This window comes from Takifugu flavidus, chromosome 19 (assembly GCF_003711565.1).
Source record: "Takifugu flavidus isolate HTHZ2018 chromosome 19, ASM371156v2, whole genome shotgun sequence".
In the NCBI taxonomy this organism is placed as follows: domain Eukaryota; kingdom Metazoa; phylum Chordata; class Actinopteri; order Tetraodontiformes; family Tetraodontidae; genus Takifugu; species Takifugu flavidus.
The window spans coordinates 106,656-395,013 of NC_079538.1; the positions used below are offsets into that span (position 1 = coordinate 106,656).

At 43.0% G+C, this 288,358-nt stretch overlaps 8 protein-coding genes, 8 long non-coding RNA genes and 1 pseudogene across 34 annotated transcripts; 10 read left to right on the top strand and 7 right to left on the bottom strand.

The window, feature by feature from the left end:
* Window positions 1-11,590: 11,590 nt before the first annotated feature.
* Window positions 11,591-25,723, top strand: ufl1 (UFM1-specific ligase 1). The gene is made up of 19 exons (XM_057017839.1): window positions 11,591-11,864; window positions 12,009-12,154; window positions 12,326-12,354; window positions 12,444-12,541; window positions 13,007-13,121; window positions 13,203-13,333; window positions 13,533-13,591; window positions 13,836-13,982; window positions 14,561-14,736; window positions 14,812-14,991; window positions 15,070-15,196; window positions 17,165-17,287; window positions 18,801-18,921; window positions 19,238-19,404; window positions 21,973-22,103; window positions 22,179-22,259; window positions 22,327-22,412; window positions 22,748-22,928; window positions 25,227-25,723. The coding sequence occupies exons 1-19, from the start codon at window positions 11,788-11,790 to the stop codon at window positions 25,446-25,448; spliced, it is 2,397 nt and encodes a 798-aa protein (XP_056873819.1). The 5' UTR covers window positions 11,591-11,787; the 3' UTR covers window positions 25,449-25,723.
* A 3,243-nt stretch (window positions 25,724-28,966) lies between these two features.
* On the top strand, window positions 28,967-35,270 carry mfsd4b (major facilitator superfamily domain containing 4B). Of its 2 annotated transcripts, none has more exons than XM_057017840.1 (4): window positions 28,967-30,063; window positions 32,443-32,611; window positions 32,775-32,891; window positions 33,268-35,270. In XM_057017840.1, exons 1-4 carry the CDS (start codon window positions 29,764-29,766, stop codon window positions 34,518-34,520), a joined length of 1,839 nt encoding a protein of 612 aa, XP_056873820.1. In that variant the 5' UTR covers window positions 28,967-29,763; the 3' UTR covers window positions 34,521-35,270. The 2 variants fall into 2 exon arrangements, with proteins under 2 accessions (XP_056873820.1, XP_056873821.1); XM_057017841.1 differs by having other exon boundaries at window positions 29,012-30,027.
* Window positions 35,271-35,647: 377 nt separating this feature from the next.
* Window positions 35,648-78,078, bottom strand: rev3l (REV3 like, DNA directed polymerase zeta catalytic subunit). 4 transcript variants are annotated; one of them, XM_057017826.1, is made up of 33 exons: window positions 77,502-78,077; window positions 65,269-65,458; window positions 65,102-65,176; window positions 64,768-64,928; window positions 61,508-61,655; window positions 61,281-61,375; window positions 60,959-61,063; window positions 59,303-59,387; window positions 56,447-56,589; window positions 55,049-55,189; window positions 54,684-54,918; window positions 54,162-54,304; window positions 50,369-54,026; window positions 49,780-49,804; window positions 49,014-49,650; window positions 48,822-48,901; window positions 47,391-47,516; window positions 46,732-46,924; window positions 46,539-46,653; window positions 46,232-46,347; window positions 46,005-46,123; window positions 45,715-45,833; window positions 45,265-45,406; window positions 44,793-45,037; window positions 44,137-44,245; window positions 43,730-43,936; window positions 43,501-43,610; window positions 41,917-42,031; window positions 39,193-39,330; window positions 38,751-38,941; window positions 37,709-37,955; window positions 36,974-37,189; window positions 35,648-36,058 (listed from the first exon to the last, which is right to left on the bottom strand). In XM_057017826.1, the coding sequence occupies exons 1-33, from the start codon at window positions 77,638-77,640 to the stop codon at window positions 35,918-35,920; spliced, it is 8,709 nt and encodes a 2,902-aa protein (XP_056873806.1). In that variant the 5' UTR covers window positions 77,641-78,077; the 3' UTR covers window positions 35,648-35,917. The 4 variants fall into 4 exon arrangements, 3 of the variants coding, with proteins under 3 accessions (XP_056873806.1, XP_056873805.1, XP_056873803.1); XM_057017825.1 differs by having other exon boundaries at window positions 46,539-46,650; window positions 49,014-49,804; XM_057017823.1 differs by having other exon boundaries at window positions 49,014-49,804.
* A 1,642-nt stretch (window positions 78,079-79,720) lies between these two features.
* LOC130516647 (uncharacterized) lies at window positions 79,721-81,958 on the bottom strand. The gene is made up of 2 exons (XR_008947547.1): window positions 80,592-81,958; window positions 79,721-80,161 (listed from the first exon to the last, which is right to left on the bottom strand). It is a non-coding gene; the product is annotated as an uncharacterized LOC130516647 (long non-coding RNA).
* An 8,897-nt stretch (window positions 81,959-90,855) lies between these two features.
* Window positions 90,856-139,112, bottom strand: fynb (FYN proto-oncogene, Src family tyrosine kinase b). 7 transcript variants are annotated; one of them, XM_057017849.1, is made up of 13 exons: window positions 138,938-139,112; window positions 129,595-129,662; window positions 117,125-117,371; window positions 110,319-110,415; window positions 107,777-107,875; window positions 105,328-105,431; window positions 104,921-105,070; window positions 102,099-102,254; window positions 100,971-101,150; window positions 99,149-99,225; window positions 94,344-94,497; window positions 92,991-93,122; window positions 90,856-92,022 (listed from the first exon to the last, which is right to left on the bottom strand). In XM_057017849.1, exons 3-13 carry the CDS (start codon window positions 117,366-117,368, stop codon window positions 91,814-91,816), a joined length of 1,602 nt encoding a protein of 533 aa, XP_056873829.1. In that variant the 5' UTR covers window positions 117,369-117,371; window positions 129,595-129,662; window positions 138,938-139,112; the 3' UTR covers window positions 90,856-91,813. The 7 variants fall into 7 exon arrangements, with proteins under 7 accessions (XP_056873829.1, XP_056873822.1, XP_056873825.1 ...); XM_057017842.1 differs by lacking the exon at window positions 102,099-102,254 and adding an exon at window positions 102,486-102,650; XM_057017845.1 differs by lacking the exon at window positions 102,099-102,254 and adding an exon at window positions 102,486-102,650 and having other exon boundaries at window positions 138,960-139,079.
* A 155-nt stretch (window positions 139,113-139,267) lies between these two features.
* On the top strand, window positions 139,268-139,719 carry LOC130516650 (uncharacterized). The gene is made up of 2 exons (XR_008947550.1): window positions 139,268-139,403; window positions 139,558-139,719. It is a non-coding gene; the product is annotated as an uncharacterized LOC130516650 (long non-coding RNA).
* An 833-nt stretch (window positions 139,720-140,552) lies between these two features.
* Window positions 140,553-145,213, bottom strand: LOC130516526 (uncharacterized; annotated as a pseudogene).
* Window positions 145,214-146,401: 1,188 nt separating this feature from the next.
* On the top strand, window positions 146,402-152,091 carry ccn6 (cellular communication network factor 6). 2 transcript variants are annotated; one of them, XM_057017858.1, is made up of 5 exons: window positions 146,402-146,575; window positions 149,158-149,434; window positions 150,248-150,484; window positions 151,218-151,390; window positions 151,557-152,091. In XM_057017858.1, exons 1-5 carry the CDS (start codon window positions 146,528-146,530, stop codon window positions 151,836-151,838), a joined length of 1,017 nt encoding a protein of 338 aa, XP_056873838.1. In that variant the 5' UTR covers window positions 146,402-146,527; the 3' UTR covers window positions 151,839-152,091. The 2 variants fall into 2 exon arrangements, with proteins under 2 accessions (XP_056873838.1, XP_056873837.1); XM_057017857.1 differs by having other exon boundaries at window positions 146,409-146,575; window positions 151,197-151,390.
* tube1 (tubulin, epsilon 1) lies at window positions 151,824-160,178 on the bottom strand. Of its 4 annotated transcripts, XM_057017850.1 has the most exons (12): window positions 159,988-160,177; window positions 159,751-159,824; window positions 159,301-159,353; window positions 159,160-159,217; window positions 158,829-158,944; window positions 157,904-158,025; window positions 156,988-157,175; window positions 156,735-156,907; window positions 156,011-156,151; window positions 154,826-154,966; window positions 153,910-154,084; window positions 151,868-152,323 (listed from the first exon to the last, which is right to left on the bottom strand). In XM_057017850.1, exons 1-12 carry the CDS (start codon window positions 160,010-160,012, stop codon window positions 152,165-152,167), a joined length of 1,425 nt encoding a protein of 474 aa, XP_056873830.1. In that variant the 5' UTR covers window positions 160,013-160,177; the 3' UTR covers window positions 151,868-152,164. The 4 variants fall into 4 exon arrangements, with proteins under 4 accessions (XP_056873832.1, XP_056873830.1, XP_056873831.1 ...); XM_057017852.1 differs by lacking the exon at window positions 156,011-156,151 and having other exon boundaries at window positions 151,824-152,323; window positions 159,988-160,178; XM_057017851.1 differs by lacking the exon at window positions 159,301-159,353 and having other exon boundaries at window positions 159,988-160,164.
* Window positions 159,847-167,892, top strand: dnal1 (dynein, axonemal, light chain 1). Of its 5 annotated transcripts, XM_057017861.1 has the most exons (9): window positions 159,847-159,864; window positions 160,411-160,498; window positions 160,779-160,817; window positions 160,918-161,027; window positions 161,905-161,960; window positions 162,036-162,091; window positions 162,169-162,295; window positions 162,489-162,629; window positions 166,797-167,892. In XM_057017861.1, exons 2-9 carry the CDS (start codon window positions 160,496-160,498, stop codon window positions 166,844-166,846), a joined length of 582 nt encoding a protein of 193 aa, XP_056873841.1. In that variant the 5' UTR covers window positions 159,847-159,864; window positions 160,411-160,495; the 3' UTR covers window positions 166,847-167,892. The 5 variants fall into 5 exon arrangements, with proteins under 5 accessions (XP_056873841.1, XP_056873844.1, XP_056873840.1 ...); XM_057017864.1 differs by lacking the exon at window positions 159,847-159,864 and having other exon boundaries at window positions 160,779-160,842; XM_057017860.1 differs by lacking the exons at window positions 159,847-159,864; window positions 160,411-160,498 and having other exon boundaries at window positions 160,505-160,817.
* Window positions 167,893-168,055: 163 nt separating this feature from the next.
* lama4 (laminin, alpha 4) lies at window positions 168,056-186,956 on the bottom strand. The gene is made up of 32 exons (XM_057017827.1): window positions 186,515-186,956; window positions 183,077-183,178; window positions 182,881-183,008; window positions 182,724-182,804; window positions 182,033-182,247; window positions 181,665-181,765; window positions 180,573-180,753; window positions 179,969-180,052; window positions 179,739-179,890; window positions 179,409-179,519; window positions 179,195-179,306; window positions 178,879-179,043; window positions 178,547-178,740; window positions 177,661-177,777; window positions 176,898-177,046; window positions 176,570-176,711; window positions 176,408-176,501; window positions 176,205-176,321; window positions 175,814-175,999; window positions 175,577-175,716; window positions 175,233-175,397; window positions 174,233-174,378; window positions 173,750-173,912; window positions 173,538-173,671; window positions 173,064-173,235; window positions 171,958-172,089; window positions 171,746-171,888; window positions 171,269-171,398; window positions 171,055-171,192; window positions 170,803-170,936; window positions 168,875-169,039; window positions 168,056-168,662 (listed from the first exon to the last, which is right to left on the bottom strand). The coding sequence occupies exons 1-32, from the start codon at window positions 186,620-186,622 to the stop codon at window positions 168,509-168,511; spliced, it is 4,455 nt and encodes a 1,484-aa protein (XP_056873807.1). The 5' UTR covers window positions 186,623-186,956; the 3' UTR covers window positions 168,056-168,508.
* On the top strand, window positions 177,681-178,610 carry LOC130516651 (uncharacterized). The gene is made up of 3 exons (XR_008947551.1): window positions 177,681-177,809; window positions 177,888-178,056; window positions 178,478-178,610. It is a non-coding gene; the product is annotated as an uncharacterized LOC130516651 (long non-coding RNA).
* LOC130516649 (uncharacterized) lies at window positions 185,747-187,940 on the top strand. Its single transcript, XR_008947549.1, has 2 exons — window positions 185,747-185,827; window positions 186,952-187,940. It is a non-coding gene; the product is annotated as an uncharacterized LOC130516649 (long non-coding RNA).
* Window positions 187,941-195,005: 7,065 nt separating this feature from the next.
* LOC130516648 (uncharacterized) lies at window positions 195,006-196,127 on the bottom strand. Its single transcript, XR_008947548.1, has 2 exons — window positions 195,542-196,127; window positions 195,006-195,187 (listed from the first exon to the last, which is right to left on the bottom strand). It is a non-coding gene; the product is annotated as an uncharacterized LOC130516648 (long non-coding RNA).
* Window positions 196,128-202,396: 6,269 nt separating this feature from the next.
* Window positions 202,397-203,237, top strand: LOC130516490 (uncharacterized). The gene is made up of 2 exons (XR_008947500.1): window positions 202,397-202,539; window positions 202,617-203,237. It is a non-coding gene; the product is annotated as an uncharacterized LOC130516490 (long non-coding RNA).
* A 57,997-nt stretch (window positions 203,238-261,234) lies between these two features.
* On the top strand, window positions 261,235-263,154 carry LOC130515903 (uncharacterized). Its single transcript, XR_008947294.1, has 2 exons — window positions 261,235-262,761; window positions 262,861-263,154. It is a non-coding gene; the product is annotated as an uncharacterized LOC130515903 (long non-coding RNA).
* A 5,464-nt stretch (window positions 263,155-268,618) lies between these two features.
* LOC130515904 (uncharacterized) lies at window positions 268,619-271,391 on the top strand. The gene is made up of 2 exons (XR_008947295.1): window positions 268,619-268,745; window positions 268,954-271,391. It is a non-coding gene; the product is annotated as an uncharacterized LOC130515904 (long non-coding RNA).
* Window positions 271,392-288,358: the final 16,967 nt, after the last annotated feature.

The following is a 288,358-nucleotide window of genomic DNA, read 5'->3' on the forward strand; positions in this document are numbered from 1 at the left end:
TACGGAGAAAGCTCATTTCGGCCGCTTGTACCCGTGATCTTGTTCTTTTGGTCATTACCCAAAGCTCATGACCATAGGTGAGGGTAGGAACGAAGATCGACCGGTAAATTTCTTCACCACTACGGACCGGTGCAGAGTCCGCATTACTGTGGACGCCGCACCGATCCGCCTGTCGATCTCCTGCTTCATTCTTCCCTCACTCGTGAACAAGACCCCGAGGTACTTGAACTCCTCCACTTGGGGCAGGATCTCCTCCTTGACCCAGGGAAGGCACTTTTTCCGGTTGAGAACCATGGCCTTGGATTTGGAGGTGCTGATTTTCATCCCAGCCGCTTCACATGCGGCGGCAAACTGATCCAGTGATAGTTGGAGGTCACTGGCCGATGACGCCAACAGGACCACATCATCTGCAAAAAGCAGAGACCCGATCCTGAGGTCACCAAACCGGACCCCCTCAACACCATGACTGCACCTAGATATTCTGTCCATAAAAATTATGAACAGAATCTGTGACAAAGGGCAGCCCTGGCGGAGACCAACCCTCACCGGAAACAAGTTCGACTTACTGCCAGCAATGCGGACCAAACTCTGACACCGATCCTACAGGGAGCGGACGGCCTGTATCAGCGGGCCCGACACCCCATACTCTCGGAGGACCCCCCACAGGACCCCCCGAGGGACACGGCCGAATGCCTTCTCCAAGTCCACAAAACACATGTGGACTGGTTGGGCAAACTCCCATGCACCCTCGAGGATCCTGCTGAGGGTGTAGAGCTGGCCACGCCCAGAACGAAAACCACATTGCTCCTCCTGAATCCGAGGTTCGACTATCCGGCGGACCCTCCTCTCCAGTACCCCTGAATAGGCCTTACCAGGGAGGCTGAGGAGTGTGATCCCCCTATAGTTGGAACACACCCTCCGGTCCCCCTTCTTAAAAAGAGGGACTCCCAACCCGGTCTGCCAATCCAGCGGCACTGCCCCCGATGTCCACGCGATGTTGCAGAGTCGAGTCAACCACGACAGCCCTACAACATCCAGAGCCTTAAGGAACTCTGGGTGGATCTCATCCACCCCCGGGGCCTTGCCACCGAGGAGTTTTTTCCTCGGCAACTTCAGCTCCAGAGATATGAGAGCCTTTCCCCAGGTCCCCAGGCCCTACATCCTCACTGGAAGGCGTATTGGTGGGATTGAGGAGGTCCTCAAAGTATTCCTTCCACCGATCCACAACATCCCGAGTTGAGGTCAGCAGCACACCATCACCACTATATACACAGTGTTGACAGTGCACTGCTTCCCCTTCCTCAGACGCCTGATGGTGGTCCAGAACCTTTTGAGGCCGTCCAAAAGTCGTTCTCCATGGCCTCACCGAACTCTTGCCATGCCCGGGTCTTTGCCTCGGCAACAGCCGTAGCTGCACTCCGCTTGGCCTGCCGGTACCTATCTGCTGCCTCAGGAGTCCCACAGGCCAGTAAGGCCGGATACGACTCCTTCTTCAGCTTGACGGCATCCCTCGCCGCTGGTGTCCACTAGCGGGTTTGGGCATTGCCGCCACGACAGGCACCAACCACCTTGCGGCCACAGCACCGGTCAGCTGTCTCAACAATGGAGGCACGGAACATGGTCCCCCGCCTCCCCCGGGACATGGTCAAAGCTCTCCCGGAGGTGTGAGTTGAAGCTCCTTCTAACAGGAGACTCTTCCAGGCATTCCCAGCAGACCCTCACAACATGTTTGGGCCTGCCGGGTCTGTCCGGCATCCTTCCCCACCATCGGAGTCAACTCACCACCAGGTGGTTATCAGTTGACAGCTCCACCCCTCTCTTCACCCGAGTGTCCAGAACATGCGGCCGCAAATGCGATGACACAACCACAAAGTCGATCATCGATCTGCGGTCTAAGGTGTCCTGGTGCCAAGTGCACATGTGGACGCCTTTATGCCTGAACAAGGTGTTTGTTATGGATAATCTGAGACGAGCACAGAAGTCCAATAACAAAACACCACTCGGGTTCAGATCAGGGAGGCCGTTCTTCCCAATCACACTTCTCCAGATCACACTGTCGCTGCTAATGTGAGCATTGAAGTCACCCAGGAGGACGAGGGAGCCCCCAGAAGGAACACTCTCCAGCACTCCCTCTAAGGACGCCAAAAAGGGTGGATACGCTGAACTGCTGTTTTGGCCATAGACACAAACAACAGTCAGGATCCGTCCCCCCACCCGAAGGCGAAGGGAGGCTACCCTCTCATCCACCGGGGTAAACTCTAATATACAGGCACTGAGCTGGGCAACAACGAGAATTGCCACCCCTGCCCGTCGCCTCTCACCATCGGTAACTCCAGAGTGGTAGAGAGTCCAACCCCTCTCGAGAAGACTGGCCGCTACCCAAAACACAATGCACCCGACCCCCTTGGCCCCTCCTGCAGGTGGTGAGCCCACAGGAAGGGGGTCCCATGTTGCCTCTTCGGGCTGTGCCAGGCCGGACTCCATGGGCAGAGGTCCGGCCACCAGGCGCTCGCCAAAGTGCCCCACTCCCAGGCCTGGCTCCGGGAGGGGGGCCCGGTGACCCGCATCTGGGCAAGGGAAACTTGGCACCAATGTTGTTCTTCATCATGAGGGGGTCCTGGGCTACGCTTTGTCTGATCCCTCACCTAGGACCTGTTTGCCATGGGTGGCCTTACCAGGGGCATATAGTCCCAGACAACGGAGCTCCTAGGATCATTGGGACACGCAAACCCCTCCACCACGATAAGGTGGTAGCCCAGGAGGGGCATTATAAGCATATATACATAATATATATAGATTTATATAATATATATAATTTTATTTCTATTTTATTCTATATATAAGCATATATCTCAAAATGGCGCTGTCTCAGGCGGCAGCCAGTAGTAGCAGCTCCCTAAACTTAATTGTTCTTTTTTAAACTTTCGTAGTGTTTTCTATACTTGTTTACATTCTTTTCTATTTGGATTTTCTTTCTTTCTTTCCATTTTCAACTGGAGTATTCAGACACCATGTTTTGGAGGCTCGAATACTTTTTTCTCTCTGTTTTGCGGTGCTTGGGTTATTCGCGGCCCCCATCAGCTGTGCCGAGAAGCGGAGCGGTATTGTCTATACACGCGACCAGCTGATGGCTCTAAGACCACCATCCTTTGTGGTCGGAGAGAAGCCCCAAATCCCTAAGGAGGTGAGGAGGAAACAACGAGGGACTAAGGCTGGAGTTAAACAGAGGATGAAGAGTGACGTTTTAAACCCTGCGTCCCCGCGGTCATAACGGGGAATGTCAGGTCCCTGGCAAATAAGATGGACGAGCTGGAGGCGCTCACACGGACCCCGCGGGAGTACAGAGAGGCCAGTATCATGTGTTTCACGGAGACATGGCTCCATGGACTGATACCGGACTCTAATGTGACGATCGCTGGTTTCACCACTGTGCGAGCGGACCGAGACACCACCGCGGCCGGTAAGAAGAAAGGAGGGGGACTGGCCGTGTTCGTTAGCAACAGGTGGTGCAACCCGGAGCATATTCACGTCAAGGAGCGCGTGTGCAATCCCGACGTGGAACTTATTGCTATCGGACTCCGTCCATACTATTTGCCACGGGAGTTTACTAACGTCATCGCCATCACCGTTTATATTCCTCCGACCGGTAAAGCGGACTCGGCCTGTGACGTCATTCACTCTGTCACGGCTGACCTGCAGACTAAACAGCCCGGAGCCTTTATCCTCATCACAGGTGACTTCAATCATGCCTCCCTTAAGTCCACTCACCCTACATTCCACCAGTATGTCCAGTGCAGCATGAGAGACAGTAAGACTTTGGATCTACTGTATGCTAATATCACCAATCCATACACCTCCACTGCACTCCCTCCACTAGGCAAGTCTGACCATAATCTCGTGCTGCTCTCCCCATCATACACACCTGTGGTTCAGCAGCAACCAGTCACTGTGAGGACTGTTATGAAATGGTCTGATGGTGCCATGGACTGTCTGCGGGATGCCCTGGAGACCACCAACTGGTCTGCTCTCTGTGAACCACATGGTGAGGACCTGGATGGACTGACAGACTGTGTTTCCAACTACATCAAGTTCTGCACTGAGAACTCCGTCCCCACCAAGAAGGTACGCTGTTACCCAAACAACAAACCATGGGTGACAAGTGACCTGAAGGCCCTTTTGAATAAGAAGAAGAGGGCCTTCACTGCTGGGGACCCGGCTGAGCTCAGGAGTGTTCAGAAGGAACTGAAACGCAGTCTGAAGGAGAGCAAGGACGCCTACAGGAAGAAGCTGGAGGAGAGACTGGAGAGGAACCAGACCAGGGATGTTTGGAGTGGGATGAGGACGATCACTGGCTTCCAGAAGAAAGGAATACGCTCAGCTGATGGGAACGTGGACCAAGCTAATGAGTTGAACCAGTTTTTCAACAGGTTTGACTCTAGCTCCCCCTCCCCCAGCTGTCCCAATATTCCTCTGGATAACAATGGGTCCCCTTCACACCTCCCAGAGCCCCTAACACCTCTGCCAACTTCTTCCCCCTCCCCCCTGCTGACACCCTACATGGACAGGACTGTCCTTCACGTCTGGCCAGGTGAAGAGAGAGCTGGAGAGGCTCAACCAGAGAAAGGCTGCCGGACCGGACGGCATCAGCCCACGAGTGCTGAGGAACTGCTCCAGGCAGCTGTGTGGAATACTGCAGCACCTGTTCAACCAGAGCCTTCATCTTCAGAGGATCCCAGTGCTTTAGAAGACATCCTGCCTGGTCCCGGTGCCAAAGAAGACCCATCCTGTGGCACCGAGTGACTACAGGCCAATAGCACTGACCTCCCACATTATGAAGGTCATGGAGCGGCTGGTGCTGTCACACCTCAGACCTCTGGTGAGCCCCTTTCAGGACCCTCTGCAGTTTGCCTATGAGCCCAAGGTGGGGGTTGATGATGCAGTGATATACCTGCTGCAGAGGGCTTACTCCTCCTTGGACAGACTAAACACCACAGTGCGGGTCATGTTCTTCGACTTCTCTTCTGCCTTCAATACCATCCAGCCAAGACTGCTGAGGGCGAAGTTGGAGAAGATGCAGATGGATGCTCCCCTTGTTTCTTGGATCGAGGACTACCTGACAGGTCGGCCACAGTTTGTGAGACTGCGGAGCTGTGTGTCCGACCCCCTGATGAGCAACACAGGAGCTCCTCAAGGAACTGTGCTCTCCCCATTCCTGTTCACCACCTACACAGCCGACTTCCAGTACCACTCTGAGACATGTCATCTCCAGAAGTACTCGGATGACACAGTCATAGTCGGGTGTGTGGAGAATGGACAGGAGGATGAATACAGGGACCTTGTGGAGAGTTTTGTCAGGTGGAGCAGGGAGAACCTTCTGCAGCTCAACGTGACCAAGACGAAGGAGATGGTGGTGGATTTCAGAAAAATCAAGTCCCCTCCCTCCCCAGTCTGCATTAGTGGGAAAGAAGTGGAACTAGTCCCATCTTACAGGTTCCTGGGTGTCCAGCTGGACAATAAACTGGAGTGGTCCACAAACACCGATGCTGTTTACAAGAAGGCCATGAGCAGACTCTACTTCCTCAGGAGACTCAGGTCCTTCAGTGTTTGCAGCAGGATGCTCCACATGTTCTACCAGTCTGTCATGGCTAGCACCATCTTCTTTGCTGCAGTGTGCTGGGGTGCAGGCATTAAAGCAAAGGATGCCAACAGACTCAACAAACTCATCAAAAAGGCAGGGTCTGTTGTTGGCTGTAGACTTGATAACTTGGACGAGGTGGTGAGGGACAGGATGGTGTTGAAACTGCGGACAATCATGGACAGTCCCTCCCACCCCCTCCATAACACAGTGGACAAACTGAGGAGCAGCTTCAGCAACAGACTCCTGCAGCCTCGCTGCTCTAAGGAACGGTACAGGAAGTCATTCCTGCCGTCCGCCATCAGACTATATAACTCAACCAAACCCAGCCAATAACAACAACTGTGTAATGTTCATGTTGTAATTTTATTTCTAATTTATTCTATATTTATGTATATATGCTTATAATGCTTATAATATGTATATATTATATTATGTATATATTATATATATGCTTATAATATATGCTGTATATATGCTTATAACATTCTAATCTTATCTGTATTTATTTTTTCGGTCTCTTTACTCTGCATACGCTGCTACTATAATTCAATTTCCCCACGGGGATGAATAAAGTTCATCTTAATCTTAATCTTAATATACATAAATATAGAATAAAATAGAAATAAAATTACAACATAAACATTCGACAATTGTTATTTGAAAAGAAACTCTTACGTCCATTATATAGTTTTTGCTTTTTTTAGCCTCTATTCTCAATGCGCAATATGTTTGGTTTGGTATTTAGGGTTAGGTTCGGGTTACGTTTAAGAGTTTGGAGCTTCCCCTGGGGGGTTAGGGTTAGGGTTAGGGGGGAACATTAGGTTAGAGCAGACATGGGCAAACTATGGCCTGCAGGCCATATACGGCCATTCAGGCTTATTAATCCAGCCTGCCGAACATTTTTTTTTTTTTAAACAAAAAGAAAAAAAAAACTTGTTTATTTCCGCTTTTCCCCAATAGATGGAGCATTCCCCACAAAATGTCCCTTGTTGATGCTTAGTGCCACTCTCCTTTTCACTTGCCATTTGTGCCCTTCTTTAAAAATGAGTGGACCAAAGAAAAGGAAAGTGGACAGTGAGTGCCGAGTTTTTAAATAAAGAATGGGCAACAAAATATTTTTCACTGAAGTCCGATCAACGGCTGTATGTATGATATGCCTAGAAAGTGTTGTGGTTTTTAAAGAGTATAATCTCAGCCGTCAATTTTGGTGGCTAACTATGTCCTGGATGATTGAGTATCTACACAGACAGCTGTCACTTTTCCACGAAGCATGCAAACTATGCTAGCAAGCAGTCAACACAAGAATGGGCGGCTATTACTCAGAGTTTTGCAGTGCATTTATAGAATCAGCAAAAGAATTTCCCCAAAAAAACTGAATTCAAGAATCAAGCACCAAGGCAAGTTTTTTGTTGGCATTCAAATTATGGAAACTATTGTAATGACATTTTGTCTTTTTTGACATTTGCTCGTCGAGAAAATGTCAGTTGGGGCATGTTTGCATTTTTTTTCTCAAAACAGAAATGAGAACAGAAGCAACAGGAGTATATGGAAACCAATGGTGCAATCACATTTTGACTTTTTTGACGTTTGCTCGTCGAGAAAGTTTGGGCAAAAAAAAATCACATTTTGTCTCTTTTGACTGCTGGGTCATGGCTGCCTCTCCTCTCCTCGCCTCCTCACCAAGGAGATCAGTGATGTTATTTCTTGTGTAGTTTTTCTGACCCCCCCCCCCCCCTCCTCTCTCTGTATCCATATACAGGTATCGCTACCTTCATAGCTGTATGCTGACCTACTGACCTCCAACCCCGCTGACCCACTCTATTCTACCGGCAGTTTATTATAATCAATCTAATTAATGTATTTTATTGATATCTGCCGAGTCTCTCCTCCACCTGTCCTCCCCCTTCTCCTCCCTCTCTACCCAGTCGGCCATCAGCAGGCAGATCCCCATACATGAGCCTGGTCCTTCTCAAGGTTTCTTCCTGTTGAAGGGGAGTTTTTCCTTGCCACTGTTACTTGTTGGGGGTCAGGCCCTGGGATTCTGGAAAGGGCCTAGAAACAATTTTGATTGTAACAGACGCTATATAAATAAAGATTGATTGATGATGCACATATTTGTAGTCATAATCTAACAGCATAGGTTCATCTTTTGCAAAGACCATGTTTAAAATGCCCATCATAAATAAACTGACCAACATATTCAATTTCTTTTCAGATGAGTCAACACCGCTCCAACAGGCGGCCAGTCACTCTGATCCGACTCCACTTTGGCAGTCAGCCATATCTGTCATGGCCGCGGTTGAGAGAAGTAAATAATTTACACACACGTCAATTCAGTAAACTGTAAACTCATCTATCTTGCAAGACCAGATTGTATCATATGTCCAGCTTCATGTTCATTGAATTCTTGAATTCTGCTTTAGTGGGCTGTCTAAAGAAGTTCCCTGGCCACACTGAGGCAGCAATCGAGGATATCTTTAGGCGAGCACTCAAGTTCTCCCAGCACAGAAATCCTTTATCTAATTCTCTCTGTTGGTGTATGTTCAAAATATTTAAATGAATTGAAAATCTTTCAATCGTTTTTGGTGATCAGAAAATCATGGCTTGCAGTAGATTGATTTGTCAGGAATAGTACATCCTCCTCTCACCCACCTCATCAACGGAGTCCAGAGAACAGTCCAGGAGTGAGCCAGCCCTTCTGACCAGTTTGTTAAGTCTTTTCCTGTCCCTCTCTGAGCTTCCACAGCTCCAGCAGACCACAGCGTAGAAGATCACCGATGCCACCACAGAGTCATAAAAAGTCCGAAGCAGTGTCCTGCACACTCCAAAGGACCTCAGTCTCCTCAACAGATGAAGACGTCTTTGGTCCTTCTTGTACAGGGCGTCTGTGTTATGAGTCCAGTCCAGTTTATTGTTGAGATGAATACCCAGGTATTTGTACTCCTCCACAATCTCAATGTCCAAACCCTGGATGTTCACGGGTGCAGAGTGAGACGCCTTCCTACCGAAGTCGATCACCACCTCCTTTGTCTTGCTGGTGTTGATGCACAGATGGTTCAGTTCACACCAGGCGACAAAGTTGGTGATGACCTCCCTGTACTCCATTTCGTTCCCCTCAGACACATGTCCAACGATGGCTGTGTCATCGGAGAACTTCTGGAGGTGGCAGCTGTCCAAGTTGTGGCTGAAGTCCGATGTGTAGAGAGTGAAGAGGAAGGGAGAGAGAACTGTACCCTGCGGTGCCCTCGTGCTGCAGACTACCACATCAGACTCAGTCACAGAGCCTCACGTACTGTAGTCTGTTGGTGAGGTAGTCGGTGGTCCAGGCAGCTAGGTGACAGTTGACTCCGGCTCCCTCCAGCTTCCCTCTCAGCAATGATGGCTGGATTGTGTTGAAGGCACTGGATAAGTCAAAGAACATGACTCTCACAGTGCTCCCGGTGCCCTCTAGGTGTGAGAGTGACCGGTGCAGCAGGTAGATGACAGCGTCATCCACACCAATGCCCGATTGATATGCTGTAGAGGGTTCATCTTGCTGTCCACCAGCTGTCGGAGGTGGGTGAGAACGATCCTCTCCATTGTCTTTATCGGGTGAGAGGTTAAAGCCACTGGCCTGAAGTGGTTGGGCTCCCTGGCGTGCGCAGTCGTGGGAACCGGAACCACACATGATGTTTTCCACTGTTGTAAAATATAGCAAATTGCATTTTATGTTATAGCTATTTTAATAAAAGTAGAGTAGTTTTGTAGATAATGCGAGAAGGATTAACTGGGGTAAACTGGACTGGGGAAACTGTATGTGAGTGTGTTTGTGAGGAGGACAAAACAATAATGTGTGATATCTGCTCGGGTTAGAGTTCTCAATGCTGTGCACCTGTGCGTAGACCGAGAGCCGCTTCATTATGGTCAAATATGGGCAATGTGACTCGGATGCAAACCATGGAACTAAAGAAACGCCTCCTGCCATGTAATCATGCCTGTTTTAATAAAAGAGACAATGCTGGGGTGGAGAGAAAGCCCCCGGGACTCCCCTTGGCCAAGGTAGAAAAGGAACTTTGACGTCTGGTCTCAAATTGTGGTGAACTTCGTTCGTGCGCCTGTCTGAGTACACTTCTGAGGATGATTTTGACGACATCACAAGAGTGGAACTCTCTCCAGACTGAGGCTCAGGTTGAAGATGTGTAAGAGTACTCCACAGAGCTGATCTGCACAGTCCTTGAGTAGTCTGGAGTTGATGCCATCAGGGCCAGTAGCTTTCCTTGTCTTGGTCCTCCTCAGTTCCTTCCTCACCTGATCAGCTGTTATGGAGAGGCGATGTGTGACTCCTGGTGGTTGAGGATGGGGGTTGGACTGTGAGGGTTGATCTGGCAGGGGGTGGAGGGAGGTGGCATGGTGTGAGGAGAGAGCTGCCGGTGCCGGAGGTGTTACGGGGGAGAGGGGGGATGGTGATGTGACAGCACAGTTAGGTCTGGGCTTTGATGAGTGGAAGAGGGAGGGGCAGCACAGTTGAATCTGTTGAAAAAGGAATTCAACTCGTTTGCCCAGTCCAGGCCCCCAGATTCAGGGCCCCTCCCGCTGTCCTTTGTGTGGCCTGAGATGGTTTTTAGGCCTCTCCAGACTTCCCTGGCGTTGCTCCCCTTGAGGCGCTCCTCAAGCTTCCTCCTGTAGCTGTCCTTGCCTCTGCTTATCCCCCTTCTCAGCTCCTTCTGGACTCTCCTCAGCTCCTCCTTGTCCCCAGATCTACAAACTCTCTTCTTCTCATTCAGCAGGGCTTTTAGATCAGGGGTCACCCAGGTTTGTTGTTGGGGAAACACCGAACCTTCCTGGTAGGCATGGTATTTACCACACAGAAGTTGATGTAGTCCGTGATCCAGGTTGTCAGGCCGTCGATGTCCTCTCCGTGAGGTTCACATAACACATCCCAGTCTGAGGTGTCGAAGCAGTCCCTCAGAGCCATGCTGGTCTCCTCAGACCAGCTCCTTACATACCTCTTGGTGGGTGGTTGTTTATTCACCATAGGTATGTATGCAGGGGACAGATGAACCAGGTTGTGATCAGAACGGCCCAGCGGGGGGGTGTATGCATCCTTGGTGTTTACATACATTAAATCCAAAGTTCTATTGTCTCTTGTGTGGCATTTCACATACTGGGTGAAGGGTGGGAGAGTGGAGGACAGAGAAGCATGATTAAAGTCACCAGAGATGAGGAGGAGGGACTTGGGGTGCGATGTCTGAAGCTTTGAAACTATGGTGTGTACAGTCTCGCAGGCAGCAGCAGCATCGGCCGATGGAGGGATGTACACGGTTATCGCAATAACATGCGAGAATTCCCTCGGGTAATATGGCCGAATGCTAACCGCTAGCAGTTCAATGTCTTTGCTGCAGTACTGCTCCATCACCCTGATGTTTATCGTTCACAAACATCGCAATGCCCCCTCCTTTAAGATCAGCTGCGAAAGAATGACGACCCCCACTGGAACAAAAAGTGAGGCTTCTCTGTCTCTCCCCCCACAACCTTTTTTTAATTTGTATTTTAAAGTGGGTTTATTTTTATTTATTTATTTAAATTTTCTATTGTATTAAAAAATAAAGTTCCTGAAATATTTCCGTCTTCATTCTTTGCTTCCGAGCTCATGTAGAGAAGAGCACCATTAATTTAAATGATCAAAATGAAGGTTTTTAGGTTGTGGGTGAATATCAATATAACCAATAAAACACTAAATAAGTAAATAAAACATTCTACAAATTTTACGTTTGCAGAACATTGGGCTTGGGTTGGTGGAACCACTATGTAACGTGAGGGACCTCATAGGGAACGAAAACCAAAAGAACCATAAGAAGACAGGATAACACGTGGGATTCCAAATGTAGTTAGGCCTTTTGAATTGTTTTTTAATCAAAAAATTAAGTAATTGAGAGATACCTAAGGTATACCTAATAGTGGGTTTTATTATTCTATAAGAAATTATTGAGGATCTTGTTTACACGCTGGCGGAGAAGATTTGGTCCTCGTCGCTCTCCGTTTACGTCACTGAATGTAGACGTGTGGTTCAGCAGCACGTTAGCTAGATAGCATTACTGTAGCTTCTTCATGGGTGTGGAACGACATTTTCTAAGTGACAGCTTCTTGTTTCTGTAAAGACATAAATTATCATGGCAGCGGGTTGGGAAGAAATTCGGAGGCTCGCTGCTGATTTTCAGAGAGCTCAGTTTGCGGACTCGGTGCAAAGGTAACGTAAACAGCAGCTGTTATGCTAATCTTGTTAAAGTTTATAACAATCTGTTAAAGTATCGATAGTAGGAACACGATTAAAATATATGGACCTAAGAAAATAAATACTACGCTTATGTTTGTTGTGTCAAATATTCCACAGGTTGTCTGAAAGAAACTGCATTGAAATAATCTCCAAACTGATTCAAGAAAAGAAGCTGGATGTGGTGCACACACTGGATGGAAAGGAGTATATCACCCCAACCCAAATCAGCAAGGAGATCCGAGACGAGCTTTACATCCATGGAGGTCTGTTTTTATAAATACTACCTACTTGTACAGTCTAGAAAAAAAATCATCGCATGTACATGTGTTTTATATATATATATAGTGTTCCAGTGATCGTGATCGGAGTATTTTTTGTATTATAATATTAACTGATATGAAATAGACACACTGATAATTAATTTCTTTTTACAGGGCGAATCAACATTGTGGACCTTCAGCTGGTAAGTCCAAACATGATTCATCAGTGTTATAATGTCAACAACACCCTGAACAGTGTGTGATAATTGTCTCTTCATTTAAATGTTTCCAGAGTATCAATGTAGACTGGGTCCATGTTGAAAGTAGAGCATGTGATATTGCTAAATCTGACAAGGGGATTCAGCTTGTACTGGGACAGCTTATTGATGAGTAAGTATCGGTTGGAAATCTGTCTTTCAGCAAACATTGGGAACAAATAATAACGATGTTAAAGAACCAGTGAAAGGATAAAGATTCGATGTCACATTCCTGCTTTAAGTGAATAGTGTGCAAGTTGCTGGCTATATGTTCATCTAGAAATTTTTTAAGCGCCAATCCAATTTTGTAAGTATCAGATTCAAAACTGGATTGGCTATACTGATCAATCACATTAAGATCTTCAAAAAGTTTGTCTGGATTTCAACAGGAAACGATCCAAATATGATAATATAAAAAACATCCAAATACCAAAAATGAGCTGATAAAAGACATTTGTAACAAGGACAAACTAAATTAAACTATAGTCGGTATCAAAGACCAAACTGCTAGCTGTATTCTCTGCATTGGCAGATGTAGTGGGCAGAAATTTAAAAGCAACAATTAGATGAGTCAACAGTCTAATTGTGATGTTTGCAGCACTTACCTAGACCGTTTAGCTGATGAGGTTAATGACAAACTGCAGGAGGCTGGTCTGATCAGTGTGGCAGAGCTATGTAAAATCTATGACCTGCCAGGAGACTTTCTATCTGAGGTCAGTCACAAAACAACAATCCTCTCATATCTCAGTTGATTCTCCCTGAAATAAAATAACATATTTTCTTGGCTGTTGCAGGAGTTGTTAAAGCGACTCGGGAAGCTAATCCAAGGAGAAATGGACCCATACAACCGGGGAGTCATATTTACGCCAGTTTTTGTTGCTCGCCACAAGGCCAGAATACGTGGACTGTTTGGCGCCATTACAAGGTAACATTACTGCATTTTAAGGATTCCCGTGATCTTATAAAATCTTAAAAGGCATTAACTTCAAGGCATTAATTTAAATACACGGCTTGAATTCACATTGAAATGCCTTAAATCAGTCTTTCAAAAGTCTTAAAAATGTTAACACATGTTTTCATTTTCATCACTCTGCAATTTAAATCTGGACCACTTTGTACTGCAGACCGACACCTGTCAGCATCATGATCGGAATGTTTGGATTTCAAGAACATCTTTTCTATTGTAAGGACACATACTGATTCTGTTAAAGTAATACATTGACAACAAATGCATATTTGTTTATACTTATATAATTAATATAATTTACTGATGACAAAGTTGATTTTATGGACTTTTTCAAAAATGCTATGCAATAATTTTTTTTTAGGACAGTGTTGTGGACAACACAGGGTAACATAAAAGGAAAGATTCAAGCAAGTCTGTCAAAAAGTAACTAGTGATTTTTTTTTTTCTTTACCAATTTAAGCTGTTCTAGAGGAATTGGTCATTAGCGGACGTCTAAAAGGAAACGTGGTTGGAGGTCGACAGGACAAAGCAGTGTACATCCCTGACATTTACACCAAAACACAGAACACCTGGGTGGATTCCTTCCTGCATCAGAATGGATATCTTGGTAGTTTCATCATCTCATACCTGTGCTAAATGCTGTGTTCTTTTAAAGCCCCATTCTTTACCTTTTTACTGTTGCTACTCCTGTTTTTTTATTAGATAATACTGCAACATCTCAATGTCCAGGTGATAATCATTTACACAGACATGATCTGACCCAACAGAACAGTTTTGGAGCAAAGCAAATATTGTTCAACTAGATTTGCATAAGCTCATTGTAAATAATAAGGAATGGCCCTAATACTGGCATTCCTGAGAAAGGAGGAAAAAACAGTGCTTTAAACATTACCTACATTATTTCATTGGGGAAGTTGAGTGACATTACAACAGAAATAAAGACAGTATAATAAAATATCTACATGTAGGCTCATGTGACCTGCATTTTAAATTTTGAAGTCAGTGGTCACAAAAAATATGTTTATATAATATCTTATTAAATATTGCAATGCAAAATGAAAATAATAGCCACTAAATCAACCAATCAATCAATCTTTATTTATATAGCATCTGTTACAATCCAAATTGTTTCTAGGTGCTTTAAATTAAAAATGTTATTGACATAGTTGCATCTTCCTCCTGTAGAATTTGATGCACTGCTCAGGCTGGGCATCCCTGACCCCAACAACTACATCAAGAAGCGCTTCAAGTCAAACAAACTGTTATTCTTGAGAGCAGCCTGCATCAGTCAGATGCTAGTGGACCAAGTAGAGGCATCTGTAGAGGAAGCAGTCAACTCTGCGACATGGACAGATATACAGGTGTCCACATGTGCTCTGCAGTACTTCTGACATTGCTTCTTGTATGTCTAGCAGTTTTTTTTCCTGCTGTTTTAGCCAATTCTGCCCAGTTGCCTGTCAGTGGAGGATGTGGGGATGGTGATCAACCAGGCTATCAGAAATACAAATGTCCATTCATCTGCCAGAGTCCTGGGTGATACATTTGTTGTTAGTGAAAACTTCATCAGCAACTGCCTGAAGTTTTTTGACGAAGCCATGCAGCATAAGGCTCAGAAGGTAGAAAAACTGATCAAAAACTAAAACACATTAGTACAAGCAGACAGCATTTGTGTTTGTTTTTTTTTTCTTTTGCAGGATGTCAAAAACAATCCAGTATTTTTGATCAGCGAAGAAGATCTGAAGCATGCATCCATGCTTAACGAGAGTACCGCACCTTCAAAAAAGGAGAAGAAGGAAGCTGAGCGCAAGACAAAGACCACAGGTGTGTTCAGCCATTGATAAAGTTATCATGATATGAGACTTAAATATTGACTGGAATCATTCAGTGGTAGAAATGATGAGGGAATTAGAGCAGCTCATCTAACACACAGCTTTAGATATTCAAAATAAACAGAAAATATAAATATGTGTATGGTGTTAAAAATTGAGGTGACAAGTCTTCAGGTCCATTGTTATGGGGGAATGCTGTAGGATGGAAAATCAATACCGTATTTATTTATTTATTTTTTGTATCCCCATTACATATGTCTGCCAACAATGTTTTACAATTTTTAGGTATTCCTTACTTACGTGAAAAGTCTTCATGGATCAATAGTTTACCTGTGACTCATGTGTGACTTCAGGACATGATGCAGGCAACATATTTTAGATCCATGAAGTGGAAAGTGAGCTGCTTTTGTTGAGCTGCTTGTCCTGTGCCAGTTTAGATTTCAACGTAATTATTTAAACATTATTTTAACAGGAAAGTCCATTGAAAGCAACCTCTTTTTTTCAGGGATGTCCTGCAATTGAAGTTCACAAACACAGTTCGAAATACAGATCGCAATGCGTAAATGCAGTACATGGCATCACAATGCAATACTTGACTACAGAAATATAAATTGTATGCTAGCCATATGGAGCATAGAAGGTAAGAGTGGTCTTTCCTAGACTGGAGTTCACAAGAGACTTATTCAGACTGATATGAGACTGTGGATGTGCATGGAATCCAGTGAAGCAGTGATGTAAAAGTGAGGTTAAATATGATGGAAGTCTCCCAAGTAGAACCTTTAAAAATAAGAAAAAAACAGGGTCATCCACCTTAACTATATGAACTTCTGTCTTGAGTAAAAAAAATGAGAAAACTTAGGATGCTATGAAAACTTATTTATGCATATAATCACAGGAGACTCATTATTTGAGGATGTGGTATTCATTTATATGACCTCACTGAAATCAAGGACATTACAAAGGATTATACATATAATAATCTTTTACAATGGTATAACAAGTCTGGTTTCATATTGAGATACTCCACATGGATGTGAAAGGGAAAAGATTGGAATCAGCCAGATTTCAGACTGTAGTGCAATATTATTCTTATATGGAAAAAATAAAGAAGCCTCAAAATGGACCCTTTGGAACACCCTTTTAGGGTAAAAGTGAGTTAGATCCAAATCCATCTGTGGTGCCGATGTGAGATCGCCCTGAGAGATAATTGGAGAACCAACTGACAGGTTTTTTCCTACCACACAAGTGCTGCACAAGTGCCGCTATCTACTTGCCCAGCTAAACTCTTACTTGCCCTGCCCTAGAGCTTCTTTCGCTCATGACTTACTATAATCTTACAAAAATCTATTTCCTGTTGACTGTATACAACAGTAAACAACACATTTTCTTTAGGAAGCAGTATGTATTTTTATGTATAATCGCTGTGCATGTTATGAAATATGTTGCTCCTTACCCTTTCCGAGCACCGGTTTATTGGCCACTCACGGTTGAAATCATGAATGGCCTGGGCTGTCTGTCTCGCGTCAGTCGTAGAAGCATCAGCCAGTACACTGATTCGTTGTAGCGCATAGATGACTTCAATTAATCTGGACTCTATATAGAATATAAGTACTGTAGTCAATGTAAGAAAAGCCTAATGTTTCTTCCCTGGTTGCTCTTTTACTTCTGCAGCTGTGCAATTAGACAGGAAATGGTTCATTTTAAGTAAAATGTTGATGTAACAGTTAAGATTAATATTAAAAAGTCACTCAGCTTCAGCTTGCTTGATTGGTTCCATATCTGGACCGATGTCGATACCATTTGTTGCTTAGAGATTTAGAAGAGATGCATACTGCGTGAATGGCTGCTCCATTTTAGTGACATAAGCAGTGGACATTTTTTATCTGGTTGTGGCTCTCAACATACAGTCTTTGGAAACAAGTGTTCATTGGTCCGGGACTTCTCCTTCCATGTGTCCCAGTTGGCAGTGGCAGCACAAAAGCAGGGGGAGGTGGAAATGCAAGAGAGATCCGCATCCGCAAAACCAAGAAGAAAGGGAGGAGGGATGAGGAGAGTGACGAGGAAACTGGAATGTCAATGCAAGGTACAGCACAATAAGCCCCGTTCAGGTTTCAGTATGTTTACATGACCTTAATATGACCTTATTCCTAACGTATTAGTCTGACTAATATCTCCGTTCTCCTTATCCTACTACTACACCCTGATCATGCAATCGGAAATTGATTTTCTCTGTCATGTATACGCCTAAATTGGAGTTAAACAAGGCATGTGCACATGCTCCATAACCCTGTGTTGGCATATGACCGCGGAGCAAAAACATCCAGAAAGCTTGTCGCAGACAAAGAGGGGCGTCGAGGGATAACATTACGATTGACAGCCACTGTGCACAGCAGTGAAAGCACTTCGTTCATTTTAACTTGTATAAACTCTTCATGGCTCCACAGAAAGAGGACATTGTCATAACTGTCTCCGTGTGAGCACTCATTATCACACTCTCTCCATGTTAACACACAGTCCTTTTGATAATACAAAGGAAAAACCTTTTTTCTGGTGACATGGTTGTATGTTGTGTAAATGAGCCTGAGAGGGAGCGAGCCCCCAGTCAAACACACCTGCAATGGCTTGGCTGCTGTACAACCACCAAAATTGTTTAGCATGCAGGACAACGCTTTGTGGTGTCTTTGTCCAAATATCACCGGTGAGGGCCGAAATGTCTTGTAACTGTGGGATGTGGATGTGCCTCTACACAACGCTTGTAGCTTTGACGGCAGTAATATGTCAGCTAGGTTTCTCATATCAGTATACTTAGAAGATAAAGATAAATCTCATATTATCAACAACCGCTGGACATGTCTTTTGTATTCACTGTGCATGGGTTGTCGCTGGACATCTTCCTTTGGTCCACAGTGCTTGCTTTCACCCTTCCACTTGACACACCACCGTCATTGCTCCTCTTTGCTAATGGTGAACATAATAGGTGAAATGATGCTGCCGTAAAATGATATCGGAACACTTATCAAATATCCCAAAAAAAAATCAGTACAAATACGGGAACAGAGTATCGGGCTGATATTGGTGTTGGTGCATCCCTAATGTCAAATAATTTCAATAATTAGCTACTCTCACTGAGATTCACATGCACTTAACATAAGGGCATGCATATCTTCCCTAGAAAAAAAATTCATGCTTCGGATCTTTTTCTTACTTATTGTACACCTTAGTTATTACATCTAAATACCGTAAGTACACGATGAAAAAGCTGCGATATCGGTCCAGATATGGAACCTGTTGTTCGAACTGCTGGTCTACCGCCTGATTCAAGTCGTTTATAGTGTGAATTAATAGATATCAACTTGCTGGAAGGATACATACCACCACCATGTTCCCATCAGCTATTCCCTTTTCTCAGTTGCATGTTACCTGGGACAAGGACCGAATTCCAAATTGATGCCAAAGGCTAATTTTGAGCACAGCTCAATTAAACTGTGTGTAAACATCTGGAGTATATTAGTCCCCAGGGTCCTCAAAGGCACCCATTTCTCTAAGAATTGTAGTTACCTGTGAGACTAATTAGCTCTTGTCTTACCTTTACAAAGATCGTGGTAAACAACCAGAAGCTGTTTTTATGAGCCAAGAGGATCTCATATCTGTATTAGGTGAGAGAGTGAGCGACTGCCCTGAAGAGATCCTCTATGAGCTGGCAGAGCATTTAGTGAGGTAAGGCCTGTGCCTTTAGTCCATATACAGTGCATATCCATGTGGGCTCATGATATAAATGTACATACCGGTACATAGTCATGCAAAAAAAAATATTACAGTACCCTAATTAAAATTCGGAAACATACATGTGTTTTTACATAGTGACATGTGCCCTGTGTTTACTCTTCACTTTTAAACACTTTTCACTTTGACCTCAGTGTGACCATTGTGAAGATTTAATGGTGTTTCTCTCTTTTTCACATTGCCTAAAAAAATATTTATTTTTTTCTTAGTCTTTCCACTGAGGGACATTCACTTGTTCATATCTTGACAGGCCTCTCAATAAAACCTACCAGGAGATTCTGCGGGAAGTGTCCATGTCCTCCACCAGCACACCATCAAGGGCCAACAAGAAGAAGAGCACAAAGGATCTGCAGGAGGAGATCACCAACCTTTACAACAACATCCGTTTATTTGACAAAGGCACTAAATTATTCTCTGGTAAGTCTCAGTGAATGTTTTGTCATGATTCAATCCGCACCCTGTGGTCTTCCAGGTGCTGTTGATCTCACTAATAATTTTATTCTTACAAAATGTACCAAATTGTTTATTTGACAGATTTTGTGTACCGTAATTTCCGGACTATAAGCCGCTACTTTTTTCCTACACTTTAAACACTGCGGCTTGTTCTACGGTGCGGCTTATTTATGTAATTTTTCTATTGGCGCTCGAGCAGAAAAGGTAAGAGAGACAGGTGGAATATATGTGTCGAGGAAGACGCAAGTTTAGTGCAATTTCGCGCTTTGTGTATGAATAAAATGAGCATAAACAGACCCTCATCATGGAAAATGCAAGAAGAAATTTTACCGGTATGTTTTTTTAACCAGCCCTGTTAGTGTTACTGCCGTATTGCTGCTGTGTTACTGCCGCGTCACAGGCACTGTTTGAAAAGAAAAGCAAAGGTAGTGTAGCGTGTTGGGGAGGGTCAGTGTGGGAATTTCCCAGCATGCTTTGTGGCAGTGTGTCTGTGGGTTCAGGTTGGTGTTAACCCTGTTTTTGTTCGTTGTAAATGTTATCTTTTGCAACTTTCAATGTTAGTGTTCTATTTATTGAGTTCTGGTTGTTGATGTATTTAATTACTGTTTTAATTACTGTTTGCACCTGCACACCATAAGCCAGGTTATGTGTGTGATTGAAGACCTCCCTTCGTTGACGTGTCTTTCATTCAGTGGAGCTTTCTCCAGTCTGCGTCTGAGTTCTTCCGCAACCTATGTTTCAGTGCGGCTTATAGACAGATGCGGTTTGTATAAATACAAAATTGATTTTCTTTCTAAAATTAGATTATGCAGGTTTTAATCAGGTGCGCTCTATAGTCTAGAAATTACGGTATATACAGTGAGAGTAAAAAGTATTTGATCCCTTGCTGATTTTGTTGGTTTGTCCACTAATAAAGACATGATCATTCTATACTTTTAATGGTAGATGTATTCTAACATGGAGAGACAGAATATCAAAAAGAAAATCCAGAAAATAACTTTAAAGAATTTAGTTTAATTTATTTGTTTTTCATTGAGGGTAATAAGTATTTGATCCCTCTATCCAAAAGCACTTAATATTTGGTGACAAAGCCATTGTTTGCAAGCACAGCGGTCAAACGTTTGTTGTAGTTAACCACAAGGTTAGCACACATATCAGGGGGAATTTTGGCCCACTCTTCTTTGCAGATCATCTCTAAATCATTAAGGTTGGTGGGCTGTCGCTTGGCAACTCGGACCTTCAGCTCTCTCCATAGATTTTCAATTGGATTGAGGTCCAGAGACTGGCTGGGCCACTCCATGACCTTAATATGGTTCTTCTTGAGCCACTCCTTTGTTGCCTTTGCTGTATGCTTTGGGTCGTTGTCATGTTGGAAGACCCAGCCACGGCCCATTTTCAGCTTCCTCAGCACTGCACGGTACATGGCTCCGTCCATCTTCCCAGTGATGCGGTGAAGTAGCCCTGTGCCCTTGGCAGAGAAACACCCCCAAAACATAATGTTTCCACCTCCATGCTTGACGGTGGGCACAGTGTTCCTGGGATCATAGGCAGCATTTTTCTTCCTCCACACATGACGAGTAGAGTTTAGGCCAAATAGTTTTTGGTCTCGTCTGACCACGGAACCTTCTCCCAATCACTTTGTGCATCTTTGAGGTGATCATTGGCATACTTTAGGCGAGCCTCCACATGTGCCTTCTTAAGCAGGGGTACCTTTCGGGCACTGCAGGATTTTAATCCATTGCGGCGCAAAGTGTTGCCAATTGTTTTCCTGGTGACTTTGGTCCCAGCTGCCTGGAGGTCATTCACTAACTCCTGCTGTGTGGTTGCAGGCCGATTTCTCACTGTTCTCATGATCATTGCTACCCCACGAGGTGAAATCTTCTGTGGCGCACCAGACCGAGGTCTATTGATGGTCATGTTATACTTCTTAAATTTTCTCACAATTGCACCAATAGTTGTTACTTTAATACCCAGCAATTTGCTAATGTTTTTGTAGCCCATTCCCGATTTGTGCAGGTCAACAATCCTGTCTCTGAGGTCCTGAGAGAGTTCTTTGGTCTTACCCATGGTGGAGAGTTTGGAATCTGTCTGATTGTCTGATTCTGTGAACAGTTGTCTTACATACAGGTGATTAGTTAGACCTGGTGTCTTCAATTCAGGTAACAAGTTGTTTGGGAGCGTCTAACTGGTCTGTGAAAGCCAGAACTCCTAATGCATACTAGGGGATCAAATACTTATTTCCCTCAATGAAAAAAAATAAAATAAATTCTTTAAAGTTATTTTCTTGATTTTCTTTTTGATATTCTGTCTCTCCATGTTAGAATATATCTACCATTAAAAGTATAGAATGATCATGTCTTTATTAGTGGACAAACCAACAAAATCAGCAAGGGATCAAATACTTTTTACTCTCACTGTACTTTATCAACTATAGATCTAGACTTTTAATCTAGATCTATAGTTCTAGATCTCTAGATAGAAGACCAAATCTTGTTACAGTACATGTATCTTCATTTATTTTTGTTGATGCAGAGGAAATTCAAGTCCTAATTTCAAAACACATCCTGAAGACACTGTGCACAGATGTCACGAACATCCTGTTTAACTTCTTGGCTGGTGATATGATGATGTCTGTGGAGAACCCAAACACCATCAGCAGTGAGGTGAGAAACAACTCCACATTAAAACCAGATTCCTTGAAACACCTGTATTTTTACAGCTTTGTGTTGTCGCCTCAGGTCAGAGTAAAGATCCTGAGCAAACTACCTGAGGATACTAGAGGCCCTTTGATGAAGCTGCATAACTGCCTGAATGGCAGAGTAAGTTTACAGCTGTTGACATCATCAGCTGAATTATGGAAATAAAATCTCCCTGCGTTTTTTTCAGACAACTGAAGACTTCCTGACCAACATTGAGGCATGTACAGAGGTGTGTGGCTTCATGCTGAAGAAGGGAGACAAGAAGAAAGAGAGGTAACTTTTTCAGTGGAGGTGTGAATTCAGAAATTGTTCTGTCTGTCTTTCAGCCTACAAAACACGGCTGAAAAATAGCATATTTCCCTGCCTCTGAGGATTAAATGAGCATCAGAAGATGGAAATTTAGTCATCGCCTGACTACAAAAGAAACATCTGTGAAATATTTAACAGCATCATTTTTAATTGTTACTTATTGGTGTTTTCAACCAGCAAGGGTTGATTTTAAACCATTTTCATTTGAAATGCAAAATGTAACACTTATTCAAATTGGGTTTTAGAGCATGTGATAGGTCTGATCCAGATTTTTAGTCTGTGATCACACTGTTCTGTAGACAGGTGCTGTTCCTTCATCGTCAGGCACTCATGGAGCAACTTAAGGAGTCTGAGGACCCAGCTCTGGTCCTCCACCTGACCAGTGTGCTGCTGTTTCAAGCCAGCACTCAGTGCATGCTCCATGCTCCTGGACGCTGTGTGCCTCAGATCATCAACATCCTTACGGGCCGTATACCAACAGTAAGTCTGAGTGATAGTACGCTCCATTTCTAAATCAAATCAGTCTTTATTTATATAGCGTCTGTTACAATCAAAATTGTTTCTAGGCGCTTTACAGAATCCCAGGGCCTGACCCCCAACAAGCAACAGTGGCAAGGAAAAACTCCCCTTTAACAGGAAGAAACCTTAAGCAGGACCAGGCTCATATAGGGGGACCCTCCTGCTAATGGCCAGCTGGGTAGAGAGAGGAGAAGGGGGAGGACAGGTAGAGGAGAAAATAGGCAGAAATCATAGAGATACATTAATAATACAAGCTGCTGGTATAAGAGTAGAGTGGGTCAGCAGGGTCGGAGGTCGGCAGGCCAGCATACAGCTATAAAGGTGGCTAGACCTGTTGATGGATACAGAGAGAGGAAGGGGGGAGCAGAGAAACTATACAAGAAATAACATCATCAATGATCTACTCGAAAAAGGAGAGGAGAGGAGAGCATGACCCAGTGGGGTGACTGAGGCCTGTCAGGTAATCATGTTTCTGGACCCCAACAGCCTCGGCCTATAGCAGCAAAACTAAAATGTTAACATAATGATTAGACGACCCCCTAAGTATGATAATCTGTCTGTCTATGATAGTAACTGGAACTACAGAATTGGTGATAATAAGCTTTTTCAAAGAGGCAGGTTTTAAGTCTAATGAAGAGGTGGAGTCAGCCTCCTGTACCTGGACAGGGAGGTGGTTCCACAGCAGGGGGGCCTGGTGGCTAAATGCACGGCTTCCCGTTCTACCTTTAGAGACTCTGGGGACCACAAGTGAACCAGCATTCTGAGAATGGAGAAGCCTATAGGGATGATAAGGTGTCACTAGCTCGTCCAGGTAGGATGGAGCTAGGCCTCTGAGGACCTTGTAGGTCAAAAGAAGGGTTTTAAAAATTATTCTAAATTTAATGGGCAGCCAATGAAGAGACGCCAGTACAGGAGTTATGTGATCTCTTTTGTCAATACCTGTCAGAACTCTACCATGACCTCAGTTTTTCCAGAGTTAAGGAGAAGGAAATTTGAAGACATCCAAGACTTTATGTCTTTAAGAAAGGGTCTGAAGCTTCACTAACTGCTCTGTCTCCTCTGGTTTCATGGATAGATATAGCTGAGTGTCATCAGCATAACAATGAAAATTTATTCCATGCTGCCGAATAATGTTTCCTAAGGGAAACATGTCCAAGGTGAAAAGGATTGGTCCAAGTACAGAACCTTGTGGAACTTCATGGCTAACCCTACTGTTTGAAGAGGGAACGCCATGGACATGAGCAAACTGGTATCTATCAGATAAATACGATCTAAACCAGTCTAGTGCTGTCCCTTTAATCCCAATCATATGTTCCAGTCTCTGTAACAGGATGCTGTGATCAACTGTATCAAAAGCAGCACTGAGGTCCAGTAGAACTAGCATAGAAACCAGTCCATGATCTGAAACTCTAAGAAGCTCATTAGTAACTTCAATAAGTCCTGTTTCTGTGCTGTGGTGAGCTCTAATGCCTGACTGAAACATCTCAAACAGGCTGTTCCTCCACAGGTGCTCCAGTTACCGAGTCACCACCTTCTCAAGAATTTTAGAGATAAAAGGAAGGTTGGATATAAGCTTATAATTTGCCAACTCCTCAGGATTCAGTGATGGTTTTTTAAGCACTGGTTTAATCACTGCCACCTTGTAGGACCGGGGTACATAACCTGTCACTAAAGAACAATTGATCTGGTCCGGGATAGAACTGGATTGGTAAATCATCCTTCAACAGGTGTGTTGGGATGGGATCCAAAAGACACATTTCTAGTCTGACCTGAGACCTTCCATGCCAATCTATGTTATTCAACAAGTGCCAATAGTGAAATAATAAAACATTTTTCAGAGTAATCCGATAGTAAATTGCATATTTAATGCTCCCCTTAATTATTGCATTTCCATAGGCATCAACAACACAAACTCCTCAAATAAAAAGCAGAAGCCATTTAGTAACTAAACTAACCACGTGCGTTTATTTTTTATTGCCTTTTAGCTGTGGTTAAAATAAGTGATTGCTTTTGTAAAAGCACTTTTGAAAACCTCTGAACATTTTAATACAGGCTTTCTGGCTGCTGTTAATACTAGGTAGTAGGTAGAAAAGTTAAAAAAAAAAAAAAAAGCCTTCTACAGCGCTGTCATACATGCCAACATGCTGGGTGGACAATGTTGACCAATTTAAATAATTTCAAAGCATTTATCTGTGTTGTGCAATGTTATTAATGTTATTTTTTAGCAGTTTCCTCTTATTCATGTATGTCATTCTACAGGAGCAGCAGCAGATTCTGTCCACTTACCAGAATCTGGTGGTTAAGCAGCTAGTGAGCCAGAGTATGAACAGGAAACAGGAGGAGGCTGACCAATCAGAGGAGTGGGATGAGGAAGCTAGAAGTGTCCAACATGAGCTGTTGGTCCTCACTCCACAAGTCAAAGACCTGCCCCTTGCCCAGAAGAAGAACACCACCACAGAGTTTTTCCCACAAAAAATATAGTGTAAACACCCACACAATCTGATCCCCAATTGTACCTAAAAAGTACTGTTAACTCTGCCACATCTACTAATATTCTACTTTTCTGAGAACATACATCTTCAATATTAAATAAAATGTCTGTGTGTCAATGAGTTTCTGATGTCATTCATTAAAGCTGTTTCCTTCTGTATTTGTGTTCATGTTCATTAAAATAAAATGTCTGAAATCAATCAGGTACAGTCACTGAATTGTATGATTTTGAAATGTAAATTTCAATAATAAACTGACAAACTTTGTCACTTTGTGTACTCTCCCTGTGACACCCCCCCTTCCCACCCTGAAAGGTACAAAGTGGAAGAAGACGAGAGACTAGCGACAGGTGTCCAGCCAATAATCCGATACAGTTCACTTACGCTACGCAGCCAATCATAGCATTGACAGTGTTTGCGTATGTGCCCTGCCTTTACTCGCCGTGCATGTTAGCTAGCTAACAGCAGTGCAGCGGATCTAAGAGACGCAAATGCTAATCCCTTATCATGGCGAAACGAACGGGCAGAGACACATCCACTCATAAAGCCAAAAAAAGAAATGCAGTTCTTTTAAGATGGAATGGCTGTCGGAGTATGTGCACAGAAGAACAAGCGGTGAAACTGAGTGAGATTTTTTTCCTTTTCCAGGACTCTTTCTATGGTTAAAGCAGGACTCACACATATAACATAGTACACATCTCATGAACAACAAGATTTTTGTCTTTTTCATTTTATGTGCTGCTGTCATTTGATTCTTTTAATAAGCCATGTAACTTGCTATGATCCAAGGTTTTGAACAAGCGTGATACTGGTGTGTGGCCACAGCGTACCCATCTGATGTTGCTCACAGTGGTCCTCGGTGTGCTCAGGGAACTTGTGTGTCTGCTCAGGCACATGAAAAATTAGAGGGAACATAGCCTATGGGTTGCATGAGCATATTTATATTTGGTCTATGAACAGCTGAATAAATCGAGATTAAGATTTTAATACATGGGGTAGGAGGTGAAAGAGTGTGCCTTGGCTTAATACATAGTTTTATAAAATATTGCACTTGAAATTGCCTTTCAATTATTTCAATCAATCTCAATCTTTATTTATATAGCTTCTTTTACAATCAGAATTGTTTCAAGGCGCTTTCCAGAATCCCAGGGCCTAACCCCAGACAAGCAACAGTGGCAAGGAAAAACTCCCCTTTAACAGGAAGAAACCTTGAGCAGGACCAGGCTCATGTAGGGGGACCCTCCTGCTGATGGAGTATTTCGAGTAGCGTTCCTACTCCAATAATAATCTTATTAAATGTAATCTATTCATACCATTGATTGAGAGGAAGTTATGGTGACCTTTTAATTCCTTAATTTTTATTAATATGCCTGATTTTCTTGGTCTATTTTTGTCAATAATTGTGTCAGAAAATGCTGTTTTAATAATTTACGCCATTTTTCCGGGAGAAGTCGAACTTTCAAAATCTTTCATGTATTTACCATTCTTATGCAATAAAATATCCAAAACTGTGTTATAAGAGAAAAAGACAAAACGAAATTGAATTTACTTCAACTTTCATTTTAGAAATTCTTAATAAATGCAGAATGAACATTCCTGAGATTGCAAAAATCTAATTCAAACTATTTTACAACTCAAAAAAGTTTTACGTTTCTGGAGCTTTCTGATTCCATGTTACAGGCTGTTAGATTTGTCAATAGCCAGGCGTTTTTTTATTTTAGCAGTGGTAGTTTCTGAAACAATTCCTGTCCCCCTGAAGACCCACATCACACATCCAAGGTGTGCTTTTATGGCACAGAGTGCACTATTACCTTCCCAATGCTGTATTTTGTCTTTTATCTGTGCACTCATTTTTGTTGGTTGGGATAGGGAAGTGGCCTTGAGTGGGAGGACGAGGTGGGCTGGTCAATGGCACGCCAAGTAGGTGCACACTCCTCCTGGAAATTCTGGTGTGTCATGGCCTTCTGTCACTGTGCCTTGCTGAGATCCTTGTGCACAATGCAACTATTTGTGACAGCAATGTTAAGCAGGTGCTTGTTAACAGGATTTTTTTCAGCCTCCTCTTCAGAGCCTTGATGTTGGGAAGGAGGAAGCTGAAATGCCTTTCCACTCAGAAGGCACCTGCCAAGTCCAAAAGTGCCACATAGAGTACCAGAAGATTGTTCTTTTCAAAAGCTTGCCCAGCATTTTTTTGACAATCAAAAATGAGTCAGGATTACAGCAGCCAATGAGTCAAAAAATAAATGATCCACAGAGAAAAAAAACACGTGGGAAATCAAAATCAAAAAGTCAGTCGACTACAACATAAGTCGCTGCTGCACCTCCTCCGGTCTCTGTGGGCCGATTGACTAACCTTCAGCAACCTCATAGTTTTAACCTTAGCTTCGCCTTTTTTTCTTCCTTCCTGCCAAAAAACAGTCATTGGCCATCTTCTGGTTTTCCTGTGCACCAAGTTTGCTCCCAATATCTGGTCAGAGGTATACATACCCTGCATGTATTTGTTGTATTCAGCCAATGCTGTATGCCTGGGCACGGGGATCCTCTGACATTGCCCATCATTGTCCACCACAGGACTGTCTCCCCAGTATAAACAGGTTGGACAGTGGTGCACATGGACACTTCTCTGGTGTCCATCCCTTTGACAAAGAGCAGCTCACTGTCACGTATCCACCGGATGGAGCCTCTTTTTGATTTTTTGTTGTCTTTTCTTCAGTTGTGGGGACACTAACCCTGCCCTGGTGGTATGTGCCACACGCTCCAAACCCTTGTTGGCTCAGATGACAATAATGGAGACGGCTGGCATAAAAATTGTAACATTACACGACGTAGCCACTAAGGTAGTGTTCTTCACCAGCCCTCTGACCACATCGAGAGAAAGCCCCTTCCCTGAAGCTGAATTGGTCTTACCCTGTAGAGCTTGTAGAGGTGAATGATACACTTAAATGGCGACACTTTAGATTTAAAGTGTCGCCATTTAAGTGTATCATTCACCTCTTTGTCAACAAACAAAGATGTCGCCTGGTGCTTGGTTTGCAGTATTTATGAGGGCAGGCTGTACACCAGGGCAACATTTGGGGGTGAATCGAGGTGGTGAATGTTGTGAGTGTCGGGGGCTGTCTGCATTTTCCAGCAGACTGTTTTTTGAGGCCTCAATGGTGACCAGCTACATGTGAAATCTCCAGCAGCATGAGCTCCACAGCGTTGGCCCCAGATGTGATTCCTTCCACTGTTGACTGGCCCTTCATCAGGAGGATTTCTAAAACCAAACTAATTAATTAATTAATTGCATTATACACGCACTCTTTGTACAAGACAATTACTTTTTTTTCAAGAAAAAATGCTCCAAATTAATACAAATAGTAAGTAATAGTTAAAGTTAGAAATCTTATGAAATATTAATAAAATACAAAATGAAAAATAAAATTGAATACTAAAACTATTATTTACAAGATTCGGAGTAATTTATCCAGAACATAAATATAAAACTTTGCTCCAAGAAACCGCACCAATAGTTTGACTGAATCCTGCTGATAATTTACGCCCTCTCCCCACTCTGCATCCAGTCATTACCGTAATGCATGTAATTGCATTAGAAAGCCCCGTTTCACAGCTTTCAGGGACAGTTTGAATGATTAAAATTGTACGAAGTAGCGAGGAGTTATGGTAATTTGAAATACGCACGCACAGCGGTGTCACTGGTAATCCCCGTGGTTTAAAATAATATTCCAAAATATATTGCTGAAGTAAAGTAAATTTGTGTATAGTTTTGAGAAAGGTCTTTGTAGCGCTTGGGAAAATTTTTGGGGAAAAAGTCTGCTTCCAGTTCTGAAACGGCAACCTTTCACAAACGAGATGTGTGTGATAAACACTACGCCACAGAATGACGCCGTGTCTTATTTAATAGTTACACCTAGACTATATATATAATATTCTAGAATGTAGTTTATTCATCAGTAACATGTTTCTTTTTTTTTAAATTGTTTAAAAAAAATTCTAATTCTATATTCGTAATAATTAAAATGATCAATAAAACAGCAGCAGGTTCCAGAAGCGACACGTCTGTCCTACGTCACCCGGAAGAGGCCTTGCGTATATGATATATCGCGAATGGATGTGTTCTGTCATATGGGTGATTTTGCAGTATGAGTTCTCGTCGTCATTTAGTTTCTCTGAATATATTTCAACAAACCCAACAAGTAAGCTGCAAACCCCCTCACAGCGTTTTAGCTGTTGTGTCAGTTACTTCGGATTTCTGACTGCTCAGCAGCATCACGACCAGGAGCCGCCACAGTAACAAGCCTAAAGGCATGTCTTCATCCACCGAAATCAAAAAGAAACATGTTCGTTTCGCCAGTATGGAGGACAACGACGACGACGAGCAGGAAGAAGATACCCTGTTCGACAAGAGAAGGGACGTGAAAGGACTGAAGAGTGCGCTGAAGACGTCCAAGGGGGCGGCCAAATGTAGATGCGAGCAACGAGTAGAGGTGGTCGGGGGATCCAGGGGCGGACCAGGGGCTTGTGGCCGGTGGATGGTCACCTTCACCCTCTGCGCATCTTTCCTCAGTCTGGTAAGACCTTCTGTACAAAAGAAGTACCGAGCGAAGGTAAAACAAACAAACAAACAGTTGTTAAATGTCGTGTACTGTGCAGCCAGCCGCTATACGGACCCACAAGAAAATAGCAATAACAACAACAATAATAATTTCAACACATGCTATGATCTCATTCCCCCCAACAATCGTACAATGCTGACCACAGTTTCCTGGTAAACTTTAAGACGACATTTGTACATTTTGTGAGCAATTTGACCTAATTTTTATGGGGTTATTAGAGTTAACCCTAACCATAACCAACACAATAAAAGTGTGACCTGAGATTTACTCAATAGAAAGCACGACACAACTCAACAGATCATCTCCTGTATTCATTATTTTAGCATAATTGCTCATTCTTTTGCATCTGTCCTACAAGAGTATTTTGAATTCCCTGGCTCTCCCCTCGCCAACATCCAATTCAATTTTTGGTTTAATTTCAGTTGAAAAAAAGAGGCAAAAAATACATGAACAAGGTCTAAAAATGTAGCTGGTCATTTACCATAGCATTTTTCTGAGGCATCTTTGCTAATTCAGAAATCCAAGTCCACCACATGTCTTTTGGATCCCATCCCAACACACCTGTTGAAGGATGTTTTACCATTGTTAGGCAGCTCTATCCTGGACCAGATAAATTGTTCTTTAGTGGTAGGTTATGTACCCCGGTTTTACAAGGTGGCAGTAATTAAGCTGCTTAAAAAACCATCACTGGATGTATTAGCAAATTATAGGCCTATATCCAACCTTCTTTTTATCTCTAAAATTCTTGAAAAGGTGGTGGTGACTCAGTTACTGGAGCACCTGCAGAGGGGGGGTTCATATTCTGTAAACATTGTAACCCTTTCATACATCAAGTCAGACTGAATGGCATATCGTTAGGAATAAGACAACATAAATTCTTATATACACACAAGCAAAGATGCTGGAGCACCTGCCGAGAAACAGCCTGTTTGAGTTGTTTTAGTCTATGCTGGTTCTGCTGGACCTCAGTGCTGCTTTTGATACAGTTGATCACAGCATCCTGTTACAGAGACTGGAACATGTGATTGGGATTAAAACACTAGACTAGATCGAAGCACTACGTAGGTTTAGATCGTATTTATCAGATAGATACCAGTTTGCTCATGTCCATGGTGTTCCTAGGGTTAGCCATGGAGTTCCACAAGGTTCTGTACTTGGACCTTTTCATCTTGTACATGCTTCCCTTAGGAAACATTATTCAGCAGCATGGAATAAATTTTCATTGTTATGCTGATGACACCCAGATGACACCCACCCTTATTTATCCATGAAAACAGAGGAGACAGAGCAGCATCTTTGCGATGTGAACATCGCAAAGATCAGGAAACTACTGACGTGGCATGTTGTTGACAAGGTAGTCCAACATTTGTTACTTCCAGGCTGGACTATTGTAATTCTTTATTATCAGGGTGTCCAAACAACTCTTAAACAACTCAAGAAGCCTCCAGGTGATCCAAAATGCCACAGCTAGAGTTCTGACAGGTATTGACAAAAGAGATCACATGACTCCTGTACTGGCGTCTCTTCATTGGCTGCCCATTAAATTTAGAATAATTTTTAAAATTCTTCTTCTGACCTACAAGGTCCTCAGAGGCCTAGCTTCACCCTACCTGTAGGACCTAGTGACACCTTATCATCCCAATAGACCGCTCCGTTCTCAGAATGCTGGTCTACAGAGTCTTTAAAGGTAGCATTTAGCTACCAGGCCCCCCTGCTGTGGAACCAGCTCCCTGTCCAGGAGGGAGGCTGACTCCATCTCTACTTTTAAGATTAGACTTAAAACCTACCTCTTTGAAAAAGCTTATTATAACCAGTTACTATCCTAGACAGACAGATGATCATACTTAGCTGCTATAGGCCGAGGCTGCCAGGGTCCTCTCCTGTCCTCTCCTCTCCTTGCTTCGCCTCGCCTCGCAGATCAGTGATATCATGAACACATTTTCTTGTGTCCCGCTCTCCGTATCCATCAACACGTATCACCAACTTCATTTCTCTGTGCTGACCTCTGACCCCAGTGACCCGCTCAGCTCTGACATACTGACAGCTTGTAATTAATTTTATTTGCAAAATCTATGCCTAGTGTCTCTTCTAGCTGTCCTCCCCCTTCTCCTCTCTCTCTACCCAGCCAGCCATCAGCAGGAGGCTCCCCCTACATGAGCCTGGTCCTGCCCAGGGTTTTTTCCTGTTAAAGGGGAGTTTTTCCTGCCACTGTTGCTTGATGGGGGTCAGGCCCTGGGACTCTGTAAAGCTCCTAGAGACCATTTTGATTGTAACAGACGCTACATAAAGAAGATTTGATTTGATTTTTCATTTATAAAAAAGACATTTGTGAATAGAAAGATACTTTAAATCTTTGTTCTTTTGTTGTAGGGGATGAGCATATCTGTCCTTGGCCCCACATTTGAGGATCTAGCTGTGAATGTAAAAAAGAACATTAGCAACATTTCCTACATCTTTGTTGGCCGCTCAGTGGGCTATATCTGTGGGTCCCTCATAGGAAGTGCACTCTTTGACTGCATGAATCCTCATCTCCTGCTGGGTACGTTTGGATCAAATTCCTCCAACAGATCACTTGATTTACTCATCATTTTTTTTAATTAAAGCAATTTTCTAAAGTTCTTTTTCTCTGATAAAGAAATGTTTAGGAAGATTTTTGAAGCATTTTGTTTAAAGTAGTCTGCCCCACTTTTCCTGTCTCACAGGGTTTTCTATGCTGGTCACAGCTTTTGGAATGTGTGCAATCCCATTCTGTAGGGAGGCTCTTCTCCTTACTGGGCTTATTTCAAGCACTGGAATATCAATGGGTGTCCTGGACACAGGTAAATCAGTGCTTGGATACACATAATTAAGGGTGCACTCACACTAGGACAGCCATGCCAAAGCTCTGATGTCCAACCTCCCCCGTTCCCCGCTGCCTCACACTAGCAAACCGTGCTGTACCCACAGCACATTATCACCTATGACACCTGACACAGCAAAGCGCCGTCATTGAAAATGTTGTTTATACGTGGTTGCAGAAACATGAACTTGTAGCTCACACTTTACTGCTTTAGATTTTAATTTTTGCCTTCAATTTTCAGAACACTCCACCCCCATAAATGTCATTACTAGGTTTTGTATGATAATAATAAAGTTCTAAAATAACTGGACAAAGTGTTGTTCAAGCAGAAACCTGCTATGTCTCCTTTCTTTTAGGCGGTAATGTCCTCATCTTGAACCTATGGGGTGAGCAGGCGAGCCCTCACATGCAGGCTCTGCACTTCAGCTTCGCTGCAGGGGCCTTTATGTCTCCAATTGTGGCTAAGATGATTTTTGGGCCAGATGGAAACAGTAGCATTGGAATCCTAGCAAGCAACTCAACAGCTGTGGTCACCTCAGAGCAAATCAACAAAGCCCCAGATGTTCATGCCATTGTCAGCACCCTCAAGTCCATGTGGGCTTACATTGTGATTGGTTCTTTTATCCTACTCATCTCCTTTCTCTTTTTTATCCTCTACTCCAGTAGCACTGTCACACGGGAAAAGGCCCGCACAGTATCGGGAAAACCCTTTGTGTCCCAACATCACACTGTCCTTGTTGGTTTGCTCTTTTTTTTCTTCTTTGCCTATGTAGGTGCTGAAGTAGCATTTGGCTCTTTTATCTTCACCTTTGCCAAAGACTATGCTTGTATGCCTTTCTCCCAGGCGGCCATGCTCAACTCTTTTTTTTGGGCAATGTTTGCCACCTGCAGGGGTTTGGCCATTTTCTTTGCAGCCTGCATTTATCCAGGCACCATGATCCTTATCAGCTTGGTGGGCTCTACTGTCTCTTCACTTCTCCTCTGCCTCTTCAGCAAAAACAAAATGGTCCTGTGGGCATGCACTGGTCTGTATGGGGCATCCATGGCTACAACTTTCCCCAGCGGTATCTCCTGGTTGGAGCAGTACACAACAGTCAAGGCAAGCACAGCTGGAGTCTTTGTTGTAGGAGCAGCGCTTGGTGAAATGGTGCTGCCAGCTCTTGTAGGACTTCTCTCAGGAACGTTACAGGACCAGCCTGTGCTCATGTACCTATCACTCATCACCGCCACATTCACGTCCATTCTATTTCCAGTGATGTATAAGCTGGCCTCTGCCCCTGGTGAGCAGAGCAGAAAACCTCGCATGAGAGGGCGGCTTGATGCAGATGATAGTGAATACCGTCAGGCGCTGCTAGACTCTGGAGCCAATGATGAGGAGGAAGACAATGACATAGATCAGTGGAATGATGCAGACTTTGAAGTTATTGAAATGGATGATGCTGCGATTTCGCCCAGCAAGGTTTCATCTGCACCTGAGATCACAGCAGCTTGTACAAGTCAGGGGATAGAATCTGTAGGTGGAACCTCTATCTCAAACCCAGCCTCTTTAATTGGAGATTCCCCGAGACGTAAACTGCTGCTCACCTTGGATCGAGAGAAGAAAGACTAAAAGCTCTTTCATATGTTTATCTCAAGCTCAAAACTACCCAGCAGTCAACTTAAACTTTTGAATTCTACAGACATGATTCTCATTATACACATTTTTCAAAACATACAGTTTATAAAGATGGAGATCATGTGAGATCATTCTCTCATTCTCATGTGAGATCATTTTAAATACTTATAGGCTTATAAGTATTTAAAATATTTTGTTTACTACATTAATAATACATTGAAGTACAATGGTGGAAGGATGGACAATAATATCACTTCTACTGTGCCAAATCAATAAGTGACGGCAGTACTTCTGTCCTCAGTTTTTGGCTTCAGTCATTTGAAGGAGAGGAGTGACACTCATCAACTGTCTTTATTTTTATTTTTTTAAATTCTCCCACACTACAGACTGGTCGTTGTCTGAGGATGAGCAGACTACGTCAGTGCCTTTGAGGACACCTAAAGAAAACGGCTGTGGCCAAAATCACAATTTAATAAAGTATATATATTTTGCACTTTTGCGTTGAAGACAATGTGCTGATTATTGAGAGAATCTGAAAAGTTCTTTTTGATGTATTTTATTTGTAAAGATGTGTTGAATTTTGTGTTTGTATTGTGACTTGTAATTTATTAATTTATGTTTATCAAAAATCTTTATCCTTAATCAAGCATGCGTGATATGTTAGTACCATGACCTTTTTATTACAGCAATCTCAAAATTCCACCCACAGCAATGTCCAATAAAAACAAAACAGATCATTCATTATTAATAGGTTTTTTTTTTTTTGTTTTTTTTTTTTACATTTATACAAATTTACATGTTCTGTTATTTGCTGTAAAGATGTCAGAAATCTGGATGTTTGATGTGGGTTTTTTTTGTGTTAATCTTGGCAACAAAATTATTCACAAAAAAAGAACATTATGTCAAGACATTTCTTGACATAAATGATCAAAGTACAAGTATTGCAACAGTCCCAGATTACTTTTGCATTTAAAAACAAATGAAGCGGAGTGCTCACAATGTACATCCAGAATGAAATGACTGACATCAATACAATCAATGTCTAAATCACAAAATGAGATGGAGGTATACAGGAAGTATTTACAAGATGTCAGTCAATATAAAAATTCGAACAAAATCAGTTTGGGGTTTAAATGTATTTACATTTTATTTTGAAATTTAAAAAGGAAGTTTCCAAAAATCTTATTTTAACCTGAAATAGCACATGAATAGAGCTCTATCTGTGACTAAAAAGTTGCCAAAAACGAGCCCACAAGTCGACACAGATACTCAGTTACAATTACATGAAAATGAACAGTTCTATTGAAGCACTCTTAAGACAACAATCAAACACTGGCCGGGGGGGAGGGGGGACATCGAATCTGCTCAGAGCACCTCATTTCAGAGGTCAATCAGAACTGCTCCAGCAGCTGCCGAAGGTAGGGGGCCTTGGAGAGTTGTCTGCTGACTCGAGACAACTTGTACAGAACAGGACAGTCCAGAGACACACAAGGAACCAACCGCTCTGCGCTACCACTGCAGTTCCTACAGATCTGAACACAGAAAACATCATCATATTTCACTCTGAAATAACTGAAAATCTGTTTTTCTAAATGTCTGTGTAGATTCTCAATCATCCAGGTCATTGTATTAGCATGCAAATGGTCCACAGGGGCTATATATTTTCAAGCTCTCTCCCCAGCGATTTCAGAACTGAAGAAGCCTTCTGGATAGAAGGCGAAACGTTTTCAAGAGAAGAAACCCAGTCCAGTTGACAGAGAAAACTACCTTGGATGTTTTTCTAAAGTTTTGCCTGAACAATGTCGAGGAGCACCTTCTCAACTCAACTCCTATTTTAGGTTATACATTGAGTGATAGTTCCTGGTATCAGGTACTTGTTATAAACTACTCAGTTCCAAGCAAGCAAGACGATTAGTGCAGAAAATGTGACTGTATGCCACTGACTGGTCAAGGAGCCATGGATGGATCACTAGAGAGACTCATTCACAAGACTCACATGCAATTTGTAATACCCCTGCAACCCCTGGGTTTTATTACACTGGTGACTGAACCAATGCTGACTAGACATAGATCTATACTGTGGTCAAATGACAAGGTGCAGACATGGTCTACGATCTCAGGGGTAGCAGCAACATTAAAGTAAATGTTCAGAAAAGCTTAATAAGTGATTAGGGAATGACGCTCACCCATGGTGAGGTGGGACTCAATTTGATTTCATTAGCTCAAAGAATGCATTGATTTTCCTGTGGAGTTGTTGGAGTTAATAGTGATTTTTCAATATTTGTAATCTTGTAATCAATGTACCGGTAATAATAATATAGTTTTTTCAGCAAACTTATAGTCTGAATAGAACCATTCTACTTCAATAATTAAATAATGTAATATCATCACGGATGAAACATGTCTGAGGCTTTGCTACAGACCACGCCATCTCCTCTCCTTTTCACCTGCAGTATCAGCTCCTGCTGGCTTTCCCACTGTCGCATTTCCTGATGAAGAGTGACAGCCACTCTTTGGGGTTCTGCTCTGCAGTGAGAACAGACACCCAGCTGGGTCAGCTCATCACAGGCAGGGCAGTGCAGTGTTGTGAAGTATTGGGAGATAGTTCCTTTCCTCCTCCCCTCCTCCCAATAAGCCACAGAGGAACACGATACCTTCTGGATCTGTGTGAGCAACAAAAATATGCTCTGACTTCTATGTAAGGTACGGGTGACTCAACTACCAGTATTTGTTATGATTGCTAGAAAAGCATAGATTACGTAAAAAAGTTGTAGCAAAAATTCTTAAATCTTAAAGCAAATTCTGAACTGTGAAAGGGTAAATATATGACCCTATTCCTCTGCTTGCTAATAAATCTGCAGCACATTACTTTGTATAAAAGCTTTAATAAAGGTGAATAAAATAAACAGGTAATGCTTGGACTGGGCAAAAACATGACCGTGTGCCTACGAAAGGTTATCAAGTGAAACATTATTAAACTTGCATTATTTTACTTCAAAGATGGTGCAAACCCTGGGTACTGTGACACTTTACCATGTGTTTATGGTCATTCATCAGCTCCACCAGCAGGTAGCAGACATATTCCGTCAGAGATGACTGATTTATTCTGTCTTTAGTTCTTAAAGGTTTCAAATAATAGGTTGATCATTTTATACATATGGAAAAAGAACTCTACATCTCACCTTTGGCAGCTCTTTGTACCAGCTGAACACGTCTACTCCAATCAACTGGAACATCCGTCCCAGTGGTGGCAGGATCTGCTTGGTGAGGTAGTAAGTAGTGTTGAGGCGGAGGGTGGCGTCCTGTAGTACTTCCACAGGCTGCCTCACCAGCTGAATGAGCGCCACGCCGGGTGTCCCACACACAATAACATAGGGCACCCGCTCACCCACGCGTGGCTCAGAGCGTCGGTCGTGTGCCATCATACGCCTAAGATCAAAAAACATCAATGTAATGCATTTCATACCCTGAAGAAAAACCGAGCTGAGGACCAGCTTTAAGTAGTTTTGTGCTCTTTAAATGTTTTCAGAAATATAATTTGGTTACAGTCGATATCTTTGAATTTTAGAGATAAAAAGGCATTTTAATTATTTTTTTTTAACATTTATAACATTCCATGAGCCACACTTTAGCTACTGTGAGAATATTATTATATTATAATTGCTTAAATGCATTGGTACGTTTAGCACCTAAGCAGATGGAGGAGGAAAAGAGTGTTTTTCACTTTTCTTGATTTAATGCACTTGTCCAGAATACCAGATTTATTGTGAGACTGCTTATCCGAAACCTTGATAGCATCTAGGGAGTGGATGAAATACCACAAAGTGATAACAAGCGGAGGAGGTTTGCAGCAGAACAGCAGAGGGTGTTCCAGAAAGAACTGCGACTCATTCTGCCTTGCAAGGTCACCCGTGTGTCTGTGTCTTTTGTTGATTCATGCAGGGTTTTGCCAAGTTGCTCTGCTTCAACTCTAACACTACATCAGCACAACTGGATAGTCTGTCCACGTGCTGATTGTGTAATACACATTACTATAAAAATAAGGACTTTAAGTCTAGCTGTGTTTATGAATGATGTCTGCATTCATCTGAAATTTTCTCCACTGAAGCATTAATAGTTGTGTTGCCTAGCAACAGTTGGAGGAAGAGTAGCTGCAGCTAAACAATAAGCACTGAGTGTGGGGAAGGAGGGAAGGCTCCCTACACACAAACACACAACACGCACCTGGTTAGCTCCAGAGCTGGTACGCATGCTCCGGGTCGGTATGAACTGCTGCCCCGATACTCTTTTGCAAAGGTCAGGTCCTGCATGCTGGCCCGACCATCCAGAACCTTGATACACTGACGTTGCACATACTGCTTCACCTGGCTAATGTCCCGTGTCTCAAACAGCAGCTTAATGGAACGCTCCAAAATCTGTGGAGAAAGGAATGGCAGATGAAAAAGTGCAAACTATGACAAAATGCAATGACTCAATCGAATATATTTTTCTAGCTTTTCCAGTTTTACTCATCTGTGTAATCACTGTACTCTCCTTGTAGGATTTGTTTTATGCTCGATCAGTTCCGAGGCTGTGCAGCTTTTGTTGTTTGTGTGAATTGTGTTTTGTCTTTGTGTTTGGTGGAGAGCGAGTCAAGACGTGACGGAAGGGATGGTTTGGAAGGTACCTTGGAAACAGCAGGGCAGCTGTCACGACGGACTGTCTCAATTCCTTTGGCATCAAACACAGGCTCCTTCTGGTCAAGGCTCTCATACATGTAGCCTACATAGCGCTTCTTTGTCTGCAGCACGCAGGGCAGATAGACCTGGTGAAAATACACACATGCTGAGACCATTTGAGTGTCCAAAATTTCAAAAAATCCCTGCAAAGGCCAGGTCGCCACAGATTTCCATGGTAACAATGACAGGAATTAAAATAATGGCTACTGAGCAAGGCATTTTTAGCCCTTCCCCGAGAAACGCCTGAACAGGCAACCATGATATCTCAGTTTTTCTTCAAAGTTTGACGTAAATCTTCATCAATCATCATCAATATAGTCTGCATTAATTATCTTCACGATGCAATGGCACCGTTGCTTCTCACTGCCGCTTCAGCATAGCAGTGATTCAGTTGCACAACATTGGAGAATAGGGCTGCATGATTCTGGAAAAAATGTGAATCACAAAAAAAGTTAAAAAGTTTCATATTGTACCGTGTTTATTGGGGCTAAAACTTTGGCTAGGTGATGGCGGTCTTTCTTTCCTGCCTTATACAGCTTCCTCATGCTGTACACTTTACAGTGACATTCAAAGTGATTGTAGAGTTGTGGTGGTGCAATGAGGGCAAGACTTTAGAATGCACACTGCACACCTCACACTGCTTGTCCTCTTTACGTACGGCTGATGAGAGGGCTTTATTTCTGCACTACTCTGTAGGGACCGCTACAGCAAGGAGCACATTTGACAGAATAATTTGTCCACATTGGAATAGGAGTGAGTTTGTACCTACACTCTGTTTTCATTCTGTGTTCCATGAATGTTTTTTCTCTCCAAGAAGTCATCATTTATTTGCTGTTGGGTGTTGGCTCTTTGTGGGTTTTTTCCCCACCAATTTCTGTAGATTTACTAGTCCATCCATTTGAGCGCAGAATATATCGGTCCCCTCAGTGTCCAGGCAACATTAAGCTCAGCTGTTGACAACTGACTCAGGGACAGCAGTGTTGAGTGCAAAATGAAACTATGGCAAATGTTTAACCCAGTTTTTATTTTTATTATCCACATAGAAAATATATCCCCTGTGGACCATTTGCCAATGGCTATATTTTCAAGCTCGGTCCCCAGCGAGTTCAGAACTGAAGAAGCCTTCTGGATAGAAGGCGAAACATCTTCAAAGAGAAGAAACACAGTCCAGTTGACAGAGAAAACTACCTTGGATTCCCATAAAGTGCGTTTCCCAGGGCCAAACAGCCGCGGTCTGTTGCAATTTTCCAGGGTGTTATCGGCACTTGACATATTTGCCAGCACTGGGCATAATTCCTCACATCAAGACTCATATTTGCAGTCTCTTGGAAGTTTTTGTACACCCCAAGATGACTTGCTAGGGGATGGTCATTGAGGGGGTGAAGCAAGTAATCAGGAAGAGTTTTATGAGGAAACTGCTAAATCCTTAGTCCTCCAAGATGTTGATTCTCCTGGTAGAATTGGTATGTTGTTCTCTGGAGGTACGTAGGGATTCATACAACTTCAGAATCTCTGCATAAGCCTGCTGAGCAGTCTAGACGTCCTCATTTGATTTAAAAAGAATTTCAACACTCTTGTTCTATGGCTGAATAGTTTCTTTCTGGTGGGATCAGAGTCCAGCTGGCAAAAGCAACCACATTTTCACTGCCCAGCCCTGTTGTTTGAGCCAAGAGGGCCCCTGATCCAACATCACTAGCATCAATATACACACCCACACCCCTTTAACTGGGACCACATGACAAACAAATTTGAGATATTCTTTTCTTTCAAGTGGATGGGCAGGCCTGCTCCTACAGCATGCCTAGGACCACTTGCAGATCATAGTGATGTTCTTCAAATGAGGATGAATGAATGATAATATCATCCAAACACACCATACAGATTTTACCTTGGAGGTCTGTCACAACCAGATCTATTAGTCTCTGGAATACAGCAGGTCCTAAAAGGGATCACTTCAAACTGGAACAGCCCAAATGGACATATGAAAGCAGTTTTTCCTTCTGTCACCCATTGGTAACCACTGATTAAATCAATGATGGTAAAACAGAAGATCCAACCAGGGATTCCAAAATCTCAGTTGGAATAAACTGTCTCATGACAGTTGATTCCAATACAAAATAGTGAATTTGGGTTTTTATTTCTGGAAATTAATGACTGAATCAGCGTATGGAAAGTTGAAAGGAGTGATGGTTCAATCTGCTAACATTTCCTCAAGATGATGTGAGACAAGATCATTTTTCTCTACAGACATCTTTATTATCTTCCAATTTGCATTTTTTTCTGGACTAGATTGCCACATCCAGTCTACTCAGTGTATTAGAGTTCAAAATAGACACTTCTGGAGATATCAAAGCGGAATCCCATAAGGAAAACAAAGTCAAGCCCAAGGACAATGGGTAGAGCCAAACATGGATCAGGATAGATGGCACAGAAAAATAGACAGTTTGTTGCTGAATTTTTAACTATAAATTCACCCAAGCTTAGAGGAAAACTCATTTACAAAGGCCAAGTCGGCCCAGATAGTTATTACCGAGCTTTTGAGTCATTTTCAGCTCGACACACACATGCACGCAAGTACAAACACAAGATCTGATGGACCATATTTTTTCTTCATAATCATATCTGAACCAGTATATTAGTTATATGTGTACATAAGCTATGTGTGTGTTTACCTTCTCAAACTTGAGCTTAACTGGTTTTGGGTTGGTTGCTGTTACAGCCTCAGCAATCTCCAGCCCAATCTTAAATGCTTGTTCTTTGGTGGCACCTTTCAGCAGAACAAACATGCTGCAGGACATGGAGATAATGTTGACACCTTATCAACATATAAAACATGCACATATCATACCCCCAATTGACAAACACTTTTCAAGAGTTAATATAGGCTCATGCTAAGAAGTCTGTAGTAACAGTTTTAGAATTATAAATTATAGCGTAAAGCTATAATTAATTTGGATTAATTTGGTACCAAAATAGATTTTTAGGTTGTGGTCAAAAACTCTGTGGCAGCTTGAGGTGTCCAAAGAGTCCAAATCTATTTGGACTCTTTGAGCACTGTGCTGTAATGAACTCATTAAGGAGCCCAGGATGAGTCAGGTTGGTAAATATTTTTAGATCCCACTTTTGCATTTTCATACAATAATTTTTGCCTTCCCTCACAATAGGTTTACATTCCCTCACTATACAGGCTTCCATATTTCAATCATATGGAGATGTACACATTACACTGACACAGTCCTGGTTAACCTGGGGCTGACCTGGGGCTAACCTGACTTGAGACTTTTTCTGAGAGACACAATGTAATTATAAGCACAAGGACTCTGAAGCATTTTTCGGCTGTTTCAGCAGAGGTGTGATGCACTAGAAGATGCTGAGACTCTGGAGGCTTGCTACTGTGTTATACAGCGATCATGCCATCTACGCTTTAAACTCAAGTGCCTGCCTACATCACTGGACACGACAAAGCAAGTGAGTGGCTTCATGTGCAGCTCATCATGAACTCAATAATATAGGTAATAAGTTGCTTTTTGTTCATATTTTCATTTGTGGAAGTGCATACAGACGACATTACTTTGTTGTTTTATGATACTTTTTAATTAAGAATACAAAATGATAAAACTAAATTATCGGATCAAAACCAGTCTCTCGCTCAGAATCTCATTCGTTTCTGCAGTGGCACATTTAAAAAATTAGTAAAATAATAAATCAAATTGTTGTCTGCACGGTCCTCCAGATTCTTGTTCTATACATCCCTGGCCCCTGTCTCTATCGAAATTTTCAACTTTTCATTCATTTAATTCCATTTTCTAATGATCTGATGCTGAAATCATAGCATATCCACAGGTTATAAAAGGGAGATTCTAGCGTATAATACCTCAGCCAAAACTGACCGTTTCTCTTTCAAAAAAAGACAAAATCTCCAGTATCTTACTGTGTGTGAGCTCCAGGTTAAAGTAAAACTAAATGTAGTCCAGGTTATCCATGATGGAGGCTGCATCAGTAAGTAATGTGTATGTCTTCATTGGTTTGATACATGGAGGTATCGTGAGGGAACATAAAACTATTGTGAGGGAACGCAAAAGTGTAAGGTAAAGGACTGTCACTGAAACCAAAAAGGGTCTTTAAGTTATAGTTAGAACAATTACCGGTAAGTCAGTAGAAGCTACAGCATCATAGACATAAGCTGTGAGTTCTTGGCAGCTTTAAGGCATTACGAACTGTAATCACAGGGCAGCAGGAAATATTTTATTTTTCACCTGTCTGTGTCTCCATACACAACACGTGCGCCCCATTTCGTTGTGTCATTGACCAGTTTGATGGCTCTCTCCAGTGTCTCCCTGGCTTTGTGTACAATGCTGTCTCCAACCTGGAAAACAACAAAAGGTTAAATAAAGTAATGTTGGACTGTGTAGTACTATGGTTCTACAGAAATGACTGTTTCAAGCCATTTACAGTTTAGTTGGTCAGCCTTTGAAAGAAGCTCACCTCCACACTAGGCATGCGCCCAGAATAATTGGCTGCTGTGTAGCCAAAGGTAACATTGGCAATTAGCTTGAGTCCGAGCTGTCGGGCATCAAGCAGCCTCATCAAGGTCTTGTCCTGTTTGTACATCTTCATTGACTGCTTTACCATGATGCGCGTGTTCAGTATCTCCTCCAGCATGCTGGGCAGAATCCCTTTGCGTACAGATGCCTGTAGACAAATAAAGGATTCAGAATTAATCAATTATATTGTTAAAACTAATTATTCATTACAAAATAATCTTGCCACATTTAAAATACAGAGTAGGTCAACATTGATGTTATTTTAATCAGTAATGTGTCTGTTTTTGATTAAAAAAAAATTTGCTGTCAAAGGTGTTTGGCTATGATGTCATAGTAGAAGGGGTTAACCTTGACAAAGGCGATGCCGTTGGGTGAAACAGTGATGTCATTGCGGAGTTGGTAGAGGAGATCATGTGGAACACGGAGTGAGGTGCAGCCAAATTTAAACTCATCAGGGCTATAACAGAGACATTCGTGTGAATGGTAATTCTCTCTAGCGCAGGCAAGCATAAATGTGAATTGTCATAATTTCCATGATTCTATTCTATTAATTGTCATTACCATTTAAAAAATATAATAGCAACAACAGCAGCAATGATGATTTTTAAGGTAAATAGTAAATAATCAAACACTCCCAACAGCCTTTAGCAGCTGGGAGTCTATTGGGTTGCTATATTTGCACAGTGTGCTCAAAAACTGAACAGCTATGTTTTTTCTGCAGCAGAAATACCGGTTATTTCAGGCAGTATATATTTACATATGGCATATGATTTCAAGCATTGATTGATAGCTGCAGAACTGATATTGCCTTTTTTTGCACAATACACACACTAACAATATGCACAATAATACTCAAAAAATAAGTACAATTTCATGTATTTTTAAATAATTGAATTAAGTAAAAAAATCCAATTTCATTGGAAAGTATCATTAGACAGTGCTTATTACACTATCTAATAAAGGCAGGAATGCAACCTGAGAGAGCTTGAGGTGTGTGTTCTTACGTTCCCAAGCTGTCCACATGGCCAAGGCAGGTAGAGAAACAGTAGTTGTATGCAATGATGATTGAAGGATAAAGAGACTGAAAATCCAGCACGACCACAGAGTTACTGTAAAAGCGGGACTCTGGTTCCATTACCAGAGGAAGACACTGTGGTGCCCTCTGATGGGCACGCTGCTGGACACTGGGAGTAACAGGGATGTAGTTTAATGGCTTGGCAACACGAAGCATCATGGATTCAACCCGGTACTGTGAAGAATAAAGAATAAACTAAACACAAGAGTTTTTATCATCCCCAGTGTAATTGAAAGCAATAGCTCTCAGAAAGAATGTTGGGATAACCACTTAATTTTTGTATCCACACAGAATTACAAGTCATGAAGGTTTGATATCATTGGTCCATTTCTTTTGATAGTATTGTAAAAAAAACAATTTAAAAAAAAAAAAATTGCTTTATATGAAAGCAGTACTAGTACCTGTGACCCGCGTGTGAGAACATGAAAAAACTGTATTCCAAACACTCTGGCTAGCTCGCTGGTTCTGCCAATGATGTCCTGCTCCTGAAGAAGCTGCATGGCGCCTTGCACACGGCTTATATAGCAATCCACCATTTTCCATCTGACGCATACACAAACATAATGAAAATTAAACAGTTTCAGCCTTTCGGTCTACAGTAAGTAAAGAATTAGTAGTATGTTCTGTAAGTACATCACATTTTTCAAAGTTAAAATTATAAAAAAACAGTACTGAAATGCTTTACTAACTATAACAGTACAATTCAATTTTGAAGGGAGTCTACGACATTCATTTATCACTTTTACTGTCAAATAAAAAAAATCAACATGAAAGACATCATGATTTTTTGCAAACTAAAACCAATGTGAAATTGTTGTTGATCAAAACTTGACGTGTTTACTAGGCCAAACCTGAAGAGGTCGCTGTTGTGATCGAACCAGTCTGACAGAGTGCGTTGGCTGTACAAGGGGAAACGTTGGTGAAGCACATGGAAAGCCACGTTCTCAAAATTATAGTTGTTCAATGTCACCTGGAGGAAAAACATTGGAAGAATATTTAGACCATTTCATTTAAGTTCTACCACGGCCAAAACACTTTAGGCTTCATTGGGTTTCATGTATTGTCTTAAAATCGCCTTAAAGATAAACAGATTTATGCTTGCTATTGTCTGAGAGTGTGGATTTTGCACCAGAAAACTTGCCTCGGTCTTCATCACCCTCCAAAGATTGAGAGTGATGCGCCCAACAATGTGGATCTCTGTCATGGTGTCAGCACCGTACTCATCTTGGTCTGCAGCAAAGCGGTTCTCTGAGTTGTCACCTGAGAATACGCAGACAGCCAATTGCGGAAGAGCTGCCATTATTGTACATATGCAGATTTAAAGCATACTGGGCATACTTATATTCTTCTGGGTACAGATAGTGATACCTGGAACCCGTGACAGCTGCTGGCATAGGCCGACTCCCAGGACTGCAGCTCGCTGGACGAGGTAGCCCCATGAACGCATCTGCACCTCATACCCCACAAGGATGTCTGGATCAAACCTGAGACAGTGAAAAAAAAATTCTGTACTTAACGTAAACGACTATTCTACCAGCTTGACTTGTGAAAAGGAATACTGAACTTGATATGAAATGCTAACATAAAGAGTTTCAGTCAGTTCACAGTTTTGGGAACATATTGTAATCAGTTTTTAGCATTATTTGCTTGCAATGTCCTGATTTCAGATACACACCTCCTCATGATGGTGACCAACTCCTGAAACAGCTCCTTCTCATTAGTGACGTATGTCACTTGCAATCCAGAGACACCTGACCGGACCAGCAGGGGTGCAGCCCTTCGTGGACCTGCTGAGGGCATGATATGATCAGTGTGATCACATTGATCATATACAGAACCCACAGAACAATGATCAAAAAAGTGTTCACCTCGATCATGACCCTGGTGGTCTCCGTTTATCACGATGGCGCCTGTCAGTTGGGTACCAATAGTGTCTGGCAGGGACGCATCGGAGCTGATGCAGTAGAATAAGGCACATATGGGATCAAACTCTGGGTCGGGCTCGAGGTCACGTCGGGTCCTGGCATGGAGTTCCATGCCCATCAGTGTTAGGTGCTGGACCTGAAGAGAACACATTATGTACAATGCTGTGTTCAAAAGTTCACCTAAAGATGATTAGACATGGACTTAATTCTCAGCAACACAACATTTAAAATTCTCCCATAAATTGTGGGTATAGTTATTGCTAGAACCCCATTCAGACATGTTTTATCATATCATTTGTAAAGATGGGACAGTTTCAATCTAATTTGAAAAACATAAATTTACAGTAACATTTCTTAAATATTGGCAAAGAATTAAATTAAAAAGTTTTCCAGACGCAGCTTGTCAATAATCAATATTTTGATACTGCATTTCATTTTAAAATTCTATTGTTTTTAATAGAACCTTTCTGAACTGTTCTGCCACACCCATTTCTATAAAGTGCCTAAAGACAATCTTGAATGTAACAGATGCTATATAAATAAAGGTGAATTGAATTTTCGAATAAATGTACTGTACTATAAATGATGTTTGTGCAGCTCACCTCATGTAATGCTTTGGCATCCTGCAGGTTTTGCATACTGATTTTGAAGCCATATGTATTAGATATGCTTGGTCCTTCAATTTGGGAATTGTCTTTCTTTGGCAAATTCAAAGCAGCAAATTGATTCTGTACAAAATACAGAAACAAAAACAAAACAGGCTCATTAAATAAATAGAAATAAGTTTATGTAGATGACACATAATCACAAAGCGTGTGCCTTATGGTGTATAGTGATCTTATTAATAGCACTGGCTGAAAGTCTGAAAAACACACGCCATGATTTTTAGGATTAGGGATAGGAAAAGCCATTCACATTCTTCAAGCACAATTCTTATGCAAAGCTCCCTTACAGTGTATAAAGGGAAGAAGACATATATACGCAAGTATAAATAAACTAAGAAAAGAAAAAAATAGCACTGCTAATGTAAAAGTGATTTCCACAATTGTAAACATGTTGTTTGTAGCTGCTGTAATATTGCACTGGGTGTGTGTGATTATTGTACATTTTCAGCATTTTGTGTTGCTATCGGTCTGATTGTGGCAGGAAGAAAAGCTGTTGGACAAAATGTGCTCTGTGTTTAATGATGCTTTATGCTCTGCTGAGTCTTAGATATATGAATATATGACAGGCATATATATATATATATATATATATATATATATATGCCTAAGCAAGGCATACATGGAGCAGCATAACCAGGTGGCTGGCATAGTGTACAGGAACATCTGCACCAAGTATGGACTGGCGGTCCCAGGGTCCAGGTGGGAGACACCCCCGAAAGTGCTGGAGAACAAGCAGGCCAAGATCCTGTGGGACTTCCAGATCCAGACTGACAAGATGTTGGTGGCCAACCAGCCTGGTGGTGGATAAACACCAGAAGACAGTGGTGGTGATAGATGTAGCAATCCCAAGTGATAGCATCAGGAAGAAGGAACACGAGAAGTACCAAGGGCTGACGGACGAGATGGAGAGAATGTGGGGCATGAAGGCAACAGTGGTCTCAGTAGTGATTGGGACACTGGGGGCAGTGACACCCAACCTGAGCGGATGGCTCCAACAGATACCAGGAACCACATCAGAGATCTATGTCCAGAAGAGCGCAGTCCTAGGAACAGCTAAGATCCTGCGTAGAACCCTCAGACTCCCAGGCCTCTGGTAGAGGACCCGAGCCTGAAGGAAGGAGGCACCGCCCGCGAGGGCGAGGAAGAGATTTTTTATATATATGGAGTGAAGAAAATCTATGAGGAGTCCCTCTGCTCCCAGTTCAGTCTCAACAATCTTTAATTTTGACTTGTCAAATAATCTTGAAAATGTGATGAGTGGCAGAGCACACTTTATTAATAAGGCGGTTGACATTAAAAGGTAGCATATACAGTGGCAGCAGCATTATGTCCCAGATTTTTTGGGGCTGACTTAATGTTGACTCTGACCTTCATCTGTGTGGTCAGTAGCACCCTTTTCAGTGGGTCAGTCTGGCTTCTTCTCTGTTGCAGTCGCCGACAAGCAGGATCTTTTGTAACAGCACAATCACACAAAAAGAAATGATTCAGTTCAATGAAAAGATGCCATAAATTAAATCTTTTGGGGGAAGAAAACAAATTTTACGTTGGTCAGTTCCTTACCCTCAGATATGGGTGTACTGCACAGTGGCTCCATTTCTTCCCGGTTTCTTTGCTGTTTGCTATTTGGAGTACTGTTAATGAGTAAAGGACTGGTCTCATTTTCTTCTTTGTTGGTGACACATAAGGGACGAATGTTTTTCTTTCTTTTTTTTAAAAGGCAGCACCTGGGGGACACTGGGTGGTTTTCAGTGATCATTTTCTGCTGCAGCCATGATGGCAGCTCCAGGGACTCAAGGGGAACAGCTAAATCATCATAATCCTTTTCACTGGGTCTTTTCACATCCACATTGCCTCCATCTGAAATTGGACTCACCTCTGTGGATTTACATGGAGAGATTGTGTTTCTCATAGGAGATATAACGAATGACATGTTGTGCCCCTTTTGTCCCTTGATGTTTGAGAGGCCTTCACATGGCACTTTTTTCAATTCTTTTCCCTCTGGATTCACCTCAACATTAAGCCTGAGGCCTTTCTCTTCTTTTCTCACATTATGTAACCTCTCGTACTGTTTTTGGGCTTCCAGCCACAACTCCAAGTGCTTTCGACTTGGTGGGTTTCTGCAAGGTAGGAGGATGACTTTCTTGTCACCAGCTAAGGCTATCTTTTTGGTTGCCTCCGAGTTTCCTGCTAGCTGCACCTGGGAAGATGATGTAACAGTTGCGGCAGGGTGTGTCATGGCAGAAAAGACTGTTTTCCAAAAATGTAGGCCTTCCAAAGACAGCTCCCCGTTGAACTCTTCAAGTTCTTTCACCAGCCTGGTACTCACCATTAATTTACGACCACCAACCTCCCTAGTCAAAAGACATGGTCATTAATAGGCTGTTGTAATACAGTGGAAACAAATTAATGGAAACCAAATGGTAAAATAAAAGCATGCCTGACAAGGAGGTTACCCTGGTAACAAGTTTCTAACATGATTGGATAAAGTGAAATAAAGCCAACTGCAAGTCACACTTAACTGAAGATAAGGAGCAACATCTTATTATTTCACTACAAGCAATTTAATAAGAAAAATAACATCAATACTTTCAAGGAGCTTACTACAGCTATAATCCATTGCTTGTAGCAACAACCATCAAGCAAAGGGTGAAGTAGTGTGGGAAAATGTGGGAGGTGTTAATTGTCAGATGTTGATTACATAACAAAATAGGATTTCGAAATATGTCCTTTTTTGGTGAAATTGATTTAAAATTTTAAATCAATTTCACCAAAAAAGGACATATTTCGAAATCCTAAAACTTTGTACACAACAACCCTTCAAACCTTGTGAACAATCTTATTTTGTTATAATTTATGTGTGCTCCCTCTACTGGTACTAACTGAGCTTTTGTCTGCCATCTATGCTTTGTTCTTACTTTGGTTTTTCAGGTGCATCAGATGGGTTGCTGCAGAAGGGCTCCTGAAAGGTAGCCTCTGACATCTCCAGGTCCAGTAGAGTGCAGAGGATCTCATCCCGAGTTGGAGGGGACATTAGGGGCTTGAGGATATGGGTGGTACTACCTGTCCCTCGCTGCAGGTGACTTGCTCTTACCTGGGACAGTGAGCTAATCGAGCATGGAGAGCTACTAGGTGTAGTGGATATGAGTCCGTCCATACCTTCTGGAAGCTCCCCTATGGGAGAACCCCCATGTTCATCAAATGAAGAACTTATTCTTAAAGGCATGACTGGGTCGATGACAGAGAAAAGCAGCTCTTTTTTTTCGCAATGAAAGTCTTGAAAAGGGCTGAGTATGTGGGCTTTACCGGAAGCCCAGTCCCACTTTCTCCTTTTTGCTTTCTCAGAGTCTAGGAACGTGAGGTGATTTGATACAAAGTCCACATTCTCAGGTCGTTCAAAGAGGTCAGGGCTGATAGGTCTCTCTTTGTGAAGCTCCTCCCCACATCCCAGTAACTTGTCAAGCTTCTTCTCAAAGTCCAAATGTTGAGCAGCGGACACTTGTTCCTGGCTGACATCACTCAGGAACTTAACAGGTAGACTTTTATCAGTCAGGACAAACTGATTTCCACTGTATGGGCTTGAAAACTCTGTCTGGTCAACTGCATTTATATCAAAGTTATAACTGTTAGGGAGTTCTGGTGATAAGCTGTCCTCTATTAAGCAGTCCATGCCTGGATCTGAGAACACAGGACGGTTATCAGAAAGGGTTTCTTCCCGCTTCACTGTTAGGCTTGGCTGAGTGTGGTTTGTCTTGCCTTTCGGTATTCTGTTTTTTTTGTCTTTGAGGATAGAAGATGTGACTTTTCTGGATCTAGTTGCTTTAGCAGTGGAATCTGATAGCACTGTTGTCTGAACATTGATAGGGGAGTGAGTATTTGTACCAACAGTTTGTAAGGGAAGGGCCTGCCCTTGCTGCCTCTTCTGAAGAAGTTGTTTCAGGACAGCCAAACCAGAGAGGGTGTCTGAGAAAGCGGACATGTCACCATTATTTGGTAGTGAGGCAGCTCTTGGTTTGACTTCTTTATCATTTTCTACTAAAGATGTATCCACTGGAAGTGGAGAAGCTCTGCCATCCTGCAAGGCCTCTATCTTCACTACAGTGGTTTGACAAGCTTGTTGCTTCAATTGCGCTAGTACTGAAAGGTTGTGGCTCACTTTCATAATGGAGGTCTCACAGTCCCCTGCCTTAGGTTCAATAGATGAATCAATAGATGATACAGTCTTTAAACCGCACTGGTTGCTATTCACTGGATGCTGAAATGAAGGGAGCGTTTGAGAGGAGCCATCAGAATGAGGTAGCTCATCTTCAGCAAAAAGGTGTTGGGAGGTGTCTTCACTGAAAGCATCGATTGTGGAGTTCGGATTTTTCTTTTTGCGGGGCCTTCTCGGTTTTGGCATGATTGCAGAACTACTGACCATACATTCAACTGTGTCTTTAGCTTTCGTCTTCTGCATTGGAGCAACACTACGACATTGTTTCATCCTTTCTTTTATGTGTCCCACTTTCTCTGAAAGTTGATTCACTTTGATTGACCTTCTTGCTCCGTTTTTAGTTTCCGAATGTTTATTAAGTTTTGGTGCTGATTTGGATGAGTTTGAGTATTTCCTTTGACAAGCAGAATTAAGATAAGGGTCGCTAAGGGGATCAATCAGCTGTTTGGAACTCCTGGCTTCCATAATAGATTCACTTGGTGACCAACAGCGTGGCGGTGTTGAGTCTGCTGGACTTGGGGATCTGTCAGAGAGATAGCCTAACTCTATCATAACATCAGTATACTCCTTGCCATGGTCATCTGCATGTTTACAGTAACACGGTTGAGGGGGTTGTAGAGAAGGGAGAACCACGTCTTTTTGACATTTTTTAGTCCGTTTCACCCTTTGACCTTGTCTGGCTTGAGGTTTAGAGGAAGTGGAGATAGATTTCTTATTTGTAGTGTTGACCTTTGTCTTTCTTTTGTGTTTCTTAGCTTTATACTCTGGTGTGGGAACCCTGACAGCTGTGGATTCTGGAACTTTGGGCCAGAAATCTTTGAGAGGGGCTAGTTTATTGTATTGGTCTATTCTGTCTGGGGTTAGCATCACCATTTGCTCCTCTGTATTAACTTTGGATATCTTTACCAACATGTTTTTTTGTCCTTTAAACCTGTTGATAATGATATACTTGATGATTACAGGGGGTTCCTTTTTGCGGCGTTTTGTGAATTTTATCTCCTGTCCCTTCGGGATAATCTTGTCCTTGAGTCTTTCTCTGTGGCATACTGGATTTTTGGAGAGAGTGGCACCTGAGTGTAGTCCATCCTCTTTATCATACGCCATCTTTCGTTTGGCTCGCAAAGTGTATTTACTACCTGGTAGTGCTAAATGTTTCATGCATGTTACTTTCGCTCTTAGCTCTCGCAATGGGTTTGACAAATCCTCTCCAAAATCTTTACCTTTCTCAGAAGAAATGGACATGGTGGTGTCAGGCTGTTTTGATTTAATAAGGTCTATAGGCCTTATGTTCCATTCTAGCCGCTCCTTCGTCACTGGAGTTCCCTCAATACTTGGATCAACATTAACTGGCTCAGTCACTTCAACTGGATTAGGCTTTAAAACCACCATTGGATCTGCAGTCAATGGACAAACAGGTGTGACTGAGGTAAAGCCAGGATCAGCATGGGTGTTACAGATAGAGCTTTCTACAGTGCTGGATTTGTTCCTTGGTCCCACCATACCTAACTTTTTTTTATTAATCTTTGGCCCCGATCTGCGAGCGTGACCCAAACCTATCCCACCATCAGGATCACCCAGCTTTTTGTTGACAACTTTCTTCCTCGTGAGGCAGTTTGACAGGATGACACTGGGAAAGAATTTGTAATGGGCCTCTTGCTGGGCCACTACTGTCATCTCTGCCTTATTTTCTTGATAGTCCTCATACCTAATTTTGAGTTCACCGATATCACCTTCTTCACTATCCTTTGCCATTCCTGTATTTTGTCGATCAAGAAACTCATCCTCCTCTATGGGTGACGGAGATGAGTTGTTCTTCAGAACAGGACCAGAGCTTTCCTTCTGGCTTATTTCTAACTCTGTTTTAGCTGAACCATTTCTAAGCTCTGAGTAACAAAGTGAAAAGGTTCTGTGGTTCTGAAGAATGGACAGGCAGTTTGTTTCTACATTCTCTATGCTGCCGTACTTTTTCCTATTTTTGGTGACCTTTCTCTTACTGAATGTAAAACTTTCCAGATTCGTATTATCCAGACTGATTGAGGTTTTCTTGTCATATGTGTACAGGGTTCGTAGGTCTTCTTTGTCCATTGAGATAGGAGACACCTCGGGATGAATAGGGTGTTTCACTGGTGGGATGTAAGGGATTTTCTTATGAACCTCGAGCCCTGTTGAACATTCACTACTGCTGCCCTGGCTATTTTTGGAGTGAAAGTGTTTATCAAGTAGCTGCTCTGTGTCTCGCACATGAACTGTTCTATGCTCAGGATGAACAGTCTCTCTCGAAAAAACATTATTTTTCCCAAGCATATTTTCTGCAGCTATGAGAGAAGATTTGGTCCTAGAGCCACTATCTGTTAAGGAGGAATCTGTCAACATAAAAGAGGAGAGGAACCTTAACAAGTATAATAACCAGTGAAACTTGAATTCAACTTGGATTCTGTGCAAAGAAGCTAAAAATATATGAGCTACAGAAATTGAACATATATTTAGATATAACTTACCATTACTGTCATCTGCAGCGCCATCCACTTGGGGGATGGACAAATTGGCAAACAGGGAGTTATTCCCACTCCAATCCATGTCATCATCTGACGACTCCTGCTGCTCATCACTAAATCCATCTTCTGGCTCTTTGACCCCAGACCTGTACACATAGAAATTAAATATTGTGACCGGTCTTCATTTGCGGTTGTAGTTGCGTAGATTTTTTTCACACTTGTCCATGTGTTCAAACAGGCAAACAAGATAGTCCACCTGCTTTTTTGAGGCGATGTTGAAAAACACTGGACAATCTGATGTGATCCTAGATCAGGCACCAGGAAATTTGTTGGGGCATCAATCATTAATAGCAATAGCACTGCATCTCCCATGGACTATTGCTATTGTGCACTTCACTGCAGGACATTACGGATTCAGCTTGTAATTTTGTGAGCTGTGTACAGCATAATCTAACCATCTATATAATAAAGTAATGCAATGTGTATAATGAAAGGTTTCCATTCAAACATGCAGCGATTACTTGCCTTATTGATGAGAAATTCTCAGGCTCATTGTCCCATTGTTGTGACATTAGGAAACTGAGTTCAGCTTCTTCCTTTTCCAGCTCTGGTCCTGCCTCTTCTTCATCACTGTTGCAACGGTAGCTACCAGCTCCAGAAAATGATTGGGACTGGGAATTCTGCCTGATGGGGGTCTTACAAAAACCATCATCCTCAAGACCTGCTAGCAAATCAATGATGGTATGGTCTTGACTGCCATCTGCGTCCAACAAAGAAATATATAATTAAAAATATATTTAATGTTTCTGCAGTGTTCTTTGCATGCCTTTAGAGACAACCAATACAGTTACAGATCTAAATTGAGTTTGAAAGCCAAATTATTACTATACCCAATAACGAATGGTTGGATGTCAGGGAATGTGGAAGAAAAGATGCAGTGTTTTCCAGAAGGCTCAAGATGGCTTCTTCATTGACGATGGCCTCCTCTGGAAGTTTAGCACTGCTCCTCGCAGAGTCTGGGATATTAACATCTGATGAGGAATATTTATGTCAACAGATCACACTCGTGTAACAACCCATGAATCATTTTCAAAGGCATCCTGACCAAGGAGGGAGTAAGGGAGGCAGACAGACAGACTGACTTTTGAATAACTCAAAAAGTGAACAGTTTTGAATTTTAAAATTACTTTATTTTCACGACCATAAGTCGACCACGTAATAAAAGGCGCATTCTCAGTTACGGGTGCTATATCTGTATTTATTTTCTGTATTTATCTGCCTCATAGTCTTTGTGAAGGAGTGTCTGCCTTCCATCATCCAGTGCTCTGTCCGTTTCCGTGGCAGCCGAGAACCATGGTGAACGACGACTTCTCGTGCCCCGTTGTGCATATCGCCACCATGCTGGTCCCTTTTTTCTCTACTGTGTGGGTCAAAGGGATGTCAAAAGTCAGAGGGATCTCATCCATGTTGGTGATGTGGCTGGGCACGGTTATCTTGTCACAGCAGTAGGTGCGGAAGATGGCCACCCTCTCCTGGTAATTCATGGGCAGCTGCTGCGCAACAGTTGTCCTTGTGCGTATGGAGAGATGCCGCCTCCTCATAAAGCAAAAACACCAAGACGGATCTCCTTGGAAGTGCTCAATGTCCATTTCTTCAGCAATCGCTTTGGCCTTTTGTCGAATGGTGACAGTAGAGACGCCCCTTCCAGTTGTTCGCTGTTCCACACCCAACTGTTCCACTTGGTCTTCCAGCTCGGGCCATCTTGCTTTGTCCCCGCGGAAACTCAGCTTCGTCTTCCACACTTGGCACAGTTCACTTTCTTGTTTTCTCCACTTTCTGACCATGGACTCACTTACATTAAAATGTTTTGCAGCTGCGCGATTGCCATTTTCAGCCGCATATTCGATGGCCTGCAGTTTAAAGTAAGCCTCATACGCGTGTCGCTTGACCGGCGCCATTTTAGGGGGTCCTTACGCATAGGTGTGCCGCTAATCGATGGGCGGAGCATTTTTCGTAGTGCACCCACCAAAGGCACACAGTAGATTTTGGAACTCAGACCACACACAAGGTGCTCCATATTATAAGGCGCACCGTTGATTTTTGAGAAAATCTGTGTTTTAGGTGCGCCTTATAGTCCTTGCTGCTTTATAGTACTACAACGCGCATGTTTCAAAAACTACGTTCAGTAAATGAAAACCAGTGACTCAAACTGTAACATACTGCGTAAGACCAAATTGATTACACAAATGTAGTCCTCCTTTCATGTAGCCACAAAATGTTCTCCTCACCTGTCTGTAAGTCTCTGTGCACCTCCACAACATTTGCAGGGGTACACAGTAGTCTCTCAGGGGTCAGAGAGTCAGGATGCAGGGTAAGTTCATCAAGTAAATCTTCCTGGTCTTCCCCATCACCAACAGAAAAACTCTGTGTCCTGAACAGGGTGAGATAAAAATCATTAACCTGTTGGTCATTAGGCCTCCTGAAAAAAGTAGGATTGTGGCCAGCATAACCTTTGACCTGCTGCTTTCCAAGTGCTTTTTTCTCATTTTTTATGGTCTCGGTTTGATTCCTGTCTTGTCCCGTCCTCTCTACCTAATGAAACCTTATTTACCTTCATGTGTCTCACTTCTCCTCCTCTCCTTGTGTATTTAAGGCTACCTCTCATTTCCTACTGTACTATATTTTATTAAAGCACCAACCGCCTCTAAGGATGGCGAGTTTGACCGACTCATATTGGTGGTCTAAAACAATGTGCGATGCAACTACACTAATGAGCAAAAAAATAAATTTTGCATTACAGCATGTCAAACATTACTTTATGAAATAAACAAGTATTATTGTTGGTCAAAAAGTTGCTTTAACGCGTCACAGTTTTGTGCTGTGTCCACATTTATTTCGTATTTCTACTGCTTTTTCTGTTCCAGGATGGTTGAGGGGCAGGGTGGGGTTAGAGCAACCATTTTAGCAATGGTAGCGTAGCACAGATACATTTTGGATTTCAATGTGTGTTTATGACAGTCATGGAAACATTGGAGAGAGGGGTGAACTTGTTTTGTTTTGTATTTACTTTGAAGATTATGTGATGTCCTGCTCATATAGTGCACCTTTAATAAAGATCTGTTAATGCTCTGATTGTCCAAGGAACTGAGGTCGCTGACAGGTCAGGAGAAGAATGCTTTCAGAAAACTCATATGCAAACTTTTTTGGACTTTCAGCATTACTTATTCCATTTATGGTGAGCTCACCTTGAACAACCAAGTATTGTTTATTTAAAAGTAGCATTGGTTTCTGTACTCTACCAAGGTGGTTAGTTAAGCCATCCTCAGCTTCTAAAAATGTAAATTCAGGATGTCAGGAACATTGACAAGATTAAACTATTAGATTTGATTAAAAGTTTTGCTTTGCTTGTTGGAGTTTCATGCTGTTTGCTTGCTTGTTCACTAAAGTTTCTCATGGAATTCCACAAAGCTCAGTACTTGGTCCAATTCTATTTATTTTATACATGCTCCCTTGGTAGTATAATCAGGAAGCTTTCAATAAATGTGCTAAGCTACACCCAATGTGCTAAGCTGACACCCAATTATATCTATCAATGGAGCCAGCCCAAATGCATCAGGTCTAGCAACTCCAGACCTGCCTCAAAGACAGAAGGGCCTGGATGTCCAGACATTTACCACAGTTGAACTTGGAACTGAAGTTATCACACTAGGCCCAAAACATTTGAGGAATATATTCTCCACTGATGTAGCCTTGCTGAGTGGTATTAACCTTGCTGAACCTGAACATTGGTGTCTTGTTCAATCAGGATTTGTCTTTAGATACCCATATAGATATCTATATTTGGCCTGTCTCAAGGTCTGCCTTCTATCACCTGTGCAACATCACTAAAGGAAATTCCTGCCCCATAGCAAATGCAGAAAGATTAATCCTTGCATTTATTTCCTCCAGACTGGATCATTGTAATTCACTTTAGGCTGACTACAAAAGTCATCGAGAATGCAGCTTGTGTTGACGAGAACCAGGACCAGAGACCACATTAGACCACTGTTGCCTTCTCTACATTGGTTCCCTGTTAAATTTACAGTAGATTTTAAAATCCTTTAAAATGAGTTCATGGTCTTGCTGCCTCTTATTTAAATAAACTATCAAGTCTTTATCATCTTTGAAAATGCGTATTGTTACTAATTCTGTAGTTCCAGTTACTATCATACATAGACAAATTCTCCTCTCCTCTTCCTCTCCTCTCCTCTCCTCTCCTCTCCTCTCCTCTCCTCTCCTCTCCTCTCCTCTCCTCTCTCTCCTCTCCTCTCCTCTCCTCTCCTCTACTCTACTCTACTCTACTCTACTCTACTCTACTCTACTCTACTCTACTCTACTCTACACCCAGCCTGCTCTCCTCTCTCGCTACCCAGCCGGCCATCAGCAGGAGGGTCCCCCTACATGAGCCTGGTCCTGCTCAAGGTTTCTTTCTATTAAAGGGAAGTTTTTCCTTGCCACTGTTGCTTGTCTGGGGTTAGGCCCTGGGATTCTGAAAAGCGCCTTGAAACAATTTTGATTGTATAAGACGCTATATAAATAAAGATTGATTTGATTTGATCATCCATCCAGAGTGCTGTGCTCTCAAAACACAGGTTTTCTACTGGAGTTTCCAAAAGTAGTGCGAGGCAGAATCTTCAGCTACCAAGCTCCATTTCTCTAAAAACCACTCCCAGTTTGGATCCGGGAGGCAGTTATTTAAAATCAGACAAAAATTCTATATATTATATATATACATATACGCGCACACACACACAGACACACACACATTCTGTAAATGCAGCATATACTCCAAGTCTGTCCAGGCATCCCTTCCCTGTGGCTCTCCTTTACATTTCTTCTTTTCCCTCAAAGAATATTAAGTTTTTCTTTACTTGGTTCGAGGCTCAAACGACAGAGTATGTTTTGTGTTAAAACTTTGACAATACAGGAGAAAACAGTGTGTTAAAATGTTAACAGCGTCACAAGAGTTTGGGACTGCCTCGAGATGATGGCCCTACCCAGGTTTAATGGAAAACCAACACAGTTCTAACACAGCATGTGCCGTCAAACAGTGTAGTGGAAAAGTGCTTCATGACAGGTGATATAATAAAGATAAAGGAACTTACATGTCAAACTCATTCTCCTTCAAAATCTCCTTTACTCTATTCATGAAGATATTCTCACTCGCTGTTACAGGGACAAATCCACGATCTAAAGAAAAGCAGAAATCCAGACAAGATGTAATTATTTACTTACTGCTGCATATTACTTAGTTTTTTTCAAAACCCTAATACAGATGCTGAAAGTGGTGAAACAATATAATGAGCTCTGAGGAAAGTGACTCAAAAAAAGCACAAAGACCTCAGAAAATCAGGCACCAAATGAACAGAAAACACTGAAAATATATCATTACAAAGCAGTGCATGTGGAAACATCTCCCTACACTTACAGATGTCTTCACCCATTTCACTTCCAAATGTGTTTACTTAATACTTCCTTATGGTTGTGATTCTGAGTGTCAATACTTTGACCATAAATTATTGATGATGATGGCAAAGACGATGGCAAACATTGGTGTAGACCAGGGGTGCTCACATTTTTTCAGCATGCGAGCTACTTACAAAATGACCAAGTCAAAATGATCTACCCACCACAAAAATGCAAAACATCTAATTATTTTCAAATGTATTGAGGATTCTTTTTATGTACAATGTATGTTGAAGTACCTTGCATAACCGAATGAGCCAATATTGCAAAACAGACATAATTAACTATTAACTTTTTTTTGTAATTGCCTGAGTTTACTTTGATGACTTGAATCAGCCAGGGATGCATAGTCCGGACAGTAGCTGCTGACAGCCAGCCTCAAGCACACTTTCAAATATTCATCAGCCATGGTGGAACGGTATTTGGACTTAATAATCTTCAACGCACTTCGAAAATGACATCGTGAAAAAAAAGTCCACCTCCCATTCCGTATGAAAGTGATATGTTTTTGTCTTCTTACTTGGTCCCGCTCCCTCATTCATTTTGATGTCCATAAGATTTAGCGATGGCTTAAAATCAGAGGTAATTTGCTGAATAGCTTAGCGCTTAGCGCCGTTGTTTGCCTAAAGGTCAAAATTCAGTTGTCATCTGACTGGTTGCCCTGTATGTCAATCAAGTAACAGGATTGATGATAGGCTGACATTGTAAGTTCTGCTGCACTTAGCGCCGTTGTTTGCGCTTGATTGGTCACCTGAATGTCAAATTCAGTTGTCATCTAACTGGCTGCCCTGTATATCAATCAAATGACTTGATGAATGATAGGCTGATATTTTTTAATGTCACGCCGCAATCGACCAGTACTACCTCCATGATCAACCGGTAGATCACGATCGACATAATGAGCACCCCTGGTGTAGACAGACAGCTTGATGCAGCTTCAGCTTTGTCCACAGGACACCAACAACTACACTAAATGACTAAATGAGAAAGCGGGCGTCTCCTGGAGGAAAGGAAAATACTCTCAAACCCTCAGAAAGAAAAGAAAAACTCTCCAAAAGGATTTTTAAATGAAGCTGACAAACAGAATACCTCTATTATCCTCTTATATTACCATAAGGGAACAATGGTTCTCTCCAGAGATCTGTAGCTCAGTTCAACCACACTTTAAGGAAACTGATTTTTACTGCTTTTTTTTTTTACTGATTTTTACTCCATCCTCTTTATCTAGTTTAAGCAAATAGTTTCAGACATGCTTCACCCAAACTAACGGCATATTAAATTGTGATTTTGCTCACCTTGTGAGTCAGGAGTGTCTATCTGGGATCCTTGGTTGTTCTCTCTCCTCCTGTGCTTTTCATCCTCCCAGATGGCTTGCAGCCCAGGGTTCCTGCCAATCTGATCTGGACATACGTTACAGTGAAAACATAAGAGCATGGCAGTTTCACAGTTTATTAGTATCAGTAGGTGGACCTTTAATCCAGTTAAGAACATTTTTGACAGTGCACTTTAATAATAACAACCTATTATTAATTAAATAAAAAAATAATTATAGGGCATGCAGTGAGCTGCAAAAGATGTTAACAACTGACTAATCTAAAAGTTATGACCAGAGCTTACTTTGTATTTCAATGCGGTTAAGGATGTCAGCAGCAACAGCATCAACCTCCAACTCACAAGTACTCTGCTTCTCCACCTCATCCAGAACTAAGGAACTGCAGATGGATTTAAGACAAGACTTTTTAAAAAATTTTATTAATTCATTTATTTTTTTAAAAATGATACCCTTCTCCACAGTTTCATGCATTCCCGCAGTAAAGACTAATAAAACTGTAAACAGGACTCACCAGGGCAAGGTGCTCTCTTCCCACCGGACAAATGTGCCTCCAAGGATACTGTCATTGACCTTGGAGGTACAGGGGGTCTTAAAGGGGCTAACACCGGGACAACTGCCAGGTGACTGCAAGCCTACCACGACCTCTGCTGCTGCATTTTCTAGAGGACAGACAGCACATCAATCTCAATTTCTTGCAACAACAAATTAGCATGTTATTCAACACACATCTCATTTTGGTCTGTCTATTTTCTGGCCTAACCAGGAGATGATCAAGCTAGTCATTAGGCTACAGAACAACATATACTGCCAGGCAAGCAACACATCCTTGTGATTAATATAGACAGACATAATGTCTTGCATTATGTTGACTTATTTGCAGTCCAGCATATCCGGCATATTTTTAAAGGTAAATTCATATTTAACACCAGATCTGGTGAACAGGTGAGAGGCTGTTGTTCCCAAATCTTCTAATCTAATCTAATCTAATGACAAGTTAGGGCAACATTACAATCCAGATATGCACATTTTGTATGATGTGTTTGTGTCTAAGGTAAAGGTACGATTTTTTGCACACGTACAGTCTTATGGTTTTATTTTGATTTTTTTTTAATAAACTGTAATAACTTTCATTATCAAGGATTGGTTAAGGTCTTCTGTTCATACAAAAATAAGTCCAATCTCTCTTTCCACATCATAGATTCAGAAAGTGAATGGACTTATATACGGTAAATATGGTACTTAAATACGGTAATGGACCTTTTTTTTTTCTTTTTTTTTAACTTTGAGCTGCAGGGGAGAGAAAAATGTATATACAGTGGTGGTCAAAAGTTCACATACACTTGTAAAGAACATAATGTCATGCTATCTTGAGTTTCCAGTTTTTTCTACAAATCTGATTTTCCTCTGATAGAATGATTGGAACAGATACTTCTTTGTCACAAAAAACAATCATGATGTTTGATTCTTTTATGACTTTATTATGGGTAAACTGAAAATGTGACCAAATCAGCTGGGTCAAAAATATACATACAGCAATGCTAATATTTGGTTACATGTCCCTTGGCCATTTCTATTTCAATTAGGCGCTTTTGGTAGCCATCCACAAGCTTCTGGCAAGTTTCTGGTTGAATCTTTGACCACTCCTCTTGACAGAATTGGTGCAGTTCAGTGAAATTTGTTAGCTTTCTGACATGGACTTGTTTCTTCAGCATTGTCCACATGTTCTCAATGGGGTTTAAGTCAGGACTTTGGGAAGGCCATTCTAAAACCTTAATTCTAGCCTGATTTAGCCATTCCATTACCACTTTTGATGTGTGTTTGGGGTCATTGTCCTGTTGGACCACCCAACTGCGCCCAAGACCCAACCTTCGGGCTGATGACTTTAGGTTTTCTTGAATAATTTGAAGGTAATCCTCCTTCTTCATTGTCCCATTGACTCTCTGTAAAGCACCAGTTCCATTGGCAGCAAAACAGGCCCACAGCATAATACTACCACCACCGTGCTTGATGGTAGGCATGGTGTTCTTGGGGTTAAAGGCCTCACCTTTTCTCCTCCAAACATATTGCTGGGCATTGTGGCCAAACAGCTCAATTTTTGTTTCATCTGGCCACAGAACTTTCCTCCAGAAGGTCTTATCTTTGTCCATGTGATCAGCAGCAAACTTTAGTCGAGCCTTAAGGTGCCGCTTTTGGAGCAAGGGCTTCCTTCTTGCACGGCAGCCTCTCAGTCCTTGGCGATGCAAAACACGCTTGACTGTGGACACTGACACCTGTGTTCCAGCAGCTTCTAATTCTTGGCAGATGTGCTTTTTGGTGCTCCTGGGTTGACTCTTCACCCTCCTGACCAGTTTTCTCTCAGCAGCAGGTGACAGCTTGCATTTTCTTCCTGATCGTGGCAGTGACAAAACAGCGCCATGCACTTTATACTTACAAACAATTGTTTGCACTGTTGCTCTTGGAACCTGCAGCTGCTTTGAAATGGCTCCAAGTGACTTTCCTGACTTGTTCAAGTCAATGATTCTCTTTTTCAGATCTGTGCTGAGCTCCTTTGACTTTCCCATTGTAGTGTTCGTGGGTGTTTTTATCCAATGAGCCCTTTTTAAATGGCCTCAGAGAAGTCACCAGCTGTAGTCACTCATGATCACTCACAAGAAGTTAAGAGGCCATGCTATGAAGCTCATTGTCATTGACACAACTTTCTAAGTCTCCAAAATTGCTCATTCATGTTGCTGTATGTATATTTGTGACCCAGCAGATTTGGTCACACTTTCAGTTTACCCATAATAAAATCATAAAAGAACCAAACTTCATGAAAGTTTTTTGTGACAAAGAAGGATCTGTTCCAATCACTATATCAGAGAAAAATCAGAGTTGTAGAAATAACTGGAAACTCAAGACAGCCATGACATTATGTTCTTTACAAGTGTATGTAAACTTTTGACCACCACTGTAGATGTATCCATTATAAGAGCGTTTTGCACTCTTTGTTGTATGGGGCTCGGAAGCCGCGTTTCTGTTGATTGCACCAGGGAAGAAATAAATCAAGCATGGGACCCTTGTTTTGAAGGAAGAGAGTCAAGCATGAAGTTTACAAAAAAAACAACCTTTATTAATCTCTATAGTTGGATTGTCTGTGCTCAATGAATAATGGCTTTCTGCAGGGCTGGATGCTCTCTGAGAGAAGAGAGGCTCTTTCAGCACATGATGGGTGGGGGTTTCATCCTCAGGAAGCATAGGACTAAACCATGATTAAATGCACTTGGTCATAAAGGGTTTTTCATTAGGAGAAGGTTGAGTTGAATTTCTGAGCATCTGGTTCAACAGGGATCAGAAGAAGAAAGCTGGGATATGCTGCTTTCTTGTTATAGTTTACAGTTTGAGGAACAGAGCGTTTTTACGCAGGCTACATGACATCACAACTGATCACACTATAAGCTCCCAAATATGCCCAAAGATAACACATGCATTAGTATTACTAAACAAGCAGTACTTTTCAAACTGTTTTGATTTTATTGCTACTCCACAGAATAACCATGACCATAACCAAGACCGAGATGAATTGTCCTAGTCACTATTAAGGTTCATGAGTAAATGGTTTTGTTTGTTATTTTACTTTGAAACAGTAATCAGTTTAGGTAATATGGTAAACATCCAAGCACTACAGATAACAAATATATCATTACGAAAGGTTAGTATTGGAGGAAATATGTACAATCAACCAGAAAATTAGAATAAGAATAAAAATGAAGGGCTGTGATTAGAGCTTCATACCTATTTTTCTTCCCCTGCGAAACTTAACCGCTGCCAAGTTGAGCAGGTTCATTCCGTATAGGTTGTAGTCTATAAAGAGTTGCAGTAGGTAGGGGATGTGGCCCTCGTGGGGCTGGTAGCTCTTGTTCATCACTGCCCCACTTTGTAGGAGATCACAAACCCTATAAAAAGTGACAACTACTGTTACATGTTTACCAATTGCTGGAAATACATGGTTTGTTCACTTTGATAACATGATGCACAAGCATGAGAGTGTGGCACTGGCAAAACCACACACAGCTTGGAACAAGTATTGTTTGCATTGAAGTGTTGAACTGATCTGCATTAAGCTTACCTTTTCACCATTTGAGGATTATACAGATAAATCTTCATGAAAAGTTTTTCCTTGGCATGGTAACCATAGAATGGCCTATAAGACAAGAACAAAGAAACATAAATATGAATGTGAAGCTGTTCCTTAATCTTTGGAGGTTTTGTAAGAAATACATGTGAATCACCTACATGCCAGAAACCAGTGCCACTTTGAAGATATGTTGTGCACTGGAGGAAGGGTTTCCCATGGTGACGTTGAGAGCCCTGTCAATGCTGAATGCCACCAGCCGCATGTAGCGCTCAGGCTGCTGGTTATAGCCATCATATGGCACATAAATGTAGGGGAAAATTCCATGAAGATGAAGGCAAGTTTTTTGACCTGAAGAAAATAAATAAACACTCAGTTAAAAAGTCCAAATACAAATATCATGCAATATCAAGTGGGGTGGCACCAAACAGCTGAATGTATTCATCTCAGAAAGAAACTTGTCAGCATAAAATGGGAGAAATACACCGTATACACTATGCGCTTCATCAGTATAAATTATTATTTCAGTCCAGTTCTAATCAGTCTGAGGAATTAAAACTGTGATGGAACTGGGGAGGGGTGAGCGCCTGCAAAGTTCCTCTGAGTAGTAAATCTCACTCTCTATTACAAAAATACTTTAATATTATTTTACATTTTTTTCCCTATACATTGTTTTCCTATACACATACATGCATACCTATACAATCTGACCTAAAACAGAATGTGGGTCACAAGCTTAATCACTACACAGGGTTAGGGTCAGGGAGGAGGAACATCACTACAATAGTGGGCGGATGGAGAAGAATGAAACACATAAGTCTTGGCAGCTGAGCTGAGCATCAGCGGAGCTGAACCATGTTGACCTTAGCTGACTGTCCAATTCCTTCAAAATAGACATACAAAATAAGCATTTACTTTTTAAAGTGTGGACATTTTTGAAAAGTTAAGATATTTTGGCAAGGTTTAGTTGGTTTTACAATTATGGTTAGATGGAGTTTAGGTTTAAATTTGTTTTTGAGGGGCTCAGGAACTGCAGTTATGTCAATATGAGTCTCCTCCTATACTTGGATGTTTAGACCTGACCTTGCAGTATTTTCCAGCTGATTCAAAGCGCATACACCAGTTTGTACGTTACAACTTTTCTATATGCCTAGAGTTACCACTTAAATTTTTTTGCTCACTATTTAAAAATACGCATGCATCAAATTCATTTGCAAATATTAAATCTGCTGGTGTTCTTATCATAGCAAGAACAATAATTAATTCACAGCACAAACTGTTAGAGAATAAATGACTTCTTTGATTGGGAAAAACAAAACAGATGTTCCTGGTTTGAGGCAAATAGAGGAAAAAATGATGTCAAATGAAACCTTTATCTCTGTATTTGTCTGACATTGCTGATTGGATGAAAGCCAGTTGGACAACAGGAGGCATTATGAAATGAAAGTTTGATGCCTGTCCAGCCATGTCTGCCTTAGAAATAGAAGAAAGATCTCACTCATTTTCTACCGCTTGTTCCTCCACTGAGGGTCGCGGGGGGGCTGGAGCCTATCCCAGCACAATGGGCGGAGGCAGGGTACACCCTGGACTGGACGCCAGTCAATCGCAGGGCTAACACATATAGACAGACAACCATTCACTCTCACACTCACACCTACGGGCAATTTAGAGTTTCCAATAAGCCTAATCCCCAATCATGCATGTCTTTGGACTGTGGGAGGAAGCCGGAGTACCCGGAGAGAACCCACGCAGGCACAGGGAGAACATGCAAACTCCACACAGAAAGTCCCCAGCCTCAGTGCCAACTGGGGATCGAACCCGGGGCCTTCTTGCTGTGAGGCAACAGTGCTAACCACCACACCACCGTGCCGTACCGTGAAAGATATTTAGTATTATTCCTCCAGCACGAAAACACTTGGGATTCCAATCCCGTCCACTATCTACCCTCATACAACAGTTTGACAGAGATCTCAAATCATCTCGAAAAGGAAGAACAATATTTCCCCACAGCACATTACACAGAGATGAAAGAAAATCAGCTGCTTCAGGCAGGTCTGGTGTTCAGCTGAATCAGTCAGCAGTGGTGAAGTGTCGATAAATGCTGCAAGGACAAGGATCAGCATATGTAGAAATTCACACTCAGCGCTGTAATAAGTACCATAATCTTTATAAGATGAATAAAGTAAAAAAGTAAAAATATGACTGAGTCTTGGAAGAACTGTGCGGTCAAAGTTAATTATACAGGAAACAAACAGTTAATCTGGTGCGATATAGGCAAGGTTTAAATTAAGTCTAAAAATTTGAGTAATATGTAAGCAAAACAACAGAGGAAAAAACAGTCTAGGATGGTGCAACCTCAGCTGGCCAAGTCAACAAGTAATCTCAAATGCACAGAAATTGAAGCTGATTTTTGGCTTGTTGATCAGAGACAGACGCAGACGTAGCCCAGACCCCCTTATGATGAAGAACAGCATTGGTCCTACGTTTCCCTTACCCAGATGCGGGTCACCGGGGCCCCCTCCTGGAGCCAGGCCTGGGGGTGGGGCACGTTGGCGAGCGCCTGGTGGCCGGACCTCTGCGCATGGAGTCCGGCCGGGCACAGCCCGAAGAGGCAACATGGGACCCCCTTCCCGTGGGCTCACCACCTGTAGGAGGGGCCAAGGGGGTCGGGTGCATTGTGTTTTGGGTAGCGGCCGGAGGCAGGGACCTTGGCGGTCTGATCCCCGGCTGCATAAACTGAACCCGAGTGGTGTTTTGTTACTGGACTTCTGTGCTCGTCTCAGATTGTCCATAACGAACACCTTGTTCAGACATAAAGGCGTCCACATGTGCACTTGGCACCAGGACACCTAAGGCCGCAGATCAATGATCGACTTTGTGGTTGTGTCATCGGATTTGCGGCCGCATGTTCTGGACACTTGGGTGAAGAGAGGGGCGGAGCTGTCAACTGATCACCACCTGGTGGTGAGTTGGCTCCGATGGTGGGGAAGGATGACGGACAGACCTGGCAGGCCCAAACGTGTTGTGAGGGTCTGCTGGGAACGCCTGGCAGAGTCCCCTGTCAGAAGGAGCTTCAACTCACGCCTCCGGGAGAGCTTTGAACATGTCCCGGGGGAGGCGGGGGACATTGAGTCCGAGTGGACCATGTTCCGTGCCTCCATTGTTGAGGCGGCTGACCGGTGCTGTGGCCGCAAGGTGGTTGGTGCCTGTCGTGGCGGCAATACCCGAACCCACTGGTGGACACCAGCGGTGAGGGATGCCGTCAAGCTGAAGAAGGAGTCGTATCGGGCCTTACTGGCATGTGGGACTCCTGAGGCAGCAGATGGGTACCGGCATGCCAAGCGGAGTGCAGCTACGGCCGTTGCCGAGGCAAAGACCCGGGTGTGGGAAGAGTTCGGTGAGGCCATGGAGAACAACTTTTGGATGGCCTCGAAAAGGTTCTGGACCACCATCCGGCGTCTGAGGAGGGGGAAGCAGTGCACTGTCAACACTGTGTATAGTGGTGATGGTGTGCTGCTGACCTCAACTCGGGATGTTGTGGATCAGTGGAAGGAATACTTTGAGGACCTCCTCAATCCCACCAACACGCCTTCCAGTGAGGAAGTAGGGCCTGGGGACCTTGAGATGGGCTCTCATATCTCCGGGGCTGAAGTTGCCGAGGTAGTCAAAAAACTCCTCGGTGGCAAGGCCCCGGGGGTGGATGAGATCCGCCCGGAGTTCCTTAGGGCTCTGGATGTTGTAGGGCTGTCATGGTTGACTCGACTCTGCAACATCGCGTGGACATCGGGGGCAGTGCCGCTGGATTGGGCAGACCGGGGTGGTAGTCCCTCTTTTTAAGAAGGGGGACCGGAGGGTGTGTTCCAACTATAGGGGGATCACACTCCTCAGCCTCCCTGGTAAGGTCTATTCAGGGGTACTGGAGAGGAGGGTCCGCCGGAAAGTCGAACCTCGGATTCAGGAGGAGCAATGTGGTTTTCGTCCTGGGCGTGGAACAGTGGACCAGCTCTACACCCTCAGCAAGGTCTTCAAGGGTGCATGGGAGTTTGCCCAACCAGTCCACATGTGTTTTGTGGACTTGGAGAAGGCATTCAACCGTGTCCCTCGGGGGTTCCTGTGGGGGGTTCTCCGAGAGTATGGGGTGTCGGGTTCTCCGAGAGTATGGGGTGTCGGGCCCGCTGATATGGGCCGTCCGCTCCCTGTACGATCGGTGCCAGAGTTTGGTCCGAATTGCTGGCAGTAAGTCGAACTCGATTCCGGTGAGGGTTGGTCTCCGCTAGGGCTGCCCTTTGTCACCGATTCTGTTCATAATTTTTATGGACACAATTTCTAGGTGCAGTCATGGTGTTGAGGGGATCCAGTTTGGTGACCTCAGGATCGGGTCTCTGCTTTTTGCGGATGATGTGGTCCTGTTGACGTCATCGGCCCGTGACCTTCAACTATCACTGGATCGGTTCGCCGCCGCATGTGAAGCGGCTGGGATGAAAATCAGCACCTCCAAATCCGAGGCCATGGTTCTCAACCGGAAAAAGGTGGAGTGCCTTCTCCGGGTCAAGGAGGAGATCCTGCCCCAAGTGGAGGAGTTCAAGTACCTCGGGGTCTTGTTCACGAGTGAGGGAAGAATGGAGCGGGAGATCGACAGGCGGATCGGTGCGGCGTCCGCAGTAATGCGGACTCTGCACCGGTCCGTAGTGGTGAAGAAATTTACCGGTCGATCTTCGTTCCTACCCTCACCTATGGTCATGAGCTTTGGGTAATGACCAAAAGAACAAGATCACGGGTACAAGCGGCCGAAATGAGCTTTCTCCGTAGGGTGGCTGGGCTCTCCCTTAGAGATAGGGTGAGAAGCTCTGCCATCCGTGAGGAGCTCGGAGTAGAGTCGCTGCTCCTCCTCCGTCTAATCATTAGGTTAACATCTTGGCTATGCTGTTATAGGCCGGGGTCCGGAAACATGATCACCTTACAAGCCTCTGTCACCCCACTGGGTCATGGTTTCCTCTCCTTTCCTCCTCCTCATCAAGCAGACTCGTTATGCTGATTCTTGTGTAGTTTTTCTTCTCCCCCCACCTTCTTTATTCATTTACAGGTATCGCCGCCTTCGGAGCTGCATGATGACCTCCGGCCCTGCTGACCCGCTGTATAAATAGTGTATTTTTGTATGTGTTTCTGTGCTCTGTGCCCGTCCTCTCCTTCTCCCTCTCCTCCTTCTTCCTCTCCTTCTCCCTCTCCCTCTCCTCTCTCGCTACCCAGCCGGCCATCAGCAGGAGGGTCCCCCTACATGAGCCTGGTCCTGCTCAAGGTTTCTTTCTATTAAAGGGGAGTTTTTCCTTGCCACCGTTGCTTGTCTGGGGTTAGGCCCTGGGATTCTGGAAAGCGCCTTGAAACAATTTTGATTGTAAAAGACGCTATATAAATAAAGATTGATTTGATTCTCCATCCAGGATGGATGGATGGATGGATGCATAGATGGATGACCCTAATCTTCAAATGTAGTGCCTGCATGGAAGAACAAGGATTGACTATAATGAAAGAGCATAAGTGTGCAGAGGGCCTAAATCACAGGCTTTCTTTTAGATTCTGTCTCTGATTTTTGAGTAGACACCAATAAGAAATAACTGGATTTCTTGGGATCTGGTCCCAATAAGGTGGCCAATAACATTTTGCTCACATTTTTGAATGGTAAAAAGACATCATAAGTTGTAGTAATGCACCTTGAAGGGAGAAAGTCTAAGATGTAGTGGGAATAGATGCAAGTGTGTTAAATCACCAATTCTAAGTGGCTTAAATCATAAAATCTCAGAAAAAAGAATAAATGTGAACCATGCAATGCCCTTAATGTAATATCTACCTTTTCCCAGTCACTAATAAAGTAAATAAGAAAGTAACTAACCTTGTAAGCAATAATATAGCAGTTACTATATCAACAAGTCTCAGTGGAATTTGAAAGTTTAAACACACGATATGCATGTTGTATCTTAATTCCATGGTCATATTAGTCTATAAAGAAGACAGTCTTGCAGCCATCGGGTCTGGGACGACATTGGATACAGAAATGGTGTGCACCTGTGTGAATAAGGTATTTACCAGCACGGTAGGTTGAGCTGAAAAGATGTACCGTCTCCAAACCTACACCAGCTAGCAATCAAAGCAGGATTTTGAACAGAATTATCTTAGTGGAAAAAAAATTAAGTGGATAGATATAAGACCAAGGTAATGTCGTCTCTCATTGGTTGAGACTCAACTCGACTCGTTTCGTCTCCACTTCACTCAGTAGATCAGTGATGATGCTATTTCTTGTGTCGTTTCTCTGCTTCTCCCCACCCGCCTTTCTCTGTATCCATCAACAAGTCTAGCCACCTTTATAGCTGTACACTGGCCTGCCAACCTCTGACCCTGCTGACCCACTCTACTCTTATACCAGCATCTTGTATTATTAATGTATCTCTATGATCTCTGCCTATTCTCTCCTCCACTTGTCCTCCCCCTTCTCCTCTCTTTCTACCCAGCCGGCCATCAGCAGTAGGGTCCCCCTACATGAGCCTGGTCCTACTCAAGGTGAGCCGCAAGGTGAGAAGAGTTTTTCCTTGCCACTGTAGCTTGTTGGGGGTCAGGCCCTGGGATTCTGTAAAGCGCCTAAAACAATTTTGATTAAAACAGACATTATATAAATAAAGATTGATTTGATTTTGACTCAGAAAGATCCTCGATTAAATTCCCCTCACAGTCAAGTTGAGTTTGCAGCATGGAAAAGCTGCTTTAGTATGCAAACACATCAGGTATGCACCACGCATAAGATGTTGTCAGAGGTAAGATTGAACAGAGCTACCAAAAACGTATTTAGAATGAACCAGTAACCTGACTCTGAAGAAGACACATCTGCATCTGCAGATGAACCTGAAGTGGCATTTTCTGATACTGACAAACAGCCCTTTCCAAAGACTGTGATGATAATGATCACAGGTTGAGGTTCTCTCTCCTCATTTTAGATGTGTGTCACATACAATAATCTACAATCTAATCTTAATCTCAGGCAATCAAAATAAAGATCCTTTTTATTGTAGTTTGTCTTTAAGATGAACACTCATAATTCAGACAACTGAGTTTTCTATGGCTACCAAAATCTAATACACTGTTAAAAAAAATAAAAGAACACAAGATCATTAATGCGTCACTCCAGCTCAGACACAAATATGAGACATCAACCTATTTAGTGATGAAGCAATAACCTCTTGTGTAAACAGGACAGGCAACAAAGTAACAAAGGAATGTATTTAAAATGTATTTTAAAAAATTTTCCCCTCATAATTATTTAATTAAACTGCTAATTTATCAAATAAGATAATACAACTCGATATAAATAAACTGCTCTGCTACAGAATCAAACCAACAAATGTATTTTGATCTTTTATATGTTGCCAAGTGAACAACATCTAGGTAAGGTTCTCCTGGTGGCTTGAGATTTTGCTAAAAGCAGGAAGGCTTAGCAAAGAAACAGTGCATAAACTCTGGGCTACCCCAAACCCAAAAGAGGAGCTGTCCTATGAACGTATTTGACCTCACTAATGACCACTGCAGTCTTTGTGTTCAGGCATGCAAGAGAGTGGGGGGAAGGGGGGGGGGGGGGGGGGGGGGGGGGGTAGATAAGAAGTAAAGGGGGTGGAGAGCAGTGAGGGTGCAGGAGATGACAGTGAGGGTCAAAAGTGCAATACACTCCGTGTCTTTCTCCATGAGGGAAAAGCAGATATCAAGCAAGGAGGCCCAATTTGGTTAAAAGAAAAGGCGGCTGTACGTGAAGCAAAACGATGAATTAAAAGATTTCAGTGGTGTCAAATTCACTGTGATTACTATAAACTTTTTATTAAAACCATGTAGCAGGCAATTTGCAGGACATTTTCACAAGCTTTAATCTGAATGTAGTCAAGGAGCAAATCATATTAAAAAAAAATACAAATTCAGAATCAAGAGAAACAACATTTTTGTAACGGGTTAAATGCAACAACTTCACTTCCACAGAATTTTTTTTTATTAATATTGACTGAAGTTTACTATATTCTGAGTCTATATAAGCCTGTAAAATACTAAAACTAATGACATATACTGGTACTTGTTTTAGAAAAGGATCTATAGGATGCTAGGGATGGATGCTATAATAAAATAGGATGCTATAATAAAGGATGCTATAATAAAATACTATATTTTAAAAAACTGGCTGGCTTGGCTGCAGTTGCATATGGTTGGGGGAATAAAAAAAACAACATAGCATTTATTGTAAAAAAAAAAAAACTCACAAAAATGCCTTTGCTAAAATCAAAAAGGCACGGCGGATAACAGGTTACTGTGAACAGCCACACATGACAAAGGCAGCCAATATTCAATCAGAATCAGCTATTTCCCAACAGTGTTGCTATAACAACCAGCCCTCTTTAAGGGGAACCATTTGCTGTACAAGCAAACATATATCAAAATTGAGTGGTATGAACAAAATGTGTAACTCACTGATTTTTTTAAAGCCTGAGATAAAACAAACATGAGTCAGTTAAAGTGTTTGCTGGGGTTGTTTGTTGCAACACGCCATCATCACCTGTTGTGCTCATCTTATTTACATGCTATTTAAGCTAATCAGGGTGATGGGAGTCCTGCATCATATCCCAAAGATCAGAAATGGATAAGTAAAACCTTAACCGAGTCACCAACAGGATAGAAAGGGAAAGCCTACAAAAGGGCTACAGACTCGAAGATAAGACTACTGGTTGCTATGGTGCTTGAGACTGCCCTGTGTGTCTGTGTCCATTTCCTCTCTGATCAAGGCTGGCAGTCTCTGAGCCAGACAACAGGATTCATTTTCAACCAACACCTTGCTCCTTTTCTCAGCTTTGGTGAAATTAGATATTCAAAACACATCTCTCTCTCTCTGACTAACTCTGTCACACGTCACAACACAGTGACGCCAACTTATCTGCTGCATTCTACAAAGGAGTGACAGTACACACATACTCACACGAAGACAATGCATTTCACTTTGCACACACCCTTTCTATGCAGGTTGAAGTTGATCTCCCAATGGAATCAGAGATGCAGATTCTCGTGTCAGAGAGGTGATATATGCAAAACTGTCTCACAAAAAGACCTGCAGACAGTTTATGAAATATAAGAACCTTGAGAGCTGGGCTTCCACAGCAACCTCTGCCTGACAGAATGGCATTCATTAGTAAACATACTATGGCCAGGTGCAACCAAACACTTTAGACACAATTTGTTGCTGAATTGGCCTGTAGAAAAAGCTCTCTGCATTACGATTATGCTGACTGGGTGTTCTAGGCGTGGTAGCAGCATGAAGTGACTTAATTCACACAAAGATAGAGTTAAAGTAGATTTATGAACGTGTGAGCAACAAGTATCTTCCTCCCCTTTAAGATACCTTGTCTTGCAAAAGTATTTCCTTTGTTTTAGGGAGATGTTTATCTACTTTAAAATACTAGTGGGTTTCCTTCCGACAGTGCCAGTGGCCCTGGCCCATCAAGTCTCACCTTCCTTTTTCTCTTTTGGGAATACTGGAATATTTTGGGGGAGTGGGACAGACTGCGTAGAAGAGCATATGCCAGCACACAACTTTAGTGCAAGGTGTGCAGCTGCGTTGAAATGTTTGTAGATAAATTGCAAAAACCTTTCACTTTGACAGTCATTGTACATCTGTACATTGAAGAAGTACCAACTGTATTCAAAAAACATAAATTTTAATACCAAATGAAACTAGCAGATATAAATAAAATAAACAGACTGAGGACTGCTGTAGGACTGAACATCATGAGTGGCATCTTCAGAACCCCAATGGGCTTTAAAAAATATTCATTTAAAATTTCTAACATCTTTTTAGGCTTGCATCTTGCAGATTTGTGCATTTCATTTAATATAATTTCAAGAAATTAAAAGTAACTGAACCATCAAAGGATGGTATCTGAAGTGACAGGGAGAACATAGAGTAAGCAATTAATGAGAAAATGACCTTCTGCCTAATGAATCCTCTTTATATCCTATTAATGGTACCAGACGAATTCCTTCAGATGGCTTAATGGTTCCCATGGAGAGAACTAAACCTTGTGGAAGGAAGAGGCCCCCTCACTTTTACCCCTCACTGTGCTCCTCTCATTCAGGTCAATTGGTCATGCACTCCCTCCCTCCAACAAACCCTCAACCACACAGGTCTAAGAAAAGAACCCAAATGCATGGCCCCTACTGTCTCAGGTCAGGTTCTCTCAAAAGAAGAGATTGACCCTCTCCAAAAGGTTTACCACAAGGAGGTTTGCTGAGTACTGGCATGGAAATTCTCAGAAGTGTGCGGTTACTTCTATATGTACCGTAAAAGACAGTTGGAACAGGCTAAACACTAACAAAGAGAGGGGAGGGAAGACAACAGGAAACATGGTGTTGACTTACACGCCAGTGATTGGTGGGAGTGTGGCTTGCCTGGGTCAGTGACGGACAAGGAGAATATAGTCTGTGGATGTCAGCAGAGCTAGGTACATAAAGAACACCACTAACAACAGGACAGAGAAGACAAATGACAGGGGCAGATGCATTGGAAGCAGCTAAGATTCTTCCCTGCAGACCAGTCTGAAAAGTTGCCAGGAATAAATATGGAGGATATTTAATGGTGGCTCATTCTGCAGAGGTGTGGTCTGTTAGAGAAAGAACGTTGCTGCTTCAATATGTTCCAGATGGTGATAACATTTTATTTCTGGTATACATGAAGCTGAGGCAAATTGGGTGCACAGGCTGCAGAAAGTCTCTCATTAATCCACCAACCACTGTGTTCAATCTCACTGTAGGTGTTTCTTTACTTCTATGCATGGTTGAAAAGACCAGAGATTTTGACACGAGTCAAACGGACAGCCTAAATATCCCTTTATCGCTGCATTTCCTTAAATGTGACCACAGACAACACAACTGTGTCAAATAAGAAAATGTAAACAATCTAAAAATAAAAATAAACTGCAAGATAAATGATGGAAGGATAAGACTGTATTAGTATCTGTGTAGATTCTCAATCATCCAGGTCATAGTTATCCAGTTGACACAGAAATCTACCTTGGATACCAGTAACTGTATTAATAATAACTATGTCTATTTGTACAGTATACGATATTCAACATATTAATCAGTGAATTTATTATTTTTAAAATTACCACTAGAACAGCTTTAAAAGCAACAAGACATTAACAGCATTTATACCAAACTATCATTTATTATCAATCTACATTTACCCATAATGACAAAAGCAACTCATACAGTATGAAGAGCATGTCCTAACATGTCATGTCTCTGCTCCAGGGTCATGAAGGGCGGTAAATATCTCCTGTTGGACAGTGCAAAGTTGGCAGAGGGGCCATGCTGGACCCCAGAGACTAAAGTAATGAACACAGAAACTCGGACAATGTACCGCAGCAGTTTTAACCTGCCAAATGAAATTGTAGTGTCTGTTGGTCACTAGCAGAAGAAGCTGAGTGGATGAGGACGATGCTGTTTGAACCGGAGATTTTCCATTGTTTAGCAGGGATTAAGGCGTTGCTGCGTGGCATCAACTCATCTTTTCTTCTTCTTTATCCCCTTTGGGGTCACGGGAAGGGAACATAATGGGTGAAGGCCGGCCAGTTTATCGCAAGGCACTAAATGAGCATTTGTGGGTTTGGTACTGTGCTCAAGTGTACCTCGGACATGCTCTGAAGATGTTATGGCACCTTCCCCTACTACCAGAACACCTTCCATGTTTGTCTGCACCGGGGCTCGAACCGAGAACCTTCTGCTTCTTAGCCCAGTTCCCAACTGCTACCACCGCCCATCAACGCAACTCGAATAAACAAATCTACGATCTCTTTGCCTCTTTGGAAAATCTGTGCAAAATGCGCAAACGACGATGTAAAAGAAACGGGTTTCGCTTGCTTTACTCATTTTTAAATCCTGCATATTAATGTCCCGTCGTGGTTAGTGAAGACAACGTGCTTTTGCAAAATACATTCAGGAGGTTAAATGAAGAGCGATGAACAAGTTAACATTGTCTTGCCATCTCGGTCTAGAAACGACGGGGAGATACAAGGAAACGCCGTGGGTTGTCACAACTCCATAGTTCGCCATTTCTGTGAAATAAAACCATTGAGGGGGAGCTGCGTGTTACAAGTAGCGCAAACCCTGAAGCCACAATCGCCACAAAGAATGGTGGAAGCCAAAACAAAGGAGAACGGACCCGTTGGATGTCTGACGTGAGGCACAAGCTCAACATTTAACCGTAACACTGCGGCGAAGACGAGACGGTGCGTCAAAACACTCGTCTGGGCACCGCAGTCAAGATTTCCCTTCGGCAAAAATAGCCATATGCAGACAAATACAAATACGTTGAACTGACCTGCTGGGGTCGCTCCAAATATCCGTACCACCGGCACCTTCTTCACGTTGCTCTCCCTGAATTCAGAATAGCACACGTCCAGGTCTTTCACGGGGCTCGCCAGGTAGTAGTCAGCCGTGACGACTCGCACGGCGAACATGACTGCTGCCACCAAAAACTGATTTTATAACTCCATAAAAGCTTTGGCGCTGGGCGAGCAACACATACCAGCTCAGAGAGGCGCTGTCACGGCGGAAAAATATCGACAAAGAACAAAAATCGTCAGGATATGTTCCATGAAAAAAAAAAAACAAGGATCCCTGTGACTGATGCACACCCTCAGGGACTCGACTGCACGGTGCGTTTCGCGGCTCCGAGATCCATGGTGTAATGTTAGCTGTCCCGTGATTTAGCTCCGTTTCTACGGCGTCTGTCTGTGTCCAATCGGTAAGACGCTAAAGACTCTTCCGGTATACAGGAGTGTCTTTGTAAATCTCATCTAAGCAGCAGTCTCAGCCACTCAGTCCCGGCTCATTCATCATCCAGATCCTCAGCGTTGCTGCTGCTACCATAACAGGCTAAAGCTAACTGCTGCATAAACCAAGTAAATTCGTAAGAGTGCCACTGTAGTGCGATTTCCGGTTGTATTTTCAAAGTAAAAGTACCATACACCAGCATGGCCGTACTAATTGTGTAGTCTGACACACCGAAAAAAGCACTCAGAAAGAGCAGACCTCGACCAAGTAGGTCATTTTCCCACGCCAAAAAATATCACACATTCTAATATTTTGTTGGACCAACTTTAGCTTTGATTACAGCACACATGTACTGTGGAATTGGTTCGATAAGATTCCGTTATTATAGGTTTAATTTCCGTAGTGCATTTTTTTTTATCAAGATATTGAACTGATAATGGGAGAGTTGAACCACTGCACAAAGCTTCTCCAACACACCGCAAAGGTTCTCAGTAGAGTTAAGGTCTGGACTCTATGGTCGCCAAACCAGGTGTGAAAATAATATCTCATGCTCCCTGAAATACACTTTTCACAATTTGAGCCTGATTAATCCTGTCATTTTCATCATCATCATCATCATTGCTGAATGTAGACGTGATCAACAGCAGCAAACCCCAGATAATAGCACTGCCTCGAGAGGCCTGAACTGAAGATAGAAGCCATGGTTTTATTGCTTTACCTGCCTCTCATCTTCTTTTAAAACTTTTTTTCTGATTAGCATCACTGAATAGTGCTTTTCCTGAGGTGTCCCTCTTGTTTCAAATAACTCAGAGGCCCCAAAAAGAAAACACAAAAGGAAACAATAATCACTTAAGTGAAATTTTATTAATTGAGATTAATCAAACAGAGGATATCTAATTATCCTTCAAAAAGAGGGGTTGTGGTGGGGGTGAATCCCAGCTGAATAATCAAAGAACAGGTGAAAACAATCCAAGCCAACCACACGATGGGTGTCGGATCCAGTGTTTCTTTCACTTGGTAATAAAGAAACAACCCTGAAGACCCTTACCTAACTAACAAAACTGAAAAGTAGTCTGCCACGCATCTTTATCCACCACTAAGACACGCAACATAACCAAGGCCATGATTTTAATTAAATTTAAGGGCTTTAAAAATAAAGCAACTTACTTTATGGTGTGTAATCCTGGTTAGGTGAAAAATTCTGACAAGAACACACATATATTCCAATTCACTTTCAAATCAATCAAATCAAATGATCAAAGGTTAAAGTCCCTCTGAAATCTGGACTATCGGCAAAGTCAAATGAGTTCTTTATCCCATTAACAATATTTCCTGAACATTTCATGCCTGCCTGCCTGCCTGCCTGCCTGCCTGCCTGCCTGCCTGCCTGCCTGCCTGCCTGCCTGCCTGCCTGCCTGCCTGCCTGCCTGCCTATTGAGAGAAAGAGAGGTGGACTTTCAGAGGTCACACTTTTTTTTTTCTTTTTTTTTTGTGGATGACAAATTGTTTCAGATGATTTATTAATGTAAGTATGAAAACAAGACAATATACATAAAATCACCATTGACATCACGGAAACTTAAGTGGAAGTGACTAAGGTTTGGGGTCTTGTCATCGTGTACAACAACTGCCATCTGCTGGCAGCAAGATATTAGTCCTGACCAAGGGCTACTGTGGAGCCTAGAACATATATTTATTTATGTAGTTATTTTGAAAGAATTTAAATAATCTTTATGCATTACTCTCAAGTAACTGATGCAAAAATGAGTAGAAATATTATTGTTTATTTGGAAGGCACATAAGTTCATTCCAAAAGAAAGTTACTCAGTTGAACATTAACAAGGAAACTTCTAAATGCAAAAGTCTCTTAACTTATTTTAAAACAGTTAAGGTCATCAACACAAGCATCAGCAACACCAGCAATCAACAATGTCTGTAAATGTCTCAACATATAAATTGATTTTAATAAGTCTATATGGAATAATGTCACAGCAGACCAAATAATTAACACCATATATGGTGTTTTGTATTTTATATTTCCATGAAGCAGAGTATTTCTCAGAGAGGGCGGACAGTGAGGGTAAGATCATTTCCTCGCTGTGGGATGATGTAGCGCTCCTCCCTCAGCAGTCGTAGGAGCAGGTCTTGGGTGTGCTGGGGCCATCGGTAGATCCTGGTGCTCCGGAGCCAGTTTGGCACATGTTCCTGTGGAACAGCCATAAAATCAGTGTGAATAGAAAAACTCTAAATTTCTGCACAGCACTTTTACAGAATAATTCAGCATGCTACAATGCTATGATCAGAAATCACTTTTAAGTCCAGTGCAGAACTAATTTCCATCAATAGAGTTAAAACACTTATTTAAAAGTATTTTCTGTAAATTACAGCATCACCTAATGATCAGTCCAAACTGCAGAAAGCATGAGCAGATCCATGCAGAATGCAGTGATCTACTAACTCAGAGATGGTCATTCTTCGGGGAGCTTATTGCTCTGTAACGCTGACGTGAAGCAGCAGTCACACACCACTAATCACTCAAAACCATCTGTTCTGTTTAAAAGATATCTAATAACACTGTATGAACACATTAACCTAGGAGAAGTCTCCTATTGACATGTTTTGTGCTTCTCATTACCTTGGTTGCATTCGGAAACAGCACTGGGACCAGTCTGAAGTTTAAGCACCCTTGCTGGATGAACTCATTCTGGATCTACAACAGGAGGTGAGGTAAGTCAAATCCCCAATAGCTCTGTTATGATGTAAAAATATTTTAAAACTCTCAAGGTCCAACATCCAACATGTAAAGAAACCTCATGCAGCCACACCTGCAAAAACTGTCTAAAACTACTGTAAATAAATGGAACAACAACATACAGACAAACAACTTCAGAAAAAAATGAATAAGCACTCTGGTCCCCTTCCCAATCAGGCCAGCGATGAAATTTTTAGTCGCATGTTGTCGCTTCGTCGCTGGCTGTCACGGTGGTGCCCCGAAAACCAGGTGTCCTTTTTAGACAATTGGAGCAGTTTTTGGGGAAAACCTGGTCTGATTAGGAGAGACGGTGTCCATCCCACATGGGATGGTGCCTCTCTCATTTCTAGTAATTTTGCTAATTTTATTAGACCCAAAGTGACCTGACAATCCAGGGTCTAGACCAGGATGCAGAGTTGTAGTCTTACACACCTCTCTGCTGCTTCCATAGAACTCTCATCCACCAACAATAACATATTTAACAGTAAGCCTGACTCTTGGCAGCACGCATCTGAACCGGAAGGCAGAAAAGCCACTTCTGTTTGGAGTTGTATATCGGCCCCCTGCTGGACAACATTCAGAGTTCCTGTCTGAGTTCTCTGATTTCTTATCTGACTTGGTCCTTAGAACGGACAAAGTCATTATCATTGGAGACTTTAATATCCATGTAGACATTGCAAATGACAGCTTTAGAAACGGCTACATTTCATTACTTGAGTCAGTTGGTTTCCTCCAGCAGATAAACCAACCAATTCATAACTTCAACCACACCCTTGATCTAGTTCTGACTTATGGTGTTGAGGTAGAACATGTGTCAGTGTTCCCTCAGAACCCACTCCTGTCAGACCATTCTTTGATCACTTTTACATTTATGATTAAGGATTCGTCTATGCTCAGAGCACAGTCTTACTATAGCAGATGTCTTTCAGATAATGCTGTAGCTAAGTTTAAGGAAGCAATCCCTTTGCTAATCCCAGGACCACTGTGTCTTTCCCCAGGGATCAATCATTATAATCTTAGCCCTGCTGAGGTTGACTCTATTGCTGAAGGTGCAGCAACCTCACTTAGAATCACACTTAATTCTGTTGCCCCCCTGAAAAAGAAAATAGTAAATCAGAGGAGGTGTGCTCCCTGGTATAATTCACATATCAGGACCCTCAAGCAGAAAGTGCGAAGACAAGAAAGGAAGTGGCATTCTTGTAAAATAGACAGCTATCATGTAGCCTGGAAAGACTGTCGATTAGATTACAAAAAGGAACAGCTTATTTTTCTTCTTTAATTGAGGAAAATAAGAACGAGCCCAGGTTTCTTTTCAGCACTGTGGCCAAATTAACCAAGAGTCACAGTGTTTTAGATCCACGTATCCCTTCTTCTCTTAGTGGTGAAGACTTCATCAGCTTCTTCACTGATGAAGTTCTAGCTATCAGAGAAAAAGCTAATCAGGCCTTCCCTACAACTGGACCATCACCAGATGTGCTGACTGTGGGAACATAGAGCGTCTCCAACGAGCCCTTAAACTCCTTCACTCCCATATATTTTTCTGAGGCGTCATCGCTAATTCGGAAATCCAAGTCCACCACGTGTCTTTTAGATCCCATCCCAACACACCTGTTGAAGGATGTTTTACCAACGATAGGCAGCTCTATCCTAGACCAGATCAATTGTTCTTTACTGACAGGTTATGCACCCCGGTCCTACAAGGTGGCAGTGATTAAGCCGTTGCTTAAAAAAACATCACTGGATCCTGATGTATTAGCAAATGATAGGCCAATATCCAACCTTCCTTTTATCTCTAAAGTTCTTGAGAAGGTGGTGGTTACTGCAGCACCTGCAGAGAAACAGCCTGTTTGAGATGTTTCAGTCAGACTTTAGAGCTCATTACAGCACAGAAAAAGCGCTTATTAAAGTTACTAATGATCTTCTTAGAGCTTCAGATCATGGACTAGTTTCTATGCTGGTTCTGCTGGACCTCAGTGCTGCTTTTGATACAGTTGATCACAGCATCCTGTTACATAGACTGGAACATGTGATTGGGATTAAAGGGACAGCACTAGACTGGTTTAGATCGTAATTATCAGTTAGATACCAGTTTGCTCATGTCCATGGCATTCCCTCTTCATACAGTAGGGTTAGCCATGGAGTTCCACAAGGTTCTGTACTTGGACCAATCCTTTTCACCCTGTACATGCTTCCCTTAGGAAACATTATTCGGCAGCATGGAATAAATTTACCGTATTTTCACAACTATAAGGCGCACCTAAATCACTGAGATTTTCTCAAAAGTCAACGGTAATACTGTATTGCACTAGGTGTGTGTGATTATTGTACATTTTCAGCATTTTGCATTGCTATTGGTCTGATTGTGGCAGGAAGAAAAGCTGTTGGACAAAATGTGCTCTATGTTTAATGTTGCTGTCTGCTCTGCTGAGTCTTATGTATGTTTTAAATACAGAAATAGCACCCATAACTGAGACTGCGCCTTTTAATACAGTGTGCCTTATGGTCGTGAAAATTTGGTACACTGTTATGCTGATGACACTTAGCTATATTTATCCATGAAACCAAAGGAGACAGAGAAGTTAGCGAAGCTTCAGACATGTCTTAAAGACACAAAGTCTTGGATGTCTTCGAATTTTCTCCTCATTAACTCTGGAAAAACTGAGGTCATGATGTTTGGTCCTGAACCTCTCAGGGATAGATTAGATCACATGATCACTCTAGATGGTGTCTCATTAACATCTAGTCTCTCTGTGAGGAATCTTGGAGTAACTTTTTATCAAAATCTCTCAAACTCAGACATTAAAACAGTCTCTAGAAGTGCCTTTTTTCACCTGAACATCACAAGGATAAGGAAACTACTGACATGGCAAGATGCTGAAAAGTTAGTCCATGCATTTGTTACTTCCAGGCTGTAGTATTGTAATTCTTTATTATTAGGGTGTACAAACACCTCTTTAAGAAGCCTCCAGGTGATCCAAAATGCTGCAGCCAGAGTTCTGACAGGCATTGACAAAATAAATCACATTACTCCTGTACTGGCATCTCTTCCTTGACTGCCGGTTAAATTTAGAATAATTTTCAAAATCCTTCTTCTGACCTACAAGGTCCTCAGAGGCCTAGCTCCATCCTACCTGGAGGAGCTAGTGACACCTTACCAGCCCAATAGACTGCTCCGCTCTCAGAATGCTGGTCTACTTGTGGTCCGCAGAGTCTCGAGAGGTAGAATAGGGGGCCGAGCATTTAGCTACCAGGCTTCCCTGCTGTGGAACCAGTTCCCTGTCCAGGTACGGGAGGCTGACTCCATCTCTACTTTTAAAATTAGGCTTAAAACCTACCTCTTTGAAAAAGCTTATTGTCATTAATTCTGTAGTCCCAGTTACTACCATAAACAGACAAATTATCATACTTAGGGGGTCGTCTAATCATTAGGTCAACATCTTAGTTATGCTGCTATAGGCCAAGGCTGCCGGGGTCCAGAAACATGATCACCTGACAGGCCTCTGTCACCCCACTGGAAAATGGTCTCCTCTCCTCTCCTCTCCTCTCCTCTCCTCTCCTCTCTCTCCTCTCCTCTCCTCTCCTCTCCTCTCCTCTCCTCCTCATCAAGTAGACTAGTGATGCTATTTCTTGTGTAGTTTTTCTGCCCCGCCCCTCTCTGTATTCATCTACAGGTATCGCCACCTTCAGAGCTGCATACTGACCTCCAACCCCACTGACCCACTTAACTTGACTCCACCGGCAGCACAATTTACTTAAAATAATGTATTTCTGTATGTATTCTCTATGATTTATGTCTTTTCTCTCCTCTACCTCACCTCTCCTCTCCTGTCCTACCTATTCTATCCTCTACCTCCCCCCTTCTTCTCTCTCTCTACCCAGCCGGCCATCAGCAGGAGGGTCCCCTTACATGAGCCTGGCCCTGCTCAAGGTTACTTCCTGTTAAAGGGGAGTTTTTCCTTGCCACTGTTGCTTGTTTGGGGTAGGCCCTGGGATTCTGTAAAGCGCCTCGAAACAATTTTGATTGTAAAAGGCGCTATATAAATAAAAATTGATTGATTGAAATTGATTGATTGATACAAATGCCTGCCTGTCCCTGACCTGCCATTTGCTTCTGTTCCCTGGTAAACCTGTCCCCGACGATCCTCCCCTGCCTGCTCCCCGGTAAACTTGATTGCCTTCTGACTCCGCATGGCATGGGACAGACTTGCCCGGTCCCCGCTTCCTAGCGGGTCCAGCTCCGTCTACCTGTACAACCCTGACAATAAAGCGGTGTTTAACCGAACTCTGGTGTCGCTCTTGGGTTCTCGTCTGGTTTGTGACAGTTTGAGATGATAGGAGCTTTGTGACATGATGCATTATCCTGCAGGATGCAGCCATTAATAAGATGGATACACTAGTAATAAAGGGAAGACCATCTTTAGAAATAGAACACAGGTAGGCTGTGGCAATTAAACAATGTTTAATTGGTTCTAATTGGTTCTAACCATTGCCTGAATCATCTGCCTGAATCATTGAAAGAAACGCAAGATGGATCCATGCTTTTATGTTGTTTACAGCAACTAACACTATCATGTGTTAGTTGCTGGGGGAATAGAAGGAAAAAAGAGATGGTATTCTGAATTCTTTGGTTGTAATGAGTTGTTATTTGACAACTTTTTACTTTTACTTTTGTCTTTCTTTCAACTCGAACCAGTCTCCCGATTCTCCTCTGATCTCTCACACCAACAAGGCCTTTTGCTTCACAGAACTTCCACTCACTAGATATTTTCTCTCTCAAACCATTCTCTGTAAACCCTAGAAATGATTGTATGTGAAAATCCCAGTAAATACTTTGGACAAACCCATCCATCAATTATGCAACATTCAAAGTCACTTAAATCCCATTTCTTCCCTATTCTGATTCTAGGTTTGAACTTCAGCAAGTTGACTTGACCACACTCTTCGATACATCAAGTTGCATGTGATTAGCTATTTGTGTTAACCAGCAATTGAAAAGGTGCAGCTAATAAAATTTCACATGAAATGGAGGTAAATTCAATAGAATTAGAGTGTGTCTGTCTAGTTTGTTGGGTTCACCTTCAGCCCACCAATCTTGCTATAGATTGAGTTCAGCTCTGTCCAGCATATAGTGACACAGAAATACATAAATAAATAAATGAAGAAATGGGGAAATACAGAATTCAATGAAAGAATGAGCATAGAATTATAGAAATACCTGAATGTAAAAATAAAATAATGAATGTAAAAAATAAAGCAAAAGTATTTATATATAAATAGCCCAATAGGCAAAAATGTATGTATTTATGTATATATGCCTGTATTAATTTTGTGATTTATCCATAAATGTTGGTACCCGATATTCAAACAAATAGTAATTAAAAATAAATAAATCAAGATATGGACCTGGAATACCCATGATGCAAAGAAATGGGTAGTAGATCTTTTGAACCGTGATAAAGATGGCGACACTAGCTCCTTCCATTGTTGAATCACCACTTGACTACAACTTCATACTGCTAATACCTGCAATAAAGCAATTTGAGAGGGAAAGTATATTAGACACAGATGAGGAATCTTCCAGCACTTCCAAATATCACATAAAATGTCAAACTGATGCGAGAGTAACCAAACAGTTAAATCAGCTAAAATAATTCCATTACATTCATTATAGACCATTACATGGGATAGGATGTGAAATATGTATATGTTATCCTTTAAACTTGAAGACAGATATTAGGCTGGTTGTTTTCCCTTACAGATTGTAGTATTCAATTTTAGCTGATGATAGATGCTGTCAGCTGGTGTTTTCCCGGAAGCTATCTACCCAGCATTAAATAACAACATAATCGATCTTTATTCATTTGATCGCATATGACTGAAGATGTCGCATTCAAATTAAAAATCAGGATTGCACGAATAACATCTCTTTGATCTGTGATAATTGTCATGCATCTATATTCATCTAATATAATATATTCGAAGGAAATGGCAAATCAGACAAACCTGCTGTATGCTGGAGTTCCGTGGTGCCCTGATGTAATCATACACGAGTGTCTTCAAGCATAGTGATCTTCATCAGGATCAGCCCATCAGTGAGGGGAGGGAACAAAGACTGCTGCTTTAAAGCCTCAGGGCGGGGCTAGTCACACTGGTTAATTGACTGAAAGAGTACCACTCCTTCCGTCAAGAAACAATTTATGATCCATGCGGAGGATGTCATTTATGACCCTATAGGGTCATAAAGTCATAAAGGGTCATAAAAGGAGGGGGGATTGTTGATCAGGATCCCTTCCTGGTACAAATGAGGGGGAAATGTTTTTCAAAGACTTTCCCATTCCCTGCATTCTTCTAGTCATAAAGTCCATTCATGCATAATGTTGGTCAGATCACAGTCATGTAGGCTTTTCACATCTAAGATGGTCCACATCCATATGTGGTTTTATGATGGATTTCCCGTCCTCCATGTTGTAGAATCCTCAGGTTGTCCGTGACAGCACATACATCATAATTATTTATTATATATAAACACTGTTTCCACCAGAACTCACTCATTTGATTGGCGATGATATTTTTTAAGCTTCGAACCGTCCAGAAATGGTAACTTTTACACATTACATACATAGAAATATCATGATGTTGACGTAAAACCTATTTCAGCAGAGTAAATTACAAATTGAAATTGTCTGTGTAAGTTCTTATTCATCCAGGTCATATCCAAAGGTTTCCTTGAAGATGTTTCCCAGAGGACAGGCCTTGCTAGGTAATGATCTGGGTAGTCACCTGAGAGTTGTTGGCAGGGTCGTTCACCTTCAGTCATTTCAGTTTGGGTGCTTCCTTTTTGTCTGCTGGGTCACATGGTGTTAAATCACCAGGTCTCATGAAATGGTGTTAACTTTTAGAATGTTGGTAGAAAAAATGAAGGACTGCATTGTGGCTGGCTGACACCCCTCTCAAGCTAGCGATCTTCTCTGGCCACTACCTGTACTTGACCCAGGTGTCATTCACATATCTGAACCAGGGCTTGGGATGGTTCCTGTGAAGGGTGTCAGGGCTCTGTATTGGGTATTGAAGCTGTTATTACAGCATTATTTTTTTCCCACACATTGATCTACAAACTAAAATACTTGGAGGATAGTTAAAATTGGGAGGGAGTTCAAAAGGGTGCCGTCCTTTTCCAGACTCAAGGCTAGCCAGTGCTCCTCAAATTGGTCTCCTTTATGTGTATTGACAATAATATAGTCCGATACGACTGAGTTTGCCTGGAACTGCATGTGGCAGATCAAACTAAACTAATGCCCACAACGCCACCTTAGGACTTTCACCTAAAGAAACAACAGTAACCTTCTTGTGGTTTCCTAAAGGTCACCCATGCACAGATAAATGCACAAATTAATACAGGCATGATACACAGTGAATTTACCTTTTAATTGATAAAAAGTTTCATGTGCTTAAAATGAACAGTTAGTATGGTTCAATTTAAACAAAGAAAAAAAATGTGTTAGGTCTCGGTTTTCTCCTGGACACGAAAGCAGGCAAAACGCAGTGGGAAAATGTCCAAAGCAAAGTCTTTATTAAAAGTTCAACTCGACAGGCCACATACATCACATTAAACTGGAGCATTCACTACCACACAGGGTCACCACAGCCAGAGGAGAAAGAGGGTGCCTAACCAAAATGCTGAGGCATATAAACAGGCCCTCTTCTGTGGCCACAGATAGGGCCACACCAGGTGTCTTCAGGGGCGTGCCACACACCTGCTTTGAACACCATGGCAACCAAAAAAACAGACTGGGGACGCAGGAGAGAAATGCAATAGACATGCACATTCCCACAAACCACCTGGTTAGAATAGCATGGCAGGTGGAGGGACTGAGACTGGAAGGTGATTGGAGGCCCATACCCCACAAAATATACTGCTCATAAAAATTAGAGGAACACTTTTTAATCAGAGTATAGCAACCTATCAGTCAAATTTCTGGGATATTGATCTGGTCAGTTAAGTAGCAGAGGGGGTTGTTAATCAGTTTCTGCTGCTTTGTTGTTAATGAAATCAACAACAGGAGCATCAGAGGGGCAACAATGAGACGGCCCCCAAAACAGGAATGGCTTTCCAGGTTGAGGCCACTGATACTTTTTCCCCTCATCTCTTTTGGCTGATTTTTTTTACTGACTGACTTTCTACTGCTGTAGTTATTGATGTGGCTTGGCTCAACATCTCTGTTGATAGCATGGTGCGATACCTGGACGCTACAGAGGTTGCACAAGTAGTCCAACTCCAGGATGGCACATCAATACGTGCCGTTGCAAGGTTTGCTGTGTCTCCCACACAATCTCAGGAGCATGGAGGAGATTCCAGGAGACAGGTAGTTATTCCAGGAGAGCTGGACAGGGCTGTAGAGGGTCCTTAAACCCTCAGCAGGATCGGTATCTGCTCCTTTTTGCAAGGAGGAACAGGATGAGCACTGCCAGAGCTCTATAAAATGACCTCCAGCAGGCCACTGGTGTGAATGTTTATGACCAAACAATCAGAAACAGACTCCATGAGGGTGGCCTGTAGTGGGTCCTGTGCTCACTGCCCGGCACCGTAGAGCTTGATTGGCATTTGCCATAGACCACCAGAATTGGCAACTATGCCACTGGCGCCCTGTGCTCTTCACCGATGAGAGCAGGTTCAACCTGAGCACATGCGACAGACGTGAAAGGGTCTGGAGATGCCGTGGGGAACGTTATGCTGCCTGCAACATCATTCAGCATGGCCGGTTTGGTGGTGGGTCAGTGATGGTCTGGGGAGGCATATCCCTGGAAGGACGCACAGACCTCTACAGGTTAGATAATGGCATCCTGACTGCTATTAGGTATCAGGATGAAATCCTTGGACCTATTGTCAGAACCTACGCTGGTGCAGTGGAACCTGGGTTCCTCCTGGTCCACAACAATGCCCAACCTAATGTGGCTAGAGTATGCAGACAGTCCCTGGAGGATGAATTGATACCATTGACTGGCCCCCACATTCACCTGACCTAAACCCAATAGAAAACCTCTGGGACATTATGTTTAGGTCCATCCAGCGCTGCCAGGTTGATCCTCAGACTGTCCAGGAGCTCAGTGATGCCCTGGTCCAGATCTGGAAGGAGATCCCCCAGGACACCATTCGACGTTGTCAGGCACACGTACAAGCACGTGGGGGGCACACAAACTACTGAGAATCATTTTGAGTTGTTACAATGACATTTTACTTTCATTTGACATTCACTTTCATTTTTGGGGTGTCTTTGATTTCCCCCCTCTATAGGGTGATCATTTTTCATTTCTATTAAATTATGTGGCATCATTTTGTTACTAATACATCATCTACTTTTTATCAGGAAATATATTCAAGACCCCCCCCCCCCCCGTTTAGATTTAATGTGCTTTCGAAGTGTTCCTCTAATTTTTTTGAGCAGTGTACATTTCCCAACATACTTTGCAGAAGCCTTTCCAGCTGCTGGTTGTTCATTCTTCAATAATAATCCATCAGTACTCGCTGTTTAGAGTCAACCTCCAGAATAAAACCATAACAGGTGTTCAACCAGTGTGGCCATGTTGTGCAGGGGTCCTCTGAACCTCATCTCCAGCCTTAAAGATCCATTGGAAACAGGAGACAGCGCTTTGCTGTCCTCTCTGGGGTTAAGATTGAACACACACAGTGAGTATCCCCCTTCAAAATCCTCTTTTCCTGTGCTCAGAGGTTGATCTTTCAAATGTTGTGTTGGGGTTGGAATAAATAGATCTTTGCCTTTATAAACCCATGATTTTGATCTATCGGTATCTTTGAGACTCTTGTTTAGTATATAAAACTGTCATCTTCTGTGGGTGAAAGAACATGTTTAAGATTCCAAAAACAATCCACTGACTTAATATCAGGAGGAAGGGGGAGATAATTAAATCAGGTTTTCAAACCTAGAGAAATTGATCAGTATTTTATAAGGGATGCAAGACACAGCAAGTTTTAATTGTTGTCCTAGATGAATGCTATTGTCTATGCTAACGTGTAATGATCCACCTGCTTTGGGTTTTTTTTCTCTCCACTTCTGTTTATTTTTATTTGATCAAATCCTGCAGATATGAGAGATATTCAAAAGCCAAAGAGAAAGAGAGTGAAACGAAATTTCTTGGAAAGTGTGTAAAATATTTATTTTATATTCACCAAAAATAAAGAAATTAAAACTGTAAATGGAAGTAAAAGGATATGAAATGGGGAATTTAGCAACACAAAGAACCATTTTTTTCTGGAAAAAAAGATGATCTGCATTAATAAATGCACTCTATGTTTTGATTTCAATAATTCATACCTCATAATGACACAATACCAGCTCTTTAAATTATTTAACTGTCCCTTAATATAGCATACTAGATCACAAAAATTAAAAAAAAACCAGCAAAAAACAAACAAACAAAAAAACACTGCTGGAACACAAGCAGGAATTCCAAAATTCTCTTTAGATTACAATTTTGAAAACGTCTATATCCTGGTGGAATGAAGGAAGTTTCAAGTGATTTGTAAAAGAAGTTATTGCAGTGGTGTAAAAAATAGAGCTCAGAGGAAGCTTTGTAGATGCAACTGAAATACATTAAATAAAGGGCAGAAAAAGAATTAGCTTGCTGTCATTGCAAGAATATGCTGCCACACTAGAAACTGAAACAGGTAAAGAAAGTAATAATCATTGAACAAGAAATAATACTGAGGCTTGTACTTCAATCTGGAAATAAATGATGACCCATAGATTAATACAGATCATTTGTTCTCAAGTAGTACTTTGTATTTATAATGTCATCATTTAATCTTTTGTGCAAGAGAAAATAAAATCTGAAAAAGCAGAAAACAACTGAAACAGGCCCCTTATTTACATTGAAGAAAAGAATTTCATTGCACAACCTTCCCTGAAGTCAATCCAGCCTACCTCATCTTTGAATGATTACGGGAAGGGTGGGGGGTGAGGTCAGGCGTGTCAGAGGCTGAGGCTTATGTTTCAGGGTCACAGTTAAACAGCCTATGCTGAGGAAACCACTATGTCCTAGCTGGTATGATCCCAGATTTTCTGTTACAGCATTGGCTGGACCTGTGTTTAGAGGTTGTCCCCAGGCTGGTACTGAGGCTCAGTGGCTGTAAAATAGTCCTCCAGGAAGGCTTGCAAGTACTCAAAGGTGGGCCTCTCTTCAGCATCTCTCTTCCAGCACTGCAGCATTAGCTCATGCATTGAGTTGGGGCATTCCTGGGGACACGGCATCCTGTATCCTCGCTCCACTTGTTCCAAAACCTCACGGTTATTCATGCCTCAAAAACACAAAAGAGATTTAAGTATAGAAGTCATAGACTGATAGATATAATCAATAATAACAATAACAACAGATAACAGTGAGTGACAACTTATGAAGCTACTCTGTTTATATGATGGTAATGATAAACAGATTATAGGGGAAAGCCTGCAGAGTATCTTCCAGGAGGTAGTAGAAATGCATATTTATGTTTTCAAAGTACATTGTAAAATTATAGAGTACAACTCATAGTTGTACTGTCTGAATTCTTGTGAGGTGCATTGAATTAAAAGCATTTTCTATAACTTTTTTCAGTATTCATAATGTGATTTTTTAATGTTGGTGTCTTTTGTTAAATCTTTATGGTTTGGTTATACATCAAGTGTGCTTGACAATAATAAAACTTCAAATCATTATTTAACTGGAGCATGAGATGCTGGGACTCATGAGCATGATCAAGTCTAAATGTAACTAAATTTGTGAGCAATTCTTCCTTAAACACTTAACCTGTTCTGTTCCTCTGAGGCTCTAAAAGCTCACAAAGTTTCAATTCAAGAGCTTGAAACCAGTACTGATGTTGACATTGTGGAAGTTAAACTTCATACACTGTTCATAAAACCAAACCATATAACAGCATCTTCCTCCATCACCTTGTCTTAAAGACAATGGGAATTTTATTTATTTTTGCTGAAGACACTGCCCACAAAAAGATGACTGCCACACTCTGACTGTCATTTCAGTTCCTTCTATTATCTGCCTGAAATTCATCTACAGACAACTGTTAGTGATTAAGTGCTATCTCACATGCTAGGAGGCAATAAAAGGCCAGCAGGCATTAAATAACCCTTTACTTCCATAAAAAGAGAAAACATTCCGGTTGCCATGGGGAATACGGCAAAAAGCATTATGCCTCACAGGCTGCTTTCTTATCCTCTTGCTTTATCGACTTGTGGCTTGAGGTAGGGTTTAACCCTTCCCTGCCCTCACCTGGATAAGGCACCCGACCCTTGGTCACTAACTCCATTAGTAAGATGCCGAACGACCACACATCTGACTTGATGGTGAACTTCCCGTACAGGGCCGCCTCTGGGGCTGTCCATTTGATAGGGAACTTGGCACCTGGAGGTGAGCAGATGGTGTTACCAGAGTCAAAGGCTTCAACTATTCAATAAAATGTACATTTACTCACCACATTAACCAATGTTTTTATTACTTTTATCTTTTTATACGTATGCCAAGGGAGAACATTATGTGACAGCCAACATTTACTTGTTTACTTAGTTTTTAGCAAAATAATTCAAAGTTAGATATTAATGAAATTTTTAGGAAATGTTGATAATGGGCCAAGGAAGCAAATGATTCCATTTTGGATTCCTGAGGGACATCAAGACATAACAAAGCAACCTTCTGTGTTATGTGACCTTGTATTAGTACTTCCTATATATAAACTATACTACAGGTGTCAGTCCCAGTATGGGGGTAAATGACAGACTGGGCAGATGTCTGCAGTTGCTGTTGTGTATATATAACCTCAATAAATAATTAACCAGATGAATCTTCTCCACATTGTTTTGAGTACCGGTAATGTTGAATTGTGTTTGTCAAGTGTTTGTCACATAAAGCAATAATTGTCATGACCTGAGCTTTATAAATATATCACAACAAACCCACACATTTTTGGTTAAAAAACACAATTTTGATGGTACAAATTTAGCTAACACAGAATATATTTCAGTCAAACCAATCAACAAAGTGCTTCATTTCTATTTTCTCTCTTTTAAAGATTACCAGTTAGCAATAGTTAAACTAGTAGCTTGCTGTCTGCTCAGATGCGGCATAATATCAGGCACAAATGTGTTATATGCTAAGAAATGATCAGATCACATGAATTAATCTATCTGCTTTAAAAACATATCAAATATAAAGCTGGGGGCTCATTCTAATTAAATGGGAATTAAAGGGAGGGTTTGATCATATAAGCAAGATATGTAATTTAACCAGAATTATGACACAAACATTTCAACTTTCCCTTCCAAAGATCAAGCTTAGTTGCTTTTGACCACAACCATTATGGCCTGCTTGTCATGTATATTTTGGATTTTCAAATTACAGTAAAATACTTCATGTGAGACAATGTGTGGCTATAAGCTAAAGAGACATCACTTATGGTATAATTTATGCTGCAAATAGAAGCTACACTAAAAAGGCAAGTTTGTTTAATCTTAAACTCAGGTTCAGTAATGGGTTTGTAGAATGTTTTGCCATTTTTGAGAATTTAAATTCATAATAACCCTAAGTGGATAGAAGAACCTCTAATCTTAAGTGTACTCAAAGGCCCACCTTGGCGAGCAGTGTACTCATTGTCTTCAATGAGCCGGGCCAGACCAAAGTCGGCGATCTTGCAGATCAGGTTGTCACCAACCAAGATATTGGCAGATCGCAGGTCTCTGTGGATGTAATTCATCCTCTCGATATAGGCCATACCTGCCGCCACCTACGAGAGGATGTGCAAATTAAAAAACACCTTAAAAAACACCTAGGAAAATCAACAGGCTCTGATACAGCAAGGCCTTTAGGAAATTAACTTCAAGTGGTTTTTAAAGTAGTCAAATAAAAAGAAGTTTCCACTTAAAATGCAGTGCCCCCCGTAGACAGACAGCCCTAGACTGGTTTATATTGTATTTATCAGATAGATACCAGTTTGACACTCAGTTATAACTATCCATGAAACCAGAGGAGACAGAGCAGTTAGTGAAGCTTCAGACCAGTCTTAAAGAAATTTCCTTCTCCTTAACTCAGGAAAAACTGAGATCATGGTGTTTGGTCCTGAACCTCTCAGGGATAGAGGATAGATCACATGATCATTCTAGATCATTCTCTTACTGTCTTCTCAATTGTTCGTTGGTTGCACTGTGCACGGTGTGTTTTATTCACTTTACTTAAAATTTGAACACTTGGGTCATTCTAGTCACCTGATAACAACAGTGAGAAACAACCCATATTAAACAAATACAGGGCTTCGCCGACTATTAGCATTAGCATGGCCTCACCGTCTGTTTCACCCGGTGTCTTTGTCTGTTCAGCATGTGAAATGTTTAGTTACTCCTCTGCCTCATTTAGTGAAGGGAATAGGTGCAGAAAGTGTAGTTTATTTACGGCTATGGAGGCGAGACTTAGCGAGCTTCAGACACGGTTCCGCAGCTTGGAGTTAGCTGGAGTTGCGTCAGGTAGACAGGAGAAGCTAGCTGCTGCGGAGCCGCCTAGCGTAGCTTCAGCTAACGGTCCCCCGGCAGCAGCCGGCTAACCAGGGCGGCTCCCCACTCGGCGACACACCCGCTGAGAAACCGACCCTGGTAACTGGCGATTCTGTTTTGCGCTACGTGAAGCCGACTCCAGCGACCATAGTGCATTCCGGGGGGCCAGAGCGGGCGACATAGAAGCAAATTTACGGTTGCTGGCAAGACATAAACGTAAACTTGGTAAAGTTATTATTCACGTCGGAGCCAACGAGACCCGGCTTCGTCAGTCGGAGGTCACCAAAATTAACATAGAGTCGGTGTGCAGCTACGCACACGCACTCGGACTCCGGAGCATTCTCTGGTCCCCTCCCCAATCTTCGTCGCTGGCTGTCACGGTGGTGCCCAAAAACCAGGTGGCCTTTATAGACAATTGGAGCCCTTTTTGGGGAAAACCTGGTCTGATTAGGAGAGACGGTGTCCATCCCACACGGGATGGTGCCTCTCTCATTTCTAGTAACTTGGCTAATTTTATTAGACCCAAAGTGACCTGACAATCCAGGGTCCAGACCAGGATGCAGAATTGTGGTCTTACACACCTCTCTGCTGCTTCTATAGAACCCTCATCCACCAACAATAACATATTTAACGCTGTAGAGGTAGTCTCTGTTCCACGGTTAAAAGTTCCCCAAGCACAGAGCAGGGGAGCGGTCAATTATTAAAATTAATACTAAAGCACAAGTTGGAGAAACTAATATGACAATTAAGTGTGGACTGTTAAATATTAGATCTCTTTTGTGTAAATCCCTGTTAGTGCACAACCTGATAGCGGATCATCACATTGATTTATTTTGTCTTACTGAGACCTGGCTTCAGGAGGAGGATTATGTTAGCTTAAATGAATCTACTCCTCCTACCCATCTTAATTATCATATTCCTTGTGTTACTGGTCGAGGAGGGGGAGTGGCAGCAATCTATCACTCCAAGTTAATAGTTAATCCTAGACCAAAACATGGCCGCAGTTCATTTGAAAGCCTGACTCTTGGCATCACCCATCTGAACTGGAAGGCAGAAAAGCCACTTCTGTTTGTAGTTGTATATCGGCCCCCTGCTGGGCCACATTCAGAGTTCCTGTCTGAGTTCTCTGATTTCTTATCTGACTTGGTCCTTAGAACGGACAAAGTCATTATCATTGGAGACTTTAATATCCATGTAGATGTTGTAAATGACAGCTTTAGAAATGGCTTCATTTCATTACTTGAGTCAGTTGGTTTCCTCCAGCAGATAAACCAACCAACTCATAACTTCAACCACACCTTAGATCTAGTTCTGATTTATGGTGTTGAGGTAGAACATGTGTCAGTGTTCCCTCAGAACCCACTCCTGTCAGACCATTCTTTGATCACTTTTACATTTATGATTAAGGATTCTTCTATGCTCAGAGCACAGTCTTACTATAGCAGATGTCTTTCAGATAATGCTGTTGCTAAGTTTAAGGAAGTGATCCCTGTGCTAATCCCAGGACCACTGTGTGTTTCCCCAGGGATCAGTCATTATAATCTTAGCCCTGCTGAGGTTGACTCTATTGCTGAAAGTGCAGCAACCTCACTGAGAATCACAGTTGATTCTGTTGCCCCCCTGAAAAAGAAAATAGTAAATCAGAGGAGGTGTGCCCCCTGGTATAATTCACATATCAGGACCCTCAAGCAGAAAGTGCGAAGACTAGAAAGGGAGTGGCATTCTTGTAAAATAGACAGCTATCATGTAGCCTGGAAAGACTGTCTATTAGTTTACAAAAAGGCCCTCCGCAAGGCTAGAACAGCTTATTTTTCTTCTTTAATTGAGGATAATAAGAACAACCCCAGGTTTCTTTTCAGCACTGTGGCCAAATGAACCAAGAGTCACAGTGTTTTAGATCCACGTATTCCTTCTTCCCTTAGTGGTGAAGACTTCATGCGCTTCTTCACTGATAAAGTTCTAGCTATCAGAGAAAAAGCTAACCATGCCATCCCAACAACTGGACCATCACCCGATGTGCTGACTGTGGGAACATACAGGTTCTCCAACAAGCCCTTAAACTCCTTCAGCCCTATATATTTTTCTGAGGCGTCTTCGCTAATTCAGAAATCCAAGACCACCACGTGTCTTTTAGATCCCATCCCAACACACCTGTTGAAGGATGTTTTACCATTGATAGACAGTTCTATCCTGGACCAGATCAATGTTTCTTTAGTGACAGGTTATGTACCCTGATCCTACAAGGTGGCAGTGATTAAGCCGTTGCTTAAAAAAAACATCACTGGATCCCGATGTGTTAGCAAACTATAGGCCGATATCCAACCTGGCTCATGTCCATGGTGTTCCCTCATACAGTAGGGTTAGCCATGGAGTTCCTCAAGGTTCTGTACTTGGAACAATCCTCTTCACATTGTACATGCTTCCCTTAGCAAACATTATTCGGCAGCATGGGATAAATTTTCATTGTTATGCTGATGACACTCCGCTTTATTTATCCATGAAACCAGAGGAGACAGAGAAGTTAGTGAAGCTTCAGACATGTCTTAAAGACATAAAGTCCTGGATGTCTTCAAATGTCCTCCTCCTTAACTCCTCCTTAAAAAATTGAGGTCATGGTGTTTGGTCCTGAACCTCTCAGGGATAGATTAGATCACATGATCACTCGAGATGGTATCTCATTAGCATCTAATATCTCTGTGAGGAATCTAGGAGTAACTTTTGACCAAAATCTCTCCTTCAACTCACACATTAAAACAGTCTCTAGAACTTGAGAAACATCACAAAGATCAGGAAACTATTGACGCGGCATGATGCTGAAAAGTTAGTCCATGCATTTGTTACTTCTAGGCTGGACTATTGTAATTCTTTATTATCAGGGTGTCCAAACAACTATTTAAGAAGCCTCCAAGTGATCCAAAATGCTGCAGCTAGAGTTCTGACAGGTATTGACAAAAGAGATCATACAACTCCTGTAATGGCGTCTCTTCATTGGCTGCCCGGTAAATTTAGAATAATTTTTAAAACCCTTCTTTTGACCTCAGAGGCCTAGCTCCATCTTACCCGGAGGAGCTAGTGACACCTTACCAGCCCAATAGACCGCTCCGCTCTCAGAATGCTGGTCTACTTGTGGTCCCCAGAGTCTCTAGGTGTAGAATGGGGGGCCGAGCATTTAGCTACCAGGCCCCCCTGCTATGGAACCAGCTCCCTGTCCAGGTACGGGAGGCTGACTCCATCGCTACTTTTAAGATTAGACTTAAAACCTTCCTCTTTGAAAAAGTTTATTGTCACTAATTCTGTAGTTGCAGTTACTATCCGAGACAGACAAATTATCATACTTAGGGGGTCGTCTAATCATTAGGTTAACATCTTCGTTATGCTGCTATAGGCCAAGACTGCCAGGGTCCAGAAACATGATCACCTGGATCATTGATTATGTAATTTCCTGTATAGTTTCTCTGCCCCCCCCTCCCCCCGTATCCATCAACAGGTCTTGCCGCCTTTATAGCTGTATGCTGGCCTGCCAACCTCCGACCCTGCTGACCCACTCTACTCTTATACCAGCAGCTTGTATTATTAATGTATCTCTATGATCTCTACCTATTCTCTCCTCTACCTGTCCCCCCCCTCTCCTCCCTCTCTACCCAGCCGGCCATCAGCAGGAAGGTCCCCCTACATGAGCCTAGTCGTGCTCAAGGTTTCTTCCTGTTAAAGGGGAGTTTTTCCTGGCCACTGTTGCTTGTTGGGGGTCAGGCCCTGGGATTCTGGAAAGTACCTAGAAACAATTTTGATTGTAACAGACGCTATATAAATAAAGATTGATTGATTGATAGTTATATAGACTTGCTTCTATAGGTGTGATTACTAAATGGATCAGCTGTGTATTGTTGGTACCTGAGCTGCCATGTCAACCAGATTCGGCAGCTTCAACATTCGTCCTTCTCCATCTTTTAAGAAATCCAGCAGGCTTCCTGTAGCAAAAATTGTAAGATGTCACTGCCTGTTGTTAGCTGTTGTCACCCCGCAGACAGCACAAAGCTTCCAGACATTTGTGACTCACTGGAACCAGTCAGCCATTAAGGACCAACATTATGATAAATGACTAATTATTCTGTAACTTCACGTCTGCTTCCAGCCTTTTTTCTCTTCCACTATTTAATATTGATATAGAATATTAATATATAATATAGGGATTGTGTCCCAATTTTCTCCCTATTCGCTTTGTGGGTTTGTCCCAATATTGTGAGGACCACTGCACCCTCTTTAGCACTGTCAATGTATTCCATAATGCATTGTAATGCTCCCTAAGAAATCAATACACCCCACTTTAAAAATGTATATAATGCATGCTGGTTGTTGTTTAGTTTGAAGTGAACAATGGCAACCATACCAGGAAAACTGGTAAGTTTGTACAAAAACAATGGGCCAGATTCACGAAACGTTCTTACGAACAAATTTGTTCTTAAATCCCACTTACAAACATTTTACGAAGATTGTGGCATTCACCAATTTCTTCTTATCCTGGATTTATGCGTAGGTAAGAACAAATCCTACGAACACTCAGGAGTACTCTTACGCACATTTCAGTGGCGACGTGTTGGCATGGTTGTGTTTTCTTCTCTTGTGGAGTTCAATAAAATTCAATATTACAATGATAATTATGTCATATTTATTTATTTCCTATTTTTGGTGATTCACGGAGAATTTTAAAATTACGTAAATGTGCCAATGACTTAACATTAATCAACCAAATTGGAAACCATGCCAAAACTGTCTTTTTATTTGATTTTATCTTGATTTATTTTATTAGGGGATCGAGGATATGCCCTGGTTGTTGACACCACTGACCACCTAACCCTCAGACTCCACAATTTTATTCAATCAGATGCATGCGCTCAGTCGCTCCACCATTGAACGCACCATCGACATTTTAAAGGGGCGCTGGATGTGTTTGGACACAGAGCCACAACCCCGTGAGGATGTGTGTCCTGACGCAATGATGGGGCCAGACTGCAGGCACGCGGTTCACGTTCGAGCGCGATTAATTGCCCATTTGTGAATAAAATGCATTATTGTCACAATCCGAGCACAGCTTTTACACGTTTTTTTCTTTTACATTCTTATTTTTTTTACATTCTCGTTGATTTCTTTAAGCGTGTTGGCTATACTCATCAGGGTTGAGGCAATTTTATCAAGCGTGTTAGCCATCCTTTCTTGATTGTTCAACACGGCGTCAGAAATCGGGCGTGGAGAGGCAAGCTTTGGGCATTTGGCTGCTTTTTGCTCTGTCTACAGGGTCCTGCTGCAGTTCTTTTTATGGGCATTAGTGGGCGGTGACTTATGCTAATCGTATGTTAATTAGACTCACCTGGCACGCGCTTTCAACTTACGAACAGATGGCATTCATCAATCTAAGAACACAGCTGCGAACAATTCTGGGGCTTACGAACGCGTTGATGAATCCGACGTAGGGTTTTCTTAAGAAACTTCTTAAAAACAACTTAAGAAAGAATCTAAGAAGATTCTTAAGAACATATTGGTGAATCTGGCCCAATATTTTCCATCACATGTAAGGCAGAGACATTTTGATGACCCCTGTATCTTTAGAACCTTTTCTTCCTTTTTAGCTTTTCAGTACTTAATATCACTTCTTGCATCGTTTATAATGTGATGTAAGCAGCACATATAGCACAGGTATGTGTGTGCGTAGTCTTACCTTTGCCCATGTACTCAGTGACAATGTAAATGGGCTCCTCAGACACTACAGCATAGAGCTGCACCAGCTTATCATGGTGAAGTTTCTTCATGATCTGAGCCTCCTCCAGAAAAGACTCAGGGGACATGGTGCCTGGCTTCAGGGTCTTTACTGCGACCTTTGTGGTGCCATTCCATGTACCTGACACACACACACACACACACATACACACACACACACACACACACACACACACACAAACACACAGGTAAAGTAGAGGAAGAACACTAATTCCTATTCAGATCACTCTCCATTTGACAGGGAGGATGTGACAGCTGGACAGTAGGAGATAAAACAAAACTGAGGAGGACATGCAGAACAGGATAGGAGCAGGAGTCAGTCATGCACTGAGGATAATTAAATGGCTCTAAGATTCAGGTACAACTATGACTTCAAATGGCTACAATAGAATGACACTACATCCCATAAACCTGTGGGATGATTACCCAGAGCTGGCTTGCACTGGTTTCACATCACGTACACACCAAAGGATGCTCTCTGAATCCAGCTGCAGCACCAGTGATGGCTACGGGGGAAACCGGTGCCTACACTGGTGCCCACATTGCCAACATGTTACTGAATTCCGTTTGCATGGTGAGGCAGCTGAGCCAGAGTCAGGACATTTTAAATGATTATTTACCCAAGATAATAATTTTGAACAATCGTGATGCTTTATGTTTCATACTACCTCATGTATCTACAAAAATGACACCATGGTGACTGATTCCTGAATCACAATCAAATTAAGAAGAATTTTTTGGAACTACAGACATACATTTTTACTTTATTGTCTTCTCATTTTATAGTGATGATAAGTTTTCTATTTGTGATTTTAGCATAATTATAACACGATATATTTTACAAGTTTTTTTTTCTTTACATAATTTTAAAAATGATGTCACCATTCAAATAAAGAACTTACTTTCATTAGTTTTGGACACATAATTGCCTTCAAGACAGTATTTAAAAATAAAAATAATTTAAACAACTTTTGTGTCACGGTTTTTCACTAGAGTCAAACTAAAATACAAATGAATGAAACCCATATATGTCCCGAGTGCACTGGGGTGAACAATTGTCTCTTCTTACCATAAAACACCTCAGCAAAGCATCCTGTCCCCAGCTTGAGTTCCAAATTTAGAGTTTCTCTGGAGATCTCCCAGGAATCATGACTCAATCCGACAGTGTCAGGGATGTAGTTCACACACATGCCCGTTAAATTAAAGCACAAACCATCTGCATGCTCTACAGTGGAGGGGAAGGCACACAAGGTTAACATGCAATTAAGGACACAGAGGGGAGCCATCTTTAGACTGTGACAGCAGAGTCTCCAAAAACAAACATTCCAGATGATTTTGGAAAAGACATCTTAAAAAATGACTAGATTATCTAGATGACTTGATCACTTTGGGTTCTCTGATGGCCCAGTGTGCTCCCTTCCATGTCTCCTCTGTTCATAGGTGAATAGATCCATACCCATCCAGACCTCCCCAAACTGCCCATTCCCTAGACGCTTGATCAGCTGCAGTGACTCTCGTGGAATCTCCCACACGTCTTTGGTTTTGATAGACAGGTCAGCAAGGCGTGGCATCCCTTTGTGGCAGGGAACCACTAAGCGACAGCAGAGCCCAGCGGCTCGGTCTGTAGACGCCACAGAGCGAGGCACATATAAGAGCACAGAGATGGAAAAACCTGACTGCAGACAGGGCTCAAAACTGCAGATTTGGTTTGAAAAACGGTTGGAGACCATTACAGTGTATACAGCTGTAACATTAACAGTCCTCTTCTCACTGGGTTTCCCTTGGTTTTCACAAATAAAAGGTCACTGCTCGTCATCCCACCAGAAATTTGTCATCAATCAACAGCTACGAAAAGGATGTGGCTGCTAGTTGTAATCCTAGCCAAATGAGAGCGCTAACAAAGGCAGTTAGCGTAGACCCACAGGTTCGAAGAACAAACCTGTCAATGAAACAAAAGTGATATTCCTAGAAACATGGTATTAGTTATTTTTTCCTATAACACACACACATGTACACACACACACACACACACACACTCTTTTTTGGTAAGTATGGGAGTATTAGTATAGTAGTATAGTATTGTATAGTGAGCTTACAACAAACACATTTCTAAAGATGAGGACACATTACGTTGGAGGCACGATGAAGAATTCCTTATTTACTACTCCTTTTGGCTTTGCGACAATATTGTTACCTCCGCAAAATTGGTGTTTATCCGTCTGCGCACAATAGAACTTTTAAAAAAAGAAGATTTGATCATAAATGGCCTTGAGCGTAATGCTAACAAAGCAAATGCTCTTTAACCTTGTATTACTACTAATTATATATCTAAATATATACTGTCCTAGAGGTATAAGCCACAATATGTGGGAAAATACAGGATCAATGGAAGTCTGTGTTCTTGATGAAGGTTTTCTTTTTTACCCTATTTTTTCTGTGACGTACCTGTGAAAGCCACATCTGTGGTACAAGCTAAATTTACATCGCAGCCATGGGGAAAGGCTCTGGCAACAAAGATGGCTCTCTGCTCTAAGTGATGACACTAAATCAGTCCAAGAGGAGGCTTTTGTGTTTGACTGAATCAACCAGATGATCAGTGCAGTCGGTAATTCCAGGGTGTTATCATATAGGACTTCCTTACCTTTTACTAGATGACACCCCTCCCTTCACTTTGACAGAGATAAAGAAGCAGATTATTTGCAATGGGAAGTAAAGACAAGATAAAAATCCTTAACCTCACCAATGATGCCAGCTGCATGATGCCTCAGCTGCACTGCTGAGACATCCATTCAGCCCCATATTCTGTCATAAAACTTATCAATAAGTGGACTGTATTCACACATCAACATGCATTAAAACGGTTGGTGTATCCAGGAAAAGCCTGACAGCTTCACATCGACTTTAGTGCACTCTATTATTCAAGGAGGAAAGGTCGAAGGAAACGTTACAAAGCTGAAATTAATGTTTCTCAATATGTCAAATGAAAAGCCTTGTAGTTAAAAGCTGTCGATCATGGCCAAAACTGAGGTTCTATTTTTCTACGTGGCTACCATATCATTTGCTATTCTTCATATAAGGAGCATGGCTTGTACGGGGGCCTCATCAATATTGCTTTAGGTACTAGTGATTTTGGTCCAAATCCATTTAAACGTTATCACACATTTTTTTCTCATTTTAGCTAGCACTGATGTTCTTTAACTGTAGTTACAAATAAAGCAGGTGGAAAGCAATAAGCACAAGCCCAGAAAAGAGTCAGGGTTGTTTCCAAAGGTGCGTCATCAGCTTCATACATCACATAGAGTGGTAATAATGTGCAGAGGGCCTGCTAATGTGGCACAAACACATACAGAAATCCATGATACTGATTTTTGGAGCTTTTTCATCAATACGCCAATGTGAGCATAACATGCATGAAAATGTTCTGCTGCAGCAAATGTTGGTGATGAGCAATAATGTGGATTAAATGAAGGCATATTAAAAAGAAAAGGAAACAAAATGCTGTAAATGAGAAGGAAATAAGGCAATTTGTGTCATCTGATGCACTGAATGCAGCGGATATTGCATCAACTCCTCAAAATAAACTTCCTGTGCTAATAAACAAACACACACACACACACACACACACACAAAATGCTGAATTCATTTCCAATTTGTGTCACTGTATATGTTTCTGTGAGCATTTGCAGGTGGAGCAGATGCATTTATAGAGAAACTTAATGCATTCTGGATCAATTCAAGACTTAGTAAACCAAAATCCTTTATATTTAGTGATTAAGCTCTAGGCAGACTGCAGTGTTGGTGGTTTACCCACAGCATTTTGTGGCTGCTCTCAGCGGGGACTGCGTGTAATGAAGAAACCAGGATGTGATTGAAGTGCTTCAATGTTTGTACCTGAATAGTGCTGAACAAGCTGCTGCAATGTTTCAAACTGAGCCCTGGTGGTGATGTAGTATCCACCGCTGTCCAGCTTACGGATCTTATAATGCTTCACATGATCACCTTTCATATCATCCCAGTCCCGTATGGACAAGGAGAAAGCACCTGAGAGGGAAACAGGTAAGGAGGTTAACATCATTTATCTGTCTGTCTGTCTGTCTGTCTGTATACATACACACACAGACTTATATATACATATATATATATATATATATATATATCTATACACACATACGTACACAAACATACATACGTATGTATGTGTGTGTATATATATATGTATATGTATATATGTATATATATGTATATGTATATATGTATATGTGTGTGTATATATATATATAATTTATCTTTGATCTTACCCTTAGTCGTTTCACTTTCTCGGATGAGATAGGTTCCTCGGGGGTTACTGGTGGACAGCAACTGCCTCTCTGCATCCTTGCGGCCAAGTTTACCAAAGTACCAGCTGGAATTATGAGAGAAAATATGAAAATGAACTAGTGAACTAATGAAATAAATCTATGTTCACAAGTACAGAAAACTGATGAGATTTTGTTTTAAAGAGCAGCTTTGGGCTAAATCGGATTTTCATTCCTTTTCCTTTCCTCCAGGCTGAAACTCCTGAAATTGAATAGAGCCCTTGTCCTCACAACGGGAGTGCAACAAGCACTGCACCGAATTAGCGGGATCCCACTGAGGGCCAGCTTTCTGAAACTGTCATGTGGTGAAGATCTTGGTGTTGCCACTGGAGGGAGGCAGGTCTGTCACAAAGTTCAGGAAGGTGTATCACAGGTGATGAGGGACTGGAGGTGGTTGGAGGACACCTGCTGGAACTTCTAAGGACTTATCGTGAGAACAGATGAGGCCTCCGGTGTCTTCTTATAGGGCACGCCGAGTGCTGCAGAACTACTGGGGGACAAGTGAGGTTTGAAGAATGGCTGACCACCTTTTTTTCTGTCTACCAGGACAAGGTGGGAACAATGATGGGTAGAGGCAGAATTCGGGTCAACCTGATTACAAACACAGCTGAAAAACTATTTAGTATTACGAGTCTCAGAGGTAAAAAGTGATGAGGTTGGACCTGGAGAAGAACATAACAATCAGTGTTGGCAAGATTTCAGTATTTGCTGAGTGGATTTATTCCAAATTGTCGATACAGGCCACGAAAAAGTTCCTTGGGACTCTCCAACCACTGCTGTTACTCTTCCTATGCCATCTTCACCATCTACAGCTCCAGGTTGCCCATGTCATAATTTCTCTTTGTAGGTGCTGATCGAAGAAGACACATGGTTGGAGCTTCTGGTCTCCTACTGAATGTTGGGGCTGAGGGACCCCACCTCCACATAAGAGGCATCAACCTTCATCAAAAAATGGTGCTTGGCTATGATGTACCAAAAGGCACAAGAAGGCACTGGAGGAAAGGCCTGGGATGAATGAGGGCTTCAGCTCTAATGTGTGTTTGCAGGACAGCCAAGATGGTGTCCTACTAACACATATTGCTAGGCTAAGATAGCGTACTACTATCACGTGTAGAACAGTGGGTTTTTTCTTTAAAGCAGATGATGCTATCTCACCCTGTAATGAGTCACAGTTCTTAGTTCAGACAATACAACTGCAGGTTTACACCGAATCACTCTAAAACTGTTTGTCAGCTTATATCAGGCTGCAGTGTCATGCTCTTGGTCACACCTTCCAAACAGCATCGGGTTAAATTGATTAGTCAAGGGTATTATGTGATTTGGGGGGTCCAAAGTGGTCTGATGTGAATCGGGGAACAATTGGGGTAACCAATGGGATGCCTATATGAGTGGAAAATGGTTCGTGGCAGCCCTGGGTGAAGCTTCAAAGCGTTGTGCTTTCAGAATTTGTTGTAAAAGTTCCCTGCGGAGATGACAAGGTATCAAATCAAAATCAAATCAACCTTTATTTATATGGCGTCTTTTACAATCAAAATTGTTTCAAGGTGCTTTCCAGAATCCCAGGGCCTAACCCCAGACAAGCAACAGTGGCAAGGAAAAACTCCCCTTTAACAGGAAGAAACCTTGAGCAGGACCAGGCTCATGTAGGGGGACCCTCCTGCTAATGGCCGGCTGGGTAGAGGGAGGGGAGGGGAGGGGAGGGGAGGGGAGGGGAGGGGAGGGGAGAGGAGAGGAGAGAGAGGAGAGGAGAGGAGAGAGAGGAGAGGAGAGGACCCCCTAAGTATATATGATATGATGATCCACAATCCACTGGATTACAAATGGCAATGAGCCAGATATATGAAAGGGTATAAAGAAGCACATCATTACAAAAGCCATTTTCGAAACATCAGAAATTGTAATGCCATTTTGCAGTGGACCGATAATGATGTGGAGAATCTGGATTGAGAGACGTCCCAGTCTTCTCTCGATGTTCTTCTATGCTTACGTACTGTATCCGACTACTCGTGCAAGCTCAGTATCCTGCAGCATGCGGGCTCAAACTCACTGAGATACTCCAAAAGATGCGGTGATAATTCGGAAATCTTTTTAGCTTGTTTTGTATTGTTTTCATATCGCTCCAGTTTCGGGCATTCTAGTGTAAACAGTCCAAATGGAACTAAAGTTGTGGATTTTCACCTGGCAATGTTGTTTAAATGAGCCCAAACACTGCTGTTAAAGCACAGGATGACCAACTCTAGGTACATTTGTCAACACATTTTTGAAAACCAAACACATTCTTTTCTAAAACACCAACAGAATAACAGCAATGTCCCCAACATAGTCCACTAGTGACATGAAGTTCTTTCTCGCTCTCTCTCCTTCACACACTCACACGCACACACATACTCACTCCTCTGCCTGAATTGAGTCCACTGGAGCCACGTAGTTACTGGGAATATAGCCATTACCACCGGTAGTAAGTGAACGTGCCTCCCACCAATCTCCTTCACTGAAAGACAAGAAAAGAGGAAATCGCAATGCTATTTTGTATTTTAATTAACCATATTGATGCCAGTTGTTATTTCCCATGCTATGGGTTAAGTTCAACACATAAATCACACTTCTTCACTGCAACCACAAATTTATGTTTAGTGTAATTTTTATGTCTTAGCTTCATTTATTGGCCAATAGTGGCAGCTTTTGATGACTCAACTCAAAATCTGACAGAATAGTATATCATGGTGCATTGCTGCAGAGGAGTCCATCAAGGACACAACATGGAAACAGTTTTGAGGTCATACAGAATATAAGGAGAATTAATAGTTAACACTTTTTAAAATGCTAGATGCTTGATAGTCTTTTTTCTTTAGTGTCAAACAGAGAAAACAACTATTTATAAAAGAGACCCTTTGCCTAATTGAAAAACCCAAGTCAATTTTACAGGGGATTTTAGAATAGATTAGATAGACAGATAAAATTTAAATTCTATTTGTATGACCAATATTTTCAATAAAATTGAGTTAAATCTCTTTCTTTATTGTGTCCGTGTGCATCTGTCTCTGTGTTCTTGTACTTATTGATGGTTGGGATTATGTCTATTATAGTTACCACAAAGATAGAATTACAAGGATGTGTGAGTGTGTCTTTGTGCATATGTGTGTACCGGTAAGTCTGTTAAAAAGGGGAGATGTGAAATTGGTCCTTAATTAACATTTTGGATGATATCACTTTGCATTAGGCCAGTGGAAGGCAGCCCAAGCACAAAGACACAGGATGTCTCCCTTTATTCATGCAGGATACCCTTGGGAGGAAGAAGATGATGTGGTGATGGTGGTGAGGAGGAGGAGGAGGAGGAGGAAGAGAATATGATTCCACAGTGAAACCATGTGCTTTGCAGGTTTGGAAGCCTCAGACACAAACAAATGGGGTCTTGTGTTCTAAAAACATATCATAGAACTAAATTTATGTGCGACACGGCCCACAAAAAAAATGGAAATACACAATAAAACACAATAGGATAAGCTAGCAAACAATCTTCCTGTGCCTGTATTTAAATCCTCTTGATTTGTCAGAGGTGATAACTGATGGACACTCAAATACAGAAGGAGGAAGGAAGCCCTTCAGATCTCTGCAATGTGTTTCTTCAAGCACAACTACAAAGATTTACTGGTCCTACAGTGCCAATGCAGATAAAAATCATGCTTATTTTCTGACGACATCTGATGAAGCTTTACACTAACCACAGAAATTTTCATGAAAACTGTGGCCTGAAAACGGCTTCAAGTTTACCTGCAGTGTTGCCTCTTGTGAGGCCTGCCTATTCAAGCACTGGCACTGTTACTTCGAGAAGCTGTAACAGTCTTTGTCCAGTAGTGGTCAGTATAGCAAAAAAGAAAAGGCACAGGAAGCACTTGATGATAGAGGGAGGTGTGGGTGGGGGAGGAGGTGTGAGGCTAAAGCTTTGCCTAGCTGATGTGGGGGAAAAGAGAGTAGGAAGCTGTAATAATCTCTGTTGTGGAATGTGTGAGGATGCTGGGCAGCTCAGACAGGAAGCTGAATGGGTGGAGTAAGGAAAAGGAAGAATGGCCTCGCTGAGCCAAAAGCTGAGGAAATACAGTATGATAGCAAAATTCACAATTTGGAGACAGCTGGATCATAATTCACTTTCGAGGTTGTGTGTTTGGAAAATATTAATTCATCAGCATCTGACTGAGTTAAATAATTTGATTCTAGTATTCGTCCATCTGAGGAGATAAAGTATCATTTTCACAATGGTCTACATTCAAATACAATACAAAAAAAAGGATTGAATATTCCAATCAAAATATTGCAGCTGTGACTGAGGAGTTTAAGGATAAAATCTGAAAATATCACTATTCTGGATCATTCAATGAATGGAGACATTAAGAAGGCATAAGGTCCATAAACCAAAGCAGTGGGGCTACACAAGATTATGTGGGTATGCAGACAGCTCCACCCTATGTTGCACTAAAGCAAATAATCCTTCCTGCCAATCATCAAATTACATGTTGAAGCCACCAGTGTTTCCTTATTTAAAATGACGAGCCCTTGTAGAATGCTGCTACCGCTTGCAATTATGGCTTACTTAACTCTACACAACCCCGTCTTCTAAAAATGAGATGCAAAAGACACAAACTGCATATTTTACTAAAAAATCCAAACTTGGAAAAGTAAAAGAATGGTTACTTCACCGTTGTTTAAAATAATTACGCTGAGTCATGTCTTCATGTCTGTATTTAAATAACAATATGTTATTTGTGTTAAATAATATTTCTTTTTAAACAATAGACAATGTGTTTCTTGGAATAAGAAGACATCCTGAGTTCATCCTATTCAAAGGCAAAAACAAACCCAAAATATGAAGAGAAGAAAGTAAATTTGATCTCCATAAATTCTTGAAATGGGTGTAGGTGATAAGCAGCTATACTTACCTGCTATTGATAATCTGGAATTTTTCTCCTTTCCTGAAGCTGAGGTCATCTTCTGTTCGTGCCTCATAGTCATAAAGTGCTACAAAGAGGGTGACTCCTGCAAAGGAGACTTAGTATTAGTGTCAGCACTTGACACATTAGGAGAAGAATACAGAGGTATGTCACCTTTTATAAAATGTATTTTCACCCACTTATATGATATGGGTACAAATGGACCAAATGTTGCCAAAAAAGTGTGGGTTGTGTCTGGATTATTATTTAACTCTCCAGAATGATTTCCCTTCCTTAGATTCAGTTTGACAGTGACACAAAAGTCAACTTTTGCCCACTTTGTCTTTTCTCCTTCCAATAATCCTCATTTTTCTATCATCACTGCAATGATAGAACAATGAGTATAAAATCTCCTGTAAAAATTCTTCCAGGTTATCAATCTGTACTATTGAACAGGAACCCTGACAACTTAATTTTAAAGAATGGGACTGCAGCAGGACTTCAATAAATTGTACTGCAGAGAGGTGATAAAACAGCACCTTTGATTGTGTTTAAAATTTATTGCAGAAAAAAATACTGTAAGAAAAAGGCATAACCATCACTAAAAATCTAAGTTATATTTGAGGTTCTACTTGCAGTATCAACATGGATATCTGAAAACATTTTCACTACCACAGTTTATGAAATAAAAAAGCTGACACGTAACAATAAAGTTACATATATTAAAAAAATATTCTCTTCCTCGCCCTCCTGGGCGGTGCCTCCTTCCTTCAGACTCGGGTCCTCTACCAGAAGCCTGGGGGTCTGAGGGTTCTGCACAGGATAATAGCTGTTCCTAGGACTGCGCTCTTCTGGACAGAGATCTCTGATGTGGTTCGTGGTATCTGTTGGATACCATCTACCATCTACTCAGCTTGGGTGTTACTGCCCCTAGTGTCCCAATCACTACTGAGACCACTGTTGCCTTCATACCCCACATTCTCTCTATCTCCACTTTCAGCCCTTGGTATTTCTCCAGCTTCTTGTGTTCGTTCTTTCTGGTGTTGCTATCATTTGGGATTGCTACATCTATCACCACTGTCTTCTGGTGTTTATCCACCACCACTATGTCAGGCTGATTGGCCACCACCATCTTGTCAGTCTGGATCTGGAAGTCCCACAGGATCTTGTTCCCCTGCTTGTTCTCCAGCACTTTTGGGGGTGTCTCCCACCTGGACCCTGGGACATCCAGTCCATACTCAGTGCAGATATTCCTGTACACTATGCCAGCCACCTGGTTATGCCACTCCATGTATGCATTGCCTGCCAACATCTTGCACCCTGCTGTGATATGCTGGACTGTCTCAGGGGCATCACCACACAGCCTACACCTGGGGTCTTGTTTGCTATGGTAGACCCTGGCCTCTATGGCCTCATGATTTGTGCCTCTGTGCTGTCTTTCAATCCGGCCTTTTACAGCCACTGGTAGGTTTTCTTGATATCAGCCACCGCCCAGGAGGGCGAGGAAGATATATACATACAAACACACACACGCGCACACACACGTATATGTATGTAAGTATGTATGTGTGTGTGCGCGTGTGTATATATGTATGTATGTATACACCCCTTTGGACCTCCCTCCTCTCGGACGGCTGTAACATCAACACACTGAATTCTTGTCTTATGACAATTCAACCGGCCTTCCTTTAGTTTTTCGAAGACATATCACCTCTTAATCAAGGGGCTTCTTCTGTTCTCAATGAACTGGTAGGACTCCGACCGATAATTTCACATTGTTTCGCCTCTTATCCCTTTGATAAGAGCCACAGATTGTCTTTGAGCTGGGTAACTGAGAACACACACCCTGAATTTCGCCCTCCCCTCTTTTTAAACCTTTTATATTATTTTGTATGATCTTGTTGAGTGTTTTGAAAGGTGCCTATAAAATTGACGATGATGATTTTTTTAAATAGTAGAAGTAATAGTACTATCCACAGAGAATCTGAGTTACACATTATATATAAAACTATATTGTAATCTTCAGAAAATAACACTGTTGGAGATTCATCACCAAATGGGCAAATGATCCATTTCACATTGATATTAAACTGGTTATTGATTGGGTCATCTGTTGGGCTCCTGCTCAGATAGTTATATAAGAAATATCTAGGCAGGAGTTTCCATTTGTTGAAATGACATCAGTGACACATCAAGTTTAATCAGTTGACTGTGGTAGAGCTGCAAGTTTAGATTTGACAGCAGTAGAGATGCAGTCACTCAGTCCTGCCTTGTGCCAAACAAACCAGGCAGGGGAGCGAGCAAAAGATTATGACCTAAATTTGGCTACTAAGTGGATTTTAAAAAGATAAAACCCCTATTTTCCCCTGCCAGTGCCTGGATTTGGATTATAAAATCCAGAATAAAATACAAAATCTGAGAGAGCAGAATCTGGCTATACTGGTTGGAGATGCAGAGTTCCTGTGAAGAACAGCCGGGAGTCAGTCAAACATAAAGGAAATCCTGAGTGGGACCCTAACTATACAATGAGCCCAGCCCAGAAAGCCAGGGGCTAAAACCAGCCAGACCATCCAGCCATCCAGCCATCCTCTACCGCTTATCTGGGGTCGGGTCATGGGGGCACCAGCCTAAGAAGAGAAGCCCAGACTTCCCTATCCCCAGCTACTTCTCCCAGCTCGTCTGGGGCATCCCCAGACCAGTCCAGAGACATAGTCTCTAAAACGTGTCCAGGGTCTTCCTTGGGGCCTCCTACTGAAGGGACATGCCCTGAACACCTCACCAGGGAGGCATCCAGGGGGCATCCTAACTAGATGCCCAAGCCACCTCATCTGGCTCCTCTCTCGGAGGAGCAGCAGCTCTACTCCGAGCCCCTCTCAGATGGCAGAGCTTCTCCCCCTATCTCTAAGTGAGAGCCCAGCCACCCTACGGAGGAAGCTCATTTCGGCCGCTTGTACCCGTGATCTTGTTCTTTCGGTCATTACCCAAAGCTCATGACCATAAGTGAGGGTAGGAAGGAAGATCAACCAGTAAATCGAGAGCTTTGCCTTTTGGCTCAGCTCTCTCTTCACCACATCGGATGGGTGCAGAGTCCGCATTACTGCCGACGCCGCACCGATCCGCCTATCGATCTCCTGCTCCATTCTTCCCTCACTCGTGAACAAGACCTCAAGGTATTTGAACTCCTCCACTTGGGACATGATCTCCTCCTTTACCCGAAGAAGGCACTCCACCTTTTTCCGGTTGAGAACCATGGCCTTGGATTTGGAGGTGCTGATTCTCATCCCAGCCGCTTCACACGCAGCGGTGAACCGATTCAGTGAACGTTGAAAGTCATGGGCCAGCAATGCGGACCAAACTCCGACACCGATCGTACAGAGAGCCCGGCACCCCATACTCTTGGAGGACCCCCCACAGGACCCCCCGAGGGACACGGTCGAATGCCTTCTCCAAGTCCACAAAACACATGTGAACTGGTTGGGCAAATTCCCATGCACCTTCGAAAACCCTGCTGAGGGTGTAGAGCTGGTCCACCGTTCCACGCCCAGGACGAAAACCACATTGCTCCTCCTGAATCCGAGGTTCGACTATCTGGCGGCCCCTCCTCTCCAGTACCCCTGAATAGACTTTTATAGGGAGGCTGAAGAGTGTGATCCCCCTATAGTTGGAACACACCCTCCGGTCCCCCTTCTTGAAAAGAGGGACTACCACCCGGTCTGCCAATCCAGCGGCACCGCCCACGATGTCCACGCAATGTTGCAGAGTCGAGTCAACCACGACAGCCCTACAACATCCAGAGCCTTAATAAAATCCGGGCGGATCTCATCCACCCCCGGGGCCTTGCCACCAAGGAGTTTTGACTACCTCGGCAACTTCAGCCCCGGAGATACGCGAGCCTGTCCCCAGGTCCGCAGGTCCTGCTTCCTCACTGGAAGGTGCATTGTTGGGATTAAGGAGGTCCTCAAAGTATTCCTTCCACCGATCCACAACATCTCGAGTTGAGGTCAGCAGCACACCATCGCCACTATACACAGTGTTGACAGTGCACTGCTTCCCCTTCCTCAGACGCCGGATGGTGGTCCAGAACCTTTTTGAAGCCGTCCGGAAGTCGTTGTCCATGGCCTCTTCCTATGCCTGGGTCTTTGCCTCGGCAACCGCTGTAGCTGCACTCCGCTTGGCCTGCCGGTACCTATCTGCTGCCTCAGGAGTCCCACAGACCAGTAAGGCCTGATACGACTCCTTCTTCAGCCTGACGGAATCCCTCACCACTGGTGTCCACCAGCGGGTTCGGGCATTGCCGCCACGACAGGCACCAACCACCTTGCGGCCACAGCACCGGTCAACCGCCTCAGCAATGGAGGCACGGAACATGGTCCACTCAGACTCAATGTCCCCCGCGATATGGTTAAAGCTCACCCGGAGGTGTGAGTTGAAGCTCCTTTCCTGCCAGTCGTCTGTCCGGCATCCTTCCCCACCATCGGAGCCAACTCACCACCAGGTGGTGATCAGTTGACAGCTCCGCCCCTCTCTTCACCTGAGTGTCCAGAACATGCGGCCGTAAATTCGATGACACGACCACAAAGTCGATCATCGATCTGCGGCCTAAGGCGTCCTGGTGCCAAGTGCACATGTGGACGCCTTTATGCCTGAACAAGGTGTTTGTTATGGACAATCTGAGACGAGCACATAAGTCCAATAACAAAACAACATTCGGGTTCAGATCGGGGCCATTCTTCCCAATCACACCTCTCCAGGTCACACTGTCGCTGCCAACGTGAACATTGAAGTCAACCAGGAAGACGAGGGAGCCCCCAGAAGGAGCACTCTTCAGCACTCCCTCTAAGGACTCCAAAAAGGGTGGATACGCTGAACTGCTGTTTGGGCCATAGGCACAAACAACAGTCAGGGTCTGTCTACCCACCCGAAGGCGAAGGGAGGCTACCCTCTCATCCACTGGGGTAAACTCCAATATACAGACACTGAGCTGGGGAGCAACGAGAATTGCCACCCCTGCCCGTCGCCTCTCACCATCAGCAACTCCAGAGTGGTAGAGAGTCCAACCACTCTCGAGAAGACTGGTTCCAGAGCCCTTGCTATGTGTCGAGGTGAGGCCGACAATATCTAGTCGGAACTTCTCAACTTCGTGCACCAGCTCAGGCTCCTTTCCCACCAGAGAGGTGACATTCCATGTCCCTAGAGCCAGTTTATGCAGCCGGGGATCAGACCGCCAAGGTCCCTGCCTTCAGCCCCTACCCAACACACAATGCACCCGACCCCCTTGGCCCCTCCTGCAGGTGTTGAGGACACGGGAAGGGGGTCCCCCAGCCAGACATTCCTTCAAAAATCTTTGTATTTTTTTTACTTTGTATTTTAATGAGAGGGTGTGTGTGTTAGGAGTCCTGAGTGTTTTCCCTCTTCCCCTTACTTTCTGTGTCTTGTCCGTTTCCCTTGTTCGTCTGTTTTCAGGCTGGGAGGAGCGGTTTCCTGCCTCTCCTCCATAGGGTGAGCAAGGGTCACCTGAAGAAGATCTCTGTCATTATCCACACCTGCCGTTTCCTTTAAAAGCCTGTTCATTTCTCCACTCCTCGCTGATTCTTTGTTAAACCCCCGTGGTACAACCTGGCTCCTAAAACTCTGTTTGCACATTTGTTTCCTTGAACCTGTTACCTGTCTGGAACTAATCGTTCGTCTTTCCCGAAGATTGTCTCTTGGATGCCTGCTCGCGCAACCCAGCCTGCTCCAGTCTGACTGTGTTTGTCTCTCACCTGCACCCTTTGGCTCTGTTCAGAACTTGAACCTCAGTAAACTTGTTTTCAATGAATCGGCCAGCAAATGGACCCCCGCGGTCCCACCAGGGAGCCTTACTGGGGCAGCACGAACAGCTGTTGCAAGCCCTGGTGGAGAACAGCACTCAGGTGGCCCAGGCAATGGTGGACCTATCGCAACAGGTCGCGCTCCTTGCAGGCTCTGTTCTGCAATCAACTGGTCCCTTGGCCAGCACCAACGACACGTCTCCGCAGAACCCCAGTTCCCATATCTGCGACCCAGAACCGTACCAGGGGAAGCTGGACAAGTGTCGGGGATTCCTCCTTCAGCGCCGGTGAGTCTTTTGTCAGAAGGCCCAGTTTTTCACCAGCGGCTAATCCAAGGTGTCATACTGTATCTTGTGGGTCTTCTACGGGGCAAGGCGCTGGCGTGGGCACAGGCGTTCAGCTCCCACCATCGCCTAGAAGCCATGTCTTTTGCGGAGTTGGAGGAGAGCCTAAAAGTGGTCTTTTACCACAAAGACCACTCCGGGGACGCGTCTATGCGTCTGCTTTCCCTCGGCCAGGGAGACCGCTCATTAGCGGACTTCTCGGTGGAATTCTGGATCCTAACTGCCGACTTGGGGTGGAACGAGCCAGCGCTTCGGGGAGTGTTCCAGCACTTCCAGTCTGACTGTGTTTTTTTCTTACCTGCACCCTTTGGCTGTGTTCAGAACTTGGATCTCAGTAAACTTGTTTTCAACCTCACCCTATCGCGTGTGTCTGCATTTGGGGTCTCGATTTGTGTCCGCAGATCCTAAAAACGTGTGTGTGAGAGCTTTCACTATGTCTGGAGCTCATGAAAATAAACACCTTTCACACTGCAAATGATGGAGATCCTTCATCCACCCTGAGAACCTGACACTCAACAGGTATTACAACCATCCAACAACTTTAGATGACATAATAGGACGTTAAATTTTGAGAATTCTAACCCCTCTTGTTGGGTTGCTAGTTAATTATCTGGATGTAAATATAAAATGTATAACACAAAATGTAGATGTCATGTTTTACCTGTCCCACTGTGAGTCCTAAGCGTTCCGCTGTGAGAAGAAGTGCTGACCCCACCAAACACTGCCATCCCTTGGCCCACGGGGGTGTGGAAGTTGTTATAATTTGGAATGGTGCCAAAACTGGGGTAGTGCTGAGGCATGGGGTCTGCCCCATAATGGTAGTGGGCAGCTCCGAGGGAGTGGTTGGTCTCTCTGTTGTCTGTCAGTTTGGTTGCTTTCTTATCCTTGCATTGCACACAGCCCATTATCTATAAAAGAAAAGAATAGAGAAATATGGTTTAATCTCTTGGCAGAGGGGTGTTCTGATGGGCAGCTCAAACCAGCATCAGATAAAATAATTTTAATGGACATTGAAAACTTCTGTTTGAACAGTTTAAACAACACTGTAATAAAGAAAAAACAACCCCCTCCCCCTTCTCCCTGGTGCTGTTCTCCTCGGGAGGCAGCAATTCTTTTATAGCCTGACACAGCTGCATGGGTGCCCATCACACTGCTGCCTGGAAGGTGAGGTGTGGAGCCAAGACCTTAATAAAGACTGGTAGGAGGGGGACAAAGTGAGGGTTCTATCATGGTGCTCCACAGTCAATCATTCACCCACATATTGTTACACCTTTTGTATAGTCGCTCTCTCTCTCTGAGCGTGAGGGTGGTGAGTGTGTCGGCTCCAGGAGTGAGAGACAGATTTCAGTGGTTTTTCCAAACTTTTCCTATATTTGAATCTTTATTGTTACACTGGGTGGTGTTTAATCACATTGGGGAGCACTATTCTGGAATTTCGACCGTTTATTCACTGCTTTTGGTGAAATTGTTTGGTGGCCACGGTCGCCATGCCGGTCATGGCAGCAGCGCCGGGAGCCTCCGAGCTGGAGAAACTTATGGACACCGCGGACACGGCGTCAAACTCTCTCCACCCGACGGTGTGTCCGTGGAGGAGTGTGCGCTGGCTGTGGGGGACATTGTGGGGCACGGAAGCGTTAAGTCCCCATCCAGGATGAAATAAAATGGTGGTGGTGTTTGTGGGTAGCACGGACAAAGCCGATCAGCTGGTGGCGGCTGGGGTGGTAATCAACGGTTGAACACACACCGGTGCTCCCCCTGTCGAACCCGGCAAAAACGGTGGTGGTGTCCAACGTTCCTCCGTTCTTTAAGAACGATATGTTGTTGAGGGAGCTCAGCAGTCACGGGCGCATATTGTCCCCGATGAGGTTAATTCCTCTCGGGACCAAGTCCCCGCTGCTGAGGCACGTGGTGTCCTTTAGACGGCAGGTAGCGATGGTTCTAAATAATAATGAAGAAGAGCTCAAACTGGCTCTTCGTTTCAGGGTGGATGATTTCGATTACACTGTTTTTGTCACTACCGACTCTCAAAAATGTTTTGGTTGTGGGGAGGAGGGCTATTTGATCCGGTCGTGCCCGAAGGGCTGGTCAAGATTCGGTCTCAGTTCGAGAGCGCCGACTAGGACACACACATTCCTTCTGTCTCTCTGACTAATTTCTTGCTGGACAATATTGAAAGTTTCAAGAGTACATGGTGCCTGAATGACGAACTATGTATGGTGGAACTATGTTTGTGTTGGATCATGGTTGTTGTAATGACAAATAAAATTGTGTTTTGAAAAGTCAAAGTCTCTCTCTCTCTATATATTCATAATGTTGTGATGATCTCATTTGTAAAAATGAAGGAGGAACACATTAAAGAAGGGTGAATACCTTTAAAAGGTATTGAATGTACAAAATACATGGGTGTGTCATCATCATCATCATCATTTTGTTTGATCATCATTTTTGACCTTGTCACAGAAAGGTAAGACAAATATTATATAAATAGAAAAACTCATCTAAGACAGGATGAATAAAATTTTCTAAAAACCCATTTGTGATGAATATCAATATACAATAGAAATGTGTCAAGATCCATCTGCCACAGGTGCAGTCATTGTCCCGTCCTGCCCATCTCCCTACTTTGGACCTGGTTGCCCTTGTGTGGTGTACCTGCTCCAAATTAGTGTATTTCTATCTGCCTCCCCCTCACAGCTTTGCCATACACGCTTGTTTGCAAGTGTCCTGGACTTTCCAGTGTTTGATTCTTCATGTGTGGTTTCTCGAACGCAGACTTGTGTGTTGGGTGGACTGAAAATGACACATCTTTTATTGTGTATGAATGAAGTAGAGAAATACAGTTGTAAAAATCCCAACAAGCTGAACCTGTTAAACAAAGAATGTTGTAAAATTATTCATCTTCTCTGACGATTTCAGCACCATATATAACATAAACATTGGATGTTCTGGCCGTGGTCATGGATTTAACCTTGTGGCCTTGATGACTCACTTTTTGCCAAGATTAAAGAATATAAAAAAGATGAAAGGCTGCTCTTAATTAAAGTTAGGTCTCTGAAAGTTGCAGTACAGCCAGAGAAAGAAACCCCTCTCCACTGCCAATTGGAAGAGCAGACTGATATACACTGACACGCCGTGACCCCTTGCTTTCAGTGTAATTACGGACAGATCTATCAAACTACCGCAGACAGAGGCTGAAAGTGTCCTGGCACAATCAGAGGTTGTCACAGGAAGTGATGGAAAGAGAAACCTTACTGTATCATTAAAGCTTTAAAAACCCTACAAGATAACAATAAACAGCAACTAAATATGCACTGTCTATGAGAATGGTGTGTTCTCCCACTATTGTAAATGTCGCTATTATAAATTCGTCACTGGTAATAAAAATCAAGGTGAAAATGTGAATAGGTGTAATATTTTGTGGTGGTACTTTTCAAGACTTTACAGCCTTTATCACAGCCTTTACATATTAAGAATTGTTCAGCTAATCTTCATCCTTTCAGAATGTAGACCAAAAACAAAAATGTGAATATAGTATTTCTATTTAACCTGATAAACTATGGCCGTTATCCAAAGTGAACAGACGTGGAGCATGAAAAGGACATCCAGTGGCTCCACTGACTGGCACCAAGAAATGCTCTTCTGACTCTTTACATAATTCATGATCAGCAGAGCCAAACTCAAACAGCTCTTGGCAAGTTAAACGCGTATACACATCTATACATATCTCAGTCACCCGAACCTGTGTGTGTGCTTATAGACATGGCTGAAATGTCACAAAGATCAGGAAACTACTGACATGCCATGATGCTGAAAAGTTAGTCCATGCATTTGTTACTTCCAGGCAGGACTATTGCAATTCTTTATTATCAGGGTGTCCAAACAACTCTTTAAGAACCCTCCAGCTGATCCAAAATGCTGCAGCGAGAGTTCTGACAGGTACTGACAAAATAGATCACATGACTCCTCCTCCATGAAACATCGCCTTATTGTGATGGAGGAGTTTGCGTACCTTAATGAGCCTGGGAGCTATGCTGTCTGGGGCAGTTTGCCCCTGGTAGGGTTTCCCAAGGCAGACTGGTCCGAGGTGAAGGGTCAGACTGTCACGGAGTGAGCCGTGCCACTTACGCACACACTTCATATGCACACACTTCATACGCACACACTTCATACGCACACACTTCATACGCACACACAAACATTTCATTTCCATTCTGTTCTGTCTTGGGTTACTCGGTTTAAGCATTTCATACAAACCACTTTTTACCATAGCTCACCAGCAGGATATACTTCCTCGTTTGGGGAAACCGAAGGACTGGTCCATGATTGTATATATGGAGGGGTTTCGCGGGGTGCTACGGCACAATCTATTTTAGCGGGGGTGTTTTTATTGGGGTAAATTGAACATGTATTTTACTGTGCACTGGGTGGTTGTTGGTGGTGGAAATTTGTTTTGGAAGTTTTACGCATATTTTGTATTTTCTTTTCGGTTGTAATTTTGAGTTTGTAAATGTATTAGTGAGCATAATAATTTTGATAATTGGTTTCACCTGTGGGAGGGGCTACAGGTATAAAAGCCCTGTAGTAGGCCCAAGACAGGGCTTCTTGTTGGTTATTGAGTTGGTTGGTCATTGTTTTGGAGGTGCATTGTGGATTGGGCGGAGGACCAAGGCTGGGGCCTTGACGGTCTGATCCTCGGTTATGGAAATTGTCTTTCGGAACATGGAACGCCACCTCTCTGGCGGGGAAAGAGCTAGAGCTTGTGGGGGAGGTTGAGCACTACCGACTAGATATGGTCGGCCTCACCTCCACACGTTGGCTCGGTCTAGCAACGGCCCAACATCCTGTAATGGGCCCTGTGCTCACTGCCCGGCACTGTAGCGCTCGATTTCCAACCTACGCTGGTGCAGTGGGACCTGGGTACCTCCTGGTCCACGACAATGCCCGACCTCATGTGGCTAGAGTATGCAGGCAGTTCCTGGAGGATGAAGGAATTGATACCATTGACTGGCCCCCATGTTCACCTGACCTACACCCAATAGAACACCTCTGGGATATTATGTTTACGTCCGTCTGGTGCCGCCAGGTTGATCCTCAGATTGTACCGTAGCTCAGTGATGCCCTGGTCCAGATCTGGGAGGAGATCCCCAGGACACCATTCATCGTCTCATTATGAGCATGCCCCGATGTTGTCAGGCATGCGTACAAACACGTGGGGGCCAAACAAACTACTGAGAATGATTTTGAGTTGCGACAATGACATTTTGGCAAAATGGACCTGTCTGCTGCATCAATTTTTCACTTTCATTTTTGGGGTATCTTTGATTTCCCCCCCTCTATAGGGTGATCATTTTCATTTCTATCAAATTATGTGGCATCATTTTGTTACTAATACATCACCTACTTTTTATCAGTATTCAAGATCATTTCGCCCCCCCGTTTAGGTCTGATGTGTTTTCGAAGTGTTCCTCTAATTTTTTTGAGCAGTGTACATTGGCTACAGCAGAGCTGAGTGTGTGTGCATAGTGCTATTAATTAGTTCCACACAGACTGGGACTGACATGGGACAGCATACTCAGTGTCCTCCACAGTGAGACATTTATACTCCAAGTATTAACTAAAAAACCACCCAAGTGTAGTACATAAACGGAATGATTTGATGGTCAGATCTTTTTGTGATATAGCCTCGTAAATTCTAATCGACCTCTTAGGTTATATACGGTAGTTATATACAATAAAAAAGATACAGCAGGCATAATTTTAATAAAATATGTAGAATGGAACAACAAAAACCTATTTTTTCTATTTTCTATTTTTGTTCTCCAGCTCTGGCAAAACTAAGCTAAAATGTAGGCTTTCCTTGTCATTAAATCTGAAATGATATGCATTTATTGAGCCTACTTATTATCATTTCAAGAAGAAAAAATATTCCAGACCAATTTTTCCACACTTTTTTGCAGTGGTTTAGACCTTTGGAGGGCAGCTCTCCTTCAGTGAGCCAAGCATTTGTGCTGTGAGGTCACCAAGGTCACATCAGATGTCTGCCAATACACTGTGGCAGTGACAGAACCTGTAGTCCATTTTACTATGGGGAGGTTTCCTGTTTCCAGCAAAAAACGGAGTCTGCAGTGCTGAGCTCAAGGAAACTGCAGCTGACCAAAGACTGTTCTTAAGAATTGATCAACAGGGCCTCGGAAAGGAAACCTTGGTTTTGACTATTTTTAGGTGATCTGAAAACAACTCTGCTGTGGCTGCATTTATTTCAGACCTTCATAACACAGTAAGTAGATATAAAGGTCAAAACACCAAGGTCCAATTTTCACCAGCAGCATGGAAGCTGTGGCTTTCTACTATGAAGAGACAGTGAACACTCGAAGCTCTAAAATCAGAAGCCATTGCTGTGAAAAGGCTTCTACTTAGCTGCATCATTCTTGCAAGTGAAGAGTCCAGTTCTGGACTACGTTCTGGCCTTTAGCCAATATTCCTGCAGCAGTATTTTACGAGAGTGGCCAGTGAGAGATGGATTGTGCACCAAAGGATCAGAGCAGAATTATCTTGTTTTCACAGCTCTTTCGCAGAAGATGTCACAGCAGGAAGTCTGCCTGAGGATGCTCCAACACGTCAAAGACTCCATCTCACTGGGAGCTCCTTTTCCACATTTCCCATAATTTCACCACCAACATTGCAACTAGACCACAGTAGCAGAGTTGGATAAAAGCGGCTGTATTTTGTAATATTCATGCATCCTCTCCATGAACTGGGAGTGATCAAAACTGGAAGAGCCATTATTTATATTGCGTCCCAGTGGCTGGATCCCAATCATGTCAACTTCAGCCACCTCTGTCTAGTTCTTCAGCTCTCGACCTGAAAAAGGATATAATGTGGATCCTAATAAACTAAAATAATCTAAACTATTTTTTATGAGAAGACTATTTAGTATATTAGTAATAAGAGATTTTCCATATGTTTCTAATGGTCTGTCTCAGTTCAACTAAAAGACAGACAGGTGAGAAGAGAAGGCCTTTGAGTCTTCATTAAGTAACTGACAACGTGAGCAGCAGGACAGCCAGCAGGTTAAAACACCTCGTGAGCCACTGGACGTGCAGCCTGAGCTAACAGATGACCCTGGCAGTTCTGGTAAAAGCATTATTTTAAAAGAACAAATTTCAAATTACATACACAATAATAACAAAAAATGACACAAGAATGCACCAAAAGAGGGATATTTTCAAAATGTTATAATTATGGCCTCTACATGTCTGTCTAAATCACTGCTTGATAGCTAGAGGGCATAATTATAACATTATAAAAATATCCCTCTTTTGGTGCATTCTTGTGTCATTTTTTATTATTGTGTATGTAATTTGTTCTTTACAATTTACAATTTTTCAATTTATCAACACAATTATCTTCTCAAAGAGAGGTTTTCTGTATAAGCATTTTCTATCTTAATCACAACAATTTCTCGTACCACACCAGAGCTAATCCAACGTAGCTTAAAAAATAAACAATGAACAAACAGAAAATCACAGGAGCCAAGACCTCTGCAAAATGTTACATCTCTGCAGAATGTGACATTTGAAATGGTTCTCTCTTCAACCATACAGTACCGGCTTGACAGGAAACAGGAAACATGAACGACTGTGTTCAGACCCAGTGTTGCATTTTCCGTTTGTTGTGACCAGGCGGTGCACTTCAATCAAACCCGATCAGATTAAAGCCTGTGGAGGAAGCGATGGTTTTGTGTTCTCACTTATGATGAGATGTTTAGTAAAATGGGACATACAATACCACTTTGAAAGTAAGACCTGGTTGGCTCGTGAGTGTTGTTTCTTCCTGCAGTGATGATGTTTCCATGAGCAGAGACATATGTCATCATCATGCAGGATGTGGTGAACAGCTTCAAATGCACCTTAAAGGGTGCTCAGTTTCTATTTAGTAAGTTCAGAGCAAGAGGCATTCTCAACTGAAAAACATTCCATTCCAGTCAGAAGAAATGAGCCTAGCATTTTTTTATTTCAGAGGTGAATGTGAACATCTACTTTTCAACCACACTGTCTTTACAGATGTTGGGTATTTTGCCTCCAGAATTTGTTGGAATTTAATTGAATTCATTCCTATCTTTACCAGTGAAATGCTAGTTTGTCATTGTCTGCCGCACACCCCAAAGCCTGGCTTAGGTGGTGCTGCATGCCTAATAGTTGGGAAGGTGCTATTTTCCTCATGTTCCATGCCCTGTGTTGCTGATTTTGGCCACATACTTATGTTTTAACCTCATCAGTCCATCAAACCTGTTTTGAAAATGCTTTAGACTTTTCTAGATGTTCTTTTGCAAGCTTCTCATGCTGAATTCTGTGGTGAAAACAGCAGATTATTTATAATGACTCGTCCATACGAAGGTCACAATTGGGCAGATGAACACTGTTTATACATCTCCTGTTTGGGCATCAGTCTTTAGCTAGGTGCTGATTGTTGCGTCAAAAGAAGAGGAGTCAAAGTATCTATTAAGCTTTCCTAACACCAACTGAAAACAAACATGTTACTAACAGGCTAATTATCTTATTTTCGCGACCATAAGGCGCAGTCTCAGTTACAGATGCTATTTCTGTATTTAACACATACATAAGGCACACCGGATTATAGGACACGGACATGGTAAAACATACCGGTACGCTAGCTTATAACATACATGCTAGCGTGTATTTAGCAGTGTACTCACCTACATAATCTTCTGTATCCGAAATGAACGAAATGAATCCGAAATGGCTTTTGCAAAAGCCGAAAAGCCGGAAAGCATTACAGATCTTTTATATTTCAAATAAGTGGTGGCCATATTCACTATAAAGTTAACATCAGGGGCTACTGTCGAATTTCAATGGTATGATCAGCATCATTATGAGAAATAATTAGTCAAATTTATGAAAACATGCCAACTTCTTTAAATATACATCAGCATCATACGGGTATATGGAGCAGAGCCAACTTTTGATCACCTGCCTCATTGCTAGCACTTTATGAGCTAGGACTATTAAACCCCAACCTGTGAAAATGGTATTCAGTAGATAATGATAATGGAGGGTGAAGCAGGGACACATCTGTCCTGTGAGTGTGACTTTAGACATGTGTGTGTTAATAGTCCTGGCTGAAATCATCAGCTGTGTGCAGCTGCAGGGCTCGAGGGCTGCTGAACATCAGAACATACAGCAACGTGTCCTCTTACAGTTGGAGCCCCAGATTCTACATGATCTTTCCCACAAATCCATCATTTTCAGCCTTTTTGACTCACAAACGAGTCAGAGAATCCAGCACCACAACGTTCCCAAGTTATTTTTACAGCATCCTCCAAGGAAAACTACAAGGACTCCAGCTCATTTAGAACTGTGGCACTCAAATTTGAATAACAACAAGCACGTTATTCAGGTTCTTTCTACCTTGCAATGGCACCCTGCAGTTTTTAGGATTGACTTCAGGGTCCTGTCTTTGGTTTATACAGACCTGAACTGGCTCAGCCTGAGTTATATTGCAAACAGTCTTGTTAAGAGGGCTCTGTTCACAACTCTGGCCTTCGTTGCTGCTGCTTTATTGAGGACTTCTAGGAGCAGTAGGAACAAAATCACCGGTGCAGCATTCACAAATTACGCCCTCTCCGTGGCTTGCTGACTAAATATCAGGTATAAGTTTCATATGTTGCATCACTTTATTTCATTTTCTTTTAGTTTTATGTTTCATTTTATATCATATATTGTATGTATTGTATGTTAAGGCTATATTGTAAACCCCACTTTATGAAAAATGAAACAAATGAAGCAAGAAAGGAGGGAAAATTGTTTTCAAATAAATATTCAGTTTTTGAGCACATCATAGAATAAAATCAGCCTGATTTTCTTTTATTTCAATTCAACACTTAAAATTTGAGTGAAACAACTTTTAATTGAATCTTAATTGAATTAATTAATGTTGTTCCTTTGTGTGACCTTTTCTGATTTTTTTTTACCCTTAAAGTTATGCAGTCCTCTTCCTATAAACTTCAAATTATTATTAAGTAAATATTATTTGCAGTTCTTCTTTGCAAAAATCAAACACGCTCATACTCTCAAAACTTCCTGTAACACTGTCCACCCCACCCCCACCCCCGCAGCGCAGAATGACACCTTCTATTCGCTCAAAATGCAATATCTACAATTCTCAGTTTTTACAGATAACAGTTTCAGCACGCAGAGTGCCACAGTTTTGTGGCACATTTACACTGCCATTTTATAACCTGCCGTTTTATTAAAAAAAACAAAATCTTTCCATAAACATTATATGATATCTGACGTCCTTAAGATGGAGAAGGAAAATGTTCTATGTGATTTAGAGCCTTTGTGAACAGATGAGAAGTTCCGCCTCCTAATACTATTAAACATTGTAAAGCATTTAAGTAGCAATCAAAACACTAACACTGAAGAAGCACTAATTCTTCCAGGTTCTGCTCTTTAAGTCTCCAGCTTAGTCCCCAAGGACCCAAGTCCAGCATTTGGCAACAGGCCAACAGCCAACCCACCTCTGCCGCCACCCAGCATTATAATTACAACTATGTCATGGCAAACAGTGTCAACAAGTGGAGATGGAAATGGAGGACAAACTCTGTTTTTAAGCATGGAGTGTGATCATAGCATAGCAAGATTTCAGGAAGTATAAACAGGAAAGAATCAAAGTGCTGTTCAAGAAAAACTAAATACAAAATTACAAAAAACAATGACTCAATGAATTGATGTATTTTTGCAAACCAATCAAAGCGGTCATCAAAGCGGCTTCCCAGTCTTCTGTGATATCATCTTGCTATTTTTCCCTCTAACTACAGTCCCAGTTTTGAAAAGTGAGCGGGCTTCCAGGGCAAAACACAGGTTGAAAATGAAAATATGACGGACTTTGAAGTCTAACCCACTGATGGGTTTTCAAAAAGTGTGGGAATGTCAAAACTGCTCAAAGCCCTTGAGATTTTGTGAGGATGAAGTTTTGATCACCCGCGCTGTTCGTTCACTAGACTCAGAGTAACCACGCAAACAACTGGAGTCCTTTGCAAAGGGGGAGCCGAGCAGCAGTTCAAGCTTCCTCTGTCAACTCCGTCCGTCTGCTGCTCGCTCACCTCTTTTATTGGTGCAAACAGAATGGGTGTCTAAACAGGATCTCATAATTCATTGTCTTCTGACATCTTTACAAACTTCTCTAATCCTGACCAACAGGATACGTCTGAGTGCTGAGCTTGATAGTAAGCAGCTTCAGCACTTTTGAATTCTCATGTTCTTCTTCTCCTGTCAACATTCCTCAACACTCAAAATCTACATACAATAGCATTTAAAGATAATACTAATAACAACAATAACAATAATTCTTCTCACAATCCTCCTGTAGAATTTTAAAATTGGAACAATGCATTTCACAAATGTTTGTAATTGTGGCCTGAAAAGATGGCCAAATTGTGAAATGATTGTTAAAAAAGGCAACTGCTGCAGCTAGAAATAGGATATGGCATGTGTTTTACAAGGAGCTTAAAGTTCTTTTCAAAACTACTAAATAATCTTAATCTAAAAGTCAATTGTCCATAACAGATCATTTGGACAAAAGTAAAATACACAACCTAAACTAAATCTAAATATGCCAATATTCAGTATATTGTGAAGTTTATTTTTATTAATTTGTTTTTATCGGCAACCAAAGAGTCAAAAATACTACGAGACGGTCAAATAAATCAGTTACTAATACATTTTTTTTCAGTTGATATAAAGTCTAAAGAGAAAGGGGGAAAACATAAGAGTGGAAATCTCAGTAGAAGCGTGGTCTCAAGGCAGCTACAAAGTCCACATTTACAGTATTTACCACGACGTCAACAGAGAAGAACAGGCAAGAGAAACCAAAAAATAGTGCTGTGAGTAATTGTCACACGGCTGCAAACAACTTCCATCACAAGGGCTGTCAAAGATGCAGCAGGGAAATTAAGAGTGAAAAATGGTCTGGAATAAAGGCATCAGGTGACTCACACTTTTCACCTACCCAAAGTTAAGACATCTGCAATGTTCCCACAGCAGAGCTGCTCTTCAGGTGTGTGCTTCGCAGAGCTTCTGAAGATGCTTGCACTGGCCAAAGCACAAAACCCTGCTAACCTTTTCAGGAGAAGTTGAGTCACCCATGAAAGGAGGAGCCAGCGCCACAATCAGACAGCTCAATTAAACAAAAATAATAAAAGAGCTATGAACACTTTGATGAATGAGATTGCAGGAATTGAATTTTACAAAAACAAAAGACAAGATAAATAAATCCCGTCCAGTTTCTCAGCTGGTTTCTAACACATCACTGAAATGGCAATCACTTCGGGCATGATTTTTATCTTGCACTGGGGACGGCAGAACAACAAACAGCAACAAGCAGTAATGTAAATGATCCAAAAACCAGCAAGTATCTTTAACCGCCTGTTCTAATTTGATACAATAATGAGTCTTAAGTCCTCTTAAGCAGAAATACAGCCTTTCCAGCGCGTGGGCTTTAGTAAATAAAAGGAACTTATTTTCAACGCTATATTTCAGACTCCTTTACATCTAGACTGATAATACCTTGGGCTCATTATATGAATATATACATCATTCCAAACTTTAATTTGTACCTCTATGCTGCAATGACCTACTGAAATCCTTAATGAGCTATATTATTAATTACATAATTACAATGAGTATACAAGTACGCAAATTGAACCTCTACATTTGTGAGAAAGGAAATAGAAGAAAACATATAACTCAGTGGAGATGTGCACATGTGTTCTATACTGTATATAACAGGACACAAAAGGTTGAGCTGGTTACTTATTCTGCCCTGTTAGTCGACCTGTGCCATGGTGACCTCTTAGCACAAGTACTTGTCGCATTGATGTGAACGCCTGCTGCCCAGTCCAGCTTAACACATTACAGGTGAGTGTGCAGGAGAGGCAGGTTAGCCCCTGGCAAACAATCTCAACCAGTGGCAGCCAGTTGGTTGCAGTCCTCTACAATGTTTTTGCATCCATCCATCTGCCATCAGTAACTACACCACAGAATGTTCTTCCTGTGTGAGTTAAGTGAAATTGTTTGAGTTGTCAGAGTGTACAGGAAGCAGAGTGGGTACCTCTGGTTCAGGCGTAGCAGGAGTTTTACTTCCTCGACATTGCTTTGTGCTGCAATCAAACAGTTGCCCTGCAGAGACACAGAGACAGTCAATAATTCAACTCCCCCCTCTTCCATCAACCATAAATATCATGTGCACGCTCATTCATGCATCATGGAGAAACTGTTCAGCCAGTTCAAGGCTCAGCTAATGCAATGTCAAGATATCAAGTAATAGAAATGTAGATGAAATGGTTAATAATTGCAGATCCATCCATCTGGAGTGAAGCCTCAGCTGACTCTTGACTGCCGTTTGTGGGGTTTTGACTAGCAAAGCGCAGGTTAGTGATGAGAACACACCAAGTGCCCTCATTACTTAAAAACATGTTTCACTGCAGGCAAGTGGAGTTTATTACAGCCATTATTCACTTAGATATTTAGGAATATTTGTCCCGACTGAGTGATATAAGACTACAGAAGCATGAAACAGATTTATTATCAGCAGTCATTAAAACGTAAAGCAGCAACTGATGTTTAAATAAATATTCTTGGAAGTGACAATTGTATTTAATACTTAAACATTTACATTATAATAACATGTTTATATCACATACAGGAGAGTGAAAAGGGTTTTATGACAAGGTTTTAAAAGATGAAAAAACTGCACAACTAAAAAAAATCAAAGTAAAAAAATCAAAAACAAAGTTACTCACATGGCCTTCCACCTAGCTGTAACTGCTTTACAGAAGACACAACACCATTGCTATCGGATATATTGCAGCCCGTCAGCAGTTTATGTAATTGTAGCCACTCAGACCCTCAAGTCTAATTAAATCTGTCTCTAGATTTGAGCAGTGTTGCAGCGTAGCTGCAAACGCATGCAGGTTTAGCCTTCTGACACAACACTGCATGCAGATGCAGAAAACTACAGCTGGCATAATCCCTCCCTGTCACCATTGTCTCAGGCTGAGAATCATTGGGTCAGGAGTTCAACACATGCAGATGTCACCAAGTAAGTTCCACGGACTGTGTCCTGAAGCTCATCATAACCACAAACCTGCTCTAACAATTATTATCAGATAAAACACAGAGGACAAGGAGATTACAAAAGACATCTCCCAGTTTTTCATTCTGCATATTTAGTTCTGCATTAAGTTCTGCATATTTTTCAGAAGTAAATCCAAAGATGTGATGTGACTGAATTACAGCAACTAGTAATAGTGCTGTATACGTACACTGTCACTAACACAATAGGTTATATGGTGACCAGAACACTGCAGCTAACTACGGGATCAATCAAACTAGTAATTTAAAGTCTATATCCAAGCTGATAAATGCATGAACACAAGTTCCATGACTGGTAGGGCACAAAAGGCTCAATCATCCTGCTGCTCCAGGGGCATGTAGGGGCATGTGGGGGCTTGCCAGTGGTCAATCTGTACCCAGAACCGTATTTGCACCACATCGTTTCAGCACACGTGCCAACCAACTTGCATTCTTTTTTCTGTTTGTCGCCAAAAACAGACAGACAGTTTTGTGCGCGAGTTAAAACTTGAACGAAACACTTTACGGCAGATGCCAAACTCAGAAACATCTGTTTGCAGGCCATTTCGGGGCATCTGTGCACATCCTCAACCACCTCAACCCCCAAGTCTTTATACAGCGTCAATAATCCTTTGTATTTAGTTTTTCTGTAGAATAAATAAATACTATGAAAATTATAAAAGGGACAGTTTTAAACCTTAAATTCTATGCACTTCTGAAACACACACCTTTACACATGAATCCTGCTATGGACTGTCACACACACATTACACAAGAACTCTACAATAGACCGTCTCACACACATGTTTCTATACACTTAAGCAGGATTTCTCACCAGATATTAAAATAATTATTGTCACCTTAATGTGACATGCTGTTTTTGTAATAAATACCCTGAAACTAACTAACATTTCTTTTGGGATTTTGAATTAAGACAAACTGATGGCTAATTTTAGGAGCAATTTTTCATGCATCCAAAAAAAACCTGTCAAGTTGAGGCAATACCATCAATGGGAACAGGATATATTTTAGCCTACTTGTATAGTGTGTACGCGTTAGCTGCTAGCATGTTACATCCCACTGTTATCTCAAGGCCTTCTTTACATCTATTGTATTTAATATTTCCCATATATTTTGGAGGGCCAGGTGTGGGGCTCAGAAATAACACAGTCTCTGGTGGTGAGTGACAGCACTCCTTTTTGTGCTTTCTTGAAGAGTTCTTTGTAGTCATAATTCTAGTCAAAACCCATTTTCTAGTCTAGCAGACTAGAATCCTAGAATCCTTTCATCATCATTAAATCAGCAAATATTAATACAGCAAATTCTAACATTTAACAGGTCACACAGAAGGTGGGGAAACCCTGAGTCCAGATGGTGTGATGTCAATGAGAGCAGAGCTGTCAGCACCTCCAGTAATTCACTGTAATGGTGCCGTAGAGTTAAAGAGGAAGTGAACAGAGAGCCGCAGAGCTCTAAAGCCTCACACAGCAGTGGAAAGTTATTGAAACCTTGAGATTGGGGGGGGGGTTAGGCAGTCAAAATGCTGGCGTGCTATGCATGGAGACCTGATTGCATGAAACCATTTTTAAAAATCCATAATTCATGAAGTCAATGCTGTATAATAATTTGTTGGTGATACAGATTCTTTTTTTTTAGTGTGGGTAATGGCAGTTCAGTCTGTTGGGGACTGGGCTGAGAAGTGGAGGGTTCTCGGTTTGAGCCACCGTGCAGACAAAACATAGGAGGTGTTCTGGTACCTTCAGAGCACTGCCGAGGTACCACTGAGCAAGGTACTGAACCCAGAAATGCTCATATGGGGCCCTGCAATGAACTGGAGACTCAACCAAGGGTGGAACCTGCCTTCGCCCATTGTGTACCCAGTACCCACTTAGTTTTTGTCTTGATAATAGTCTTGTCCCAGTGCTGCCGTCCAAGCTTAAGTGTTCGATTTTAAATTTGATTGACTTTTTCTTGCCTGGTGATTCTTTCCCTTTAAATTTATTATCAAGCCTTCCATTTACCAAACTGGTTTTGCCAAATTAAAACTATTTTTTGGTTCTTGACCTTTGTTGGAGGTGCGGATTTAAGTCCAGAGAACTGAGCCTGATAGTATGAACATGACAGAATGGACACAGCCAACTCACCAGATCTCCTGGCAGCGCTGAAGGCTCAGTTTTAGGAGATTCACCAGCAGGAGGAGCAGTTGTCCTCTCTGCACTATGACGTGAGGGAAATGACTGTGCGACCTGAACATTTATTGTGGTATTTTGGTAATTAGTTCAACTTTCTTTTTGACCAGTTTAAAACTGGAGCCTTTCCTCCTCCACTGGTTCTTGTAGCTCCAACCTATCTGATCCAGTGTCCAGTTCACCTCTCCAGCCCTGAGAGTTTTTTTGGTGAGAGAGAGGGACAGAAAAAAATCCACTCCAGGTTTTCAAGTTATGCCACAGTGAGAGCTTCTCTCAAGCTCACCAGACCTGCAGCCTTCCTTGATCACAATACCGAACATCTGAGCTTTTGCCTTTTTAAGTCTCCTGATCAGCCTTTAGTATTAAGACTACACAACCCCCAGTTGGATTGGTCCAATGCTGATGTGCTGCAGTGGCAAAAGCCCTGTAAAAGAAACTGGTTTTCACAGATTTCTACAGTCCATTAGTCAGCTAACCCTTGGACACATTTCCGCTTTCACTCCACCTGAGTTGACATCAGATGTTTCCCCATGTTATCATGCTATCTCAGGTAGGTCTTCATTAAGACTAGAGCACTCTCTCTCTCTCTTGACTTACAATTGATTCATTTCTTGCACCATATCCTCCTAAGGGATGACTGTAGTCCCTCTCTTCACCAAAGACTAAGGCTATGAAGGTGTACTTTGAAGCTTCACTGGCTCCTGGAATCAGCCACCCATCTTCATCCTCTGGAGCCGGGTTTTTCTTTGCGTGTAAAAAATTGACTCTCTCCTTCCTTGCATTGTCAATAGAGGAATGAATAACTTTCAGTCATGTCAGGTGCACTCAAACTCTTGAACAGGGCCAAAATATTCACCAAACTGGGCCTGAGGAATGCTTACCAGCTTGCTTACCACAACACATGAGCACCTTATCATGCTGTTTTGGATTAATCAATGCTCCTGTTTATTAAGTGTTTGTAAGTGAAATCCTTCAGGTTATGCTGAATGCTGCCTACTAGATGATTCACGATTTTCTCCCCAGATGAATCCAGCCGCATTAACAATGTTCAACAGGTCCCCCAGTGTCTCCTTAGTCATGAGCTCTTAATGGTTCTTCTATCACAAGTTTATTAAAGTACGTGGGCCTTGAGGAGCTCTCATTTCTACTTATTCCACGTTCAGCCTGTCTCTCAAGACAAAGAATGTCTTCAAGAAGCTTTGCTACTGCTTCCATCCTCATACTTCACATCCTGAACTTCAGTTTGTGGTGAAAGTTGATGCTTCGAATGTGGGGGTGAAGGCCATCTTTTCACGGATGCCTGTTAATGACAATAAGCTTCATCCCTCTACTTTTCTATCTTGTGAGTTGTCTGGAGCAGAGAGGAACTACAATGTTGGTGACGGAACCACTAGCAATCAAGGTGGCCTTGGAGGAGTGGTGACACTGGCTGAAAAGGGCCTGAGGTGCTATTTTTGGTCTGGACAGATCAGAAGAACCTTCAGTACATTAAGATGGCTAAAAGACTCAGTGAAAGATGGAATATTTTTTTAATTTGTTCAATTTAATTAGTTCCTTCAGACTAGGCTCTAAGAATGGCAAACAAGGTTCTCTTTCAAGTATTTCCTAAATCCCAAGATTTTTTCACTTATTATTCCTGAGTTATGTATTTTGAGTGCTTTGACATGGAAGCACAGAGTCCACGGTGAACCTTGGTTCCTGAAAGAGGCTGTAAAGGACTGTTCCCTACCTGCCCCTCACCATAAGTGGACTAAAACACACACCCTTACACATGAATCCTACTATGGACTGTCACACACACATTGCACAAGAACTGTACAAAATGTCTCACACACATGTACCCCATGCAAGAACCCTGATATGAACTCTTGCACACTCACAAAGAACCATATGTCAGTCTCTGCAATGGACTGTTACACACATACACTAGACCCTTCTCCAACCATCTTGTTGCTGCAGTTTAATGTCACTTTCAATAAATTGTGCTACATAAGACTGTGATGGTTGCACTACCCCCCTAATCCCAGATGGGTGTGTTGTTGTGACATCTCCTTGTTACGCCTATTTATGTTCCTCACTTTTGTGTTACCCTGATAGATGTGAGAAACACTATTTTGATTCTCTGCATCTCATGCAGAGGAAATATCAAATAAAGTCCTTGAATCCTAAATGCTGCGTGGATTGGTTTTAAAGCACGAGACTCCATTTGGTTCACAACACCACAAATTTTAACACCATAACAAAACCTGGTGGTGCTAAATTAAAGACTTGGACAGTCTGAATGATGTTAACAGATCAGATTATTTAGACTATAAAATGATATCAGCCAGGTCTTTTTTTGTTATCCTTTTGTCAGAATCACAACTGCAAAGATTTCTATTTTCATTTTTTATGAGATGCTTGGTAGGTCTGGAAGACAAAAAAGCTTGTACTTCAAAAACATTTACACAGTTCTACACCTCAGAGCCCATAAAAACAACAAAAGGAATGAATGGAAGCTGGGGTATTACAGAAGTGCTTTTCTTTTCTTTTTGTCTTCAATCATAAACATCAAGTGAGGGGACTGCCAGCAGGGTGCATCTCTGTATCAGCACAACATTAATGAAAACACAGGCCATAAACTAATTCTGAGACTCTTATCGACTTATTTACTAGAACTTTACTACTGCAGTGGCAGCATCTCAGGGTGATTGATCTTTGTCGTAAATGTCACCCTACAATTTCTCATAATCATCTTCTATTACTACCAGTAAATGGAACTGAAAATCGACCACTTTCTCTCTCAGCAATACTGAATGCACCAACTCAAATAAACGATTTCCCTTTAAAGTTCAGTGCAACACAAGTTTAATAGATCAAATAACACTGACAAGTCAAATAACACTGACAAGTCTAATGATAACTTAACACCAGTTTGCATTTTAATGCTGTTCATGTGCACAAATAAAAGTTTTCCTGGTGAAGTCAATAAAATAAAGTACCATCGCCTCTGGAAAGTATCATCTGGGTGGTGACGCTTCTGTTTCAACATGGTTTTAATTAATGCCGCTTCTAAAATATCTCTTGTAAACCTCTGGATGTTGCTGTTTTGAAATTATCCATCCATCCATCCATCCTCTACCGCTTATCCGGGGTCGGGTCGCGGGGGCAGCAGCCTAAGGAGAGAAGCCCAGACTTCCCTCTCCCCAGCTAACTCCTCCAGCTCATCCGGAGCGATCCCCAGGCGTTCCCAGGCCAGTCGAGAGACATAGTCTCTCCAACGTGTCCTGGGTCTCCCCGGGGGTCTCCTACCGGAGAGACATGCCCTGAACACCTCACCAGGGAGGCGTCCAGGGGGCATCCTGACTAGATGCCCAAGCCACCCCATCTGGCTCCTCTCAACGCGGAGGAGCAGCGACTCTACTCCGAGCTCCTCCCGGATGGCAGAGCTTCTCACCCTATCTCTAAGGGAGAGCCCAGCCACCCTACGGAGGAAGCTCATTTCAGCCGCTTGTACCCGTGATCTTGTTCTTTCGGTCATTACCCAAAGCTCATGACCATAGGTGAGGGTAGGAACGAAGATCGACCGATAAATCGAGAGCTTTGCCTTTTGGCTCAGCTCTCTCTTCACCACAACGGACCGGTGCAGAGTCCGCATTACTGCGGACGCCGCACCGATCCGCCTGTCGATCTCCCGCTCCATTCTTCCCTCACTCGTGAACAAGACCCCAAGGTACTTAAACTCCTCCACTTGGGGCAGGATCTCCTCCTTTACCCGAAGAAGGCACTCCACCTTTTTCCGGTCGAGAACCATGGCCTCGGATGTTTTGAAATTATGAAATACAAATCATCTTTATATGTATTTGATTAACAATTTTAGGACTATAAGTGTAAGAGCAGAACATGGCTGATTCCCTGACTGTGCTCATGTGATGAACGCTGACTTCAGCTACCGGAGAAACTAGATTTTTTTCTGGTGGTCAGCAGAGTAAATGATTTTTACTTAATGTATTCAGCGGTGAGGTTTAAATACGAGGTGAGGTGCTTCAGTGCACTAGTGAACCTCTGAATAAATAAATGGATGGGGGAGCTAAATGGAATTGAAGATTAGAAAGAAAAAAGTGAGGATGATTAAAATGGAGAGCAGGATATGAGACATAGCCATGGGGCTTAGAGGCTCCGTCTGTTCTCCAGATGAAAACGGAGCAACTGTGACGATGACAAGCAGGAACTTTACAAACTAACTTAAAGGCATTGAACAGCTTATAGTACATATGAGAAATACCATTACTGTGATCAGACAAAAGGATGTAAGAGGCCTGCTGAATTCAGATTTTCTTGTTAGTCACGTAACTTAAAAGATTCCTCAGACAATAGTCCGAATTTAAACTGCAGCACAAAAATACTCATGTCCTCTCACATGAAATTGCTGGTGTGTGTGAGCGTGGGTGTGTGTGTGAAGAATAATCCCTATCTTTTTATGTGTGCTCTCCAATGCTGGAGTGAAGCTCCATTGACTAAATGGACACAGCCTGTGCACTTGCCAACTTTTAATCATCGTAACAATATCGCCAACAATATATAATGATATCTCAGGACACATATGCTCCATCTCCAGGTTGGAGATGGAGCAAAGATTATATTGTCACACACATGACACGTAAGCAGGGACCATCAGATCATGTGTTGACACCAACTCTTGGAATTTATCGGAGTTTAGCTGGCCAGATGCTTCCAGCAATGAAAGCTCAATTTTGTGAAAGGTCAAGTCGACAAAAACAACTGAAAATTGATATGTGAGGTTTAATATAAACAAAGCACACAAAAACGTCTTGAGAGAAAAATGTGAACAACAAATAATCCAAAGACTCCAAGTCTAATATTCCCAACAAGAAATTTGGAAGTTATGGGATTAATAATTGAAGAAAAGACCTTGGTGACACACATTTTCTTCCTTTTGGAAATATCAGTCTGCAAACCATGAAGACTCCAAAATGCCAATCCAACAACAGGTAAATTAAGTTTGTGGCAAAACAAACAGAGAGTAGAGAGAGTGTCACATTGCATGGCTTTTTCAGTTGAACAGAAATATACCTAAAGAAATACACACCACCATGTTATTTGCTTGTTGTTTGGAGTAGCAATAAGACAGAACCGCTTTTACATCACTTGGATTCAGGTATTGATTGAATGTGAGAACTATTCTCTGGATGCTCATTGTTAATGGGGGTGGGTATTTTCCTGATCAAAAATGAGTTAAAAATCTCTGGAAGCTCTTTTTTTTTTTTTTTTTTTTTTAAAAAAAAGCATTTTAATGACAGTTTATAACAGATTAAGTGATCATCAGTAATGCCAAAATTATTTGTAAAATTAAACCATTTTTTCCCCTCTAGAAAAGTGAAGGAACTCTGAAATGAAGGAAACTCAGAAGCTCTTGTAAGTGTTGCACGTTTGCTTTGAAGGAGCTAGTTAAGTGCTGTAATCAAAGATAACGGGACTTCTATTGTCCCTATTTCTTCACACTAAACTTTTGAATAAAAAACTATTTTTTATAAGACTTGCAACATCTCCACACCTCTGTGAAGACATGTTCTTTTCTTTGTAAAATAACTCCTCTTCTTAACCACTTTATTCCAGAAAGCAAACTGGATACCAGAGAGGTTAAGTATGTTTAGGGTTGTGTCCTTCATCTGACTTCACTAAGCATCACTGGGGATTTTGATGTTGATGAGGAGGAGGAGGAAGAGGAGGATCAGGATGGTGGTGGTGGTGGTGGTGATGATGATGATGGAGAGGAAAAAGGGCAGTGGGGTAAACAACACAGCAGACAGACAAAGCCCTCCACCTCAAGATGCTTAAAGATCCATAACAACAAACAACAAGACCAACAGCCACAATGAGAGGAAGAAAGAGGCGATGACATGGGCTTCTATCATGGGCTTCATTCGTCAAACCTATCTATCTAAACATGGTGCCGCGTGTAATTCACTGACAAAAGTAAAATAGACGACGTATCACCGAAGGCACAGCCTAATGATCAGCTGAACAATCCAACTTCATATTAACAATAACCCCATAGGTTGCATTTGAAAGATTTACTTTTGTTTAAAGCGACACAAACGAGTTGAATGGCAAACAAGATATTATTCTTACCGGTTCAACCTGCACCAATTACCTGCGGCACGCTATTCCATGGCCCCGGGTTAAAAGATATGGTAAATTTGTGGCAGACTCTGCGGCTCTAGTGTGCCCCAGCACCTCCGAGTTGATGGTCGGATTCGCGGTGTGTGATGGCGTAGCTCTGCAGGGCCGGGACCAGACTGCTGTTGCCTTCACGGAGTATCGGACAACGTAAATCTGCAGCTCTGACTCTTGACTTTATTGGGTTATAAACGGACTTTTGCTGTCTGCTTTTGAACAATATAGCTGTTCAGAGCCTTCAAGAGACTACAACTGTATTTGTGGTCTGCCTGAATTCACACTCTGGTCCACACTACGCAGCAGCTACATTTAGCATTTCCACAGACCTCCCTGCAGGGCCTTGACCACATTGCTGCTGCCTTTAGGACTATCAGGAAAATCCTCCACTGGTTTACATCCAAGCAGATGCTGCATTGAGGTTTTGAGACGACACATTCCTAATGTTGCCATTGTTATATTCATGTACCGTCGGCCAATGCAGTTGTACAGGGCCAAGACTATCCTCATGTTGCTGAAAAAATTTCCAGGTAAAAATATAAATATCACTAATCTACTGTGTGCTGAACTTTCAGATTTCAGAGCAACGGGAGGAGAATTCGATCTCCAATCGGTTACAGAAATAATTCCATAATGAAGTGACCAGAAAAAGTTTGAACCACGGCAGAGGAAATGTATTCACCTTAAGAAATATAAATAGACCGTCTTCATTTAAATAAAAAAATTAAGTACAAAAAGTATATTTTATTTTAGCTGGAATGAGTGAATTATCGATTTTTAAATGGTTCATTTTTGACAATGGGACAGGACACCCAGTAAGTGCGTTAATGGCTTTAATGAAATAGCGACATCTTCTGGTTTTTCACCGAATACCATTTGATCGTCATTCAAAGCAAAATAAAAGAATTTCTGTAGAACAGCTCACACGAACCGTGGAAATGGTTGAAAGACATCAGCTTTCTAATCCTCATTGTTGTTAATTTGATGTATTTGTTTACAATCCACATTTGAGTTTTTTTTTAAGGATAAACTTAGTTATCATCACATGCACAATTATGCAGAGTTCAATGCCCCAAAAAACTGAACTTAAAGTGTGGAAGGTTTTCCATCCACATTGGGTTTTAATCACGTGACGATGATGATGAGGATGATGATGATGAGGATGATGATGATGATAAATAATCTCTGATGCTGATAACACTGTTTTGTTTTTGTGTTCGGGGGGGGGGGGGGGGGGGTTAAATAAATAAATAACTGTGCTAACCTCCTCTGACACCACTGTGAGCAGTTGGACACTGAAACTGATCTGCCATATGTATATTTTGGAACTGATTATTGGTGAATGAGCAGTAAAAATTATGGGAGAAGGATGGAGAGTAAAAATTATGATTTTTTTAAATTTTACTTTTGGAAATTGTATGTGTTTTATGTATTTTTTACTATTAATTAGTTATTGAATACACCTCTAGGTGCTACTTGGACGCATCATCAGTGATGAACCTGAGGTCATAGGGTGTTTCGGGTCATTGATCATCAAACACCCTCGCTCGGGCGACCCAGCCGGGGGTGATCAGCCCCCGACTTGCGTCCAAGTGGCCCACTACACCACGGATCCCCCCTCCGAATCCATAGCCATCTTGAAGCTTTCTCCCCAGCCTCTATGATGGTTTCGATGGCTCTTCTGCACAGCTGGCCTTTTACTCCAAGGAGTTTTAGAGTGTGGGGTAATGATTGGCCAGCAAAACCCCGGCACCCCACCTCGACTGGTTCGCAGCGGGCTTTCCAGCCGTTGTTCTGGCACTCGATTACCAGATTGGCATATTTGGCCCTCTTGCGCTCGTTGGCCTCCTCCAGTCTGTCTTCCCAGGGAACAGTAAGCTCAACCAGGGCCACTTGCTTCGTTGACTCTGATGTTAGCACCATATCTGGGCGGAGTGAAGTGGCCGAAATATGCTCTGGGAACTTGAGCTGTCTTCCCAGGTCGACTTGCCTTCCCAGTCCCGTGCCGTGGTGAGAAGCCCTCCGGAGGAACTTGGCTGTTGTTGTGCCTTCTCCCCAGCTCTGACAAAGGTGATGGACTGCTTGGGAGTGTTCTGGTACTTACAGTTGTTGATGGCTGCACTGACTGTGTCTGCCAGAGTCCTAAGCACCTGGTCGTGACGCCAGCGATACCGTCCGTCCCCCAAGGCCTTCGGGCAGCAACCGAGGATGTGTTCAAGGGTGGCTCTCTTTTTGCACAGCTGGCATGCCGCAGTGGCTGCTAAGCCCCAGCGCTGCAGATTGGTTGGGCTTGGGAGTACGTTGTATACTGACTGGATGAGGAACCTGATGTGCTGGGGTTCGAGTCTCCAGAGCTCCGGCCAGGTGAGTTTTCGCTGTTCGGCGTGCTCCCACCTTGTCCAGGCGCTTTGTTGGTACATAGCCACCATCTTGACCCTCCGATCTTCCTCCAACTCTGCTCTGATCTCATCCTGTACCATACTCCGCTTCTCCCTCCCTCTGGCTTTGTCGTAGCGGGGTATGGAGAAGCTGCTCAGTCCCGCCCGGCCCACTGCTGTATTGCCCACCAGGATATTATGTGCAGCAGTGCCTATGCTCTGTCAATGGCTTCCTGCACCTTCCACTTCCTCCCCGTTTTCACCAGGATTCCTGCTGTAGCAACTTTAGTGTCAGAGGAGTCCCGGTACATCATCAGCTCCCTGGCACGTGTGACCATAAACTCCTCTGACAGGCCGCTGATTGGAAGCTGCAGCGTGGTGGAATGGCCATACAGAGCAATGCTGCTAAGGGATTGAGGGAGCCCAAGTCAGCTGCGGAGAAACTGGCTGATGTTTTGTTCCAGCATCTCCACCGTAGACATGGGCACCTCGTAGACAAGCAGGGGCCAAAGGAGTCTTGGCAGGACCCCATGTTGGTAAATCCAGGTTTTGAATTTCCCTGGAAGCCCCGAGTTCTCTATTGCTGTGAGCCATGATGTCAAATCTGCCTTGGCTTGCAGGAGTGCATCTGAGTCCCTCAAGGAGCTGTTGAAGACCTTGCCCTGGCTCTTGACAGGTTTTTCTGTCACCGTTGGAATTGGTGTCCCTCCTAAGGCCAAAGCGGAACCGGTCGGCCACCTTGCCTTTCCTCAGGACCAGAGACCTGGACTTGGCGGGCTTGAAGCCCATCCTCGCCCAAGAGATGAGCCGCTCTAGCCCCTGGAGTAGCCACCTGCAGCAGGGAACAGAGGTTGTCATCACTGTGAGGTCGTCCATAAACGCTCTTATGGGGGGCTGCCGAGTGCCAGATCTTGACAAGGGGCCTCTAAATTCCACCTCAGCCGACTTAACCTCATGTTCATGGCCAAGGAGAAGAGTGCCACCGAAATAGTGCAGCCTGTTATAATACATTTCTCCAGGCGCTGCCAGGCGGATGTTAATGATCCTGACGTTACCCTCAGATGGAAGTTGTTGTAATAGTCCAGAATGAGGTTGGTGATGGTTCCTGGCACATGGTGTCTTGTCAATGCTGTTTCGACGAGCTTATGGGGGATGGATCAATAGGCGTTTGATAGGTCTAGCCAGAGTGTTGCCAAGTCGCCTCTGCTTTCCCTTGCCTCCCGGATCAGTTGGGAAACCACACCCGTGTGCTCTAGGCATCCCGGAACACCTGGGACTCCCCCCTTCTGTACTGAGGTGTCTATGTAACCATTCTTCAAGAGGAAATCTGTAAGCCGTTGGGACACTATCTTGAAGAAGATTTCCCCTTCAACACATAACAGCGAGATGATTCGGAACTGCTCGATGTTACTTGCATCCTCCTTTTTCGGAATCCAAATTCCTTCTGCAGACTGCCATTGAGTGGTGACCCTTCCCCTGCGCCAGATCACCTTCATGATCTTCCAGAGTGGCACAAGGAGTTTGGGCACTGCCTGTAGACTCTGTATGGGACTCCGCTGGGGCCTGGGGAGGAGCTTGATCTTGCCGCCATCACTGCTTCTTTGACCTCTTTCAGGGTGGGCTCGGTGGTGTTGAACTGAACCACAGGCTCTGGCTGCTTTACCAGTGCCTCGCATGGGCCGAGATCTTGTTCCCTTAACGGATCACTGAAGGTGATATTGAGGTGGTGGTTAATCTCCTCTACAGGACACGTCAGGTTGCCGCTCTTCTTCTGTCCCAATAGTCGCTTGGTGAAGCTGAACGGGTTGGTGATGAATGCCTTGCGCTTCTTGGCCCTCTCCTTTCCTTTCCTTCTATGCCATTCAGCTCGCCTGAGTGTGATGAGCTTCCTCCTCAAGATTTGCCTGAGCTCAGACAAGGCGTCTCTCTCCTCCTCCCTTGCTGCTCTGAACTGCCGTTTCAAGGTCTTCAGTTCCTGCCTCAGTTGACTGATCTTGAGCTCCCACCGGTTGGGTCTTGCGATTCCTTTCTCACAGGCCTTTCTGTCACCCCAAACCGTTCTGCACCAATGGTTGTTATGTAAGTGCACATGGCCTGGAGTTTGTGGTCCACCTTTCCCCTCACTGTTGTCTCCATGAACTTGTCTATGTCCTCATCCAGCTGAAGCCACTCCTTGTTGTTGGCGGCAGGCCACTTAACCCAACGTTGTTCTGATTTTCCACTCTGCGGGACGACTGGTGCGGCTTGGAGGTTCCGGGCGCTGTGGGGTGGCTCCGGGCCTGGCTCCTCCTCTATCTGACCAGGGACTGTGACGAGCACTATTTCTGAAGTGTTGGCCACTGCCCCTGTGAATTGCTTTACCTTCCCTCCCTTCAGGCAGGCCATCTTGGTCTGATGGATTTTAAGACCTGTCGGGTTTTTGCACACCTTGCCGCAGAAACAAACTGTGCTCTTTATTGATTGTCCGTTAGCTGGGGTCGTTGCCGGTAGGTCAGTCCGATTGGGATTCTCATTCCCCCCCCCCCCCCCCGGGAATCCCAAGGGGTATGTTTCGGAAGGGTTCTTTGTAGCTTGCTTTGGGTGCTCCTTCACAGGAACTGCAGTTCTGGGTGCTAGCCCTTGCTGCCCCGGTTGCCGTCTTTCCGTGCTGTCAACTGTCTCTCCAGTTGTTGCCACTCTATTCATGGTCGTCATCCAGACTTTCCCGGTGGTCACTGGCGAGGCCAGACATGATAGTTATTGAATACACCTCTAGGTGCTACTTGGACGCATCATCAGTGATGAACCCGAGGTCATAGGGTGTTTCAGGTCATTGATCATCAAACACCCTCGCTCGGGCGACCCAGCCGGGGGTGATCAGCCCCCGACTTGCGTCCAAGTGGCCCACTACACCACGGATCCCTCCTCCGGATCCATAGCCATCTTGAAGCTTTCTCCGCAGCCTCTATGATGGTTTTGATGGCTCTTCTGCACAGCTGGCCTTTTACTCCAAGGAGTTTTAGAGTGCGGGGTAATGATTGGCCAGCAAAACCCCCCAATAGCGGTGGGTGGATGTTTGCTTATAAAAATATAGTCTGGAAAAATGCTCTCTTATATTATTACTGGACAGAGAGATGAGAAAGTCTGGGAAAATCCTGGTCAAAATATCTGTAAATGTGAACAGTAGGCAATTAGAAAATGTAATTATTTCCAAAGGACAGGGGGTTTATAATGAAAAACTCGACATACACTTGCTCAGCAGGGGAAAACTCGAAGAAAAGAGCTACCGGTAAGTGTTTTGCATAAGTGCAAAATGCCCAAGTTTCAACTTTGTAAAAAGAATTTTTTTTTTAAATTCAGCATTAGGGGTTGAGTGTGTCCAAGTATGTTCTTCACTAAACTGTAACATGACAGTGGCTAGATTTAAAGAGGTTTTTTTTTTTAATCTAAAAAAATACACCAGCAGTTTTAGAAGGTTATATCACTACTACATTCACTAGACTAGATGCACTCTACAGCACAAGGTACAGTTAGAAGTGAGCCTGTATTTGCATCATCTTCACCTCTTTATTGAAATGAAAGCAAAAATAAAGAAATTCCTTGGAGAATTATTTTCATTTTAAATTGCATGATCAAGCCAGTGTGTATTTTGCTTTGTGATCTATAATAATGATGTTTTGGGTTTAAAGGGCTTTTGTTGAGATGATTATAAAAGAATCAGCTAATCACATGAATTTATGACAGCACATTACCATTATTGTTTACATCAGTGTGGACAATGATATGAGCTGATTAAGAAATAAAATGCTCTAAAAGTTAAGGTAGTAGATATCTGTGAGACAAAGAGGTGGAGAAATGAATTCAGTTGTATTTTATATTGCATCAATAACAATCAATAATAATCCATGGATTCAAAATGTTGTATTTGACTGAAAGCTCATAGGATTTGGTCACTTTCATATTCAGTGTTTTACAAAAAGGCCTGTTTCCCCCACAGAATTGGCCATGCCAGGTTTTGTGTCAGGTTTCCAGGGAGCCACACTTTGCCACTTTTTCTTTTACCCCTGGCCCTACCAATAAATGAATGCTAATGTAAAGGTCACCTTTCCCTGTCTTCTTTTAAGAAATTGTCCACTGTCAAGTTTAAACTTCTGCTCCATACAATCCTAAATCACTCACACCTGCAAGCAGCATCTAGCTCTAACACAGATATCATATCAGCTGCCCTCGTCTGTGAACACTGCACAGGTCCTCATATTCACAAATCTCACCTCTAAACTAGCTGCAGTGACCAGTGATGAACGCTGACCAGGATGATAGACTTTGATGATGGTCATTAAAACATTTTCTAACCCTAACCCTAACCCTTTTTGTGCCTCTTGCCCCCCCTTCTCTGCCTCAGTCCTTACCCTTCTACTGGTCTTGCCAGCCCCATGGCTCTGACCTGATTTGCTGACCTCTGACCCCACTGGCCCACTCAGCTTTAGGATTGATATCTCAGTGTAATTAATGTGTTTGTATGATTTATGTCTATTCTTGTCTCGATCTGTCCTCCTCCTTCTCTGCCCAACCAGCAATCAGCAGGAGGTTCCCCCCAAAGGAGCCTGGTCCTGCTCAAGGATTTTACCTTTTAAAGGGTAGTTTTTTCTCGCCACTGTTGCTTGTTGGGGGGCAGGTCGTGGGGTTCTGTAAAGCACATTGAAACAATCTGTCTATATGCGTTTGTTAAGGGCTGCAGGCTTTAGATAAAAGGGTTTGCTAAGAGATATACATCCTTAATAAATGGAAATATAAATGTGTCCTCAGATATGAATATACAGCTCAAGGAAATTTACCAAAGAAAATTCTAGTACAGTGATCTACAAACTTGAGCTAAAAATTTAGTCTGAATGAAGAATCAAGTGTTTGAACGACACAGTTACAAGATCTCTGTGCTCTGCCCAGATAAATGCTATCTACAGGCTAAAAACAAAACAGCAGGCAGAACTTGATGGCAGTCCAGCAGTTATTTAAATATTTCCCTTCTGGATCTCTAAGGTGGGGGGAAAGGTATATTTGGAGAAGAGACAGAGGGCTGCTTTGTCCCCAATCCTTACTCTCCACCCCTCATTTTGCTCTCCCGGCCTTGCTTCTACAATCCCTCCTTCCAGCTCCCTCGTTGCCTCACACAAACGATCCCCCTTAAGAGATGCTGCTGCTCCTCTGCCACTCTGTCCTGCTCTTCCTCGCGCAACAGGTAAGAATTGCATTGCCGTGTTGTACAAGAGGAGGACATTGGTTGTCATTCTCAGAAAATGCACTAATGACAAATTAGATTAGCAAAACTGGCAAACCAAATCAATCTCTGGGATACGTGTTTTGGGGAATTTCTTTATTTTTCATTAAAAGGATACCTGCTAATGTATTTATTGCGCATTGTGCATGGATTTTTGAACAGTTCAGTTCAGTTGTAAAATCTGGCAAAAGAGGAGATGACCCAAGGGAATTTGGATTTATTGCTGCTGTTGACCTGTCTTCACACCAACCGATGAGCTCATTCAGCAAACCTGGCAGACAGGCTTCAGATTTTTGGCATAGCCTATGGTGACCCTTGAAGGCACTGAGCAAAAAAGGGGATTGGAGCATTTGTAGTGAGGGACAGAGATTATGAAGAAATGGGAATGTCAAATAAATAATTGAACCAACTGCAAAATATTGTCATGAAAATATCTGTTTTACGTTTTGCCCCCACACAAATGTCCCGTTGTGTGCTTTCAACCCTTCAAACTCCTCTTTCTTTTACATTTCAATGGCAGGATACTTCACCAACAACTGTATTCCATCTTAAATCATCACATGCAAGACTCTTTGAAATATTTCATAAATAAAATTTTTGGATCATAGCAAAGTAATCAAGTCATACCCTTTTCTTCTATCCTAATTTTACCTTTTGATGTTTTGGACAATGTTTCAATATTATCAAGAAGGTAAAAGGAGCATGTCGAGTAAGAAAAGAATCCATGCTAATGTGTTTTTATTTATAATTGGGATGGTTTACAAAAGAACAAGTTGTCTTAAATGATCTGTAAAACAAAAAAAAAATCTGATCAAAATAAAACGCTCCCCAATACGGAGTACAGCATGTAAATGCAACATGCGTTCAAATGTAGAAGGCGTAAATGACTTCTTTGACTTATCTTAAATTTGAATAAACTTCAAGAGCCATGCCACTTACAAGGCTGTCTTTATATCCCTGCACAGATTACTCACTCCCCATTCAGGCCTCAACATGCATGGACTGAACAACTTGCATCGCTTTTGGGTTGCAAAACTGTGTGTAAAATCGCAATGAATAATAAAGAGGGGACTGTGTGTAATATGGCCTAGTCAACTCATCTCATAAAGTTCGAAATTAATCTCCAGATTATACCTTTTTAAGTGGAGTTGGGATGGTTTTCTCATATCTGGATGGAAAGTTTAAAAAAAAAAAATCCAATTTCCTCCTAGAGTCAATAAACATGCATGTTCATTTGATTGGTTTGGGATCAATATTGAATAGTCTATAGTTATATTAATCCACGTTAGGCTGCTACTACAATTCAATTTCCCTACGGGGATGAATAAAGTACATCTTGAATCTTGATGGATGGATGGATGGATGGGTAGATGGATGGATGAATGGATGGATGGATGGATAATGGATGGATGTATTCATGATGGATGGATGATGGATGGTGCCTATGGGGTTCAGATCAGCTCTCACTGGAAATAACATTTGCCACATCAACCATGTTCAAAAGTGTTGTGTGATTTTTTTAAAGTCACTTTTAATGATATTGACAACAAAACTCGTTGTCTTAGAATCATATTAAAGCATTCAATGTAAATATTAAATGTCAAACCTAAATCTTTTGGGTCAAACAAAATATTTAGCTAATATACTTACACTGGCAGTAGCAGAAACTACCAAATTAAAAGCCATGAGCGGGCACTGTGTTTACAGAATCAAATAACGATATAAACCAAACCTGTCTGGGGAACTGAACATTTGTGATCATAATAATAACGATTTAAAATCTTACGGTTTATTTTCTGGTTTTTTTTCTGTACACTTCTGTGATCGTTTTTTCTTTGTGACACCACGGGTATGGTCGTGCGAGATCCACGTTCTCATACAGTGACACAGCAAGTTAATGGCGTCTCATTGGTCAATGATAAGCTCATTCCACAGACAGTCACAACTGCCCATTTCACTTTAATAAAAAACAATCTCCCCACCCTGATTTTTTGGATAGAATTCCGTGTCGTTTCGTCAGCGTCTACGCTACTTTGTTGTCGTCCCGCTATTTTTCTCACAAGCAACAGCAGGTGCCAATAAGAGATGGGCCGGATTCCCAAGCCACACCCATTGGTCATTGGACACAGAACATTGGTCACAGAGCAATCAAATTATCATTATCGTTTAGTTGATAATAATTTAGCCATCAATGTGTTTTAAAGCTCATTTTAATTCATTGATATTTTACGGAACTATGAGCCGGGACAGGTTGCGTCCCGTAGCAGCTGCGGTTGGGACCCTGCAGTAGGAGGGTGATCGGGAAGGAGCAGGAGAGTTCAGAGCCTCAGAGCCTATTACCCGAAATATTTCGTTTGGTCTTTTAGGAGTTATTGTCATGATAGTAAATGTACAAATATTCGATTCCCCCGATTTATTGGTGGGGTTCATCATTGGTTCTACTAATGATGTCATCAGGAGGCCAAGGACGAAGACGAGCGAACATAAATTGTTATCTTTTTCAAAATGTGAAATGTGAGTGGTATCGTCCTCCTTCCGTACAGGGTCTCTGCAGCGCTCAGAATAATGCACAGGTGGCCTCCAGAGAAGCGCAGGCTGTTTCTGAGAGGCAGCAGTTTTGCCAGTGGCCCTGCAAGTGTCAGAAAAGACCTTATTGCGCTCCGGGGGTGAGTTCTGTCCTAGATGGCTGCGGCTGCTGCAAGAGTTGCGCCCGGCAGATCGGAGAATCGTGTAACGAGAGAGACATCTGCGACCCCCACAAAGGCATGTACTGCGACTTCTCAGCTGACCAGCCAAGATATGAGGTCGGAGTGTGTGCGTGTGAGTAGCTCTCATCTTTCTTCCCCCCCCCCCCCCCAAGTTATTTGGGAATACAGAGTGCTTTAATCCACTCAAATATAGGATGCTAAATAATAAATGTATATAAAGGGGATATTTTGCAAATGGCTCGGCAACACAAAATGTACCAACGCTATTTACTTCAGTACGATTCTTAATTTTTTTATGGTTTATTAATTCGATTGACAGTTTGGAAGAATTTTTTTTTTTTGACATATTCAAAGAAAACTGATTTTCAAGTGTTCCGCAATACCTCGACATGATTTCCAAGATCAATATCATATAATTTCCATTTATTCCTTATTAGAAATCTGGAATTAAAAAAAGCATTTAAAAAAAACAGCATTGCTGTTATCTAAAGCTTTAATTTGAGGTCACGTATACATATAGGATGGATTTCTACCACTTTCTAGTAATATTGTCTGGCAAAGTTTTTCCCCCCTCAGATTTAGTTCTTCCACTTACTTTATAAATACTTTAAATCAGTTCATTACTCTAATGATGACTCTCTGCTGGCACCTAAAGAGAAAATTATTTTATCTTTTTTTTTTTATCTACAGAAACAACAGAAATTGTAATATGGGAAATAATCAAATGAGTTGGGAAACAATCCTGCAATCTCAAACATACTCAAATAAAAACCTTAGAGCCAATCCTTTAGCGGCGTGAGGTATTGGTTTAAGGTATTTATGACAACTAACATAATGTTTTCAGAAAAATCTGAATTCAAATTCAGGGACATTACATTTCATTCATGGGTTACAGAAGCTGATGACATTATTGCCACTCTTTCAGACATGATGGCAGTGGGTTGTGACCTGAATGGAGTCCACTATGAGAATGGGGAATCTTTCCAGCCCAGCCCCCTCTATAAGTGCATCTGTATTGCTGGGGCAATTGGCTGCTCACCAGCCTTTCTCCAGAAACCTGCAGGACTCCTAGGCCCTGCACCATTGATTAGCAACATACCAGCAGGCCTTCGCAGCAACCAGCCCTCAAGGAAGCATCAGCAGGACACGACCTACATGTCAGGTGTGTGTTTATCAAGTAAATCATGGACAAACTGCCAATATTTTAAGGCTTATGTATCAAACACAATGATGAATTTCAATGACGACAAATGATCAATTTCTCTACAGGGATGAATAAAGTACATCTTAATGTAACTCTGTGAGCTTATAGTAAAGTTGGCTCCATTTTAATGTGATGAAAAATTAGATGCTACTTCAACTAGGGGCAGGGGCAGCTCAGGCTGTAGGGGACTGGGCCGAGAAGTTCAAGCCCCAGGTGTGATACCCTTGAGCAAGTTATCAGCCCCCGAATGCTCACATAGGGCCTTAAAAAGACCTGAGGACTGGACCAGTTGGGTAACCCACCTTTCTTGGGTTGGGTTTCAGCACTCTCCCCGCAATGGAGAGTGTGGTCAAGAAGGTGAGATTATAAACCAGAAGTCTATGAAATAGCTAGGGAGCTTCAGAAATCAAAGTTTTATCTGGGGTTGTCATTTGTGGGCACTGTATCATCCAACTGAAAAAGCTAAAGTGAAGGAAACCCAGATAGTACCATACAGTAGTCCATTTCACTCAACGAGACACCGTTGGTGTGACACAGGGCTAAAATCTTGAGAACGCAAACAACTGAACTGGAAGAAGCATATATGCTCAAGCATCATATATGCTGGCTGTACAGTGGCGCCCAGCCCACCTCATTCTGCAAAGTGTTGTTGACACTGTAATACTGAAAGCTTACAGGGATCGTCCTTTAGCATGGAAGAAGAACTGCTTGGTCCAGACAACGGCCTGGAGCCCCTGTTCCAAAACCTGCGGATTGGGTCTCTCGGTACGAGTCAACAATGACAACAGTAAATGTGAGATGAGGAAGGAACGTCGCCTCTGCCTGCTGCAACCATGTGAGAAGAGCATCATCAGGAGTGTGAAGGTCAGTCAATCTGTTCAATGGTGTTCCAAAAACATGAAGACCTAAGAAGACATCTGTTTTCGACATTTGTAATCAAATAATACTGTATTGAGGAGAAAAGTTTGAAGGTCATAGTTACATAAGAAAAGAGCAAAGAAATATTTCATAACATGGATTCCTTCTTCAGATACCAAAGGGAAAGACATGCCGGCCCAAATTTCAGGCGAAGAAAGCAGAAACTCTGAAACTCTCAGGATGCACCAGCACCAGGAAATTTAAACCAACGTACTGTGGCGTCTGCACGGACAAGCGCTGCTGTATCCCCAATAAGTCACGCATGATCAAGGTCAACTTCAAATGCAAGGGAGGCTCCAGCACTCACTGGAAGATGCAGTGGATAACGTCCTGTGTGTGCCAAAGGAAGTGTAATGATCCAGGTGATATATTTTCTGACTTGCGGTTTCTCTAATGATTTTATTGGGGAAACAAAGACCAATATAAGTGAACATAAACCATCTTTTAATGTGCCACAAGAATTCTCTAGAAAAGAATGAAAAAAAAACAGAACTAGCTAAAATGGTAAAACAAAGACATATAGATGGTTATGAAACCCATCCTCAGGTCATGTATGTGCAATAAGAGCATACAAATCACATGATGATAGTACCTCAGAAGAGTTTTGGTCAGGGAGCCGATTTATCCACCGACAAACACAGGACAAATGATAAGCTATGAATTAGTGCTCATTAAAACATATATTCACACATTTACTTGTGTAAAGTTGTTTGATAGCCCTCAGCTGGCAATGCTCAGTCTGATGGCATCAGGAATGAATCTGTCCTTGGTGGCATCCAGATGCTGATATTCTTCAATCAAGGCATCAAGCGATCCGAGCGCATCTGAGAAGCAGCTCTGCTCCATCCCATTAACGTGTAGGTAGTGATGTAGATGAGCCTTTAAAGAAGTCCAACAGAGGATTCTGATATCAGGATTCTGTCTAAGGATTTCTTTGATAACAGTGAGAATATATAAACAAACCTAAAGTTCTAGTTACTGCTTAGCTTTCCCTTAGGTACCAATAGCACTTCATGCTGACTTTAGAGGCAATTGTTGCTGCAGTGGTTGACGCAGGTCCCAGACAACTCTTGGTTAGTCCGACAAATCCAAGAGGTTATACAGAATTTAGCGGAATTGTTAGCACTGGTAATTCCTTGAGGAACTGGCCTACAAGTTCTTGCAATGCCTACAAACGTACAAATTCTGAAAGCACAATTTATTGTATCCTCACTTTGCATAGATATTAAATGATTATTTATTGCTTACTATTTTTTTCAGTTTTGTGTTGTCTTCAACAATTCTGTTCCCGTTGCAAATGATTATCCCATTCACACCAAGAGGAAAGTCCTCGTCACTCCACAGTATGGGTCAAATGGTCAGTTATAATCACAGCTTATAGGAAGCATAAATACCACTACTTTATAATTGCCTTTTATCATCATATACTGAATACACTTGCTTACCGTCAATTATGCTTGTAGTTAGTATTTAATAATAATGATAATATAAATTACACTATTAATACCTTAGTTATACTGAGGTAGACAGTTGCAGTGTTGTACAACTTTTGGTTACAGTGCAGTCAGAAGGTTTGCATAATCTTTTACCTTTTCTCCATTTTGCGTCATAGTCAGGGAGATCAGGAGACAGCCCCTCCTGATAAAGTAGGAATAGACCGATATGGCTTTTTCAGGGCCGATACCATTTATTAGTGGTCAAGGATAACAGATACTTCGAGCCAATATTCATGTGCAATTACAGTGAAATTATTGAAATTCTTCAATACAAGCTCCAACACTTAACTTTGTTTAAATGCCTGTTATCACTATTTCCCTATCAATATTATCAGCAATCACCTTGTTTCAAGTGATTCAAGTGTTGAAAACACTAAATAATAGCCTACAGCATCTTCAATTTAATAATCACTCACATAGTGTTGTGGATGACAGTGCTGGGGGCAGAATACTGACTGCAGACAGAGTAGCAGAGCTAAAAGAATCCCGTTTTAAATGGATCCCTTACTGGCAGTCAGTAAGTGTCAAAACGCTAAATATTGGGAGCTATAATCGGCCAGGGCAATAATGGGTCTCTCCTGACTCTAAAGCTCATCCTCAGTGACATTCGGTTCTTGATCGTGTCTTTAAGTGAGACCACCGAAGCTCTTAGGAACTATTGGCAGAGCAGACCCCCCCCCCCCCCCCAAGATGTCTGTCTTTATTATTCAAGCCTAAACACGAGAGTTTAGCTGCCATGGTAAACAGAGGGAATTTTATATGTTTTCAATATACTATTTGCCAAAAAATTCAAAAATATAAAAAAAGAAGAATGAAAACATTCTGACTGCTGAGGGGGTTTGTTTCTTTAGGTTGAGAAAAGTCTCACATGAACATGAATTTGTTTCAATTTCCTGACTCTGTAATGCTCTTCTGCCCTTACACCTAAATAAGGTGTTATTGTAAAACAAAGGATGGCCTTAAAAGTACCTTCTTCCTGTAGAGTTTGGTGAAGCGCTCTTTCAACTCCATGAAAGTAGGTTTCACGCATGTGTTGTTGGCCAGGGCTAACAGTGAGTGGGAGTGACCGACAGGAGGAACTGAACAAAGACCAGTCTTCCAGCCCTCCTTGTTCCATGAGACAAAGGGCAGCGAAGGTCTGAGCCTACAGAAGGGAGAACATTATGCCAGAAAGAAGAATTACAGCATGTGTCAACACTTGAAATTTCAGTATATGGCACAGCAAGCTAAGTTGTAACTAGATGAAATTTGACACTTCAAATTGATTTAAAAGCAAAATTCGATCAAAAAAAAGGCAGACTGCAGTGTTGGTTGGCTCTAAACATGGGATAAATCTGTATCTCCAGCTTTACTCTGGAGCTCTTAGCTGACGTAGACATTCAGTGTACAGTGACACTAAGTAATCAGTACAATTATACACCAAATGTCCAGATGAAACTAATTAATGAAGAAAGTTGAATCTTTGGCTCCATTTTAAAATGCCATTTTCCAACTTGTTAATTATCCATTGGTATTTCTAAAATAGCAATTCTCATCACACTTCTAAATGTTAGCTCTTATTATCACTGATGTTCAAATTCAGTCTGTCTAAAGATACCTTAAGTCTCAAAACCGTTGAACTACTTGGTGTTCTGTGAATGTTACACACAGTATTTTTGTACTTCCCCTCCTCCTTTTACACTGAGGTCAAACAAATACATCCCTTCAGAGAAACTTTGGTTATGCCTAACATGAAAACAAGTTATATGATGTAGGCAGAGAAGGAGCTGAATAGGTCAGTCATGAATTCTTAGCACCAGAACTGAAGAGTAGTATTTTTGCAGAGTGGGTGTTACACAGCTATGATGACATTGGGTACAGAAGGAGCAATGATACCTAGTCTGACCTCTCAATATTCCTGCGGAGGTCGGACAGCTGCACATCACCCCGGACCATTAGCGCACAGGCCAAGTATAAGCTGTGCTTTGGGTCTGCGCGGATCAACTGGTGGTCTTTACTGAAGGCATCGCTAAACATCTGATCCAGCCTGGAAGGCACAGTTAGAGTTCAAGAAATCTTTGCACACTGTACGTACAGAAACAGCCTCAAGTCACTTCACGAAGAGCTGAGCAACACTGAAGGCCAGTGTCCAAGAAAGAAAAACGTCTGTGCATTTATTTACCTAAGCTTAGTGCTGAAGCAGCTGGATATTTTTAAGCAACACCCTGCTCTGCATTCATGCTCTCAAATAAATTCACCTCAGGCAGCTGGGAGTTGCACAAAAGGCCACTTTCATGGGAGCTGTTTGGAAAGAGGTGGATCAAATGGGGCACTTCCTGTCACAAACTGAAATCTTTTACTGACTTCCATCTAATGACAGTAAATGAAAGGCAGCTTTGTGGCCCAGCTATTCCATGAAGCCCCCACATTAACAGTTTGTGAGGATCATTATTTGAATACTGACCAATTTCTGTAATCTACAATGTATCCATCCACCAATAACCAATAATAACTACAGCTACACTTTTAATATGCCGCAATCATTTTCATCATTTCTCCACTATTGACTATTGTGAAAACAACCTTAAGGTTTTTGAGGTAAAAGAAGTGATATGTTACTCAATGGTCAAATCACTATTTATTAAAGAGTTTTTCAGTCAAGGAAGATGAATGTGAAAGCTGAAATGTCCACAACAATTTGTGGAAAGATTTGTAGAAAATCTGACAATATACATGTAAGGAGCCAACTTGGTTTTATACCTCGGCTCCAGCCATCAGACAGTTTTATAAATTACAAGCGTTCAACTATTTGATTGAAAAATAAATGGTGATACTTTGTCTAATTACTGTAGAAGGAAAATGGAGGAAGATGTATAAAATTTTTGCCATTTCTAAATGAAATATTCCAAGAGATTTGCATTAATCTAACCTTAAAATTTAAGTCGAAACATAAGCCGCCCGTGGAGTGTAAGTTTGGTTTTGATGACGTAAACATTAATTTACCCGGCTTCTTTCATCAATCAAACCTTACATTAAAATCTGGAGTAAATTTGTGACCTTTACAACAATGACATTTCCAAAAATGAAGTACCTTCTATTGGGGACATTGACATCGGCTAGCATGTAAAGAGGTGTAAGACTGGAGACCAGGTAGTGCAACCGAGGAAAAGGGACCATGTTAATGGCGATTTCATTCAGATCCATGTTAAGAGATCCTTCAAAGCGAGCGGAGCTAAAGCAAAAAGAAGTTCAAATGAGCAACATTTAGAGAAATTGATCTATTTACTACAAAGTAAGCAAGCATACATGGTTCTTGGTGATTAAAGCAACTATGAAATGAATTCTGCTTTTCAAACTTCCAAATATTTATTTGTATTGTGACCAAAGCTATTATCTGTCTATACTGTTTGCCTGAATGGGGGCAGAGTAACAATCTATACACTTAGCATTAATTGTGTAACTTTTAACTACCCAAAAAAGCCTAAAAGTAAAATAATATAAACAAATGTTCAGAACAGCTGTAAGAAAGATTTTATTAAATAGGACTATATTGTGGAACACGTGGCAATCCTCTTGCTATAAAAGAAATATTTTGTCTACAGTTGAGCTTAATTCAGTCTAGTGAAGCATGTGGTTTGCTCAATAAAAATTGCCAATTTTATTAGAGTTATTGAAGTACATGATTTAGCTCCAATATGTAGTGGAGTGGAAAAATTCAATTCACTACAGTGCAAAAATTATGTTAAAGAATATTCCAACACTGTGAAATGGCATCTCACAAGTATAACAAAACCACACAAACACGGATAGCGTACCTGGTAATGTTGAGCAGCAGGTTTGCAACAATATTATTCATTGCATCAAAAGGCTTCTCAGCTCCACTTAGCCCACCCTTATTGGAAATGATGGTGCTGTTTTTCTTGATGACTGACCCTGGTTTTTCACCATGAGCCATGCGTTTAATTCTGTTTACAATGTCAACCAAAGACTGCGAGAGAAAATTAACAGAAATGTACTTGTTAAAAGGTGAAGGGAAAACAATAAATAGGACAAAAGAGCTGTACAAACCTGATTTTCAACCGGCAAGACACAGTCTGCGTGCTCTGTAAGCTCTCTCATAGCTAGGACACTGTTGTACGGTGATGTGATCACATCATCATCGGCAGATGGATAGACAGCGGTGACAATTCGAGACACCTCTGGAAACTCTTCCTCTAGGAGGCTCAACACTCTGGTGCCCAGGCCAGAACCCGTACCTCAAAGACAGGACCAAGAATTTTACTTTCAGCTCTGGTTGGTTAGAACAGAAAAAAAGACACGTGTGATTTCAATATCTCAATTTTAACCATATCAGAGATGTTTTAGAGAAGGGGTTTTAAGAAAATCCTGATGATTGGGGCTCTTTTAGGACTGGTGTGGAAACACCCGTGTTAGGGTGCACTAACACGAGGCCATTTTTTCCGTGCTGTACTGAAGCATGGATGTCCCCCCTTCCCTGTTCCAAGCTGCTCTGTCCTCACACTAACAAACTGTGCTGTACATGGTTTCGACATCACCCTCTCATCAACCTACCCACCTCCCAAAACTATCATTAAAACTGCTGTTAATACACGGTGGCATCAAAGGCAAAACATGACTCACACTTCATTAACTTTGTCTATTGTCTGCCTTCAATTGTGCCCTCGCAAACATCCAGATTTACTGACTGTGTGAGATTGTGATTTTCGTTGTTCATACACAATGACTGCATTTCTCTTGTGCAAGTGTGATCACCCATAGTGTGCTTAAGCACGCCTCGTCCATATCATGCACTATCATGCAGAGGAAGCAGTAGCTCTCAAAAAAATGTAAATTAAGAACTTAAAAACAGGAAACAACAGTGAATTGTATCATAACAGTGAAAACAGAATATAAAAAAAGAGATCAGAAACAAACTTTGCCCGAGTGGAAATGTGATTTCCATCTTTCTTTGATGTGTCTTTACCTCCACCCATAGAGTGGATGATAAAAAAGCACTGCAGACAGTCACAGTGTTCTGCCGCCTTCCTTAGTTTCTCCACAATCTGCTCTCTGTAGGTTGCACCATATGTCATATGTCCCACTGCCCTGCAGAAGAAAGAAAAATCATGTTAATTACAGAGCAACTTTCAGAAGCCACTGAAAGGAAGGTCAAAGAAGCATCCATGTCAAGTTCATCAGAGGTGGAGGACCGAGACATTTCCTATCACCTGCTTACAAAGCAGTCCTACACTTCCTCCCTTCACACAGGATCCTGTGACCCTGCAGACAAAGGGGACATCCCCACAAGCAAAAATACGGTAGGTCAATGTCCCGGCTAAAGACTCCCAGATCATCACCCAGGTCATTAGCATCCTAATGTTCTCCAAGGCCCACGTTTTCAAGAAGCCTACTGGAGAAGAAATGAAATGTTTAAGAGCCTGAACCAAGTCCAGTTGCTCACTGAGATCAGCTTTGGAATAAAGTCTGCATTACGGTAATTCAGTATTAACGAGTTGTCCCATTAAAAATGCGTCAAGTTCTTAACAGAGTCTGAATTAGTAGGTGTACATCAGGTACAAAATACAAAAAGAAAAAAAAAGACAAAAACACAAATTTTCCTTTGCTTGCGCTTCACGATTTAAGAAAACTACATGATACAATCATAAAACTTTTTCTACACTTCTTCTGTGGAGCAAACCTCAACACAAAACAAGCTGCAAAACCAGTATCACATGGCATTTAAGAGTGTTCCGTACTTAAAATCAACCAAAGTGTGCAGGTATGTCTGGGATTTGTACGTCTTGATATATTCCAAAGCTTTACATGTACACAATTTTCAGCAGTATTGATACAGAGCAGTACATTTGCTTCCATGTGTGATCATGTTGCCATTTTATTGTTTGGCTCACCAGTTGTTACCTGAACCTGATACATCAGTGAGGAGCTGCGCACTGTCAAACACTTCTCTCAAGGCTCCCTGCAAAATCTCGTTGACCACACCCTCCTCCATGTCCACCAGGACCGCCTGTTGGTTCAAATGTACAAGTAAAGATGACATGAATCAGCTACCATTATCATACATCCTGGTCTTGTAACTGCATTGATAATGGGTATCAGATCTCTCAACATGGAATCCAATCACAACCTTAAAATGAACACCCGGAGAACAGAAACAATAAAACATTAACTAAAGCACTAAGTTCTTTAGTTATTCTTTCTTTCTCTAATGAAAGGACCCACCCTAGCCTTCAGATGTTGGATACTCTCACCAACAGCACATCCTCCTCCATCACTTTTCCTACAAGGTAAACCAATAAAACAGATTATAAATCGCATATTCTTTATGTAAGCATGCTTTAAACCGCTATAGTGAGTAAGTACCTCGAGTCCACATTTCGGAAGAAGCTACTGAGGGCTTCATCATACAAACCTTCCTGAAAAATCGAAACAAACCACAAACGCAACAAAAAAAACATCTCAATGAAACAACTACAAGACTTATACTTGCAAGATTATATTGATGAATGTTATCAGATTGAATGATGATTTAAAACTTAATTTACTAACATTTGCGATGGATATGCAAAATATTTCCAAACCAGATCAGATTAGGAAGTTTCTCCATAGATGAGACAACCCTAGCTATAGGCAATAGTCATACAAGGTCACATATCATAAAAGGTTACTTTATGATAATTCATTGGACTTTTAAATATTGAGTAATTTAGGTAACTGTGCCGGCTGTCACACAACCTTCTTGGCGGAGATCCAACTATAAAGACCGTAGTTCATCAACTGTAATCTCCACCATATTTGCATACTACGACTTACTTTATTGACATGGGCATGTTCTCTCAAAGCAAGATCCCAAAACCTGCAGCCAATCTGGTTTCCACACTGACCAACTGAAAAACACGGATTGCAGATTTCGTGAACATGGGGAAGGTAATACTTCTCTATATTCTATAACCCAACGACAAGCTAAGAAACTCCTACTAAACAAGTACTTAAAGTCCAATTACCTGTCGGTAGACACAAACACGAGCCGAGCATTTAGCTCTTACTTACTTTGAACAACAACCGACTGCGTCATGACGACAGCAAACACACACTTTATAGTTAGTGGGTGCAGACTTGATGTCACCACTTTTTCGAAAGCATGCAATAAAAGCTATTTCTATGGTCAAAACCTAAACATTGTTAAATAATATGCATTTGGCGCCTCAGCTGTTTGCTTCTTCTATCGTTTTATGGCGGATGCAAACAACTTGTACGTTCAATACCGCCGCCTTCTGGACTGGAGCAGGGAGCGGACTACATCGTTTTAGATAAATCTTTTAAACAGTGTCTTATTTCTCTGAAATGTTTATTTGAGAGAAAATATGTGTTGATCATTTTGATACCGGATAAGTTTAACTGTTTCTTGTAACCCATATCAGCCCACAAAGTTCCCAATTTCCTGTTTCATGTTTCTGCTGCAACTTTGTACAGGCGGAGACAGTGGCCGCGCGCGTGCGCAGCGTGTAGGCTACGTTCAGTGTCTTAGCAACCAGATGACGAAGACAGTAACATCAACATGGTGAGCGGTTTTATGGCTAACGCGTAATTTATTTGGTTTTGTTTGTACCCAATCGGACGATATAACGCGGCAATATTGTCAAATTGCACACGGTAGTACTGTCACTTTAATTAGTTGGTTAACTAACTTTCCAACCCCAGCATCTTGGCTAATGTCAACAGTGGGATGAAGGAATGGAGTCGAAGCGCTCCGCCAAACCCATATTGCTATGGACATTTTTTAACATCGTATCGCTATTTGTTTCTTATTTGATTTGATGATAATTATAGTGTCTCTTCAGGCTAAATCTACGAGTGTAAAGGAGGCTCTGTCGAAATGGGTCAGTGCACATTCCCGGGAAAAAAGTAATATAATGTATTTATGTAATTGCAGTTATTGAGGTTCCATTTAGGTTTATTGTGTTGGTCTCTGTTGTTCAGGAAGAGAAATCGGGCGAAAAGGCAACTGAATCTAAAGACATAAAGTTATACGGTCAGATACCCCCAATAGACAAGATGGATGCTTCCCTGTCCACTCTCAGCAACTGCGAGTGAGTACTGCAGATTCTATCCTGTGTAACATATGATATGTATCATATTATGGTATAATGAGAAGCTTCTCTGCTTTTAGCTACAGGTATGTGTAAGCACTGTTCCCTTCACATCATTCCTGAATGGATTTAGGATTAATAAGCATAAACAGATGTTCAAAATGACAACTTTATGGTTTGAACTACACAGCAATCATATAGTATATAGTTGTTAAAACCATAGTGGTAAATAAGTCCCATCCACCTTGTTTAGCTAGCTTGCTTTGTTTCAAATTTATCTTTGGGCTCCTACCAGCCATGATATTGCTTTAATCATTTGAATTGAGGATTATAAATTGCATAGTGGTACGTTTTTTTGAAAGAACTGATGTTCTTATAAGGCTGATTCTAACCTTACTTGTAAATTTTTGGTCCAGGTGTTAACATTTTCCGCATACAACTACTCTCGTAAAGGGAATAATTGAACTTCTGAATAATCACATCCTGGTAGGGTAAATCAAATAGTCTCCGTGACGAATATTTCCAAATTGTTAAAATTGATTTATATTCAGATATTAGACACAGCTAAGTAAAGCTATTAATGAATCAATAGGGTCTTTCAATATGGAACAAATATAATCAGCATTCAATAAAACTTGTGCTGTATTGTTGTGACTCCACTAATACTGTATGAACACATTGCATTTCATTGAGGTCAAAATCATCCTGTATTGTTCCTTGTGTTCTAATAGCTACGCAAGCTTCAGATCCTCACATTTTTGCTTGAATGCTGTCTGCAAGAATCAGTTTATTTATACTGTAAATTTTCTCTGAGTTGGCTTCTGAAGGTGTGATTATTTTTTGATTATTTCTGATTATTTTCCTATATCTGCCACAGGAAACTGTCCCTGTCTACAAACTGTATTGAAAAAATAGCCAACCTCAATGGCCTGAGTGAGTTATGAATTCATCTAATGGAAAACACTCTACACAACTGTGATGTTTTGATATTGTGTCATGTTCCTTCAGAGAATTTGAAGATTTTATCATTAGGAAGGAATAACATAAAGGTCCTCAGTGGGTTGGTAAGTTTTCAACAGTAATAATAATCTATGGTTATACACATGAAATACATAAAACTGTGTGCGTGTGTGTTGCACAGGAGGCAGTAGCAGACACATTACAAGAGTTATGGATCTCCTATAATGCGATAGAAAAGCTAAAAGGAATCCAGTGCATGAAGAACCTCCGAGTCCTTTACATGTCCAACAACCTAGTTAAAGAATGGGGTGAGATACCTTTAAAGGTTAACACATTTAAGTTAAAATCAAAGATTTTCTGATGAAGAGAGATAACAAGGTTGTTTTACCTTGACTATTAACTTATAAAGTACCGGTAGATGTATGTAGTTTTTGAGGGACTGTCCTAATGCTGAAGATGACATGTTACCTTTATTTAAAGTCGCTTTGGTCTGTCATGTAGGTGAATTCATCAGGTTGGCCGAGCTGCCATGCCTCGTAGACCTGGTGTTTGTTAAAAATCCTCTGGAGGAGAAACATTCAGCTGAAGGAACCTGGATGGAAGAAGCATGTAAAAGACTTCCTAATCTTAAGAAACTGGACGGTAATATGGACTATGCTAAAGCTTAATGCTAAATCACTGAAACTGTATTTAAAATGACTTTATTCACTAAATGTTGCACGAATTAGGGAATTTAGAATTTTGCGGATTTTCCTGAAGGATCATTATACTCGTATTATGTGGATCGCATAATGCATTTTAAAAAGTAATTTGAGTTGGAAATTAGTCCATGAGTGAGTGATTTCAGATGCAGAGTTGATACATTTCCCATGGGCTCACCACTTGCAGGAGGGGCCAAGGGGGTCGGGTGCATTGTGTGTTGAGTGGCGGCCGAAGGCAGGGACCTTGGTGGTCTGATCTCCGGCTGCAGAAACTAGCTCTATGGACATGGAATGTCACCTCTCTGATGGGTAAGGAGCCTGAGCTGGTGCTTGAGGTTGAGAGGTTCCGACTAGATATAGTCGGCCTCACCTCGACACATACAGTGAGAGTAAAAAGTATTTGATCCCTTGCTGATTTTGTTGGTTTGTCCACTAATAAAGACATGATCATTCTATACTTTTAATGGTAGATATATTCTAACATGGAGAGACAGAATATCAAAAAGAAAATCCAGAAAATAACTTTAAAGAATTTATTTTAATTTATTTGTTTTTCATTGAGGGAAATAAGTATTTGATCCCCTAGTATGCATTAGGAGTTCTGGCTTTCACAGACCAGTTAGACGCTCCCAAACAAATTGTTACCTGAATTGAAGACACCAGGTCTAACTAATCACCTGTATGTAAGACAACTGTTCACAGAATCAGACAATCAGACAGATTCCAAACTCTCCACCATGGGTAAGACCAAAGAACTCTCTCAGGACCCCAGAGACAGGATTGTTGACCTGCATAAATCGGGAATGGGCTACAAAAACATTAGCAAATGGCTGGATATTAAAGTAACAACTATTGGTGCAATTGTGAGAAAATCTAAGAAGTATAACATGACCATCAATAGACCTCGGTCTGGTGCTCCACAGAAGATTTCACCTCGTGGGGTGGCAATGATCATGAGAACAGTGAGAAATCGGCCTGCAACCACACAGCAGGAGTTAGTGAATGACCTCCAGGCAGCTGGGACCAAAGTCACCAGGAAAACAATTGGCAACACTTTGCGCCGCAATGGATTAAAATCCTGCAGTGCCCGAAAGGTACCCCTGCTTAAGAAGGCACATGTGGAGGCTCGCCTAAAGTATGCCAATGATCACCTCAAAGATGCACAAAGTGATTGTGGTCAGACGAGACCAAAATTGAACTATTTGGCCTAAACTCTACTCGTCATGTGTGGAGGAAGAAAAATGCTGCCTATGATCCCAGGAACACTGTGCCCACCGTCAAGCATGGAGGTGGAAACATTATGTTTTGGGGGTGTTTCTCTGCCAAGGGCACAGGGCTACTTCACCGCATCCCTGGGAAGATGGACGGAGCCATGTACCGTGCAGTGCTGAGGGACAACCTCCTCCCCTCTGCTAGGAAGCTGAAAATGGGCCGTGGCTGGGTCTTCCAACATGACAATGACCCAAAGCATACAGCAAAGGCAAGAAAGGAGTGGCTCAAGAAGAACCATATTAAGGTCATGGAGTGGCCCAGCCAGTCTCCGGACCTCAATCCAACTGAAAATCTATGGAGAGAGCTGAAGGTCTGAGTTGCCAAGCGACAGCCCACCAACCTTAATGATTTAGAGAGGATCTGCAAAGAAGAGTGGGCCAAAATTCCCCCTGATATGTGTGCTAACCTTGTGGTTAACTACAACAAACGTTTGACCGCTGTGCTTGCAAACAATGGCTTTGCCACCAAATATTAAGTGCTTTTGGATAGAGGGATCAAATACTTATTACCCTCAATGAAAAACAAATAAATTAAAATAAATTCTTTAAAGTTATTTTCTGGATATTCTTTTTGATATTCTGTCTCTCCATGTTAGAATACCACATCTACCATTAAAAGTATAGAATGATCATGTCTTTATTAGTGGACAAACCAACAAAATCAGCAAGGGATCAAATACTTTTTACTCTCACTGTAGCAAGGATTCTGTAACCAGTCTTCTCGAGAGGGGTTGGACTCTCTACCACTCTGGAGTTGCTGATGGTAAGGGGCGATGGGCAGGGGTGGCAATTCTCGTTGCTCCCCAGCTCAGTGCCTATATATTGGAGTTTACCCTGGTGGATGAGAGGGTAGCCTCCCTTCTCCTTCAATTCTCACGTTGGCAGCAACAGTGTGACCTGGAGAGGTGTGTTTGGGAAGAACGGCCCCCCTGATCTAAACCTGAGTGGTGTTTTGTTGTTGGACTTCTGTGCTCGTCTCAGATTGTCCATAACAAACACCTTGTTCAGGCATAAAGGTGTCCACATGTGCACTTGGCACCAGGACGCCTTAGGCCGCAGATCGATGATCAACTTTGTGGTCATGTCATCGGATTTGTGGCCGCATGTTCTGGACACCCGGGTGAAGAGAGGGGCAGAGCTGTCAACTGATCATCACCTGATGGTGAGTTGGCTCCGATGGTGGGGAAGGATGCCGGACACACCCAGCAGACCAAAACTAATTGTGAGGGTCTGCTGGGAACGCCTGGCAGAGTCTCCTGTCAGAAGGAGCTTCAACTCACACCTCCGGGAGAGCTTTGACCATGTCCCAGGGGAGGCGGGGACATTGAGTCCGAGTGGACCATGTTCCATGCCTCCATTGTTGAGGCGGCTGACCGGTGCTGTGGCCGCAAGGTGGTTGGTGCCTGTCGTGGCGGCAATGCCCGAACCCGCTGGTGGACACCAGCGGTGAGGGTTGCCGTCAAGCTGAAGAAGGAGTCGTGTCGGGCCTTACTGGCCTGTGGGACGCCTGAGGCAGCAGATAGGTACCGGCAGGCCAAGCGGAGTGTAGCTACGGCGGTTGCCGAGGCAAAGACCCAGGCATGGGAAGAGTTCGGTGAGGCCATGGAGAACGACTTCCGGACAGCTTTGAAAAGGTTCTGGACCACCATCTGGCATCTGAGGAAGGGGAAGCAGTGCACTGTCAACACTGTGTATAGTGGTGATGGTGTGCTGCTGACCTCAACTCGGGATGTTATGGATCGGTGGAAGTTATACTTTGAGGACCTCCTTAATCCCACCAATGCGCCTTCCAGTGAGGAAGCAGGGCCTGCGGACCTGGGGACAGGCTCTCGTATCTCCGGGGCTGAAGTTGCCGAGGTAGTCAGTGACCTCCAGAGGCCCGTGACCTCCAATGATCACTGAATCGGTTTGCCGCCGCGTGTGAAGCGGCTGGGATGAGAATCAGCACCTCCAAATCCGAGGCCATGGTTCTCAACTGGAAAAAGGTGGAGTGTCTTCTTCGGGTAAAGGAGGAGATCATGCCCCAAGTGGAGGAGTTCAAATACCTTGAGGTCTTGTTCACGAGTGAGTGAAGAATGGAGCAGGAGATCGACAGGCGGATCGGTGCGACGTCGGCAGTAATGCGGACTCTGCACCCGTCCGTTGTGGTGAAGAGAGAGCTGAGCCAAAAGGCAAAGCTCTCAATTTACCGGTCAATCTTCGTTCCTACCCTCACCTATGGTCATGAGCTTTGGGTAATGACCAAAAGAACAAGATCACGGGTGCAAGCGGCCGAAATGAGCTTTCTCAGTAGGGTGGCTGGGCTCTCCCTTAGAGATAGGGTGAGAAGCTCTGCCATCTGGGAGGAGCTCGGAGTAGAGCCACTGCTCCTCCGCGTTGAGAGGAGCCAGATGAGGTGGCTTGGGCATCTAGTTAGGATGCCCCCTGGTGAGGTGTTCAGGGCATGTCCCTCCGGTAGGAGGCCCCCAGGAAGACCCTGGACACGTTGGAGAGACTATGTCTCTTGACTGGTCTGGGAACGCCTGGGGATCCTTCCGGACAAGCTGGAAGACGTAGCTGGGGAGAGGGCCTCTCTGCTTAGGCTGCTGCCCTCGCGACCCGAAGTGATGGATGGATGGATGGATGGATGGATGGATGGATGGATGGATGGATGGATTTATGGATTTATTTGCTGTCCAGATATTTGAAAGGGCATTAACATTTGGTTTGACATAATAGATAAACCCAAGTTGACTTTACAACAGAGAGAAAACCCTGAAATGTTGAAGTTGTCTGTAAATGCTGAAAAGGAAGAACCTGTTTTGATTTGAAATTTCTCTTTTCTCTTTGTCGTGCAGGAATCCCAGTTATTAAACAGGAGGAGGAGGAAACAGAGGGCGACAACTGAAAGCCCATTGTTGCGCAATTCTTCCATCCAACCAGTTTCTACCAGTTCTACTTTAGTGGTGGTCACTAGTCTGTCCCAGCTGCCAGTCGCCAGTTCTTCATTGGGTTAACACACAAAGACATGCAACCATACTCACACACCTGTGTGGTCACCTGTCGGCCACCTCAACGGTATTTCTTTGACTGTGGGAGGAATCCACAGTACCCAGAGAGGCACCTGGGATTCAAACCAGGAACCATCTTGCTCTGAGGCCACCAGCACACTTGACCTTCCCAAACTATCTCCCTCCATTGAAAAGGACCAAAATCGACATTTTCGTATAAACAAGTACAACACCAAATCAGATACATACATTTTGCATGTCTTTTTGATGTTGTTTTAATTGCCCAAAGTAGCTGTATCTTCACATATGTTAGGAGAATTCTTTTTGAATTATAATGCCTTATGAGAAGTGGCAGTATGGGGTTATTTTAGTGCCAAAATCACTGTGATTTTCAAGTTTCCCTGATTTTTTTTTTTCTTTGTATACATTGAGCACAAAGTATAGCGAAGTGATGATGGACACATTATTTTCATTATGGTGCATTTAAATTACAGTGGATCTGTGCAATTTAAAAATTAATTCCTCAGGTCAGAAGCAAATATGAAGGAGGCTTCTGGATGTGTTTGAAGGGAACGAATATGACCAAATTGCATCTAGCAGTCTTCCTGATTAAATAATACTGTGGGACATGTAAATAAAAAAACATGTAACATGTTGCACTATAGGTAAAAGCACACCTCACTGTCAATTTAAAGAATATGAGTTTTAGGTGTGGTTTTTCCATGTTTGTGCCAGTTTTGAAAACCTTGATTTTGAAATTGTAATTATAGTATATTCTTTTAATGTAAGTTGTGCCTTAGAAATGTATTTGGTTTTTAATTTAACTTTACTTATTCTTGTGGTGTAATGAAATATACCGTACTTACTGTAAGTACATTTGTGTGCTTGCTTGTCACAAGTAGTGAATTCATGTGCTTTAATAATAAACAGTTGTGTTTGCTTAGTATCTTGTGCTCATTCCTGCCCACATCTTCAGCCTAGATTTAAGGATTGTTATTTCAGAACTTCCAATATAATCAAAGCTACATTCACACATTCCATATCCTGGCTACCCTTTGATGGAGAATTTACCAGAACAGCTACCCAGAACAGAGATGGAGCCACTCTAGATTTGTTGTATTTATTATTTTTTTATGCGTCATTGTGAAAGAAAAAAAAAGAACATGCAGTAAAATCTTCAGATATTGTGTATATGAAATAATGAATATGAAATATAAAGGGAACATTTCATGTTTTTTCCACTCTTAATCGGTGTTTCATTGTTAACTGCAAGTTGGTTTTTAAAAGAAAGAAAACTATGACATTACATAAAAAAGCAGTCATGGACAAGCCACTTCCATATATGTGACAATTTATGGATATTTTAATAGGAATAAAAATAAAAGATGAATATTTTGTGGTAATCTCTGAGATAGGTTGTTCTCAACCAAAAACTCTCCAGAGTAGGACCCAACTTTATTGCCATCATACTTGTGTAGATATCACTCAGCACAATGAAAAACATTTGGAATAGCATGATCCAAGACTGGACAATAATTATTGGTCCCCATATTTTTATTTCATATTTGATGCCTGTGTTTGACTCTCGAAGTTTGGTCTCTTTGGATTGATAGCAGAGGAGTCGGGTGGTGCTGGAATGTACAACCCTGGAGGGAGGTGTGGACATTCTCTGTGTAGCGCTGGAAGTCCTCAGGCTCAATGTCCCGGTCTTGTCTGCAAAAATAGCAGTGACTGACTTACAGCAACATGACTTTTTTGGGAGGTTCAGTCAGAGCTTCAGGTGAAAACTCTCACACAAATAACGCAGACAGTTTAATCAAAATAAAACCAATAAGCTTGTTATGATTGGAGGTGGTAAAACAATTTATTATGGATAATTTACTAGCTGAATAAATTCAGAGCTAGAGGAGGAGAAAGGTTCTCACCTGTTGATGTAGGCATCGCTGATGCAGCCTGTGAAATTTTTGAGGCTACTGCTTGGAGAACCTCCATAATAGAAGGACTTTACAGCTGGTCCTGATGGCGATCTCGCAGCTGATGAAGGACTTTTCTTCTCCTGCTTGTCTTTGTCATCCACGAGCAGAGAATACCTGCGGAGAATAGTTAAACGTTCCATAAAGTCCAGTTTGATTGAGTGTTGTTTTGTCATTCCTTCATGGATCTGATTATACAGTGGTATGAGAAAGTTTGGGCACCCCCTCTGAGGTTGTGTAATAATGGACTCTTTGTCCATTTGTCCGTTGCTTTGATGGCCTGTAACTAATCATCACAAGATAATTGGACACACAAAGTTGGTTTGGTGAGCTTGTTAAGCCTAGAACTTAATTGACAGTTGCATCCAATAATGACAAAAGGTATTTAAGGTGGCCAAATGCCAGTTCTCATTCTGTTTGACGCTCCTCTGAAGAGCTGCAACATGGGAGCCTCAAAACAACTTTCTGATCACCTCAAAACCAAGATGATCCAGCATTATGGTTTAGGGGAATGTTACAAAAAGCTGTCCAAAAGATTTCAGCTGTCAGTTTTCACTGTCAGGAACATTGTGAGGAAATGGAAGGCCACGGGCACAGTTCTTTTTAAGCCCAGAAGTGGTAGGCCAAGAAAAATTGCAGAGAGGCAAAGACGAAGGATGGTCAGAATGGTTAAATACAACCCACAGACCACCTCCAAAGACTTGCAAAGATATCTTGCTGCAGACGGTGTCGCTGTGCATCAGTCAACAATACAGCACAATTTGCACAAGGAAAGGCTGTACGAAAGAGTGATGCGGAAGAAGCCTTTTCTTCACAGTCGTCACAAACCGAGTCTTCTGAGGTATGCAAAAGAACATTTGGACAAGCCAGTATCATCTTGGAATAAGATACTGTGGACTGATGAAACAAAAATTGAATTGTTTGGTCACAACAAGAGGCGATATGCATGACGGCAAAAGAATACAGAATTCGAAGAAAAACACCTGCTTCCCACAGTAAAATTTGGTGAAGGTTCCATCATGCTGTGGGGCTGTGTGGCCAGTGCTGGTACTGGGCATCTTGTTAAAATTGAGGGTCGCATGGATTCCACTCAGTATCAGCAGATTCTTGAGAATAATGTTCAAGAGTCTGTCACAAAGTTGAAGTTGCGCCAGGGATGGGTGTTTCAACAAGACAATGACCCCAAACATTGCTCAAAATCTACCCGAGCATTCATGCAGAGGAACAAGTACAATGTTTTGGAAAGGCCATCCCAGTCCCCAGATTTGAATATCATCGAGAATCTGTGGGATGACTTGAAGCAGGCTGTCCATGCTCGGAATCCTTCAAACGTCACTGAATTGCAGAGGTTTTGCCAGGTGGAATGGGCCAAAATATCATCATCCAGGATCCAGACACTCATACAGGCTGTTATTTTTGCAAAAGGAGGCTCTACTAAATACAAATATGATTTTTCTATTAAGGTGCCCAAATTTATGTACAGGCCTTTTTTTGTTTTGGGGCATATTGCACATTTTCTGCTAACCCAATAAACCTCATTTCACTGCTGAAATTTAATTGTGTTCATCAGTTATTTGATATATCAAAATTAAGTCGTGAATTAAAACACCCAATGATTGGTGAATAAAAATAACGCCAATTGTCAAGGGTGCCCAAACCTTCTCATACCACTGTATATTTGGCATCTAATAATAATAAACTCTATTCTTACTAAATGTACAGTAATGTAACTATTTAGTTTATGTTAAATTAAAGACAAAAACCTTGGGGTCTAATACTTTCATTATGTTATGGTTTTTTCATGCACAATTCAGATGAAGTCTGTCTATATAAGATGGAATTTACTGCAGCTGGCAGCAGCTGCAATGAGGAAAACTTACTTCTGACCACTGACTGAGGCAACTAGAAAATGGGCCTTCCCGTCATTGTACTGCTTCTTGTGCGATTTAACTCGTGTGCCTCTGCAGTTCAGGACCACAGCTCCATTCTCCAGAGAGATGATGAACTCATCAGCCTGAAGTCGGAGAAAAACACATTCCAAATTTCTACATGTCGATTTACAACAAGAGAGTTTGTTATTGTCCATGATTTGAATGCCCACTGCCTGCACTACACAGAAGAAAATGGCTTACCCCTTCATTATGGTAGAAGAGGAGTCCACTCGGCTGCATAGTCCTGAAGTTGAGTCCTCCTTCAAAGTTGTTGAAAGGAGAGATCTTTGCAGTGGATCCCAAGTATCCATTTCCACTGAAAACAGCTTTACGTGACATCTGTAATAAGACAAAATTATTTAGAGCCTTAGGAATAACAAACGATGCTTGTCTCAGTACAGAAAATGTAACTTACGAAGGATTCCTCAGGGCAACCACTACTGATGCCAATGGTTCCAGGTTGCTCAAGAAGGTTAAAGTCTTTTTTCTGGAACTGGAAACCTTTAACACAGCCTTTTAGGCCAATAGCACCAGCCAGCTCTGCCCTGTTGTCACACACACACACACACACACACATTCCTCTTTATAGCCTGCAAGGTCCCCCCATGTCTGTGTAGGATCTCTTCAGTGCTCCAGCTTCCACCCACATCAGTTTTTGACATGACCCCCCCCCCCCCCCTTTTTTTTTGCCAAAGTGTACATGGTTCAGGCTAAAATTTAAAATGTAATCAAAGGCAGTAATGACTTGTGAAATCAGTAGAAGACAACATGTCTCTTTGAAACCCATTTTCGCTTAATTTTGCCTTCACCTGAGCTTGAACCTTGAGTTACTTAAACTTATATTCTTGGGAAAAAGGGAGTACCAACTCCTGGTTTAAGAAGTATACCTCACCTAGACTTTAAAATGCTGGAGGGAGCCCCTCCAATGTAGATATCTGAGAAAGGCAAAGTAGTTTTGGGGTTCTCCATTGACTTTACATGGCTCTTGTCAACCAACAAGATAACCTTCTTTGACTGGTGGTAGATGACTGAGACCTGTGGAGACAATGACCTCTAAGCTTCCACACAATGACCATAACTGGTTAAAAGACTGTGGCGACTGACCTCATGGTAGTGGGCATCGTTTATCTGTAGTTTGGAAGCATTGTTCTCCAAAAGCTGAGAACCATTGGTGAAGCCAAAGTCATACATTACACGCAGGAACCCATTCTTTAATTCTAAAAGGAAATATTTGTCCTAAAAGAAGAAAGGAAAGAAGCAAAATGATTAAATGTATTGGAATTTTACAGCTTGGAATATTTAGGCACAATCAATGTTCCCTCTAATTTGTAATGTGCCTGAGCAGACACACAAGTTCCCTGAGCACACCGAGGACCACTGTGAGCAACATCAGATGGGTACGCTGTGGCCACACACCAGTATCACGCTTGTTCAAAACCTTGGATCATAGCAAGTTACATGGCTTATTAAAAGAATCAAATGACAGCAGCACATAAAATGAAAAAGACAAAAATCTTGTTGTTCATGAGACGTGTACTATGTTATATGTGAGAGTCCTGCTTTAACCATAGGAAGAGTCCTGGAAAAGGAAAAAATCTCACTCAGTTTCACCGCTTGTTCTTCTATTTGCACATACTCCGACAGCCATTCCATCTTAAAAGAACCGCATTTCTTTTTTACTTTGGCTTTATGAGTGGATGTGTCTCTGCCCGTTCGTTTCGCCATGATAAGGGATTAGCATTTGCGTCTCTTAGATTCGCTGCACTGCTGTTAGCTAGCTAACATGCACGGCGAGTGAAGGCAGGGCACATACGCAAACACTGTCAATGCTATGATTGGCTGCGTAGCGTAAGTGAACTGTATCGGATTATTGGCTGGACACCTGTCGCTCATTGAGTTACGTTGCGAAATGGTACAGAAAACAATATTATTGGTCTAATTAACTAAATTATATCAGTTCTAAAATTAGATATTAATTAATACGTTTCTGTTGAATTTTATTTTGTGCGCTGCATAGATTTTCTTGTGCGCTGAGTATGTACAAGCAGTGCGCGATTCCGCAAGCGCGCAGTTTAGAGGGAACATTGGGCACAATGTTTCATGAGAACAGATGGCCGGCAACATTTAATCTAGTAGATTTTCACTACAAGTAAAATATTTCATTGTGAAAATCAGTGTAAGTTTGATATTGTAGCTGTCTTTAGACTTACCCCATTGAGCATATAGAAAAGGATGCCATTGTTTGCAACAGTTCGCACTGCAATATCAAATCTGATGACAACACCAAATTTTCCCCTCTTTCCAATGTCAGAGATTAGCCCAAATCCTGATCCATCAAAGAGATAGCTGGTAATACGAGTCCTTGAAAATGCCAACTTGTACCTGAGGGAGGCGGGAAAGGAGCTTCACAAATCAAAACATCATGACAGACTTGCTTAAAATACCTGAAACAATAGTCAGACTTTATCTTTACATTAGACTCATAAACAATTGTTTGAAAAGCAGGCATGTTAGCGGCTATCTCAAGACTTAGAATAGTAACTTCTAACAAATTACTTTATCATTTTCATCAGCATATTTAGTGAAATGTAGTCAGTCTTGGAAACAAACTTTAGCATTAGTAAACTTAATGAGACATTTTAAAGGTGAGGAAATATGTATTATCCATTTACAGAAATACAGACCTGGGGCATGGTGTTGATGTTGCCATATCCATTTTGTGGGTCTCTTTAAAATTGTATAGACTGATAATGTCGGTGTTAAATGAACTTAACTCGACGCAGCCCACAAAAGGAGCGAGACTCAGAGGTGGGGGTAGCTAATTCACGGGGGAATAAAAATCCACGTTATTATCAAAGGAGATTTATTTACTGAAGTAAAGTTTATGAGGTGTTACCTTCATGTCTGGTGGGACACCACCAACAAAGAACACTACATCCTCTGGGTCAAGGTCAAACAACGAGTCAGTGCCTGGAGCTTCACCTTTCTGAATGAACTTCTGCTCATCTGTGGAGCTTTGACTGGGGATTGTCAGGAAGACTTTTCCATGTCTGCCCAACCTAGATGTAGAAAGAGACACAAGACAGGCAAGTCGAACTCTTAACAGCCTGTCCCAAACCTGCAGGTGATGTATAACACAGAAACAGAAGGTGCATCATGCCAGTCAACATTACACACTAGTAATCAGTAAGCTACATCATTAAATACCACTGAGCAGTCTATTAAAGAAACATTTGCAATGCTCAACAGGCCTGTTGTTGCCAAATAATATTTCAGAAAAGTGAAACATTAAAGCTTGTTTAAAATGTAGACAATGTGTGTGATCCAGGCAACAAGCACAATTTCCATGTCTGCTGAAACATTGCCAAAAGTTCATCACCTCTCCAATTTGATATAGTTGAAGACCGCGGGCCACTGACTGACAGGCTTTGAACTCAGAGGAATCTCTACATCTTCACCTTTGAGGTTATACACGAACACCAGGTTGTCATTCTTGATGGCTAATCCCATGTAGTCTTTCTGACCCTGTGATTGAGATGGCAGAAACATCTTCTGTTTACTCATTTTACCACCATTCACTGTCAAACATGTAATTGCTAGTTTATACGGCAGCCTCAAACCAAAGGATGATTTCCAAGGTCGTTTTCTTTGTCAACTGGATTGTTTTTGTTCTCTTTTGAAGACGTTTCACCTTTTCACCTGAGAGTCGTTGGCAGGGTCGTTGGCAGGGCCGTTCACAGCCAACTCAGGTGACCACCTAGATCAGGGGTGGGCAAATCCAGTCCTCGAGGGCTGGATCCAAGCCAGACTTTCTGTCCTACAGGTAAATACTTTCACCTGGGGTTCCATTTACCTTGGTGAAAGCGGTTTCTCCCTGGTAGGATGCGAAACCTGGCTGGATTCCAGCCTTCATGGATTGGACTTGCCCATCAGAGGAGGTCAAATCCATTCCTCAAGGGTTGAATTCAAGCTGGGATTTGCAAGCTATGTCCCCTTCTGGATAGAAGGCAAAACGTCTTCAAAAGAGAAGAAAAACAGTCTAGTTGACACAGAAAACTAACTCGGATAACTATGACCTGCATGACTGAGAATCTACACAGACATACAGGATGATTTCTTTGGAGCTAGTGACAGTGATTGACTCAGAGTGATGATTCCAGTCTGCAAGGGTTATTTAAATACTGGCACACACAGCAGATGACAGCAGTGGTGACATCTCCAAGGGGCGGAGCCTTTCCACAGTAAAGAATACACTCCTACTGTTGGTGTTGGAATTTCACAGCAAACACAAGTGCTTATACTTTGGGTAATGGTGCCTGTTTGTATCTATTTTTTCATGTGGCCAAAGCAGCTTTTTTGTTGTATCTTGAGTTCCTCACATTTCTGTCTCCCAGGTACAAGATAAAGCGGTCCTCAATAGGGTCTTTGTCAGGGTCCACTCTCATGAACAAACTGATGGATGTCATAGGCTTCAGCTCCTCTAGGTTGCTTGGAGGATGAACTTGGACTGATGATTGTCCATTGAACTTCATTGACACTTGAACCTGGAGAGTGCAACAAACCAGAAGATATATTGTACCAACAAACACATTTAATAAATGCTCTATATTATTATTTCATCATATTGAAATTATATAAGATTATTTTAAACAGGAACGCGTGTGTGCACCGGTGCAAAAACATTCCAAAGCATTCACGATCCTAATGTTAGATGCCTACTCACTTTCTTGGCCACACTCCTGGCCTGGGAAATGAGCTCTCTGATCCTCAAGATGTTGCTGCTCACATTGTTCGCTGGCTTCTTCTCCTCCACCACCCTCAGCTTGTCGAGAAGCTCAGGAACCAAAACGTTGAGGTTTTCCACTACAAATGATGTTGAAAAAGAAGAAAATAGTTGTCATATGAAGGAACCCATTTTGACCCCTTGACCAACACAGTGTGCGAGCTGCGCTCATCATACCTGCTTCACCAGCAGATGAGACGGCCTCTTTGTAAGCTTCAGTGGAGTATTCATTGTTTCTCATACTATTGGCCCACTTTTCCACCTTTTTTCTGATGGGAGTGATGGTCTGAAGAACCTCTACTGAGCGGTTCAATGTGCCTTCAGCCACCTCGAGAGTTAACTCCAGCCGCTGTGGTGTTCTGTCTGCAAACAGCAGCCGATAAAAATGTGCATACAATTAAACTGGTACTGGTACATCAAATAGCGATAATATGCTAATATTCCTCAACAAAAAAGTATGGTTTTGGTCATTTAGGTTGTCTCACTTCACTCCAGTTGGACAAAGACTTGTTGAATCATCGTTAACGTAATTGTATAATTGTGTCATATGCCAGTGTAATGTGTATACCTGCAAAAATTTCCCTCATGCTGTCTTTTATTTCTGAAAGTTTGTTTGAGTTTTTGTCCATGGTCTCCTTGGTCTCCTCAATGTATTTTAACGTATCCACCACCTCAGTTTCCGCCTCTAATACACGAAGACAAAAACACTAAAGCATCAAGTTTACACCCAAAAATATCTCATATTTCATTTTGAAGAAACAAAGCTCATACCAATTTGTTCTGAGTGTAATGTAACAGACTCTTTGAAAACATGACCACTCTGAGTGATCAGTTGCCCGAGCAGAATGCTGATCTCAGCAACGGCCTGAAACACAGAAGTGGTTGACTGTGGTTTGTGAGAACTATCATGGCTTTAAGAGTTGTGAGACCTACCTCCTCGGCTCCCTCGGACATGGTGAATGTGGTGAGTGAGGTGATGTTTGCATCATCAATGTATTTCACAATGTTGTTGTAGACATTGGCAGCACTTATTGCTTTCTGAACAAAGCCATTGGCATCGCTCTCTTTCAAATCCCTGGAGGAGAATGATACCGGTACAATAATAACTATTTATGTGTTATTGCTAAGCTTGGAACTGATTCAGAAATTAAAACGCATTTTAAATCAGCCACTTACTTAAAACTCGCTCATATTTTTATTTAAGAAATTACTACATTTACGCTATGATGTGGATTTTGCTTTCTCATTAGAGATGTCTCACTCTTCAAGTTCATTGGCTTGTCTTTCCAGATTCTCAGCATGGTCATCGGCCCTCTGGACCAGCTCTCTGTCGGCCAACGAGAGACGCTCGGACTTTTCTGCCAGTTTGAGACTGGCTCCATCAATTGCTGCATGGTACTCACTAACGTTCTGTAGGTCAGACAAATACAGGAATATGTTACTCAAAATGTGTACAAAGCCCCTCACCTGAAGATTAGAACTTTTTCCCTTTTATATAAAATAAAACACACACCCGTACATTTATAATTCTGTGGAGACCGTAAATGACACCACGGCCCTTAACTTTAACCATCACAACTAAATGTCCAACCAGAACCTTAGCCATCATGCAGTAGAGCTCTACTCCTTCCTAAAACCATGTACCACTGTACATTAACCTAACAACCAGGTCCTCACTATGCACTAACACACGCATGTACACATGCACAAACATGTTCATGGTTTCAATGCTACCACAGGATGGCTGCGGCTTCCAACAACGTAACTCCAACAAGGTGCAGGACTTAAAATGGAGAGCTCAGAATCAGATTACGGTATCCAGCATCACAACGTGATGCAGTATTTGTGTCAGGAATCCATTAATGAATTAATTGAATACAGTCTGAGACACAACAGCTCTCTGTCATTGCCTATTAGATTATGCTACATATCCTCCCATTAAGTAACCCATGACCAGACTTTATCTCATAACTGGGGGTCAAATGGGGGCTTAGGTCAATGAGTCTAAATACGGCACACCTCACCTGAACTAAAGCGTCCATGTCAACCACAATCCCATCTGTCTCATAGACTAGGCCTTTGGTTGCCTCCAGGGTTTCATTGATGGAAGTGAAGTCTTCCGACAGTCTTCGCTGCTTGGCCTGCAAAAGTTATGAATAAAACACAATGTGCCGTGAGTTGGAAAGTTATGTTACCATATTAACACAGTGTTGCCATGTAAACATACTAATGTCCCTTTTTTTCCGACAAGGTGTTCACATGTAATGCAAAAAAGGGACAACTTGTGGGCTTTTAACAGAAGGACTTAATGGCAGGGTAACCAAGGACACTGTGAACACTGTGACTACAGTGACTACAGAGGTCGACCGGTCTGTGCTGTAACAAGGAAGAGCTCTAGACTAAGAGAGGCACCATGTTTGGTTAGTGCCCCATTCATGACAATGATGCACAACAGTGACCCTGATTATGGAGATCCGCAGTCCTGATAACACACATGTAAAAGAATGCAATAACAACAAGAGAAAATTCTGAAAGTTCTTTGGATCAATTGTGATTAAAGTTCATTTGTGTATTACACACTAACCAAGGTAGTTTTCTCTGTCAACTGGAAAAACTACCTTGGATACGATGACCTGGATAATTGAGAATCTACACAGCCATTACACACTAACATTTTCACAAACTCTGATGCATGCAAGTAGCCATGACTGAGGTTTTGCCTAGCCTCAGTGTTGAAGTCTTGTCTGTGGCGTGATAGAAAATGAATCCGGTAGTGTCATGGGAAAATAGTCAGCCCCTGCGTAGGCCTCCTCTAAATGCTTCTGCTCAAAACTCCCACAGATGGTTCTGAGACAGACTGACATGCTCGACACACATCAACCAGATTTCCCTTGTGAACTGGTGAGATACCTCATGCCTCTGGAATTTGAGGCTGTTGGCTCGATTCTGGTCAGTCATCTGCTGGACGGTGGCGGTTGTATTCTGAAGGAAAGCCTGTGCATCAGACAGCTTAGCGTTGAAGTGGGACAGGATCTCCTGAACAGGTGGGAGACGGCTGTTGGTGATCATCAGCTTTTTTTCCAATTGACGGACACGACGTTGTACTTGAAACATAAGCAGAACCAGAAACAGCTTCAGTTTAGTTTTTCATTTTGATTCCTGTAAATATAGCAACTGCATACTATTAATAAATGTGATAATATTTTGACAGTGGAGATAGTCAGACATGGGCTTCTCCTCACAGTCATGTGCTTCACTTGACTCATCAGTGGCTATGGGCTCCTGAGGAGACAGATCCATTTTCCTCATCCAGGCCACCATCCCCTGTGCTACTTCTGTGCTTTTCCTGACCACCTCTGGATCCACATCCTGTTGATCACGGTACAGCTCCCAGTCGTGGATCATCTCTGTCCAAAAAACCTCCAAGCTTACCCAGGCTCCGAATAAATCAGCATATATTGAAAGCATTTAAATACTGTAAATGTGATGTTGTTTATATTGATCGCTGAAAAAAGAGGAAGCAACATAAAAGAGAAAAAGAATAAAAGGCCAGTTCACCTTCAATCAGCACATTGAATTCATTTAGGTCTGTATTGAGCTGCTCAGCCTTGGTTAGTGTCTCTGATGTTTTGTTGTCCAATATGCTCCCCAGAGTCTTCACTACATCCTCCTAAAATGAATAATCCAATAACCAGTCAATCACTATGTCTATTCAATTTTCTACCTTGTAGAATTAATAGCATATCCAATCAAAGATGTATCTTTTGCTGACAGATTTGTCTAGTTGCAGGATGTCTAATGCAATAGTTTCTGCAGCCTCCTTCAACTCCTCAGTTCGGCTCTTCATCAAAGAGGACTGGTTGCTCCAATTATCAAAGTGAGCCTGTAGGGAAATTATAATTCAATGAATAGCTTAAAAAATAATCAGAAATCTTTAGACACATCACCTAATTTAAAAAATATTGTATCAAACAATATGTCAACATATCTCTCACTGATCCACAGTCCAAAATCAAAGCTAATAAAGCTCAACTATTAATGTGATTAAACACAGAGTTCAAGTTAAGCAAACTCTATATTGTTGTGAAAGGAAGCAGAGAACCTGGAGACGATGAGTGGTGTAGTTGTAGTACTTGAGCTTGTCATTAGCAGCAGCACCAGTTGAGATGTTTAACACTGCAACTTTTAGCTGGTCCAGTGTCTTATTGGACTGTTTTAAGTCACCAATTAGATGCCAGATGCACTCGTCACAACCTGAAACATTTGTAGTTGATATTTGGCCTTTAAAAGTAAAAGCTTTTCATTAACATTCATTAGCATTCATTAACTTACTGTTGTTGCACAGATTGACCGTTGCTGCCTCCAACAGGCACTCTCCTGTCTGCATGTCACAGTGGCCACTCTCACAATCACATTCTGTAAAAGCAAGCAAATCGAGTCTTATTTGACTGTATGAGCATGGGTTTCGATGTTAAAGCAGCTGGAAAAAAAATAAAATAAACACACATATATATCATGACTCTGAGATGACGGTTTGGCAGGATGCCTTCACATCTGTTTTATGGCCAATCCGAAGTGGGCATAATGGCTTTTTCAGCTGCCTATGTTGAGAGACTCTAGCTTTGTGGTGATGTCATCCAGTCTCAGCCTAGAGCTCTGATAACATGTGCACAGAGCTTTCCTATCATGTGCACAGAGCTCACCTATCATGTGCGCGACTGTGGTAGTGCAAGTAATACGAGTGTTCAAACTTTCAGACAAATATTTGCCGGGGGATTTGTCCAATGTAAAATTTTAGGAACAGACAACAAGCCTTATTTGATTATAATAATCTTTTATATTTATGGTACTGAGTATATGCAAACCCTTTATTTGTTGTTAAAGAAAAGAGCTAGAAAGGACAAGAGAACATGGACATTAAGGACAGATGGCTTACTCTGGCAACCAGCAGGGCTATAATTCCAGAAGCCAGGGAGGCAGCGCTCACAGTACCGACCTCCCGCTCCGGGGAGACACGGACAGCTGTGGGTGAGAGGGTGGCAGGTGGAGCGAGTGGAAGCTTGACCACATTCACATCTTCGACAGCCCTGACAGCTGGAAAAGCCTGAGTAGCCCTCCTATGTGACAAGAGTATTAGAAAATGCCATTTATACATAAGTGAGTACAGGAAGTAATTATAGTGAACAAAAAGGCAGCTATACAATTGATAATTAGGTTCAATGTGCTATTTTAAGCCACATGTGCAACAGTTCTGTAGAAATCTAAAATGAGACTAGTCTGGAAGTTCATAGTTTGAAACATCCTCAAAACTATTCAGTAAATTAAATGAATAAGGCAGCAGTGATATTAGTTTATGTTAGTGTCATTAGAGGACTCCGTCAGACACTGTACAGATTAGTGACTCTTTCAGGAGTTAACATTAGCTTATTCAGTGCCTCAGTTTGCCAATGAGATATGGAAACATTCCTAAATGTATGCATTTTAGGATTTTTATCAAGGTAACAAGAGTGCTTAACCTTTCCAATTACTAACACTTAATATCAGAATCCCACCTTATACAAATGTAAACTACATGTTACAGATAGATTTGGGAAGTTTGTCACAGTTTTTCTGATAATTGGCAGAATTATATTTTCCCGAATGTAGCTTTGCTTGTACCACTCTCTGATAAAGGAAGGAAACCATAGTTGATAATCCAGTGAGAGTGTATTTAAGAAAATACCAACAGATTTGAAGACAAGAATATTAATTTATCAATGGTATGTAGTAATATGCATGGCAATGGTGGGGGCAGAGGGGGACAAAGATAAGACACATCCTTTTAGTATAAGACATTTAATTTAAACTTCAGCCATGCACAGATAATTTTTCCTCTAGCAATAGTATGATTTCAGGTATGTGTCACTAATTTGTTGATCTGTAGAACTGTATTGTTGTTCCAAAGGGGAAGATTTGCTCAGGCCGTGAAACAGGAAAATTCTGGCTGTAATGGTAGATTTACATTCCTGAGTCACATGGTTCCTCTCACCTCACACTGGTCACATAGTCGTCCAATGACACCCGGTTTGCAGTGACACATTCCTGTTCTGTCATCGCAAGAAGAGGTGCCGCATTTATTGCACTCACACTCTGTGACACACACATATGAAAAAAGGTCACCTGACATCGCCAGAGTAAGTACTCCCTGAGCCTCAGTCAGAAAACAATAAACTCTGATCCGAGATGGGGAACTGGTCTGACGCATAGAAATAGATAAATTACTAAAGCTCGCAAATACAGTTGTATTTAGTCATGCTGTAACAGATAAGAAGAATTCTGATGTAACTGGTATATTACAGTTATATTCAGGATTTATTTTTCGGATTTTTATGTTCCGTGGGAAGCAGTGTACTCTACCTTGGCAGTTTTTGGCAATGATGGCATCTCCATAGAATCCTGGGGCACATTGCTCACATTTGGCTCCAGCTGTGTTGCCCCAGCAGTGCTGACAGTGGCCCGTGACATTGTGGCACTCATTGACTATCAGATTGGGGTCTGAGTTCCCATTACAGTCACATCTTTTACAGGAGCTACCAATTGTCATTGGGTTGCCATAGTACCCTGGGGCACACCTAAATGTAAGAACAACTAAAATAAATGACATTTTCTATACAAAAGAAATACAAATAATATGAAAGAAAAGTGAGGTTAAGCCTACCCTGCAACTAAAAGACCTGGAGTCATGTCTATTTTAGCTAACATTCAAACTAAATAGGAAACTGAACCCATAATTCATACCTGCAGGTACAGGTCAATAGATTAAGGGTAACCTGCCTTGTGGCAGCCTTGTATTCAATGGAACTGCTTTTGTCTTCATCTTTATTATTCATTCAAAATGTGTACAGTATATAGAGTAGATCATATTAGCAGAGGCAGTAGATGCAAAGCCATACAAACATAAAAATACAATCAAAAAGGTTGGAATTCTAATTGCACAAGAGAAGATCCAGCAGCTGCACGAGGACACACATTGCTATTGGGCTCTAATATGTAATACTTTCGGACTCCATGGAGCATCGTAAGAACCCTGCTTAGCTCAGGCACTGACCTTTCACAGAAGTGTCCAGCATAGCCATTCTGGCACTTGCACCGCAGAATGTCTTCTCCTCTGTCACAGTAGACTGCAAAGCTAGCCAAACACTTTGGGGTCAGTTTTTCCATACATGACTGCCAGCATACAAACTTGAGGTGAGTGAGCAGCTTACTTATTGGAAACAACCGAGAGGGGACAAGCACAGGGTCGGCAGGAATGGCGTCCAAGCAGACTGGGAGTCAGCATATAGCCATCTTCACACCTTTCACAGTAATTACCTGTACTGTGGTCCCTGCAATTCTGTTATATGGATTAATGCAATGCAGCTTACATAATAGCAAAGCAACTGCTAAAATACTAACACTTACTCTACAGATGCCAGTAATGTCATCACAGGAATCTGCATGGCCTTTGCAGTTACACGGTAAGCACACATTCTGCTCACTCAGGAAAGATCCCTTTCTGCATACCTGCAGAGTTAAAAGAAACAGAAGAGTTACTTTACAGTCTGACAATCATTTGATCTTTTTCTAATCAACCCGCTACTAAAAAAACAACATTTTGTTCAATCATCCATCCACAGGTTGCCAGAAGATTGAAGGAAAGATTTTTTTTTCAGTTGATTCAATTTGATCATGAATGAGACTTTTATTGCTTTAAAATCCTTATCGTTACACGAATTTTACCTAACTCAAAATAACACGAGAAGGGGAAACCCTAACAGACAGAGTGCCTCTTGGAGGACTATTTCCTGTCTAGAGTTTATTTCTCACATCTCTTGGGTTTCTCAGGATGGTGTGATGTCAGAGTTCAGACTCATGACCCTCACCCTCTAAACTCCTACACACACACGCACACACGCACACACACACACACACAAAGACCTTCGAAGACCCTTCACAACAACGCCATTCAATGCAGCATACAAAAGCGCTCATGTCTTCTGCTGTCTGTAAAACCTCCATAGATTTCCAGAACATTCCACGTCCTTTCAGAAAAGAGTCATTTTCCCATTTTATTTACAGCTATTCTTTGAGTTAAAAAATATTTATTTCTCATCTCCTACAATAATGTGAAAAGCAGATATTATTTCCTTATGCATTTATTTTAACATTCCTGAAAATAGAGTTAATCAAGAAAATGCAGTAATTGCACATTTTTATTGATAGTTGTATCCATGATTGCCAATAAAGTAAAACTTTGTGGGGAATTTACCATTTGTTGAACTAGTTTGCAACCATCCAGAGTTATTAGCTTTGTGTCAGAGTGTGATGATTCAAACAGCTGCAGTGTGTACACACAGCCAGGGGCCTCAAAGATGGAACAGATGGTCTTTGAGTACAACATGGACTTTTAAGATGCTGCTAAAATAAGAGAAATGTGACTCAAGCATTAAACACAGCGGTGTTTCTGCTAACAATTCTATGCCCATATTTATACTTTGTGAATAGACGCCTGGATAGTTGCCTCATACTTCTTCACTTTCTGCTATGAACCTTAAAGTTACTCCGCCGCTGTTGTGCTGGACCAGTTTTATCTTTAAAAATACAGCAAATTAACTCAAACTTTGTTTTTAATCTGTAGTTGTTTTTGGAATTAACAAGTTATCTATTTCTTTCACACCCTTGTTCAGCTAGTGTTCTTATTGTATAATTTATTAGGTTTCTAAAGGATTTGGTTCTGCTTGAGAATATCCAGTAATATCCAACATTGCTGCTTTTTCCTTGATTGCTAATGCTAAAATGACACACAGACAGCAAAAATCTTCTTAAGTCTCCAAAACAGTTTCTGCTTTACACACATTTTACAATTCAAAATGGCATTTTGTAAATGCACTGACTATTGTTCTCTGCATAAAACACAACAATCTGACATAAAGTCCTACATTTGCTAAATGTTTCATAACACTGCCACTAAAAATGATACTACTTTAGTTCATTGTTACTTTAGTTAAAGGTGAGTTTCCAAAAAGGGAAGGTGCTTCTTCCCTTGATGCCTGTCAAGGGAAAATATTGGGCGAGCATATTTTTGTTTACTCTAGTGTAAATATATCTGCAGTGCAACTGTTACATTGAGTCATTCGAACAATGTAAAGAATATTCTACCATTTGAGCTTTTCAAGCATTATGGCAAAGTATACTAAAGATGACTGTGCTTCCAACCTGTATGTAGTTGGATAGACATATTAATGATGTGTGATGTGTTGAAGATGCTATATGTTGTTTTGGTTGCAGTCCATTTGTTTTATAGTTTGGGGGTGTGGTTTTGTGAATTGTGTTGAATACTTAAAAAAAACAATCTGGTTTGCAAAATTGCGTTTTAGCAATTAGAAAAGAGAAAGCTGTAATACAACCTCCCTGCAGTGTGTGTAAGGACCTGTCATGCAAGTATAAATTAAATAAATATTATTGGCTGGTATTCTGACTTTTAATATAATACCAAGCTGCAAAGAGAGTTGAAGAATTAAATGGATTAGTTCAAGTTTGAAGGTTTAATCTAATTTTCGTTTCACCTTCAACTGGAGCTGGCAGCTAGCTGTGTTCATACTGTCCTTGGCGAGACATTTAGTCATCATCAGGAAATAACACATTCTGGGTCATGAGAATCCTCAGTCAGTCTTGATCCTGAGCTGACATCATTTGTTCAGTTTTATGGGTAAATACTTGCACTGCTTGAGTCTCCACGATGCTGCGACAAAAGTCAAACCATCTGACTCAGAAAGTTCAATTGTCAAAAATACCTAAAGAAGCTGTTTTTAATGACAGTCACGCTATAACAGTTGGATTAACACTTGGGTTTCTTCTAGATTCTTATTTTTAATCTTAGTATTTGAATTCGCTTATGACATGTGGCCATAAGATTAAATTAGCCCGCAGGACATGTCTACCACATGATAACATCATGGTAAGATCTATCTATGGATGTAAAGGAATGCATTGTTGACAATAAAACAACAAATACTTCATGTTCCAAAAGTTGGACAACATTAAAAACTCAGCCCATTCTAACTGTCAATAATAAAAAGGAGTGGCCCCAGCACCGATCCCTGCTGCATGCTGTGTCCTAGTATAAGTGAGATGGATCAGTATTTCTCCCTCGTACAAGCTGCCATAACTGAGGTAAGGGAAGTTCAGTGACATAAAATATTAAAGAGTGAATCAAAATAAGAATTGCAATACCCATATTTATTCATTAGTTTTTATTTGAAGTTGTTGCCTATGGCTATTCTAGTTAGCCAGTTCAAGTTTGATTATTTCACAGGAAAATTTAATGAAGGGAAATCATTTCCATGTCCATTCGTCTTCCAGCACTTTTGTTTTAGGCAAATTTTGGATACTTTTGAAAACACACATTTAAACTAAAACTTTGAACTTTCTCTCTCTAAAGATTAAAGGCTGAATGACCCAAGACAACATAGAAACCTACGTTACATTATTTTTCTCTATGTTAAGCGACTGTTTGACTTCTGTTGATTTTTTTCTCTCTGGGGTGTTGCTCAACACTGAGCAGTTGGTTTCCATTAGGGAACAGTCAGGGAGGGGCATGACAGTAATGGAGACAGTCTCTCAGAGTCCATGGGAGCTTTAACTCTGAGCTAGCTCTTATAACACAAACACACACGTGGGCAGAAGCAGAGCTGTCTGAGTCACATTTAAGTCTTATGACAACCCCCAAAGAGAAACTAACCTATATTATCCTGAGCTGTTATGAAGTTAACAGTTGTCAGAAATCCATCAAATTAACACAGCCATACTATTACAGTCAGTCAGTTTGACAGCCCAAAAACTTTGATTAAAATATCTTACGTTGATCACTGAATGTTGCTGCTCCCCAAGCCTGGCAGCAAAAGCTGGACAGAATATCCCTGAAAAGATGTAGAGAAGGCAGAGACAGGGCAGAGATTCAGCAGCCATGTTTGTGTGATCCCCTCTTTGTCAGCGTCTGCTGGCTGATTCTCAGGGCAGCTCTTCTTGCACTGCTCCCACAGTTGGCTTGACTTTCCCACTGTTCCAATCTCCAGATGCAGCCTTTGTCCCAGCCTCAGCTCCGTCCCGTAAAACAAACTTGTATGCACTTCCTCTCCTTCCTCTCCCCCTCCCTTCCCTTATTCCTCTCCCCTAGCTCAAGACTGTGGCCAAATCATATGGGGATGGTAGGGCTGGAGAAATAGATAGAAATAGAGGGGGACACTACAAGGTGGACAGTGAAATCCGAAACAGCTGCCATGTGTTTGTTTTCCAAGGTTGAACCTTCAAAAGCTGCAAAACTTTGAAGACATTGTGTGAGGTCATCAACAGGAAGAGTGTGGACCGGATACTTCCAGCACAAAAGATTTGCTATTCGGGAAGAAAAATGGCCGCTTGAAACAGAAGATCTGAACTTTGGTTAATGTGACATGTGATGCAATGTGTTTTTGCACTAATTGGAATTATGGGCAAAAAAATATCTGGCACTTTATTTATTTATTTTTTTTATAAAGATGGCCTCAGTCACGCCCTGACTCAGACAACAGAAGCTAAATGAGAAAGATGAGACATGTTTAATTGTGACCTGAACTGAGGGGAAAAAGATAAATTACATAAAGTAAGATAAGATAAGGTAAGATAAGAGATAAAGGTGAATTTGCCCAGTTTTAACCTCTTAGTGAAATAATTGAATAATTGATAAAGAGCTGGAAAAAACTCCCAAAAGCCAAATGTTAAGTTTAATTTAACAGCACGTGCTTCTGTTAGCTCACTGTGAAAGATACCTTGCACACTGAGAGTAAAGTCCAAAAAAGGCTGGCTTAATCTTGGGTGGTCTTCATTGCCAACCTATTCAGTTAAACCATTGGAGTCATCCAAAGCCTCTGCTGAGTTCAGCAAAAGAGCGACCCTGCCTTCTGATCCAGACAAAACAGGGAGAAATTCATTTACACACTTAGTTCAGTACAACAGCTTGTTACAGGCAATTGTACATGTAATTTAAAAAAAGGCTGCTTTAAACTCATGAAGTGAGTGTCCCACATCCAGCTCAGGATTGTGTGTGTGTTTGTGCGTGTGGGTTCAGAGGGTACAGCGGGTCAATCCTCAGTCCACGGTGTCTCCTTACACACATACCAGAAAAAAGTATGACCTCAGTGATAACATTCTGGATTTCATGGTTGACAGCCCTAACAGATAGTTTCATATAAAAATATCAGTTAACATTTGCTTCTTTATTTTGTCTGAAATAAAGTCAATTTAAAGAAAACTAATCTGTTTCGTCTCTTTTGCTATCTGAGGTCCTGAAGATCATGTCAATCAAATAGTAATTCTCATACATGGATTTGTCCACACTTTCAGAATCTTTTAACATATTAATAACCCCATCAATAATTTCTTTGCAGTATTTACATCAAGAAACATTTTACCTAAATTACTGAAATTATTTATTATACTCCTCCACATCCTTACTTCAAAAAAGGTCAGATTACTGGTAAGGATCTCTCTCTCTTTTTTGTATATATAACACAAAAATGAGCATTTCAAGTACCTGCATAAATGGATTTTGGAAAAATAGTTACAGCTGAATCATTGTCTGGCCATCTTAATGGACTAAAGATATGCATTTTTACTTTTTTTCTTCAGTGAGAATTATATCTCAGAGCATAGATTAGAAACAGATGTTGAGAGGAGGGGGTGTGAGAAAGACTGGAGGGTCTGACTTGGTTGGGAAAATCGAGTGAGTCGGCTTCCAGTTCAGCTTCTCTACTTAAATCACTAATATATGAGTGCAGAGATGTCCTAAAAAACAGTGATCAAAGAAGAGTAGTGCAATTCAATTAGGTAGCATGAGTTCCTTAAATTTTTGGAGCTAATTTGAAATAGTTAATGAATCTTTACATTACATTCATGCATTAAATGTTGTAAACAAGTTTTGATTTTTTTCCACCAACTATAGGAAGCAACATTATGCAAAAATTCATGCATTAGAAACATTATAAACAATAAATTGTTCTTGATGGAGTGATGCATGTGATTTAAAGTGCATGCATTAGAATACAATTTGAAATGTTAATAAAAAAAAATCTTTGGAAAAATGTGGTATGAAAAGAAAAACATACACTACTCAGATTATATATCCGTAACATGGATAGTATAGCTGCCACTGTAGAAGTGAAAAAGAACACAGGATGCAGGATATTCAGCAACATGTTACTGAATTCTAGTGTCTGCCAACAACCTCAGCTGTAATAACAGGCTCTCTCAGAAGGTTTACTGTACCGTTAGTACTCCAGGACTTAGATTTACAGAGCATCGTTCATAATGCCATCTGTTTAAAGCATACACTTTTAAATACTTCCCATGGTATTTTGTAACATTGTCACATTGCATGCTTTAGCTATCCCAGTGTTGGGCTGAACCATAATTGACCACGCACAGACAGAGACACACACGCACACATGCACGCACGCCCATTTTTTCAAGAGCAGAACACAGGACCCTAATAGAACTCATAACCATGCATCATCATTAAACCGAAGAACGAAACATATTAAAAATACCTATCAAACACTATCCAACCACAAACCCATCAAAAATTCAGACAATAATTCAAACACTGACCAATAAAAAAAATATTTTCTGCTCAAATAATCCAAATCATGATACTCCCCAAAATTCATTAATTGACCACCCGCTAGACACTTGGACCATCACCTATGAGGTTCCTCCTGGCTGACCCATCATCTTGGACTGCAACAGTGCCACAGCTCAGACCTTTGGTTTTCACCTTTTTACACAAAACCATAGCCTCAACACAATGTCAACCACAACTTGCATAACATAATACAGTCAACATCAGATCACTTTCACAACCACAAATAATCTCACACTACAAAGGCAGTACAACAAATACATTCAAAATTTATACACCAACACAGTGTTTCCTTCATTAGGCTCCATATCTCTTCAGGCTTCCAAAATAGTTAATATCATTACATGCACATAGAAACAAAACATTCCACCCACACCCATTCACAACATCTCTACAGTATAATATAGTGGATGTTGACTTTGTTCAACATCTCCAGTCACATTCTGTCTGCCATCTCATCATTCAGGCTTCAGACAAATAACCCCCATTTGGACACAAGGACGACTTGACACAATATTGTTAACCCGCACCTCAACTAGACAACTGGGGCCATTCTGTCAAGGGGGTCGTCATGTCAACAAGTCTGTCTCAGACAGCCCTCCACCTAACACGTGTGTGCAGCAGTTAGCTCGGTTCCTGACCTCACTAAAGTTCCTCAGGATTATTATGATTACAGTAAGGTGTTCAGTGAGGTGAGAGCAACTTCGCTTCCTCCTCACCGATCGTATTAATCAAATCAAATCAAATCAATCTTTATTTATATAGCATATTTTACAATCAAAATTGTTTCAAGGCACTTTCCAGAATCCCAGGGCCTAACCCCAGACAAGTATGACTGTCCCATTGATCTCCTGCCAGGAATAATACCATCTAAGGGCTAGCTATATTCCCTGTCAGCTCCAGAGAGGGAGGCCATGGAAATCGACATTAAGGATGGTCTTGCTGCAGGTCTTGCTCATTCACCCCTCATCATCCCCTGCTGGAACGGGCTTCTTCTATATGGAAATCTTTGAAACCTTGCGACCTGAACAAGATCACAGTCTACTGTGGCCTGAATAACATCAAGATCATCGTCAAGAATTGCTATCCTCTACCACTCATCTCACCTGCATTTGAGTTGCTACAAGGCGCTACCATCTACCACCTCTGCAATGCCTATCATTTGGATCGGATTCAGGAGGGAGATGAGTGGAAAACGGCTTTCAACACCCCTTCTGGTCGGAGGTTCTGAAAGTGGGCCTATGGGTCAAGACTCACCTGTCATCTTGACACCTGAAGAATATGAGATGTCCTTCTCCAACGTTTCTGGTAGACCACCTTGGAAGAAGACACCCTTGGATTTGTCAAGGCCTCTTCCATTTGCTTAGAGCAAAAGCCCTCTCACCAAGCTCCCTCTGGTCTTCTAGAGCCCCTTCCAATTCCTCATCACCCTTGGTCCCACCTCTCTCTGGAGTTCATTACCGGTCTGTCCCACCTCCAGGAACAACACAGTCATCCTATCAGTAGTAGATAGGTTTAGTAAGATGGCTCATTTTGTATCTTTACCCAAGCTACCTTCGACCAAGGAAAGACTTCAGCTGGTCCTGCATCATGTTTTCCGTCTCCAAAGCATTCCAGTGTGAAATAGTCTCTGGCCATGGTCCCAAGTTTGTGGGACTCCCCATGCCCCCCACCCTCGCAGGCCGTCTTGTGGAGGACATGGACTGCTCTGGGCATTGAGGTTTTCTTTTCTGAGGATTATCAACCTGTGGGATTATTTCCTGGATTTTCTGGACACTGTGATCCTTGATGAACAGAGACTGTTTATTAATAAAATATGATCACTTGCAAAGTTCTCCATGGTTTGTGTGTCGCATCCTGAATCTGCCTGAGACAATAATTTGTCCATATCGAGCTTCCATAAAGTCAATACCAGGCAAATCGCAAGGCAAATTCCTCGAGACAATTTTGCCACAAACCAGCATTAGATGGAAAACAGGTCTGACTGGAAATGTTGAGGAAAGCCACCATTGTGGCTCACAACCAGGTCATGTTTGGTCAGCCGTTAAGGGACAATAAGCAGCTCTCTTTCTGATTAGAAGCGGTACAGGTCACCTGGCAGCTTGGTTGTTCGTCCCAGAGATGGAAAGAGCTAGTATGGCTGACCCTCTGCACAATGAGGCACCATTGTATGAATCTGTTGGAGAATGATTGAAATGATTAAAGAATAAACCAATGAAATGAAAAACTGCTGAAGAGTGAACATATCTCTCATGAATAGATTAGATCACATTATCACTCTAGATGGTATCTCCTTAGCATCTAGTCTCTCTGTGAGGAACCTTGGAGTAACTTTTGACCAAAATCTGTCCTTTAACTCACACATTAAAATAGTCTCTAGAAGTGCCTTTTTTTCACCTGAGAAACATCGCAAAGACCAGGAAACTACTGACACGGCATGATGCTGAAAAGTTAGTCCAGCATTTGTTACTTCCAGGCTGGACTATTGCAATTCTTTATAATCAGGGTGTCCAAACAACTGTTTAAGAAGCCTCCAGGTGATCCAAAATGCTGCAGCTAGAGTTCTGACAGATATTGACAAAAGGGATAACATAACTCCTTTACTGGCATCTCTTTATTGGTTGCCCATTAAATCTAGAATAATTTTTAAAATTCTTCTTCTGACCTATATGGTCCTCAGAGGCCTACCTGGAGGAGCTAGTGACACCTTATCATCACAATAGACCACTCTGCTCTCAGAATACTGGTTTACTTGTGGTCCCCAGAGTCTCTAAGTGTAGATTGGGGGGCCGAGCATTTAGCTACCAGGCCCCTCTGCTGTGGAACCAGCTCCCTATCCAGGTACGGGAGACTGACTCCATCTCTACTTTTAAGATTAGACTTAAAACCTACTTCTTTGACAAAACTTATTATCACTAATTCTGTAGTTCCAGTTACTATCCTAGACCGACAAATTATCATACTTAGGGGGTCGTCTAATCATTAGGTTAACATCTTAGTTATGCTGCTATAGGCCGAGGCTGCTGGGGTCCAGAAAAATGATGCCCTGATTACCAGGCTGCTGGAACCCCACTCTCCTCCTCACCTAGTAGACCAGTGATGTTATTTCCTGTGTAGTTTTTCCTGCATCCATCTACAAGTATCGCTGCCTTCATAGCTGTATGCTGACCTACTGACCTCTGACCCCGCTGACACACTCAACTCCACAGGCAGTTTGTTATAATTAATGTATTTTATTGATCTCTGCCTAGTCTCTCCTCTACCTGTCCTTCTCTACCCAGTCGGCCATCAGCAGGAGGGTCCCCCTATATGAGCCTGGTACTGCTCAAGGTTTCTTCCTGTTAAAGGGGAGTTTTTTCCTTGCCACCGTTGCTTGTCAGGGCCTGGGATTCTGCAAAGCGGAGGAGCAGCGGCTCTACTCCGAGCTCCTCCCGGATGGCAGAGCTTCTCACCCTATCTCTAAGGGAGAGCCCAGCCACCCTACGGAGGAAGCTCATTTCGGCCGCTTGTACCCGTGATCTTGTTCTTTCGGTCATGATCCAAAGCTCATGACCATAGTTGAGGGTAGGAACGAAGATCGACCAGTAAATCGAGAGCTTCACCTTTTGGCTCAGCTCTCTCTTCACCACTATGGACCGGTGCAGACTCCGCATTACTGCGGACACCGCGATCCGCCTGTCGATCTCCTGCTCCAATCTTCCCTCACTCGTGAACAAGACCCCAAGGTACTTGAACTCCTGCACTTGGGGCAGGATCTCCTCCTTGACCCAGAGAAGGCACTCCACCTTTTTCCGGTTGAGAACCATGGCCTCGGATTTGGAGGTGCTGATTTTCATCCCAGCCGCTTCACACGCGGCGGCAAACCGATTCAGTGATCGTTGGAGGTCACGGGCTGATGACGCCAACAGGACCACATCATCCTCAAAGAGCAGAGACCCGATCCTGAGGTCACTAAACTGGACCCCCTCAACACCATTACTGCACCTAGAAATTGTGTCCATAAAAGTTATGAACAGAATCGGTGACAAAGGGCAGCCCTGGTGGAGACCAACCCTCACCGGAAACGAGTTTAACTTACTGCCAGCAATGTGGACTAAACTTTGACACCGATCGTACAGGGAGCGGACGGCGCCGTATCAGCAGACCCGACACGCCATACTCTCAGAGAACCCCCCACAGGACCCCCCGAGGGACACGGTTGAATGCCTTCTCCAAGTCCACAAAACACATGTGGACTGGTTGGGCAAACTCCCATGCCCCCTCGAAGACCCTGCTGAGGGTGTAGAGCTGGTCCATCGTTCCACGCCCAGGACGAAAACCACATTGCTCCTCCTGAATCCGAGGTTCGACTATCTAGCGGACCCTCCTCTTCAGTACCCCTGAATAGACCTTACCAGGGAGGCTGAGGAGTATGGTCCCCTCTATAGTTGGAACACACCCCGCACCCCACTAGACCGCTCCGCTCTCAGAATGCTGGTCTACTTGTGGTTCCCAGAGTTTCTAGGAGTAGAATGAGAGGCCGAGCATTTAGCTACCAGGCCCCACTGCTATGGAACCAACTCCCTGTCCAGGTACGGGAGGCTGACTCCATCGCTACTTTTAAGATCAGACTTAAAACCTACCTCTTTGAAAAAGCTTATTGTTGACTAATTCTGTAGTTACAGTTACTATCATAGATAGACAAATTACAGTATACCATATGTAGGGGGTTGTCTAATCATTAGGTTAACATCTTAGCTGTGCTGCTATAGGCCAAGGCTGCCGGGGTCCGAAAACATGATCACCTGACAGGCCTCTGTCACCCCCCCACTGGGTCATGGTTTCCTCTCCTCTCCTCTCCTTTCCTCCTCCTCATTAAGCAGACTAGTTATGCTGATTCCTGTGTAGTTTTTCTGCCCCCCCCCTCCCGCTTCTGTATTCATTTACAGGTATCGCCGCCTTCGGAGCTGCATGACCTCCGGCCCCGTTGACCCCCGTTAAATAGTGTATTTTTGTGTGTGTTTCTGTGCTCTGTGCCCGTCCTCTCCTCTCCTCTCCTCTCCTCTCCTCTCCTCTCCTCTCCTCTCCTCTCCTCCTCCTTCTCCCTCTCCTTCTCCCTCTTCTCTCCTCCCCTCTCCTTCTCCCTCCTCTCCTCTCCTTCTCCCACTCCTCTCCATCTCCTCTCCTCTCCTCTCTCTTTACCCAGCTGGCCATCAACAGGAGGGTCCCCCTACATGAGCCTGGTCCTGCTCAAGGTTTCTTTCTGTTAAAGGGGAGTTTTTCCTTGCCACTGTTGCTTGTCTGGGGTTAGGCCCTGGGATTCTGGAAAGCGCCTTGAAACAATTTTGATTGTATAAGACGCTATATAAATAAAGATTGATTTCATTTGATTTGACACCTCCGGTCCCCCTTCTTAAAAAGAGGGACTACCACCACAGTCTGCCAATCCAGCGGCCCCGCCCCCGATGTCCATGCGATGTTGCAGAGTCGAGTCAACCACAACAGCCCTACAACATCCAGAGCCTTAAGGAACTCTGGGCGGATCTCATCCACCCTCGGGGCCTTGCAACCGATGAGTTTTTTGACTACCTCGGCAACTTCAGCCCCGGAGATACGAGAGCCTATCCCCAGGTCCTGCTTCCTGACTGGAAGGCGTGATGGTGGTATATTTATATGTATTTATATTGTACAGTCCATCCATCCTTTTCATAGATGATTTTATTGTATGACATCTTTTAGAGTTTCATATAGGTTACATTAGAAGAACCACAATTTAAAGAAAGATGTATGACAAAGAAAAACAATTTAAAAAAGCCAGTAACCATCTTTGGTCCCACAGTAGACCTTCTGCCATCATCTTTGCTCCTGCTGTGCGTGTTTCTCTGAAAGGACACAGATTTAGACTAACCTCCCTTTGAGACAGCATAAACTTACCATCAAATCCACCACACATCATCCACATTTCAAAGTCATCAACATCTTTAGCTCTGTTTGACAAAGGCTGCATTTATTCATGCACAACACCTGATTGACAGCTAACTACTTCCATTGGACTGCAGTTTTTTTTTTTAATCCGAGATCTGTGAAGGAATCTTTAATTTCAGTTACTTTAAGTCAATAAAAGTCCATGCACCTGTAGACAAGGAGAAAATAATTTTTGCCTATGTAAAGAGGTGTGTTTAAGCCTGGATTTAAAAATGAATTGAGAGGGTATTTCTCATGCCAGGCTGTCTCACCTTTTGACACGTGTTCGTGACACGGATGTGATGGGATCCACTTGCAACACGGCAGTTCCAGACAGTTTTAACAGGCCTCTGTAGAATGGAGAAAACACTCCACAGTTCCAGGCGGGCAACGGTCCAAATAAACACAGAGCAAAACTCTTAGTCGAGAGCAGAAGGTTATCAGATTTACCAGGGCAGAGACACAGAGGAAAAGTCCAAGGCAGGCAGGGTCAAAACCAATAAGCCCAATCAAAGTATGTGCTTTAAAGTCAGGAATGGTGCAATAGCAATCTGGCAAGGCATGAATAAACAGTGGCTTAAATAGGCCTAAGAGGACAGGTGAAAATGATGAAAGCTGATCAGATGGGTGTGTAGGAGGGGTGTGGCAGAGTGAGTGGAATTTTCCACCTCAGCATGAGAGCAGAACAGCAGGCAGTGACAGGAACCCCCCCCTCCAGGGACGGCCCCCAATGTCCCAAATGCAGCTCCAGGGCAAGAAAAAAAAAAAAAGCCAACCCCAGAAAATAAATAAAAATCTTGGATTCCTGGAGACACAGGAGGCCACTTCAGGGTCAGATGAAACATACATCTGGCGGAGCGCACCCCTCAGAGCCATCATCCATCTACGGAGCAGAAGAGGTGACTCTTCTGCTCCGTAGTAATTGGCTAAAGGACATCTTCAGATGGATCCAACGAAGGTTTCTGCCGTTACCACCTGGGCTGTACCGGAGAACCAAAAGCAGCTGGGTGAAATCCAGAAGACAGACTGGTGGTGGCCTCCCAACAGCCTGCAAAACTCCTTCCAGAATGTTGAAGTGAACTGGGGTCCCCGGTCTGACACCACATCATTGGGGAGACAGACTACATGGAGCAGAAACAATTGTGCAGTCTCTTTGGCAGAGGGCTTGGGCAATGGAACCAAATGGGTCATCTTACTGAAGCATTCAACAATGGTCAAAATGACTGAAGCCCTGCGAGGTGGGAAGGCCTGTGACAAAGTCAGAGATGTGAGAACAAGGGGAGCTGCCAAAGCGCAATAATTCCAAATGAAATGACATAAGACACTGCAGCTGCTTTTGGTTCTCCGGTACAGCCCAGGTGGTAACGGCAGAAACCTTCGTTGGATCCATCTGAAGATGTCCTTTAGCCACAACGCATCTCAAGAAAGCAACTGTGGTGACATGGAATTCACACTTCTCTGCCTTAACGAACAATGAGTTCTCCTGCAGGCGCTGGAGTACAGACTGCACATGGTGGATGTGCTCCTCATGGGTATTAGGGATCAGGATATCGTCCAGATACACAAAAGCAAATCCATTGAGCATGTCCCGCAGAACGTCCTTAAGACTTGGAAGACAGCTGGCGCATTGGTGAGGCCAAATGGCATGACAGGGTATTCATAGTGTCCCGAGTGTGTGTTGAATGCTGTCTTTCACTCATCTCCCTCTCTGATGCGGTCGAGATGGTAGGCATTTTGCAAGTCTGGTTTAGTGAAGATGGTGGATTCCTGGAGCACTTCGAAAATAGACGAGATGAGAGGGAGGGGGTACCAATTTTTGACGGTAATGCAGTTAAGACCATGGTAGTCAATACGGGGCCTCATGCTCCCATCCTTACTGACAAAGGAAAACTCTGCACCTGCAGGAGAAGAAGAGGGACACATGAGACCCGCAGCCAGTGAATCATTAATATAGGTATCCATGGCCTTTTAGGCGGGTTCCGCTAGAGAGTACAAGGCCCCCCGTGGAGGGGAGGTGCCTGGCAGGAGGTCAATGGTGCAATCATAGGGTCGGTGAGGTGGCAGAGAGGTAGCCCTGTCTTTACTGAAAACCTGGTAGAAATCCTGATACTCAGGTGGCACCATGGAGAGATCAGGTAATGAACAGGAATGGGGAGGACAAGCGGGCAAAAAGGCTTGCTGCAGACATCTTAGGTGACAAGAGGAGCTCCACTCTCGAATAGCTCTGGTAGACCAGTCTATGTGGGGATTGTGGAGTTGGAGCCAGGGATACCCCAGGATTAGTGGTGGGTTGAGGAAGTCCAGGATGTGAAACTGGATCGTCTCGTGGTGGTTGCCAGAGATCAGCAGCTGAACTGGAGAGGTCCGGTGAGTAATGCTGCCAAGGATGTGTCCATCTAGAGCCCGAGGAACCGGATGTGGTAAACGCACCCACCCGAGCCCCGACTGATGGGCTACTATTATTTATATAGCGTCTTTTACAATCGAAATTGTTTCAAGGCGCTTTCCAGGATCCTAGGGCCTAACCCCCAACAAGCAACAGTGGCAAGGAAAAACTCCCCTTTAACAGGAAGAAACCTTGAGCAGTACCAGGCTCATGTAGGGGGACCCTCCTGCTGATGGCCGGCTGGGTAGAGAGAGAGGAGGGGGAGAGGACAGGTAGAGGATAGAATGGAGAGGAGAGGAGAGGAGAGGAGAGGAGAGGAGAGGAGACCATGACCCAGTGGGGTGACAGAGGCCTGTCAGGTGATCATGTTTCTGGACCCCAGCAGCCTCGGCCTATAGCAGCATAACTAAGATGTTAACCTAATGATTAGACAACCCCCTAAGTATGATAATTTGCCTGTCTATGATAGTAACTGGAACTACAGAATTAGTAACAACAGCTTTTTCAAAGAGGTAGGTTTTAAGCCTAATCTTAAAAGTAGAGATGGAGTCAGCTTCCCGTACCTGGACAGGGAGCTGGTTCCATAGCAGGGGGGCCTGGTAGCTAAATGCTCAGCCCCCCATTCTACTCCTAGAAACTCTGGGAACCACAAGTAGACCAGCATTCTGAGAGCGGAGCGGTCTATTGGGCTGGTAAGGTGTCACTAGCTCCTCCACTTAGGATGGAGCTAGGCCTCTGAGGTCAAAAGAAGGGTTTTAAAAATTATTCTGAATTTAACGGGCAGCCAATGAAGAGACGCCAGAACAGGAGTTATGTGATCTCTTTTGTCAATACCTGTCAGAACTCTGGCTGCAGCATTTTGGATCAGCTGGAGGCTTCTTAAAGAGTTGTTTGAACACCCTGCTCTGATAATAAAGAATTACAATAGTCCAGCCTGGAAGTAACAAATGCATGGACTAACTTTTCAGCATCATGCCGCGTCAGTAGTTTCCTGATCTTTGTGATGACTTCTAGAGACTGTTTTAATGTGTGAGTTGAAGGAGAGGTTTTGGTCAAAAGTTACTCCTAGATTCCTCACAGAGAGACTATATGTTAATGAGATATCATCTAGAGTGATCTAATCTATCCCTGAGAGGTTCAGGACCAAACACCATTAACCTCACTGATTCTCAGTGAGGTTCAAGATTCAAGAGTACTTTATTGATCCCTTTAGGGGGTGTCCTCTTTTAGGGGAAACACACAGTGGTCCTGGGATTAGCACAGGGATTGCTTCCTTAAACTTAGCTACAGCATTATCTGAAAGACATCTGCTATAGTAAGACTGTGTTCTGAGGATAGAAGAATCCTTAATCATAAATGTAAAAGTGATCAATGAATGATCTGACAGGAGTGGGTTCTGAGGGAACACTGACACATGTTCTACCTCAACACCATAAGTCAGAACTAAGGTGTGGTTGAAGCTATGAGTTGGTTGGTTTATCTGCTGGAGGAGACCAACTGACTCAAGTAATGAAATGAAGCCATTTCTAAAGTCATTTACAACGTCTACATGGATATTAAAGTCTCCAATGATAATGACTTTGTCTGTTCTAAGGACCAAGTCAGATAAGAAATCATAGAACTCAGAAAGGAACTCTGAATGTGGCCCAGCAGGGGGCCAATATACAACAACAAACAGAAGTGGCTTTTCTGCCTTCCAATTCAGATGGGTGATGCCAAGAGTGAGGCGTTCAAATGAACTGGAGCCATGTTTTGGTCTAGGATTAATTAATAACTTGGAGTGATAGATTGCTGCCACTCCCCCTCCTCGACCAGTAACACGAGGAATATGATATTTAAGGTCATAACGGGGAATGTCAGGTCCCTGGCAAATAAGATGGATGAGCTGGAGGCGCTCACACGGACACAGCGGGAGTACAAAGGCCAGTATCATGTGTTTCAGGGAGACATGGCTCCATGGACTGATACCGGACTCTAATGTGACGATCGCTGGTTTCACCACTGTGCGAGCGGACCGAGACACCACCGCGGCCGGTAAGAAGAAAGGAGGGGGACTTGCCGTGTTCGTTAGCAACAGGTGGTGCAACCCGGAGCATATTCACATCAAGGAGCGCGTGTGCAGTCCCGACGTGGAACTTATTGCTATCGGACTCCGTCCATACTATTTGCCACGGGAGTCTACTAATGTCATCGCCATCAATGTTTATATTCCTCCGACCGGTAAAGCGGAAACGGCCTGTGACGTTATTCACTCTGTCACGGCTGACCTGCAGACTAAACATCCCGGAGCCTTTATTCTCATCATAGGTGACTTCAATCATGCCTCCCTTAAATCCACTCTCCCTACATTCCATCAATATGTCCAGTGCAGCACGAGAGACGTTAAGACTTTGGATTTACTGTATGCTAATGTCACCAATGCATACACCTCCACTGCACTCCCTCCACTAGGCAAGTCTGACCATAATCTCGTGCTGCTCTCCCCATCATACACACCTGTGGTTCAGCAGCAATCAGTCACTGTGAGGACTGTTATGAAATGGTCAGATGGTGCCATGGACTGTCTGCGGGATGCCCTGGAGACCACCAACTGGTCTGCTCTCTGTGAACCACATGGTGAGGACCTGGATGGACTGACAGACTGTGTTTCTGACTACATCAAGTTCTGCACTGAGAACTCCGTCCCCACCAAGAAGGTACGCTGTTACCCAAACAACAAACCATAGGTGACAAGTGACCTGAAGGCCCTTTTGAACATGAAGAAGAGGGCCTTCACTGCTGGGGACCCGGCTGAGCTCAGGAGAGTACAGAAGGAACTGAAACGCAGTCTGAAGGAGAGCAAGGACGCCTATAGGGAGAAGCTGGAGGAGAGACTGGAGAGGAACCAGACCAGGGATGTTTGGAGTGGGATGAGGACAATCACTGGCTTCCAGAAGAAAGGAATACGCTCAGCTGATGGGAACGTGGACCAAGCTAATGAGTTGAACCAGTTTTTCAACAGGTTTTATTCCAGCTCCCCCTCCCCCAGCTGTCCCAATATTCCTCTGGATAACAATGGGTCCCCTTCACACCTCCCAGAGCCCCTAACACCTCTGCCAACTTCTTCCACCTCCCCCCTGATGACACCCTACATAGATTCCAACATGTCACCCATCCCCCCGACAGGACTATCCTTCACATCTAGCCAGGTGAGGAGAGAGCTGGAGAGGCTCAACCAGAGAAAGGCTGCCGGACCGGACGGCATCAGCCCACGAGTGCTGAAGAACTGCTCCAGGCAGCTGTGTGGAATATTGCAGCACCTGTTCAACCAGAGCCTTCATCTTCAGAGGATCCCAGTGCTTTGGAAGACATCCTGTCTGGTCCCGGTGCCGAAGAAGACCCATCCTGTGGCACCAAGTGACTACAGGCCAATAGCACTGACCTCCCACATTATGAAGGTCATGGAGCGGCTTGTGCTGTCACACCTCAGACCTCTGGTGAGCCCCTTTCAGGACCCTCTGCAGTTTGCCTATCAGCCCAAGGTGGGGGTTGATGATGCGGTAATATACGTGCTACAGAGGACTTACTCCTCCTTGGACAGACTAAACACCACAGTGCGGGTCATGTTCTTTGACTTCTCTTCTGCCTTCAACACCATCTTCGATCGAGGACTACCTGACAAGTCGACCACAGTTTGTGAGACTGCGGAGCTGTGTGTCCAACCCCCTGATGAGCAACACAGGAGCTCCCCAAGGAACTGTGCTCTCCCCCTTTCTGTTCACCACCTACACAGCTGACTTCCAGTACCACTCTGAGACATGTCATCTCCAGAAGTACTCTGATGACACAGTCATAGTCGGATGTGGGGAGAATGGACAGGAGGATGAATACAGGGACCTTGTGGAGAGTTTTGTTAGGTGGAGCAGGGAGAACCTTCTGCAGCTCAACGTGATCAAGATGAAGGAGATGGTGGTGGATTTCAGTAAAAGCAAGTCCCCACTCTCCCCAGTCTGCATTAGTGGGAAAGATGTGGAAATAGTCCCATATTACAGGTTCCTGGGTGTTCAGCTGGACAATAAACTGGAGTGGTCCACAAACACCAATGCTGTTTACAAGAAGGCCATGAGCAGACTCTACTTCCTCAGGAGACTCAGCTCCTTCAGAGTTTGCAGCAGGATGCTCCACATGTTCTTTCATGTCATGGCTAGCACCATCTTCTTTGCTGTAGTGTGCTGGGGTGCAGGCATTAAAGCAAAGGATGCCAACAGACTCAAAAAACTCAGGCAGGGTCTGTTGTTGGATTTAAACTTGCTAACTTAGACGAGGTGGTGAGGGACAGGATGGTGTTGAAACTGCTGACAATCATGTACAATCCCTCCCACCCCCTGCATAACACAGTGGACAAACTGAGAAGCAGCTTCAGCAACAGATTCCTGCAGCCTCGCTGCTCTAAGGAACAGTACAGGAAGTCCTTCCTGCCGTCCACCATCAAACTGTATAATTCATCCCTCTCTGTCAGAGCTGAGCTCTCTTGACCGGACTCATGCATCAGCTCAGGTCCAAACCATTCAATAACAATAATTGTTTTAATGTTTATGTTGTAATTTTATTTCTATTTTATTCTATATTTATGTATATATGCTTACAATGCTTATAATATGTATATATTATGTATATATAATATATATGCTTATAATATATGCTGTATATATGCTTATAACGTTCAAATCTTATTTGTATTTATTTATTCTGTTCCTATACTTTGTATAGGTTGCTACTACAATTCAATTTCCCTACGGGGATGAATAAAGTACATCTTAATCTTAATTAGCCTTGTCAGCGTTAACGCCACGGTGGCTCGGTGTGCGTCTTCCTCGCTTCAAAGATTTTTTTCCTTACCTGACGGTAGGTAGTGGCTGCTTTTAGCTCCACTATATATGGGGAATTATCATCGAATCTAAATTGCTTTTCCCTCATGACAGGAGTAATTGTTACAGGTGCCGGCTCTGGGGCGCTTCCCTCTCGCTGCTGTTGGCCAGCTGCTGTTTTGCCATCCGCATTTGGTTAATCGCGCACGGTTCCAACCTTGCGCTGTCCTGCGCCGCTCCTGTCTACCTCTGAGAGGTATCGTTGTGCTTGGTCCAAGTTTTAAAGTGTGTGTGTGTAAGTGAACTGCGCCTCTAGAAGGATTAGGATCCATTTTATTTGGTTTAATGTTTTGTTTGTGGGGGGATTTGGGGTTGACTCGTGATATTTCATTGTTTACTATGTGAGTTACTTCGCATGTTCTTTGGTTTTGATTAAGTGTGTTCTTTGTTTGTTGTGTGGGTTAATTTGCATGTTATTTGGGTTTGATTTGGGTTTGTTTTATTTGTGTGCTGTTTGGGTTATTTTTGTATGTTTATTTGGGTTCCATTACTGTTTCATTATTTCGTAATTGGTTAATGCGGATCCTACCCTGTGTGGTGTGGGTTTTTTTTTTTAGGATAAATATTGTGAATCTGAATCTAATATCTGCATGTTTGAGTGTGTGAATGGATGCGTGCGTGTATTTTAGTGATTATTGTTAGAAGAAATTTGGAAATAAAAGCATTAATCTTGTACATTGGACCAGTCTCTTCCCCTCACTAGTAAGGACTTGTGCGGCTTTGATAATTCTCCAGGCGGAATTCCTGGGGCGGCGTTGTTGTGGCAAGGATTATCGATGTAGGGAGTCATACAGACTCTTAGTGGAAATTGAAATTTGGGAAGTATACTAAGCCCTTCCTGGGTGGCGCCGCACACGCATCCAGCAAATTTACAATTGGAGCCACAGACACTCAAGGGGGCAGTGTTGGTCTCATGTTGAAACCAGGAAAGCAGCTGCAGGCAGAAAGAAGATTGTCCTCTTTTGTTTCCATTTGCTGCAGGATAGGATTCCTGCCAGCCTCCTCCAAAAATATTGAGGGAAAATAAAATGTGTGCAGCACCACAGACGGCTCATAAATCTTCAGATCTGGCAATGCTATCTCATGGAGTGTTACACAGCAATCAACCTGCCTCCGTCAACACAACAGCACTTTATCTCTCTGGATGTCACATGGCACCAGTAATTTATAACATAATAGCATTTTTATGACACTCTAGTTATGTAAATTCTAGTGCATTAAATCCTATTATGTTTTTTAATACTATATAAATTCTGTAATGAGAGGAAAGGCTGAATTCTTCATGTGTTATTGTACAATATGAACGAATGGAATTATTGGATTCTGTTTAGTATATTTTGTCTCTTTACATTAGGCATCTTGTACTCAATGTTAATGGTAAAAAAAGATGGAAAACACAATCACATCTGCCACTCTCCAGTTTCTTAGAAAGGTAGTCCCAGTTCAATCCTGGTCACACTGTAGAAAACCTCAATCTGACCTTTACCTCCCCTGTGAATCTTTTAAGGCTTATTTATTAGAAAAGCACTGAAAGTAATGAATGTGGGCATGTTGATGGTGGACTCCCCGTATGACCCACCATCGAGGGTAAATGCATCGCTCGATATCAATCCAATCTAATCTGTAGCCTAAAAGGAAATGGGAAGAGTTCAAGGTTGACTACAAAACATCCACCGTGAAAATGAAATGGGCAGACTCCAGGCATCAGCCACATATCCTAGATGTGTGTGTGTGTGTGTGTGTGTGTGTGTGTGTGTGTGTGTGTGTGTGTGTGTGTGTGTTGGGGGGGGGGGGGTGGTATTGTATGAATAATAACATACATACATGAAACACAAATCTCAAACACAAATGTATCTTAAGTTGAGCTCAAAATAATTACTGATAGCACTGGTGTTTTTTTTCCAATGGATTTTTTTCAATATTTCAGAACATTTTAAAAGGTTAATAACTGGTTAATAATGCATTTCAAACTGGTACATTATGGCACAGTTTAAATTGGGTTAACTCCTGAACCAACATTAACACCATTTTGTGGTTTAACTCTTAAATAGAAACTGTTTCCATTCAAGATAAACTGGGGACTCATTTTAAATCACTCCACCGTGTTTGTGTCTTTGTGTACTGCTGGAATTGTGGAGTCCGGATTTTAGAATAATTTTATTTAAGAGAGTGTTTTGAGATTTCAGGAGATAGGAGAATGCTGCAAAGCAATGACTGTAGCCTCATTTTAAGACTTGCAATTTTTCTATTACATAACACAGCAATGTTGTGAGTTGAATTGATTTGATCATTTAGTTAGAATTTTAAATAGGATGCCATTAAGATTGTGTTAAATGGCAAGTAATTAATTTTCAACTCACTCGGGCATAAGACAGCAGCATCTGTATCCTCAATTTATTTTTTATTTCATGGAGTGGTGGGACAATGGCTCATCCCTCTTTGCTGATGACAGTGATGAATACCTCAATCAATATGAGAATGAAGCTGATGCCCATTAATACTTAAATGTGGATGAGGAAAAAGGCAAAAACTAACATGGAGAGTGAGCTGATCATCTAGTTCAATCTAATTCAAAGTATTCCAGTGACCTCACTGCACTACACAGATAAAACTGCGTTTATGTATATCATTGATTTGGCATATGTATTTACCGTTTGTCATTAACCACAATGTGTAAATCTAATCTGTAAAATTATAGAAAAAAATCCAAGTGTGCTAACTTTAATCTGGGCCTCCTGCTTGCCCCCCCAGCAGCACAGGCTACGTTTATGTCTAGCAGTTGTGTTGAGGTTTTCTGTGTTTTTGTATTTGCAGAATTTTTCTTTCGCATTTGTTTTGTGGGTTTGTGAATAATTTCTCCTGCTTAATTTCTGTGATTGCAACATTATTCTCTTACGACATTTTTATGTTGCATTTGTTTATAAGTGGGGCGTTCGGTCAGACATGCACGTGACGACTTTGATGACTGGAGAACATATGATGATCATCCACATGATCATAAGTCATTACATCTCCTTAAGGAATTAAAGGTCTATATGGTATAAAATATTTTGAACAAAATCAGAGCTGCATTATTGTAAACACATGTCCAACAAGTTGTTGGGGTGAATGCCAACCTCGAAGTGACTAAAAACACACAATATGAATTAGATTACTAAAACCAAATTTAAAAAAAACAATGACTAAGAGACAAACGCAGCATTTTCATGAATGTTATTTATGAAACCTGAATAAGACCCCAACTGATATGTCTCAGGTTTCATGTATTTACCATCAAAGTTTGTAATTCTCATGTCTTTAAAGATGTTTTACAGGAAATCTACTATTCTGTTCTGATTTTCTGTGGCCCTTCTTCAGACTTGTGCGGAAAGTGGCAGTTGGTGTAGGGACCACCAACACAGCGTTGTGCATAAGTGCTCATGCCAGGAGTCCACATGAATAATGCCAACTCTGTGCAGGATCCCAGCTGCCCCTGCCACACCATGGAGCAGCCAAATCCACATAGTGTTTCACTCACACTCCGTTTATGTGCACCACCATCATCCAGCCACACCGGAATGTGGCCAATCACAGCTGACCACCGCATGTGGTCATACCTCGGACCCTTGGCCATCTGTTTCCTGGACAGCCTGACCTCGGTGGTCAATCAGAGGTACAGACACGGATCATGGAACTGGTTCTGCGTGTATACTTCAGAGACTCAAAGCTCCCCTTAGCCATACCTTCATCATTGTATTATGCTTCTATGACATCTACGTAAGAACATTCACCCAAATTCTAAACTAAGTCACTGCATGTAATGGTTTTTAAATCAATATTTCTGATGAGGATGAGCAAGTGGAGCAGTCGTGGTGGATTTTGACTTTAGGATAGAAACGACAGGACAAAAGAAGGAAATTAGCTGCGATTCCATTTTCTTTACATACAAATTACAGCACATTTCTGTGTTTCCAAGTGCAATATAAACACAACAGCTTTCATTTTAGTTGATTTCTCATGAATGGCTGAATTTCATGAAAGGTTAAATCTTTTTTAATTGTGATAAGAATTTAAGCACTTAATTCATACATGATGGGCTCCGGTCTCCCTTTAAACAGAGTGATGTCCAGGTGTATTTGAATGCAGAGCTACAGCGTTGAATGTGGATTGCGTGTGAAAACACTGTGGAAAAAAGTAAGCAGAGTCAAGGGTGGCTGGGGGCTGCATACCATTAGGCAGCTTCACTGACAGGAAGTGGGCCAGCTCTGTCCCCACATTCCTTCAACAGATGTTTGACAGGGAAAATATTTTCACAGCTGGAGAGGGAAGGGGGGGAAATTATGTTTTACATCACAGTGGAAGTGGTGAAAACCGAAGGTGAAACTCCACCTTTTTGATAGGATGCTGTTTGAGAGTAACCCTACACCTCCTCAAAGCTGATCCTGGGAAATGTCTTCAGATGATCAGTTACTATCTACTCGTTCCCTGGGTTTATGTCCTCTCTTTGTATCACACGGGCTTGTCTAAATGATGAATGTAGAAGAGGGCAGCAGGTTTCTCTTCCTCACAATATTAATATGAAGTGTCTGGTGATAGCAATGAATGCTTCAAAACCACAAAATATTATCCATTTCGTATATTTTGGATCTTGAAGTCTCCAAGAAAAAAGAATAGTCTTAAAGCTAAGAGAGCACTGGTTCTTTACACCTTTGCTACTGTTTGTAAGTTGTGCTCTGCATATCTGGCAGAACATGGACAATAGTTGTGTTTTTGAAACACAATGAAGAGAAAAAAATGCATCTGCATTTTTGCAAACTGTGGCTGCACCAAACTTCCCAGTCATTGAAAAGGATCCTGTGTTCTACTGTTACACTGTGACCATGGGGCTGTCAGAAAACAGACAAGTTTCACATCTCTGGTTCTGTAGTAGTGGGAAGTGGGAAGTGACCTTTTTGGCTGATACTTACAGTTGCTGTCCTTTATGAGATCTACCTCCTCGCTGCAGATGTGCTAAAATCAATAGAGGGGATTATTCTATCCTGACTGACCATGACTTAAAACTGCTAATATAGCAAATAATCACTTACCCCAAAACTCACTCACTCACTCACCACTCACTCACTCACTCACTCACTCACTCACTCACTCTCACTCATCTCACTCACTCACTCACTCACTCACTCACTCACTCACTCACTCACTCACTCACAGGCCAATTGGTGGTCGATGAAATAACAAGAATTCAGCCTAAATAAATTCTATCATTGTGTGAAGCTTTTTTGATCAGGAACCACATGCTCTGCTTTTCCCTAGTCATTCACCTCAAACTGAATTTTCTCCTCCATCTGTTCTCTAGTGATATTTTGAAGAGTTAGAAGAAGATCCTCTTACTGGGGAACATAAGATTGGAGGCCTGGTTGATTTAAAGGTTAAAAGGTAATCCTGGAACTCTTGAGAAGAATTTCCTTCTGAATTAGGATGTTGACAGCCTCAAGGGAGCAAACTACATGATTTATGACTGTGCTCTGACTAGATGAAAACATGAAAACATGAAAAACTTAAATCATAATGATTGAAGAGAAGGAAAAATATTCAATACAGCTCCGGTCACATTAGAGGGGAAACATAATAGATGTAATGGGATGATGTAAACATTGTAAATGTCCTTTTAACATAAAACAATTACAGCCTCAAAAAAGTTTTACATTATTTAGCTTTTACAACAATAGGACTAAATATAATTATTAGCCAAGAGCTTGTGATTTCATGGGTGAGTCATGACAAGTTGGACCCATGTCCAACATGTCTTTACATGTCTGTGGGACTCACCCTAATTGCCATGACGGGATATTACCACATGATATGTGGTAAAATTATATTTCTGTGTATCATGTTTGTATTTCATGTTCCTTTTTCCTTCACAATAACAAAAACTATGATTTCCTGCTTCCTCCTTGGAAGAATCTGACAAATGAAACCAGGATATAAAAACAGAATCACAAACTGGCTCTAGTTATTTTTTTAATTCATCCAAATACTTTCAAAGACAGACTGAAAGGGAACATTTTAGTAAATCTCCCTTATTAACAATCAAGTTGTATTATGTCAGACTGCAAAGTGGCCCACAGCCTCCATGTTAAGAGCAAGGATTTAGACAGTAATAGATAAAAACAAAGACATTGCCTCTCTTCCCCTGAGACCGCCACCTCCCCCTAGTTGCACAATGATGTTTCACAAAGGGATGCTGTGTTCTTTCAGCCTGCACCGGATATGTCATCTCGCACCGCTGTGCAGAACTTCTATGCACTGTGTGCAATCCTCTGCCATTGTGGTTGGTCCATGCTAATACTTTGCAGATATTTCACACTGGCTGAGTGCTTTCTTTACTGCCCAGAGGGTCTGGAGATCCCTAACTGCGGAGGTCAGGATGTGGGGAGGCCCAGCACAACCACAAACACAGCTTTAGGGGAGGAATGGGCAAAGATCTGTTCTCCGTCTAGCTGTTACCTTCTCTCCATTTATGTCAGGGCAGCAGTTCACTTGTGTCTGCACTATATTTAACAACATAACAACAGTCTCTCAGATGTTTGATTTTATATACTGTGCACACACACACACACACACACACACACACAACACACACACACACACACATATATATATATATATATTATATATATATATACAGTATATATATCTTCCTTGCCCTCCTGGGCGGTGCCTCCTTCCTTCAGACTCGGGTCCTCTACCAGAGGCCTGGGAGTCTGAGGGTTCTGTGCAGGATCTTAGCTGTTCCTAGGACTGCGCTTTTCTGGACAGAGATCTCTGATGTGGTTCCTGGTATCTGTTGGAGCCATCTACTCAGCTTGGGTGCCCCCTTCCTTCCGCTTTGTGTACAGCCTCAGGACACTGGACTTAGGGTGAAACCCTCCGTGCATAGGTGAGGAGCTTCCTTGTCTTGATGTCAGTGGCTTGTATCTCTTCCAGTGGCCAGGGTATTATGCCAGCAGGGTATCTGATTACTGGCAGGGCGTAGGTATTTATGGCGTGGATCTTATGCTTACCATTCAGCTGACTTTTCAGGACCTGTCTTAACCTCTGTTGGTATTTGGCTGTGGCTGACCTCCTAGCTGCCTCCTCATGGTTACCATTTGCCTGCGGGATCCCCAGGTATTTGTAACTGTGCTGCACATCTGCAATGTTTCCTTCAGGTAGTTCAACCCCATCAGTTGTGATTTTCTCTTCTAGATATCATCCGCCCACATTTGTCTAGCCCTAATGACATCCCGATGTCCTTGCTGTGGATCCTAGTGAGGTGACTCAGAGAGTCGATGTCACGCTCGTTCTTGGCATACAGCTTGATGTCATCCATGTAGAGGAGGTGGCTGATGGTTGTTCCACTTCGGAACTGGTACCAATAGCCACTCTTGGTGATCAATCTTTAAATCAAATCAATCTTTATTTATATAGCGTCTTATACAATCAAAATTGTTTCAAGGCGCTTTCCAGAATCCCAGGGCCTAACCCCAGACAAGCAACAGTGGCAAGGAAATGTAGGACAGTAGTTGGGGAGCTACGTTGGGGCGACAACTATGTTGGAATGGACTCAGAAATTCAAAATGAACTGTGAAAGATGCTGGAGGACCCTGAATGAAGATGGGGAACAACTGAAGATCCTTCATCAGGGGACTGTGAACTACAGATTCGAAAATTACTGTTGATGTGTTTAATGCATACATTTGAAGTTTGTATTAATAAAGTTACTAGGGAGATTTCATCAGTAGGCAGATGCTATGAGAACTCAGGTTTTTTCCTTGTTTTGGTATAGGGAAAGGGGTCCTTAGGCAGGGAAAGGTCCAAGGTAAGGTCCGATGGGACGACCAGCCTGATCGTGGACATTTTTTGATTTTTTCTCTGAGTATCTCGTATGTGTTTGCCAAACTCTTCCCTAATATAACTTTTTTGCAAATTGGATTGGAGTACCATAGGTGGTCGCCGTCGACAGAGGGACCGTGAGAGAATTTTCCCGTCTAAAGTGTTTTGATGGTTGCAAACTGAAAGATGTCTGTCGGATGGGTTTTTCACTCTCGCACTCCACTAAATTTCACATATTGGTCACGTCTAATTAATCAATCTTTTTCAAATTATACCACTTTATTAGTCACCGACACTTTTATTAAAACTTGGTTATTCTTTATTTTTCGAGACTCTATTTAGTCTCGAAGGGGGGAAATATGTAGTATCTGACCTGTTCTATGCAGGCTTTACGTTTGTAAGGCCGTAATGTGTTTAACTGCCAACCTAAGCACAATATCAGGACATCCTCCACATGTGTGTCCGGTGCCCTTCTTCCTTCTACAGGAACCTGTGGGCCCCTGGTACCTCTCACTAGGAGGATGTATAGCATGAAGCATCTCCACTATTCCCTTTTTTTAGTCATAACTGAACAATACCCCATTGAGTTGACCATACGGTATAGCGTGAGGTCATCAGAAAAGAATGTGTTTACTGGCCTCTATAAGAAGGAGTATCGAGGTAGACTCTCAGGAGTTCTTCACCATCGGGACCTCGAGACCTCCCTCGGGCATGCTGCAGCGTCCGATTGATGCCTGACTGTTCTCTCCAATAAACATCTTTGATAACCAAGTCGGTGTCTGCGAAGTTTCCTTCATCATCAACACATCTCGGCAACCACCAGGAGAAGATTCACAACAGAAATACTCCCCTTTAACAGGAAGAAACCTTGAGCAGGACCAGGCTCATGTAGGGGTACCCTCCTGCTGATGCCAACTGGGTAAAGAGAGAGGAGAGGAGAGGGAAAAGGAGAGGAAGAGGAAGAGGAAGAGGAGAGGAGTGGGAGTGGAGAGGAGAGGAGAGGAGAAGAGAGGAGAGGAGAGGGAGGGGGAGGGGGAGAGGAGAGGAGAGGGAGGGGGGAGGAGAGGAGAGGCACAGAGCACAGAAACACACACAAAAATACACTCTTCAGCAGGTCAGTGGGGCTGGAGGTCATCATGCAGCTCCGAAGGCGGCGATACCTGTAAATGAATAGAGGGGGGGAGGAAAGGAGATGAAAGGAGAGAAGAGGAGAGGAAACCATGACCCAGTGGGGTGACCGAGGCCTGTCAGGTGATCATGTTTCCGGACCCCGGCAGCCTTGGCCTATAGCAGCACAGCTAAGATGTTAACCTAATGATTAGACGACCCCCTAAGTATGATAATTTGTCTGTCTATGATAGTAACTGGAACTACAGAATTAGTAACAATAAGCTTTTTCAAAGAGCCAGGTTTTAAGTCTGATCTTAAAAGTAACAGGGGGGCCTGGTAGCTAAATGCTCGGTCCCCTATTCTACTCCTAGAAACTCTGGGAACCACAAGAAGACCAGCATTCTGAGAGCGGAGCGGTCTATTGGGCTGATAAGGTATCACTAGCTCCTCCAGGTAGGATGGAGCTAGGCCTCTGAGGACCTTGTAGGTCAAAAGAAGGGTTTTAAAAATTATTCTAAATTTAACGGGCAGCCAATGAAGCGACGCCATTACAGGAGTTATGTGATATCTTTTGTCAATACCTGTCAGAACTCTGGCTGCAGCATTTTGGATCAACTGGAGGCTTCTTAAAGAGTTGTTTGGACACCCTGATAATAAAGAATTACAATAGTCCAGACTGGAAGTAACAAAAGCATGAATTAACTTTTCAGCATCATGCCGCGTCACTAGCTTCCTAATGTGAAAGTGATGATCTGGCTGAGGGGGTTTAGGCCTATGCAGAACAGCAGGGGGGACAGAGCATCTCCTTGATATATGCCACATCTGATGCTCACCCGCGCAATTGGCTTTGAGTTGGCCTCCAGAGTCGTGTTCCACAGCTTCATGGAGTTCTGGATGAACTCTCTTAGTGTCCTGTTGATGTTATAACAGCTTTAGGCACTCCAGTATCCATGTGTGTGGCATTGAGTCATAGGCTTTTTTGTAATCAATTCAGGCAGTGCACAGGTTGGTGTGCCATGTCCTACAGTCCTGGGCAATTGCCCTGTCGACCAGTAGCTGGTGCTTGGCACCTCTGGTGTTGTTGCCTATGCCTTTCTGTGCTCTGCTCATGTATTGATCCATGTGCCTGCTGATCTTAGCCGCTATGATGCCTGATAGGAGCTTCCATGTGGTGCTGAGGCAGGTTATGGGCCAGTAGTTGGACGGCATTGTGCCCTTCTGGGGGTCCTTCATTATGAGGACTGTCTGGCCTTGGGTTAGCCACTCTGGGTTGTCCCCTGATGTTAGCAGCTGGTTCATCTGTGCTGCTAGGCGTTCATGGAATGCAGTCAGCTTCTTAAGCCAGTAGGCATGGATCTTATTGGGCCCTGGAGCTGTCCAGCTCTTCATTTTGGACACTCTTGTTTGGATGTCTGCTAAGGTGATGACTACTGGGTCTTGTTCAGGGAGTTGGCTGTGCTCAGTCTGTAGGTCTTGCAGCTATTTGGGCAGTAGTGTTGTGTGTTGGCTCTTTCTCCCAGATACTCTTCCAGTATTGTTTCGTCTCAGCCCTGGGTGGGTCTGTTGTCATCTTGTTGTCCTGCCATTGAGAGTAGACGTTTGCCGGGTTGGTGGAGAACACCTGTTTATTCTCCTTTCCTCTACTTCTCTTGTGTACCTCTTTAGTCGGGTAGCCAGGGTTGTGAGCCTTTGCTTAGCAGTCTCCAGTGCCTCAGGTATGGACAGTGTGTTGTACTTCTTGGGCCACTGTGTCCTTGGATTCACGCCTCTACTCTGTTAGGAGGCTGACTTCTCTCCGTGTTGCCTCCATGTTCTCTAGCCTTCTCCTCCATGGGGCCATTTGCTCCTTATGGCTATTCATGCTCTTCCTCTTATAGCCAAGCATCTGTAGGATTACTGTTGCCGCTGCATCTCAGTGATGGTAGTGGTAGGGATGGTTGACAGTGCCGTGTTCAAGTCCTCCAGTAGAGATTTGTCTGGTACTTTGTGTGTTAGCGTTGGCAGGGAGGTAGTTGAGTTCCCCCAGGACTTCTTGATTCTCTCTCTGTCTCTCCGATTCCGTCTGTCATTGGGGCTTTGTACCCAATCTCAATATTGGGGGGTGATGATGAAATCACCCCGATACTGACCTGGCGTCCTGGCTCCCCCTTGCCGTAGCATATTTGTAGCTTCTTATTGCTGCTAAGAGCTGCGTCTTAGTCAGTGAAGATGTGGGGTTTCGAAGTACACATCTCCCACATCCTCTGCATGTACCTCTCTCGCTGGGGTTACTCCCGTAGTAATACTCCATCAGTACCACGTTCTCTGCCCTGTTCCATGAATGCCTTGTTCCAGTAGCCAATTTGACATCAGGTGGCCCTGGTTCCCTGACCCCTGACGCGGACCTTGTTGACCCAGGCGATGTCCGAGCCGGTATGACTCTATCAGTTAACGTTCCGCTCACCTGGATTCAAACTGATAACCTTCCGCACCAAAGTCAGTGGTAAACCATCTTGTGTGATTCCATCTAATAATCAAATGCCATTTAGTGGACATATTGCGCATAACATAACTTCAGAAATCAGATAATGATCAGAATTTTATGGTCATGTAGAAAGGTTCAATGTCAATGATTTAGGTGAGCTTGCAATATATTTTGACAACTGTTTTGGACTCTAGGGGCATAAATCTTTAGTGACAGGTTGTGTACCCCGGTCCAACAAGGTGGCAGTGATTAAGCCATTGCTTAAAAAACCATCACAGGATCCTGATGTGTTCGCAAACTATAGGCCAATATCCCACCTTCCTTTCATCTCTAAAATTCTTGAGAAGGTGGTGATGACTCAGTTACTGAAGCACCTGCAGAGAAACAGCCTGTTTGAGATGTTTCAGTCAGGCTTTAGAGCTCATCACAGCACAGAAACAGCACTTATTAAAGTTACTAATGATCTTCTTATAGCTTCATATCATGGACTGGTCTCTATGCTGGTTCTGCTGCCTGATGCCTGCCTCAGTGCTGCTTTTGATACAGTAGATCACAGCATCCTGTTCCAGCAGCTGGAACATATGATTGGGATTAAAGGAACAGCACTAGACTGGTTTAGATTGTATTTATCAGATAGATACTAGTTTGCTCATGTCCATGGTGTTCCCTCTTCGTACAGTTGTCACAGCTGCGGGCAATCATGCCCGTGAGTCACTTCGCCCCGCACACCTGTTGTGCATCTGGACACTAATGAGCCCCTTTCTTAATCACCGGAGGCAAACCTGCTCCCTGCCAGATCGTTATTCGTGTTCCGATGACTTTCCAGCGTATTCCTGTTTGCTTGCCTGCCCGGTTCCGACCTTGCCTGTTCCTGACATTCTGTTTTGCCTGCTCCCCGGTAAACCCTGTCTGCCTTCTGCCCAATCTCGACCTTGCCTGTCCCCGACTATTCTATTCTGCTCGCTCCCCGGTGAATCCTGTCTGTTGTCTGTGTCTGACAATACAGCGGTGGTCAGACAAACTCCTGTGTCGCATTTGGGTTCTCATCTGGTTCGTGATAGTACAATCTGGCCAGTAATGAGCCAGCGCACAACCCGTCCCCGCTGGACTGACTGGAACGGATTGAGGAAATCATTCAGCTGCACGAGGAGGCGGTGGCAGCTGCCGCCGCGGAGACGAGACGCGCCGTGGAGGCGAATGAGCAGGCGCTCGCGGAGCTTTCCGGTCTGCTCAGCCGACTGTCAGCGCGCCTGGAACCGGCGGCGTCTTGTGCTTCTTCCGTACCTGTGTCAGCTCCTGTAATTCTGCAGCAGGGCCCCGAACCTCGGGTTGGCGAACCCGAGTGCTACGTGGGTAATCCGGAGTCCTGCGACGCCTTTGTGGTGGATTTCTCCCTGCTGTTTTCCCTGCAGCCCCGCATGTTCGCTACTGAGGTAGCCAAGGTAGCGTACACCATTACACATCTCACTGGACGGGCATGGCTCTGCGGAACGGCCGAGTGGGAGCGTCAATCGGAGGCCTGCTCCACTTTTTCCGCCTTTGCTACCGAGCTCCACAAGGTGTTTCGGGCTGGGGAACTCCTGGTCCTCTGCAGGACGTTGACTGCTGCCGCTCCGCCAGGGAGAGAGGTCTGTGTCGGATTACTCTATTGACTTCTGCACCCTGGCCAGCCGGAGCCAGTGGAGCCCTGCTGCATTAGTGGACACTTTCCTGCGTGGATTAGCAGCCCATATTAAGGACGCAATGGTGGCCTACGACGTCCCCAGCTCGCTGGATGGGGCAATTGACTTAGCAACCCGGGTGGACCTGAGGGTTTAGGCTCGTCGGCGGGAGAGAGCTCTGCAGCGACACTTCATGGAGGCAGGCGAGCTCTCGACGGGAGTTCCTCCTCAGCCTGCAGCAACCCATGCAGCTTGGCCGCACGTCGCTCACAGGGGAGGAGCGCAGGTGGCGGCGTCAGTTCAACCTGTGCCTCTACTGTGGTGGATTAGGACATTTCATGGCGACCTGTCCAGTAAAAGCCCAGACTCACCAGTAACTGGGGGAATACTGGTGAGTCCTATTTCTGCTTCCCCTCGACAAACCCGTATTTCACTCCAGGCTCGCTTCTTACTTCCCGGGGGACCACAGGACCTAGCTGCCTCTGTTGATTCTGGTGCTGACACCTGCTTGATCGACGGAGAGGTGGTTCGGCAGCTGGGCCTTGGACACGAGCCACTGGCGTCCGTCATCCCAGCCCAAGCGTTGGATGGGCATCACCTGGGGAACATCCGTCACCGGACAGGCCCGGTGACAATGCTGCTGCAGGGCAACCACCGGGAGGAAATACACTTGCACATCCCAGAGCGAGCGCACTTTCCCTTGGTCCTGGGCTACCTGTGGCCCCGCCGTCACAACCCGCAACTCGACTGGGAGACAGGGGAGATCCTGGGGTGGGGAGTGTCATCGGTCCTGCCTGGCGCTGGCGCCAGCGCCAGCCCTGAGGGAGACCTCGACTCCTGACGTCATGCCCCCAGATCTGGCCGGGGTTCCAGAGCAGTACCACGACCTCGCCGAGGTGTTCAGCAAGGCCCGGGCGACCTCCCTTCCACCGCACCGACCGTACGACTGCGCGATTGACCTCTTCCCAGGCACTTCACCACCCAAGGGAAGACTCAACTCCCTCTCTGAACCGGAGCGAAAGGCCGTGGAGGAGTACATCTCCAGCTCTCTGTCTGCTGGGCTGATCCAGCCGTCCTCCTCTCCCGCAGGTGCGGGGTTCTTCTTTGTGGAGAAGAAGGACAAGTCTCTGCGTCCCTGCATCGACTACCGGGGGCTCAACGAAATCACCGTGAAGAACCGGTACCCGCTTCCTCTCGTCGCCTCCGCCTTTGAGTGGCTCCAGGGGGCAACTGTCTTCACGAAATTGGACTTAAGGAATGCCTACCACTTGGTTCGCATATGGGAGGGCGACGAGTGGAAGACGGTGTTCAACACCCCGGCCGGACACTACGAGTACCTTGTTGTTGTCTGGCGCCGCGCGAGTGGCAGCCTGTAACAACAGCTCCTGCTCACCTTCGAGCTTTTCTTTACTTTTTTTCTTCTTTCTCCGCACCTACTACTTTTGTTTTTGGTGCATTCTGTTTGTTTCATTTATCTTCATCATGTATGTAAGACCTATGGAGTTTGCACTGGTGGCTCTACTTGTTTTTTCACTTTTCGATACCGCGTCCGGAGACCCATCGCAGAGCCGTGGCTCGCTTGTTTACAGCAGGGATCAGCTGTTCGCCCTGATGTGCCCCTCGAGGAGGAGGAAACGGGGATGCCGCGCCGGGGTCGAGCGCCGTGCCGGGAGGAGACGCTATCGGCCCGTCCTGCCCTCCATCATCATGGGGATCTCTCCCCAACAAGATGGACGAGCTGGTGGCGCTGACCCGGCATCAGCGGGAGTACCGGGAGTGCAGCCTGCTGCTGTTCACGGAGACCTGGCTAACCGTGCTAACTCTGGACACGGCCGCACAACTTGACGGATTTACTCTTCTATGGGCAGACAGAAGCAGGGAGAGTGGTAAGAGGAAGGGAGGAGGACCAGCAGTGTTTGTGAACGATAGATGGTGTAACTCTGGGCACATCATATCAAGGAGCAGCACTGCTGTAAGGACATCGAACTGTTAGCCGTTAGCATGAGGCCTCACTACCTGCCGAGGGAATTCACACATGCCCTCGCGGTGGTTGTGTACATCCCCCCCTCTGCTAACGCTGATGCAGCCTGAGATGTCCTGCTCTCAGCAGTGAGCAGGCTGCAGACACAACACCCTGACGCCCTCCTCCTCATCTCTGGAGACTTCAATCATGCCTCTCCATCATCTTCTCTGCCCAAATTCACCCAGTATGTCACATGCCACACCAGGGACAATAAAACACTGGACCTCTTCTATGCCAACACCAAGGAGGCATACCACTCTCTCCCACTCCCTCCCCTGGGCCGTGCCGACCACAACCTTGTACACCTCCAGCCTGTGTACAAACCTCTTGTGCAGAGGCAGCCTGCTGTCACCCGCACAGTGAAGAAATGGTCAGAAGAAGCCGAGGAGGCCCTGAAAGACTGTTTCAACACAACCCTGTGGGATGTATTCAGCGATGCCCATGGGGAGGACATTGACAACCTCACCAACTGCATTATGGACTATATTAACTTTTGTGTGGAGAACACCGTACCCACCAGGACTGTACGGAGCTTCTCCAACAGCAAGCCCTGGATCACCCCAGACATAAAGGCCCTCCTGAAGGAGAAGAAGAGGGCTTTTGTGTCTGGAGACAAGGAAGAGCTGAAGACTGTGCAGAGGGAACTGAGGAGGAAGATCAGACTGGAGAAGGACAACTACAGGAGGAAGATGGAAAACCAGCTGCAACAGAACAACGTCTGTGGCATATGAAAGGGATTGAAGACCATCTCGGGCTTCAAGGAGCAGAAGTCCCAACCTGTGGGTGACCGGGGGTGGGCTAACGACCTGAACTTGTTTTTCAATAGATTTGATCAGGTACCCACCCCTCCCCCAGCCCAGTCTCCTCTGCTGCTACCCCCGCCACTGTCTGTGCCCCCAATAGACTGTTCCTCCTGTCCCACTTCCTCCTCTCTCATGAACTTCAGCTCACACATTCCCGACACTTCACACTCTGGCCCATGCCATCCCCCCCACCAACACCTCCCTGCTCCAGCCTGTCCCTCACACCACACCAGGTGAGAAAGGCCCTGAAGAACAGGGCCAGGAAAGCGACGGGTCCGGATGGCATCAGCTCCAGGCTCCTGAAGTCCTGTGCAGACCAGCTGTGTGGGATTTTCAGTTACACGTTCAACCTGAGCCTGAAGCTGGGGAGAGTGCCACAGCTGTGGAAGACATCCTGCATTGTCCCAGTGCCGAAGACACCGCACCCCAAGGAGCTCAACAGCTATAGGCCGGTAGATCTGACGTCTCATCTGATGAAGATGCTGGAGAGACTCATCCTCGCCCACCTGCGCCCACTGGTGAGCTCCTTCATGGACCCGTTGCAGTGTGAGGATCATGTTTTTTGATTTCTCCAGTGCGTTCAACACCATCCAGCCCAGGCTGCTGGGGGACAAGCTGCAGGTAGATGGGGTGGATCACCACCTCACAACATGGATTCTGGACTACCTCACCCAAAGACCACAGTTTGTGAGGGTGAAGGGCTCCCAGTCAGATCGGCTTCTCTGCAGCACTGGTGTCCCACAGGGAACAGTTCTGGCTCTGTTCCTGTTCACCCTCTACACCGCGGACTTTTCACACAGTTCATCTTCATGTCACCTCCAGAAGTTCTCTGATGACTCTGCTGCTGTCGGCCTCATCACTGATGGGGACGATATGGAGTACAGGGAACTTATTCAGGACTTTGTGGACTGTAGCATCACGGACAGGGACAGGAAGAGGATGGACAGACTGGTAGGGCCAGCTCTGTCCTGGGATGTCCCCTGGACTCGGTGGAGGTGGTGGGAAATGGGAGGCTGATGGCTAAGCTATCATCCATGTTGAACAACACGTCCCACCCCCTACAGGACACCCTGACAACACTGGGCAGCTCCTTCAGTGAGTGGCTGCTCCACCCTCGCTGTGTGAAGGAGAGGTATCGCAGATCTTTCCTGCCGGCTGCTATCAGACTGCACAATAAAAATAACGCCTGCTAGCACAATCTGAATATTATATATTCTGATATGAATATTGTTTTCACCCTCTGTACTATGTACAGGTATACAGGGGCCGAGTATCCATTTACCTGGATTATTGTAAATATACATCCTCTTTGTATATTCCAAATCCTATTTCATTCCATTTTATCTTATTTTTCTCTGCGTGCTCTGCTGTTGTTGCACTGTAAATTTCCCCATGTGGGACAATAAAGGACCTGAATCTGAATTATGCCCTTTGGATTGACCAATGCACCGGCCGTCTTTCAGGCCTTAGTTAACGATGTACTTTTTTTACTTTGTCTACCTGGACAACATCTTGATCTTCTCGAAAGGACTCAAAGAGCACGTGCAGCATGTGCGGGCAGTACTACAGCGGCTACTGGACAACCGGCTGTTCGTAAAAGCCGAGAAGTGCCAGTTCCACGCCCCGTCGGTGTCCTTCCTAGGCTTCATCATTGCGGCAGGGAACATCCAGATGGACCCGGGGAAGGTCTCAGCGGTCGTGGACTGGCCGCGTCCCGAGTCCCGCAAGCAGCTGCAGCGATTCCTGGGGTTTGCTAATTTCTACTGACGCTTTATTCGAAATTATAGCTCCGCAGCAGGCCCACTCACGCCACTTACGAGCACCAAGAAGGGGTTTGCCTGGACTCCTGAGGCGGACACGGCCTTCCTAGAGCTCAAGAGGCGGTTCGCGACTGCCGCCATCCTGCAACTGCCAGACCCTAGCCGCCAGCTCGTGGTCGAACTGTCTTCACGCTGCACCCGTGCGCGTTCTTCTCCCACCGCTTGACGCCAGCAGAAAGGAATTACGACGTGGATAATTGGGAGCTGCTCGCCGTCAAGCTGGCACTGGAGGAATGGCGGCACTGGCTGGAGGGTGCGACGTTGCCTTTCATCGTGTGGACAGACCACCGCAACCTGGAATACATTCGAACAGCCAAGAGGCTGAACTCCCGGCAGGCTCGGTGGTCACTGTTTTTCACTCGATTTGACTTTACCCTTTCCTACCGCCGAGGGTCCCGCAACGGCAAGGCAGACGCCCTCTCTCGACAGTTCGCGGGGAAGGAGGACGAAGGCCCTGGGAGGACCCCAGAACATTCTTCCCTCCCCGTGTATCATGGCAGCAGTTACCGGGTCCCGCAACAGCAAGGCAGATGCCCTCTCTCGACAGTTCACGGGGAAGGAGGACGAAGGCCCTAAGAGGGCCCCAGAATATTCTTCCCTCCCCGTGTATCGTGGCAGCAGTAACCTGGGGAATCGAGGAGAGAGTCCGGAGGGCGGCTGCCAATCAACCAGGACCGAGCACCTGCCCCAACAACCGCCTCTTCATTCCTGACTCTCTCAGGGCAGAGGTCCTGGAGTGGGCCCACGCGTCTCGGCTGGCCTGCCACCCTGGAGCACGTCGGATGGTGGGTCTGCTGAAGCAGAGGTTTTGGTGGCCCTCCCTGGGGGAGGATGTCCAGGAGTTAGTCAATGCCTGCCCTGTCTGCAACCAGCAGAAACAACCACGCCGAGCCCCTGTCGGGCTACTGCGACCTCTGCCGGTTTTGCGTCGACCCTGGACACACATCGCCCTGGACTTCGTCACCGGGCTGCCCCAGTCTGCAGGAAACACTGTCATTCTGACCATCATCGACAGATTCAGCAAAATGGCTCACTTCGTGCCCCTGCCTAAGCTGCCGTCGGCAAAGGAGACTACCCAACTTGTGATCCAGCACGTCTTCCGGCTTCACGGCCTACTGGAGAGTGTGGTTTCAGACAGGGGTCCTCAGTTTGCCTCTGTCTTTTGGAGAGAGTTTTGCGGGCATCTGGGGGCAACTGCCAGTCTTTCCTTGGGATTCCATCCGCATACCAACGGGCAGACAGAAAAGATTAATCAGGACCTGGAGATGGCCCTCCAGTGCATGACGACACGGGACCCGTCCACATTGTCGACCTTTCTGGGCTGGGTCGAGTATGCCCACAACTCCCTATACAGTTCGGCGACGGGAATGTCGCCGTTCCAGTGTGTTTTTGGATACCAACCCCCTCTGTTCCCGGCTCAAGCAGGCGAAGCGTCTTGTCCCTCTGCAGCAGCCTATGCCCGCCACTGCAGGTGGACGTGGGCCCAGGCTCGGGCCAATCTTCTGAGGATGGGAGCCCTGTACGAGGCGGTGGCCAACTGGCACCGGACCCCGGCCCCCAGATACAGAGTGGGCCAACGCATTTGTCTATCTACGCGGGACCTGCCTCTTTGTGGTGATTCCAGGAAGATGGCCCCGCGGTTCGTGGGACCATTCCCCATCGTCAGAGTCAATAGCCCGGCGGCAGTCAGACTCCAGCTTCCCCGGTCAATGCACGTGCACCCCACCTTCCACGTTTCTAGGATTAAGCCTGCCCACGAGAGCCCCTTGGTCCAGGATCACCCGCCCCACCTCCCCCCTCCCCGCTGCTAGTGGATGGGGGCCCGGCATACACAGTCAGTCGGCTCCTGTGCTCCAGACCCCGCGGCAGGGGTCTCCAATACCTGGTTGATTGGGAGGGTTATGGACCTGAGGAGAGATCCTGGGTACCGGCACATCACATCCTGGACAAGGAGCTAATTCGGGACTTCCACACCGGACACTCGGATCAGCCTTCACGACCCAGGAGAGTACCATATTTTCACAACCATAAGGCACGCTGTATTAAAAGGCGCAGTCTCAGTTATGGGTGCTATTCCTGTATTTAAAACTTACATAAGGCGCACCGTATTATTAGGCGCATGCTGAAACATACAGTAAAAATGACAACGGAAGTAAAACAGTGAGTTTTGACACATTTATTCAACAAAATATTCATTCTTCCGCCACAAAACCATCAAAGTTTTCATCTTCTGTATCTGAATTAAACAGCTGCGTTATTTCAATGTCCAACATCCTGAATTCCTCTTCTTAATCATCTGAATCGGACTCACCGACCGGTTCCGGTTTAGCATTGATTTTGTGAAAGCTCTTACAATACATGAAGACGATATCATAGCCCATGTGTCTACAATCCACCCGCATATTGTGGCATAACTTGCCCGTCGCTGCCTCATAATCTTTGTGAAGGAGCGTTCGCCTTCCGTCATCCAGCGCTCTGTCCGTTTCCATGGCAGCCGAGAAGGGATGTTAAAAGTCGGAGGGATCTCATCCATGTTGGTGATGTGGCTGGGTGCGGTTATCTTGTCGCGGCAGTAGGTGCGGAAGATTGGCACCCTCTCCTGGTAATCCACGGGCAGCCGCTGCGCAACAGTTGTCCTTGCGCGTATGGAGAGATGCCGCCTCCTCATAAAGTGAAAACACTAAGATTGCTCGATTGCCAATTTCAGCCGCATATTTGATGGCCTTGTAGCGGTCACTTGTATATCATAATTCAACATAATTGTTCATATATGTTCCATTGCCATAGTCCTGTTGAGCATTTTGCTATGTATGAGTTCCTCATTCGCTCGCACTATTTGCCGACAACTAAGTCGGGTAATTTGGCACGGCCCCTTTAACGGACCGTGGGAGTTGAGGGGCGGGGGTGTGTGTTTTTCCCGCTCTGATTTGATTTTTTCTACTACTTGTTGTTGTGGCTTCAATAAAAGGCACACACGATTGTGTGTCAATGGTAATCTAAGTTGTATTGCCTTTACTTTGCAAACGCAACAGCCTGCAGTTTAAAGTAAGCCTCATTCATACGCATCTCGCTTGACCGGCGCCATTTTAGGGAATCCTTATGCCGCTAATCGATTGGCGGAGCGTTTACCGTAGTGCACCCACCAAAGGCGCACAGCAGATTTTGGAACTCAGTCCACACACAAGGCGCTCCATATTATAAGGCGCACCGTCGTTTTTTGAGAAAATCTCAGTGTTTTAAGTGCGCCTTATAGTCGTGAAAATACGGTAGGTCGTGCCAGACCTCGGAGGCCCGAACCAGAGGTGGAGGTGGAGAACGAGGACCGTGGGTTGGAGTTGTCAGGGTCACAGGAGTTCTGACCCCCCCACCCACCCTTCCCCAGGAGGGCGACCCTGGACTTTGATGGGGACGTCGGGAGCCGTCCCTTGAGGGGGGGGGGGGGCTCTTTCACAGCTGCGGGCAATCATGCCTGTGAGTAACTTCACCCCGCACACCTGTTGTGCATCTGGACTCTAATGAGCCCCTTTCTTAATCCCCGGAGGCACACCTGTTCCCTGCCAGATCGTTATTCGTGTTCCGATGACTTTCCAGCGTATTCCTGTTTGCCTGCCTGCCCGGTTCCGACCTTGCCTATTCCTGACCATTCTGTTTTGCCTGCTCCCCGGTAAACCCTGTCTGCCTTCTGCCCGATCTCGACCTTGCCTGTCCCTGACTATTCTATTCTGCTCGCTCCCCGGTGAATCCTGTCTGTTGTCTGTGTCTGACAATAAAACGGTTTTCAGCCAAACTCCTGTGTCGCATTTGGGTTCTCATCTGGTTCGTGATAACAGTAGGGTTAGCCATGGAGTGCTACAAGGTTCTGTACTTGGACCAATCCTTTCACCTTGTACATGCTTCCCCTAGGAAACATTATTGGGCAGCATGGAATAAATTTTCATTGTTATGCTGATGACACTCAGCTATATTTATCCATGAAATAATATCACCTATCATGCTATCAACAAAGATGTTGATAGCATGGTGCGGTACCTGGACGCAACAGAGGTTGCACAAGTAGTCCAACTCTTCCAGGATGGCACATCAATACTTGCTGTTGCAAGAAGGTTTGCTGTTAATCAATCAATCATTTAATCAATCAATCAATCAATCAATCAATCAATCAATCAATCAATCTTTATTTATATAGTGTCTTTTACAATCAAAAGTGTTTCAAGGCGATTTACAGAATCCCATTTTTGGCGTGTCTTTGATTTCCCCCCTCTATAGGGTGAACATTTTCATTTCTATCAAATTATGTGGCATCATTTTGTTACTAATACATCACCTACGTTTTATCAGGAAAGATATTCAAGATAATTTTACCCCCTGTTTAGATCTGATGTGTTTTCGAAGTGTTCCTCTAATTTTTTTGAGCAGTATATAAAGTGCTCTCCAGTACCCATCTTTTAATGCACATTATGTAACAGTGTGTGTGTGCGTGTGTGTTGGGGGGTGGTGGTGGTGGTTGAAAACAGCTGGCGAAGAAACTCTTTTAGTCAGATGGTCCTAATCTTTAGGATTCTGTACCATTTTCCAGAGGGAAGCACAACAAGCAGCCCATTTCCTGGATGTGTTGTGTCAGCTGTAATACGTCGGGCCCCAGGTCTGATAGAAGGCTTCCCAAAATACTCTCTCTCGTTTTCCCCACCTTGGCTGAGTCCTTACTGTCTTGAGCTGTCCAGCCGCCAATAATGAAGCATGTGATGCTTGTGATTAAAACAAGGTTAAGTTCATAGACTTAGTCTTTTCTTTTACTTTTACACTTTACATTAACACTATTCCTGTCAATGAGATAGCAATTATGCACCACACCCACAGAGACATTTGACAGTGATACACACCACATTAATGATGTCCTGGATGAGAAGGTTTTTGCCATGTCCCCATGGACATAACCTCTGCTAAATGCAATGAAATGTGAGATGAAAGAGTGTGTTTAGGGACACATTAAAGAAACACACACTGGGATAAATCTTTGGCTGGAACCATAAAAGAAACTTGCAGTTGAGTGATGGATATTGAAAGACATTACTTGCAAAAAACAGACAAAGAGAAGGAAGGACCAGATTCAAGCTTCTCAATTTCTGCCACCTGCTAGTTAAAGGAAGGAAGAGTTTTGTGTCAAAGAGCTTTGACATCTTGGCATCTTAGGTAGAGGTTGACAACTGTTTTAGCCGTACAGAAAGGTGCTCATGAGGCGTTTGGTCCAAAACAGGCAAGGTAGATAAAAAAAAAACCTCTTTCAAGATCAATACGAGCTATAAAGTCATGCACTAGCAGCAGTCAGTTAAGGGCGTACATGAGTTCCTGCTGAACAGCTGGACTGACTTTAAATGTTGTGTGGGACTCCAGATTTGACCGGCATGCACTGATTAACATACCAGTAAACGTAATAGAAATGTCATGCAACTTTTTAGGTGAAATTATTTAACTGGAAGCTGCCAGTATAAGAATGTGCAGCAGGAAGTTCAAAGCTACAGTTGAGTAAAACCAACATTGGGGAACTCTTACGTCAACACATCAATCAAAAACCCCGGTGAAGACTTCTTTTTCCATGTGGTTTCAAGATTAAGAGCAACTTTGAGCAGTTCTGTTCCCACTCTGCCCAAGTTCAAAGCATTCCCAGACCTAACTTGTGTTCAAGCCTGAGTTTAGACAAAACCAGATTTTCAAATAAAGACTTGTTAGCAGGCTGCAGTATAAAAGCTCTAGAGGCAGAAATGTCCAACAAACACATTTGTAGCTCTGAATTAACTTGTGGTTTGGAAATGGAGGCTTCATGAATTCATATGAATACAAAGTAACCGTATGGAGGTAGGCGGAGCCAGTGGTAGAGCAGGCATGGTTCATGGTTCCAGTTATGCTTTAACAGTTCTGATCACTACATTTTGCAAATTGCCTCTGAAAAGCAGAAACACTCATCAAGATGTGTATCTACAGGAGGTTCCCAGGATGATTATAACCAGATGTCAAATATGATCAGGAAATCACATTTTTAATCAAGTTGCAATCAGCATTTTAGCACCAGCCTGCAAATTTGTAAATCAATGTACAAGCATCTTAACAACTGACAGGACTCTGTGACAATGGCCACCCACACTGGTTCATGATATTAAACAATATTTATTTTAAATATTCCTAAATCCATGCTTACTTGGAAATGGTTTCCCATTGTGAAGCAACGGAAACGTGTTGCTGCGGCTCTTCCTGTATGCAAACATCCATCTTTGGTATGATTTTGTAAATCGGCACATTTTAAATATTTGCTTTTCATTTCCTGCCTGTTGGAGGAGAGAAACAAAGTCAACATCTGGAGAGAAGATCACACACTTCCTTTTGTGTAGTCACCAAAAAAACAGCGATCCTGCCACAGCCTGTGCAACAGTGGTGCAGCAACGTCTATGTTTTCTCGACTGGGGAAATAAAAGCTGTGTGGAGATGAAAGAAATGGCACCATCATCAATGAATGCTTGTCTGTGCGTGAGTGTGCTGTCTCATGACAACACAGTCAGATCTCACTCTGACAGCCATCTTCAATCCACTCAAAAATCTCAAGGGACTCATTTTCTGCATACTCAATATGCTCACAGTGCCGTCGGGCCACACAATCACCATGGCAACCATGTACCACCTCTGGCTTTGAGATCTGCCAGCCACCCTGCACATACACACACACACACACACACTGGGATCTGCAATAAACATTCTCTTTCATTAATATAATTAAAATTATGCTAACATGTGTCAAGCATGATAGACCAGAAGAAGAGTATTGAGATGGCAATGCTCTGTTCTCAATAATTTTTCTCAAGTTAATCTATAGAGGGCAGCATTGAGCCTTATTCTCGTGCAAACCTGGTGTTTCTTTACAAAAAGAGTCGTGCTGTGTCACAACCCACACTGGGCATATCGGACCACCAATCAGCACTAAGAGTACCTAGCTGGGATTTAAACCTTGCTGACCTCTGCTCCCACCCACCTAAAAGTACTCTTGCCCACCGTTTTTGTGATAAATGGCCTCTGCGGAAAAAGAGTCTGTGGTACCGGTGCTGTCAGATTTGCCCAAGGTCGACTCGGTAGCAAGAATAAGTGTCAATGCTTGTTTATGTTTTTTTTATATTTTATTTTATGTGTTTTTGTGCATGTTAGTGTAGTGGTTGGTTGGGGTGAGTGCGTGTGTGTCTGCGGGGGAGCCTGTTGGAGTGTTGCTGGGTATATTAACTGGAATTTTTTTACATTTCTGGCCACACATGTTAGCCAAAACCCAGGAGTGTAATCACACTTTAAAGAGTTAAGCAACATTTTGTTGGGTGAGGCAGAATTCCGTTGCCTCTGTTCGCTCACTACTGGTTCTTTTGCCACACTCCAACCGCACTTCTCCTCTCTGGCGTCCTTGCACTTCGTCTAAAGTGGCATAGCTAGAAAGAGGGGCTTTGTATATTTGGGGGAGGGGTGGCACACTGTTGTAATCTGCAATTGTTACAATTTTCAACCTTGCTGCACTGTCACCGTCCCAAATTGATTCAACCACCAAAGGCAGCATCCATTGAACAGCTGCTAGCACTGACCAAACCCCTGAAAATTTACTGAACGTCCCCTCCCCCACTCTGCTCCTTTTCCCACCATCGGGTATCAAAGGCTATTGTGTCCAGAGAAAGTGGAGGGGTCACCCCTTTACCCCCTGCAGGTCAACCTCGAGTTAGCGGGCAGAGTGGAATAGCTGAGGAAGAAGGAGTGAGTGCAGTTCTGACGTCAATGCAGCAGAAAGAAAATATTTGGAATCTGAGACAGCTGTGCATTATCAACAAAATGGATGTTCCTTTTTGGCCTCTGCGTGCCCCCCTCCACGCAACTACATTTTTTCCTTCATGTTACTGTCTTCAAAAGCCCAGAATCTTTGTTTGCAATAAAAGAAGTAAATCAGTGTAGTTTGGTTTCTGTGCTACAGGGTGTTTCCACTAAACCCTGCAGTACACAAATGAAATGAGAATGTACCCATTAAATCCAACTTTAAGGAGTGATTTAGATCTAGATACACAACTGTGTTCTAAAGTTCAAGAGTTCATCCTTGAGCGAAGCACAAAAGACTGCTCAAATTTCTTCACATCCTGGTTTTCAGGACCCGTGTACACTGATGAAACAATTTGAGATGCAGGATGTTGGTGAAAGTTGAAGAGTTTAGTCTTTCATAAGTTTGTCTGGAATACACGGATAATCCTCCTCCCAGAATACTTTGTAAACCTGGGATAGGGTGGGCTAAATAATGTGATCATGGATGAGCTCATGTTGGTCTACTGTGGAGACTCCACTGAGGGTTATCTATCTATCTATCTATCTATCTATCTATCTATCTATCTATCTATCTATCTATCTATCTATCTATCTATCTATCTATCTATCTATCTATCTATCTATCTATCTATCTAGTTATGTTTTTCTTAATTGTTTTCTTATTTTCTAAAAATCCAGGAAGAAGGGAAGCTCTGACAACTCCTGAAATGACTGCGGTTATTTATCTTTCCTGTTGCTTCCTGTGTTGTGAATACAGATGAGATCCCTCTTTCCATCCAGGGTAATGCTCCCCAGGCATTCAGTAAACACCTGCTGACTTCCACTGTCTTAATTTCAGTTTTGCTCAGCAGGTTTCCATGGCAACCGTAATACGATTCAACCTTTGTGAGTGGACCAGGTTGGTTGAAAGCAAAGAATTGGGCGAAGTGGGCATGTCTGAGGAGCTGCTCTAATTTCATATTTGATTTGTACGCAGTAAAGCAGTTTGATGATGGGGGAGGTGAGAAATTCAGCACCTACACTGATGTAACATGAGTGTTATTCTATGGTGAGCTTGTAGCTGAGTAACCAGTTGCCTTGGCAACTCTCCTTTTCATACTTCGTCACTCTCTCTCTCTCTCACTTGCTCTCTCTCTCTCTCTCCGCTGTGATGGCAGCACAGTGCAGGAGCGTTCTCTGCAAGGCTCCAGGTAATGTTGATTATCTGCACTCAGGTGAGTGAAATGTCATCAGCCTTGTTGTTGTTATCTTGAGGGATCTCGGGAGAGTCACTGTCCTGTTACCCAACTAGGTTCTCCTCATGCTACATCAAAAAAACTACATCAGTCTATTGATTTAAGTTAAAACAAATATTTTTTATTTCACAAGAAAAGTTTGTTAGTCTTTTCCACATGGAATTAATATTTAAAATAAATTAATATTTAAAATTCAGCATCAAAATAACTTTTGAAAGTTAACATTAAATGACACCAATTAAAAAGCTTTATGCATTTTACAGTCATTATAATTCCTGACATTATCTAATTAACAACTACAAAAAATATCATTGCATATCAGCTGCAGAATTGCACCAATCCATTCCTGACATCTTAACACTGCCTTCCACAAATTCAAAGAACTGACTTCAAAACAATGCTGAAAAATGACAAATTAAAGAGAGTTGGATGCTGATTAATATACTCTGTCACCCTAATTACATATGATGTTCCCAAAATAATGTTTTTAATATCCTTTATAAGGTTGTATTGATTTCTAAAGTTAATAGAGACAAAACAATAATTGTGATTGATGATAACTAGCTGCCACTGTGTCTGAGCGCTGCAACATCGGTGATAAACTCGTGTTGCTCCATGCAGCTATATATCTCTCCTTTATGTCACGATGTAATTATCAGTGAGGATTACAAGGAAGTTGTTCATCACACTGCTCTGGAGAGCAGCCTTCTTGTTCCTGGACTGAAAGGAGTCTCTGGCTTAGGCTGATTAATTTTCTGCTGTGAGTGATGGAAGTGGAACCAAGGCCAGGTTGGAGCAAATCATGTTAACATCGAACTCAGCAGCAAGGTCAGTGCCCTCGGTGTCCTTCATACATTCTGTTTTTGTAGCTTTTATATTATAATAAAATAAATATTATTAATGTGTTTTGAATAACGGCAACTCCAAATGTTGTTTTCAAACGATCAAATGTTAAACACATGAAGAAATTGGTTTGATTGTGTAGTGCTGTTGACGTTGGGGTTCTGACATTCTCTCCTTCAACACACCAATTTAGGTGTTCTTACGTCAAACACCTTCCCCCTTTTTAACTTTAAAGCTTTATCTTCCACTTTTCCCCATGAAGTTATTCCCTTTTACTTTACATGTAAAGTTTAGGTCAAGTTTGTTTTTCCCATCTCAGATACTGACGCCAGTTTATAAGAACATATCCGATTTTTAGACATATCATTAGACATTTGGTTGTATCTTTTTAACAGCAGCTAAAAAATAAAACATTTTAAAAAAGCATATGTGATTTAGTTCAGGCTTCCCAAACATTATGTTTGCAGTACTAATGAGTCAGTACTCACAGAAAACAGTAATTGACATCAATGACAGTCCGGAGGTGTATGGATGGGAACCATGGTTCCTTTGGTGGATGTCTTCACGTGACTGCAGATCTTAAAATAGCTTCTTCCTTTTCCCGTATACAGATGGCTCGTAGTGAACAGCAACCTACAGGGCTTCAACGCTCATGCCCAGCATCACTCAACCCTAGAGGCTGTTATTGCATACAGAATTCAGCTTATGCATCAGTATTAATTGCTTCAAGAGCCAGTCCATAATCAAGGTATTTGTTAGAATTTCCAGCCTTGATGTGCCTAAGCCAAAACCAAGAGGTCTAATTATACTAGTGGAAACAGTCTAAGGATGAAGAACAGTTTAGGCAGAAATATCATAGGAAATCTAAAATTTCTTGATAAACTTTGAATTTATTTGTTAATGATGAAATCTCTAAATCATCTAATGGTTTAATCAAGCTTAAAAACCTTTCTGTAATTTTAACGGGTTTAGTCATTACTGTGATCTAAAAAACTTAAAAAAAAAAAAAAAGAGAACAGATGACCAGATTAGAACAAAGCTTTTGAGATTCAGAGTCTGAGTTGGTTTTCATATTGCAGGTGATTTCACTGAACTGGCTTTAGTCTGAGTCACAGATCTGAGTCTCTGGACAGAATTAAAAAATATAAGATAATCCATATTTCTGTCTTCCATTGGGCAAGTGGGCCCTCCCCAGCCCTACAGATAATTTTTTAATAAGCACTTTGTGTTTATTTTCCAAAGGAGGGAATGTGATCATGCAGTGACACAAATGTGGAGCAGCAGATGGTGGATCAGTTTGGGGATCAGAGCAAAGGCCAGGTTCAAACATAATCATGCTAACACCATGAGGGCATGAACACACATGAGGTGAAGGAGTTTGTTGGAAGAAACCTCTCATTTTCATTGGCTGGTCTGCTGTAATTCTGTTAGTGTGATGGGGAGGATATAGAGTTCTCCCTCCTTTGTGTCAAGTGGGTATGACATCATGGTCTGGATCGTGATATGATTATCTGATCTGAAAATTGACACCAAACACAGATCTGTGGCCAACATGCTTGGTTAGTGTTTGGTGAATTGTCATGTATTTTAATATTATGTTATATTATATCCTCGCATTTCTAACTCTCGCACTTCTAAATTCTGCTTTTTTCCTTTATTTTACTCAACCTTTTAAAAAAAACCTAACATAAGGCCCTCACTTTTCCAATACATCTCCAATACATCTATTGACTTTTTTTTTGTGATTGGTTCTCTGTATTTCAGGTGATGAACATTTGCAGCCAAAACCACCCACTTCTGTCATAACAATTTCAGCATTTACATAAATGGACATATTTATTTAATACAACTGTTAAAATGCAACATTTGAATGTCAGAGAGATGACACTGAAAATAAATTCTCATGACTATATAGAGAAACTGCCAAGATTCTGGTTTTATATCCACATGCAATTGTATCAGAAAATCAAATGCTTTAGAACTTTAACATAATTTAGTCTTCTTACTAGCTTCACACCTAATAAACCATTAGATTTTACAAAAGTTGACTAAGGTCATGTGACCTAAGTGTCACATGTATACTGTAATAATGACAAGGTGTGAATCGAGAAGGTCCACATATCCAAAGAAATGTTAAAACATGTCTTCTGCCATTTGAAAAGAGAGTTGCTGTCACCCTGTTGATCCAGGTCATGGTAATCCAAAGCTGATCACAGTGAGCACCTAGACTTGGGTGAGGTTCTTGAAGACATTTTGCCTCTTGTCCAAAAGGCTTTATCAGTTCAGAATGGCTGGAACCAGAGTTTGAAACTATAGTTCTTTTGGACCATTAGGATGTTAATAATCTGAGTGAGCCACTGAACATAGTTAAGTTGGCATTTCAACTTCATGCCTCCGTGTGGAGTTCTGCTTGTCTTTGGAAAAAATCTTGCTTCCTAAAGGTCATTAAGAATGCCAGATGCAAAAAGCTCAAACAGTAGCATCAGTGGTCAGTCTTTTGGCAGCTACATCAAACTACAACAAAGGGCAGTTAGGACAATTTTATGTGCTGCAAAACTATATGGGGTGAGAGCCTTTTGACATAGCCTTTTGGCTGTGATGTCATTCCCAGTTCCGACTATCAACTTGCAAGATAAATGGAATGCAGCTTAAGTATCCCCCCGCAGTCTGCTATCGTGGTTGATCTTCTATATTCAGGGCCTCAATGCCGCAGCAGCCATATAACACCTGTATACTGTAGATAAGTTGTATATTTTCCATTATTCTTCTTAATAAATGTCTTTTAAATATACCTGCTGACTGTTTAATGTTGCCCAAGAGTTCTGTCAACCTCTACACTGTCAAGAACTCCAAATTCCTTTAACCTTAACTAGTTCTTAAGTTAAGTAGTAATTTTGGTTCTCTTTATTACGTTAATTAGTATTAAAGTGATCTAAAGGCTTAAATCCAGTTATTTAAAACAGAAAGGTGAATTCACAGATGGTAAAATGACCACAAATCACAGTTGCACCGTGGCGCCTGATTTTTGTCGTTGCTCTGACAGGAATCTCCTAAAAATGACTAACTGATGGTCTTTACAACAAGACAGAAAATGGAAGTGAAGTGCTTTGTAGATTGGTTTGAGGATAAGAGTGTGTCAATGGATGTTAAGACCATGTCTAATCGGTCGATGGTCCTAGAGATGTCCTGTCATGAAAGCCATGGTTTACTCGGCCATGCGGAGGTAGCATCTTCATCGGTCTCCTCCTCAGCTATTCCCTTTGCCTCCTCAGGAACACAGATAATCTTTGGTAGATACACAACCCATGGAAGCCAACATTAATTTCAAGAAAATAGAAACTTCCAAATCACCAAACTTCTTCCAACGACAATTTAATCCCTCATTTTTGTGATATATAGCAAAGGGACTGCACTTCATTATCTGCTCAGAGAGAAAATGTGTTCTATTGATGAGCTTCCAAGAGAGACACGTGGAGAGAGGTGAAAAACAACTCCCTGGGTTAACTCTAACTTGGCAAAACAATAATGGTTTGGTTATCTGCCAACACTAACCCACTCACCAGCACTGCCACAGCAACAATAATGAACACACTACTGACATAACATTTGTTAAGATTTCAGATTAATGATTACATATTACAATGAAATCAGACCATGGTGGCTTCTGTCTAATATCTCTCACATGTGTGTAAGAAATAAACATTGCCAGTACTTTCTGGTAGCAGATTCATCATGCAACAATCTTTCAGCAGGCTTCTGCTCATCCAGATCTTGCCAAGGCTGTCCTGCCCTTTTTCTTTGTCAGGGGGCTATGCAAAGAAGTTATTGATGAAAACAAATGTCAGGATGACATTCAAAAAGAGTTGCATTCCATTGCAAACAAATCCTCAACACATAAAGGAGATTCATTTGAATAGCTCTATAGAGAAAAAGATTTTTTCTAAAACTATGAGGTAGAAAGTGGGTCATCTAATTACGGCCACATTTCTATTTCTCATTTCAACTACTTTAGACCAAAAGAAGAAAACAAAGGAAATGCATTGAATTTTTATTGCAGTTAATATATTCATGGCCTTCTCGCCATTCGTATTGAATTTGTGCTGCTACAAGTGAAAAGACCTCTTGAGTGTGGGGACAACGGATGCTACACCTTGCCTGCTTATAAAAGGACCATTAAACAAAGCACTGCTGCAGATGAATGGGTTTTATCCAGCAGAGTACAAAAACAGAAAAAACAGGAGCACCTCTTCATTAATTAAGCGCAGATTTTCTGATGGTCTCCAAATCATAGCAGATTGTCCTGTTTGCATGGAAATGGTTGGAAACATTGTTCATGCTCAGCTTGCCTATTCTTTTCTTGAGATGTATCAACTGGCAATATTTGCACTCTTATGCTGGTTTCCAGCAAACATCCAGTTTCAAGGGTAAAAGTGACTCAAATGATGTGGCGAACACAATTGACCAGAAACGTATAGGCCATGTGTTACTTGCTGGTGTGGGCGATGTGGTGGGGGCAGGGGTGTGAGTACAGTATTCTCCAAAAAGAGCACTGTAAGCAGCAGATGCCCATGTCAAAATTCAGAGCTCAGCCCTCCCCCATCCCTCCTCACACAGAAGAGAGAGAGAGAGAGAAGACACAAACAACTCCCAATGGAAATCAAAGCATTTAAAAGAAAAAAGAAAACCCTAACACTTTTGTTTGCAGACTTATCCAGACTATCCCGGTTTGTGTCCAGCAGCCTACTGCCTGGGTCAGCCCGGACAGCGACAAATATTCAAATCTAAATATGTAGTGTTAATCAAAATGATCAGTAAGCTGGTAGTACAGACCACGTTTATTTGGAATTTAACATTTTTAGTGCATTTTGTTTTTCTGTCTTTTCTATCGATTTCTTTCCATTTATCATGTCAGGTGTCATCCTTTATCACCCTTTATCCAGGCATCCTCTTCTTACAAACCCCCAACTTCATGTCCTCTTTAACTGCACCCAAAAATCTGGTTGTTGGTGCTGAATTAAGATCTGTATTCTTTTTTTTTAAAACCTTTTTTTTTCCTGTAATAAAGACTTGGTTAGCAAACTTTTTGATAGTCTCGTTTAGGAGTGTTTAAGTTTAATGGGTGGCTGCTGATGTGTAAGGTGTGACCGGTGAATTTGCCAGATAGTCTTCATTTCAGTACTAAATTTTTATCCACTGTCATAAAACTCTGCTGGTCCAGCCCAAATCCTGGATTTCCTGGAATTCTGTCTGGCACTACAACTGATTACAGGCAGAGGAAATACAACAGCAAAATTTCCTGCATGGAGAGTGTGATGTCCTGTGGAGCAAGGGACAATATCAATGAGGTCTCCACCTCTTTCATTACCCACACCAATTTCAAAAGAACTGTCATTTGTAGCCACTCAAGAGTTGTCAAATTACAGCCCTGCCTCTTTTCCCATCACCACAAAATCTCTTGATTTGACTCAGCTGTGGTCTGGCATCAACACTTTTCCTGTTGCACATTTTGCTACAGCTGTTTGGTGTTGTGGGTAATCTGGAAAATGATTCAGAAGCTTCCAATCTTGGAAGCTGAGATAGGGTGATTATGGTGAACAAAGGAAATGCTAAGCGATTATCTTGAGGTGGGTGTGTGGGTGCTTCACAAAAACATTACATAATAAGATCTTATTGGTGACCTCTTGGTTTTGAAAAAAGAAGAACAAAGATTTAAATCAATGTTGTTTTTCTATATTCCTCCCTCTCTGTGAAATACTGGCATTTGCTGAATTAGATCAGTTTGGTACTTTACAGAAACACAAAACCCCAATATTTAAAGAATGTATTAGCTAATAAATAAGTAACAGGTACCACAGCAGTGAACAAGTATCTGTGCTGTGGGTTAGTGCTTAGTACCCTTTTAAATAGCTTTGAATTATTAAAAAACATTCATACCCTGATGTCTTCAGCTTATTTAATATATTTAAATCCACTGTCAAGTACCGGTACATTATTCTGCAAACACAACTTCTAATAAAAAAATTTAAAAAATCAATAAATTTAATTTATTGGAACAATTTATTTTTTAAATTTTATTAGACCTAATCAGTATTGCCCTAGCCATGATTCACAGTTGAGTAATAATGGTAATAATAATGGTATTTATACAGTAAATAATTAATTTGTGCTACTGCAAACACAAATTACCCATTAGTTTTTAGAGAAAACATCTTCATTAGGAAGGGAGGGGTCAACAGGAAGTGGTGAGAATGAGTGAAGACCAGATTTTATCTTATCTCCCTGCTTGATCAAGGAAGCATCTCTAAGGAGCTTCAGCTGAGACAGTGTTTGAAGCTCAGTGGGTTTACAGATCTGACCACTGAACTGCTCACTTTTACTCGAGGGTAAAACCATATATCCCACATAACGACTGGTCCACTCTCTCGATCACTTATTGGAATGCCTTTTGCCACTATTTCTGTCTTGACTATAGTCTGGACTGGCCATAAGAACCTATCCTGCCAATATTCCTGGAAAGGTTCTGGTTTATTCTCTCATATCAACCCAAAACCTGGAATGTCAAACCTGAACCTACCCTTGCCATGCCAGTTTTACCTGCAGGAGAAGGTTTGGGAAGAGGTCATCCTTCCGATCTACTGGATCTCCCAGTGGGTGATCAAGCAGAGGCTTCTGCATGAGCAGAGAAATCAAGATGCACCATGGCCCCACTGAAAAGATGTACAGCTCAAGAGAGGACACACTTTCAAGCGTGTTTCAAGTAAACTCTCTCTGCCCCAGCAACACTTCTGGTGGTCCTTGATCATTCCTGAGATTTCAATTGCAGCTCACGCTGTCTGAGCTTGTAGCAAGGCTTCACATCAAGCTCAAGGCAGCCTACAGCCTCCCCTGTCCATTCCTCACCAACCTTGGTCCCACACAGCTCTGGATTGTGTGACTTAACTTCCTCTTTCAAAAGGGCAATACAACAGTAGTTGACCACTTCTCTAGGGCCGTCCACATTGTTACTATGCCCCAGCTCCCCTCAGACCTCTTGATCAAACATGCTTTTCAGCTCAATTAATTCCCCAGGATATTGTTTCAGACTGTGGCTCCCAGTGGTCCTCCCATTTCTGGAGGGCTTTCTGACAGGAGCTGGGTGCATCAGCAGAATGAAAAGGTGATCAACCCTAATGCAGTCCAGGTTTTAGAGCCCACACTGTGACAGGTATGGTATGGACCCAAGTGCAGTACAAAACAGGCAATGAACTGATGATCAGTAATTAGGTTTATTAACTGCAATATGGCATACAAAAACAGTTCGAGGGCAGGCAGTGGACTTGGTCGAGACAGGCAAAAGTTCAGTAACCGGGAGGCAGGCAGAATCAGGCAGTTCGTACACAGGCAGGGTCGATACCAGGAAGACAGGCAGGTAAACGCTGGAAAGTCTTGCATTACAGAGAACAATCTGGCACCTAGCGAGTGTGAGGCTGGAGAATATATACTGGTAGGTGAGTTGATTGATGAGTGAGAGCAGGTGTGTGATCAGTGACTGAGAGTGGGTGTGGTGATCAGAGGGTGTGGTGTGAGCAGGGCAGTGGAAAAGTACTGAGTCCATGGGCTGGAGCAGAGTGTGACACACACACAGCACAGAAACAGCACTCATCGGAATAACTAATAACCTTCCTATAGTTTCAGATCGTGGACTGCTTTCCATGCTGGCTCAGGTGATCATGGCATGCTGTTGCAGCTGAGACCCTTGTATTTGGACCTACACTTGTCAGGGATAGATTTGATTACATTATTACTCTATGGTATCTCTTTAGCATCTAGCCTCTCTATGAGGAACCTTGGAGTAAATTTAGACCCGGATCTACCCTTTAACTCACACACCAAAACATTCTCTAGAAGCACATTTTTCATTTGTGAAACATTGCAAAGATTTGGAAAATTTCACCCAAAATGATGCTGTAATGTTAGTCCATGCATTTGTTCCTTTCGGGCTGGACTATTGTAACTCATTATTATCAGGATGTCCAAATAATTTTTTGAAAATCCTCCAGCTCATCTACAATGCTGGAGATAGTGTGCTGTATTAAAATAAGCAATCACATGACTCCTTTGCTGGCCTGTCTTTATTGGCTGCTCACATAAATACAATCACCTTAGAGGTTTCTATCAGCCTGCTAGCTCATGGCTCCTCTATCCTCCCCCTTCCTCCTCTCCTCTCCTCTCCTCTCCTCTCCTCTCCTCTCCTCTCCTCTCCTCTCCTCTCCTCTCCTCTCGATAAACTTTGAATAAACCTAACCTGACTAAAAATATGAATATGCAAGGAACATTTGTCAAATATCCACAGAGATGCAACACAAATGTGTCTTTAATTCAGTAATAAATGGATGTGATTCCAGTTCCACTGTACAATAGAAGATGTGACATATGACATATGATGTCTTGCCTGGTTTTTCTTGGTTAGGACAGTTCAGAAATTAGAAATCTGTCAGAAAGATTTAAAAACCTGTTTTTGCCATAGAGCTCCTGGAAAGAATTTGGTTTTGTGACTGCCAAGAAAAAGTCCTCTCCTCTCCTCTCCTCCTCTCCTCTCCTCCTCTCCTCTCCTCTCCTCTCCTCTCCTCTCCTCTCCTCTCCTCCTCTCCTCTCCTCAGCCTTCCCTTTCTCCTCCTTCTCTTCCCAGCCCTCCATCAGCAGGGCTACATGAGCCTGGCCCTGCTCAAGGTTTCTCCCTGTTAGAGGGAGTTTTTCCCTTGCCACTATTGCTTGTTGGGGGTTAGGCCCTGGGATTCTGTAAAGATGAATTTGTTAAAACTGTCCCCAGTAGTAAAGGTTCACCCTGCATTTCAATTCTCGCTGCTACATGTCTACAAAGTGCTCTGAGCCCTCCTGCCTTTTCTGCGCAGTAACGCTGCAGTGGCTGGGACCTGGATCTTTGGGTAAGCAATGAAGGCATAATGAAGTTCACCACACGGCTTTCTTTGTCTTGGAGGCAAAGGAAAGCACACAACCCCAAACGTCCCACAATCCTCCAGGTGTGAAAACCCGATCCAGTAGTTGCCACTGGTTGACCGTTGCATGTGACTCTGAGGTCATCAGGTCATGTAAAGTCTCTGTCAGCCTGTGTCCTCTTTCTTACCTCTGCTCTTCTCTACAACCCCCCAGGACCCCAGTTGTTGGGCAACATCTGACTGTCTTTTATCACAGCAGCTACATGAGAGAAAAATGAGATTAATATACATGTGTGTGATCACTTTATTTGACTCATTATATTACTTAAATAAGCCTAAAGGGGATGCAAGAAAAAATATTTAAAAAAAAGAATCTTCTTGCAATCAAAAAAAAAATCATGAATTGTTCCTAAAATAGTTTTTAGGATATAAACTAACAGCTATGAAAGCCAAGAATGTATCAGATTTTTTTTTTTTTTTTGCTAGTTTTAAAATGTGGAGTGACAAAAGGATTAAAAACCTTTGGTGGACCTGATCTCCCAGCTTGTGCAAAGGCAGTGTAGTGATGTCAGTGTTCTTTTTGCATATGTCAGGAAGTATTACTTCTCAAAATGAATCTGAAAATGAAGTAAGGATGAAAGTTTGGCTTCACACGTTTCCTGTTAAGAACATCATGCTTTAGTTGGAGGTGCCTCCACCTTTAAAGATTAACGTCTGGGTGTTCTATAGTGCACAAACATTTTAGTCCAATTTACACACAGCAAGACTGTACAAATATACTGTTTACAGGTTCAGCACCTGCAAGAAAAAGGAGGATTGAGGTGAAAGAACCTAGGGATAAGCTAATAGAGAAATTGTGGTTATAGATATTTTAGGAAACATAACCTGTCTGCAAAGTGAGTGATGTAGCAGCAAAGCACTGAGTTTCCTGCTTCAGAGAGATGCATCTTGCCTTCTGCACAAAGAACACAATAAAAGCAGTGTAATATCAGCTTTGTAATTAAACACTGTCACTGCATTTATGTTTATTTTAGATTAAAATATTTTTTCCCCCCTTATATTAAATGTAACTTTGGTTTTGGGTATTAATACTTAATCAACTTTTGAATAATATTGCATATAAAAAGTATAATCACAGATGGAAAAGATGATTTCTAACCTTTCAGCATAGTGTCATCATGCAGTATTGTATGTGAACAGTGCCGAGATGGAAGGGAAGCAAAGTTAGACGATAATCAGAGGGAGGTAAAGAGTGTGTGAGAGATGAAAAGCGGGCTGCCTGAGAGGATGTTTTTGTTGTCAAGTTCAAAGCTTAGACCTCAGTCGTGGTTCGTAGGTGGCTGCTGCTTCAGGTGACACACAGTGCAGCTCACTCATTAGCATCACTGCTGCTGAAGTAAAAAGTGCTTTTCATTCATCTCTTTATTTTTGTCACTAATAAATTTCAGAAGAGTACATAGCATTTGGATTTTTAATGTATAGAGACTGGCTGCTCAACCATGCATCCATACCATCTGTCCTGACCCGACGATGGCAGCCTCACATCCAATATCATTAGCGGTGACTAATATTCTTTTCATCTTCCAAAAAGGGCTTCCATTGTGCCAGAACTAAAGTGCATTCCTTAGCTCCCACTTGTCTTTCCTGAATCCCAGAGGGATGAGGGGTAGACGGGGGGTGGGGAGGTGGTAAAGACAGTCTAAAGGGAAAAGAGATTAATGCTAGAGTTGACTCAGTTTACATTCACCTTCTTATGCATAAAAAGATTACAGCAGTCCCTTTGTGACCGATTTAGGACAGTGAGTATGTGAAGCACAACCATAGGAAATGCCTTTCAGAGGTATGTTAAAATATCTCAGTTAAGTGCAATTCATCATTTTATGGTTTTCAACTTGGTGGGTGGAGTGGTCAGATCTGATGATGTTTAAATGCTTTTGTACAGAGGGTTCCTCGTTTGTCCAGGTCTGTTTCTGTCACATTCACAGTAACACTCAGGTCATTTTAAATTGGCCAGCCCAAACATCCCCAGTCTTTGGACTGTGGGAGGAACCCAGAGAATCTGGAAAGAACCCTCCACTGCACCAACGTTCCTTTAATTATGAGATATTTGGGTTTAATAACCCTAAAAGGGTTGATTTTTCTTTTAAGGCACATTTGTAAAAACCTTACGATTATTGTTGGGGTCTTTGTAAAAACTTCAGAATCTGGAGAGCAATAATATTCAGCAGATGGTAAACACATTTTCATGCTGGGGTAAGACTGTGTTTCCATTTCTCTTTCCATAATCGGAAGCAAAGGCTTCAGTTGAAATTTTCTGACCTGCAAATCTGCAGCTGTTAACCCCACAGTGCTTGACATAAATTGGGTCTTTCTAACTGCAACTGGATGCCCAGGGAAACATGTTATGTTTTGCTGCAGGAAACCAAAGACCCAAAGAAGACCGCTAGTCCTGGCGTTGGATAGCAGACTGTGATCTTTTGAAGTTTTCCCCTTCTTGAGGGGTAATGAACAGACGAGCAGCCTCTGTGTTGGCCCCCACAGTACTCATCACTTAGAAACAGCTGTTAGCAGTTAGTTGGAAATAACAGCAGTGTTCGTGTTCTCACAGTGTATGTGACACATGACAGAGCAATCTGCACACACATTCTGTTATTTTGTGGTTGTAATTTCTGTAATTTCTTCAAATCTCAACAAACACGGTTAACAAAAGCAGTCAGGTTGATGTCCCGACCTCAGTGTTGCTCAGTAATCATATTGTCTGATTTGGTTTGCTTCATGTTAAGAATGTCTAAAACTCTCAGCATGTTTCATGTTTGTACTTCAAATAAAATGTTTTATAGCTATATTCTATTTTTACAGCCTGAAATAAGGATTGTATCTTTCAATTGTGTACCTGGATTGGTGCTGCTAATTGAAACCAGAATCAGATCAGTGAAATGTACCATGGGGAGGAGAGGGAAGAGGAGAAGGAGGGGGAAGAGGAGAGGAGAGGAGAGGAGAGGAGAGGCACAGAGCACAGAAACACATACAAAAATACACTATACAACGGGTCAGCGGGGCCGGAGGTCATCATGCAGCTCCGAAGACGGCGAACTACTGAAGGAAGGAAATTCGTATCTCTCTAAAACTGCCTTTATTCTCTAAAACCTAAACCCTCAAATTCTAGATGAGCAATTTACTTTGTAAGACAAACTCACTGATGGTGGTATAAGTAATTAGAGTATTAGTAAGTAGAGTATTAGTTTAGTTATGTCACAATAAGGGGAAAGTAGCTGCTTAGTGGAGGTGCTTTTCTAGTTGGTAGTAGTAGTGATGATCCAGTGGTTGGTTATAAACCCTCATGAAGACTTATTTGTCACGCTAGCCCCGTTATGCTAAGTTCAGATATTTCTTGGAATCTCTTATTTCTACACTGTCTCCTCAGCAGCCTGCAGATGATGCCAATGACATCTGTGTCACAAATATGCAGAGATGCTTCACACACGGACAGATGTGCGAATTCTTTCTTGAAGTGACACCAATTTGTATGAATTTTACACACATATTCATTTGCTTCTGAAATGCTGTGTAAAAGCTAACATCTCTAGGATCACAGAGCTGTGTGTTGTGACCCAGGATTAACAGGCAAGTCAACGTTGCCACAGTTTGGTGATTTTATGGTGTGATTAGGGGCATTTCAAGGTAAGGCAACCCCAGCACTGGTGCCTCAAACAGAAATCCAGGCATCTTAGCACAGATGACATGAATTAAGGACACAGCAAACAGAACTGTGTTTGGGCAAATTCTATCAGCTTGGTGGACATGCTTTGGCTGCTCCTTGATCTGGTTCTTTTGGTTCTAATGATTTGTGACAAAGGAAGGTTCAACCTCTCAAAGATGGGGAAAGGGTAGGAGCCATGAGATACTGTGGGAAATTAAGAAACTCCAAAATTAGCTATCTAAACCTTTTGTGGGAAACATCTGCAACACAATTTAACCTGCCTAAAAACATGTATCTTATTTATACAAAAAAAATAAAATCATTTTTGTCACAAATATTACGATTGGTTGCTGTCTGCGAGGTCTGTTCAGGTTCAGTCAGAGGCGATGCAACATGTAAGCAGCTCCATCTAAATACACAGATGCATCCAGGACAGTATCACATTATCTTTGACAAACCGATAAACTTGTCTTGCAAAATAAAAAATATATATGATAAATTCTGATGGATTTGCTAAGATACAAGTGTCATCACGAAACAGTCACTACTGCAGATACACAATATTAAGCTAGAGGAACAGTCCCTCACAGGGACTTCTTCCTTTCTTTTAAGTGTAGCAGGAGATCAAAACAGTGAGGACTCCAAAGCAGGTGAGACAGCGGCTGTAAGTCAATCATTAATTCACATTACAAATATTTGGTAAAATGTAACTTTGAAGAAGAATGAAAGCATGTTCCACCTCCAAAGCTATACTTATATTATTCACTCAGTGTGTGTTTACTGTGTCAGCCAACTGTACGTGTCGGTGGAGGAAGCAGCAAAATCAATGCCAAAAACCTACGTCACTGCTTTTCACTAACAGCTGAGTGGGAGTTTGTAATTTACACTCGCAGAAAAAAAGAAACCTGCATGAGATGGTTATCAAAGCTAATTTCATGTACATTCAGAAAATGCTTGCATCCTCCACAGACACACAGGTGGTGAAAGACCTCACATGAAAATATCCATGACCTGTGCAAACAATGATTAATGCACATTCACAAGCTAATCACACACAAATACCCTGCAGCCAGGCCTTTATTTCCTTCCAATATATTCTCTATTTTACAGGTCAGCTGGCTGGCGCCTGCCTCCTGCACTTCAGCTAATGATCAACACATGTTTGGGATTTCTTCCTCAGTGCTTACATTCCACCACTGACATACCAAAGGGGAGAAGAACATAAACCAATGTGAATACATGGCCGCTGACAGCAGGAACAGTTTTAACATCATGAGTAGAAATCTACAGCACACTCGAGGTCATTATGAATCAACCTTTCAGTTGTTGGCTTTCCAATCAGCCCTCGGTGTCAACAGGAGAGCAGATCAGCTGAGCCAACTGTTTCCATCCCATTTTAAGTGTTGGGTTGAGTTTTGTCACCAGGCAAAAGATGCAGTTTGTTCTATTGTGCAATTTCAGAGAGAAATGGGAAAGCTTGATGGGATGCGGTGGGAGGAGGGCGCAGAGCAGTGCATTAACTACCATCCACCAAAGGTCATGGTCATGGAGTAACAAATAAATGATAAACGATACTGTGTTTTAGAAAAGATATCAAATACCAAAAATAATGATTGATTTCCTGCTCACACCAGTACAATGTAAATATTGAGAGAATCAAAGGACATTCATTCAAATCCATTCCATAATAATAAAGCATGAAGCAAGTCCAGGTCTATCCTCAAAATTCTTCTGGAATGGAATTAAAAAGCATTTCAATCTATGTGTTGGAATAATTTTGCCTTCATCAAGAGACCCATGGCACAACGGGTCTAAATTTAGAATATGTTTCCAATTCTAATAAATTAGAAAATATCTAATAATAATCAGCTTATAGATCATAATGAGGGCATTGATATTTGGATTATTTCTTGCCAGGATGCGGCCCCCAGGATGCAGGAGAGGGGTAATATGGGGTCTGGGTCCATCACCCCAGGCTCGGAGGCGAACTGGCGAGACAAGGCGTCGGGCTTCAGGTTACGTGAGCCAGGACGGTATGTAAGCGTGAACTGGAATCTCCCTAAGAACAGAGCCCACCGAGCCTGCCGGGAGTTTAGCCTCTTGGCGTTCCGGAGGTATGTGAGATTCTTGTGGTCCGTCCATATGATAAATGGTTGGGGGGCGCCCTCCAGCCAATGCCTCCACTCCTGGAGCGCCAGGACCACGGCCAGGAGCTCCTTGTTTCCCACGTCGTAGTTCCGCTCCACGGGTGAAAGCCGGTGACTAAAAAAGGCACACAGATGGAGCTTCTGGTCCTCTCCGCTCCTTTGGGACAGGACGGCCCCAACTCCCACATCTGAAGCGTCCACCTCAACCAGGAACTGCTGACTGGGGTCGGGGTGAGTGAGAATGGGCGACGACGAGAACAGGCCCTTCAGTCTATTGAAAGCAGTTTCGGCCTCGGGAGTCCAGCGGAAGCTTAGTAAGGTAGAAGTGAGCCTGGTGAGCAGGGCGGCCACCTTGCTGTTGTCGCGGATGAAGAGACGGTAGAAATTAGCGAAGCCCAGGAACTGTTGCAACTGCCTACGGGAGGAAGGAGTTGGCCATTCCATTACCCCTCACCTTGGCTGGGTCTGGTGAAAGCTGTCCCTGCGCCACCACGAACCCCAGGAAGGAGATGGAGGAGGTGTGAAATTCGCATTTCTCGGCTTTATCGAAAAGCTGGTTCTCCAGGAGCCGTTGGAGAACCAGCCGGACATGCTGGACGTGCTCCTCCTCAGATTCGCAAAAGATCAAGATATCATCTAGGTAAACAAAGATGAACTTATTCAGCATGTCCAGGAGCACGTCATTGATAAGGGCCTGAAACACAGCGGGGGCCTTGGTGAATCCGAAAGGCAACACGAGATACTCGAAATGGCCCAAAGGGGTGTTGAAAGCGGTTTTCCACTTGTCCCCCTCTCGAATCCGCACAAGATGGTAAGCGCACCGAAGGTCCAATTTAGAAAAAATCTGGGCCTGGTGGAGAGGGGCGAAGGCTGCGTCGAGGAGGGGCAGTGGATACTTGTTCTTGATTGGGATTTCATTCAGGGACCGATTGTCAATGCAGGGGCGTAGGGTTCCATCCTTCTTCTGCACGAAGAAAAAACCAGCCCCAACTGGGGAAGAGGAGGGCCGAATCAGGCCAGACGCTAGGGACTCTCCAATATAGTTCTCCATCGCCTCCTGTTCCGCCCTGAAGAGGTTGTAAAGTCGGCTCGACGGTAGCGTGGCCCCGGGGAGGAGATCGATGGCACAGTCATACGGACAATGGGGCGGAAGGGTGAGCACACGCTGCTTACAGAAGACCTCGCCTAGGTCATGGTACTCCCTCGGGACCTGGGACAGATCGGGAATCTCCTGGGCAGGCGCCGAGGTCCCTGACGAGGAGGTGACCGCCGAACGCAGACAGTTGGAGTGGCAGTTCACACTCCAGCTCATCAGTCTCCCGGTAGGCCAGTCGAACTGAGGGTTGTGTAGAGCCAGCCACGGGGACCCGAGGACTCCAGGGGACGAAGAGGACCAGATGAGGAAGAAATGGATCTGTTCCCAAAGATTCCCTGAGATGACAAGGGTGATTGCCTGGGCGGGTTATCCTAGCCAGGACCTCTCCGTCGAGACCCAGAATGGTCTTCGGTTCGGGCAGTGTCTCGAGGGGAAGGCGGACCTGCCGGGCCAGGTCCTGGCTAATGAAATTGCCGTCCGCACCCGAATCCACCAGGAAGGTTGTTGACACCGACTCCTGCCCCCAAAGGAGCGTGCCAGACGGGAGGTGAGCAGGAGGAAGATCCGCTCGCCAGCACTCCTGCTAACGTTGACGAGCTTAATCTTTTGGCCGCACCGGACAGCCATCGAGGAGATGGTCTGTGTGGCCACAATAGGCGCAGAACCCAGCTGAGCGCTGGCGCCGACGTTCCGACTGGGTTAGATGCGTTCGGGCCAACTTCATTGGTTCGCAGTTAGAAGCCTCCGGCGCAGGGACGAAGGCTTTCGAGTCCACGGTGGTCTCCCTCGGCCTGGGGAACCTTCCTGAAGATCTCACCGTCCGCTCGCTCATCCTCTGCCAGCGTCGCTCCCGAGGGCGATTATCCAGGCGAGTAGCCAGACCGATTAGCGCCTCCAGGTCCCCGGCTCCTCCCTCGCTGCTAACTCATCTTTCAGATTGTCGGCGAGCCCCTGCGTGAAAACTCCCCAAAGCGCCACGTCGTTCCAGCCACTTCGGGCAGCGAGGATGCGGAAACGAATCGAGTAGTCGGCAACAGAGCTGGAACCCTGGCGCATGGAGAAGATCTGGGAGGACGCTTCGCTGCTCTGGACGGGATGGTCAAAAACACGTTTTAACTCTGCCGTAAACAATGGAAAACTGGAGGCTGCGGAAGTCTGGTTCTCCAACACGGCAGTAGCCCATTGTGCCGCTCTCCTGGAGAGAAGGTTCACAATGAAGGCAATCCTTGCCCTGCCGCTGGGATATGTGAGGGGCTGGAGATCGAAGACCAATGAGCACTGGAGCAAGAATGAGGCACACGCACCCGCCTCTCCGGAATACCGCTCCAGGATGGGAACGTGGGGCTCCCGCAGTGCGGCGGTGACCAGCTGTGACGCGACTCTCGGCGCCTCTGCGGGGGTCGGAGACGGAGCCTGCTCCGGCCGTCCCGAGGCGAGCAGGTCCGCCACGCTAGCATTAAGGGTCTGGAGAGAGGACCAGATGTCTGTAAGTAGCTGGTCGTGTTGACCCAGCAACCTACGCTGAGCCTCCAAAGTATGGCGCACTGCGTCCTGGTCCGCCGGATCCATAAGGGTTGGCGTGTGATGTTACGAACGGTTGTACCAGGACCCGAAAGCAGGCAGCACACAGTGGCAGATCGTCTTCCAAGAAACTTTATTGAAGATCACAGGAATGTATTTTAACTCAAAAGAGGTGGAGACCACGATTAGTTCTAAATCCAAGCTGGAAAGGCAAACTCACAACAAACAATCCCGAGCGGGGTCAAAAGTAGTCCAAGAAGAAAAATCCAAACGATAATCCATAAATCAGGTTCCGAATAATCCACAAAGGAATAAGTCTCTAAGAAAGTCCAGGAAGGTGTAGTCGGGGTTTTTGGAATCAGCCAAAACATGCCAACACTGGCAAGCCGTGAGAACAGGCCATAAATAGGTGGCTTGATCACCGATAGTCTGCAGGTGCGCCAGTCCCCGGTGCCCGCTGCGGCTGGGACGTGGCTCCACCACGCCCCCTGCAGGGAAAAACAACCACAATAGAGTTCCCAGAAGCTGGGAACCTGACAGTTTGGTCCTGAATTCTACACTTTTGAAGTTCTCCACTCTAGCCACTGAACTCCCTAAATGTGGTCTGATTTGTGTCAACAATTTTAAGAGCTTTTCAGTTGTGACATTTCATACTTAGGACATACTGTTTACTTTAGAAAATCTCCATTGATAGAACAAAGTGACTTATTAAAAAATGAATTTAAAAAATCTATAAACCTTATTTTGAATTAATTTGGATTTTTGAGGTCATACTGTATTAAGACAGTATTGTGCTCTTACAATAATAGTATTTGCCAGCATAGCTAACTAGCATGCATAAAGCTAAAGCATGAATTTAATGGGTTCCAAGAACACAAAAGAACATTCTGCAGCCATTTTTGTCACAGTCTGCTCTGCCCCTCTTGTGCACTATTTCAGAATTGTTTCCCTTTTATTCACCCAACTTGCCCCATGACCTTCGCTTCATCTCTGCCCCCGTAAGCCCACCCGTGCTCTGTCCCTGACGACAAGAATTGTCTGCTGTTTCTTGTTTTCCTATCTACCTGCTCAGTGGTACAATGGTTCAATTCATTATAATGTATTTTTGTATGTATTTCTATGCTCTATCCATATCCTCCCCTCTCCTCTCCATTCTCTCCTCTACCTTTCCTCCCCTTCTCCTCTCTCTCTACCCATCAGCGGGAGGGTCCCCCTACATGAGCCTGGTCCTGCTGTAGATAGATAGATGGATGGATGGATGGATGGATGGATGGATGGATGGATGGATGGATAGATAGATAGATAGATAGATAGATAGATAGATAGATAGATAGATAGATAGATAGATAGATAGATAGATAGATAGATAGATAGATAGATAGAGCACAGGTGAAATGAAGTAGGACTTAGCTGTAACTGCCATGTTGACCTTGCCCACCACACCTGGGGGACACTGTGCTGCTGAAGTGGGGGTGCTGAAAGTTACAGTGCAAAACAGAGCTGCTGACTTTCTGACTGCCAGAGAGAAAACTCTAAATTACTGTGTTCAGTTTTGTCTCAGATGATTGATGCATGACATTATAAGGACGTGAGTAGTCTGAACAATTATTTGCAAATGTATGGAATCAGACTGCTGGCAAGGAAAATAATGCATGTTAAGCACAACTAAATTATTAAAGATTGTAATAAAAATATTTAATCTGGAGAAAAAAATCTAATTCTTTAAAGGTTATTGAGGGCCTGTTATATTCATAGTAACTAACATGGTGCTTAAATCCGTAAATTAAGCTACAACACAATATTAACGGCATAGTTTTTGCTGGCAAGATGTTTTCAAACAGATCACAGCTGTCAATAAGCTATAAATCCAGTTACAAAGAAGATTTATTAATGAAGTAACATGCAGGATTAAAAGGCTCCATTCAGAACTCCAACAGGATGTCTTATAGCAAGTAAGTATAATGGCTGTCATATCCCAACTGTTGCTATGGCAGCAGAGAACCCTGCGCCATCTGTGACCACACACCCTGTTGCATTCATGAGGGTATACTGCCTCTGATCAATAATACACTAGTGTTCATAATTTTATATGGTTGGAGGTCATCAGGGTTCAGTCTGCCCTGAAAGATATTTTATATCTATGATGTAATTTGTATGATAAAGAAAAGCTTTAGAAGAAATATAAGTAACCGACTCAGACTGAAACAGAGCTACCAGCAGCGACTACTTTACAGTGAAAAACGTGACACAAGATTGCTGTTGGTAGTTGGTTACCTATTGTAAATGGCATGTTATCTGAAAGCAAACATTTCAAACAAAAAAGGTAAACATTCCAGATCCAAAGCATTTCAAACCATTCCTATGCCTGAGGTCTATTTGTTCTACCGGCAGAAAATCCAATTTAAAGGAGAATTTGAACATGAGTCAAATATCCAAGATAAACTCAGGAGTCAGATATGTAGAAGTCTGTTGACCATTAAGGGAGGACTCTTATTCTTGGTCTGTGATTGTTAAAATAAAAAGTAATATTTATAATAACAACATGATATATAAGTTAAAGGGGGAAAACACCAAGTTCATGGGGATTTTATGTCCTAATATCTGATGGCCATCAGATTTTATGTGTGCTCCAAGTTGCTGAAGTCATCCCAACACACCTTCCCATCCCAACAAACCTGTTGAAGGATGTTTTACCATTGATAGGCAGTTCTATCCTGGACCAGATCAATGGTTCTTTAGTGTCAGGTTATGTACCCCGGTCCTACAAGGTGGCAGTGATTAAGCCGTTGCTTAAAAAACCATCACTGGATCCTGACGTATTAGCAAATTATAGGGCAATATCCAACCTTCCTTTTATCTCTAAAATTCTTGAGAAGGTGGTGGTGACTCAGTTACTGGAGCACCTGCAGAGGAACAGCCTGTTTGAGATGTTTCAGTCAGGCTTTAGAGCTCATCACAGCACAGAAACAGCACTTCTTAAAGTTACTAATGATCTTCTCATAGCTTCAGATCATGGACTGGTCTCTATGCTGGTTCTGCTGCACCTCAGTGCTGCTTTTGATACAGTTGATCACAGCATCCTGTTACATAGACTGGAACATGTGATTGGGATTAAAGGGACAGCACTAGACTGGTTTAGATCATATTTATCTGATAGATACCAGTTCGCTCATGTCCATGGTGTTCCCTCATACAGTAGGGTTAGACACGGAGTTCCTCAAGGTTCTGTACTTGGAACAATCCTCTTCACATTGTACATGCTTCCCTTAGGAAACATTATTGGGCAGCATGGGATAAATTTTCATTGTTATGCTGATGACACTCAGCTTTATTTATCCATGAAACCAGAGGAGACAGAGAAGTTAGTGAAGCTCCAGACCTGTCTTAAAGACATAAAGTCCTGGATGTCTTCAAATTTCCTCCTCCTTAACCCAGGAACAACTGAGGTCATGGTGTTTGGTCCTGAACCTCTCAGGGATAGATTAGATCATATGATCACTCTAGATCTTATCTCATTAACATCTAGTCTCTCTGTGAGGAATCTAGGAGTAACTTTTGATCAAAATCTCTCCTTCAACTCACACATTAAAATAGTCTCTAGAAGTGCCTTTTTTCACCTGAGGAACATCACAAAGATTAGGAAGCTACTGACGCGGCATGATGCTGAAAAGTTAATTCATGCTTTTGTTACTTCCAGGCTGGACTATTGTAATTCTTTATTATCAGGGTGTCCAAACAACTCTTTAAGAAGCCTCCAGTTGATCCAAAATGCTGCAGTCAGAGTTCTGACAGGCATTGACAAAAGAGATCACATAACTCCTGTAATGGCGTTGCTTCATTGGCTGCCCGTTAAATTTAGAATAATTTTTAAAACCCTTCTTTTGACCTACAAGGTCCTCAGAGGCCTAGCTCCATCCTACCTGGAGGAGCTAATGATATCTTATCAGCCCAATAGACCGCTCCGCTCTCAGAATGCTGGTCTACTTGTGGTTCCCAGAGTTTCTAGGAGTAGAATGGGGGGCCGAGCATTTAGCTACCAGGCCCCCCTGCTATGGAACCAGCTGCCTGTCCAGGTACGGGAGGCTGACTCCATCGCTACTTTTAAGATCAGACTTAAAACCTACCTCTTTGAAAAAGCTTATTGTTGCTAATTCTGTAGTTCCAGTTACTATCAAAGACAGACAAATTATCATACTTAGGGGGTCATCTAATCGTTAGGTTAACATCTTAGCTGTGCTGCTATAGGCCAAGACTGCCGGGGTCCGAAAACATAATCACCTGACAGGCCTCTGTCACCCCACTGGGTCATGGTTTCCTCTCCTCTCCTCTTCCTCATCAAGCAGACTAGTTATGCTGATTCCTGTGTAGTTTTTCTGCTTCTCTTCCACCCCCCCGCCACTATTCATTTACAGGTATCGCCGCCTTCGGAGCTGCATGATGACCTCCGGCTCCGCTGACCCGTTGTATAGTGTATTTTTGTGTGTGTTTCTGTGCTCTGTGCCTCTCCTCTCCTCTCCTCCTCTCCTCTCCTCTCCTCTCCTCCTCTCCTCTCCTCTCCTCTCCTCTCCTCTTCCCCCTTGTTCTCCTCTCCTCTCCTCTCCTCTCTCTCCTCTCCTCTCCTCTCCTCTCCTCTCCTCTCCTCTCCTCTCTCTTTACCCAGCCGGCCATCAGCAGGAGGGTCCCCCTACATGAGCCTGGTCCTGCTCAAGGCTTCTTCCTGTTAAATGGTAGCTTTTCCTTGCCACTGTTGCTTGTCTGGGGTTAGGCCCTGGGATTCTGAAAAGCGCCTTGAAACAATTTTGATTATATAAGACGCTATATAAATAGAGATTGATTTGATTTGATGTGTAACTCCATTATTTATTTTAATAAGCCCACAATGTTTGCAGATAAGTTGACTTAAAATTCGTTTATTTGTGTAAAAAGAAGTCATCAGAGTTTTTCCCTCTATCGCTCAGAGAAGTGGAAATGTAACCCCAAAAAATTCCCAATTATTCCATCCATCCATCCTCTACCGCTTATCCGGGGTCAGGTCGCGGGGCAGCAGCCTAAGAGAAGCCCGGACTTCCCTCTCCCCAGCTTCTTCTTCCAGCTCCTCCGGGGGGATCCCCAGGTGTTCCCAGGCCAGTTGAGAGACATAGTCTCTCCAACGTGTCCTGGGTCTTCCTGGGGGTCTCCTACCGGAGGGACATGCCCTGAACACCTCACCAGGGAGGCGCCCAGGGGAAATCCTAACTAGGTGCCCAAACCACCTCATCTGGCTCCTCTCAACGTGGAGGAGCAGTGGCTCTACTCCGAGCTCCTCCCGGATGGCAGAGCTTCTCGCCCTATCTCTAAGGGAGAGCCCAGCCACCCTACAGAGGAAGCTCATTTCGGCCGCTTGTACACGTGATCTTGTTCTTTCGGTCATTACCCAAAGCTCATGACCACAGGTGAGGGTAGGAACGAAGATCGACCGGTAAATCAAGAGCTTCGCCTTTTGGCTCAGCTTTCTCTTCACCACTCTGGACCGGTGCAGAGTCCGCATTACTGCGGATACCGCACCGATCCGCCTGTCGATCTCCTGCTCGTGAACAAGACCCTGAGGTACTTGAACTCCTCCACTTGGGGCAGGATCTCCTCCTTGACCCGGAGAAGGCACTCCACCTTTTTCCGGTTGAGAACCATGGCCTCGGATTTGGAGGTGCTGATTTTCATCCCAGCCGCTTCACATGCGGCGGCGAATAGATCCAGTGATCGTTGGAGGTCACGGGCTGATGACGCCAACAGGACCACATCATCTGCAAAAAGCAGAGACCTGATCCTGAGGACACCAAACCGGACCCCCTCAACACCATGACTGCACCTAGAAATTCTGTCCATAAGAGTCACGAACAGAATCGGTGACAAAGGGCAGCCCTGGCGGAGACCAACGCTCACTGGAAACGAGTTCGACTTACTGCCAGCAATGCGGACCAAACTTTGACACCGATCGTACAGGGAGCAGACGGCCCGTATCAGGGGGCCTGGCACCCCATACTCTCGGAGAACCCCCCACAGGACCCCCCGAGGGACACGGTTGAATGTCCAGTACCCCTGAATAGACCTTACCAGGGAGGCTGAGGAGTGTGATCCCCCTATAGTTGGAACACACCCTCCGGTCCCCCTTCTTAAAAAGAGGGACTACCACCCCGGTCTGCCAATCCAGTGGCACTGCCCCCGATGTCCACGCGATGTTGCAGAGTCGAGTCAACCACAACAGCCCTACAACATACAGAGCCTTAAGGAACTCCGGGCGGATCTCATCCACCCCCGGGGCCTTGCCAACGAGGAGTTTTTTTGACTACCTCGGCAACTTCAGCCCCGGAGATATGAGAGCCTATCCCCAGGCCTCAGGCCCTGTTTCCTCAATGGAAGGCACATTGGTGGGATTGAGGAGATCCTCGATGTATTCCTGCAGCACACCATCACTACTATACATAGTGTTGACAGTGCACTGCTTCCCCCTCCTCAGATGCTGGAAGGTGGTCCAGAACCCGTCCGAAAGTCACTCTCCATGGCCTCACCGAACTTTTCCCTTGCCCGGGTCTTTGCCTCGGCAACAGCCGTAGCTGCACTCCGCTTGGCCTGCCGGTACCTGTCTGCTGCCTCAGGAGTCCCACAGGCCAGTAAGGCCCGATACGACTCCTTCTTCAGCCTGACGGCATCCCTCACCGCTGGTATCCACCAGCGGGTTCGGGCATTGCCGCCACGACAGGCACCAACTCCAAAAAGGGTGGATACGCTGAACTGCTGTTTGGGCCATAGGCCCAGGATCCGTCCCCCCACCCAAAGGCGAAGGGAGGCTACCCTCTCATCTACCGGGGTAAACTCCAATATACAGGCACTAAGCTGGGGAGCAATATTTATTTGGCTTTTAAATGGGAAAATGTTCACGTATTTGTTATCTGCATTTCTGACTGTTTTGAGTTAATCTAAAATCTCAATCCAATTACTATAAAACTAATAAAATCACTCGAAGAGGATAATTAGTTTTTCCACTGTTTATTTGGAATAAACAACATATTTGTCATGCCCGGATGTTATTGAGACACGAGAGCAGCCAGCGGACAGACCATCCAAACCACTGCTGAAATTCAAAATGAGTTTGATTTCTTTGCTGAGGAATCTTTTGAAGCATCCCCCCCCCCCCCCCCCCATCCCAGAGGCCCAGTACGGAGAACAACTATTTTATTATGGCAAGAAGAATCTTGAGTGTGGTCCAGGTCAGGGAACTGGGTGATGGGAACAGTCAGAGAGTTCTAGAGCACAAGGCAGCACGAGACTTCACCCTCCACCACGGATGCAACCCTTGAGGCAGAAACACAGAGCTCACATGTGAAACCACCATGCCAACTTCATATAGGGAGGCCGGGCATGGTTGTAACAAAGGCATAGTTGGAACGCTATCAGTTATAAACCAACTGTGACGGCTTGACGTCATCAAAATAGCCAATGTCCATTTACAATTGAAGCTCGCTGGTAAAGCTGCAGGTCTCTGAGTCCAAATGTGTCGGTTCTAGGGCCACAAACAACTTTTCAAGTGAGAAAACTAAACATTTTCATCACCACTATTTGCGATGCAATGTGCTAGCTATGTGCAGCTAAATACTAAAACGCTGCATAGATTCTCAATCATCCAGGTCCAGTGGGCGTCACTGGGTAATGTATTGCGTCACTTCCTGTTTTCTCAATCGTTCGTTGGTTGCACTGTTCACGGTGTGTTGTATTCACTTTACTTAAAATTGAACACTTGGTGTGTTGTATTCACTTTACTTAAAATTGAACACATTCTAGTCACCTGATAACAGTGAGAAATAACGTATATTAAACAAACACAGGGCTCCGCCGATTATCAGCGTTACCATGGCCTCACCATCTGTTTCACCCGGTGTCTTTGTCTGTTCAGCGTGTGAAATGTTTAGTTACTCCTCTGCCTCCTTTAGTGAAGGGAATAGGTGTAGAAAGTGTAGTTTATTTATGGCTATGGAGGCTAGACTTAGCAAGCTTGAGACGCGGTTCCGCAGCTTGGAGTTAGCTGGAGTTGCGTCAGGTAGCCAGGAGAAGCTGCTGCGGAGCCGCCTAGCGTAGCTACAGCTAGCGGTCCCCCGTCAGCAGGAGGGTCCCCCTACATGAGCCTGGTCCTGCTCAAGGTTTCTTCCTGTTAAAGGTGAGTTTTTCCTTACCACCGTTGCTTGTCTGGGGTTAGGCCCTGGGATTCTGGAAAGCGCCTTGAAACAATTTTGATTGTAAAAGACGCTATATAAATAAAGATTGATTTGATTTAATTAAAAAAAAAAAGCTTTTGGTGGGAAACGTAGATATAAAGGGGAGATTGAAGACTTGTGAGCATGAGAATCTCAACTGTTTGGTTGGATCAGCTGGAGCCCACTTCTTGTGAGGATGTGGTGGGTTGTTCTATTTTCCTGTTTTCCTGCGTTTGCTTGTCCTCCGTGTTCTGGGTCTGTGTTGTTCATTTCCCTTGTCTGTGCAGGCTGGGTGTGTCTGGCCGAAATTCTCTGACCAGTCCTGCTTGATTCCTTATTAAGGCCTGCTTTATTTACAGTATCTCCAGCTCGCGCTCCAAGTTATGGAGACAAATCATGTGCGGCAAATGACAAATCATGTGCGGCAAATGACGACCGTTTGGTTTTTGCTCCCAGGCTCACCTGCCACGCTTCGCTTTGCCTAGGCTGCCTGCCCGGCCTCGTTTTCTGGACGTGTAACCTGGAATTGCTTTTCGCATTATCTTATTCATAAATCTATCTGAAGTAATCTTTGTCATTGTGACTTCCACATCCTGTCGGGCATAAGCTTAACACTTCTGGTCTTGGACATTTTAACAAATGGATGCTGCTCTAATTAATTTAATATTGCTTTTTCAAATCCTTTTTATCCACATCAGTTCTCTTGTAAAATATCTGCACAGTAATGGTCAAGTTAACTGCTAAATGATGTTAATTGATGGTCATTTATGTACGTGATATTATAAAAGGGTAAACAGTGCTCAAAGGAATTGATACCAAAGACACAGAGAAGACTGTGGCCACTCTTTGGCACATGATAAAAAAAATAACAGCAACAGTTTGTTTACTAAAAGGAAAATGTGACTCCACAGACATTTTTAACTCCTCATCAAAAGTAGATTGTGGATTGAATTGTGATTTATGTGTTTATACTTTTCTAACCGGGGCATTGTTCTTTTCAAAATTAGCATTAACCCTAAACCTTTTTATTTCTATTTATTTACAGTTATATTTAAAAAGCAAGTTCAATTAACCTAAAATTAATCTATTTATTTCACAATTTGGGATAATCTGTGTCCTGATATTACAATATGATTACACAATCTCTCCCAAATCTCACCCCAATACAATCTCCCTCCAGGTAAACTAGACAAAGAAAAAACCATTAGCATGGTGGCGCACGGTAGCGCACGGTAGCACATGGTAAAGCATGGTAGCGCATAGACTAAAACATATTGTAGCAATAAGATATTACAAAGTATGGTTTCAGCACATTGAATATTTTCCAGCCACACTGTTTTTCGGTGTTGTAAGTTTTGCTTTTGGGTTGGTTTTTTTTAAGTTATCCTGAAAAAATAAGGTTGACTGTCATAACCAAATCATGAAAACATAATTGAGCCAAACTGGATTCACATGTAAGCCTAAGGAGATTTGTTTGTAGAACTGCTGTCAAAGCCTTGATGTAAAGTTTCAAATGGGGTTCTGGGAAGACTTCTTGAGTCTGCAATGTCCACAAATCTGCTGCGTCATGGTGTTTCAGCAGCCACGTCTACGGGTGACCTGCCAAAGTGGGAAACCAGAGAAGACCATATGGCAAGCAAAGAGCAGCACTTAGGAATGTTTTTTTTTCCGACTGAAAGTATGAATTCTCTCTTTCCCTTTCCTCTTATGGTCATCTAAGGACACACTTATTGGCCCTGAGAAGTGGGTCATCATGCAAAAAGAGTTTTGTAAATGCTTGTTAAACACACATATACACACACACACGTCAAAAATTTTGGAAACTTGAAAACATATTGATGACGTGGCAAAATTGTTTAAATTGTTTAATTGTCTCCTCTCCCCTCCCTCTCCTCTCCCCCTCCCCCCTTCTCCTTTCCTTTCCTTTCCTCTCCTCTCCTCTCCTCTCCTCTCCTCTCCTTCTCCCTCTCCTCTCCTCTCCTCTCCTCTCCTCTCCTCTCCTCTCCTCTCTCCTCTCCTCTCCTCTCCTCTCCTCTCTCTTTACCCAGGTTATTTTTCAGTAAATACTTAACTGTGCAGGGGTGGCAATTCTTGTTGCTCCCCAGCTCAGTGCCTGTATATTGGAGTTTACCCCGGTGGATGAGAGGGTAGCCTCCCTTCGCCTTTGGGTGGGGGGGATGGATCCTGACTGTTGTTTGTGCCTATGGTCCAAACAGCAGTTCAGCGTATCCACCCTTTTTGGAGTCCTTAGAGGGAGTGCTGGAGAGTGCTCCTTCTGGGGGCTCCCTCGTCCTCCTGGGTGACTTCAATGCTCACGTTGGCAATGACAGTGTGACCTGGAGAGGTGTGATTGGGAAGAATGGCCCCCCTGATCTGAACCCGAGTGGTGTTTTGTTATTGGACTTCTGTGCTCATCTCAGATTGTCCATAACAAACTCCTTGTTCAGGCATAAAGGCGTCCACATGTGCACTTGGCACCAGGACACCTTAGGCCGCAGATCGATGATCGACTTTGTGGTTGTGTCGGATTTGCGGCCGCATGTTCTGGACACTCGGGTGAAGAGAGGGGCAGAGCTGTCAACTGATCACCACCTGGTGGTGAGTTGGCTCCGATGGTGGGGAAGGATGCCGGACAGACCTGGCAGGCCCAAACGTGTTGTGAGGGTCTGCTGGGAACGCCTGGCAGAGTCTCCTGTCAGAAGGAGCTTCAACTCACACCTCCGGGAGAGCTTTGACCATGTCCCGGGGGAGGCGGGGGACATTGAGTCCGAGTGGACCCTGTTCCGTGCCTCCATTGTTGAGGCGGCTGACCAGTGCTGTGGCTGCAAGGTGGTTGGTGCCTGTCGTGGCGGCAATGCCCGAACCCGCTGGTGGACACCAGCGGTGAGGGTTGCCGTCAAGCTGAAGAAGGAGTCGTATCGGGCCTTACTGGCCTGTGGGACTCCTGAGGCAGCAGATAGGTACCGGCAGGCCAAGCGGAGTGCAGCTACGGCGGTTGCCGAGGCAAAGACCCGGGTATGGGAAGAGTTCGGTGAGGCCATGGAGAATGACTTTCGGACGGCCTCGAAAAGGTTCTGGACCACCATCAGGCGTCTGAGGAAGGGGAAGCAGTGCACTGTCAACACTGTGTATAGTGGTGATGGTGTGCTGCTGACCTCAACTCGGGATGTTGTGGATCGGTGGAAGGAATACTTCGAGGACCTCCTCAATCCCACCAACACGCCTTCCAGAGAGGAAGTAGGGCCTGGGGACCTGGGGATAGGTTCTCATATCTCCGGGGCTGAAGTTGCCGAGGTAGTCAAAAAACTCCTCGGTGGCAAGGCCCCGGGGGTGGATGAGATCCGTCCAGAGTTCCTTAAGGCTCTGGATGTTGTAGGGCTGTCGTAGTTGACTCGACTCTGCAACATCGCGTGGACATCGGGGGCAGTGCCGCTGGACTGGCAGACCGTGGTAGTCCCTCTTTTTAAGAAGGGGGACCGGAGGGTGTGTTCCAACTATAGGGGGATCACACTCCTCAGCCTCCCTGGTAAGGTCTATTCGGGGGTACTGGAGAGGAGGGTCCACCAGATAGTCGAACCTCGGATTCAGGAGGAACAATGTGGTTTTTGTCCTGGTCGTGGAACAGTGGACCAGCTCTACACCCTCAGCAGGGTCTTCGAGGGTGCATGGGAGTTTGCCCAACCAGTCCACATGTGTTTTGTGGACTTGGAGAAGGCATTCGACCGTGTCCCTTGGGGGGTCCTGTGGGGGTCCTCCGAGAGTATGGGGTGCCGGCCCCCCTGATACGGGCCGTCTGCTCCCTGTACGATCGGTGTCAGAGTTTGGTCCGTATTGCTGGCAGTAAGTCGAACTCATTTCCGATGAGGGTTGGTCTCCGCCAGGGCTGCCCTTTGTCACAGATTCTGTTCATAATTTTTATGGACAGAATTTCTAGGTGCAGTCATGGTGTTGAGGGGGTCCGGTTTGGTGACCTCAGGATCGGGTCTCTGCTTTTTGCAGATGATGTGGTCCTGTTGGCGTCATCGGATGGTTACTTAACTGTGATAAATGAAGGCCTAAAAACAGGGAAAAAAATGCAGGACAGAAGGAAAAAATTTTAATAATCCAGACAATAGTTTTATTGAGTTAAATGCAGCTTATCAGGAAGGCTGAAGCATTGATGAGGATGTTTTCAAGAGGCAACATTCAACATTGTAGCCTTGAAAATAGACATTGTTCTGAAGTATAACTCACTGATCCAAAATCAGTCCACGTCCTATTTTGTAATATTTAGTATCATACACTGCTGTAATGCATGAATAAAATATTTTTTTGAATTTGTTTTCTTGTGATCACCTGATATTTAGAAAAAATAATTTATTTTTAGAAAGAAAAAAAAAGAATATATAAGACCTTATACTAAAACTATATAATCACCCATTAAACCTCCACATCCATTTCTATCATGTGATCTCCACACAGTCATACTGAATGGTTTTAGTATTGTCATCCATTAAGAATCCACCATTCCCTCATTTTTTTCTTAGCATTGTGATAAGTGGAAACTACATATTGGAGTGAAATGCAGAATTACCCGAGTGAAATGTGTAGACAACTCTAGTTATACATTACAGCATCTGAAGAATGAAGAGCAATAACATTTAAATCATTAACATGTATAAAATGTGTCAGTAAAGTCAGTTTGCCATCAAAAGGACACAATCAGCTTTGGCGCAAAAGCTTGTCTCAGACATTGTCCAATAAGGACTGGTGTGGGATGATTGTGTCCAGGATGTAGAGTGCCAGCCAGAGAGTGACTCACATACTGGCACTCATAATTATGCTGTCAACAGGGTCTGAGCGCAGTGTTAGTAATGACAGGACAGAGCAGAGCAGGCTTGGTGACTGTCTGCATACAAACACAAGATGTTCCCTCACTGGTCTGTAATTCACTCCATGTATTATTATACAGTTTTGAGAAAATCTACTTCAAGTAGCACTAATCTGCGAACTGGGCTTCTGAATGCAGCCATACTTCAGGAAGTGCTGATCTTGTCATAAGTACATGAAAAGAAGCCTAAAGTTATACTGCCCAGGTTCTGCCTGGCGTGTTTTCTTTTTTTTCTATTTTCTTTTTTATTATTATTATTTTATTCTTATTATTATCACTGGCAGACTGGGCTTTAATATTTAAGATCTATGACAGTGTTTTCTTTGACACTGCAAAAATGTATTTAATTAGCAACATGTGCCACCATGAACACCAATAATTTATATTAAATATCTTCACAAGCTCTCCCTTGATACAAGAAAAGGTTGGTTTCATCATATTCATAATATTAATAACAAAATCGCTACCAAAATAATATCTGGACTTAAGAGAGGAGAGGAGAGGAGAGGAGAGGAGAGGAGAGGAGAGGAGAGGAGAGGAGAGGAGAGGAGAGGAGAGGAGGAGAGAAAACATCACAAGAATAAGGACACTCCGGGTTTTTTCTTGGCAGTCACAAAACCAAATTCTTTCCAGGAGCTCGTTGGCAAAAACATCTTTTTAAGTCTTTCTGACAGATTTCTAATTTCTGAACTGTCCTAACACATTTTATTTTACTACACTAGTTTGTAGTTGTATTTTTCTGAGATTTTCTGAGATTAATTTACATTTTTCACTCTCATTGAATCAGATATGATAAAACACTTGTACGTGCTGCCAGCCTGTAATGAAATCTGTTTATCCACTGCATTTGCAGATCACATCACTCAACCAAAACCTTATTCCGACACATCAACTTCCTTGTAAAGTCCCGATAAATAAAAGCTCCATTTCATGGACATTCTGTGTCTGAGATTCTCTAAAAATCTTTAGAGTCAGGCTTTCTTCTAAAGAAGCTTTGGACTTTCACTTCTCTTTTCAAGACAACTCTGTCTGCTTTTACTGTGCAGAAAGGTGAAAGTAGGCAGAACATTGCCAAGAGGTTCGCTTTCGATTGAAATGCAAAAACAGGAACCCAATTCAGTTTTGTCACACCACCCCCATTCAGCGGTGTCTGAGAGAATGCCCGAATGCACAGGAAGTGAATCAAACTCAGCTGGACCGGGGCATTGACATTCTGATGGGACGCAGTCATCGTGTCATCCTTAGCAAGATCGAAGAACTGCTCATCTGAATGCTTAAAAAAGGTGTTATACACCTCAGGAGGATGCAGGCCTGTAATATCTGCTCTACAAAGAACAAACTGTATCATATAAGTAGCGTAAAAATAATTTTGTGGAGACAGCAGGACGATTTATGCAAAGCAGGTGAGTTTTTGACAGTTCCTGGGGCAGAACCTGGAATCTCACATTTATTAACTCCAAACAATCTACAAAATCATATTTCCAAACCGATAGTGTCCCAAACTTCCCGTAGAGATTATCCAAGACTCCACGGCAACATTTGCCACAGTCAGTCTATGGTAACCTCAATATTTGTTCAAAACCTTGCTCATATCACCATATGTCTGGTGATACCCTGACCCAGAAACTGTTTAGTTTGCTTTGCTTTTGAACCATTGTACTTTGGCATGAACAAAATGTTCAATGAACAAAATGTTCAATGTCAAAGTGCTACCAACGTAACCCTGGAAGAAACTAAGAAAACACAGCTCTATCATTACCAATACATCAATTAGAAAACCATTCAGAGAGCGCAGACCTTTGCCAGAAGGGCAGTTCCCCACATATTGTGACTTACACAATAGAATAGTATAGTTATATGCATTACTCCCATTAACCTTTGAACTTGGCCTAGGAAGATCAAAGGACAAAATCCCTCTGGAATCCAGCACATCAACAAAACTATTATTCCTTTTTGCACATTGTCAACGTTTCCTAAAAATATCATTATCCATTATTAACTTTACCAGTTATTTTGTTCACAGACAGGTAAACACCGGCTGTCATTACCTCCTTGCTAAAGGTAATTAGCTCATCTGTTCAAAGCATTACATGTAAACTGAATGTTTGTAAATGGACTGTATTTATGTTTATGCTTTGTTCTGTTTGTTTCTCTCTTTAGGGGACGTGGTGGATTCACTTTTGTGCTGCATTCGTTGGTTACAAATCATGTCTTCATAAGCAGCTGCCTTCGGTTCACCAGCTGATCGCTTTGTTGCTTAATGTTAAACATGGTTCACTAGTGTCTTTTTGTGACTTGTACCTTCTAGTAACTTTCTCTTGTTTCTCACTTCACTTCCTAGCTCATCATGCACCCCTCATTCGAAGAAACAACCGGCCCTTCAGCACCTCACCCTTTCACCAAGCAGTGCACAATTATCTTTCTTTGTGAAATTGAAAGTCTTGTTCGAAACTCCATTGCCCATTGTTTGTCTCCTTTTAGCTCTTTAGGATCAGACCATTATGGACCTGGCAGACAAGCTTTGGTGGTGCAGGGCGCCCTCCTTGGGGAACATGGCAAACTTCTGACTTATTTATGGAGTTCCATACAGTCTTTTGACTAGAATCACGAGTCTCCTTGCATTGGCCCCTCCTACGCAGTCTCCCGCCGCTTCAGCCTCATTCGGAGCCTCCACTGCTTTGCACTAAGCACATCCGTTTTCTGCTGCACCATGTGAGCCACACGTCCCCATTCCTGAGCGTTACTCAGGTGAAGTGGGCAGGTGCTGTAGTTTTTTGTTGCAATGCTCTGTGTTACTAATAGAGCTAAGATTGCATTTATTGTTAATTTATTATCAAGGAGGGCTTTGCTTTGGGCCACCACTGTAATTGGGAATTAGACACCCACTGCCATGCATTTTTAGGGCTAAGCTCATCTACTGCAGCTGATGGGCATGTGCTGAGCTGTGTTCAATCATCTGGTCCATCCAGTTCCGCATTCTGGCTGCAGACAGCGGTTGAAATGACACTGCACTCTGGGGAGTCTATATTAAGGGGGGTGGCCGAGGAGCTGAAGGACAAATTAGCAGCTCAAGATGAGACACCAGACTTCGAGAGTTTGATTACTCTCAGAACAAACCTAGACAACTGTCTCAGGCATAGACGGAGGGTGAAGTCCAAGTTTATTCGTCTTTTTCTCCCATTTCACAGCAGTCTTAAGTGGTCAGTCTGCTTGAACCTATGTCTACCCCATCTCTGTCAGATACAGTAAATGCAGTTGGGTCAGGCTAGACTCACCCACTCTGAGCGGCAGAGGTTGTCTAAGAGGGTCTGCTTATACTGTGGGCAAGCAGGTCATTTAATTACCAGGTTCAGCCAAAAGAATAAGCTCACCAGTACTCCTGCGTGTGCTGGTGAGTTAAGCCGCTTCCTGTTCCACGTCCTCTTGCCTCACCCGTCCTGTATACACCTCTCGCCTCACAACTCCTTGTCTCCTTGGCTGACTCCATCGCTATGTTTAAGATTAGGCTTAAAAGCTACCTCTTTGAAAAAGCTTATTGTTACTAATTCTGTAGTTCCAGTTATCATAGACAGACAAATTATCATACTTAGGGGGTCGTCTAATCATTAGGTTAACATCTTAGCTATGCTTTTATAGCCCAAGGCTGCCGGGGGCCAGAAACATAATCACCTGACAGGCCTCTGTCACCCCACTGGGTCATGGTTTCCTCTCCCTTCCCCTCCTTTCCTCCTCCTCATCAAGCAGACTAGTTATGCTAATTCCTGTGTAGTTTTTCTGCTTCTCCCCCCCCTCCCCCATTCATTTCCAGGTATATCCGCCTTCGGAGCTGCATGATGACCTCCGGCCCCACTGACCCGTTGTATAGTGTATTTTTGTGTGTGTTTCTGTGCTCTGTGCCTCTCCTCTCCTCTCCTCTCCTCTCCTCTCCTCTCCTCTCCTCTCCTCTCCTCTCCTCTCTCCTCCTCTCCTCTCCTCTCCCCCTCCTTCTCCTCTCCTCTCCTCTCCTCTCCTCTCCTCTCCTCTCCTCTCCTCTCCTCTCCCCCTCCTTCTCCTTCTCCTTCTCCTCTCCTCTCCTCTCCTCTCCTCTCCTCTCCTCTCCTCTCCTCTCCTCTCCTCTCCTCTCCTCTCTCTTTACCCAGCCGGCCATTAGCAGGAGGGTCCCCCTACATGAGCCTGGTCCTGGTCAAGGTTTCTTCCGTTAAAGGGGAGTTGCTTGTCTGGGGTTAGGCCCTGGGATTCTGGAAAGCGCCTTGAAACAAATTTGATTGTATAAGACGCTATATAAATAAAGATTGATTTGATTTGATTTGATTTGACAATAAATCTTTTGTCCATAGCATTTTCCTGCAGATCTGTGTCATTCAACCATTCAAATAATCTAAGATAAAATCCAAATATGGAAAGGAGAGGACCTTTACGAGAAGATAAATCAGTTTTATTATAAATTTGAGGGTTGCATTGGAAGCCAAAAAGTCACAGTACTATTGCTGGCAGAGGAAGACTAAAGAAGTGTGTGTTTAATATGCATGTCCTGGATCAGTGGTGTACACTGTCGAGCTGTTATTATTTCAACTTCCTTTTTCACTGTGTTGTAAATACCTGCTTCTGAATCTACTATACAGCCAAGTTTATGAGCCAAACTTCTTCCTTTGGTGTCGTGCATTAATGTCAGATTGGTGTAATGGGGTATATGGAATACAGTGAGACCCATCCTCAATGAACCACAGATATGCAATGCCTTTACTACTCCAAACAGTCTTTCTGTTTCTTGCCAATGCTGCAAGTCTATCAGAGCATAATGCTCTTTCACTGTACACTGCTGTGTTCAACATGATATGTGTGGCTCTTTTGTGAGGGCCCCCCACAAAAGTACATTCAGTGAGTGTGAACGCTATGACTCCTCTGGCTGTGTCTCATCTCAAAAACCAGACTGCATAACAGTGCCATTGTCTTCTAGTCAGGGCTGCCGAAGAACACTGGCTGTTAAAGAGGCATTTAATTAACTTTGCACCCTTCATGTTGTCATACAAATACTTCTGTGAAGACATGTGTAACCCAGAGGAAGCGAGTAGACGTGAAGAACAAAAGGGTCGTTATAGATGAGGAGGAAGGAACTGCAGACAGGCCTCTTCATGGAATTCCCATGTGTCGTGACATTAACTGCTACTTCAGGCATTTCCCCTCATATTTGTGAGTGTTGAAATGAAATGTGGCTGTTCATTTATTGCAAACATGAAGTCTGGTAATCTGACTACTCTCTGGTTCCTTGAAACATCTACCTCAGCGGGAGACATTCATTTTGGCTGTGGGGAGTTTTCAGTCAGGCACATCTCTTGAGTGTCTTTGACATGAAAGTGTCAAAAACTGTCTTTCATATTAAACTCTTTTGTCTTTCTGTATTAACTTCACTACCTCAGAGTTTCTGTGTTTGACATTTGTTAACATAAATTCTCATCAGAGGCAGCATGTGTCACTGAACCTGAAACTGAGTGAGAAGATTTTTCTTTGAGTGAGAAGATATTTCATTTTTGGTGATAATGTGGAAATGTGGTGATGTCAACAGAACATTTGAGCAATATGTGACAGGATTTCAATGACAATCAACCAGACCTAAAAACTAGCAAATGCTCAGTTCTTGAGAAATAGTTGGAGCACTGAGTATTGATTATGGATGCTCCACACCATGGGTGGTTCATTCTTATCTGTGTAATCTGAGCTCAAAAAGGATAATTCAGAGAGTAAACACAAGAGTGAGTCCAACTTTTACAGCTAGTTGCTCTGTCTGCAGCAAAAAGAGCACATTTTTCTATGCAACATTCCAAATCCATTCCAAAAACATCAAAAATGAAGTGAAAACACACAAAGATTTTCAGTAATGTCTTACTATTCAAGCAATGTTTATTCCATATGTTTGTCTGATGGTGCGCAGTTTTGCTTACTGGGCAGTTTTTCCTGCATGTTGGTGTTATCACTGAGCAGGGAGAGAAAATGAAAGAAAGAAAAGTGTGGATAACATTCCCCAATCTGGTTTTGTTTTGAGACATCAAATTTCAGAGTCGTATGCAAGTTTTGCCTCAGGCAGGAAGAGGGCTGTTCCTACCCTTGTAGGGTAAGTTTCCACTCCAGTGTTTGTTATTAATTTTCACAAGCTGTCGCCATGAGGGTAAATTACATTCATGGCTTTCATCCCATGATCTACTAAATCTCACGTTCACTACATTATGAAATGTGTAATTCTTTTTTAAATGTTCTTCTCTGCTGATTAATACTTGTGTAAAGTGGAAGAATCAAATCAAATCAATCTTTATTTATATAGCATCTTTTACAATCAAAAAAGTTTCTAGGCACCCCAACAAGCAACAGTGGCAAGGAAAAACTCCCCTTTAACAGGAAGAAACCTTGAGCAGGACCAGGCTCATGTAGGGGGACCCTAATTAAGCTTTTTCAAAGAGGTAGGTTTTAAACCTAATTTTAAAAGTAGAGATGGAGTCAGCCTCCCATACCTGGACGGGGAGCTGGTTCCACCGCAGGAGGGGGGGCTTTTTTCAAGAGCTTCTTTCAGAGCTTATTTCAACATTTAAAGGTCCTACTAAGTGAATGATTTAAAAACTAAAAAAGTTTTTTTTTTTTTTTTACGGTAATATATTCTCCTTCCTCAACAGCTATTTAATTAAAAAATACTGTATATTTTAATTAAAAACCTTTTTACTTAGTAAGTTCAAGTGGTGGTAGTTCAGTCTGTTGGGGACTGGCTGAAGTGAAGGGTTCTCGGTTCAAGACCTGGTGTGGGCAAAACATGGAAGGTGTTCCGGTAGTAGGGGGAGGTGCCTTCAGAGCAATGCCGAGGTACCGTTGAGCAAGGTACAAAACCCACAAATGCGCAACCAAAAATGATGGCAGAACTCTCCTTTCACTGATGTAAATGATAAATGAATTCCACGAAGCACGTCCGTCTCATAAAACTTTATACACCTTCATTTAACACACTGTTACCCTTCGCTATGGAAAATTCTGCCATGCTACTGCACCTTATACTAACACACTTTCTCTCCTGCCTCATACTGGTGATTTCACTTCTCACTTCACTCATTTTCTACCGCTTGTTCCTCCACTGAGGGTCGCAGGGGGACTGGAGCCTATCCCAGCACAATGGGCAGAGGCAGGGTACACCCTGGACTGGACGCCAGTCAATCGCAGGGCTAACACATATAGACACACAACCATTCTCTCTCACACTCACACCTACGGGCAATTTAGAGTTTCCAATTAGCCTAATCCCCAATCATGCATGTCTTTGGACTGTGGGAGGAAGCCGGAGTACCCGGAGAGAACCCACGCAGGCACAGGGAGAACATGCAAACTCCGGGGCCTTCTTGCTGTGAGGCAACAGTGCTAACCACCACACCACCGTACCATCCACTGGTGATTTTTCTTCCTCAAATATATAGTTTCTAGTACTGTACATGCAGCAGTTCCATAGACTTATATGACGCCTTACATGTGATTAGCTTCACTGTTAGAAGAGTCATGATAGCACATTTTTAGTTTTTACTGAACATGTTAACATGTCCTAAATAAACAAACATGTCCTAAATAAAAAACAAAACAAAACACAAAAACAGCATGTACCTCATCATTCTGTCTCATGAAGGGTGGCTCAACTATTGGGCTTTTCTCACCCTGTTTTACTGCATGTTTGCTCCTATTTCCCCTTAAGGCATCCGAGATGCCTCCCCCATGCCTTTGCAGATATTATTACAGATTACAGATATAATTTACTGTTATTACTGTCAACTAATGTTAATGTAAATTTATTAAGGTACAGTTCAGACATCTGTACACACTAAGTGGATGGAAGACTGTCATCCAATACTGTAGTTTAAGTATCTGCTTCTGCTATTTTGTTGTTTTAAAAAAAATATTTTTCAAGACTGGAATTGTTCTTCATTTTTAGAGATCTCTGTGATTGGCAGGGACGAGCATTTTTGGGGAGTTGGCCAGGCCCCCTTTGGCCAGCCCATAACAATGGATGTGATGACAGAAAAGTATACTCAAACTCTCTTAAACGACTGTTGTTTTACATGATTATGAGTGTATTTACGGTTTTCACTTCAACATTTTACTTAAGATGAATTGACACATGCCAAATAATATTTGAAAAGTGATGAGAACTAATATTTTGAACTGTAGTTACATGAATGGTAGTTTTTGGTGGTGTTTGATGTTAAAATGTTTCTTTTTCTGCCATAACAGTTGTGCCACTGGACACTGAACCCAAATATACCTATAATGTGTTCAGGGAACCCACAAAGGTTGAGGTACACCTTTCAGAGAAATGTCTATTATTGTTCACATCAACTAGTTGTTGGGTTAAATACTGGCTTTCTCCTTCATAAGCAATATTCCAGATGACGAACCCAATGCTGTAGCTATAGTGTGAGTACATTTTTTGTAGATATTTCACTTCTTTACTGAAGCCGATTAACATTTTCTAACTGTGTAAAGGAGATGTAAACATTCCCACCATGCATTGTGACAAGTCTAAGGTCAAATGGAAACATGCACTGACTGGAGTGATTTACAAAAATGCCTTCTGATATTACAATAAAAATGGAGCTTATTTCATTGTTTTAATAAGCTTATTTAAAACCCACTGACTATGTTTTCATGAGTCATGATTTGTTTTTGGTTGTCATGTTTACCACAATGCTCTTTTAACAAGAAACTGTAAATGCTAATTTGGAATTAGAATTATGCTGAAGTTTTATTGCATTCTGTCCTGACTTGGAATACAGATATCCAACATAAGACCTAAACATATTAATTAATTAACTGAGAACAGGTTACTCTCCAGGATAAAGTGTTAAGATTATCTTTGTTTCGTCTTATCACAGCTCTTTGGTTACAACAGTGGACAAGGACAGCAGCCTCTTTAATGATACTAATTTCTTCCTCACTTTCCACAAGCCCGTGTTGGTCTCCCAAGGATACACATAGCACATTACAAATGGTGAAATGGTGACAGATGGACAATCTCCCTCTCATGCCTACTTTCTGTGTTTGTGTCACAGGCAGCTGGTGAAGCAAAGCATCATTATCCGCTAAGTGACTTCTGTGAGCCGTCAGTTTTCTCTTTTGACTGTGAGACAGAAGGAAAACATGGGCAGTAAAGGGGCCAGGGAAGTAAAACCCTTGCTGTTGTCTTCAGGCTTCTGTCACGAAGTGGCAATGAATTAAATTTATTGGAATTCTTCTATCTTAAGCCTCACAATAGGACATTATAGCTCAGTAGTTATTTATTTCCTCGATTACATTTTTGGTCATTTATATACATAAAACATTTTTGACTTACCGGTAATCAGAAGGACAGTGTGTTCACATATAGCTACCATAATGAATAGGATCCATCATCCTCTCTAACTGTGAGAGCCCAAGGAAATGTCTGCCATTATCAGTAATGGTGGAGTGCCCCACGCTAATGGTCACTTATCTTGACTGTAGGTCTGTGACTACTGGAAGGGGATTCCAATGGCAACCAGTGAAAGATAATTCTGTCACACATGCCACGGCTAAGATTAAATGCTGCTGTATTTGTGAATGAGCATATCGAGGACTGGCTGTAAGCAAAAACCCCAAAAGCATCTACTCAGAATTCAAAGGAAGAATGGAGGGCACAAAGAATCTGTGACAAAAATACTGCACATGGTGAGATAGGCTGTAGCCAGGCAACAACACAAGAAAGGTCATAAACCTCCTCAGCAGGGCTCTGGAAAAAAAGGTCCAGTGGTAATTTGTCAGTGGCACCTATTTAGATGTTGTTTATTCCTAAATTATCTATTATACTCATCATCTAATGCTAATCAATCAATCAATCAATCAATCTTTATTTATATAGTGTCTGTTACAATCAAAATTGTTTCTAGGTGTTTTACAGAATCCCAGGGCCTGACCCCCAACAAGCAACAGTGGCAAGGAAAAACTCCCCTTTAACAGGAAGAAACCTTGAGCAGGACCAGGCTCATGTAGGGGGACCCTAATTAAGCTTTTTCAAAGAGGTAGGTTTTAAACCTAATTTTAAAAGTAGAGATGGAGTCAGCCTCCCGTACCTGGACGGGGAGCTGGTTCCACAGCAGGAGTGGGGGCTTCTTTCAAGAGCTTCTTTCAGAGCTTCTTTCAACATTTGAAGTTCCTACTAAGTGAATGATTTAAAAACTAAAAAAGTTTTTTTTTTTACGGTAATATATTCTCCTTCCCCAACAGCTATTTGATTAAAAAATATATTTTAATTAAAAACATTTTTAATTAGTAAGTTCAAGTGGGGGGCGGCACGGTGGTGTGGTGGTTAGCACTGTTGCCTCACAGCAAGAAGGCCCCGGGTTCGATCCCCGGTTGGGACTGATTGGGGACTTTCTGTGTGGAGTTTGCATGTTCTCCCTGTGCCTGCGTGGGTTCTCTCCGGGTACTCCGGCTTCCTCCCACAGTCCAAAGACATGCATGATTGGGGCTTAGGCTAATTGGAAACTCTAAATTGCCCGTAGGTGTGAGTGTGAGAGTGAATGGTTGTGTGTCTGTATGTGTTAGCCCTGCGATTGACTGGCGACCAATCCAGGGTGTACCCTGCCTCCGCCCATTGAGCTGGGATAGGCTCCAGCCCCCCCGCGACCCTCAGTGGAGGAACAAGCGGTAGAAAATGAGTAAGTGAGTGAGAGAGTGAGAAGTTCAAGTGGTGGTAGTTCAGTCTGTTGGGGACTGGCTGAAGCGAAGGACCAGGCTCATATAGGGGGACCCTCCTGCTGAGGGCCGGCTGGGTAGAGAGAGAGGAGAAGGGGGAGGACAGGTAGAGGAGAGAATAGGTAGAACTAAAGCAGTTAAACAACAGTGAGGCCAATTACTTTAAATTGGCTCATTTGAGATATTTAAAATTTTGCATCATTAAACTGAAAAGCAAGAAAAATAAACAGAGGATGAATATACTTTTATTCACCTGTGCTGATGTTTAACCAATCAACATAGAATACAGACAGAGATCTTTAGTACTTCAGGCCTCATTCTGATGGTTTTAGACTGCATTAAAGTGGAACCTTAAATTAGGCCACTAAAATGGCATTTCAGCAGCAGATATTGTTTCCTGGTCCTGAAATAGGAGCACATAAGGAAGAGGGGACTTTCTGTCTTAAACTGGGTTCTTTTCTGATTTACCGAAAGACTTGAATTACATGCTGTAGCAGCTTTCATGCAGCTTCACCATGTGCCCTAATCCTAATAAAGTTTTATGACAATAACTAAATATAATAATTTTAAATACAACTTTAAATATCATGGTTTGTCTTTTGGTTCCCTGTCTACAATAGCTTATCTGAACATGAGCTTGTTAATATATTGTATTGTAGCTGTAACTTTAGGAGCGATGCCATTAGAAGCTTTAAAACCCAACTGTTACAGGAAAGCAGGATTAAATCAGGAGTATAGTAAATGGATGGATTCAACTGAACCAAAACCCCAGCATTACCCCAGAGATGGAAAAAATTTAGAATCAGCAATGAACTTCAGCCCCTCTATCTGCTGTGATGTACATTTACCCTCCTCCTGTTCCTCCACTGCCTGCCTGGAGAGACTTTTTCTCTGCTGCATTTCTGTCAGGCAGAGAGTGCACTTTTTTTCTTCCTAATTGATTACAGGCTTTTTAATTATTTAATCTCAATGAACGTCAAAAAAGTGACATTATTATGGCTGACATCCCAGCCTACACAGTCTTGATGGCTATGTCGTGTTCAGGTCCTGAGCACCGAATGACTCTAGGTTAGCATATTTACTCCAGGCTCACTGACCACATTTCAAGATAATTGATCAATTCATTATTAAGTAATTCATTTAAGATAATTTCAAGCCTGTGCTGTGGGAAAGATATCCTTGTCTGTTTGTATTGAATTTGTTCTATTATTAAAAAACTGACTAAATGGAAATCTAAAATAACCATATGTGTCTGAGCATCAGAGGCATAAGTGGTTTCACCTCAAGACAGATAAACTTTCATTTCAGTTGAAAGGTTAAGTGGCTGGAATTAAAGATCAGGATATAATCTAGTGAGAGCAAGCAGCCATGACAATCTGTAGTAGATCAATCTTCTCTGGAAGTAGCACGTGTGTGTGTGTGTGTGTGTGTGTTTGTCTGTGTGTGTGTGTGTGTGTGAGAGAGAGAGGGAGAGAGAAGGGGGGTTTCTTGTATTTGCTACATATTGAGTACCAAAATACTCATTCCACAATCTAAGGCGGGACTTTTTTTGTGATAGGGGAACATTTTAGCTGGTTCTCCCATCATCCAAGGACTGTTTGAGCATTAAGATTTGGTTTCAACGTTGTAGTTAGAACTGGTCTTACAATAGGGTACATTTGATTTTAATGTTTAGTGTTTGGGTAATGATCTGGATAATGCATTATGTCTCTAAAAGGAGTCAAAAAGAAGTACAAAGTGTGTGTGTGTGTGTGTGTGTGGTGTGTGTGTGTGTGTGTGTGTGTGTGTGTGTGTGTGTGTGTGTGTGTGTGTGTGTGTGTGCCAGTTCCTGGGGAGTGCAATGAAACCACAAGAGGAATGGGAATTTCTTATTTTACAATATTGTTGCAAATCATTTTTACCAGTCTTGAAAAAAAACCCAACATAAAACACCCACTTCAGTTATAATGAAATAAAAAGAATGAGAACAATTTCTCAGAATTCCCGTGATAGCCAGCCTCACCACTCTCAGTGAATAATAATGCAGCAGAGACACCAGGGAGTTCACACTCATTTAAATTCCACCCTTAATGCCTGTATTAGGCCTCCAGCTCTCGGAACTGCTGCACTGCGAGCCCTTTATAGCTGTAGGTCAGCCTGCAGAGGTCAACAACCTGGAATGAGATGGACACCCCAGAGTGACAGCAGGGGCACGCCCGGACCACTCACCCACCAAGTTCATTAGTTTAACATCAGGTGACATCTGTTTAATGTGGTCTTTTAATATAGCATAGCTAATCAGAGTGTTCCCTAGGGAAATCATCCTGTGGGGATTGTGACACCATCAAAAAACTGCTTCTATGCCATCCAAGGGGCCAATCCATCAGTGTTAGGCTTTAGGAGAGTGCAGAAGATACAGGTCTGGTAAATTAAAGCACATAATCACTTCACTGAGGCCATTTCTTAATGCTCCAAATGAGCAACAAATTTCATCCCTTCTGTATTCATCTTTAGTTAAACTACCACAGAAAATACCTTGTTTTCCATTAGAATTTTAATTGTATCAAAGCTGCAGATCCAAATTTGGTCCCAGATTGAAGACAAAAGTAACATATAGGTTTGAGTTTTGTTTGAAACCATCATCACGCGGAGAGGAGAGGAGAGGAAGAGGAGAGGAGAGGAAGAGGAGAGGAGAGTAGGGAGGAGAGGAGAGGAGAGGATAAGGAGAAATTCAAAGAAGGAGAAGGACTTCGAGAAGCCTTCTCCTTCTCCTTCTCTGCCTTCTCTTCTCTTAGGAGCTCTTCTCTTCTCTTCTCTCTCTCTTCTCTTCTCTTCTCTTGCTTCCCACGAGCACAGAAAAACACACACAAAAATACACGATACAATGGGTCAGCGGGGCCGGAGGTCGTCATGCAGCTCCGAAGGCGGCGATACCTGTAAATAAATAGAGAGGGGAGGGGGGGAAGCAGAAAAACTACACAGGAATCATCATAACTAGTCTGCTTAAAGAGAAGGAGGAAAGGAGAGGAGAGGAGAGGAAACCATGACCCAGTGGGGTGACAGAGGCCTGTCAGGTGATCATGTTTCCGGACCCCGGCAGCCTTGGCCTATAACAGCATAACCAAGATGTGACCTAACGATTAGACGACCCCCTAGGTATGATCATTTGTCTGTCTATGATAGTAACTGGAACTACTGAATTAGTAACAATAAGCTTTTTCAAAGAGGTAGGTTTTGAGTCTGATCTTAAAAGTAGCGATGGAGTCAGCCTCCCGTACCCGGACAGGGAGCTGGCCAACATCCTCCTCTCACCCACCTCATCAATGGAGTCCAGAGAACAGTCCAGGACTGAGGCAGCCCGTTTGACCAGCTTGTTGAGTCTCTTCCTGTCCCTCTCTGAGCTTCCACAGCTCCAGCAGACCACAGCGTAGAAGATCACCGATGCCACCACAGAGTCATAAAAAGTCCTAAGCAGTGACCTGCACACTCCAAAGGACCTCAGTCTCCTCAACAGATGAAGACGACTCTGGCCCTTCTTGTACAGGGCGTCTGTGTTGAGTCCAGTCCAGTTTATTGTTGAGATGAACACCCAGGTATTTGTACTCCTCTACAATCTCAATGTCCAAACCCTGGATGTTCACGGGTGCAGAGTGAGACGCCTTCCTACTGAAGTCTATCACCACCTCCTTTGTCTTGCTGGTGTTGATGCGCAGATGGTTCAGTTCACACCAGGTGACAAAGTTGGTGATGACCTCCCTGTATTCCAGTTCGTTCCCCTCAGACACACGTCCAACGATGGCTGTATCGTCGGAGAACTTCTGGAGGTGGCAGCTGTCCGAGTTGTGGCTGAAGTCCAGTGTGTAAAGAGTGAAGAGGAAGGGAGAGAGAACTGTACCCTGCAGGACCCCCGTGCTGCAGACTACCACCTTGGACTCACAGTCGCGGAGCCTCACGTACTGTAGTCTGTTGGTGAGGTAGTCGGTGGTCCAGGCAGCCAGGTGACAGTCGACTCCGGCTCCCTCCATCTTCCCTCTCAGCAATAATGGCTGGATTGTGTTGAAGGCACTGGAGAAGTCAAAGAACATGACTCTCACAGTGCTCCCGGTGCTCTCAAGGTGTGAGAGTGACCGGTTCAGCAGGTAGATGACAGCGTCATCCACACCAATGCCCGGTTGATAAGCAAACTGTAGAGGGTCCATCTTGCTGTCCACCAGCTGCCGGAGGTGGGTGAGAACAATCCTCTCCATGGTCTTCATCAGGTGAGAGGTTAAAGCCACTGGCCTGAAGTGGTTGGGCTCCCTGGCGTGCGCAGTCTTAGGAACCGGAACCAACATGATGTTTTCCACAGTAGTGGAACTCTCTCCAGACTGAGGCTCAGGTTGAAGATGTGCAGGAGTACTCCACAGAGCTGATCTGCACAGTCCTTGCGTAGTCTGGAGTTGATGCCATCAGGGCCAGTAGCTTTCCTTGTCTTGGTCCTCCTCAGCTCCTTCCTCACCTGATCAGCTGTAATGGAGAGGCGAGGTGTGACTCCTGGTGGGTGAGGACGGGGGTTGGACTGTGAGGGTCGATCTGGCAGGGGGTGGAGGGAGGTGGCGTGGTGTGAGGAGAGAGCTGTCAGGTGTTACGGGGGGAGAGGGGGGATGGTGATGTGACTGCACAGTCAGGTCTGGGCTTTGGTGAGTGGGAGAGGCAGGGGCAGCACAGTCTAGTCTCTCTGTGAGGAATCTAGGAGTAACTTTTGATCAAAATCTCTCCTTCAACTCACACATTAAATTAGTCTCTAGAAGTGCCTTTTTTCACCTGAGGAAGATCACAAAGATTAGGAAGCTACTGACGCGGCATGATACTGAAAAGTTAATTCATGCATTTGTTACTTCCAGGCTGGACTATTGTAATTCTTTATTATCAGGGTGTCCAAACAACTCTTTAAGAAGCCTCCAGTTGATCCAAAATGCTGCAGCCAGAGTTCTGACAGGTATTGACAAAAGAGATCACATAACTCCTGTAATGGCGTCGCTTCATTGGCTGCCCGTTAAATTTAGAATAATTTTTAAAACCCTTCTTTTGACCTACAAGGTCCTCAGAGACCTAGCTCCATCCTACCTGGAGGAGCTAGTGATATCTTATCAGCCCAATAGACCGCTCCGCTCTCAGAATGCTGGTCTACTTGTGGTTCCCAGAGTTTCTAGGAGTAGAATGGGGGGCCGAGCATTTAGCTACCAGGCCCCCCTGCTATGGAACCAGCTTCCTGTCCAGGTACGGGAGGCTGGTTCCATCGCTACATTTAAGATTAGACTTAAAACCTTCCTCTTTGAAAAAGCTTATTGTTGTTAATTCTGTAGTTCCAGTTACTATCATAGATAGACAAATTATCATACTTAGGGGGTCGTCTAATCGTTAGGTCACATCTTCGCTATGCTGTTATAGGCCAAGGCCGCCGGGGTCCGGAAACATGATCACCTGACAGGCCTCTGTCACCCCACTGGGTCATGGTTTCCTCTCCTCTCCTTTCCTCTCCTTTCCTCCTCCTCCTCAAGCAGACTAGTTATGATGATTCCTGTGTAGTTTTTCTGCTTCCCCCCCTCCCCTCTCTATTCATTTACAGGTATCGCCGTCTTCGGAGCTGCATGATGACCTCCGGCCCCGCTGACCCATTGTATAGTGTATTTTTGTGTGTGTTTCTGTGCTCTTTGCCTCTCCTCTCCTCTCCTCTCCTCTCCTCTCCTCTCCTCTCCTCTCCTCTCCTCTCCTCTCCTCTCCTCTCCTCTCCTCTCCTCTCCTCTCCTCTCCTCTCCTCTCCTCTTCTCTCTCTTCTCTCTCTTCTCTTCTCTCTCTTCTCTCTTCTCTCTCTTCTCTTCTCTCTTCTCTTCTCTTCTCTTCTCTTCTCTTCTCTTCTCTTCTCTTCTCTCCTCTCTCTCCTCTCTCCTCTCCTCTCCTCTCTCCTCTCCTCTCCTCTCCTCTCCCCTTCTCCTCTCCTCTCCTCTCCTTCTCCCTCTCCTCTCCTTTCCTTCTCCTCTTTACCCAGCCGGCCATCAGCAGGAGGGTCCCCTACATGAGCCTGGTCCTGCTCAAGGTTTCTTCCTGTTAAAGGGGAGTTTTTCCTTGCCACTTTTGCTTTTCTGGGGCCCTGGGTTTCTGGAAAGCACCTTGAAATAATTTTGATTGTATAAGATGCTATATAAATAAAGATTGATTTGATTTGATTTGATTTGATTTGATTTGATTTGATGTAAATATCTGTATTGTGAACTTAACCGATATGCTAAAAATGTGAATACATATTTTCTAGAGACTAATATTATTTAAAATGTGAAACAAATCTACAGCTGCAAGCAATAAAAAACTACGGCAAGAAATTGTCATTTTTGCTTTCTTTCATATAGTGTCTGCAAATAATCATGATTTTCCAGACCTTTTTTCTATAAATCCTGGGCCTGACCTCCAAGCAAGTAGGAAATGAGAGTGTTGCCATGTTTTATACACTTGGAAAGAGTAGAATTAGGAAACCACCGTAAGTCTGTAATTTTAAGCTACAAAAATGGGCCACAGCATGTGACCAAAGACAGTGATCATTTCTATGAGCTGCAGAAATTTACACAGATTCCTTCATGTTTGTTGGAAATCATTTTACATAATCACCCTGGGATGCGTTCCATACTCATGATTGAATGCTGGTGATGGTTTATTTTTCCTTTCTGCTTGTATAAACTGATCAATCAGCAACTGTAATTTCCACACACTCTGACTGGAACATCATACCCCTGCTGCAATCAACCCGATCTATATTCAATACAATTTTCAGTCATTTGTTATTTAGTCATTTATTTATTTATTTAGTCATTTTGATAATGTCACATTATAAATGTGCTTACATGTCAACATTGATCTCCACAGCACCCAATAGTTTTGGGAGAAAGCTCTGTATGCACATTGGAATTTGTAGCTGGGAAAGAATGAAACCACATCTGCACAACTTTGGTCGAGGAATATGCTGCTGTGCCAAGTTGGCTTCACCACAAACAACCATGAATATCCTCTGAAGCATCTCTGTGGCTAATTACAGTCAGCTCATGTTTCAGACACAGTTTATGTCTATGGGAAATTAGACATTCAATGTTAGTCTAATCTTTTTTAAATGAATAAAGTTATTTTGAGAACTCAAGTGCTATTTTTCCTGCTTTTTACAGGCATAGATTTAGCTTTGCAATGACATTTTTGTTACCCGTTGTGATACAAATCAACATGTGTTGTAGGCATGAGGTTAATTTGAACAATTTATCCTTTAAAGTTGAATCATTCCTGCAAAATAAAATAACCATACATAGATACATATTCTTTCATGGATACACTTCCTAAATGTCTCTAGCATGAGGTGCACTGATATATAGAGGTCCATCTGGATACTAATGTATGTATGTTCAGTCTGTAAAAATAAACTCTTTATCTTGAGATAAATCCGAGGACTTTTTAGATGTGGACAAGAAAACCCTAACATCGAGTCTGTGTTCTACTGTTCTAGCCTCATGTTAAAACATAACCTGCCCACACTGAAATGTCTAAGCTTGTCAGTATGTACATCTGTTGGTATGTTCATACCTTTAAAACTCTTGTTTCCAGTGTGTTTACACTGTAGGTGCTTATCCTTGCCTTGAGCTCAACCTGGGGCAGAGTCTTTTTGCTTCGATGACTGAAATGAGCTTTCAAGCTTTCATGTCTTGGAGAGCCACTTAAAGAATCATGAAGCTGACTGTAGACGCTGCAGACATTAAGGTGTGATGCTTCCAAACCTGGAAGATGCTGCATATCTTCCAAATCTCTTAGATTTTGAGTAAAGCAATATATTCAATTCATTTATTTGTTAATGTGGGGGAAGCATGTGACCAAAGACAGTGATCATTTCTATGAACTGCAGAAATTTACACAGATTCCTTCGTGTTTGTTGGAATAAATCATTTTACATAATCACCCTGGGATGTGTTCCATACACATAATGGAATGCTGGTGATGGTTTATTTTTCCTTTCTGCTTGTATAAACTGATCAAGCAGCATCTGTAATTGACTATATAAATAAAGATTGATTGAATGATTGATTGATAATTAATTAATGATAATTTCATCATGTAACTTTGATGGGTAGAGCTCCCCCTCCCTCCTCTGCCTGTTCAGATGTCAATCAATCAATCTTTATTTATGTAGTGTCTTTTACAACCAAAATTGTTTCTAGGCGCTTTACAGAATCCCAGGGTCTGACCCCAAACAAGCAACAGTGGCAAGAAAAACTCCCCTTGAGCAGGACCAAACTCATGTGGGGGGACCCTCCTGCTGATGGCCTGCTGGGTAGAGAGAGAGGAGAGGAGAGGAGAGAGAGGAGAGGAGAGGAGAGGAGAGGAGAGGAGAGGAGAGGAGAGGAGGAGAGGAGAGGAGAGGAGAGGAGGGGAGGGGAGGGGAGAGGAGAGGAGACCATTTCCAGTGGGGTGACAGAGGCCTGTCAGGTGATCATCTTTCCGGACCCCAGCAGCCTTGGCCTATAGCAGCATAGCTAAAATGTTAACCTAATAATTGGACGACCCCCTAAATATGATAATTTGTCTGTCTATGATAGTAACTGGAACTACAGAATTAGTAACAATAAGCTTTTTCAAAGAGGTAGGTTTTAAGCCTAATCTTAAACGTAGCGATGGAGTCAGCCTCCCATACCTGGACAGGGTTCCACAGCAGGGGGGGCCTGGTAGCTAAATGCTCGGCCCCCCATTCTACCCCTAGAAACTCTGGGGACCACAAGTCGACCAGCAATGGACCAGGGATGTGCTCCCTAATCAGTGGTTCCCGACAGGTGAGGCTGGATCACTTCCTGGTTGTGGTTAAATATTCCCAGATGTGCCTGTTTTTGCTACTGAGCAGTGCTCGGATGTCTATTCCTCCTCTCCTGGAGGTCTCCCTCAAACAGTCACCTTGTGCTGTAAACATCTCTTTAGTAGAGAGAGAGAATTGGTTTTTTTGTAATGAAATGGTTAAATTATTTCTGTGCCTTCATGTTATATATTTAGTGTGAAATTTCTCTAAATGAGAACTGAATTGTCCAGAACTATAACTATATAAACTGTCAGTTGTGCTCTGCGACACCACGTGCTGACCTGTGACATCATAGAGCAACTCTTCAGCCGGGCTTACTGGGGTGAACATGCATTCAGAGCACAATGTGGCTGTCAACATTCATTCCCCGGCCTGACGAGAGGAGCAGCCCATATTCATCGGTGTCATCACCGAGCAGTTGTCATTAGGAATGGCTGGATGAGTTTCTATGGCCGACACCACAGTGAGTGCTTCTGTGCCAGGTCGATGTACTGTGACCTTTGAGAACACCAATTCCCAGGACCACCAACTGTGTCCTCGCTCACTTTCACTTCAGCTCTACCTCACTGGGAAAAATGTCATTTTGAATTCCATCTGTTATCCTTCAGGGAAATGAGGATCTGGGTACATACATATACAATTGTATTTTACTTTCTTTAAGATCTACATTCTACATCTACAAGAGCTCTTTCTATTTCTGATACTGGTGTAGTTTGTGTTCTATTTCTGTTGCTAAACTTTGCTCATATTTCACTGACCTGGAAGCAGAAGATTCCTCCCAAGTTGTTTACGCTCTGCTGTGTGTGATGGGATGGGAACCTAGCGAACCGTAGCAAAACATTTTTGGAATGACGCAGAGACTGTCACCGTGCTGATTCATGGGTTGACTGACATGTACTGGTGATTTCACTGTGGTACATTACCGGCTAACTTTTTAATCGCTTGTTGTGGTGTGATGTAAAAGGTCAACTGCTGTGGCCCAAGAACAACAAAGTAAAGCAGTGCAAATCACCACCTAGCAAGGAGGAGGTGGCTTGATGCCACCAATAATCCGACTACTGCAAACTGCTATGTGGAAAGAAAGTTCAGTGCATAAATTATTCCTTTGATTTATTAAACTTTGAAGCAACTCCATCCATTAACATGCCTACTTGTTTAACCATTTTTTCTTGCAAATTCAGGTTGATTCTCACTTTCCTAATGAAGTAATATCCAGTTTTTTGCAGCTGTGTTTAAGTTTGAACACATTCAGAGGAAATGTTTTCACTGCAACCAGCCAAGTTCCTGTTTTTAACATGATTTATTCAAATTCATCTTCCTCTTACTGTGTATGAAACAAACATGTACAAATGCTCAGTTCCACTTTGATCACATGACATAAAGGTTGTTGTGATCCGAATCTGACCATGATGTTAAAGAAAGCATAGATGTGGATTTTGTCCTCCTCTTTGTGTGAATCAACAGCTGCTGTCATTTGTCAGTCCAGCTACCGCTGCATTCTTTATCCTGAGAAAGCCGCATATGAGTCAACACACACCAAGCTGTACTATTATCGGGATCAGGTTAATCAGTAAATAGGTTGCCCTATAGGAGACTCCAAATACGTAATATATCTAGATCCAATCTCCGTTGGACAGTGCAATTATTAAAGATAAAAGTTGATGTTTCCTGTCCATGAACTTTTTAATGGCTCTATAATGTCTTTTTTCCAATTTTTTAAATTTTTGCTCAGTGAAATCATGTAGTTGAACAATCGATCTAATGTCAACACCCCACAGTGGAACACAAGAAAGAATGAGCCGATACAGATGAACTGTCCCTTAGGAAACCTCAGTCTGTCAGATTGAAAAGGTCAGTGTTTGGGTGCTCAAACAGATTCTCATGCCATTAGTTCAGTTGGCTGTGCAGTTGCAGGTTTTTGCAGGTGAAGTCAGCATATTTAATTTTCAGTTAGCTTAGTTAATATGGGACTGACAGTCACAGATAGCTAATTTGTCGATTACAAGAGCACATCGACGGCGAGCTAGCCTATGCGATCTGCATTTGCACTACATTTAGCTTATATTTCGCTGGTCTGGAAGCAGAAGCATCCCACTGAGTGGTTTACAAATGGTCTGCTGTAGGCAGTAGCAACCAGAAGGAACCTACTGAACCATGGGGAAGTATTACTTGAACGATGTGGAGACTACTACAATTCTACTGCCATTCCTAACACAAATGGTATTTTAAGTACTGACAGCTAAAATGTGCATTGCTGCTGTTTTGTTTTGCTGTGGTTGCTGCTTCACTGGATAACTCCTTGATGCATTTTTGTAGTGTGATATAAGTAGCCCAAGAACAGCAAAGTAAACCACTTGTGGGGGGTGATGCTTGACTCCACCAATAATCCAACTAAAATGCTTCATAGACAGAATTTCCAGTTGCATAAATTATTCTGAATTATTATTCAGTTTAGTCTGATTTAGATGCACTTAGACCCATTTAATAGTGTGACTTACAATGATGAAGTCAGGGGAGAACAGGAGAGAATTTAGCTTTAGTTTTCTTGTTGGAGTTATATCCTCCAGAGAATTATTTTCATTAAGGTGCTTCAAATGAAGATAACCAAATCTATCTTACCTATTTAAACCTGGGCCAGGTTTGGATGATGTACAAAAGAGACTGGTGTACTAAACTGATGTAATGAACGATGGCTTGGATTTTGAAGAAAAAAAACAGAAAAATTGCAGATTATTGCATTGACAAATGTCCAGTAACTGTCAGGCCGTTATGATGGCATGTATACATTGTATTAACTGCCATGTCAGGATGACATTTATATTTTCTGGTTATTTAACACAGATCTTTATAAAAGAAAATAATTGAGATATTTTAACTTAGTTACTTCTGTCATTCACAGTATAAAACTTACAAGGATTTTGCCACTGAGGCACTTTCCTTCAAGGAAAAAAACAGGAATTCCTCCCACCCTATATTTTCTGCAGACAAACACTGCAGACAAATATCAACTGACACTCGGTGTTTGTTTAAGCTGGGACAGCTGCCACAGATACCTTATTCCAGTCTAACTACCATGCTGGGATGAATGGAATAGCTGCACACGAACTGTTGCTGGCAGCAGGAAAATATCTGGTTTTGTGAGCTGATAATTTTTGTCATCACTTCAGCAAACTGTGAAGCTGAGCTCTATGGGCTTCATGGAATCTTGTGGAAAGCCGAGAGAAAAACATAGCAGATAGGAAGTGTAGTCGCGTTCAACCTCAGCAAAGCGCTTTCATGCTAAATCTAAAGAACAGGACCTAAGGGGTAATACAGGTTACTTCAACTAAAGATGGCCAGTGTGAACAATGGAGGAGACGTGGGTTCTGTTGGCCAGAGCCACACTACACAACAGGCAACACAATCTGCCCCTGTGGAAAATCATGAGAGATCGCTGTCACCAATGGTCAGCAGTACATGTGGAGAGTGGTGGGAAAGGCTTAGACACATTAGGGGCTTCTGATGTTTTCATTGTTTGAGGAAATGGTGTGCTCATCCCCCACCCTGTGGTCACATTAACACAGACATCATTCTTAGATCTGTACCCAACAGCTGGATTAAAATTGATATGTATAGATTAAAAAATAAGGCGTGTCTGTGCAAGTGGCAGTCCGGAAGCACAACCATCTATCCACTCATGCATGCTGCCATTTCTGTTGTTCCACCAGTCCTTTTTAGGGCCAGGGGCTTATTGAAAACTATCCCAGTGATTACTGGGCATTCTACACTGCCCATTATTGCAGCTCTTTTAGCTGGACTATTGCATAATAATCCTACAGTAAAATCTGTGACATGTTGATGATAGTGGTGATTTTCTAATATTCCTGGAAAATATCCCAGCAGACATTTGATGGAGAAAATATTATCTGGGAAATGATTGTGGGACAGTAAAATAAATCTTTTTTCAGGGCCTTCAGCTGAAAATGCAAGGATAATATGCTACAGAACCTGCACAGAAAATGGCACAACCACATTTAGAGTTTCTGACTAGCCAAAGACATTTAGTCGCAGGGAGATTTGTAGGTCATGCATTATGTTGTTTTTATAGTTGCCTTGTTTGGCAGACCTTTGTTTCTTAGGTTGCCATGGAACAGGCAAGTATGAAGGGTGTAGAAAAGTCTGTTTAGTGCCAGGAGTTGTGTTTGAGGTACGGACCCTAAAGTCAAGAATATACAGTATGTATACAATCAGTGTAAATGTGGACTGTTCTAGCAATCAGCTAGAGAGTCCATACAACACTGACAATGAATAAAGCAAACAGCTGCACACAAAGAGTGCAACGCATCACTCCTTACATTTAAAAAAATTCATGCTACATTTTTAGGATAAATATCATATCATGGCATCTACAACCAATTAATTTCTCAGGAGACGATCTGAATTCATCCAACCACAACATTAATGGTGAAACAGAATTACAGACAAATGATTGTTAATTTAGATGACTTGAAACAGTCATGCATTTGATTGAGCACCAACTCTGTGACCGTGAATATTAATTTCTGTATTTGTAGATGACAACACAAGCCTGGCAAAGCTTTGCTCTTGGTGTCATTGTAACTAACCCTGGAAATGACTCCAGGACTGTAACAGATCCAATAATGATTACAGATGATGACTAGCTTTAAAAATGGTTGACCAGCCTGCTCGATGCTTTGAGAGCTTTGCTGTCCTGGAGATGTCATTTATGATGTGGATGTAATTGATAACCCAAGTATACAGCAGGTGTTATCAGTCCCAGACCAGACCTGACCTGAGTCAGGCTATTATTTATCCTTTGTGCAGTTAATGGTTAAACACAATAAAATATTATATGTGTCTTTCTCAGGCTGGCAGCCACCTTATATCTAACAGCCATGTTACTTCTCCAGAAAGCAACCACAAATGTTGATTGTAGTGGGTGTTATCTGATTTGGGTGGCAGTAGTTAGCAGAGCAAGTTTCACCCTGTGCAAATAAAAAGTGACAGTATACTATTGTGATAAAATCTTATTTAAGATTACTCCGTTAGCACTGAGACAACTCTGTTACAGGCTAACCTTGTAATCTAATCTCCCTGTGTGTGACTGCTGAAAACAAAACCTGCTGCTGTTACAATTTGTTTGCAAAACCTATGCTGACATCTTAAAGTTCAAATCTGATTAATAAGAGAAACAGGAAAGAAGCAGATCAAGAAATGGCAGTAAATTATGGGAGCATATGGCATGAGATGGGAGGAACAACAGACACCTTGGCTCAATGGCGACTCCAAATTTATCAGCCGTTTTGACAACATTTAGATAAAAAAATTCTGCTTTGAGCGCATGGTCTTACATCGTTGTGCGTGCACACGTTTCTCATTGGTGGGTTGGAGGGGGGACTAACACAAGGTACAAACCCACCATGTTAAATCGCCTCTTCTGTTTAGGAGTTGCTGCTGCACTGTCAGGATATTGTGAAGCTGTTGCCATGGAGATGTGGGTCAGAATGCTGATGTGCCAGAGCAGCCTGGATCCAGTGTTGGCAATGGAGAGCAAACAGCTTCAGCTGGAAAAGGCAGCAGACTACAGCAAAATATAGGTCAGCAGGATTCTCCGGCACTGAGGCAACTACTAACTGCAAAAAAGACCTCAAAATGCTGGGTTTGATTAGGAGAGATGAAGAAATGGGCTGGGGAATACCACTCTCACAAGGATTACTGGAACAAAACCAGTGTGCTGTCTGACAAAACAAACATCTAGATTTTATCGCTAGGATGATCAAACACGATCTAAAACTGCTCTTCGCTCATGTCTTTGTGGACTCCACAGGATCTGTTGCAGGTTGTCCAGGTTGGTTTTGTGTAATACCAGTGGTGCTTTGGGGAAAATACAGTCTTCAGTACAAAAACCAGTTCCTTAACATTTTTCCAAGAGGCTGGTGGAGTTATATGCACTTTGTTTACAGAATTCTGCTCTTAGTGGCTATAGGGGGTAATTTGCATTGTTAAAGGAGTGTGGATCCTCCTGGTCATCAGGTGATGTTGGGTGTCCACCCTTGGGATCAGGGACGACATTGTCGAATGCCCCTTCCTCTTTTCATTGATGGTTTTTCCAATTTAATAAAGATGGCTTCTTTACTCAACTATCCTCAGACCACACTATTGTGCTCTGCTCAGCCTCTGTCGAACCACCTGCTTCCACTCAAGAGAAAGCCTCCACAGACAGAAGAAGTCTTCACTGACCACCTCTGTGACGGGTGCAGTTTGGACCCAAATGCAGCACTCTGGAAAGCTGTACCGTGGTAATGACTTATTAACAGACAAGGTAACACAGGAAATAGTCCGTTCTTCAGGCTCAGGGCCCGCACAAAGTCTATGGGTTGCAAGCTCGGGGAGTGGGTCGAGCAGAGCCGGAATGCGGAACCAAGGGGGAAGGACGTACATCCTCGGAACCGTGCAGTTCTGCTTACAGTGGGCAGTAGTGACAGAAAGGGGCTTACAGGAGAGGAGGTTGACGATGTAGCGGAGCAGACTGGGGACGAGCAGCAGCGAAGTCGGGGCCAGGCGGAGAAGTCAAAACCAGGTGAGCAGACAGGTACCAGAAACGCTGAGGCAGAAGTCGTAGTCAGGGGCAGAAAGCAGGTAGGTTGTCCAGGGAACAGGCAAGGCAGGCAGAATGAAGACAGGCAGGGTCGGTAACAGGTAATCCAGCAGGGAAATAACGCTGGAAAGTCTTGCATCAAAGCAGAAGAACAATCTGGCAACAACTGAGAGTGCAGGGGAGGCTTATAAGCAGGGCTGATTGGGAATAAGCTGCAGCTGTGCTTGCAGGTGAGTGGAGTTGAGCTGATGGGGTGGGAGTGGCTGGCAGGTAAAGTGGAGCAGAGGCAGGGAGAGTGGAAAATTACTGGGGCAGAGGGACAGGAGGGAACTGGGGGAATAGGGCTGTGACAACCTCAGCCGTTCATAACGTCAAGTTTGTTCGTGAAGATGTCAGGAGAACGTTTGGCCCTTCCTGGACTGTTGCAGTACACACTGAAGCAGACAGAAGCCTCAACATTGAAGTACCACCTGTATCATCTTCATGACTTCCATCATCCTCTACGACACAAGCTGGGTTTTATCCAAACCCTGAACCATCGCGAACAAATGATACCAACTAGATAGAAGAGGAAGTAGGAGAAGAACCACGTTAGGAAATCTCTGAAAAGGTGTGGTTATCCTGACGAGGCCTTTTTTAGATCCACTTAGTAGAAAAAGATCGAAGTAGATGCAGTTGAAACAGAAGTAACACGACTATACTGTTACAACAATCGTAGCTGGTAGCCTGGCAACACACTCCGAGACAGAAAGACAGTAACATGGTCAATGCTGTCCAGAGAACTAAAGACGTATATGTCTGTACACTGGGGAGACAAAGCAGCAGGCATGCACATGCCTGGCGCCGTCTCCTCACGACAGCATTCAACCGTCCTTTTACACCTGAAGGATCTGGGATTCCCATTTCTTTGACCTGGATGACTGAATACATTTATCATGAATAAAAACCTTCAAAAGAAGCATTAAAACACAATAAATGTGTCTGGATATTGTTTTAGGTTCAGTTATCTATAGTGACACAGACTTATTCACACAGTACTGATGGCATAATCAAATCTTAATTTATTTGCAGACTATCTTCACTTTTGTTTGTGTTTTTAATGATTTCTCGGCAAGTTTGATGTAGATGTGAAATGTGGACATTAGAAATTCTTTGAGACTGTTATCAGTTGTTATAAGTAACTAATAATAAATTGGTGGCAAAGACATTTGTGATAATGATTCCATTGTATTGTGTTTTTTCATAGTGTCATTCAGAACAAACATCTCTCCACTCCAGTGTGTATACATGACCATCATTTTATTATTTCCTTTGAGCAATTATTCAAATAACTCAAGAATTGGAGAAGTTAATCATTCATCACAAATGGCAGTTCAATTCAACTTTATATGGCATCTGTTACAATCACAAGGGTCTTTAGGAGCTTTGTAGAAACCTAGACTGACCCCCAATAAGCAACAGTGTCGTCAGAAAACTCCCCTTTAACAGGAAGG

Bases quoted from the DNA above. Each gene is read 5' to 3' on its own strand.
- ufl1 (XM_057017839.1), top strand. From the start codon at position 11,788: ATGGCAGCGGGTTGGGAAGAAATTCGGAGGCTCGCTGCTGATTTTCAG. The intron at 12,155-12,325 runs GTCTGTTTTTAT...TTCTTTTTACAG, and splicing joins CGAGCTTTACATCCATGGAG to GGCGAATCAACATTGTGGAC. The intron at 13,983-14,560 runs GTAGTTTCATCA...TTCCTCCTGTAG, and splicing joins GCATCAGAATGGATATCTTG to AATTTGATGCACTGCTCAGG.
- mfsd4b (XM_057017840.1), top strand. From the start codon at position 29,764: ATGTCTTCATCCACCGAAATCAAAAAGAAACATGTTCGTTTCGCCAGT. The intron at 30,064-32,442 runs GTAAAACAAACA...CTTTTGTTGTAG, and splicing joins AAAAGAAGTACCGAGCGAAG to GGGATGAGCATATCTGTCCT. The intron at 32,612-32,774 runs GTACGTTTGGAT...CCTGTCTCACAG, and splicing joins GAATCCTCATCTCCTGCTGG to GGTTTTCTATGCTGGTCACA.
- rev3l (XM_057017823.1), bottom strand. From the start codon at position 77,640: ATGTTCGCCGTGCGAGTCGTCACGGCTGACTACTACCTGGCGAGCCCC. The intron at 64,929-65,101 runs GTAAGCTTAATG...CACTTTTTATAG, and splicing joins AATCCTCAAATGGTGAAAAG to GGTTTGTGATCTCCTACAAA. The intron at 49,805-50,368 runs GTAAGAACAAAG...TCTTTTGACTAG, and splicing joins GATGCACCTGAAAAACCAAA to GGAGGTTGGTGGTCGTAAAT.
- fynb (XM_057017842.1), bottom strand. From the start codon at position 117,368: ATGGGCTGTGTGCAATGCAAGGATAAGAAAGCAACCAAACTGACAGAC. The intron at 110,416-117,124 runs GTAAAACATGAC...TCTCCTTTGCAG, and splicing joins TAGGACTCACAGTGGGACAG to GAGTCACCCTCTTTGTAGCA. The intron at 107,876-110,318 runs GTAAGTATAGCT...CTTGTCTTTCAG, and splicing joins TTCCAGATTATCAATAGCAG to TGAAGGAGATTGGTGGGAGG.
- ccn6 (XM_057017857.1), top strand. From the start codon at position 146,528: ATGCTGCTGCTCCTCTGCCACTCTGTCCTGCTCTTCCTCGCGCAACAG. The intron at 146,576-149,157 runs GTAAGAATTGCA...CCTTCCGTACAG, and splicing joins TGCTCTTCCTCGCGCAACAG to GGTCTCTGCAGCGCTCAGAA. The intron at 150,485-151,196 runs GTGTGTGTTTAT...TAATACTGAAAG, and splicing joins GGACACGACCTACATGTCAG to CTTACAGGGATCGTCCTTTA.
- tube1 (XM_057017850.1), bottom strand. From the start codon at position 160,012: ATGACGCAGTCGGTTGTTGTTCAAA. The intron at 157,176-157,903 runs GTAAAGACACAT...CCTGTCTTTGAG, and splicing joins CATCCACTCTATGGGTGGAG to GTACGGGTTCTGGCCTGGGC. The intron at 154,967-156,010 runs GTACTTCATTTT...TGTGCCTTCCAG, and splicing joins GTCAATGTCCCCAATAGAAG to GCTGGATCAGATGTTTAGCG.
- dnal1 (XM_057017860.1), top strand. From the start codon at position 160,755: ATGATAATTATAGTGTCTCTTCAGGCTAAATCTACGAGTGTAAAGGAG. The intron at 161,028-161,904 runs GTGAGTACTGCA...TATCTGCCACAG, and splicing joins TCCACTCTCAGCAACTGCGA to GAAACTGTCCCTGTCTACAA. The intron at 161,961-162,035 runs GTGAGTTATGAA...ATGTTCCTTCAG, and splicing joins AGCCAACCTCAATGGCCTGA to AGAATTTGAAGATTTTATCA.
- lama4 (XM_057017827.1), bottom strand. From the start codon at position 186,622: ATGGCTGCTGAATCTCTGCCCTGTCTCTGCCTTCTCTACATCTTTTCA. The intron at 183,009-183,076 runs GTAAGTGTTAGT...TCCATATAACAG, and splicing joins ACATTACTGGCATCTGTAGA to AATTGCAGGGACCACAGTAC. The intron at 182,248-182,723 runs GTCAGTGCCTGA...TCTTACATTTAG, and splicing joins GCTGGACACTTCTGTGAAAG to GTGTGCCCCAGGGTACTATG.